The sequence below is a fragment of the Lathamus discolor genome, chromosome 5 (genome assembly GCF_037157495.1).
Source record: "Lathamus discolor isolate bLatDis1 chromosome 5, bLatDis1.hap1, whole genome shotgun sequence".
Taxonomy (NCBI): domain Eukaryota; kingdom Metazoa; phylum Chordata; class Aves; order Psittaciformes; family Psittacidae; genus Lathamus; species Lathamus discolor.
The window spans coordinates 125,722,252-126,010,609 of record NC_088888.1 but is presented as its reverse complement, the minus strand read 5'-3'; the positions used below and the strand labels follow the sequence as shown (position 1 = coordinate 126,010,609).

The window sequence follows — 288,358 nt, the reverse complement described above, 5'->3', positions numbered from 1 at the left end:
CCAGCCCAGCACACTTTAGACCAGTTCAGCCTAGTTTATCCCAATTCACATCTATCCAGAACACTTCGTCACAGTTAAGCCCAATTCAGACCAGTCCAGCCCACTTTAGCCCAACGCAGCCCAGCCCACTACAGTTTAGCCCACTTTAGCCCTTCCCAGCCCAACGTAGCGTACTTTAGGCCAGCTCAGTCCAGCCCAGTTTAGACCAATCCATCTTATCCCTGCCCAATTTAACCCAGTTCAGCCCACTTTACAGCCCAGCCCACTGCAGCTCAGCGCAGACAAGCTGAGCCCAATTAGGCCCACGTTAGCACAGTTCAGCCCGGTTTAGCACAGCCCAGCCCAGCCAAGACATGATCAGCCACTTCAAGCCAGTTTACCTCAGTTCAGCCCAGACCAGCAAAATTTACTCCAATTCGGCCCAGTCCAGTCACTTTCAGACAAGCTCAGATCTGTCTAACCCAGTGAAGCCACCTTCAGCCCACTTCAGCCACTCCAGCACCGTTCAGCCCAGTTTAGCCCACTTCAGCACAGTTTAGCCTTGTCCAGCCCAGCAGAGCCCAGCCCACCCTCGCTTGCTACAGGCAAAACAGCTCGTTTGCTACACAGCATGGCTTGGCACTACTTTGACCCAATTCAGACCAGTCCAGCCCACTTTAGCTCAGTCCAGTGCAATTAAGCCCACCCAAGAACAGTTTAGCCCAGTCCAGCACATTTTGGCCCACTTCAGACCTCTCCAGACCACTTTAGCCCAGCACAGCCCAGTTTAGCCCAGTGCACACCAGTCCAGCCCAGCTTATCTCACTTCAGACACTTTACCCCACTTCAGTCCAGGCCACATTAGCCCTGTCCAGCCCATTCCAGCTCAGCCCAGCCCCTTCAGCCCACTTCAGCCCAGCGCAGCCAGCTTTAGCAAGGTCCGTTCCACTTTAGCCCAGCCCAGCCCACTTTAGCCCACTTCAGACCAGTTTTGCCCTGGCCAGACCAACTTAGCTCAGCCCAGCCCAGTTCAGACCTGTCCCAACCAATTTAGCACAGTTCTGCAGCGTTTAGCCCAATTCAGACCATCCAGCACACCATAGCCCTTTTGAGCACACTTCAGCCCACTTCAGACCAGCCCAGCACACTTTAGACCAGTTCAGCCTAGTTTATCCCAATTCACATCTATCCAGAACACTTTGTCACAGTTAAGCCCAATTCAGACCAGTCCAGCCCACTTTAGCCCAACGCAGCCCAGCCCACTACAGTTTAGCCCACTTTAGCCCTTCCCAGACCAACGTAGCGTACTTTAGGCCAGCTCAGTCCAGCCCAGTTTAGCCCAATCCATCTTATCCCTGCCCAATTTAACCCAGTTCAGCCCACTTTACAGCCCAGCCCACTGCAGCTCAGCGCAGACAAGCTGAGCCCAATTAGGCCCACTTTAGCACAGTTCAGCCTGGTTTAGCACAGCCCAGCCATGACATGATCAGCCACTTCAAGCCAGTTTACCTCAGTTCAGCCCAGCCCAGCAAAATTTACTCCAATTCGGCCCAGTCCAGTCACTTTCAGACAAGCTCAGATCTCTCTAACCCAGTGAAGCCACCTTCAGCCCACTTCAGCCACTCCAGCACCGTTCAGCCCAGTTTGGCCCACTTCAGGAGAGTTTAGACCACTTTGGCACACCTCAGACCAGTCCAGCCCAGTTTAGCCCTCTTCAACACAGTTTAGCCTTGTCCAGCCCAGCAGAGCCCAGCCCACCCTCGCTTGCTACAGGCAAAACGGCTCGTTTGCTACACAGCATGGCTTGGCACTACTTTGGCCCAATTCAGACCAGTCCAGCCCACTTTAGCTCAGTCCGGTGCAATTAAGCCCACCCAAGAACAGTTTAGCCCAGTCCAGCACATTTTGGCCCACTTCAGACCTCTCCAGACCAATTTAGCCCAGCACAGCCCAGTTTAGCCCAGTGCACACCAATCCAGCCCAGCTTATCTCACTTCAGACACTTTACCCCACTTCAGTCCAGGCCACATTAGCCCTGTCCAGCCCATTCCAGCTCAGCCCAGCCCCTTCAGCCCACTTCAGCCCAGCGCAGCCAGCTTTAGCAAGGTCTGTTCCACTTTAGCCCAGCCCAGCCCACTTTAGCCCACTTCAGACCAGTTTTGCCCTGGCCAGACCAACTTAGCTCAGCCCAGCCCAGTTCAGACCTGTCCCAACCAATTTAGCACAGTTCTGCAGCGTTTAGCCCAATTCAGACCATCCAGCACACCATAGCCCTTTTGAGCACACTTCAGCCCACTTCAGACCAGCCCAGCACACTTTAGACCAGTTCAGCCTAGTTTATCCCAATTCACATCTATCCAGAACACTTTGTCACAGTTAAGCCCAATTCAGACCAGTCCAGCCCACTTTAGACCAACGCAGCCCAGCCCACTACAGTTTAGCCCACTTTAGCCCTTCCCAGACCAACGTAGCGTACTTTAGGCCAGCTCAGTCCAGCCCAGTTTAGCCCAATCCATCTTATCCCTGCCCAATTTAATCCAGTTCAGCCCACTTTACAGCCCAGCCCACTGCAGCTCAGCGCAGACAAGCTGAGCCCAATTAGGCCCACTTTAGCACACTTCAGCCTGGTTTAGCACAGCCCAGCCAAGACATGATCAGCCACTTCAAGCCAGTTTACCTCAGTTCAGCCCAGTTCAGCCCAGCCCAGCAAAATTTACTCCAATTCAGCCCAGTCCAGTCACTTTCAGACAAGCTCAGATCTCTCTAACCCAGTGAAGCCCCCTTCAGCCCACTTCAGCCACTCCAGCACCGTTCAGCCCAGTTTGGCCCTCTTCAGGAGAGTTTAGACCACTTTGGCCCACTTCAGACCAGTCCAGCCCAGTTTAGCCCACTTCAACACAGTTTAGCCTTGTCCAGCCCAGCAGAGCCCAGCCCACCCTCGCTTGCTACAGGCAAAACGGCTCGTTTGCTACACAGCATGGCTAGGCACTACTTTGGCCCAATTCAGACCAGTCCAGCCCACTTTAGCTCAGTCCAGTGCAATTAAGCCCACCCAAGAACAGTTTAGCCCAGTCCAGCACATTTTGGCCCACTTCAGACCTATCCTGACCACTTTAGCCCAGCACAGCCCAGTTTAGCCCAGTGCACACCAGTCCAGCCCAGCTTATCTCACTTCAGACACTTTACCCCACTTCAGTCCAGGCCACATTAGCCCTGTCCAGCCCATTCCAGCTCACCCCAGCCCCTTCAGCCCACTTCAGCCCAGCGCAGCCAGCTTTAGCAAGGTCCGTTCCACTTTAGCCCAGTCCAGCCCACTTTAGCCCACTTCAGACCAGTTTTGCCCTGGCCAGACCAACTTAGCTCAGCCCAGCCCAGTTCAGACCTGTCCCAACCAATTTAGCACAGTTCTGCAGCGTTTAGCCCAATTCAGACCATCCAGCACACCATAGCCCTTTTGAGCACACTTCAGCCCACTTCAGACCAGCCCAGCACACTTTAGACCAGTTCAGCCTAGTTTATCCCAATTCACATCTATCCAGAACACTTCGTCACAGTTAAGCCCTATTCAGACCAGTCCAGCCCACTTTAGCCCAACGCAGCCCAGCCCACTATAGTTTAGCCCACTTTAGCCCTTCCCAGCCCAACGTAGCGTACTTTAGGCCAGCTCAGTCCAGCCCAGTTTAGACCAATCCATCTTATCCCTGCCCAATTTAACCCAGTTCAGCCCACTTTACAGCCCAGCCCACTGCAGCTCAGCGCAGACAAGCTGAGCCCAATTAGGCCCACTTTAGCACAGTTCAGCCTGGTTTAGCACAGCCCAGCCCAGCCAAGACATGATCAGCCACTTCAAGCCAGTTTACCTCAGTTCAGCCCAGACCAGCAAAATTTACTCCAATTCGGCCCAGTCCAGTCACTTTCAGACAAGCTCAGATCTGTCTAACCCAGTGAAGCCACCTTCAGCCCACTTCAGCCACTCCAGCACCGTTCAGCCCAGTTTAGCCCACTTCAGCACAGTTTAGCCTTGTCCAGCCCAGCAGAGCCCAGCCCACCCTCGCTTGCTACAGGCAAAACAGCTCGTTTGCTACACAGCATGGCTTGGCACTACTTTGACCCAATTCAGACCAGTCCAGCCCACTTTAGCTCAGTCCAGTGCAATTAAGCCCACCCAAGAACAGTTTAGCCCAGTCCAGCACATTTTGGCCCACTTCAGACCTCTCCAGACCACTTTAGCCCAGCACAGCCCAGTTTAGCCCAGTGCACACCAGTCCAGCCCAGCTTATCTCACTTCAGACACTTTACCCCACTTCAGTCCAGGCCACATTAGCCCTGTCCAGCCCATTCCAGCTCAGCCCAGCCCCTTCAGCCCACTTCAGCCCAGCGCAGCCAGCTTTAGCAAGGTCCGTTCCACTTTAGCCCAGCCCAGCCCACTTTAGCCCACTTCAGACCAGTTTTGCCCTGGCCAGACCAACTTAGCTCAGCCCAGCCCAGTTCAGACCTGTCCCAACCAATTTAGCACAGTTCTGCAGCGTTTAGCCCAATTCAGACCATCCAGCACACCATAGCCCTTTTGAGCACACTTCAGCCCACTTCAGACCAGCCCAGCACACTTTAGACCACTTCAGCCTAGTTTATCCCAATTCACATCTATCCAGAACACTTTGTCACAGTTAAGCCCAATTCAGACCAGTCCAGCCCACTTTAGCCCAACGCAGCCCAGCCCACTACAGTTTAGCCCACTTTAGCCCTTCCCAGACCAACGTAGCGTACTTTAGGCCAGCTCAGTCCAGCCCAGTTTAGCCCAATCCATCTTATCCCTGCCCAATTTAACCCAGTTCAGCCCACTTTACAGCCCAGCCCACTGCAGCTCAGCGCAGACAAGCTGAGCCCAATTAGGCCCACTTTAGCACAGTTCAGCCTGGTTTAGCACAGCCCAGCCATGACATGATCAGCCACTTCAAGCCAGTTTACCTCAGTTCAGCCCAGCCCAGCAAAATTTACTCCAATTCGGCCCAGTCCAGTCACTTTCAGACAAGCTCAGATCTCTCTAACCCAGTGAAGCCACCTTCAGCCCACTTCAGCCACTCCAGCACCGTTCAGCCCAGTTTGGCCCACTTCAGGAGAGTTTAGACCACTTTGGCACACCTCAGACCAGTCCAGCCCAGTTTAGCCCTCTTCAACACAGTTTAGCCTTGTCCAGCCCAGCAGAGCCCAGCCCACCCTCGCTTGCTACAGGCAAAACGGCTCGTTTGCTACACAGCATGGCTTGGCACTACTTTGGCCCAATTCAGACCAGTCCAGCCCACTTTAGCTCAGTCCGGTGCAATTAAGCCCACCCAAGAACAGTTTAGCCCAGTCCAGCACATTTTGGCCCACTTCAGACCTCTCCAGACCAATTTAGCCCAGCACAGCCCAGTTTAGCCCAGTGCACACCAATCCAGCCCAGCTTATCTCACTTCAGACACTTTACCCCACTTCAGTCCAGGCCACATTAGCCCTGTCCAGCCCATTCCAGCTCACCCCAGCCCCTTCAGCCCACTTCAGCCCAGCGCAGCCAGCTTTAGCAAGGTCTGTTCCACTTTAGCCCAGCCCAGCCCACTTTAGCCCACTTCAGACCAGTTTTGCCCTGGCCAGACCAACTTAGCTCAGCCCAGCCCAGTTCAGACCTGTCCCAACCAATTTAGCACAGTTCTGCAGCGTTTAGCCCAATTCAGACCATCCAGCACACCATAGCCCTTTTGAGCACACTTCAGCCCACTTCAGACCAGCCCAGCACACTTTAGACCAGTTCAGCCTAGTTTATCCCAATTCACATCTATCCAGAACACTTTGTCACAGTTAAGCCCAATTCAGACCAGTCCAGCCCACTTTAGACCAACGCAGCCCAGCCCACTACAGTTTAGCCCACTTTAGCCCTTCCCAGACCAACGTAGCGTACTTTAGGCCAGCTCAGTCCAGCCCAGTTTAGCCCAATCCATCTTATCCCTGCCCAATTTAATCCAGTTCAGCCCACTTTACAGCCCAGCCCACTGCAGCTCAGCGCAGACAAGCTGAGCCCAATTAGGCCCACTTTAGCACACTTCAGCCTGGTTTAGCACAGCCCAGCCAAGACATGATCAGCCACTTCAAGCCAGTTTACCTCAGTTCAGCCCAGTTCAGCCCAGCCCAGCAAAATTTACTCCAATTCAGCCCAGTCCAGTCACTTTCAGACAAGCTCAGATCTCTCTAACCCAGTGAAGCCCCCTTCAGCCCACTTCAGCCACTCCAGCACCGTTCAGCCCAGTTTGGCCCTCTTCAGGAGAGTTTAGACCACTTTGGCCCACTTCAGACCAGTCCAGCCCAGTTTAGCCCACTTCAACACAGTTTAGCCTTGTCCAGCCCAGCAGAGCCCAGCCCACCCTCGCTTGCTACAGGCAAAACGGCTCGTTTGCTACACAGCATGGCTAGGCACTACTTTGGCCCAATTCAGACCAGTCCAGCCCACTTTAGCTCAGTCCAGTGCAATTAAGCCCACCCAAGAACAGTTTAGCCCAGTCCAGCACATTTTGGCCCACTTCAGACCTATCCTGACCACTTTAGCCCAGCACAGCCCAGTTTAGCCCAGTGCACACCAGTCCAGCCCAGCTTATCTCACTTCAGACACTTTACCCCACTTCAGTCCAGGCCACATTAGCCCTGTCCAGCCCATTCCAGCTCACCCCAGCCCCTTCAGCCCACTTCAGCCCAGCGCAGCCAGCTTTAGCAAGGTCCGTTCCACTTTAGCCCAGTCCAGCCCACTTTAGCCCACTTCAGACCAGTTTTGCCCTGGCCAGACCAACTTAGCTCAGCCCAGCCCAGTTCAGACCTGTCCCAACCAATTTAGCACAGTTCTGCAGCGTTTAGCCCAATTCAGACCATCCAGCACACCATAGCCCTTTTGAGCACACTTCAGCCCACTTCAGACCAGCCCAGCACACTTTAGACCAGTTCAGCCTAGTTTATCCCAATTCACATCTATCCAGAACACTTCGTCACAGTTAAGCCCTATTCAGACCAGTCCAGCCCACTTTAGCCCAACGCAGCCCAGCCCACTATAGTTTAGCCCACTTTAGCCCTTCCCAGCCCAACGTAGCGTACTTTAGGCCAGCTCAGTCCAGCCCAGTTTAGACCAATCCATCTTATCCCTGCCCAATTTAACCCAGTTCAGCCCACTTTACAGCCCAGCCCACTGCAGCTCAGCGCAGACAAGCTGAGCCCAATTAGGCCCACTTTAGCACACTTCAGCCTGGTTTAGCACAGCCCAGCCCAGCCAAGACATGATCAGCCACTTCAAGCCAGTTTACCTCAGTTCAGCCCAGACCAGCAAAATTTACTCCAATTCGGCCCAGTCCAGTCACTTTCAGACAAGCTCAGATCTGTCTAACCCAGTGAAGCCACCTTCAGCCCACTTCAGCCACTCCAGCACCGTTCAGCCCAGTTTAGCCCACTTCAGCACAGTTTAGCCTTGTCCAGCCCAGCAGAGCCCAGCCCACCCTCGCTTGCTACAGGCAAAACAGCTCGTTTGCTACACAGCATGGCTTGGCACTACTTTGACCCAATTCAGACCAGTCCAGCCCACTTTAGCTCAGTCCAGTGCAATTAAGCCCACCCAAGAACAGTTTAGCCCAGTCCAGCACATTTTGGCCCACTTCAGACCTCTCCAGACCACTTTAGCCCAGCACAGCCCAGTTTAGCCCAGTGCACACCAGTCCAGCCCAGCTTATCTCACTTCAGACACTTTACCCCACTTCAGTCCAGGCCACATTAGCCCTGTCCAGCCCATTCCAGCTCAGCCCAGCCCCTTCAGCCCACTTCAGCCCAGCGCAGCCAGCTTTAGCAAGGTCCGTTCCACTTTAGCCCAGCCCAGCCCACTTTAGCCCACTTCAGACCAGTTTTGCCCTGGCCAGACCAACTTAGCTCAGCCCAGCCCAGTTCAGACCTGTCCCAACCAATTTAGCACAGTTCTGCAGCGTTTAGCCCAATTCAGACCATCCAGCACACCATAGCCCTTTTGAGCACACTTCAGCCCACTTCAGACCAGCCCAGCACACTTTAGACCAGTTCAGCCTAGTTTATCCCAATTCACATCTATCCAGAACACTTTGTCACAGTTAAGCCCAATTCAGACCAGTCCAGCCCACTTTAGCCCAACGCAGCCCAGCCCACTACAGTTTAGCCCACTTTAGCCCTTCCCAGACCAACGTAGCGTACTTTAGGCCAGCTCAGTCCAGCCCAGTTTAGCCCAATCCATCTTATCCCTGCCCAATTTAACCCAGTTCAGCCCACTTTACAGCCCAGCCCACTGCAGCTCAGCGCAGACAAGCTGAGCCCAATTAGGCCCACTTTAGCACAGTTCAGCCTGGTTTAGCACAGCCCAGCCATGACATGATCAGCCACTTCAAGCCAGTTTACCTCAGTTCAGCCCAGCCCAGCAAAATTTACTCCAATTCGGCCCAGTCCAGTCACTTTCAGACAAGCTCAGATCTCTCTAACCCAGTGAAGCCACCTTCAGCCCACTTCAGCCACTCCAGCACCGTTCAGCCCAGTTTGGCCCACTTCAGGAGAGTTTAGACCACTTTGGCACACCTCAGACCAGTCCAGCCCAGTTTAGCCCTCTTCAACACAGTTTAGCCTTGTCCAGCCCAGCAGAGCCCAGCCCACCCTCGCTTGCTACAGGCAAAACGGCTCGTTTGCTACACAGCATGGCTTGGCACTACTTTGGCCCAATTCAGACCAGTCCAGCCCACTTTAGCTCAGTCCGGTGCAATTAAGCCCACCCAAGAACAGTTTAGCCCAGTCCAGCACATTTTGGCCCACTTCAGACCTCTCCAGACCACTTTAGCCCAGCACAGCCCAGTTTAGCCCAGTGCACACCAGTCCAGCCCAGCTTATCTCACTTCAGACACTTTACCCCACTTCAGTCCAGGCCACATTAGCCCTGTCCAGCCCATTCCAGCTCACCCCAGCCCCTTCAGCCCACTTCAGCCCAGCGCAGCCAGCTTTAGCAAGGTCCGTTCCACTTTAGCCCAGCCCACTTTAGCCCACTTCTGACCAGTTTTGCCCTGGCCAGACCAACTTAGCTCAGCCCAGCCCAGATCAGACCTGTCCCAACCAATTTAGCACAGTTCTGCAGCGTTTAGCCCAATTCAGACCATCCAGCACACCATAGCCCTTTTGAGCACACTTCAGCCCACTTCAGACCAGCCCAGCACACTTTAGACCAGTTCAGCCTAGTTTATCCCAATTCACATCTATCCAGAACACTTTGTCACAGTTAAGCCCTATTCAGACCAGTCCAGCCCACTTTAGCCCAACGCAGCCCAGCCCACTACAGTTTAGCTCACTTTAGCCCTTCCCAGACCAACGTAGCGTACTTTAGGCCAGCTCAGTCCAGCCCAGTTTAGCCCAATCCATCTTATCCCTGCCCAATTTAACCCAGTTCAGCCCACTTTACAGCCCAGCCCACTGCAGCTCAGCGCAGACAAGCTGAGCCCAATTAGGCCCACTTTAGCACAGTTCAGCCTGGTTTAGCACAGCCCAGCCCAGCCAAGACATGATCAGCCACTTCAAGCCAGTTTACCTCAGTTCAGCCCAGCCCAGCAAAATTTACTCCAATTCGGCCCAGTCCAGTCACTTTCAGACAAGCTCAGATCTGTCTAACCCAGTGAAGCCCCCTTCAGCCCACTTCAGCCACTCCAGCACCGTTCAGCCCAGTTTGGCCCACTTCAGGAGAGTTTAGACCACTTTGGCCCACTTCAGACCAGTCCAGCCCAGTTTAGCCCACTTCAGCACAGTTTAGCCTTGTCCAGCCCAGCAGAGCTCAGCCCACCCTCGCTTGCTACAGGCAAAACGGCTCGTTTGCTACACAGCATGGCTTGGCACTACTCTGGCCCAATTCAGACCAGTCCAGCCCACTTTAGCTCAGTCTGGTGCAATTAAGCCCACCCAAGAACAGTTTAGCCCAGTCCAGCACATTTTGGCCCACTTCAGACCTCTCCAGACCACTTTAGCCCAGCACAGCCCAGTTTAGGCCAGTGCACACCAGTCCAGCCCAGCTTATCTCACTTCAGACACTTTACCCCACTTCAGTCCAGGCCACATTAGCCCTGTCCAGCCCATTCCAGCTCACCCCAGCCCCTTCAGCCCACTTCAGCCCAGCGCAGCCAGCTTTAGCAAGGTCCGTTCCACTTTAGCCCAGCCCAGCCCACTTTAGCCCACTTCAGACCAGTTTTGCCCTGGCCAGACCAACTTAGCTCAGCCCAGCCCAGTTCAGACCTGTCCCAACCAATTTAGCACAGTTCTGCAGCGTTTAGCCCAATTCAGACCATCCAGCACACCATAGCCCTTTTGAGCACACTTCAGCCCACTTCAGACCAGCCCAGCACACTTTAGACCAGTTCAGCCTAGTTTATCCCAATTCACATCTATCCAGAACACTTTGTTACAGTTAAGCCCAATTCAGACCAGTCCAGCCCACTTTAGCCCAACGCAGCCCAGCCCACTACAGTTTAGCCCACTTTAGCCCTTCCCAGACCAACGTAGCGTACTTTAGGCCAGCTCAGTCCAGCCCAGTTTAGCCCAATCCATCTTATCCCTGCCCAATTTAACCCAGTTCAGCCCACTTTACAGCCCAGCCCACTGCAGCTCAGCGCAGACAAGCTGAGCCCAATTAGGCCCACTTTAGCACAGTTCAGCCTGGTTTAGCACAGCCCAGCCATGACATGATCAGCCACTTCAAGCCAGTTTACCTCAGTTCAGCCCAGTTCAGCCCAGCCCAGCAAAATTTACTCCAATTCGGCCCAGTCCAGTCACTTTCAGACAAGCTCAGATCTGTCTAACCCAGTGAAGCCCCCTTCAGCCCACTTCAGCCACTCCAGCACCGTTCAGCCCAGTTTGGCCCACTTCAGGAGAGTTTAGACCACTTTGGCCCACTTCAGACCAGTCCAGCCCAGTTTAGCCCTCTTCAACACAGTTTAGCCTTGTCCAGCCCAGCAGAGCCCAGCCCACCCTCGCTTGCTACAGGCAAAACGGCTCGTTTGCTACACAGCATGGCTTGGCACTACTTTGGCCCAATTCAGACCAGTCCAGCCCACTTTAGCTAAGTCCAGTGCAATTAAGCCCACCCAAGAACAGTTTAGCCCAGTCCAGCACATTTTGGCCCACTTCAGACCTATCCTGACCACTTTAGCCCTGCACAGCCCAGTTTAGCCCAGTGCACACCAGTCCAGCCCAGCTTATCTCACTTCAGACACTTTACCCCACTTCAGTCCAGGCCACATTAGCCCTGTCCAGCCCATTCCAGCTCAGCCCAGCCCCTTCAGCCCACTTCAGCCCAGCGCAGCCAGCTTTAGCAAGGTCCGTTCCACTTTAGCCCAGCCCAGCCCACTTTAGCCCACTTCAGACCAGTTTTGCCCTGGCCAGACCAACTTAGCTCAGCCCAGCCCAGATCAGACCTGTCCCAACCAATTTAGCACAGTTCTGCAGCGTTTAGCCCAATTCAGACCATCCAGCACACCATAGCCCTTTTGAGCACACTTCAGCCCACTTCAGACCAGCCCAGCACACTTTAGACCACTTCAGCCTAGTTTATCCCAATTCACATCTATCCAGAACACTTTGTCACAGTTAAGGCCGATTCAGACCAGTCCAGCCCACTTTAGACCAACGCAGCCCAGCCCACTACAGTTTAGCCCACTTTAGCCCTTCCCAGACCAACGTAGCGTACTTTAGGCCAGCTCAGTCCAGCCCAGTTTAGCCCACTCCATCTTATCCCTGCCCAATTTAACCCAGTTCAGCCCACTTTACAGCCCAGCCCACTGCAGCTCAGCGCAGACAAGCTGAGCCCAATTAGGCCCACTTTAGCACACTTCAGCCTGGTTTAGCACAGCCCAGCCAAGACATGATCAGCCACTTCAAGCCAGTTTATCTCAGTTCAGCCCAGCCCAGCAAAATTTACTCCAATTCGGCCCAGTCCAGTCACTTTCAGACAAGCTCAGATCTGTCTAACCCAGTGAAGCCCCCTTCAGCCCACTTCAGCCACTCCAGCACCGTTCAGCCCAGTTTGGCCCACTTCAGGAGAGTTTAGACCACTTTGGTACACCTCAGACCAGTCCAGCCCAGTTTAGCCCTCTTCAACACAGTTTAGCCTTGTCCAGCCCAGCAGAGCCCAGCCCACCCTCGCTTGCTACAGGCAAAACGGCTCGTTTGCTACACAGCATGGCTTGGCACTACTTTGGCCCAATTCAGACCAGTCCAGCCCACTTTAGCTAAGTCCAGTGCAATTAAGCCCACCCAAGAACAGTTTAGCCCAGTCCAGCACATTTTGGCCCACTTCAGACCTATCCTGACCACTTTAGCCCTGCACAGCCCAGTTTAGCCCAGTGCACACCAGTCCAGCCCAGCTTATCTCACTTCAGACACTTTACCCCACTTCAGTCCAGGCCACATTAGCCCTGTCCAGCCCATTCCAGCTCAGCCCAGCCCCTTCAGCCCACTTCAGCCCAGCGCAGCCAGCTTTACCAAGGTCCGTTCCACTTTAGCCCAGCCCAGCCCACTTTAGCCCACTTCAGACCAGTTTTGCCCTGGCCAGACCAACTTAGCTCAGCCCAGCCCAGATCAGACCTGTCCCAACCAATTTAGCACAGTTCTGCAGCGTTTAGCCCAATTCAGACCATCCAGCACACCATAGCCCTTTTGAGCACACTTCAGCCCACTTCAGACCAGCCCAGCACACTTTAGACCAGTTCAGCCTAGTTTATCCCAATTCACATCTATCCAGAACACTTTGTCACAGTTAAGCCCAATTCAGACCAGTCCAGCCCACTTTAGACCAACGCAGCCCAGCCCACTACAGTTTAGCCCACTTTAGCCCTTCCCAGACCAACGTAGCGTACTTTAGGCCAGCTCAGTCCAGCCCAGTTTAGCCCAATCCATCTTATCCCTGCCCAATTTAACCCAGTTCAGCCCACTTTACAGCCCAGCCCACTGCAGCTCAGCGCAGACAAGCTGAGCCCAATTAGGCCCACTTTAGCACAGTTCAGCCTGGTTTAGCACAGCCCAGCCCAGCCAAGACATGATCAGCCACTTCAAGCCAGTTTACCTCAGTTCAGCCCAGCCCAGCAAAATTTACTCCAATTCGGCCCAGTCCAGTCACTTTCAGACAAGCTCAGATCTGTCTAACCCAGTGAAGCCCCCTTCAGCCCACTTCAGCCACTCCAGCACCGTTCAGCCCAGTTTGGCCCACTTCAGGAGAGTTTAGACCACTTTGGCCCACTTCAGACCAGTCCAGCCCAGTTTAGCCCACTTCAGCACAGTTTAGCCTTGTCCAGCCCAGCAGAGCTCAGCCCACCCTCGCTTGCTACAGGCAAAACGGCTCGTTTGCTACACAGCATGGCTTGGCACTACTCTGGCCCAATTCAGACCAGTCCAGCCCACTTTAGCTCAGTCTGGTGCAATTAAGACCACCCAAGAACAGTTTAGCCCAGTCCAGCACATTTTGGCCCACTTCAGACCTCTCCAGACCACTTTAGCCCAGCACAGCCCAGTTTAGCCCAGTGCACACCAGTCCAGCCCAGCTTATCTCACTTCAGACACTTTACCCCACTTCAGTCCAGGCCACATTAGCCCTGTCCAGCCCATTCCAGCTCACCCCAGCCCCTTCAGCCCACTTCAGCCCAGCGCAGCCAGCTTTAGCAAGGTCCGTTCCACTTTAGCCCAGCCCAGCCCACTTTAGCCCACTTCAGACCAGTTTTGCCCTGGCCAGACCAACTTAGCTCAGCCCAGCCCAGTTCAGACCTGTCCCAACCAATTTAGCACAGTTCTGCAGCGTTTAGCCCAATTCAGACCATCCAGCACACCATAGCCCTTTTGAGCACACTTCAGCCCACTTCAGACCAGCCCAGCACACTTTAGACCACTTCAGCCTAGTTTATCCCAATTCACATCTATCCAGAACACTTTGTCACAGTTAAGCCCAATTCAGACCAGTCCAGCCCACTTTAGCCCAACGCAGCCCAGCCCACTACAGTTTAGCCCACTTTAGCCCTTCCCAGACCAACGTAGCGTACTTTAGGCCAGCTCAGTCCAGCCCAGTTTAGCCCAATCCATCTTATCCCTGCCCAATTTAACCCAGTTCAGCCCACTTTACAGCCCAGCCCACTGCAGCTCAGCGCAGACAAGCTGAGCCCAATTAGGCCCACTTTAGCACAGTTCAGCCTGGTTTAGCACAGCCCAGCCCAGCCAAGACATGATCAGCCACTTCAAGCCAGTTTACCTCAGTTCAGCCCAGTTCAGCCCAGCCCAGCAAAATTTACTCCAATTCGGCCCAGTCCAGTCACTTTCAGACAAGCTCAGATCTCTCTAACCCAGTGAAGCCCCCTTCAGCCCACTTCAGCCACTCCAGCACCGTTCAGCCCAGTTTGGCCCACTTCAGGAGAGTTTAGACCACTTTGGCCCACTTCAGACCAGTCCAGCCCAGTTTAGCCCACTTCAGCACAGTTTAGCCTTGTCCAGCCCAGCAGAGCCCAGCCCACCCTCGCTTGCTACAGGCAAAACGGCTCGTTTGCTACACAGCATGGCTTGGCACTACTTTGACCCAATTCAGACCAGACCAGCCCACTTTAGCTCAGTCCAGTGCAATTAAGCCCACCCAAGAACAGTTTAGCCCAGTCCAGCACATTTTGGCCCACTTCAGACCTCTCCAGACCACTTTAGCCCAGCACAGCCCAGTTTAGCCCAGTGCACACCAGTCCAGCCCAGCTTATCTCACTTCAGACACTTTACCCCACTTCAGTCCAGGCCACATTAGCCCTGTCCAGCCCATTCCAGCTCACCCCAGCCCCTTCAGCCCACGTCAGCCCAGCGCAGCCAGCTTTAGCAAGGTCCGTTCCACTTTAGCCCAGCCCAGCCCCCTTTAGCCCACTTCAGACCAGTTTTGCCCTGGCCAGACCAACTTAGCTCAGCCCAGCCCAGTTCAGACCTGTCCCAACCAATTTAGCACAGTTCTGCAGCGTTTAGCCCAATTCAGACCATCCAGCACACCATAGCCCTTTTGAGCACACTTCAGCCCACTTCAGACCAGCCCAGCACACTTTAGACCACTTCAGCCTAGTTTATCCCAATTCACATCTATCCAGAACACTTTGTCACAGTTAAGCCCAATTCAGACCAGTCCAGCCCACTTTAGCCCAACGCAGCCCAGCCCACTACAGTTTAGCCCACTTTAGCCCTTCCCAGACCAACGTAGCGTACTTTAGGCCAGCTCAGTCCAGCCCACTTTAGCCCAATCCATCTTATCCCTGCCCAATTTAACCCAGTTCAGCCCACTTTACAGCCCAGCCCACTGCAGCTCAGCGCAGACAAGCTGAGCCCAATTAGGCCCACTTTAGCACACTTCAGCCTGGTTTAGCACAGCCCAGCCAAGACATGATCAGCCACTTCAAGCCAGTTTATCTCAGTTCAGCCCAGCCCAGCAAAATTTACTCCAATTCGGCCCAGTCCAGTCACTTTCAGACAAGCTCAGATCTGTCTAACCCAGTGAAGCCCCCTTCAGCCCACTTCAGCCACTCCAGCACCGTTCAGCCCAGTTTGGCCCACTTCAGGAGAGTTTAGACCACTTTGGCACACCTCAGACCAGTCCAGCCCAGTTTAGCCCTCTTCAACACAGTTTAGCCTTGTCCAGCCCAGCAGAGCCCAGCCCACCCTCGCTTGCTACAGGCAAAACGGCTCGTTTGCTACACAGCATGGCTTGGCACTACTTTGGCCTAATTCAGACCAGTCCAGCCCACTTTAGCTCAGTCCGGTGCAATTAAGCCCACCCAAGAACAGTTTAGCCCAGTCCAGCACATTTTGGCCCACTTCAGACCTCTCCAGACCACTTTAGCCCAGCACAGCCCAGTTTAGCCCAGTGCACACCAGTCCAGCCCAGCTTATCTCACTTCAGACACTTTACCCCACTTCAGTCCAGGCCACATTAGCCCTGTCCAGCCCATTCCAGCTCAGCCCAGCCCCTTCAGCCCACTTCAGCCCAGCGCAGCCAGCTTTAGCAAGGTCCGTTCCACTTTAGCCCAGCCCAGCCCACTTTAGCCCACTTCAGACCAGTTTTGCCCTGGCCAGACCAACTTAGCTCAGCCCAGCCCAGTTCAGACCTGTCCCAACCAATTTAGCACAGTTCTGCAGCGTTTAGCCCAATTCAGACCATCCAGCACACCATAGCCCTTTTGAGCACACTTCAGCCCACTTCAGACCAGCCCAGCACACTTTAGACCAGTTCAGCCTAGTTTATCCCAATTCACATCTATCCAGAACACTTTGTCACAGTTAAGCCCTATTCAGACCAGTCCAGCCCACTTTAGCCCAACGCAGCCCAGCCCACTACAGTTTAGCTCACTTTAGCCCTTCCCAGACCAACGTAGCGTACTTTAGGCCAGCTCAGTTCAGCCCAGTTTAGCCCAATCCATCTTATCCCTGCCCAATTTAACCCAGTTCAGCCCACTTTACAGCCCAGCCCACTGCAGCTCAGCGCAGACAAGCTGAGCCCAATTAGGCCCACTTTAGCACACTTCAGCCTGGTTTAGCACAGCCCAGCCCAGCCAAGACATGATCAGCCACTTCAAGCCAGTTTACCTCAGTTCAGCCCAGCCCAGCAAAATTTACTCCAATTCGGCCCAGTCCAGTCACTTTCAGACAAGCTCAGATCTGTCTAAGCCAGTGAAGCCCCCTTCAGCCCACTTCAGCCACTCCAGCACGGTTCAGCCCAGTTTGGCCCACTTCAGGACAGTTTAGACCACTTTGGCCCACTTCAGACCAGTCCAGCCCAGTTTAGCCCACTTCAGCACAGTTTAGCCTTGTCCAGCCCAGCAGAGCTCAGCCCACCCTCGCTTGCTACAGGCAAAACGGCTCGTTTGCTACACAGCATGGCTTGGCACTACTCTGGCCCAATTCAGACCAGTCCAGCCCACTTTAGCTCAGTCTGGTGCAATTAAGCCCACCCAAGAACAGTTTAGCCCAGTCCAGCACATTTTGGCCCACTTCAGACCTCTCCAGACCACTTTAGCCCAGCACAGCCCAGTTTAGCCCAGTGCACACCAGTCCAGCCCAGCTTATCTCACTTCAGACACTTTACCCCACTTCAGTCCAGGCCACATTAGCCCTGTCCAGCCCATTCCAGCTCACCCCAGCCCCTTCAGCCCACTTCAGCCCAGCGCAGCCAGCTTTAGCAAGGTCCGTTCCACTTTAGCCCAGCCCAGCCCACTTTAGCCCACTTCAGACCAGTTTTGCCCTGGCCAGACCAACTTAGCTCAGCCCAGCCCAGTTCAGACCTGTCCCAACCAATTTAGCACAGTTCTGCAGCGTTTAGCCCAATTCAGACCATCCAGCACACCATAGCCCTTTTGAGCACACTTCAGCCCACTTCAGACCAGCCCAGCACACTTTAGACCACTTCAGCCTAGTTTATCCCAATTCACATCTATCCAGAACACTTTGTCACAGTTAAGCCCAATTCAGACCAGTCCAGCCCACTTTAGCCCAACGCAGCCCAGCCCACTACAGTTTAGCCCACTTTAGCCCTTCCCAGACCAACGTAGCGTACTTTAGGCCAGCTCAGTCCAGCCCACTTTAGCCCAATCCATCTTATCCCTGCCCAATTTAACCCAGTTCAGCCCACTTTACAGCCCAGCCCACTGCAGCTCAGCGCAGACAAGCTGAGCCCAATTAGGCCCACTTTAGCACAGTTCAGCCTGGTTTAGCACAGCCCAGCCCAGCCAAGACATGATCAGCCACTTCAAGCCAGTTTACCTCAGTTCAGCCCAGTTCAGCCCAGCCCAGCAAAATTTACTCCAATTCGGCCCAGTCCAGTCACTTTCAGACAAGCTCAGATCTCTCTAACCCAGTGAAGCCCCCTTCAGCCCACTTCAGCCACTCCAGCACCGTTCAGCCCAGTTTGGCCCACTTCAGGACAGTTTAGACCACTTTGGCCCACTTCAGACCAGTCCAGCCCAGTTTAGCCCACTTCAGCACAGTTTAGCCTTGTCCAGCCCAGCAGAGCCCAGCCCACCCTCGCTTGCTACAGGCAAAACGGCTCGTTTGCTACACAGCATGGCTTGGCACTACTTTGGCCCAATTCAGACCAGTCCAGCCCACTTTAGCTCAGTCTGGTGCAATTAAGCCCACCCAAGAACAGTTTAGCCCAGTCCAGCACATTTTGGCCCACTTCAGACCTCTCCAGACCACTTTAGCCCAGCACAGCCCAGTTTAGCCCAGTGCACACCAGTCCAGCCCAGCTTATCTCACTTCAGACACTTTACCCCACTTCAGTCCAGGCCACACTAGCCCTGTCCAGCCCATTCCAGCTCAGCCCAGCCCCTTCAGCCCACTTCAGCCCAGCGCAGCCAGCTTTACCAAGGTCCGTTCCACTTTAGCCCAGCCCAGCCCACTTTAGCCCACTTCAGACCAGTTTTGCCCTGGCCAGACCAACTTAGCTCAGCCCAGCCCAGTTCAGACCTGTCCCAACCAATTTAGCACAGTTCTGCAGCGTTTAGCCCAATTCAGACCATCCAGCACACCATAGCCCTTTTGAGCACACTTCAGCCCACTTCAGACCAGCCCAGCACACTTTAGACCAGTTCAGCCTAGTTTATCCCAATTCACATCTATCCAGAACACTTTGTCACAGTTAAGCCCAATTCAGACCAGTCCAGCCCACTTCAGCCCAACGCAGCCCAGCCCACTACAGTTTAGCCCACTTTAGCCCTTCCCAGACCAACGTAGCGTACTTTAGGCCAGCTCAGTCCAGCCCAGTTTAGCCCAATCCATCTTATCCCTGCCCAATTTAACCCAGTTCAGCCCACTTTACAGCCCAGCCCACTGCAGCTCAGCGCAGACAAGCTGAGCCCAATTAGGCCCACTTTAGCACAGTTCAGCCTGGTTTAGCACAGCCCAGCCCAGCCAAGACATGATCAGCCACTTCAAGCCAGTTTACCTCAGTTCAGCCCAGTTCAGCCCAGCCCAGCAAAATTTACTCCAATTCGGCCCAGTCCAGTCACTTTCAGACAAGCTCAGATCTCTCTAACCCAGTGAAGCCCCCTTCAGCCCACTTCAGCCACTCCAGCACCGTTCAGCCCAGTTTGGCCCACTTCAGGACAGTTTAGACCACTTTGGCCCACTTCAGACCAGTCCAGCCCAGTTTAGCCCACTTCAGCACAGTTTAGCCTTGTCCAGCCCAGCAGAGCCCAGCCCACCCTCGCTTGCTACAGGCAAAACGGCTCGTTTGCTACACAGCATGGCTTGGCACTACTTTGGCCCAATTCAGACCAGTCCAGCCCACTTTAGCTCAGTCCAGTGCAATTAAGCCCACCCAAGAACAGTTTAGCCCAGTCCAGCACATTTTGGCCCACTTCAGACCTCTCCAGACCACTTTAGCCCAGCACAGCCCAGTTTAGCCCAGTGCACACCAGTCCAGCCCAGCTTATCTCACTTCAGACACTTTACCCCACTTCAGTCCAGGCCACATTAGCCCTGTCCAGCCCATTCCAGCTCAGCCCAGCCCCTTCAGCCCACTTCAGCCCAGCGCAGCCAGCTTTAGCAAGGTCCGTTCCACTTTAGCCCAGCCCAGCCCACTTTAGCCCACTTCAGACCAGTTTTGCCCTGGCCAGACCAACTTAGCTCAGCCCAGCCCAGTTCAGACCTGTCCCAACCAATTTAGCACAGTTCTGCAGCGTTTAGCCCAATTCAGACCATCCAGCACACCATAGCCCTTTTGAGCACACTTCAGCCCACTTCAGACCAGCCCAGCACACTTTAGACCACTTCAGCCTAGTTTATCCCAATTCACATCTATCCAGAACACTTTGTCACAGTTAAGCCCAATTCAGACCAGTCCAGCCCACTTTAGCCCAACGCAGCCCAGCCCACTACAGTTTAGCCCACTTTAGCCCTTCCCAGACCAACGTAGCGTACTTTAGGCCAGCTCAGTCCAGCCCAGTTTAGCCCAATCCATCTTATCCCTGCCCAATTTAACCCAGTTCAGCCCACTTTACAGCCCAGCCCACTGCAGCTCAGCGCAGACAAGCTGAGCCCAATTAGGCCCACTTTAGCACAGTTCAGCCTGGTTTAGCACAGCCCAGCCCAGCCAAGACATGATCAGCCACTTCAAGCCAGTTTACCTCAGTTCAGCCCAGCCCAGCAAAATTTACTCCAATTCGGCCCAGTCCAGTCACTTTCAGACAAGCTCAGATCTGTCTAAGCCAGTGAAGCCCCCTTCAGCCCACTTCAGCCACTCCAGCACGGTTCAGCCCAGTTTGGCCCACTTCAGGACAGTTTAGACCACTTTGGCCCACTTCAGACCAGTCCAGCCCAGTTTAGCCCACTTCAGCACAGTTTAGCCTTGTCCAGCCCAGCAGAGCTCAGCCCACCCTCGCTTGCTACAGGCAAAACGGCTCGTTTGCTACACAGCATGGCTTGGCACTACTCTGGCCCAATTCAGACCAGTCCAGCCCACTTTAGCTCAGTCTGGTGCAATTAAGCCCACCCAAGAACAGTTTAGCCCAGTCCAGCACATTTTGGCCCACTTCAGACCTCTCCAGACCACTTTAGCCCAGCACAGCCCAGTTTAGCCCAGTGCACACCAGTCCAGCCCAGCTTATCTCACTTCAGACACTTTACCCCACTTCAGTCCAGGCCACATTAGCCCTGTCCAGCCCATTCCAGCTCACCCCAGCCCCTTCAGCCCACTTCAGCCCAGCGCAGCCAGCTTTAGCAAGGTCCGTTCCACTTTAGCCCAGCCCAGCCCACTTTAGCCCACTTCAGACCAGTTTTGCCCTGGCCAGACCAACTTAGCTCAGCCCAGCCCAGTTCAGACCTGTCCCAACCAATTTAGCACAGTTCTGCAGCGTTTAGCCCAATTCAGACCATCCAGCACACCATAGCCCTTTTGAGCACACTTCAGCCCACTTCAGACCAGCCCAGCACACTTTAGACCACTTCAGCCTAGTTTATCCCAATTCACATCTATCCAGAACACTTTGTCACAGTTAAGCCCAATTCAGACCAGTCCAGCCCACTTTAGCCCAACGCAGCCCAGCCCACTACAGTTTAGCCCACTTTAGCCCTTCCCAGACCAACGTAGCGTACTTTAGGCCAGCTCAGTCCAGCCCACTTTAGCCCAATCCATCTTATCCCTGCCCAATTTAACCCAGTTCAGCCCACTTTACAGCCCAGCCCACTGCAGCTCAGCGCAGACAAGCTGAGCCCAATTAGGCCCACTTTAGCACAGTTCAGCCTGGTTTAGCACAGCCCAGCCCAGCCAAGACATGATCAGCCACTTCAAGCCAGTTTACCTCAGTTCAGCCCAGTTCAGCCCAGCCCAGCAAAATTTACTCCAATTCGGCCCAGTCCAGTCACTTTCAGACAAGCTCAGATCTCTCTAACCCAGTGAAGCCCCCTTCAGCCCACTTCAGCCACTCCAGCACCGTTCAGCCCAGTTTGGCCCACTTCAGGACAGTTTAGACCACTTTGGCCCACTTCAGACCAGTCCAGCCCAGTTTAGCCCACTTCAGCACAGTTTAGCCTTGTCCAGCCCAGCAGAGCCCAGCCCACCCTCGCTTGCTACAGGCAAAACGGCTCGTTTGCTACACAGCATGGCTTGGCACTACTTTGGCCCAATTCAGACCAGTCCAGCCCACTTTAGCTCAGTCTGGTGCAATTAAGCCCACCCAAGAACAGTTTAGCCCAGTCCAGCACATTTTGGCCCACTTCAGACCTCTCCAGACCACTTTAGCCCAGCACAGCCCAGTTTAGCCCAGTGCACACCAGTCCAGCCCAGCTTATCTCACTTCAGACACTTTACCCCACTTCAGTCCAGGCCACACTAGCCCTGTCCAGCCCATTCCAGCTCAGCCCAGCCCCTTCAGCCCACTTCAGCCCAGCGCAGCCAGCTTTACCAAGGTCCGTTCCACTTTAGCCCAGCCCAGCCCACTTTAGCCCACTTCAGACCAGTTTTGCCCTGGCCAGACCAACTTAGCTCAGCCCAGCCCAGTTCAGACCTGTCCCAACCAATTTAGCACAGTTCTGCAGCGTTTAGCCCAATTCAGACCATCCAGCACACCATAGCCCTTTTGAGCACACTTCAGCCCACTTCAGACCAGCCCAGCACACTTTAGACCAGTTCAGCCTAGTTTATCCCAATTCACATCTATCCAGAACACTTTGTCACAGTTAAGCCCAATTCAGACCAGTCCAGCCCACTTCAGCCCAACGCAGCCCAGCCCACTACAGTTTAGCCCACTTTAGCCCTTCCCAGACCAACGTAGCGTACTTTAGGCCAGCTCAGTCCAGCCCAGTTTAGCCCAATCCATCTTATCCCTGCCCAATTTAACCCAGTTCAGCCCACTTTACAGCCCAGCCCACTGCAGCTCAGCGCAGACAAGCTGAGCCCAATTAGGCCCACTTTAGCACAGTTCAGCCTGGTTTAGCACAGCCCAGCCCAGCCAAGACATGATCAGCCACTTCAAGCCAGTTTACCTCAGTTCAGCCCAGTTCAGCCCAGCCCAGCAAAATTTACTCCAATTCGGCCCAGTCCAGTCACTTTCAGACAAGCTCAGATCTCTCTAACCCAGTGAAGCCCCCTTCAGCCCACTTCAGCCACTCCAGCACCGTTCAGCCCAGTTTGGCCCACTTCAGGACAGTTTAGACCACTTTGGCCCACTTCAGACCAGTCCAGCCCAGTTTAGCCCACTTCAGCACAGTTTAGCCTTGTCCAGCCCAGCAGAGCCCAGCCCACCCTCGCTTGCTACAGGCAAAACGGCTCGTTTGCTACACAGCATGGCTTGGCACTACTTTGGCCCAATTCAGACCAGTCCAGCCCACTTTAGCTCAGTCCAGTGCAATTAAGCCCACCCAAGAACAGTTTAGCCCAGTCCAGCACATTTTGGCCCACTTCAGACCTCTCCAGACCACTTTAGCCCAGCACAGCCCAGTTTAGCCCAGTGCACACCAGTCCAGCCCAGCTTATCTCACTTCAGACACTTTACCCCACTTCAGTCCAGGCCACATTAGCCCTGTCCAGCCCATTCCAGCTCAGCCCAGCCCCTTCAGCCCACTTCAGCCCAGCGCAGCCAGCTTTAGCAAGGTCCGTTCCACTTTAGCCCAGCCCAGCCCACTTTAGCCCACTTCAGACCAGTTTTGCCCTGGCCAGACCAACTTAGCTCAGCCCAGCCCAGTTCAGACCTGTCCCAACCAATTTAGCACAGTTCTGCAGCGTTTAGCCCAATTCAGACCATCCAGCACACCATAGCCCTTTTGAGCACACTTCAGCCCACTTCAGACCAGCCCAGCACACTTTAGACCACTTCAGCCTAGTTTATCCCAATTCACATCTATCCAGAACACTTTGTCACAGTTAAGCCCAATTCAGACCAGTCCAGCCCACTTTAGCCCAACGCAGCCCAGCCCACTACAGTTTAGCCCACTTTAGCCCTTCCCAGACCAACGTAGCGTACTTTAGGCCAGCTCAGTCCAGCCCAGTTTAGCCCAATCCATCTTATCCCTGCCCAATTTAACCCAGTTCAGCCCACTTTACAGCCCAGCCCACTGCAGCTCAGCGCAGACAAGCTGAGCCCAATTAGGCCCACTTTAGCACAGTTCAGCCTGGTTTAGCACAGCCCAGCCCAGCCAAGACATGATCAGCCACTTCAAGCCAGTTTACCTCAGTTCAGCCCAGTTCAGCCCAGCCCAGCAAAATTTACTCCAATTCGGCCCAGTCCAGTCACTTTCAGACAAGCTCAGATCTCTCTAACCCAGTGAAGCCCCCTTCAGCCCACTTCAGCCACTCCAGCACCGTTCAGCCCAGTTTGGCCCACTTCAGGACAGTTTAGACCACTTTGGCCCACTTCAGACCAGTCCAGCCCAGTTTAGCCCACTTCAGCACAGTTTAGCCTTGTCCAGCCCAGCAGAGCCCCGCCCACCCACGCTTGCTACAGGCAAAACGGCTCGTTTGCTACACAGCATGGCTTGGCACTACTTTGGCCCAATTCAGACCAGTCCAGCCCACTTTAGCTCAGTCCAGTGCAATTAAGCCCACCCAAGAACAGTTTAGCCCAGTCCAGCACATTTTGGCCCACTTCAGACCTCTCCAGACCACTTTAGCCCAGCACAGCCCAGTTTAGCCCAGTGCACACCAGTCCAGCCCAGCTTATCTCACTTCAGACACTTTACCCCACTTCAGTCCAGGCCACATTAGCCCTGTCCAGCCCATTCCAGCTCACCCCAGCCCCTTCAGCCCACTTCAGCCCAGCGCAGCCAGCTTTAGCAAGGTCCGTTCCACTTTAGCCCAGCCCAGCCCACTTTAGCCCACTTCAGACCAGTTTTGCCCTGGCCAGACCAACTTAGCTCAGCCCAGCCCAGATCAGACCTGTCCCAACCAATTTAGCACAGTTCTGCAGCGTTTAGCCCAATTCAGACCATCCAGCACACCATAGCCCTTTTGAGCACACTTCAGCCCACTTCAGACCAGCCCAGCACACTTTAGACCAGTTCAGCCTAGTTTATCCCAATTCACATCTATCCAGAACACTTTGTCACAGTTAAGCCCAATTCAGACCAGTCCAGCCCACTTTAGCCCAACGCAGCCCAGCCCACTACAGTTTAGCCCACTTTAGCCCTTCCCAGACCAACGTAGCGTACTTTAGGCCAGCTCAGTCCAGCCCAGTTTAGCCCAATCCATCTTATCCCTGCCCAATTTAACCCAGTTCAGCCCACTTTACAGCCCAGCCCACTGCAGCTCAGCGCAGACAAGCTGAGCCCAATTAGGCCCACTTTAGCACAGTTCAGCCTGGTTTAGCACAGCCCAGCCCAGCCAAGACATGATCAGCCACTTCAAGCCAGTTTACCTCAGTTCAGCCCAGTTCAGCCCAGCCCAGCAAAATTTACTCCAATTCGGCCCAGTCCAGTCACTTTCAGACAAGCTCAGATCTCTCTAACCCAGTGAAGCCCCCTTCAGCCCACTTCAGCCACTCCAGCACCGTTCAGCCCAGTTTGGCCCACTTCAGGACAGTTTAGACCACTTTGGCCCACTTCAGACCAGTCCAGCCCAGTTTAGCCCACTTCAGCACAGTTTAGCCTTGTCCAGCCCAGCAGAGCCCAGCCCACCCTCGCTTGCTACAGGCAAAACGGCTCGTTTGCTACACAGCATGGCTTGGCACTACTTTGGCCCAATTCAGACCAGTCCAGCCCACTTTAGCTCAGTCCAGTGCAATTAAGCCCACCCAAGAACAGTTTAGCCCAGTCCAGCACATTTTGGCCCACTTCAGACCTCTCCAGACCACTTTAGCCCAGCACAGCCCAGTTTAGCCCAGTGCACACCAGTCCAGCCCAGCTTATCTCACTTCAGACACTTTACCCCACTTCAGTCCAGGCCACATTAGCCCTGTCCAGCCCATTCCAGCTCACCCCAGCCCCTTCAGCCCACTTCAGCCCAGCGCAGCCAGCTTTAGCAAGGTCCGTTCCACTTTAGCCCAGCCCAGCCCACTTTAGCCCACTTCAGACCAGTTTTGCCCTGGCCAGACCAACTTAGCTCAGCCCAGCCCAGTTCAGACCTGTCCCAACCAATTTAGCACAGTTCTGCAGCGTTTAGCCCAATTCAGACCATCCAGCACACCATAGCCCTTTTGAGCACACTTCAGCCCACTTCAGACCAGCCCAGCACACTTTAGACCAGTTCAGCCTAGTTTATCCCAATTCACATCTATCCAGAACACTTTGTCACAGTTAAGCCCAATTCAGACCAGTCCAGCCCACTTTAGCCCAACGCAGCCCAGCCCACTACAGTTTAGCCCACTTTAGCCCTTCCCAGACCAACGTAGCGTACTTTAGGCCAGCTCAGTCCAGCCCACTTTAGCCCAATCCATCTTATCCCTGCCCAATTTAACCCAGTTCAGCCCACTTTACAGCCCAGCCCACTGCAGCTCAGCGCAGACAAGCTGAGCCCAATTAGGCCCACTTTAGCACAGTTCAGCCTGCTTTAGCACAGCCCAACCAAGACATGATCAGCCACTTCAAGCCAGTTTACCTCAGTTCAGCCCAGTTCAGCCCAGCCCAGCAAAATTTACTCCAATTCGGCCCAGTCCAGTCACTTTCAGACAAGCTCAGATCTCTCTAACCCAGTGAAGCCCCCTTCAGCCCACTTCAGCCACTCCAGCACCGTTCAGCCCAGTTTGGCCCACTTCAGGACAGTTTAGACCACTTTGGCCCACTTCAGACCAGTCCAGCCCAGTTTAGCCCACTTCAACACAGTTTAGCCTTGTCCAGCCCAGCAGAGCCCAGCCCACCCTCGCTTGCTACAGGCAAAACGGCTCGTTTGCTACACAGCATGGCTTGGCACTACTTTGGCCCAATTCAGACCAGTCCAGCCCACTTTAGCTCAGTCCAGTGCAATTAAGCCCACCCAAGAACAGTTTAGCCCAGTCCAGCACATTTTGGCCCACTTCAGACCTCTCCAGACCACTTTAGCCCAGCACAGCCCAGTTTAGCCCAGTGCACACCAGTCCAGCCCAGCTTATCTCACTTCAGACACTTTACCCCACTTCAGTCCAGGCCACATTAGCCCTGTCCAGCCCATTCCAGCTCACCCCAGCCCCTTCAGCCCACTTCAGCCCAGCGCAGCCAGCTTTAGCAAGGTCCGTTCCACTTTAGCCCAGCCCAGCCCACTTTAGCCCACTTCAGACCAGTTTTGCCCTGGCCAGACCAACTTAGCTCAGCCCAGCCCTGTTCAGACCTGTCCCAACCAATTTAGCACAGTTCTGCAGCGTTTAGCCCAATTCAGACCATCCAGCACACCATAGCCCTTTTGAGCACACTTCAGCCCACTTCAGACCAGCCCAGCACACTTTAGACCAGTTCAGCCTAGTTTATCCCAATTCACATCTATCCAGAACACTTTGTCACAGTTAAGCCCAATTCAGACCAGTCCAGCCCACTTCAGCCCAACGCAGCCCAGCCCACTACAGTTTAGCCCACTTTAGCCCTTCCCAGACCAACGTAGCGTACTTTAGGCCAGCTCAGTCCAGCCCAGTTTAGCCCAATCCATCTTATCCCTGCCCAATTTAACCCAGTTCAGCCCACTTTACAGCCCAGCCCACTGCAGCTCAGCGCAGACAAGCTGAGCCCAATTAGGCCCACTTTAGCACAGTTCAGCCCGGTTTAGCACAGCCCAGCCCAGCCAAGACATGATCAGCCACTTCAAGCCAGTTTACCTCAGTTCAGCCCAGTTCAGCCCAGCCCAGCAAAATTTACTCCAATTCGGCCCAGTCCAGTCACTTTCAGACAAGCTCAGATCTGTCTAACCCAGTGAAGCCCCCTTCAGCCCACTTCAGCCACTCCAGCACCGTTCAGCCCAGTTTGGCCCACTTCAGGACAGTTTAGACCACTTTGGCCCACTTCAGACCAGTCCAGCCCAGTTTAGCCCACTTCAGCACAGTTTAGCCTTGTCCAGCCCAGCAGAGCCCAGCCCACCCTCGCTTGCTACAGGCAAAACGGCTCGTTTGCTACACAGCATGGCTTGGCACTACTTTGGCCCAATTCAGACCAGTCCAGCCCACTTTAGCTCAGTCCAGTGCAATTAAGCCCACCCAAGAACAGTTTAGCCCAGTCCAGCACATTTTGGCCCACTTCAGACCTCTCCAGACCACTTTAGCCCAGCACAGCCCAGTTTAGCCCAGTGCACACCAGTCCAGCCCAGCTTATCTCACTTCAGACACTTTACCCCACTTCAGTCCAGGCCACATTAGCCCTGTCCAGCCCATTCCAGCTCACCCCAGCCCCTTCAGCCCACTTCAGCCCAGCGCAGCCAGCTTTAGCAAGGTCCGTTCCACTTTAGCCCAGCCCAGCCCACTTTAGCCCACTTCAGACCAGTTTTGCCCTGGCCAGACCAACTTAGCTCAGCCCAGCCCTGTTCAGACCTGTCCCAACCAATTTAGCACAGTTCTGCAGCGTTTAGCCCAATTCAGACCATCCAGCACACCATAGCCCTTTTGAGCACACTTCAGCCCACTTCAGACCAGCCCAGCACACTTTAGACCAGTTCAGCCTAGTTTATCCCAATTCACATCTATCCAGAACACTTTGTCACAGTTAAGCCCAATTCAGACCAGTCCAGCCCACTTCAGCCCAACGCAGCCCAGCCCACTACAGTTTAGCCCACTTTAGCCCTTCCCAGACCAACGTAGCGTACTTTAGGCCAGCTCAGTCCAGCCCAGTTTAGCCCAATCCATCTTATCCCTGCCCAATTTAACCCAGTTCAGCCCACTTTACAGCCCAGCCCACTGCAGCTCAGCGCAGACAAGCTGAGCCCAATTAGGCCCACTTTAGCACAGTTCAGCCCGGTTTAGCACAGCCCAGCCCAGCCAAGACATGATCAGCCACTTCAAGCCAGTTTACCTCAGTTCAGCCCAGTTCAGCCCAGCCCAGCAAAATTTACTCCAATTCGGCCCAGTCCAGTCACTTTCAGACAAGCTCAGATCTGTCTAACCCAGTGAAGCCCCCTTCAGCCCACTTCAGCCACTCCAGCACCGTTCAGCCCAGTTTGGCCCACTTCAGGACAGTTTAGACCACTTTGGCCCACTTCAGACCAGTCCAGCCCAGTTTAGCCCACTTCAGCACAGTTTAGCCTTGTCCAGCCCAGCAGAGCTCAGCCCACCCTCGCTTGCTACAGGCAAAACGGCTCGTTTGCTACACAGCATGGCTTGGCACTACTTTGGCCCAATTCAGACCAGTCCAGCCCACTTTAGCTCAGTCCAGTGCAATTAAGCCCACCCAAGAACAGTTTAGCCCACTCCAGCACATTTTGGCCCACTTCAGACCTCTCCAGACCACTTTAGCCCAGCACAGCCCAGTTTAGCCCAGTGCACACCAGTCCAGCCCAGCTTATCTCACTTCAGACACTTTACCCCACTTCAGTCCAGGCCACATTAGCCCTGTCCAGCCCATTCCAGCTCAGCCCAGCCCCTTCAGCCCACTTCAGCCCAGCGCAGCCAGCTTTACCAAGGTCCGTTCCACTTTAGCCCAGCCCAGCCCACTTTAGCCCACTTCAGACCAGTTTTGCCCTGGCCAGACCAACTTAGCTCAGCCCAGCCCAGTTCAGACCTGTCCCAACCAATTTAGCACAGTTCTGCAGCGTTTAGCCCAATTCAGACCATCCAGCACACCATAGCCCTTTTGAGCACACTTCAGACCAGCCCAGCACACTTTAGACCACTTCAGCCTAGTTTATCCCAATTCACATCTATCCAGAACACTTTGTCACAGTTAAGCCCAATTCAGACCAGTCCAGCCCACTTTAGCCCAACGCAGCCCAGCCCACTACAGTTTAGCCCACTTTAGCCCTTCCCAGACCAACGTAGCGTACTTTAGGCCAGCTCAGTCCAGCCCAGTTTAGCCCAATCCATCTTATCCCTGCCCAATTTAACCCAGTTCAGCCCACTTTACAGCCCAGCCCACTGCAGCTCAGCGCAGACAAGCTGAGCCCAATTAGGCCCACTTTAGCACAGTTCAGCCCGGTTTAGCACAGCCCAGCCCAGCCAAGACATGATCAGCCACTTCAAGCCGGTTTACCTCAGTTCAGCCCAGTTCAGCCCAGCCCAGCAAAATTTACTCCAATTCGGCCCAGTCCAGTCACTTTCAGACAAGCTCAGATCTGTCTCACCCAGTGAAGCCCCCTTCAGCCCACTTCAGCCACTCCAGCACCGTTCAGCCCAGTTTGGCCCACTTCAGGACAGTTTAGACCACTTTGGCCCACTTCAGACCAGTCCAGCCCAGTTTAGCCCACTTCAGCACAGTTTAGCCTTGTCCAGCCCAGCAGAGCTCAGCCCACCCTCGCTTGCTACAGGCAAAACGGCTCGTTTGCTACACAGCATGGCTTGGCACTACTTTGGCCCAATTCAGACCAGTCCAGCCCACTTTAGCTCAGTCCAGTGCAATTAAGCCCACCCAAGAACAGTTCAGCCCACTCCAGCACATTTTGGCTTTTTCTAGAGCTAACCATTTGCCTCCAGGCACCCTCTACTGTGTCCTCAGACATTCTGGCTCAAATACTACATTGGAATGCTACATCTCAAACCCCTTCCTGCCATTCTGACATTGTCCCCCACGCCCTCGCCTCCTACAGGAGGCCCTCTACTTACCTTGCGTAGTGCCATTCGTGTCGAGGCCGCCTCTCTGCTCAGAACTCCCACAGCAGACGCCAGTCATGTTGCTGCCCTTGCCAAGTTGCTCTTCATCCTCTGACAGAAGCAAAAAAAGGGCAACACGTTGTGCTGGCCATCATCGCCAGCACCCCAGGCATCCAGCCCAGCCTTTTCCTTACCTTCCTTCTGCCTCCTCCCAAGCTCCTCACACCATGCTTGCTTGTCTCAAAGCAACTCCAGAGTCTGATGCAGGGCCTCTTCTCCCCTGCGTGCCCTAGGAGTTCAACAGAAGCCAATTGCCATGGTTCTTGCGTAAGTGATCGACTCCACAATCCTTCTGCTTATCCCTCTGACTCACTTCAAGCACTCATCCGACTCCCAACATAAAAGACAAGACCTGCAATACCAAACAAATACTAAATCTTTTTGCCATGTTCTCCTAAACATGAGGGCATCACACAAAATGAAACCCTTTACCTTTTCATAGCTGGAACTGGAAGCTGGATGAAACCCTTAGAAGGCTCCTGCTGATGTGACTGAAAAAAAAGCTGTCCTCTGCTTTATGTTTGTAAGTAAGGAACACGAATGCCTGACCAGCTTTTAACCAGCCAACACAAGCACTCAGTATATAAAGGACTAAGTTCCAAGAACAAGCTTAACACTTTCAGTTCTAGCAGTGAGTTGGAAGCACCAAAACAGCTCACAAGCTAATGCACTCATTAAAACAGTCAAGCTGTACTACCCTGCCCACTATAAGATGGTGCTAAAAAAAGTCCCACTTATTTTTTCTCATCCCCATGGTGTATTTCAAATCTCTTTCTGCTATCCTGATGCTGTTTCCCCCGTCTGTTCTATGGAAAACTTTTCTTTCTGCTTAGTTTTTATAGTGTCATAAGTCTCAAACTAAAGTTGTTGCTCAGATCTCCCACACTAGACACACGGGTGTTTACTGCACCCACCCAATTTGTTTTTATCATTTGCAGTAACAGGAGTAAAAGGAAAAAATAAAACAACTGCCACACAACATTCTGTAGACTAAAACAAGGAAATTCCCTGAAATATTTATTATATGCAGACTGTAATGAACAAGCACTCTGTAATTTAGAGTTTTAAAATGAGGAATATACAAGCTGAAAAGCATTCTTTTACCTTTCCCTGCAAAAAGTCATCAGTTATTTAACAGTCACTACATCCCAAAAGAACATTAATATTATGTTTGGTATTCTTTAGACCCAAGTGTCCAACTTAGTTTTTGAAAGAGCACAAACCCAAAGGCACTCTTGAAGTAACTCTTAAACGTATAAATGGAATGTTTGTTTAGTAACCACTGTTATAACTATTTTATGAGAAATAAAAGACAAGTAATAAGAACATAAACTGTAAACAAATTTTTCTTTAAGTTCTGTGGCTAAGAGCAATAAAAACACTTACCTGAACACCACCACTAACAACAGCACCTCAAGTAAAACCACAGCACAAAAAAATTCATTAATACAAGAAGATGCAAAACCAAAGATAGCTTAAAAAATTTAGCTCAGAAAAAATCATTTCAAAGAACTCAAAAAACAAAAGCAATACACACATCATTAAAACCACAAAACACAACAAAGACCTTACCTTGAATAGCAACAAATCCTAAAGAGAAACCTTATTCTGAAGCTGTGCCTTATATACCCCAGGCCCTACCCACAACCCCCCCAGTGCCCTGGCTCAGGTGTGGGGCAAACCAGCTGCTGGGATAAAAACAGCCTGACAAGGTGCACCTGGTTTTTGTTGTTTTGGGTTTGGTTTCTTGGCTGCTCTCTGATTTTAACTTCTTGGGTTTCTTTTTGGGGCTTAGATTTCTATTCAAAATTCTCAGATTCCATAGCTTCACTTTTATGAAGCTGGGCTCAAAACTATACTTGGTTTCAGACTGGGTGGGGGTTTTCTGTCTCACATTCTAGGGCTTAGTCTCAAAGAGGTTTTCTTCCACACAGACTGGCTCAGCCTCATATACTTAAACAGCACAGACACTAGTTCAGATTTAGGCTCAATTTGGCATTGACTGGCTCGCCCAACCACAAGAGTCTCACATCGAGACTAACACAGGCTTCCTGGTTCAGACTAGCTCTCACATTCTAACTAAACAAAGACATTCAGGTGATTTAGCCAAGGTGAGCAAAGCTTAGACCACCCAAGCAGCAATTTATTTTAGGGTCTTGTCATTTTCATAAAGCTGCAATTACTTTTTGTTGGTGGTGTATTCCAGGGGGTGTACACGTTAGAATAAAGGGATGGAAAAGCTCTGAGGGCTAGTGGATGAGTAGTAAAGTGACAGGAGAGAGAGATGGGACTTCCTGAGGGAAGGGTGCAGCTTCTGTATCTCTGTCAGTGTGTGCATGTTCCCTTTTCTAGGTGCTGCAGATAACTCGAGGGAGGTGAAGCTGCAAACTCAGGAGGGCTGTGAGAAGATCGGGGGTTGTGTGTGTTGGGTGTGCTTAATTGTTGAGAAGAGCATGGCAAAGGGGTTCAGTATTTGTGCTCGGTGTTGCAGGGCTGCCCTCTACCTTTGGAGTTGGATGAGTGCTTGAAGTGAGTCAGGTAAGGAGGATAGTGGGGTCGGTCCCTTTTTGCAAGCAGGGTGATCATTTGTCTCTATTGTACTCCTAGGACCTGGAGGTGAGGAGAGGCTCAGTGTCGGACTCCACTGTGGGTTTGGAACAGGCAAGCACAATGTTGATGAGCTTTGAAGGAGGAAGAGGGCTGTTACAGAGCAGGCCAGCACTGGTGGGTGGGGTGGTGGTGATGATGGTGGCCAGCACAGTGTGTTCCTGTTTGCTCGTTTGTTTGCTGCAGGTGATAAAGAGAAACTTGGCAGCTGTGGCAAGATCACAGGACTCTGATGTGGGTGTTCTGAGCATCAAGGCCAGCTTGAAACCCATGGCACTATGGAAGCTAAGTAGAGGGACTGCTGCTTGGGGCTGGAGGGTGGGGGACAAGGTCCGGATGGCAGGAAGGGGTTTGAAATGTAGCATGGGGCTGAGGGAAAGGCAGGGGGTTACTCTGTAGCATGAGCTTACATGGGTAGGGCAGCTACAGCTTGACTGTGTTAGGGAGGGAGGGTGTCACCCACAGCCCTTCCCTCAGTGCCCTGGGTCAGGGGTGGGGCAAACCCCCAGCTGGGATAAAAGCACCCTGACGATCCACAGCTGGGTCTTGTTTCATCTGGTTCTGGTTCATTGCCTGCTCCCCAGCTTTAATTTTCTGGCTTTCATTGGCTTAGACTCATATTCAAGACTGGCAGACAGTGCAGGCTCCTTCTCACACAGACTGGCTCAGACTCATACTCACGTTTAAGCTGCACAGACATTCTCTGGCGCTGACTTCTTCTCACACTCACTTAGGCTCAGTCTGACACTGACTGGCTCATGCATCCACACAAATCTCAAGTTGATTCTAACACAGAATTCCTGGTTCTGACTACCTGGCTAAGACTCCCTGGCTCAAACTCATCCTTACACTCGAGCTGAAAAATAACATTCAGATGACTCAGTCAAGGTGAGCCATGCTTGGAACACCCCAGTAGCAACTTATTTCAGGGTCGGCCAAAGCTTCTGTTTTTCTCTCCATGAGTGCCTGTTTCTATTTCTTTTTTAGGTGCCACACTTAAATCAAGAGAGGTGAAGCTGCCAGCTGAGGAGGGCTGTCAGAAGGTTGTCTGCGTGAGTGGTGAGTAAGAGCTGAGAATAACATGGCAAAGGGTTCAGTAGTAGTGTTGGTTATTGCAGGTCTTGCGTTCTACTTCTGCAGTCAGATGAGTATTTGAGGTGAGTCGGAGAGGTAACAATAATGGTTGTGGGGTTGGTCATTTTCTACAAGCACCATGGTCATTTCTTTCTATTGTGCTCCTAGGTCCTAGAGTGCAGGAGAAGCCCAGCATTGTATTCTGCAATAGATTGGGAGTAGGTGAGCATAATGTAAAGGCGAAGTAGAGTTACAGAAAAGGCTGGCATAGATGGCTGGGATGCTGGAGATGATGGCCAGCACAACGTGTTGCCCTTTTTTTGTTTCTGTCAGATGATGAAGAGGAACTTGGCAAGGGCAGCAACATGGCTGTCATCTGCTGTGGGAGTTCTGAGCAGTGAGGCCGCCTCGAGACACATGGCACTACGCACGCTAAGTAGAGGGCCTCCTGTAGGAGGTGAGGGCGTGGGGGACAACGTCAGAGTGGCAGGAAGGGGTTTGAGATGTAGCATTCCAATGTAGTATTTGAGCCAGAATGTCTGAGGACACAGTAGAGGGTGCCTGGAGGTAAATGGTCAGAGTCTGGGGTGTTGTGTCGGGGACAATAGGAAATAATGGTCCGTGGTGAAACACACCAAGATGGGCAAGTACTGTTAGTTCTCTTTGGCTCCCTCTTGTGGTGTACTGCTTGGGCTTTTCCCGAAAAGTCCGGCTTTGGTGCCTACCCGGGAAGTTGTGCTTTAGAACTGCCTGGAAAAGTCGTGACCCTTGCAGACCTTCCTAGACATTGTCGGCCACTTCTTGCGACGTGGGCTGGCCCCCTGCGTGGCAAAGAGCGTGCCTGCTTGCGAGTATGGAAGCCCGAGCCTCATGCCGTGTGAGGGAGGCAGAAGCTCATCCCACCCAGGCGACCGTTGCCTGCGCGGGGACGCCCGCTAAGGTTGAGCCTGCCACCTCACACGGCCATGATGATTGTCGGAGCTGGTTTGTGTATGGTCTTCACAGGGTCCTTGGGGTTCGTAAGTGTGTTCTCATGGGTTCAGCAGTAGCAGTCTTTTTTTCTCTTTCTTAGTAGCTGGTGCAGCACTGTGTTTTGACTTCCAGCCTGGGAACAGAGCTGATAACACAAATGTTTTAGTCTGACCAAGGACTTTCTGATCCTCATGCTCTGCCAGGGAGGAGGGAAAGCCGGGAGGAAGCAGAGAACAGGACACCTGACCCAAGCTAGCCAAAGAGGTATTCCGTACCACAGCACATCATGCCCAGGATCTAACTGTGAGTTACCTGGAAGGGCTAGAGACTACAGGGTGGGATGAGGTATGGGTTGGTGCTCAGTTTGGCTGGGGGGCAGGCGAGTTATCAGTCGACTGGTGGTGAGGTGTTGTATTCTCTTCCCTTGTTATTTCCCTTATTATTATCATTATTGGTGGTAGCAGTAGTGACTTGTGTTCTACCTTAATTAATAACTCTTCTTAACTCAACTTGTGGGATTTGCATTCTTTTCGATTCTCCTCTCTGTCCCCCCAGGAGTAGGGGGAGGGCAAGAAGGGGGGGGAGTGAGAGAGCAATTGCGTGATTTATGGCTGACCTTGTATAAACCACCACGGTTGTTTTACTATTAATCTTGTCAGATCTGTTGTTATCTCAACCCTTCGAGCTCCACGTTGGGTGCCAAAAAGAACCCATGACAGTAAGATAAGCAACCATGAGAAGTATCCTTCACTATCTCTATAGTATCCCATGTTAATAAACTAGTTGAGAGTTCTCTGTTTGTCTCTAGTTTTCTTTTAGCTGGAGCTCTTGCGCTCTGGAACGTAGGTGGTGGGTTTCTATAATCAGTGTAGCTGTCTACTCCTCGTGATCTGTGTGAATGGACAGAAGAGCTCTGGGAATAAGCTTGTAATTAATGAGTCAGGGCCAGAGAGTCTGCTTGTGAGTGGGTGTGATAGTATATCAAGAGTCAGTGTCTGAGCCAGAGTGTCTGAGTGTCTCCAGGCTGCTTTCGTATCTCTGTTATCTTGGCATCCCGTTTCATTGGTTAGGACATAGTCTGTGCATTTTCATGCTCTTGGGTCTTGAATTTTGGGTCGTGCTCATGGGTCTTCATGCTTTTTGCATGTCCATCATGTCAGGTTTTGTGGTTGTTTTTGGAAACACATGGTCATGTCGGACTTTGTTCTCAGTCTCCTGAGGAGCCCTGTTGCGTTGCTCTTGCGGCTGTGCAGGTGATCTGGGTGGATGTAGTGTTCCATCTGGGAGGTAGTCTACCTCTTCAGATTTTTCTCTCTTTTCGGTTTCTCAGAGTCTGTAGTGTTCTTTGTGTGTGTGTGTGTGTGATTGCCTTGAGTTGCTCTGCTCATGGTCAGTAGTTGGGCCAGGTGGAGCATCTGTAGTGCAAGTCTGTGTGTACTACGATTAGAGGCAAATCTTGTGCGTTTTCTTGGGATGGAGGTTACAGGTTCTGGGCTCATCAATAGTCTTTGGAGATAAAAGGTTGTGTGGGTATTAACTGAGTTGTTTTTTAGCAACTCGGTGGTAATTTTGCAGTTGTTTTTTCAGATATCTGTTATGAATCAGTTGTCAACGTGATGAAAGTAGTCTTGCATCAAGGAGCTGTGGCAGAGATGCAATCGGTAGAGACTCGTACAGACCCCATAGCGATCACATAACGACCACACCATGATGGGCTGGGGGGGGCCGTGTGGCGCCCGGGTGTCTCGCTGCTGCCATCTTGTGTCCAGAGTTCGGTACTGCAGCCCGGGCTCCGCGCATGAGCAGTGGTGCTCCCTTTGTCCCCGCTGCTGTCCCCGGAAGTGGCCCGTGTCACGTGGTGGCCGCCGCGGTTGCGGGTTGATGTGCGGGCATGCCCGCGGGGTGCTCGTGGCCGCAGCCCGGTGTTGGCGCGCCGGCTCCGGTCCCTCCGCGCGCCGTTTCGGTGCCGCATGCGCAGCGCCCGGGAGCAGCATGGCGGCGGGCAGGGTCCGGGTCCGGGTCCCGGCAGCGGCGGCAGCAGCTGAGGTCCGAGCGCGCCGGGGTTATCGGGGAGGCGAGCGGGCCCGGCGGCCCGCCCGTCCGTCCGTGCCTTGGGCGGGCGCAGAGGGGCGGCTCCTGCCCGCTGGCTGCCCGCGCGGGAAGCCTCACAGCGCCAGGGGCTCGGTACTGGGGGGAGTAAAGACCCGGGGCGGGGGTTACCCGGAGGTCCTTAATTCACACTGTGCCTTCACTGGCAGGGGAAGGGGCGGAGGTGGAAATACCCGATTAGGAAGCAGCCACGGAATTCCCTGTTTCTTTCCTCTGATCTAAACGTGCGGGTGGTTTGGAAATGAGACTGTTCACTGGAGCTTGAAGGTGCTGAGAGATCTGGAGCCTGAAATTCTCCCTCCATGAAATGAGTCAGGTCTGCGGCAGCAGGGGCAGGGCTCATTGCCCTCCTTTTGTTCTGCAAATAGACCTTGCCGCGTTGTGCCCTAGGGGACCCCAGCCAGCTCATCGCAGCCTTTCCCTTGAGACTGTCAGTGAGGACTGCAGCTGCTGCTGCTGCTCCCCTGGTTTCCCCCGGTTTGGACACCGGCCTTGCTGTAGTAGCCATCAGGTTTCTTCATAAATGCTTGGTATTCTGGATGCAGAGACAGCGTTGTGAGGGAGCTGATCCAGATCTCAATCTGTCTTGGGGGAGGTGCTTGTAGCAGGAGACGCATCGAGCTACCAGACTGGGTGGCTTTAGGGCTGCTCTGTTTATGCTGAATGATTTAAAGTCTCAACCTGTTGAGAACAGACAAAATCTTTATCTGCTCTGCTGCTGATTTGCCCTGGCCGTCGAGCTGAAGGCCTTAGATGTGGCAGCAGTTGGTCTAAGGGTTGCTCATGGAATTTTCTTCCGTCTAAAAATTATGCCGTCTGAAGATGAAACGGAGTTTGTCTCGTTAAAGCTTTACAAACGCCCTTTGAATCCTAGTGCTTTTAATGTATGAGACAGCTGTGGATGGCCCAGTACGCAGCCTGTGTCCATCACCCTACAGGACAGAATATGTCTGACCTGGCTGGTCTCTGCGTGCGGCTGAAAATGAGCGTAGTGTCACAGGAGGTTACTTGAGGATGAATTGAAAATGTTCCAGGACTTGTTTCTGGGGAAGTCTCCTGTTAATAGACTGTCCTGGTGCTGTGTGGACAGGCTTCTGGCAGTGTGTTGTCTATGCAGGTGTCCAGCAGGCCCCTTCCTCTTCTTTCTTATGTCCTTTATGTTTCGATTTCAGAACTCTCTGGCAGGCACGTGGTACCCCAACTTATTGTTTAATTGCAGCAGCAGTTTGCAGCGGCTTAGTTTCATGGGTTGTACGAAGATAGTCAAGTGGTTCTGCAAGCCAGGTGTTATCAGTCCTCGCAAGGTCTGTATGTATCAGGAGGTGATGGAATACTTCCATGTGGTTGTGGTATTGTGGCAAGTATCCTTTAGGACTTAAGTACTCCACAGCAGTAGAGGAGAGTGTCTCAAACCAGTTCTTAAGGCTCTTGAGTTATGTGCTGAATTATGTATTGCTTAATTTTGGGCACAGAAAGTAAGTGATTACATCAATTAGATGCTGTAGTTGGGAGAACTAGTGCCTAGGTTTAAACAGTTAAGTGAGAAGGGCTTAAATGGCAGTCAAATTTAGTAAGAATCCAGTTGTGCTGGTACTTGGCACCAGATGTAGCAACCTGAACTATCTAATCACGGTGTGCTTAGTCTGCATTCACTTGCACTGGTCTTGCTTTTTTATAGGTGCGGTGCTATATCTGAACAGTCTCGCAGTAACGCATGTTTGGGTTTCGCTTACCTGATGTGCTGATGGTCTCTGTGGGTCCCTATGGGGCTCTATGGGCCCCTTAAGCTCTGTCCCACATCTGTGCCCCATAGAACTGCGCCACAGCCTTGTGTCAGGAGCTCCGGTGCCAAATGGGCCCCATGGAGGCCCCCTGAAGTGCTGCGCTTTGGGGTCGGGGAGGACTTCACTATGGGGTGGATGAAGGAGGTGGGAAATGGGGGTCAAGGGGGCTTAAGAGTGTTTATGGTGCACTATGGGGTGTCTGTGGAGCGCTATGGGGCGTCTGTGGAGCGCTGTGGGGCTCTATTGGGTGTCGATGGGGGGTGCAGGCAGGGATTTGCAGTGTGGCCTGCAGGGGGCGGTAAAGGGCCGCGGGGGGGCGGTCAGCCAAGGACACACCACCCCCCCTCCCGGGCTAATGGGGTCCAGTGGGGATATGGGTGTCTGTGCGGGGCTATGGAGGGTTTATGGGGGGTTCTATGGGGTCTCTGTGGTTCCCTATGGGGTCTCTGTGGGGCTCTATGTGTCTCTGTGGGGCTCTATGGGTCCCTCTGGGGTCTCTATGGGGCAGCCCCCCATCCCCCTCTTTCTGCCCCACAGCTCCAGACCCAGCTGGAGCACTCGGAGCCCCCCAGCCTCCTGCCCCACATGCTAGGGGGGTTGTTGGGGGGCTCCTGCTCCTGGCGCTGCTCTCTGTGGGGCTCTACAAGGTGCGCTATGGGGCGGGCTTAGGGTGCAAGACCTATCTATGGGGTTCTGTGGGATCTCTATAGTCTCTCCGGGGCCTCTATGGGGCTCTCTGGGGCTCTCTCGGGCCCTATGGGGCTCTATGCAATGCCCGTTCTCCCCACCAGGCGGAGACCCTCACCCTCACGGCGTCACCCTCATGGCCGTCTCCTAGCAACACCCAATCCCCTCTCTCCTCCCTTCTCTCACGTCGCGTCTTTGCGTCACTTCTGAATCACGGTAATTCTCTCGTGCCATATTTCTGTTCCGCCAGCAATGCCGAGAACACGTGACACTGTGCCCCTGTACCTGCTGACATTGTGACTGCTCTGGGGTTGCAGTACCCTGAACTGCTGTCTTGGGCAAGCGCATTTCCCCTTCCCACTTCCCAGGTTGTCTTAAAGCAGCTTCAGAAGTGTTTGTGCATTGTCTGTCTGTGCATTACAAACCAGCCTTTGAGATTAATTCCTTGTCATTAGAGTATGCTCGGCATAGAGCTTGGTTTAAACGCTTCTCTTGCGTTTCCAGGGATGGATTTTGCCTTTCTTAGGCTGCTTGTTGGTGGAAGCTTATAAATTAGTTACTGACTTAGTACGCCCAGCTCATTGATCCCCAACCACTGTCATTTTCATGTCATGGTCTTTGTTAGTACTTCAGTTTTCCGAGTCCCCCAGCTCCTGGGTTGTGAAAGTTTCACCACTGTACAGAAAGCGCTTTGCATCATCCTCAGATGTTGTCCACACATTCCTGGTGTCTGTATCGAGGCAATTACTAGCAGTATTGACCATGAGCAGGCAAAATGAAGCCCTAAGGGAGCTGAGCTCATAACATCTCTTTGGTGCGATGCTTCCCATCTGCAGCTTGGCGCTGTGGTCGCCAGACAAGGGCAGCTGTGTCTCCCGTGGGCCTGGTGAGGCTTCAAGGGAGGGACATACCATGTTACCGGGCGCAAAACAGCTGGTTGTGATGGTCACGTTCACCAGGATATGTCAGAGCAACTCGGCACCAGCTACCAGGAGGCAAAGCTGTGAAGAAGTGTTACCTGCAGAGACCTTGTGCGGCTCCTGGTGCGGCTCCTGGGTCTCTGTGTGACTCCTGGACAGCACTGGGTCAGGTTCCTCGTGCTTTTCTTTTCTCCACCTCGGCTCCGTACCAGCTACCCTCTAGGCTTTTGCAGCTCCTTATGGCTCCTTTCTTCCATCCAGTTGCAGGTTTTATCCCCTCTGTGTCGGGCCAGTGATGCTCCCTTGGTGGTGTCCCCTGCACCAGCAGTTCTCGGCCTGTCTCAGCCCTGTGAGCGCTGTCGCCGTGTGGCACAGTGCAGGTGACGTGGGCTGTTTCCTCCCTTCCTTGCTGGCAGCTCTCCATCGGGGTAGTCTGGGGACACTGCTGGGAACCGGCGCCTGTACGAAGAGCAGGGGCTCTGTTTGGTGGTCTTTGCCCCCGACCCTGTTTGGTCTGACTTATTAAAAGCCTCGTTGCTGGTGTGAGTTTTCATGTGCCAGTTCCTTTAAAATTCTGGACTTTCTGGGTTCTTCATTCTTACTGAAAGCTGTGATAAAGCAATAGGGTGGTTTTCAGGCCTTACCTGGACAAGTTTGCTGTTTTTAGCAGCAGCAGCAGCAGTACTAGGTGATCTCACTTCTTTGCTTGTAATTTGTAGGTAACTTTTCATGTCTAAGGGAGGAATTTGCTGAGACCTGTTTGATCTTTGTACTTCTTAATTTCTAAGATTTAACTGTGTTTTGTACAGTTGTTTTTCCTTCCTTTGTAAGCTCTGCCTGGTGTCCTGCTTGAGGTTGTTTCTCTGTCAAAGAAAGCCCTTCTCGTGAGGTTTTCCTGTGCTCCTGGTACGGTTTGCTAATAGACAGGTTTGATGGGCTTCCTGCCTCCTTTTTCTGTTGGGCAATATTTCTGCCTTGTCTGCCTTGCAGGTCTGTCTGTACTAGAGCAGTCTTCCTACTCCTACAGTATCAACACAGTGAAATAATGCCTCATGCCAGCCCCTGCCTTTTCTGCTTAGAAGGGCCCAAACTGCTGCATTTGATGGCTGCTCACACAGAAGCAAGAATCCGGATTGCTTTCCTTGCGTGTTCTTTTGCATCTTATTTGCGTCCCCCCTGCTCCCCACAGCCTGAGTTTTTACTGCAGCATCAATTTCCTCATTTAAAGTTTAAGCCATTGCCAGCATCTTTTCCTTTCAAGGGACAGAGGGGTTCTGTCTTGCTGAAGCATTAGCAGAATGCAGTGGTCCGGCCCTGCTTGTTGGAGCTCTGCTGGACTGTGGCTGCCGCTCCCTCCTATTGCGAGCGAGGCTCCTGTGCAAGGAAATCGGAAAGATGCATGGATCGCAGTGTCGCTGTCCTCCCGGTTTGCTATTGCAGTGCTGTGTGATGGCTGCTAGTTTGTCGTGGGCCAGGTTGCATGGTTTCTTGTGGCAAAGGCGCTGTTCCATTTACTGGGAGCGCTCGCGGAGCTGAGGTTTTGTTCTGACTGAAGACGGGTGTTGGAAACCCACCGTTAACAAACATTATAGCTTGGCATGTAAAGCAGATAATCACGTTTGTCCCAGGTAGCGTCTGCATCTTCAGGTAATCGGGAAGTTGCTTGCTCGTTTTTGGGTTACAGTGTAAGTAGCCTGTTGTAAGGCAGCTTTTATATCGTGCTAGCTGAGTCTCTCTGCGCAATCTCTGGTATAAGTTTAGCATTAGTCATAGAGGTCTCTGATGTATAATGGCGATGAATGAATGTTTATTTCTAGATATAATACTATGACATAGCTTTATTATCACTTGCTAAAAATGCTTCCTTTTTTGTTTTCCTAGCAGTCAGCGCAAACAACAAAAACCATGACTTCACGATGACTGGGATTGCGACGTCAACAGATTTCTAGTTGACAATGAGAAAAAGAAACACTTAATGTTTTTAATGTAGAACACAAACAGTGGGAGGCCTCAGTTTGCGTCCTACAAGAGAAAAACACTCACTCCACACAGCTCTAAATGCAGCAAGCTTGGCTCTGTGTAGGAATGCCAACTATAAATGGTTGAGCACATTTACACTGGTTTTGGCATCGACAGGGAGTAAAGGGTTGTCTGTGTGGTGCTTAGCTGCTGGCTGGGCTGAAACCATGGAAGCTGTTTAGTTTATTTAGTAGAGTGCCTTGCCTGTGGTCCTTCCTGGAGTAGAACACTCTGCGCTTGGGGAAGGAGAAATTGCTCTGAAATTCTTTGGTTACGAAACAGTAGCAAATGGTATCTCAACAGCAGGTTTTATTTGTCATCCTAGAGGGCCTATCCAGGAGGCCACAGGCACGAACGCATTACTGTTTTTCAGTATTTCAGAGTAGACAACTTCAGTGGAGCTCACTGGAAATTGGGCAGGGTGCCCCATGTCAACAGGCAGAAACCAGGAACGTGACAGGGGTTGCAGAACAAGTAAGTAGTTTGCTTTCTGGGTTAACGGTAGGAGAACGGGTTGATACGGCTCAACCTTCGTCTCTCTTCAAAGTAAGGAACATTTTCATGGTAATCTGTTTGCAACAGGCATTCATTATAACCAGTGAGATGCAGAAGCCCAGAAGGGGATCCTACAGGAGAGAGCGTTTTTGAAGGCCCTCTGTGCTGTTTCTGAAAGCAGAAGGTGTCTTCCTTGCTGAACACCTCTCGCCTGGACACGTAAGTGATGCCCGTTGTGAGCGTTGACAGCACACCGTAAAGGCGAACGGGCTAACGGGGACCCTAAGCCTTTTGCTTTCCAAGGGTAGTTAATAGCAGTGTACTTGCTGACAGCTGCAAGGGCGACAAGGCTCACGCAGCCTCCTTAAGCAGCGGACGATTTTTCAGTTCAGGCACAGTTTGTGTCTGGTTTCTTTCGCTCTCTTTGAAAACATGCTTTAAAAGGCAGAATGAGGACCTTCATTCAGTGTGAGGGAAGGGACCTGGACTGAGCAGAGGGAGGAGAAGAAGAAGAAAACAGGGCGGGAAGCATGGTGTACAGCGTGGCATTTTCTGCATCAGCTGCCCTCAAACCTGCCACATGTGTGGCAACAGCCGTGGTTTTCCCTCTCAAAGGGACGGGTAGCTGTCAGCAAAGATGTAGTATGTATGCTGCACAGGTAGGAGACTAGACTTGGGCAGGGCAGTACTTCACGAGGGTGTTAATGCAACCATGGGCGCTGCTGGCCAGGCCCTGGGCAGCGAGCTGACCTGGCAGGGAAGCACAGCCAGAAAGAGTGAGCGGACACACTGCCTCTGGGGTCGAAGAGCTCTGGGTGAGGGCCACAGCGCTTAGGTGAGGGGCTTTTCCTCGCTGTTTCCAAACAGCATAAAGAAATCTGGAAACTGCCTGCTCTGCCCTTGCTGCTGTTGTTCACAGCTCTCAAATACAGTGACCTAAGGCACAGCACTTTGTTCTTTTCTTTTCTTGAAACCTGTGTTCTTTCAGGCTCATCTGTCACCGCATCCCTTGAAAGCGGTAATGTCACCACCCTAACCACGGAACTGCTTCGGGAGACCCTGGGAGTGGATGCAAGGGCTGATTTGGTCAGAAAAGGGGTGTTTTTTGAGTCACTTGTTTCCCGTGTTAGAATGGGTTTAGCTTCCGATTCCCAGCTACTGTGAGGAAATAACGCGCTGTGATCTTCCAGGTAAAGTGCCCAGAGAATACGCTGGAGTAAGCACAGAAACTGCAAGAGATGACGACCTCCTGCATGGATGTCTGCATCGCAGGGGCTGCGCTGCTACGCAGAAACCAGGTACCTGATGGCTCCCTCCCGCCCCAGCAGGACCCTGAGCAGCAGTTCACAGAGGGCAAGAGAGAATGAACCCCAAGTGGTATTACCTGTAGGTTTAGGGCCACAGAGTCGGCAGCAGGTGTCAGCAGAGGCAGGACGTGTGGGGGCCGTGCAGCCCGGCATCCCGGCCGGGAGGAGCAGGGCCAGCCTGTGGGGCTGCAGGATGGGCACAGGCTACGTGTACAGGGCTGGTGCCCAGCGCCACCAGCTCGCTGGTACTTAAGGGTTTCTCTGGCACCTCCTCCTCCTGTGTAGGAGATTTTATCCCCGTTTGGTCTTCAGTGTCGATCTGCTGGCTAAATAAATGGCGGCAGAACTTTCCACTCGGCCCTTCCCAAACCGGTGTTTGGTGGCGAGCAGTGGTGCTCAGCAGCTGTGCTGAAACCTAAGCTAAGCGAGGTGGAAGATGTGATAGCTGGTATTAGACGCACCAGCCTGTCAGCCTCGTCAGTGTTGGTGCTGTGGTGGACTCACATCAGCGGTTTCTTGAGCTGAAGAAAAACCCGGTTCTTGTTGTTTGGTAAATAAAAGAACCCTTCTGTTTCAGAGCAGCGTGCTCTCGCGTGGACACTGTGCGTGCCGGAACAGACCCTTTCAGGAGCTCCAGAAGATTTTTTAACCTCTTTCTTTCAGCTGCAAGACCAGAAAGAAAAGAGAAGTTTCTGCTAATGGGAAGCAACAGAGGAGAGCGGAGGTATGTCTGGTAATTGTAGCAGATGCTCCTCAGACGTTGCCAAGAGAGGAAATCCATTTACCCTCTGCTTTCACCAATTGGTCTGTAGTTTGCCTGTAGTTATCCTCCCCGCTTCTGCATTTTACAGAATCCTGGAATGGTTCATGTTGGAAGGGACCTTAAAGCTCATCCAGTTTCAACCCCTGCCCACGGGCGGGCAGGGACACCTCACACTAGAGCAGCTTGCTCCAAGCCCCTGTGTCCTACCTGGCCTAGAACACTGCCGGGGACGGGGCAGACTCAGCTTCTCTGGGCACCCCGTGCCAGCGCCTCAGCACCCTCACAGGGAAGAACTTCTGCCTGAGAGCCCGTCTCAGTCTCCCCTCTGGCAGGTTCAAGCCATTCCCCCTTGGCCTGTCCCTACACGCCCTTGTCCAAAGCCCCTCTCCAGGTTTCTTGTGGCCCCTGTAGGCACTGGAGCTGCTCTAAGGTTTCCCCCCCTTAAGGAACCTGTTATTCTCCAGGCCGAACAAGCCCATCTCTCTCAGCCTGGCTGCGGAGCAGAGGTGCTCCAGCCCTCTCAGCATCTCCATGGTTTCCTCTGGCTCACTTCCGCGGCTCCACATCCCTCTGGAGCTGGGGCCCAAGATCTGGATGCAGGACTTTGTTTCCTCTTACATTGGCATAAATGCAGAGTGTCCCTTCAACAGCTGGACAGATCTAGATCCTCCTATAGGAACACCTGGGGCTGGTAAATCGGAGCAAAACCACGTCCTCTGCTTGAACAAGGACGGAATTATTTTGTTCAACTTGCTTGCGTGCTTAATTCAAGAAGTTTTTTTTCCCTTCCAGCCAAGTACATTCATGTAATTGAAAGCATTGTCACAGGAAATCTCAGCTTGATTTGCTTTCCTGATTTGAGACCATTGCATTGCTTTTTGCCTAAGCAGCAATCGGTTTGCTTGCAGGCTGTTTTGCAGCAGCTCTGCGGGGAATTACCACTGTTTTTCTCATCATCCTGTTGGATGTTGTAACAATGCAGCTCCCCAGTTTCCTCTTGACGTTCGGGTACTGCCAGCAGAGTTTACAGCTCTTGGTATTGTCTTTGTCGAATTAGTACCCATGCAGTCTTTCCAACCCGATGGGAGTCCACCAGAGTACTCCCAGTGTGCTGTCCTTGTTTACGGTGTCTTCCGTCTAGGTGATGTGCGCGACAGCTTGACAAAGCGTTGCTATCCTGACCCGCTTGTGTGGGCGGAGACTCGTGGGGCAGTTTCAGGGCTCAGAGTTGATTTTCCTGAGGGGGATCCCAGCTCTGCAGCAGAGGAGCTGCACTGCTGAGGAGAAGGCAAGGGCCGGAGGGAGGGAGAGCCGGGCACTGCAGGTCAGTCCCATTATTTTTCTGTAATGAGGGTGGTAAAGCACCGGCACAGGTTGCCCGGAGAGGTGGTGGATGCACCGTCCCTGGAGACATCCGAGGCCAGGCTGGATGTGGTTCTGAGCCCCCCGATGTAGTTGGAGATGTCCCTGCTCGTTGCAGGGGAGGGGTTGGACTAGGTGACCTTTAAAGGTTCCTTCCAGCCAAAACCGTTCTGTGATCCTATGGTTAGAACCCCAGGGCATGCAGGTGTTTCCCTGCAGCTGCTGAGGGTCTCTTTAAAACCCCAAAGCCACAGCTACCCTTCTTTCTTACGGAGGGGCTTCTCCTCCTCACGCTCTTTGGTGTGTCTGGTGCGATTGTGCCCTTGCTGAAGCTCGTCTTTGGTACCTTGAGCTAAAGTGCTTTGCTGGCATGACGTTCGGTTCATCTGGAGGAACATAGTGTAATGCAGCCAGGGAGGGGAAACTGGCTTGTTTGAAATACTGAGGTCTGCTCAGCATGTGGTTCTCATTAAATGTTTGCTACCACAGGTACTGGTACCAGTGGGAGTAACACCCAGCTCTGGGCAAATTCACTTGCATTTCAGCCTGTTTGAACTGGTCACTTACCAGCATAGCGAGTGTCACGTCCTGAAAGCAAGGCTCCTCTGGTGCAGCTGATGGACCCCTGAGCCCAGCAGGAGGCCTGAGGCTGCTTTGCCATCTGCCTATAGGAACAATGGCACTTGAACCGCAGCAGGGTGTAGAGCTTTCGTGTGCGTAACCCCAAATGTATCTACCTTTCCTAGCCTGCCAGGCACGCAGCATCAGTGCGGGTTTCTAGTTCCCTAAAGGGTATTATCTGCCAAACATTTTACAGTGACAGGACTTCCGCTGTACCACAGCTGACGGTGGGCTCACAGACCAGAGCACACGCAGCCTAGTCCACAGATTCGCTTTCCCGGCAGCCCCGGGCACCACTCGCAGGGACAGAGATGTGTATTTAGCCCCCGATTTCAAGGAGGTGCCGTAACAGCGCGGTGCCTGCAGGCAGACAGCACATTTCCAAGGGACCCCTCTCTACTGCTGCCTTTGCCGCAGCCTGGTGATCACAGAGCCCCACAGGTGATGCGGGCAGCCCGGCGCGCAGTGTGCTCACGAACCCAGCCGTACAGGGACAAGGTCCTCGGGTGCCGCAGTGAAGCATGGCAAAGTGGCACGGGAGGAAGAGGTAAGGCCACTGGGGATGTGAATGGAAAACTCTTGCTACTCGGTGCACACGCAGCAAGCGCTCTGCCTCTGCGTTCCGTGCACGCAGCAGCATCCCCTCCTGTTCGGGGGCTGGTGCCAGAGCTTATCTGCTCCGTTGGTGGCATTCGTGTCGCCGCGCAGCTAGACATTGATGGGTGGCTATAACAGGTCGCTGCTCAGCTGCTCGCCTTAGAGAAAGGATTCCCTTTGTGCAGCTGCCTCTCACAGCTGGATGACTGCTGCAAAGGTTTGGAGCTCCACGACAGACAAGACTATTTATATTTAAAGATTCCTGCTTTTAATGAAGTCAGTTGTCCTGAAAAAATAAAGACCTTACCAAGCCAGGAGCACATTGCTTTTGTCTTCTCTAATACTCTCTTACAGTCTCTTCCCTTCCCGTTTGTCTTCCCTTCCCTTCCCGTCTCTTGTACTCTCTTGTACTCTTTTCTCTCCTGTTCTCCTCTATTCTCTTAGTCTCTTCCATTTTCTTATAGTCTCTTCCCTTCCCTTCTGGTTCTGTTTTCTCAGATTCTTTTATATTCTCTTTCCATCTATTCTCCTAGTCTTTTCTAATCTCTATTCTCTTCTTCTTCCTTCTCTTGTATCCTTTCGCATTTTCTTCTATTCCCTTCTCTTTACTCTCTTCTCTTGTCCTGTATTCTCTTAGTCTCTTCCTCTCCCTTATATTCTCTTCTCTTTTATTCCCTTCTCTTTTCTTTTAAATTCTCTCCTCTTACGTTCTCTTCCCTTATCTTAGATTCTCTTATAGTCTCTTCTCATATATTCCTTTCTCTTCTATTCCCTTCTCTTTTGCTCTCTTAAGAGTCTCTTCGCTCTTTTATATTCTCTTCCCTTTTTTTGTAGTCCTACGTTTTCTTATTTTCTCCTATATTGTCTTACAGTGTATAGTGTTTTCACTTATTCCTGTCTCTCTTCTATATTTGCTTACATATTGTTCTCTTAGATTCCCTTCTGTTTTATTTGCTGGTATACTCTTACAGTCTCTTCTTTTCCTTTTCTTAGATTCTCTAAATTTCTCTTCCCTTTTCCTGTATGCTCTTCAATTTTTCTCTCTTGGCTTCTCTTAGATTCTCTACTCTTGTAATCTTAGATTCTCTTCTCTTCAATGATACTCTCTCCCCCTATATTCTCTTCTGAGATGCTCTTCAGCTCTCTAATCTTAGATTCTGTTAGATCTCTTACGTTCCCTGGTATTCTTTTCCCCTGGATGCTCTTCTCTAGTAATCTCTTAGGTCCTCTTCCCTTCTATTCTCTTCCCCGTGTTCAACTGTATTACATTCTCTTCCATTAGATTGTCTCAGAACCTCTGCTCTTGTATTCACTCTCATTCCGAAGGAGGGAGGGAAGGAGCCATTTACGGCCATTTCTATCCCATTTTTGCCCTGTTCTCACCAGTTTAAGCCATTTTTTGGCTGTTTCTCACCCATCTTAAACTTTTTTTTCCCATTTCTAAACCATTTTTTGCCATCTCTAACCCAAATTTGGCCACTTCTAACCCATTTTATGCCATTTTTTGCCACTTCTAACCAATTTCTGACCATTTCTAACCCGTTTTGAGCCATTTTTTGTAATTTCTAACCCATTTTAAGACAGTTTGGCTTTTTTTTTAACACATTTTTCCCATTTCTAGCCCATTTTAATGTTGGGGGGGGGGTGTTGTATTTCTGAAGTGGTTTTGGCCATTTCCAACCCATTTTTGCCATATTCTGACCCATTTTAACGTTTTTATGCCCACTTCTAAACCGTTTTGAGCTTTTATTTGCAATTTCTAAACTGTTTTCGCCGTTTCTAACCCAGTTTTGGCCACTTCTAACCTGTTTAATGCCATTTTTTTCAATTTCTGCCTCTTTTTGGCCCGTTTCTGATTCCGTTTAAACCACATTTTTCTTTTTCTAACGCATTTTTGCCCATTTGTCACCAGTTTTAAGCCAGTTTTGACCATTTCTTACCCATTTTTTGCCACTTCTAACATCATTTATGCCATTTTTAGCCCTTTGTAACCCTTTTGTGTCCGATTCTATCCTCTTTTAAGCCATTTGGCCCTTTCTAAACCATTTTTCTTCATTTCTAACCAATTTTTTGCCACTTCAAACATATTATTTCCCATTTCTTACCCATTTTAAGCCATTTTTTTTCTGTTTCTAACCCGTTTTCCCCCATTTCTAACCTGTTTTAAGCCATTTATGTCTATTTCTAAACTGGGCACGGGTCGCTGCTGCCATCCTGTGGCCTAAACGCGGTACTGCAGGTGTTGGAAATGGGGGGCGGGCAGGTGAGTGGCTCAGTGCAGCGCTAGCTGCTGCCATCCTGTGGCCAAAACGCGGTACTGCAGGTGTTGGAGATGGGGGGGCAGGTGAGTGGCTCAGTGCAGCGCTAGCTGCTGCCATCATGTGGCCACAACGCGGTACTGCAGGTGTTGGAGATGGGGGGGGGAGCAAGTGAGTGGCTCAGTGCGGCGCTAGCTGCTGCCATCCTGTGGCCAAAATGCGGTACTGCAGGTGTTGGAGATCGGGGGGTGGCGGTGAGTGGCCCTGTTAAGCATTGCCACCCCCAGGCTCCGATTCGCTGAGGAGAAGCCTGTCAGTCACTCTCAGTCCCGCCCCGTTCCCGCTCTGCCCCCCCACGGCGCCCATTGGCTGAGGCGCCTGTCAGTCACTCTCAGTCCCGCCCCGTTTCCACTCTGCCCCCCCACGGAGCCCATTGGCTGAGGCACCTGTCAGTCACTCTCAGTCCCGCCCCCTTTCCGCTCTGCCCCCCCAAGGCGCCCATTGGCTGAGGCGCCTGTCAGTCACTCTCAGTCCCGCCCCCTTTCCGCTCTGCCCCCCCACGGCTCCCATTGGCTGAGAAGCCTGTCAGTCACTCTCAGTCCCGCCCCGTTCCCGCTCTGCCCCCCCCACGGCGCCCATTGGCTGAGGCGCCTGTCAGTCACTCTCAGTCCCGCCCCTTTCCACTCTGCCCCCCCACGGCGCCCATTGGCTGAGGCACGTGTCAGTCACTCTCAGTCCCGCCCCCTTTCCACTCTGCCCCCCCACGGCGCCCATTGGCTGAGGCGCCTGTCAGTCACTCTCAGTCCCGCCCCGTTCCCGCTCTCCCCCCCCACGGCTCCCATTGGCTAAGACGCCTGTCAGTCACTCTCAGTCCCGCCCCGTTTCCGCTCTGCCCCCCCACGGCGCCCATTGGCTGAGGCGCCTGTCAGTCACTCTCAGTCCCGCCCCGTTTCCACGTCGCCCCCCCACGGCGCCCATTGGCTGAGAAGCCTGTCAGTCACTCTCAGTCCCGCCCCGTTGACGCTCTGCCCCCCCACGGCGCCCATTGGCTGAGGCGCCTTTCAGTCACTCTCAGTCCCGCCCCGTTTCCGCTCTGCCCCCCCACGGCGCCCATTGGCTGAGGCTCCTGTCAGTCACTCTCAGTCCCGCCCCGTTTCCACTCTGCCCCCCCACGGCGCCCATTGGCTGAGGCGCCTGTCAGTCACTCTCAGTCCCGCCCCGTTCCCGCTCTGCCCCCCCACGGCGCCCATTGGCTGAGGCGCCTGTCAGTCACTCTCAGTCCCGCCCCGTTCCCGCTCTGCCCCCCCACTGCGCCCATTGGCTAAGACGCCTGTCAGTCACTCTCAGTCCCGCCCCGTTTCCGCTCTGCCCCCCCCACGGCGCCCATTGGCTGAGGCGCCTGTCAGTCACTCTCAGTCCCGCCCCCTTTCCGCTCTGCCCCCCCACGGCTCCCATTGGCTGAGAAGCCTGTCAGTCACTCTCAGTCCCGCCCCGTTCCCGCTCTGCCCCCCCACGGCTCCCATTGGCTGAGGTGCCTGTCAGTCACTCTCAGTCCCGCCCCGTTCCCGCTCTGCCCCCCCACGGCGCCCATTGGCTGAGGCGCCTGTCAGTCACTCTCAGTCCCGCCCCGTTTCCGCTCTGCCCCCCCACGGCGCCCATTGGCTAAGACGCCTGTCAGTCACTCTCAGTCCCGCCCCGTTTCCGCTCTGCCCGGAGTGTATCCGAGCTGGTGCGGAAGCCACCTGAATGGGGTGAGGCCTCCGAAGCTACCCGAGTGGCTCCCAGTGGGTCCCAGAGGAGCGGACACCCAACATTGCCCGCTTATCACCCTCCATTTCCTCCCATTACCCTCCGTAACAGGGGACGACACGGCACGGCTCGGCACGGCTCGGCACGGTACGGCTCGGCACGGCTCGGCACGGCACGGCTCGGCTCGGTACGGCTCGGCACGGCTCGGCTCGGTACGGCTCGGCACGGCTCGGCACGGCACGGCTCGGCTCGGTACGGCACGGCACGGCTCGGCTCGGCACGGCACGGCTCGGCTCGGCTCGGCACGGCACGGCTCGGCTCGGCTCGGCACGGCACGGCTCGGCTCGGCTCGCCTCAGCCAATGGGAGCCAACGGGGGGCGACGCGGAAATGGGGCGGGTCTGAAGGTGACTGACAGGCTTCTTAGCCAATGGGAGCGGAGAGGCGGGACGATGCTTAAGGGAGCCACTCACCGCCCCCCCCATCCCCACCACCTGCAGTACCGCGTTTTGGCCACAGGATGGCAGCATTTAGCGCTGCACTGAGCCACTCACTTGCCCCCCCCATCTCCAACACCTGCAGTACCGCGTTTTGGCCACAGGATGGCAGCACCTAGCCTTGCACCGAGACACTCCGCGCCCCCCCATCTCCACCACCTGCAGTACCGAGGTTTGGCCACAGGATGGCAGCAGCTAGCGCTTCGCTGAGCCACTCACTTGCCCTCCCCATCTCCACCACCTGCAGTACCGAGGTTTGGCCACAGGATGGCAGCAGCTAGCGCTGCGCTGAGCCACTCACTTGCCCCCCCCATCTCCACCACCTGCAGTACCGTGTTTTGCCTACAGGACGGCAGCAGCTAGCGCTGCGCTGAGCCACTCACTTGCCCCCCCCCATCTCCAACACCTGCAGTACCGCGTTTTGGCCACAGGATGGCAGCACCTAGCCTTGCACCGAGACACTCCGCGCCCCCCCCATCTCCACCACCTGCAGTACCGAGGTTTGGCCACAAGACGGCAGCAGCTAGCGTGCACTGAGCCACTCCTTCGCGCCCGCCCCCCCCACTCCCATCTCCACCACCTGCAGTACCAAGGTTTGGCCACAGGATGGCAGCAGCGACCCGTGTCCTGCGCCACGCCATGGCACCCTCGCCCCCCCCCCTCCCGCCCCCCGTTAAGAACCTTGAACACAGAACACTCTTTCTGCCACGGCCCTCACTGGGGTTCACAACAAAAACGACGGCGTGAAGAGAGATGAACTGAGGTTGATAGCTTACATCAATAAAAACCCTTCTTCAGTAAAAAACCACAGTGCACCCATTACAAATGTTATTCTGTTGCTCTGGTATGTTTACAAAGATAGATACGTTAAAAGGAAATAGATGCTATAAATACATATAAAATACTTTTGTTATTACAAATTACATATTGCGATGTTCTGTATTACCTGTTTAATAGATAAATGCATAGTGAATTCGGTATATGCACACACTCATAAATGAAACGTAAGAACCCTTGGCCAAAGTTGGGTGGAAGGACGAGAAGAAAGATAAATTCATTCCTGTTGGAATACGTGGCTGCAGTCACTCAATGAAGTTGTAAAAAGAACCCAAAACCCCAAGGGGGAAGGATATTTAACTTCTCATTGATTCCTGTTACTCACTTTCTAAACAAAAATTGATCAACCATGTCAATACCACAGTAATTTGCTGTTACTGTGTTACAAAAAGCTGTGACTGCCCAGTTCTGGAGAAGAAGCGCTCCTGGACTTTATGCTGCATTAAGAGTAATGACTGAGAGAGCTGGAGCCCTCCTGGAATAGGGAACAGAGAGATTTATAGATGCATGTTCAACAGTGCAAGTAGAGTGTGCCTGTGCAAGACAAGTGGACCACCTGTTACAAAGACTGCAAGATCTTTGCTATAAGATGTAAGAACCATAATAGCAGACACATCGGAAGAAAATATTAAACATTATACAACTTGTTTCTAGAAAATAATGAAATATTTTCTAGACTATGATATTTTCTATAGTCCATTACCAAAAAGAACTGCGTTCCTCATCTCGAGGAAATGCTTTTATTTCAGGTGTGTTTTGTGGAAAAAAAACATGAAGTATATGGTCTTTCAGTAGTGAATATAATTCAGACTAAGCATTAAGAAATGAAAAACACGTGGAAAGCAGTGTTTTGTAATGCTATGGGGAAAACCAGAGTCACCTCACAGTCATTAAACTTAGAGCAACGTCCTGTGCAATACGTTCCTGTCGCTCATCGCTCTGCCCAGGTGCAGGACAACTGGCTTCATACTTCTTCCTCAAGCCTTTCAAACATATCCGCAAACTTTCTGGATCCAGTCGAGAATTTCTGCCAGTCTGAACCGATCTCACCGCTAAACGGCACACAGCTCTCTGTCTCCTCATCTCAGGAGTGCTCTTCTGCCTGCGCTGGTCTCAAAAGCACACCCATGCAGTAAAACAGGAAATCAATTCTTTTTCAGCAACCTTCGGTATAGTGTTTGATAACTGGTTCAGAAATACAGAGTTTACCAACGTTTGCTTTGATAAAACCAGGGGCAGTGCTTCTCCCATATCCTTCCAGGAACTGAAAATGTCTCTGCGTTTTATGAAAACTGTGAATTACTCCACTACAATTTTCTATTACACACCAAAATTTGTTTTGCAATGTGATTTGTGATTTCCTTTGCACCCACAATGACAGATGATGGTAGGGAAGAAACTTTAAATCCTAAATATATAAAAAGACAAATCAGGGGGTTTGATGTCATTTTTCCCTACCTTCCACACTACATCTGCCAGAATTAACCTATTTTTGGAGGGAGAAATTTTAATTTTTATTAAAATAATTTTTATATACATTTTCTCTTTGTGTGTCCTTTTGGTTTTAATAAGCAGTATGGGTTTAGGAGTCACAAACGAAATGTCTCCTGTGTTACCTCTGAGACAGGCTTCCACAAGAAGTTGCTGCTGGTAGCACTGTACTTGTCCAGGGTGGGGCACATGAGGTGTTAAAGCTGGGAAATGGCACACTGGTGCTGGCAGCTTCTCTGTTCGTTTAGTTGGGCAGGCCAGAAAATGCTGTGGTTGTGCTAAATGCACTCTCCCTTAAACCCAGATATCCAGTGGTCACGGATGTTGCACTACTCTCTTGCCAGCAGCCAAACTCCTGCACACTCAGGGTAAGGAAGCGATGTACCTTTTTGTCCCTGCACTAACATAGTTTTTTCCCCTCTGCCCGTGGCCCTGGCTGCTCTGAAGAAGCTGTGCTTCCTCAGGTGCTCCCATATTGTAAGGTTAAAAATGAAAAAGGGTCAAGAAGGGAACCTGCCCTCTTTCTTAGCATGTAACTTTGCTCAAGTAAGGGCTGTTGCAGCATCTGAAATTGAGCTTATGCAGCCAAAGGGAAGGAAACTTACCCTGAAATTCTGATAAAGAAACAGTTTAAGTCCAGTTAATTGAAGCCTGACCGGAGTAATTCCTAGGCCTCAGTTACCACTAGTCTGCAAGTCATGTGTAGCTAATTTTCTGTTGATTAAATGTCACCTAAATCTAACTCCAGAACCTAGTATTTGGAAATACACGGATTTCTGTAACTCCTTAAATATGTAGCTATCCTTTACTGGCACTCACTCATTTCTTTACTGACCCATCATCATGCGCAGTCTTCAGTTTGACTTATTCTGAAGTTAAAAGTAAACGCACTTTCCTGAGAACACCGCTGCTTTAGTGGAACCTTTCAAAATCAGCCTTCAGCTGAGACACTGTAAAATTCCTGCTATTTTTTAAAGAAACTCTATGCCTTTTTGCTAACAAAAAACAGCCAAGCTGCTGTTTAACTGATACAACATTACATATGGCAGACACATAAGAGAGTTTTACATAAACCTCAGCATTCACAGCTTTAAGCCTCTCCAGAACTTTCACTCCCATCATCTGCTCGAGCAGCGTGCTGAGTTTGGCTCATCTCAGTCAGAGGTGAATCAAGTAGCTACTTACATTGTTAAAATGTTTTTTTTCCACAGACTCACAGAATGGTTTGGGTTGGAAGGGGCGTTAAAGATCATCAAATTCCAACCCCCTACCACAGGCAGGGAAAACTTCATCCAAGTTTTTCATATTACCCCAAAACCAGTATCTCACTGCGCAGTTAAAACACATAAGTATTAGGAACATATTACAGCTCTGCAGTTGTAACTCTGAAAGAGAAACTAACTCAGGAGAAATTTGTCAGCAGAAAAATATTGTCAGGTGCCTATTAACTGAAATAATGTCCTATATAATGTTTACTAAGTTAAAGCCATAGTGGGATCCATTACCATAGTTCTTTTCCTCTGTATGTCCTTTACAGAGTTAAGTGTAAGCAATGTTCTCAGGACTGGGGTTTCATAGAAGCATCCACTCAGAAGGTAGTATTCATGTAATGGAAAAGCAGTTGTTCCATTGCCCCGAAAGGCTCCACTGCAAATCTCCCGTTCCTTCCTTTCTGAATGCCCTTTGGACAGTGGCTTCGTCACATTTTTTTCCCCATTAGAAAACTAAATTGGGAAAAAAAAGCAGCAGCAAAGAGCTGTTACCAAACACTAGCTTCTGGTTTGCTTCCTGCAGAGCCTCGAGCTTCCTGACAGTGACAAGGGCATAAAGAGTGCCTAATACTTACTTTTTAAAAGGGAGAAGGTGAGGGTCAAAAAACCAAACTGTCTTTACAATTCTGTTTCATAAAGCACTTAGATTTTTCAGAGGAAACACTGATGCGACATCTTTCCTTCCTGAGCAGCTATTTCCATGCAGACGTGCTCTGCTGAGATCAAGGGATTCATTTAACTCTCACAACTCAGAATTTAAACCAGAGACAAGCAAAGCAAGGTGTGCAGCAGGTATCCCAGCGAAGGTGTGCTTACAGCTGCCTGCCTCCCAGACCTCTCACTCTCCTTGCTACTGGCACTGGGTGAACACTAGGAAAAAAAAAAAACCCAAGAGTCCTTTCCAACCCAAACCATTCTATAATTCTATGAAATCCCCCCACCAACCCTCGCAGATTCAGAATCAGGGGTTTTGAAGTACTTTGGGGCCAAGAGAGTGACTCCAGCTCCACAAGCACAGCCCATCATGGAAAGGTCATTTTGGGGGAATCACCCCCAAATCAAGCTCCTTTGTTTGGAGGGCCCCCCATCCTCTCCTCATCTGTTCCTCTGCCAAATCTTCGGCCCCCACAGTGAAACTGGGGTGCCCCAAATGACATCATCCATCTTCAGATTCCCCCACATCACCCTTTTTATTCCTGGGTTTACCAGTAGCCGTTTTGCTCCTTCTTAGTAACTGGTGCAAGCTCTGTGTTTTGACTTCCAGCCTGGGCAGAGAGCTGGTAACACCGATGATTGTTCTTAATTGTTGCTAAGTAATGTTTATTCTGGCCAAGGACTTTCTGATCCTCATGCTCTGCCGGGCACGAGGGGAGGCCGGGAGGAAGCAGGGACAGGACACCTGACCTAAGCTAGCCAAAGAGGTATTCCATACCACAGCACATCATGCCCATGGAGGTAACTGGGAGTTACCCGGAAGTGCACGATCTCTCTTCGGGGGGGTCGAACTCGTTTGGCGGTGGTATCGTATTCTCATTATTTTCTCTTACCAATATTATCATTGGTGGTAGCAGCAGTGATTTGTGTTATACCTTAGTTACTGGGCTGTTCTTATCTCAACCCGTGGGAGTTACATTCTCTTGATTCTCCTCCCCATCCCTTCGGGAGCGGGGAGGGTCGGGGCGGGGGGGAGTGAACGAGCTTTTGTGGTTGGGTTTAAATCACGACAACCACCCAAAAAACACTTGCAAAAAAATGAAAACAAAAAATGTTCCAAGGAGCAGCTCACTACTTCATTACTTTCATAACTGTCATTTACACAGGTACATGCACCCCTAAGAAAAGGGGGGGCTCTACTCGAAAGAAACAACAGGGACAGCACCCACAGCCCCTGTCCCACAGGCTATGGAGGATGGTGCCATGGTTCTTGCTCAGGCTCTGCTCTGTGACATTCCCCCTCCGTTCCCATGCTCGGATGAGTACCTCAGTGCACAATGTCCCCAGTCCCTGTGGGCTGGGAGGTATCTGTTGAGCATCACTAGATGCCTGCAACAAGTCACCTGAAAAACAGAAATCCCAAATTATGTTTCAGCATGTTAAAAAAGAAAAAAAAAGGGCACAGAAGAACATACACAAATGCAATCAAAGGGAGATGATATAATAATTGTGAGGTTAGAGATCCCCACGTGGTTTTACTTGGCAGGAGGAGTGGGAAGGAAGGAGATCAAGTCCCCAGCGCTGCAATCCACCAGGCTGCCAAAAAGGACTGGTAGATCTGCCAATGCTTTTGGCTGTCCCAAAGCACACAGAGAGGAACAGGTTTTTATGCTATCATAAAAACAGTTTTTAACTGTTAAAACTGAAAACTGCAAAATCAGTGATGCCATCAACTTCTGGGAGTTGCGCTGCACTTGTGTCTTTGGAAGGAAATGGACTTTCTTTCTTTGTAGAAGGTGAAAAGTCCTCTTGCTGATGAGTTTACTACCTAGAACAGCAAGAAGGGATGTGAGGTACAGCAGAAGGGATCTGAAGATCCCCTCAGATGGAGAGTTCCACAAATGCAATTTCTTTGAGAAAGTTTTCTCTTCCAGAAACTTCTTTCCAACTGACGTAGAAATATACACATCATAGGGTAAGGAAAAAGGACACCACTGAAGCAACAACTCACCAAAAATACATCCAGAGTCACCATCCCTGCTGACAAGGCTGCCAATGCTTCCCCAGAAAGCCTGGAAAACACACAGAAGCAATACCAATTTATCCCTTGGGTCCATGGCTCCTCTGCAACCTTGGTTGCTTCTAGTACAGACACTAGTGCCTTAGAGCAAGGTTCTCAAGTACTACTGCAAGCTCTTTTAAAAACTTATTAACTGAAAAAGCAGAAAACTTTGATTGTGAATATCTGAACTCTTTCAAACACTTCTCTTTCAGCACTGCAATATTTTCACAATTATCATTTAATTAAGTGCACAGAAACAGAAGATTGTGCTAACAGGAGACAATAAATGGAGGGGAGTAAGCTTCACATAGCATCACATGCTCCACAACAGACCTTATTTTAAATATTTGTCTTAAAAATATTCCATAGAAAAACAGAGAAGGAGAGTTGGCACAGTCTTGATGTCAACCTAAAAGTCCATACTACAAGTACCTTTGGAAAACTCCAGACACACATCATTGACACACCTAGTGCTTGCAGACCTCTACAGATTCAGCCCTCTTCCTTTTCCTTTCATTATGGAACAAAGGGCGACTTCAGTGAAATGGTGGCAGCCAACATCAGGCTGAGAGAGGAAAAAACCCTTTAACATCAGGCTGGATAGGAATCCAAAGCTTCCCTTGTTGGTGCAGCTTTGTGAAGACTACAACCAAGCCAAGGTAAAAACATTTTTCATCATTTTTGTTACAGCTGGTGACAGAGGCTGCTAGAGCTTTGCGTTGTTTAGACAACCCTGCCTCTAACTCACTGGCAGCTTTGAGTTTCAATAGAACTGCTCTGGTGGAAACACAAAGGCGAGGGACACAGATACCCACACGGTTTTTCTCGAGCCTACGTACAGCCAGGACTTCCTCACCCTGCTGGTCTCAAGTTGGGTATTTTTTGATTAAAGTGTGCAGCAACACATCTGCCCTTGTCAATGCCTCCTTGCAAAAATTGAATTATTTTTATTTTTCCAGGCCGCTTCTCCAAATGGCCAAGATCTTTCGCAACTGCAATTGTGCCACCAAAGGGCATGACTGAGGCTGCCTCCCAGCTTCTGACCATCCTAAGATTTAACAGACACATGCTCTATTCCATGTCCCAACAGCTAAAATACTTAACACTCCCAGACTCGGAGCACAACCATATGCCTGCCCACACGTGTCTGTTGTTTGTACGAGGAGCTGCCGAGCATCCCCATGAGGATGGCAGCACACGCAACATCAGTTTCACCAACGTCGATGTTCAGTGAACATGGTTTCTGAGGCTTTAAACCAAAAACCGTATCTTGACACTTCGCCATAGTGGAAGCGAACCCTAACTCCAACTCTACGAAAAAGCAGCAACACAAATTACAAACACACAGCAGCAACATGTCCCAAAACATTTAGACCCAGACCAAAAAATAAACCAGCTCCATTGCGTGGCAGAGGCAGGCAGAGAAAAGGGTCAGCATTCATAGCCCCTACAGGGCATGGCATTCTCCTTCTATTTCAGAACCCATCTGTTAAGATTTAAATATTGCAGCACTGCTACAGCAATATTGAGAGTAAGCAATAACAGCCCTGCCACTGGACCTGCTATTGACTGACGCCACTTACTCAGCAGGACACACAGACAAGAAGTGTAAACTACAAGATTAAGTTTTATAACTGATGTAATCTTCAGTCAGAGAAGCTACCTAAAGAAGTAAACAAAATTCCATTCACCAATACCTATCCAAACTTGTTTAGAATTTAAAAAAAAAATAATAAAATCATACAAACAAACCCAGGAACCCTCAACATGAGAATCTTTCTATTCAACTTGAGTACTTAGCATAAGCAAGTACTTACCATAAGCATCTTCATCTGGTTCTCCACTGCTAGCAGAGTACTGTTTGGTACACACTGTAGCCTAGTCGCTTATACATATTTACTGCAACCTGGTTTGATACCCTCACAAAGAGATCAACAAAAAATCCCCCCTTTCTGTGAGAAAATCCCCAAATCACAGTAAGCAGCACCAAGTGAACATGTTTCTAAATAATAACCCATAACTTGTAATCAAGAGCGGGTCTGTTGATGTGGAACACTAATCCAACATCTGTCACGCTGTGATAACAGATGCACTCCTTTAGCAAGGGACAAATCTAGTACAAATTTCATTTTATTTTTGTCATTGACCATTCTTTTACAGCCACTGCAGGTTCAGAATTATGAACTGAAAGAACACGACAAGCTGAACACCCACACAGGCCTCACAGCCATAAGAAATTATAAAAAAAAAAAAATAATTAATCCACATTTTAGATTGTACTGACTTAGGGACTGCCTCCTTCTAAGTGCATGGCTGGGGGGAGTGATGGAAACAGTCACAAAATGCAGCTGCCCAACAGGAGACAACCCTTCTCCTAACAAGGCAACTTTTTCAAAACGTAGTACTCCTTTCTGATCCTACTGAATGCAACAGGGCTGTGCCACCAGCATGAGAGAGGACATTCCCTCATGGGTTCATTTGATGCTAAATTAAACTTTCAGGAGGTACAAACACCCAAGCACAGGACAGTGAGACAAGATACTGTTTGCCCTAGAAAATTTTTCCAAGACTCTGCATGTGGGAATTGCATGGAGCCCATGATTACTAAACAAGTGTGAAGCCCTACATGAAGCTGCCCTGGACTTCAAAAGAGGAGACTTTGGCCTCTTCAGGAGCCTGCTTAGTAAGGTTCCATGGGATATAGCCCTGGAGGGCAGGGGGGCCCAAGACTCTTGGTAGATATTCAAGGATCACCTGCTATAAGCTCAGGAGTGCTGCATCCCAACCAGAACGAGCTGTGGCAGAAAGGCCAGGAAACCTCCTTGGATGGATAAGGAGCTGCTGAGGAAAATTCAAAGGAAAAAAGAGGCTTATAAAAAATGGAAGCAAGGACAGGTGGCCTGGGTAAAGTACAGGGATGTTGTCCGGGAAGCTAGGGACCAGGTTAGGAAGGCTAAGGCCCAGTTAGAATTAAACCTAGCCAGGGATGTTAAGGATAATAGGAAGGGATTCTACAGGTACGTAGCAAACAAAAAACAGACTAGGGACAACATAGGCCCCCTGAGGAAGCTTTCAGGAGAACTGGCTGCACAGGATTTGGAGAACGCTGAGGTTCCCAATGACTTCTTTGCCTCAGTCTTCACTAGCAAAGGCTCTGACTGCACCACCCAGGTCTTAGAAGGTAGACGCAGGGACTGTGAGAATGAAGACCTTGGGCCCACTGTAGGACAGGATCTGGTTCGAGACCATCTTAAAAATCTGAACACGCACAAGTCCGTGGGACCTGATGGAATCCATCAGAGGGTCCTGAAGGAGCTGGCGAATGAAGTTGCTAAGCCACTGGCCATCGTATTTGAAAAATCCTGGCAGTCAGATGAAGTTCCCGAAGACTGGAAAAAGGGAAATATAACCCCCATTTTCAAGAAGGGGAAAATGGAAGACCCAGGGTATTACAGAGCAGTCAGTCTCACCTCTGTGCCTGGCAGCATCTTGGAGCACATTCTCCTGGAAGGCATGCTAAGGCACATGAAAAACAACAAGGTGCTTGGTGACAGCCAGCATGGCTTCACGAAGGGGAAATACTGCCTGACCAATTTGGTGGCCTTCTATTATGGGGCTACGGAACTGATGGAGAAGGGTAAAGCAGTTGATGTCATCTACCTGGACTTGTGCAAAGCGTTTGACACTGTCCCACACAACATCCTTCTCTCTAAATTGGAGAGATATCAATTTGATGGATGGACCACTCAGTGGATAAGGAACTGGCTGGATGGCCACACACAAAGAGTTGTGGTCAATGGCTCGATGTCCGGCTGGAGACCAGTAACGAGTGGTGTCCCTCAGGGATCGGTGTTGTGACCGGTCTTGTTTAACATCTTCATCGCTGACATGGACAGTGGAATTGAGTGCACCCTCAGCAAGTTTGCCAATGACACTAAGCTGTGTGGTCCGGTTGATATGCTGGAGGGAAGGGATGCCATCCAGATGGACCCTGACACGCTTGTAAGGTGGGCTGATGCCAACCTCATGAAGTTCAACCATGACAAGTGCAAGGTCCTACACCTGGGTCACAGCAATCCCAGGCACAGCTACAGATTGGGCAAAGAAGAGATTGAGAGCAGCCATGCAGAGAAGGACTTGGGGGTGCTGGTCGATGAGAAAATGAACATGAGCCGGCTGCAGTGTACGCTCACAGCCCAGAAAGCAACCGTATGCTGGGCTGCATCAAAAGGAGTGTGACCAGCAGGTCGAAAGAAGTGATCCTGCCCCTCTGCTCTGCTCTTGTGAGACCTCACCTGGAGCATTGTGTGCAGTTCTCGTGTCCTCAACATAAAAAGGACATGGAACTGCTGGAACAAGTCCAGAGGAGGGCCACGAGGATGATCAGGGGACTGGAGCACCTCCCGTATGAAGACAGGCTGAGGAAGTTGGGGCTGTTCAGCCTGGAGAAGAGAAAGCTGCGTGGGGACCTTATAGCAGCCTCCCAGTACCTGAAGGGGGCCTATAGGGATGCTGGGGTGGGACTCTTCATCAGGGACTGTAGTGACAGGACAAGGGGTAACGGGTTAAAACTTAAACAGGGGAAGTTTAGATTGGATATAAGGAGGAAATTCTTTCCTGTTAGGGTGGTGAGACACTGGAATGGGTTGCCCAGGGAGATTGTAAGTGCTCCATCCCTGGCAGTGTTCAAGGCCAGGTTGGATGAAGCTTTGTGTGGGATGGCTTAGTGTGAGGTGTCCCTGCCTATGGCAGGGGGGTTGGAACTGGATGATCTTGAGGTCCTTTCCAACCCTAACTATTCTATGATTCTATGATTCTATGTTTCACGAAGCTCTTTTCTGTGAAGAAAAGGGCCTTTTACACAGTATCTGTGCTGGAATTCAGGCTAATTCTTGCCCATCCTGGGAAGCCAGCTTTCACAGAACCCTGAAATCTTACAGAACAAAGCAACATTTTTAAATCTTCTCTAGCTACAGAGAATTTCAGTCAGTTAGAAAATTACTTAGAATTCTGGGCATGCTTCATGCAAATCCAATATATAAGCCATGAATAGGCGACTGTAGAAGGATTAGTTTAAAAGATAAATTCAATCTTTAAGTTTGAAAAGATAAATTTAGGGATAGTACTCACTTTTCTGAAATTTCTTCCAGAAGTTCTATCAGTTTAGCAGCCAAACCCAGCCGTTGGAATTCTGGTGTGGAGAAGTGGCTAACAGAGAAAGGTCACATTCCCATCAATGAGCTGAAATAGAACATTTGTTTAGAGAATGATGCAGACTTACTAGCACCAGATAATGAGGAACTGAAGAACACCGGCAAACAGCAACATGCTATGACTAATTACAGCCAAGGACACTAAGCGATAAGTGCATGAGTAAGAGGATGGTGGGGGGGTGCACGGTGTAGCTGCAAAAATGTAGAGTTTATGTAATACCTTATTTGTGCCAGAACCAATCAAGTGCCTAGTATTTGCATATTCACTGTTATATAAACCAAAGGTAGAAGCCCAATAAACGAATTGTGCTTATTGATCACAATGGTCGTGTTGATTCCTCCCTGCTGCAACACTCTGGTGCAACAGAGAGAGCAGTAACATGTCCATGCCATTCTTCCCTAGCCACAGAGCCTTCTGCTTTACCCATTACTGTGAACACAGACAGCATCAGCACAGCAGCATCTTTACAACAATGCACCACACTCTCTACACCTTTAGCAAAACACACCCCAGCATATAAACAAGCGTTGCAAGGACTGTGGTAAAGGCTTACACAGGGATGTCTATGTTATGACTCGGTGCTTCAGCAACCACTACAAATGTCATTTTGCTCAAGTGTTACAGTTGTTCCTTGTTAGTGTAAAAAAAAAAAAAAAAAAAGCAAAAAACAGTCACAAATATTCTGAAAATCCCTGTTTCAGGCATGACTGCCAAATGCAAGTTTTAAGGAATTCTTGTGAGTCTTTAATTGAGCAGAATCCAGGATCTAACTAAAATAATGGAGGAATGAAGGGCTGGAAAGGCAAAACTAAGTCACCATCCTGGAAACTACTGGAGACTTTTGGTGACAGTGGAGGAGCAGAGTCTGGGAAGCTTTGCCAACCTGGTAACAGAAGCCAAGGCCCAGCAAACACAGAATGTTTAAAGAAACAAGGGTGTGTGTGTGTGTGTGTGTGTGTGTGTGTGTGTGTGTGTTTTGGGTGCTTCTCTGTATTTCCTCTCCTTTCTACACAGAGCCAAATCAGTGTTAGTTCCCTAATGAATGCTCACACTTCTACATGGTACTCTTATAATAAAACATCAGTCACTGCCAATAAGCAACTGATGTGGTAGATACAGAGAAACCTTCTGTACAGCAAATGCTTTAAGCTTTACTATGTTAAATAATTTATTTCCCTTAATGACCCTTTATTCTGCTTCCCAAGGGAGGATGGAGAGAAGGGGGGAAGGATCAAACAAACCAACGTTTCCATGTGGAGTGATTTCTGCAAAATACAAACATTCCACAGCAAATAAGCAACAGACACCCAGTCCCAGAGCTTTCCCTTACAAGGGAAACGCCGTTTCAAGACAACGCCAAACACAAGCTCAGCATTTTTACTTATGATGACTGACAGCATGAGTTCAGAGCTGAGCACAGGGACTAAGGATTACAGGCTGAGAAAGTTGGGGCTGTTCAGCCTGGAGAAGAGAAGGCTGCGTGGAGACCTCAGAGCAGCTTCCAGGGTCTGAAGGGGAGCTATGGGGATGCTGGGGAGGGACTCTTCATTAGGGACTGTAGTGACAGGACAAGGGGTGATGTGTTGAAACTTAAACAGGGAAAGTTTAAATTGGATATAAGGAGGAAGTTCTTTCCTGTTAGGGTGGTGAGGCACTGGCATGGGTTGCCCAGGGAACTTGTGAATGCTCCATCCCTGGTGGTGTTCAAGGCCAGGCTGGACAGAGCCTTGTGTGGGATGGTTTAGTGTGAGGTGTCCCTGCCCATGGCAGGGGAGTTGGAACTGGATGATCTTAAGCTCCTTTCCAACCCTAACTATTGTATGACACTATGACTCTACGATTACAGAAATGCTTGTACCTGTATAAAACCTGCCACCAAAGCCAAGAGCCCTTGCCAGGCTATCAACACCAAACCAAAAACTGCTGCTGTGAGTCCCATCTAATACCCTAACAAAGGTATGAAACAGAAGATGTTATGCGACAGTCCTCTTCCCTGTTGGAAAAAGTGAGGAGTAGGAAAAGCTCCTGCGTTATAACGCCCCAACATGCAGCATAGCGAGACGGCAGCGCCGGGACCCCGCACTCACTGTAACCCATTAGCTCCTCTCCGGGCGCCTCGGCGACAATGAAGTACTCGGGCCAGTGCGCCAGGTATTGCAGACAGAACGGGATCCTGTATTGGGCCTCAGTTCGGGAGCCAGCTGCGGCCTCCACCCAGCAGCGAGAAGAATTGGGCCTCTGTCAGCGGGTCCAGGTTGCTGCAGGGTCACCGCGGCGCGGCCAGGCCCCGCCCGCCGACCCGAGCTCCTGAAGAGTATGAGGGAAGCCACGGCCGAGCGCGGCGGAGGGCGGGCACCGGGAGGGGGCTCTCAGCCGGGTGTGGCGGACCGCGACCGGGGCTCCTGTCCTGTTGAAGACGAAGAGGTGGTCGCAGCTGAGGGCCCGAAGCGCCGCCATGATGCTGCTGCCATCGGCCCGGAAGCGCTGCCACCAAGCCAGGGTCTCTTCCGGCGCGGCCGCCGCAGAAGCGCAGCCAGAGGGGCCTCTTAGGTGGTCACGCCGGAAGTCGCCGTCAGCGTTTTTAGGCCAGCGCGGCCTACTCCGCTTTAGGCGCCTGCCGCGCTCCCTCAGGTCCGGCCCAGAGCTACAAGAGCGGCACCTCGCTCCATTTATTTGTGTTTAATCCGGCCTGGTCCTCCCGCATCCAGCTTCGTGCGCTCCCGCTGTCCTAGAGCTACAGCAGCGGGCTCCCCCCACCCCGGTGCAGAATGCTCCCGGTTCGGGATGCTGCAGCTCCAGAGATAAAAAGGACCATGTGCTGAGCCTGCGACGGGCCTGGAGAAGGCTGAGACTGCGGGGGGCGGGATATGATACCGTAAAGATGTAAAATATCATGGAGAAAGGACAGAAGCTGCATTTAATTTAAACTGCTGCTGGTGGTAGTTTATGGTTGTGCAGCATGTACTTTCTGTGAATTCACAAATAATCTCCTAATGAAGTATTAACTTTTCTATTAAGCTTGTTTTATTAGCAAGATTTAGGGATTTATTACCTCCAGCTTTATTTCCCTTACCCATTCAGTTCTCTTTAAAAAGAGGGAGTAATAAAGAGAGAACACCTCCACTGTTAAGTTTTTTTCATGCATTTCAGTGTTTTGTAACATCAAATATTTTGCACTGGAGACGATGAAAGAGCTTGTTTTTACAAGTCCAAATTCTGTACAAAGTTTTTCTCTTGTGGTTCCTGGCATTATGAGAAGTGTTTGCACAACACAGTGAATAAAACAGTGTAATTTTCTAAAGAATCCATTGCACAAGAGAGACGAGGATTCTGCTGAGGTGGTTTGAGCAGGCATTTTCCTTTTTTGCACTCTTTTTCCTTCATTTCATGCCTTAATTCTGAGTTTCTTAATACTGTGCCTCTCTGCTCAAGTTCTTCCCATCATATGAAAACAGCAAAATTTTCTTTAGCAGTTACTCTGAGTCTTAACTTCAGAAGAAATGGTTCAGCAGTCAAGATAAACGCCTGCTTGCTTCTACTGACTGTTCAGGTCAAGCATGTTAACTAATGTTATTGCATCCTTCCTTTCCAGAGAATTTAAAGAGGGATAAGCAGTATAAAACCGCAGCAGCGTCTACTGATACACAAAACATTCAAGTACAAACCATTTCTTAAGAAACAAAAAAACCCACACCCCCCGACCCACCCCAAAAACCACAGCACACAACATCCCAAATGACAGTTCAGTATTACAATGTATTATGTGCAAAACTCACCATTTACAAAATGAAATACAAACGTGTCAAAGAGTTTCAGATACATGGCAAACTCACAAAAATGCTACACATCTCCTTATGTACAATACACATGCTGCTCGTGACATTTTTGTAATCATCTGCTTTGTGTTACACTGCCTACAGCAGACTTGGGGGAGAACCCCATGTCCTTTTAAAGAGTAGCCCTAATTGACATGATGAGGGTCCACAGCATTACCCATGGCATTGGTTATCTTGGATAAACCTATAGATTTATCCAAGATAAATCTTAAGATCTATAGAACATGTGCAGAACACACATTTTATCTTTGCATACGTAGGACTTTCACATCTCACCTACTGAGTAACTTAGAACCATGAAATGCTACAACACATTCTTCAGTCCAAGATACATTTTGATGTTGGTGACAGACTACACAAAATAGTTGAGGTCTCCTTCACCTTAATGCTGTATTTAATCCTCTGCTAACATAAACAGTATCTGAGATAGGTGTTGTCACATCCCTCTGCAAATCTACAATACTACTTACATAAAATTTCCAACCCTCCTTCACTTAGCCTGAACCAGCAGACTAACACATTTTAATACCAAATCATGTTCTCTACATTCTTTCTCTGCTCCTTCTCTATAACCTTTTATTTCCATTTCCTCTTCAACACCCCAGTTGTCTAAAAACAATGCATATAAACAATAGTCCAGATAACAGTACATCAAATTCTGATAAAGACACTGAAATTGCCAGTGCCAATGTTACACAATGTTCTTACAGATAACAGGAGTTTTGTAAGAACTCTCCTGTTACGGGAAAAGAAGAGAAACAAGACTTTTAATGCAATACTCTAAAACCAGCAAGAGATTTATTCTTGTATATTAAATGTTAAAATCACATGCATAATTATAGAATACTTTATAGTTAAAAAAATATTTCAAAAACCAACCCTGACAGTTTACCTGCAACTGCTATAAAATTTCTATGATATATATATATATATATATATATATATATAAAACCATGGTGATTCTGTAATTAAAAACTTAGGAAAGGATGCAATCATCCAGGCAATTAGGAGTTAACTGATGCCCTGCATCGGACAGTCTTGTCAATCTCATGCTGGTGAAACTGAGATCATACCAGCCAGTTTACTGAAATACTTGTCTAGCATACATATATTTAAAATCAAAATGACATTTGGCTAAGGGATGAGTGTAAGAAAATAGATTTTTGCACACTACAGCAAAAGACCTGCAAAGGGCCACAGTATAAGATGCTTCAAAAAGTCCAGTACAAGAAATTCAGCTTCACAGGCTGTTTACTGAAATACGCTGGTGGAATATTCTGCATAACTGGCCATATGCATGGTTTACATGGGGTTTTGTAAGCAGTGCTACAAGTGTCTGCGTGTGTTTTACTAGGCATTTATGGTTTTAGACATGTTTTAGCTCCTAAGGAAGGCAGCCAAGAAAGATGTTTTCAACAGTTAACAAGGAACAGAAATTAAATGATGAGTTGCTGGTTTTAAGAAGCTGAGTCATCACTGTTTTGGAAAATGGCACCATATGGATCACAGTTAATGCGCTTGTAGACAAAGTGAAAGACCTGGGGCTGCGGACGGCTGTGCAACTCTGCCTTAATCTTCTGAGGGTAGGTATCCTCTGTTAGCTGCTGCCAGGTGTCGTCAACAAAAAGAAACAGGCTGTATTCTTCTGGGTTGTCCACTTTAAACTTTTCAGCACAAAGCCGACACACATCTTCGGTAGTGATGTATGGTCTTACTAGCAAGGTCTTTCCTGTACAGCCACTGTTAACTTCTTGGAATGCAACACGAAGGTAGTTCTGTAGAATGAGAAAACAGACATCAAAAAAACAAAACTCATCTTCTGAAAGCTGAGGAGTCAGCAACAAACAGGAAATCTCTCCATGTTCTAGGTGGGAAACACACTTCAGTGATTCCTGTGCATTACAGCCACTGTGTGAATTGTGAGGTTGGTGGTAAAACTGTGGCAAGTCTGTAGTGGGCATATGAGAAATTCCTAAGATGACACTCTTCTTTCCTTGGCTTACCTTCTAACCCTGCAATGAAGAATGAACAGACACAACCCTAAAGCCACATGGAACAGACCCATCCTTTTAGTGTGACTTGATGTTTGGCCTTACTAGGAAACAAACCACTGTCAATCAAAATAAATGTCTTAGGCAGCACACCCAAGATATGAGGCCGCAGCTGCTGGTTAATGCTTCAGAACAGAAGATTCACACAGTATGTTAGTGAGAACGAAGAAGAAAAAAAAATCCTCTGTCAGCAGCACACAAGGGTTTTGATCCACAAGCTACTGCATGATAAACTGTACTCTTATGCTGCAGCATGCAAAATGTAATCCATCCTCATGTGGGAAATTTTCATCATGTTAACAAGTGGCAATTTGCTGTCTAAACTTCATGTAACCAAGTTTCATGTCACAGCATTTTCTTTTTTAGAAGTAAGGCATAGAGGAATGCAGAAAGAAAATTCACTCTGTGACATTAGGATAAATGCATCTGATCTTGAAGCAAAAGCTGGATCTTTTTTCTTTGTTGGAATTGACACAAGACCCCAGCTGATAACATGGACAAATTCTAAATATGCCCTACAAGGAAATGCAGTTGTACCTTTAAAAGAGCATTTCAAAAGTAAAATCAAAACCAACAACTGGAAAAACAAAACAAAAAAACCCACCTTTTGGACACATGAACAAGGCATCCTCCTGTCATGTGCTTTTATTTAAAAGAGATTAACTGCAATGAAAGATTAAAAAGCAGTAAAATGAAAGAAGGTGGGGAAAAAAAGACAGTGAGAAAGACCTGCTTACTGACTGAGCTGGTACCTATGTTTGTATGCTGAATAAATTAAGCATGCTAAATCACAATGGTAAAAATTCACATTTCATAGAAACAAGCTGTTAAAAGCTAAGATTGAGAAGAATGTTCATATGACTTAAATTCCAAAGATTACTCTTTAATAAAGTTGGTTTCTGTGGGGTTTTTGATAGCTTGTGGGCAAACACTGAAGCATTTAAACCAATGGGACTGAACCTGACTGAATAGAAGTAATCCATTTTTGTTACTGTGTGAAGAAATTATGAAAAAAATCAAGCCTAGACAAGACAAAACACACTACAATTTTAATTTCTAATGTAGCCAGCACACAGAAGACCTGGTTTTAAATGCATGTGCTTTTAGATGGACAAGACTGCATCGAAGAGTGGATGAGGTGTGCAAAAATGCCTGTAACTCATATTCCAAGTATCAACTTATGCAGTATCAGAAAGCTGTATTTAATCATCATCAAAATATGGGGTTTTTTGCTTTTCCATCCTTTTGAGGGAGGGAGGATGAAGGCCTTCCAGAGCCCCAAAACTGATAAGGCTGTGAGACTGCATCACAGAAATGCAGTGATCACATCCTGGTGCAAAGTGGGAAAGACAAGTTGAGCTGAAGTTTTGTCACATGCTGGTTGTAGGGAAGGTGCTTCATTTCAGGACTGCCGTATGTGGAGAAAGCAGATGGAAAACTGTCATTCTGAGCAGTAAGCAAAATGCTTGAATTTGTGCCAAGCATAACCTGGAACTGGTGTGATCTTACTGATTCAAGGCTCTCTTTTAAAGAGACATAAGAAGGAGAAGTGCGGAAGATCCACGGACAGCACACTAATTAATGTAATCAGAAACTGGCCTTTATTCACTTCAGAGCGATGCCTTTTATAGCTTCCAAGCTTGGTCCCGCGCTTAAGCTTTGTAATGATTGGTTTCTACACACAATGCAAAGACAGCTGATTGGTCTCTACACATAATGCAAAGGCAGCTGATCGGTTCCTTCTTCAGCATCCGGGAGTTGTTTCCCTCCTGCAGAACTTCCGCATACATGGCCACAACTTTGCTCTGAAGTAATCTGTGAACTAGGCCGTTAATTCTTACTACAAACTCTAACCAATGGCAAGAGTCCTGGATCGCTCACATGCCCATTGTTTGTTAAAAAGCCCTCTACAGAAAAGCACTGGACACACTTGGTGCCAGCTCTTCCCATGCCCCCCTGCATCTTCCCATATCGAGCTGTTCAGAGTTAGTTTGGCTGAAGTTCATTTGCTGAGGAAGAGAAGGTGAAATGGAATACAAGATCCTGCTGAAAGAATCTTCCGTCATTTAGTTATCCAGCAGAAATACAAGGTGATGAGTTTCGCCAGAAGAAGTGTAGTGTTTTGCTAGAAAGAGCAAAGACTCAAGCTACTTGAATCTGACACCTAACTACAGGCAAGCACAATATAAAATGGATCACAGTAAGATGGACTTGCTTTGTGCACTGGCCATAGAGTGGAATTTCTGATAATCAGTTCTCCTCTTCCTAAGAGAGGCAAACTGCAGAAGACTGCTTCTTCTCCCAGCTCATTCCTGTTCAGTGTTGTGCTGTAGCTGCTTGCATGGACACTGATAAAGCAGAATGAGCCTCAATTGAAAGGTTTCATAATCTGCTGATGACCCCACACCTTCATTTCTCAAGCTTTTAACAACATCATATCTAATTGATGGTTTTCATTAGCCTTTGTCAACTTTGCCCTGTGGTATGAACTGTAAACAACTGAACACAAAAGAGTAAATCCTTTCTTCTCGATTCCAACATCCTCCTTGCTTCAGTCCATAAGCTAGTGCATCTGAACAGACAGTCAACAGCATACTAATGAAAGACATGCAGACCTGGTTTTAAGAGATGAAGCAATCCCAACCGTTTTGTTATTCTTCAGTTGAAGTTATTGCCCTGCTCTGAAAGGGCAGTAAGAAATGGAGGAGAGGAAAAAAAAAACACAAACACAAACAAACATGAAGACATGCACCGTATACAACTCTACTCCTTGCTTAAACTTTAAAACTGTAGGCAAGCTTTTCTCCCACCTCTCCTCTCTATTACCTACTGTATGCCATCATTAGCTACTGGGAAGTTGTGCTGATTTACACCGCTGGAAATCTGGATTTGTTCTTTTTTAATAGTAATGCATACAAAGAAGCTGAATCTAAGATATGATTCAGCTTGTCTCACTCTGCATGACTTAAATAGAAGGGAGAGTGGGAAAGCTCTGTTATTTAGTGTTTTCTTCAGGCATTCATGATCAAGATCATAGAATCATAGAATAGTTAGGGTTGGAAAGGACCTCAAGATCATCTAGTTCCAACCCCCCTGCCACGGACAGGGACACCTCACACTAAACCATCCCACACAAGGCTTCATCCAACCTGGCCTTGAACACTGCCAGGGATGGAGCACTCACAACCTCCCTGGGCAACCGATTCCAGTGTCTCACCACCCTAACAGGAAAGAATTTCCTCCTTATATCCAATTTAAACTTCCCCTGTTTAAGTTTTAACCCATTACCCCTTGTCCTGTCACTACAGTCCCTGACGAAGAGTCCCTCCCCAGCATCCCTATAGGCCCCCTTCAGATACTGGAAGGCTGCTATTATAATAAGTGCCAAGCCTTCAAAACCAAAGAAAATTTGCCAGCCATATTCTCAGTACTGCTTCATTCCACTTGGAGCCCCAAAGGATTCATACCTCTCAAATGGGGAATTCCAACAAAAAAATCATTCCCTGGGTTTTTAATTCAGCCCTAAGCTCTACCTGAAAATCATCAACTGAAGGTATCGTCCTGTTAGTTGTCCTCCTCTTGTGCCATTGCCGGAGAGTATCTCTGGCTTCTGAACTTAGCAGTTGGGCAGCTTGTTCTTCCTGGAAGTTCTTGATCAGTGAAAGTGCTCCATAAGCGCTTGTCAAATAATAGCCTCCTGAGAAGGACAGAAAGGGAAAAACTCAAGAGTGGTCACAAGACCCCTGCTAGATCTGACTGGTCAGTCAGAAGCACAGCTATTTCTTTATACACACCCACACATACATTACTCAAAGTCCCTGTGCTCTATTGCCAAAACATTTATATGTAAAAAACCCCAGCTCACTGGCTTGCAAGATACTGGATGGCATGTTCTCAGCTGCTAAGACATGCAGTGGCTACTCCATATTATCAAGTGGTGCAATAGTATCTGAGTCCACTAGCGCTGGGATAGCTGGTTACTTAAATGAGTGGTGTCACTCCCTTACTCCTGAGTATTGTTACAAAGTTGAAACGTGAGTTTTCTTCAAGAAAAAAATTTCCAAACATCGATTTGTTTTCTTCCCCAAGCTTCAAGTGGGGATGAAATAAACATTGGTGTTTAAACAAGGTAAAAGACAATGTACCGCTGTTCAGGAAGTTAAAAGCAACCACCTTTAGTAGAAATAAAGCAACAATAACGTATTATTTGTACCTTGGAAGTATTCTAAAGAGTTTCCCCTTTTTTTAAAAAAGGAAGACTGTGTCACCTTTTTAGCGTTCGCCATAACGTCCAACTAGTTCAGGAGGTGACATGTACAGTCCTCCATACTTCACCTTTATCATATGATGGAGAACAAATTAAAGTCACAACAGAGTTACCTATGTACAAAAGAAGCTGCAGGTCACAAAGGAAAAGGATTCTCAACAGGAGGTAATAGTCCTCAACAACCAGGAGAAACAAGAGACATGCTGTTATTTGTTTCTCTCACTCTTTTTAAAGTAAACTATTTGAGTGGGAGTGTCCAATTAAGAGGCAGCACAATCTATTCATGGAGTTATTCAAAGATGCATTCTATGCTCACAATAGTATTTTCTGTATTACTGGTGGTATCTTCCTGGCCTTTAGCTCTGCAACAAGTTCAATACATAGAATACATGCAAGACCCATGAGACACACTGGACAATACATTACATTTGAACTGCACAACCCCAAATCACTAAACAATTTTTACTGCACAGTATAGTTCAGCTGGTGCCAAAGACAGGGCCAGCCAATAGACAGACTGCATTAAAACCATGCAAAATAATGCATTGCTGCATTAAAACCAACATGACTTAATAGTCCAGTAAATGTTTCTGCCCTTCAAGCACATTAATGATCTCCAGCTTCCATCCCAACTATTTTTCCAAGATTCCCAAACAACGCACCAGAGGATGCTCTGTACACAAAGCAGGGAACAGACTAGTGCCAAATTGGAAGAGTCCTGGCACAGTTCTCTTGTGCATGCCAACACATAAAAGGATACAGCAATTTCAGCAAGCCAAGAGATAGCAGGAATGGGAAACATACACATATGCTTAAACTCACAGATGAGCTTGGTCACAAGAACCTTTATACTTCCTCATAAACTGGTAGATTCTGAGGCCTACCAAGAACTTGCAGAATGCCTCTTTGTTAAAAACACCACCTTGAAAACAGAAAGAAGGGAGATTTCCTGGCCTCTAGTGGACTTCAGCCATCGTTCAAGAGTGCCTTAGGAAACATACTCCTAGGGCTCATAAAAATACTTTGTGAGAAGCAAATAGTGGGAAGAAGCAATCATTAAGGGGTCAATATTCTCAAAAGCACTTTCCCCATAGGGGCAGAGAATTCCCCCAGAAATTTTTACAAAGCACCTAAACCAAGTCCCATTACTTGTCTCACAGTTTAACTGCATTCTGTGGCTCTATAAATACTCTCAGGATATTTTCATGCACGGAAGATAACCACATTTGGCACCTGCACAGTGTATGTGTTTGCTTGCTGTCATGATGCCTCTATTTTAGACTCCCTTTGAAAGGATTTCTACTCAAACAAGGTTAACAGCAACTGTGCTATGAGGAAGAATTTCCCCTTCCCTAGTCCTTCACTCAATTCTAAGAAATATAAATAAATTATTACCTTCTCCATGCAGCAAAGATGGATCCAGCAATTCCATCATATATTCAATTTCAGTATCCAGTTCCAGCATATCACACTGGGCTAGTACATATGTCAACACAGGCAAGAAGTCATCAGCTCCATACAGCCTCCCTGGGTTGAAGGGAACACAAACAGTGACAGACAAACCATAACTCCTTACCTTTTTCAGTGTTTGAAAGGAAAGCATTACTTTGCCGTCTTCATTGACCAGTAGCTTTGTATTACTCTAGAGCCTCCTGTTACTGATGTGCAGAAAAGAGAACATCATCTGATGCTCACTGGACAGGACTCTAACACCAGCTTCATCTTGTACTTCTAACTAGCACAAATCTGATGATGCACACCTTGCGGCATGCAAGGGAATTTAAAGACTGGGCTAACATTGGCGTCAGCTCAACTGGTGAACTCATATAAGGCTGCCATGCCTGTCTGATCTGACCTCCACCTGCACTTCTGTCACTGGCTAAGAAGTGTGATGAATAGGCTTTTTTTTTTTTTTTTTAAACACATGCAGGGATGACATCCACTTTCTGGAAGGATCCAGCCACATATACCAGTTTCTAGGTCTGAATCCCAGCAGAAAAGCATGAATATAAAAGCCTACTACATTTGACCCGAAAACTCAGCTCATTTCTGTGACAGAGCATAGTTAGAAACACCAGTGAGCAAAGCCTCATGTAATTCACAACTAGCCAGTGAAGCCTCATCAGCAACGGCAGCACACAGCTGTACGCAGGGACTGTGGTGTACCTAGGTCTGTCTCACTCCTACCACTTTTTACTGCATTTAAACTTTCTGTTTAGAAAATACTATACTATGTGGCCAGATCTCTGGGCCTGTCCAAATTGTGTTCATTGTGTAACTGGTGTGATGGTCACTTTAAACCATGAAGAGCAGGAGCCAACTTAAACTTTGGTGAAACTCTACATGACTGAGGGGCTGATACCTAAAGTTATAGCAGCTAAGGAGGTAAGGCATATCCTCCAGGTATTACATTACTATCTGGCTGTCAGACACTTGAACAGCTGCTGGGTCAATGCCATGTTTTCTAAACTTCATATGACAAAACAAGACAACCCAAGAGCTATTTACATCTTAGCCCAAGTCCCCCAGTGAAACAGTTAACTGGCAGCAGCCTCACAATACTTTTCTTCTGTATGTTGGAATCACCTTAATGAAGTAAAATGATGTGGATTCCTATATCCATTTTAAACCACAGGACTTTGCACAGAAACAATAAGCTGGGCAGGAGCTTGGACCTGAATCTTGCAAAAGAGCCTGGGGTTCTTCAACCACAAGCTTTCACCATTCATCTCCAATCTCAAAGGAAAGGTGGCATCTTGACCAGCCTTGGACCCAGCTGCATAATCCAGTGCCCACTTAGGAACAAAACTGCCAACCACCTGAAGCAGCTTATACTTGCTTAGGGGAAAAACACCTCCCACAACCACCAGCATTGCTTCATCTCAGCTCCTGACCTGCCACAGCAGTGTATGGTCGGACATCAGGCAACAGGGCTGCACCTATGAATTCATGCCATGTGGCACAGCTTTTTAATTGTACCACTGAGTACTCAGCAGGTCTTGAGTAGTCTGTAGTTTTATTCCATTATGGAGGTTTCAAGGTCAGGTTTGGATGCTTGCTACATAGATGTTCCAAAAACAGGAAAGAAAGTGTCCAAATGAGGACATTCAGAGGCACAGCAAGCCAAAAGTACTGGATCAGAGGGTGCTTTCCTTCACCTACTAATGTAGAGCCTTTTAGTTGTCATATTGATTACAACTTATTCAATAACTATGGCTAAATACAGGGTGTTAGCTCTGTTAAAATTTACAGAAAAATACTAATTTAGTACCGGTGTCAAATTCCAGGCTCACAGGATAACAGCCAACTTCAGAAGCCTACAGTTAAGCAAAACTGGTTTTTTTTTTTTAACTGCCTTACACCTCTGCTTCTCATTGAATTTGTAAAATGTGCTGCCAGGTGCATGAGAGAGGCCAGGAAGGAAGCAGAGAGAAAGAATCCCTCTCAAAAGGGCACGGAGATGCCATGAGAGCTCCAGGATAAGGAGACATATCTGCAGAATCAGGTGATTTCTTCCACCAAAAGACAACCACAGGTTTAGAGTATCAATGAACTTGACCCATGAGAAGCATCATACCTGAGTTATTCTCCATAACAGTGTAAATCAATTTGCAAACTCGCAGCAGCAGCATGACTTTTTTTTCAGGTGAATACATTTTCTGCATGGTCATGAACTTAACTTTAATCTTTTCAATGTCCACAAAGTCTGGTGTTGGAACAAACACACCCAGTTCCTGAGGATTCCTCTGCCGCACCAACTGCAGGTTTTCCTTTAGCTGTTTCCAAGAACCATCCGCTGTATGAAACTCTTTCAACATTGCTTCAATATGGCCCTTCAATGGCTTCAGAATGCACTTATGCATGGCCTTCTCCAGGACAACATCTGCAACGGGAAAACAGCTGATGTACTCCTCTAAAGCAGAGCCAGTATTAATATAACCATTCCCAAAAGAGACACTGTAGAGCAAAACCTACTTGCTATGGCCTGTTTATTATACAAGCTGAGTTTCCAGATGTTTGTTAACATGAAAACAAAAGGCAGAACAGAATCTGTATTTAATTTTCATTTATGGAAATGCGGTAAATACAAAAAGCCTCCACAAAGACAGAGCACGGACTAGCACAAAAATAAAAACAAAAAAATGCCCAACAAAACAAAACAAACAAAAACCCCAACAAACAAGAAAAAGAAAAAAAACACCCAGGAAAAAAAAAAAAGGGACACTGCAGCCTCAGTTAACTTCGTCTTTTGCTCCCCAGAAGTCTTCGAGTTCTATGTTACTTTCGAGTTTAGACTTTAACTCCCAAACTTAAACACAGTCAAAACCATAACTTTGGCATGAAAGCCCATTCTTTTTGCATAGTTTCCATCAGAAACTATAACTCAGCCAAGGTCTCCCAAAACTTGGCTCAGTTTCGTCAAGATCTTTATGAAGTTGGACAGATTATGGGCTTTAAACTATAAATGAAAACCAAGCTGTGTTTGTCCAGCTTCAGATTTCATTATGCAAGCTTATATACAGCTTTGTCATCAAGTTTGAGGTTCTTTGTTTGGCAAAAGTGTGCACATGGCACAGTAAGCACTAACTTAGGGTTATTTTTTTATTTATTCTAGTTCTACTCAAGTTTCTCTTTATCAGTCATTTTCCATCTTCAAAGTATGGACCACATCAACAGAGAAAGGTCTTTGCTAAACATTTTCTCTGCAAACCTTGACTTTATAAGTTAATTTCTTCTCCCACTCAGTGTGTGTGTGCCAATATAGCTTGTATTGATAATTAGATTACATCACTTATTTGTACCACAGCAAACTGCCACCGGCATAAAGGAAACTGGGGACCCTTCAGCCTGGCCAGTGCACTAACACCTGGATGGTGGGACAGGACCATAGCTTAGCACAGGCAGATGTACTAAGGGAGCACAGGAACCATGAGCAGGATGAAGAGAGACTGGGTCACTGTCATTGTGTGTTTATACAAGCCAGCACTGGACATTCCTGCTACTAGTGGCGACTCATTAATGTGTCATTAAACCTCACACCCTTTCCAGGTTAACTGCCTGTTCTTACATGTTTGCCTTTGACCACAGTGCCTGTCTTCTCTCTTTTCACCCCTCTTCTTTTTTAATTGCAGACTATTTCTAAGGCTTGTGCTTTACACACACACCACACACCCCCAGTTTCACTGCTTTTGATTTATGCCTTCATTTATTTTATCTTTGTGTTCAGCCATTTTGCCTTTTGGGTCTCCACACCTCTTTCCCATACAAACCAGCTCTTCCCACACTCCTCTTTTTATGGTCCCTTTGTTTCATATGTAGTGTTTACTCTGTGTTTGTCTGACATGCAATTGCCAAATGTCCAACTCTATTGGGAGTTCCCATCTCTTCTATCCCAATTGTGCTGGGGCTTCTGTAGCTCTTCTTGCTAATTCCCCCTCCCAAGACTCTTAACAGCAAAAGCTGTGTTTGCTTTATTCCAGGATGCTTTAAACACATTTGGGCTCTCTCTCAGTGGAGAAAGCTGCTGGAAAGGAGAAAGAGTGACCTCGAGGACAGCATTTGCTCTCTGATTTTCTGGATTTCCCTATGGCCACCAGAAGCATAACCGGTCTGACACATATTCCTGATGGCCTGTCACACAGCATGAATGCTGGATCCAGCCTCCCACCGCACCAGAGCTGCCAGTTAACATAAAAGGACATGGAACTGTTGGAACAAGTCCAGAGGAGGGCCACGAGGATGATCAGGGGACTGGAGCACCTCCTGTATGAAGACGGGCTGAGGAAGTTGGGGCTGTTCAGCCTGGAGAAGAGAAGGCTGCGTGGAGACCTAATGGCAGCCTTCCAGTACCTGAAGGGGGGCTATAGGGATGCTGGGGAGGGACTCTTCGTCTGGGACTGTAGTGACAGGACAAGGGGTAACGGGTTAAAACTTAAACAGGGGAAGTTTAGATTGGATATAAGGAAGAAATTCTTTACTGTTAGGGTGGTGAGGCACTGGAATGGGTTTGCCCAGGGAAGTTGTGAATGCTCCATTCCTGGCGGTGTTCAAGGCTAGGTTGGACAGAGCCTTGGGTGAGATGGTTTAGTGTAAGATGTCCCTGCCCATGGCAGGGGGGTTGGAACTAGATGATCTTAAGGTCCTTTCCAACCCTAATTATTCTATGATTCTATAAGTGGCAACATTTCAAACAACTGATCCTTACCTATGGTACATGTTAGAGCCAAACAATCGCCACTGATATCACTTCCAAACCCAGTCAGGAAAGCAGAAGCTTCACCCTTCTATGCAGTGACAGAAACTGCCTCTCCCTGCCATCGAAGCCATCTTTAGAGCTATGGGGAGGAAATATTTCTCCAGTAAGAAGGCAGCTGGCATCTCCCCCATGGATATTGCAGCCTGCAGCATTGCTCGCAGGCACATGCAGTTCCTGGCTTGGGGTTGGCCTCACTGATAACACTTTTTTTTTTTTTTTTTTTTTTAACAATTCAGCCTACTTCATTTATTTCTACTGCCTGTTCAGTCTTTCAAGTAACAAAACCATGAAACACCTCTGCAGTTTGCATTTCAACTGCCTGCTCTCATTGAAGTCAAAATTAAAGCAGTTGGTGTCGCCAAACATTACATGAAGCAAGAGAGCTCTCTATCCCCATGAAATTTTAACTCCCACAGGCTTCCACTGGAAGTTCTGCATAGGAATAGCTACTGTCAGCTGTCCTTTGATTCAATAAAGCTGGGTCACCATCACATTTGGTCACAGGAGGCACAATAAACTGAGAGAGGATCCTCAGAGCCCCTGGTCTGATGACAGAGCACCTAGCCTGGGCTGGGAGATGGGAATATTCAGTACGCTTCCATGACTGATACCCTACAGGCTCCAGGATGAAGCTGGTTCAGCTGGAGCCTGCAGTATCAGTATGGAGAGAGCTGCAGAAGCAGTCCCTCCCCAGAGGCTACAGGAACTGACTGCTGCTGGGAGAGAAAATTCCTCCACAGATCCCCAGTCCTTGGCTGGGGCCAGGATTGTTATCTGCAGCCACTTCGCTGCTCGGGTAGGGCTGGGTACTGGTTGGCAGGTGGTGAGCAATTGTATTGGGCATCACTTGTGTTTATTGTTTTGTTTGTTGAGGGTTTTTTTCCTTTCCCCTTTTAGTTTTATATTCTCTCCCCTTGTCATTCCCCTTATTATTGGTGGTAGCAGTAGTGGTTTTGTATTACACCTCAGTTACTGGACTGTTCTTATCTCAGCCCGGGGGCTTTACACTCTTTCCATTCTCCTCCCCACCCCTCTGGGAGTAGGGGAGAAGAAGAGGGGGACTGAGCGAACGACTGTGTGCTCTGAGCTACCAGCTGGGTTTAAACCACAACACCTTAGGGTAAGTTAGTGCCACTCCCAGTTTCTCATATAGATGAATCACACGGATTTTTATGGCTGTGAGAGGAGTCCTTTCATATTTGCAATTCATCACAGGCTCCAAAAGCAATGCCTGGAAATTGCCTTGAAATTTACTTGATCACATTCCACATTTTCTCTGGGAACTTCAATAGATTTGAAGGAGCACAGAGGAAGAGAGCAGGTATCTCATACAGCTGTGCTCAAAGCTGTGCGCAGGGCCCAAGAACTTACTGCTGAAGGCTGTTCTTAATAGTTTCTGTGCTGTTAACATGATCAGGTAAATGAAAATCGGATGGGATATTTCTCAAAGCATCCTTCAGTACTGTTCAGTGACTATATTACAGCTAGCAGGAGACAAGCAAAATAAATGACATTTGGCCCTGACTCCAAAGAGATACAAACTGCCTTGGCTTGGTAAGGGTAGACTGAGAGCACTGTAATTTTAATGCAGCATGTTTGCACAAAACTACCCAGCAAACAAGGAAGTGACTGAGATATGAAGCTATGACAGCATTTGGGGGTTTGCTTGCTGCTGTTTAAGAAAAAAGAAAAAAGAACCCAAAAAAAACCAACACCAAAGAAACAAAACCAAAACCTTTTCTTCTCCCTTATGAATTCTTGGCACAGACACAAGGACCAGAGTTCTGCCTCAAAAAACTGCAGATTCTAGTAAGCTGACGAGGCCAGCAACAAAGCAAGATTGATAAAGACTGGACTTCTTTTGTTTTTGTTTTTGTTTTTTACTGTCAGTAACAACACCCATAAGTATCCTAATTAATATAAAACCTGTGTAAATATTTATACTATAATTAAAACCTGTAAGGACAGCATTTCTTGTGATCTGGGTCTTAGACGAGTATTCAGTGTCACAAGACACCAATAAGCATGTCTGGAATTAGATCATACAATTATTTACCCTTTCTTCTGAACTGCTATTACTGGCCCCTTTCAGAGGAAGGTGTTTCCAGATGGGATTCCACAAAACAATTCCCAGCCAGCAGCAGATTTCACTGCTTAACTTGCCACCAAAAAAAAAAAAAAAAAAAAAAAATCATAGGACAGTCTCCCAGTCGAATTAGCATCCAAGTTGTGAATTGAGGACTGATCCTCTGCACTAACATCTCTGTACACTTCCCACATCCAAATCAGCAACTAAAATTCCTGTTTAATTCAGCATGCACAAAGTGCTTAATACTCCCAAACAGGCACTCTTCAGATTTATTTTTAATTGAATATCATTTCAGTTGAGCACCATGTAGTGTTCCTGAAATTATTTTTATAATTAGCCTCTAGCCTCAAAATGGGAACTGGAAATGCTTTGACAAATGAATTGCAAAGGCCAGCCAGCTAGTTTCGTTGTGACTTGTGGAAACACATCTGCATCCTGTGCTGACATGCTGTTTTGTTTTGCTGCTAACCACACAAGTCTGCATCTAGAGAGGACACGTGAGTCATAGCCAGTGTCCTTATGCAGCCTCTTTACAGCCCTCACTGGCTGAAATCACAGACACGATCTCACCTTCTCCAGGCTGACAGTTCACCTGTTACCAACTGCTGTTGCACCACTGAGATTACCTTTCCGATTCCAGCCCTGGATTTACAAATTCACTTTCTCATCTATAGTGGCCAAACCACTCATTAGTAAAAGAAGGTCTCAGTAAGAAAGAGACTGAGCAAGCCTGAGAACTATCATAAAAAGGCACAGTACTGTGCAAGTAAGATTGCCTGGGCACTGTTTTGGACTACCACAGTGTATTCATACAGGACACCTCACTACATTGCATTTCCTTTGTTTTGGATTTTCCTAATTTATGGAAGCAAGGACAGGTGGCCTGGGTAGAGTACAGGGATGTTGTCCGGGAAGCCATCATATTTGGAAAATCCTGGCAGTCAGGTGAAGTTCCCGACGACTGGAAAAAGGGAAATATAACCCCCATTTTCAAGAAGGGGAAAATGGAAGACCCGGGGAATTACAGAGCAGTCAGTCTCACTTCTGTGCCTGGTAAAATCTTGGAGCACATTCTCCTGGACAACATGCTAAGGCACATGAAGAACAACAAGGTGCTTGGTGACAGCCAGCATGGCTTCACTAAGGGGAAATCCTGCCTGACCAATTTGGTGGCCTTCTATGATGGGGCTACAGAATTGATGGACAAGGGTAAAGCAGTTGACATCATCTACCTGGACTTGTGCAAAGCGTTTGACACTGTCCCACACGACATCCTTGTCTCTAAATTGGAGAGATATCAGTTTGATGGCAGGCTTCCAGTACCTGAAGGGGGCCTATAGGGATGCTGGGGAGGGACTCTTTGTCAGGGACTGTAGTGACAGGACAAGGGGTAATGTCCTGGGGGGAAGTTTAGATTGGATATAAGGAGGAAATTCTTTCCTGTTAGGGTGGTGAGACACTGGAATCGGTTGCCCAGGGAGGTTGTGAGTGCTCCATCCCTGGCAGTGTTCAAGGACAGGTTGGATGAAGCCTTGTGTTGGACGGTTTAGTGTGAGGTGTCCCTGTCCGTGGCAGGGGGGTTGGAACTAGATGATCTTGAGGTCCTTTCACAGAATCACAGAATCCCAAGGGTTGGAAGGGACCTCAAAAGATCATCTAGTCCAACCCCCCCACAAGAGCAGGGTAACCTACAGTACATCACACAGGAACTTGTCCAGGCGGGCCTTGAATATCTCCAGTGTAGGAGACTCCACAACCTCCCTGGACAACCTGTTCCAGTGCTCTGTCACTCTTACAGTAAAGAAGTTCTTCCTGATGTTAACGTGGAACTTCCTATGCTCCAGTTTACACCCATTGCCCCTTGTCCTATCACTGGATATCACTGAAAAAAGCCTAGCTCCATCATCCAACCCTAACCATTCGATTCTATTCTATTCTAATATCTATCATTTTCATATATTGGCATGACTGATACAAATCTACTTTAAGACAGCTCATGTCAGGATGGCCAAGTGTCCCATTCTTGGTGGATGTCTCCAGTGGCACATGATGCAAACAAGGGCATCTCCTCCAAAGCAGCAAGACTTAAAAGTTAAAACCTCACACAACCCACATTCTTTGATAATTTGCACAACCCTGAAAACAGTGGATTGAGGTGGGTGATGGATGGGCAGCAGTGGCTGAAGCTGAGCAACCAGGGAATAAAAGTCTTTTAGGGTAAACCTCCCTTCATTTTTGCTAAATAAAGCATAGCAATGAATCACAGAAATATCTGTGCTAGGTTTTATTTGCTTTAATCATGTGTGGGTTAATTAAAACTCATGCTATGCCTGTGTGGCAAACACATCTTCTCTTGAAGAAGTAGTACTAAAGGAGCGGGGAATAAGTCACAAAGGAAATCAAAGGGATGGTCAGGAAAGGGAGAATCAAAATCTCTGCTTCTGCTTAGTGCTTTTACCATCCACTTCTTACTTGCCCTATCCCCCCACTTACGTAGTGAAAGGAGGAGTGCTCAGGGTCACATTGGTCAGCCTCAATTCAACACAAAAAGATACTAGGATGTGCAACAGGATAGGGGGACAGGACACCAAAACAAATGTACAAGCACCTAAAAAGTAACACAGTGCTAAAAAACAGCCAACATAGAGTTTTTCAAGGAGAAATACTGGCATAGCATTCTTATTCCTTTAAGAGGGTAACTGGATCAGTGAAGAGAAGGGATCAGGGGATAGGCTGTATCTCAACCTTTTTAAGACTCATAACCCTATTCAGTGCAACTTTCCTATAAGCAAACAAGGGAAATACTGTTTATAATAATAAATAAGGTGGGTGCATGAATGGGTGCATAAAATACTGCACTGGAAAACCCAATTATCAGTGTTTGACTGTCAAACAAGATGGATATTTGAAAAGAGGTGTCATGGAGGTCAGCCCTGGGCTTTAGTCTATATAGTATTTTCATTAAAAATTTGGATTATAAAGCAGAGAGTCCACATACAAATCTGCATGTGATATCACAGACAGGAGAAAGGCATCACCTGTCCTTTGGCAGTTATCTTCGTAAGTGGGAAACAGGCCTAAAGCTAACATAGTAAAATCTCCTAATAACAACACTAAAACATTGCCTCGCAGCAAGAGCAATACAAAGGCAAAAGTGCTAATCAGAGAAGCCTCCCTCGGAGCAGAGTGGCTGGCTCAGTGGCTCCCATAGGGAATGGGTTACTCTCCTCCAGCGCCATCTGGCCACAACTCCCCCATACAGACCCAAGCCCCTACCATAAGGCATGTCCTGCCAATAAGGGGCAAACACATTCTCTCCAAACCTCTTCTAACATTCACCATCTAAAAATCCATTATGGATTAGAAATACCAGAGCAAATAACAGGCAGTATTGTTTAGGCACCTTCCCACACAATCAGTTAACACCATATTGCTAAATTACTTAAACCTGTAATTTCTTGGGCTACATGCAGATTCAGGCATTGAGACTGAAGCTGTTTAGGTATTAGATCCCACCTGGTGGAATGATGACAGGCAACTGAACTCCCTTCTATTTACAGTCAGGAAAACAAACACAAAAACTCCTGAAAATTAGCTATTCAAGCAGCTGTGGACTATGAGGATCCTTCTGACCAGTCCATGTCTTTATTCTGCAGATACATATTCAGGTGTGGGTAACTTCTTTAAAAAAAAAAAAAAAATACTTTGCATTCACCCTTTAACAACAAAAAGCCATGTGCCCTAGGCTTGACTCTGTCCTAACACTGGGAATCCCGTTGTTTCAAAAAGGGTTAACAGCCTACAGTGCTAAGAGTAGAAGACACCTGTCAAGAATAATTAGAAACACTGATGCATTCTCCCAGTGATTTGGCAGAAGTTAAACAATTTGATATGCCCCCTGTTTGGGAAACTTAAAGGATCTTCCACAGAAGTCTTTTGGTTGCAAGAGTCTGGGAAGTTCTACATGAAAAGCTACATGATCAACGATCATTGCACAGACATGGGAGAAAGTCATAGAATCATAGAATAGTTAGGGTTGGAAAGGACCTCAAGATCATCCAGTTCCAACCCCCCTGCCATGGGCAGGGACACCTCACACTAAACCATCCCACCCAAGGCTTCGGCCAACCTGGCCTTGAACACTGCCAGGGATGGAGCACTCACAACCTCCCTGGGCAACCCATTCCAGTGTCTCACCACCCTAACAGGAAAGAACTTCCTCCTTATATCCAATCCAAACTTCCCCTGTTTAAGTTTTAACCCATTACCCCTTGTCCTGTCACTACAGTCCCTGATGAAGAGTCCCTCCCCAGCATCCCTATAGGCCCCCTTCAGATACTGGAAGGCTGCTCTGAGGTCTCCACGCAGCCTTCTCTTCTCCAGGCTGAACAGCCCCAACTTCCTCAGCCTGTCTTCATACGGGAGGTGCCCCAGTCCCCTGATCATCCTCGTGGCCTCCTCTGGACTTGTTCCAGCAGTTCCATGTCCTTTTTATGTTGAGGACACCAGAACTGCACACAATGCTCCAGGTGAGGTCTCACAAGAGTCCCAAACAGCAGGAGCTTTACTAAACCTTGGAGGGTGCTGCTGCAGCATGTACCGAAACTCAGGAGACAACAGTGGGGGGTAAGGTGAAATCTGGCCCCCCAGAATGGGCAACCAGTTGCAGCAGCATTTCTGCTGGATGGGAGAAGGGGTAAGGACTGGTCCGAGCAGCTGAGAGGCCTCAACGCTTTGTGCTACAGGCTCCCTCCATGACCCACCAGTGGCAGCAGTGGGTGTGAGTTGCAGCGTGCAGCTGCTGCCTGCTCTAAGCTTGCAGTCACCAGGCCTGATCAGAACCTCTGGGCTCAGACACTGACCAACCACTGCCATGAGAAGTACATGATGAACAGGAAGAAGGAGCACCAGCAGCACACAACCAACCCTCGACTGACACACTGAGAAACCTGTACCACGAAAGTGTAAACTGAGAAGAGAGGATAAATGAGTGCTCACAAAGTTAAAAATTGGGCTGCAATTATGTACTGAAAGAGTCAAGCAAAACCACAGATAATAGGCAGGACTACATCATAAAGAAGTTCTCTATAGGGATGACTAAATCTTGCTGTCACATAGTTATCTGCTTAGATCAGCAACATCTGATGCTCCTGATCCACTATGGCTGTTTACAGGCTCAAGCCATAGGCAGCAGATGACACAAAAATAAGTTCTTCCTTTGTTTAAACTATCCCACTTTATAAATTAATTGCATTTAATCACATGACCAAAGCCAGATCTTCTGTCAATAAAGAAAACCAGAGTAGTTTAGTTATATTTCATACCTCATGCTATTCCAAACTACTGAAACATTTAAAAGCAAACAGCATTTTTGCCAGTCTTCAGAGACCCACAGTCAGATTTAACCACACCCTGACAATGAAAAGCCGAAGTCAAACCAAGCTTAACAAAATAACGAGCAAACTAGATCTGCATTTCTTTGTCAAATATCCAATTCTCTGCAGAAATCCAGGCAAAAAATCATCTATGCCACTGCTCAATTTGCTGCTTTTTCTGTTAACACCCCCATAACATTCTTTATTCTTGTAGCAAGAACATTACAGGCTCTGAAAGAGCATACATTTCAAGGACACTCTTCCAAGTGTTATATTTGCTTTAACAGTGCTTGCTACTTCTGTTTGACTTTGTGTAAATGCAGTTGAGGTTACATGAGAATATTTCCTTCTGCCTGTCAAGGACAGGCAGAAATCTCAACATAAAATCATCCTCTAGTCCCAGAGCAAGAGCTATCTTCCAATTTTGCACTGGGCCAACTGCAGGGACGCTGGGATGCAGGAGAAAAACAAGCAAATTAGGACTGAAGTGAGCTCACAAGGAAAGTATTCTGCCCTGAGGGATGTTTACCTCCTAAATGTGGCTTATATGCTCTTTGACAAATACTGCTCAGACTCCGCAAGACAGAGGGGGAGTGAGATTTTATACAGCAACAATGATTTCACTTTTGCGGATACACAAGTCTCTCTGTTGTTAAAACATGTATTCAAACATATATCTCAGCAGCAACCATTTATAAACATGTATATTTGAACATAAATACAGAAGAACTTTTATTAGCAACCCCTTCTCTCTCTTGCACACGTGGATTTTTTAAACTCGTAACTTTCTATTTAGCTTCAAGTGTAAGGACAGTGCAGCTTTGTTAGGAGTGAATGAGAATATTTGGAAGAATAAGATTTATTTCAAAAGTAAGTTGCTATGAAATGTCTCCTTGCTCCTTGTCACTGGCTTTGAACAAATCTTAGTTCTGTGGCCAAAATCCATATGCTTAAAACTGGCACAGTTTTGGTCCAAGAATCCAGAACTATTTCAGGAAAAAAATACATGTGTGCCAGTAAACAAAGGATTCTGTAAACAGTACAGCAGAAAAAAAAAAAATATATATATATATATATAAAATAATCACAGGCAAGAAGTGCACACTGCAGGTATTCTAAAGATTACTTTTTATGAGCACTTTTGTAGCAAAGTTTTGAGTTGCTGGGGTGATTTGGGGGCAGGGGAGTGTGAGGGTTGTTTTATTTTAAGACTCAAAACTCCGTGGCTTGAGCTCTGCTAGCAAAGTCAACCCCACCTTTCAAAACAGGCACCAAGACTATCATTCTAAAAACAGATTACACATTTTCACCTTCTCCTAAAACACACGATAGTGTTTCTTACCTATTTGGTCCTCTGGAATCAGCGATTCGATTGGGGGATCAAGTTCGGAACTTTGGGACAAATAGTTCTTGACTTGGGTCATGAACTGCCGAATTGTTTGCAGCATATCGGTGCTTGAAACATGGCACTCCTTGTTTTCCTGCAGAAAGCTGACATAGTCCTGAACCAGGCATCCAAAATAAGTGCGTTTGTCCTGGGACATCTCTGCAATTTTCTTAATCATCCTCTTTTCAGGGGTCATGAAGGAACTGAAAACTCCACTGACTTTCCGTAGCTGAGATTTCACAATCTTGGGGAGAACAAACGAACTGTTTCTTTTTTTCTTGGGCTTCAGAGGGGGAGCCATGCTCTCTTGGTCACTTTCCCCCTCAAAATCCTCCAGGCTGCTGTTTGTGTCCCCATCATAGCCGAACAGCGGCATGCTCCGATCGAAGTCCAGCGAGTCAGACGAGGAGGTGGAAATGCTCATGTCGCTCAGCCTCTGCCTGCCTCCATTCCATGGGATGTGTGACTCAGAGCTGGTAGCTACCGTCTTCGGGGCAGCTGCTGGAGCCAGCTCAGGCAGGGTTTCACCTGAGATGCCAGCAGCTTCAGGCACAGGCACTGAGCCACAGCCAGGCTGAATCACTGCTGCAGACTTTGAGCTGCCTACCTCTGAGCAGACAGCCTGCTTCTTCAGCCGAGGCGGCGGAATAGGGGTTGGTTTACTCTGCAGTAAATCCAAGCCTCTCTCTTTCTTATGGTTGACCGTTTCTGGCATGCTTGCCTGCTTTATAGTCCTGGAAAGCTGCGGACTCGTGAGGATGCTATTAATAGAAGGAGGTGGCGGCCGGGGTGGGGGAGAGCGAGGCCTCACGGTGCCATTCACATCTTGAGTTCTTGGGCTCTGCCTTTTCAGACTTCCACTAACATCCTGGCTGTGCACTTTTAAGAAGAGGGGATTAATGAAACACAGTGCTCCGTTGGTCTGGCTGCACTCCAGCTCTGAAGGCGTTCGGGTTCGTATAGAATGAACTCCATTTATTAGGCAGAGCTGACGCGAGTCTTTACAAGCACTGTCCAAAGGCACAGGCCTGCGGGGAGGTGTAGGATCCAGGGGGTTGCTGTTAGCCAGGGAGCTCCAAAAGTCTGAAAATCATCATTGCATTAACATAAGAATGCAAACCAGCATGCAGATGGCTTTCAGAACATTCAGCTCAACATCACCCGTCTCCAGACATTCTGACACACTTTTATTGATTCAAGGGGGAAAAAAATTGAATTCCAAGTGAACCTCTCAAAGCTCCACCAGGCATAACTGCATGCTGACCTCCTGGGGCTGCTCTCACTCATCTATAAATATCATGACCAATGCATAGCTTCAAATCAACCCACTCAACTAAGTTTAAAAATAAGCTGAGAATTCAAAGAAAGGAATAGAGACTGTAACACAGTAATTCTCACCAACTTGAAATTGAATGCATGAATGCCAAGCACTCTACAACAGGATTCATGCCCAACAGCTGTGTCTTGCCTACTGGGCAGAAAACAGGAAATGGCCCATGGTGATAGGCCACTGCCAGGGAACTTACGTAGGCAAATACATATTTCTTTACATAGTTATGCAGTGCTGCTGTTTTTTTCCAGCTCCATGACTTTACGTCCTGCCTGCAAATCCCTCAGCAGATGAGCCAGTGTGTCTGCCACATGGGCTGTTGAAAACATGCATCATGCAAGTGCCACTGCAGGTAAAACACGAGTCAGAGAGGGAATCTTTTGTTCATCACATGAAACATCACAGGTTGGCAATGTTCCTTCTGATGTAGTTTGCTGGGCCCACATGCTGTTGACCTCCCTTGTGCAGCTCTCCCTCTGAGCATACAGTGTAAGAGAGCACAGACAAGAGCTCCAACTCTTCATGTTCAAACCAGGTTGTTCTGTGCCTACATGTTGCTTAAGCTCACACTTATAGGAAGGGCCCTTGGGAGTTTTTATGCATCTCCTGGGTCTGCAGGATTGAAGGGCTGACTTCCTGGTGTGCTCCTTCGCACATGAACACCTAAAATTTCATCAAAATCTCACAGAAACTGTGATCTTAATCTCATGTACAGTTGGTGTATTTGGGATCAATTATCTACCACACAGACATGGAATCAGTCTCCTCCTCAGCTTTCAAACATATTAGCTTAAACAAAACACACAATGTACACAGAGACTGTTCAAGAGCAAGACTAACTCTGCAGCAAATAGGCCATGGTGTTCATGGGTACCAAGGACAAATACAGTGCAGACAGTCTGAAGAGCTCACTCAACACCACCGTTACAATCTCCTATAGAGAAACTCACTTAATGGTACTTTAAGGCTTCCGGCTTTCACTGGAAGACTGTCTTCCCAATCAGATCTTACTGTACCCCAGTCAGATTTTTCTTTCTCCCCAACCATTCACCTCATCCACAGTTCCATGATTGCCTCTATTCCCATGAAAATCTGTACTTTCATGTAATCAGCTAAACTTGCAGATAAGCAGTGCAGAAGTAATTTGTCTCCTCTCTAAAGCAAATCCCTTAACTGCATTGCTACTCCAGCAAAGCAAAACATAAAGCAGTGCAATACTTCCCTGTGTATGACTTTGCTGCAAAGTCCCACCAATAGTTCTAGAGACACTCATGCCAGCACTCTGATCTAGTGAGATTCTGTTTCTATATCTAAGATGATTCAAAAATCTGCTGGGACAAAGTCTGCTGACGGTCAACCCTCCCTCCCTGCAAAAGGAAGTGCAGTCATTCAGCACTTTGCAGAGTTGCTCAAGGATTCATCTGGGTGGAGCCCGTGTTTCAAATCCCACCAGGCCTTGCGTCTTCTGCCAGCTCAAGGTATGTTTTACAATGAGCCTCTATTTGGTTGTAGCAGTCAAGTGATGCAAGGACATGTCCTTGCATTTTCTTTTGTTATTTTAAAAGCGTCACCAAACCAATGTACTCAGATACATTCTGCAGATCCTATGTATACACTCCTTTTATTAATGTGTTACTGCATTGAGCCTCCCATCTCAAAAATCACCAGTCTAAGATCACATGTCAACATGAACCGAGGTTTTAATGGTGAACCTTGGTTCCTACACTCTCCTGGCAATTCCAGCAAATCATCAAGCTATGCCTGATGTAAGCCTGCAGCAAACATTTGCTCCCAGAGGAGAAGCTACATGAGACCTCTGACTAGGGATTGTAAGACTTGCTTTGCTCAAGGGCTGCTCAGGGAGGAGAGAGGAGAAAGGAAGGAAAGGGCAACAATAAAAATATCACAGGAGGCACAGAAGGAAAAAAGACCACTAAGGTCACCATTTGGCAAGTACAAGATCTGGCTTCCCAATAAGAGAAGCTTGTAGCTGACCAATATGAACTACTTACTGATACAGACTATTTCTTCAAGCTTACAGCACTGCTACAAGGAACCACATCTATGCAGAGATCTACTTACTCAGTCCAAGCTGAGCAATCTCTTCAAGTTCAGCTTCTGTCTTTGCTGCAGCAATAGCATGAGGCAACTTCAGGGTGAATGGAAGGACATCCCTGTTGTTGAAGAGAAAAACAATTATGGCTTTGACAATAACATCCATAGTTTCACAAGCACTTGTTTTCAACACTGGTGGTGGCTGAGCTCTGATTCATATTTTCTTTCTGAGCTGTGGCAGGTAGCAAGGGCCCTAAAACACACAGCACACAGTGAAAACATTACCAACCGCAGGGCTTCTTTACATTGGAAATGCAAATGACAGTCAAGTCCCAAGTCTCCAGGAATCTCTTTAGGCTCATTTCCACAGAGCCATTCAATATTGTCCCCCACTACAGAAGAAACTTATACACTTGGTCTTTTACAAGCATACCAGTGAGATGCAAAAGTGTTATCTATCTGCCCTTAACCCTTCAGTGAAACTTCTTATTCTCTGAATATACTGTTGATTGCTCTCAGAGTTGAATTCCAGTTCTCAGAATAAAAATTTAAATGAGTACTTGGGCAGCTTCCCTAAACATTTCTAAGTCAGGATGTCTTGGTGCTACTCTGTCCTAGGCTGAAAATATGCTTCATTTAAGGAAGTCTGTCATTTATTCTCATATGTGGTTTCTCTTCACTGCACACTAAAAGTTCAATGGATTTTTACAAAGGGAGAAGCATCAATGAATGAAAAATGTGCCAAGTGCATGCTAAACCGCAAAATCTCTCGTAGAAGTACCTATGTAATTAAATGACGACAAATAGAGCATGGGAATCCTACAAACAACTGGTGTCAGCAAAAATTATTGTGGGGTTTTTTTAGACTGTGAACAACCATCTGTTACAGCACAGACAGATGGTAAGGTTTTATCACAAATATCCTCTATGGTGTATGTCAACATGTTGAAAAAAAAGGATCTCAGAATACCATTCAAATTCAAATCAAGCACATGCATGATACTGATGCATTAGGTAAAAAGTATTTGAAAAGACACGTTCAATGCCATACCACAGATAATCTAGAGTCTAGCGCATCATCATGGACTTAATAGAAAGATAGGTAACCCTTGACTCCTCATACAGACTGGGTACCTATTGCAAGAAATTCCCTCTGGGTTTAGGAAATCCTCTTGGTTTTGCTGTGGTGTATCCAAATGGTACTGTCTCTCACAACAGCTACCTATCTGCTTCCCTAAGGAGGCCCTACATTTTCCTCTTGCACCCCCAGCAATCCTAGACTGCTGCCTGAAGAGGACAAGGATGCTGGGTAGATGGTGCCATTTAATAAATATTAAGCAAATGGAAACATTTAGGATGCTTCTCCACTGAATGGGGAAATAAGCATTTGCTTCCAGAAGCATACCCACAAATCAAAGAATGAGCCTCATTTACTGAAGTCTCTGGAGGGATTTGCAGCTGAAGTTGTATTTATTAGTGGTATCTGTGGATAGGTTTGCAGCTAAAGTCGTGTTTACAATGATGCACTTGGAAAACTAAGTTGTGATGGCCACTCTTTACACTTTTTTCCCTTTCCAAACAACCTACAAGGAAAGGAACAGAATAATACACAGATGAACAGTTTTGTATGTGCTTCCTGAATGGGAGGCCTGGCTGTGTCAGGACACTGAATTCACACTTGGCTGACTGAAATACCATTAAGAAAGTTAAAGCCACTTTGAATGGAGAGACTCGTGTAAGGCAACAAGCAACTGTGCTTTACATTTTAGCAAATGTAAAGCAACTTGGAGCCTTCAGTGAAAGAAAAAGGACAAACTAATGCATAGAAATCTACATTTGCTGCGTGCTCCCTGTAGGCACTTAAGAGGAATTTACCAGAGCCTGGCTAGTGCACAGAACTAAAAGGTTGACAAGATAAGGAATCTGTCATCATTACACTGCTTTTAAATGCAGTTTCAGCTCATTTCTCATCCGAGTGATGAGCAGTTACTTATGTGGTAGAAATGCTGCTTTCATCACATGCATGTACAGCTCAGCAAAATGAAGGCCACTAACAAAGGGGGTCTAGATGCTTCTCCACCATAAACAAACACAGTAAGCACAGCAACCTAAGCACATCTCCAGTGAGTGTTTCCCACACAAGAAATCACCACTGTCAGGTCTAATTGGCAACCTCATTGCAGTAAAAGGACTGAGACAACCAAAGCTGTCTCTTGCCCCATCCTTCAGAAAATGTACAGGTGTGCAGTCTGCATCTGTTCATGTCCTGCCTGTGGATGAATGTAGGGCTTGAGCATCACAGAATCATAGAACAGTTAGGGTTGGAAAGGACCTCAAGATAATCCAGTTCCAACCCCCCTGCCATGGGCAGGGACGCCTCACACTAAACCATGTCACCCAAGGCTCTGTCCAGCATGTCCTTGAACACCACCAGGGATGGAGCATTCACAACTTCCCTGGGCAACCCATTCCAGTGCCTCACCACCCTCACAGTAAAGAATTTCTTCCTTATATCCAATCTAAACTTCCCCTGTTTAAGTTTGAACCCATCATCCCTTGTCCTATCACTACAGTCCCCACTGAAGAGTCCCTCCCCAGCATCCCTATAGCCCCTCTTCAGATACTGGAAGGCTGCTCTGAGGTCTCCACGCAGCCTTCTCTTCTCCAGGCTGAACAGCCCCAACTTTCTCAGTCTGTCTCCATACAGGAGGTGCTCCAGTCCCCTGCTCATCCTCGTGGCCTCCTCTGGACTTGTTCCAACAGTTCCATGTCCTTTTTATGTCGAAGACACCAGAACTGCACACAATGCTCCAAGTGAAGTCTCATGAGAGCAGAGTAGAGGGGCAGGATCACCTCTTTTGACCTGCTGGTCACGCTCCTCTTGATGCAGCCCAGGACACGGTTGGCTTTCTGGGCTGCGAGTGCACACTGCCAGCTCATGTTGATTTTCTTATCAACCAACACCCCCAGGTCCTTCTCAGCAGGGTTGCTCTGAAAGTTACCATCATCTGGAAGTTTTCATTGGAAAACTAAAGTCAAACTGAAACCAGCTTAAACACCAGCTATTTTTTCTCTGCATACTTCCTGGAAAACAGCTGGAGAATCATAAACTGGAAAACTGATGAGACCATTTCTGTTGTTCACAATTTGAATTCACATCTCAGTCATTCTACAGTGTGACCTGACGTTTTCCCATTAAGGTCCAAAAATGCTTTTTACTAGCAATTGCAAGAAATTAACATTGCATGATAACTGCAGAGCAGTTAAAGCATTACAAGACATCAGCTGAAGTCCAGCTTGGGGCAACACCTCACAGTAACATGGTGGGTAACATAACACCAGCCTTCCAATAATCAGTATCAAATAAAACAGAGACTTGCTCTTTTGTTGGTTGGTTGGGGTTTTTTTGTTTTGTTTTCAAGACAGCTTAGCTCATGTGCCTCAGAACATGAGACCATCTTACCTGCTAATACAGTAGAAAGCAATCAGCCTGAATAAATCAGCAAAACTTATTCCAGACCCCTCCAAAGAAAACGCTGTGAAAAAAGCCACAAGAGGGAAGAATCACACACCTATATCAAGCATTTTTTAGAAAAAGCTTATTAAAATACATCTCAGATTTTACCATAAAATGTGTAAGTTTGCACCATCACAGTTGTTTCTGTTTGGTTAAGAGAAACAGTTTTGTGGAAGAGTACCTTTCTCTGCTAAAGGCATTTTCAAGAATATACTGGTAATATTGGTAGCAGGTTTGCTTTTGTATTCCAAGTATGTGGTCCAATTCCTGAGAAACAGATCAAGTGTGATGACAACTGCACAATGGTTTGCTAATAGACAATAAATCAGTAACTTGCTAGTAGACAAATAATCAATAAATTCAGGGCCTTGAGCAACCTGCTCTAGTGGAAGGTGTCCCTGCCCATAGCAGGGGGCTGGAACTGGATGAGCTTTAAGGTCTCTTCCAACCCAAACCAGTCTGGGATTTTGTGAATTAATAACTGAGGCTTCATTTGCCACTGTACTAATATACTTAATATAAAATCTCTTATTTCCTCCTCTTGCATTCCATTCTAACCACTAGTCTTCTCCCCAGATGTATTAGCATCTAATAGATGATAAATTTTCATTCACTTCAGGAAAACCATTTAACCTGAGAACTCTTTAAAAACCACTCTGACAATTCTGCTTTGTGCCATCACCTTGCACAAGGAAGAAGGAAGACAGGAGCAATGCCTTTCATCTTTTTCCCACTCCATAGCATTGTTTCCTATTGGTATGAATACTTGTTCACAGTACAAATGGCACAGAAGTGATTCCCACCTCACTTACCCTAAGCTCTCTTTAATTTCAGTAGCAAGTCTCACCCAGTGACTACAAAGATCAACCAGAAGCAGCTCCTAGACTGAAACACTCTAGATCTTTCACCTCTGGACATGACTGAGACCAGAACAGAAGGAAGAGCATTTGAGTAATATAACAGTAGCATGAGACAGGTTCCTGACATACATGAATGTGGGGGAATGTGAAGTCTGCGACTGCTTCAACCTAACCTCAAGTTAGAGAAGAGACAGATGATGGGGGTGAATCTCCTGCTGGTGTGGCTTACACTGTTGCTGCTTTTTAAATTCATCTCCAAGGAGAGCATTTCCACTGCAGCAGACACTTCAGGCATCTGGGCTCAAACAAGGCAGAGCCCCAGACTTAGTGGAGAAAGCCAGAAGCCACACAGCAGTTTTGGATACCTCAGCAATGCTGCGTGGTGAACAGCAAAGGCATAACTTTGTCAGTACTCTATGCTGTAAGGCCAGCTCCCCCATGCCAAGCTTCCAGTGCTACTGACCATAAAGTCTGCATATGAACCAGGGGAAAACTTGAGTCAGGTACTGATCTGTCATCCAACCTTTACACCAAAGGACAAGTCGACCTAGTCATTTATGTGCCCAGAAAAAGGGATTTCTTTAAGAGAGGCACCAACAGTATAGACAATAAGCATGCAGGTTGTCAGGGGGTGGGCCAAGAGAAAACGAATGTTCAGATCCCAGACTGTAACTAAAATCTCAGCTACAACTGGTGAGTAAAACCACCAGTACATACTTCCCCCTTGTGGTAAAATTTCATTCATGAAAGATTTTACTATTTTATTTTCTAGATGGGAGAGATGGAATTCATCAGTATATAAAGCCTACAAACACAGCCTTAAAGCACACTTAGATCAACTGTCATTTATAGCTTTCTGTTCTCTTTCCTATTCCTTGTTTGTAACTCGAACCAAAACCAGACACACAGAATTAACTTTTTGTTCCTGGGGGACTGGGAAAGGAGAGGTAAAAAGGAAAAACTCCACTAAAATTATCCCCGTTTGCTCATTTTGTTACAAAGAGGGAAAAAATATACTTGGAATTATAAAAGAAAAAAATATTCATCTCACATCAGAAACACTTCTGAAAGGGTAATCCATCTATTTATTACATACAGTACCCCCCCCCCCAAACCCGATATCCAAATTCGGAGTCAGAGAGTGCTCAGGCCAGAGATGTACCCAAGAACAGTCCCCTAAATACAAGGGAATGTAAGGACATTTCATTGACAGCACACAGAATTATAGACTGCATTTCTCTGGAAGATAATCAAGAATTTACAGAAGATAACTGTCTATAATCATCAATGAATCCTGGATTCAGCAAGGTCCATAAAAAATATTCCAGTTCTGTCTAGCACAGACTTAAGCATTTATGTTTATCTTCCCACTTACAGAACCCTACTCGGAGAGCACTGTAGGCAGTCTCTTCACTATTTGCGTTACTTTGCGTACCTTCTGCTGTGGGTTTCACCAATGCTCCTAAGGGTGACAAACACCTGAAAAGTCTGTAACTCAACTTACTGTATGTGCTTTCTTTTATTGCAAATTCTTTTAGGCAAGGCCCACAGTCACTGGACAGACGCAGAGAGATGACTTTCTTCTGCAATCTTGCAGATTTCCTAACCAGAAATATCTGTTGTGGAGTGAGCAAAAAGACAAAGTTTTACCTTCATCACAGATGCTTTAATACAGACAGATTATAGACAAAAGGAACCAGAACTACTTAATGATCTTTGACTCTCAGAATATTACTCAGTCATTACTGTATCAGTAACCGTCCAACAGCTTGGTGTAAAATGGCAGCAGAACATTTAGGGAAGCATCTCACCTTGGTATGACACAGACATGTGACACCAAGTCCATTATGCCCTTCTCTGAGCTCTCCAGTTTAACACACAGCAAATCCCAAGCCTTGAGTCAAGCTGCAAAGTCTGGAAGAAACTGATGGTCGAGTGCCCCTGTGTCCCACCAGCCCATTCATGCAATCCTTCTGCATTCAAATCATAGAACTGTAAAATAGTTAGGGTTGGAAAGGACCTCAAGATCATCCAGTTCCAACCCCCCTGCCATAGGCAGGGACACCTCACACTAAACCATGTCACTCAAGGCTCTGTCCAACCTGGCCTTGAACACTGCCAGGGATGGAGCATTCACGACTTCCCTGGGCAACCCATTCCAGTGCCTCACCACCCTCACAGTAAAGAATTTCTTCCTTATATCCAATCTAAACTTCCCCTGTTTAAGTTTTAACCCATCATCCCTTGTCCTATCACTACAGTCCCTGACAAAGAGTCCCTCCCAGCATCCCTGTAGCCCCTCTTCGGATACTGGAAGGCTGCTATGAGGTCTCCACGCAGCCTTCTCTTCTCCAGGCTGAACAGCCCCAACTTCCTCAGCCTGTCTTCATACGGGAGGTGCTCCAGTCCCCTGATCATCCTCGTGGCCCTCCTCTGGACTTGTTCCAACAGTTCCATGTCTTTTCTATGTTGAGGACACCAGAACCGCACACAATGCTCCAAGTGAGGTCTCATGAGAGCAGAGTAGAGGGGCAGAATCGCCTCTTTCGACCTGCTGGTCACGATCCTTTTGATGCAGGCCAGGATACAGTTGCTTTCTGGGCTGTAAGCGCACACTGAAGCCGGCTCATGTTGATTTTCTCATCAACCAACACCCCAGGTCCTTCTCCTTGGGCTGCTCTGAATCTGTTCTCTGCCCAACCTGTAGCTGTGCCTGGGACTGCTCTGACCCAGGTACAGGACTTTGCATTTGGCATCATACCATCAGCCTCATCCAAGCAGATAGGGCCTGATTTCCATCATAGCAACTTTCATGCAGACACCAGTGTAGGATAAAATGCTGTCATTTGCTATTTATCTATTGCTTTCTTCTTATGGGGGAAATACATATGTTACATAGAACCCTGATTAACACAGACCAGCTATAGAGCTTTAGTTGCAGCAGTCTAGTTCTCAGCTCCAGAGTACCCCAAACTAGTCCCCCAGTGTAACACCCCAAGCAAATGGTCCAGCTGTCAAAGAAATCCTCACTTGGACTGTCCAAAGCACAGAAGAAATGGGGGTGTGATGTTGGTTGGTTAGTTTGTTTGGGTTGCTGGTTGGTTGGGTTTTAACACTTGCACCAAATAAATTGCTTACCCCAGGAGGCTGGGCCTGCAGAATTTCCATGGCTTCAGCATCATTCAGGCCAAGCTGCAGCCACACAGGGTGAGTATGGAGGAGCTTGTCCAATATGCTTAGCTTGTTGGATAGGCTGTCGTATCCAGAGTCCCGGGGGCAGCTTTTTACATCGTTTTTCTCAGAGACATTATCCATGTTCTTTATTAGACTGTGGGGAAAGGAGAAACAACAACAACAAAAAAAGAATTAGACATGCTAACCTTCTATAAACACTCAGACGAACAGAGTCAGCACAAACCTTATGGCACTGCTGCGCTCTGTACTGGTATTTCTCCTACTGAGAATTCATATAATTGGTATACACAAGAATTCTCATATCCGTAAGATTGTTCTTTCACTTGTCCTCAGTTTAACAGCTAGCTCCACCAGCCCTGTCATCTTCACAGCTTCATATTTGTATTTGCCCCCCTCTGCTAAAGATTCTTAATTCCTGCTGTTAATTCCTTTGGCTCTGAATTGACTTCTATGTGAGGAATAAAGGCTAAGCTAAGTATGGATGTGGCAAACTAATGTAAGGTTAAAATTTATTTAGGGCAGCTAAAGTTACTGCTCAATTCAGTAATGAAGTACAGTTCTTGGAGGCTAAAGATACTTGCTATGAATTAAAAATACAAATAAACTGAATAGTTTGGGTACTCCTTTTGTTATGCAAAACTTTGCCATCATTCATATAATACAGAACACCCAACATGATTGAACACGTGTTGCAGGTTCCAATTCCTCCTTTCTGAGCTAGAAGTACATCCTGATTCTTTCTTCCAGTACCAGAAGTTACTAGAGAAGAGTTACTCTTGTAACAGCTTCCTGGTGGCAATATTTGAGCATAGGTAAGAACCATCCTGCAAGCTCAAGACCTGACTCTCTAAGATGTCAGGCTCAGCAGTTGAATTCCCGCTACAGAGCTTTTCTGGCAGAAAACAGGCTCTGAGCAGCAGCAGGCAACACAGCTGTATTTCCCCACTCCAAACTGTCTTGCAGCTCCTCTGAACTGTGCGTTCTGGACAGGCAATAAGCATCATTAACACCATTTACCATCTTCATTATGCCCACTGGGCAAGTGGGTAGAAACTTCGCAAGCACAAAAACACTGACTACTTAAAAACAAACACACACACACACAAAAAACCCAGAAGAACAAACCAAAAAGCCAACCAAACCCCACCAACCAACCAACAAAAAACCCAGACAACCAAACACTGCCTTTCTATAGCTTTGGTCAGCAACTTAAGGCATCTTTAGACAGGCCTAGAGAGGAAAGTAAATGGGGTAGAGAACTTTCACCGCATGATCAGGTCAGAACAGGCACAATCATTCAAATCTTTCATTACCTGGATCAATTATCACTACCAGATTATCTGTGTGCTGCTCACTTCCTTTTTCTCCTCTTTCTCTTTTTGCTTATTTGTGATGTATTGCCTTTTAGGGTTAGGCATCTAAAATGCAGGTGATCTTTCCTCCCTGAGCATCAAAAGCTGTTAGTAACTGTCAATAGTCTCCAAGGGGCCCAAAATAACACAGAAACATGCTGTGTGCAGAAGGGAAGTAGTGTTTACAACATCAGTTATGACTGGGCTTCAACTGCCACAGTACAAGTCCTGGGTTCCCCTTCCAACTAGAGTTTCAATAACATAACGTTGTAATGTACCAATCTCCACAGAAGTCAAATCATGAATCACAAAAGTGTTTTCATGAACTGTACCTCCAGTAAATATTGCTCAGAAACTTTCCACTCACCTTCAGAGCCATTTAGCAATGTTACAAACCAAAGACAGCCGTGGCAAAGCGCAAGTTACGCATGGACACTGGCTGCAGGTTTAACTATATGTAATTTATTTCCACTCCTTGGTCTAGCGGTGGAAACTAAACATGTTGCAGAGGGAAAGTGGCTGAAAAGGAAAAAAAAATTGCCTACAAAAGAAAGTTATATTATATGCAAAAGAAGGGGCACGACTAATATCGGCTGTAAGGCCTGGCACAGCTTGCTACCATGAAACAACCTAAAGCAAGTAAGAGTGTGCATGTGTATGTAGGGTCACAGTGTTCTTCTTTGGTCCAGCTGGCTTAGTGCTGTCAAACACACTCAAACCATTATAAATTGTAAGACTCGTTTGAATAAGGAGCTGTCGGGTGTTTGGAATCTCCAGGTACTTTTACACAATCCCTCAACACATGCCGAGATCTGAGGAAGAACCTTACTGACCTATGTACACAGGCACCTCCTTGTTCAAGCTACTTCTAACCCCTCCAGATACAAGCCAAGATGATGAGCACCTGATCATGAAGAGACTTTCTGCCTCTCCTAAACTCTTACTCATTTAAATGACCCCAGCGTACTGCAGCTAGAGCAGTACTTGTATGTTGACTGCAATGCACAGGAAGGTGAACTAGGAACAAATGACACTTAAAAAAAATATGTATTTCCTATCCAAATAATAAATGAAGAGGCAGAGAGAAAAAAACAGATCTGGTGAACTCTGGCAAGAACATAGCTTGGCAAAACCATGTCTGGCAAACCATACACAATCTATGAGAAGCCACCATGCTAAGGTCCAGGTGTTAAGCACAGGAAGACCATTTGCAATGGTCTAGCACAACTGAGCATCACAGCCTAAGTTGGTTGTTTATTCTTAAACTATTTTCATTCCTGATTCAGGCACTAGCCACACAGTCAAGCCCTGACACACAGGAGTTCTTGAAACCTGTCATGTCTTAAACTGTAAAATTATTTGGGACTGGGATGTGTGTGTAATTTCTCTGGAAACAATAGTATGGAAAGAAGAACCATTCACATTCCCCGTGATCACATGAGAACATGTAAGAATCGTGTAGAGAATAATAAGTTGCTGTAACAACACCGCTAATGAAATATGCTGTATGTTATGCAACAATTCAATTCCTCTCCTGGTTTTACTTTTAGTTTGGGGGTTTATGTTTGTTGGGGTTTGTGTGTTGTTGGGAGGTTTTGTGTGTGTGGTTTGGGTTTGTTTTCTTTTTTTGTTTCTTTTTAAATGACTCCCAAGGAAAAAAAAAAAAAAAACAATCTAACTGGGTCACATAAACTCCAAATCAAAACACAAATCAGCCTCCACAGATGGTCGACTTCGATGCAGGGGTGCTACACTGGTTCCTCTCCAGTGGGAGAGGAGTTTCAACACAACTCACAGTGAACTGAAGAAAACACACGATTCATGCAAGTTTCCTTAGATTTGGGAGAACCTGCATGTGGGAAGTAAACAGAGGTAACTGCCAAGATAAACAATGCTGTGTTGCATCCCGATTAGACTCGGCTCACAGTAAAAAGACAAGGAACGGGTTGAAGCCTGTAACCAGAATGATCCTATCCTTCATACCCAGAAGACTGGAACATTACACCTCAATCACATATCTATGAAGTAAATGCTCCTGCCCGCCTGCTCCTACAGCAGTTTTCTTTCAAATCTCAAATCCTCAAGGTCTCTCAAATCCTACCTATGCCTCTTGCTCTAACCTTGGAAAACATGAACTTCTAACATTTCTCCCAATTTTTTGTGTGACTTGGGACACAGAGACTGTCACTATGCAGCTACCACCAACTTCTCCAACCTCCTGCACTGACAGACACTGGCCTCAGAAACGGACTTTTCTCTCTTTGGGATTACAGACACAGTGAAGGTGCACCCAGCTTGCACATGTACCCTGTCAGGATGACCAGTATGGTTCCATGGGTTTGCTGGGTTGAATTAAGCCAGCTGCTGTAGGAGTTACAAACACACACAACCCTCTATGGGGGAACTTATCCACACTTCTGAGGGCATGAGAGGAGCTGCAGGAAGCATTAAGCAATACAGTCCACTCCCACATTGTTCAGAAGGCTGGTTATCAGCCCAAATGAAAGAGCAACCCTGGATTTAGCCTATCATCCCAGATGCTCTCAACCACGAGGAGAAGGGTCACAGTGAGAGACCAGGCCAGATACTGTAATGAAAATAAGGACTAATTCGCACTTGCATGTGTCCACACTTCCTCACTTGATTTTTTGCCTCTGGTTTTAGGGTCCTTGCATACCTTGATGTTACCCTAGCAGGGAGTAAGAAAGCGAGGGGAGGTCTGCTCTTTGCCCATGGCAGTAGAGACGCAACTTAACAAGCCTTGCTGCCAACTCTTTACCATGGCAGCAAAGGTTTTCAAAACACAGTTCTGTGTCCAGATTCACTGCTTTTCCACTCCACTGGTACTCAGCAGTGAGGAATATTCCTCTTGTTCTTTTCCCAGTCACAAGGGCAAAGAGAACAGCAACAAGCTTATTCCCTCCACTATCATTCACAAAGACAACAGATACACAGGAGTCCTGGGGCCCTCGAGGGAGACCAAGTACCTCTTAAGAGACCATCTGGATGCCACCAGCCATGTCACGTGTGCTCCCCTATCCTACACCGGCCTGGGCTGCTGCTCCATACAGATACCTAGTTACTTTTCAAAGGTCACTGGTACAGCGTGGGTCAGAAATTTATCCCCATTTATGCCCTTTTCTCACAGCACTTCCCATTTGCACAACTGAGATGTGCGTCTGTGCTGGGAAAAAGTCCAGGCATTAAACACCATGGAATATCGAAACTGATGGCATGAGCATCCCACTTTAAAAACAATTCTACAAGCCTCTTTTTTTGCCTGGCTTTATATACTTAGAAGCCAAATTGCAGGCACAGTTACTTGAAGCATTCTCAATATTACTTGGGCCATAGATGCAAAAAAAGTGGAGACAATCCAAAATATATAAAGGAGGAGTATAAATCAAAGTCACCACATAACCACAGCCCTCTTCTCCCTAAAAAAAACAAATCACCAAAACCAATTCCACTCCCCCCCCCCCCCAAAAAAAAAAAAAAAAAAAACAAAAACCACCAACCTAAAGCTGCATTCATGTGATTTCATGTACTTATTTTTCCGAATACAGTTGGGAGCTCTTGCAACCACTGCCTTTCTACAACTGTTCTGCGAGCATGCGGATATATCCTAAGGTGAAAAACATGCAAGGAAAATAAACAGTCCTCTTAGCTCCAATTTTTCTAGATGCAAATCCAAACGCCACATCAAGATGCCGACTTCTGTACAGCAGAACACACAATAATAAAAGCAACCTACATCAAATACAAGGTTTTAAATTAACTACAAAGAAATAAAGCTGTGATAGTAAACACATCCTTGTGAGGAGTCTAATGAAAATAACTCTGTAAAACCTTAGCTGCAATTACTGTAACCTTGCTTTGTAGTTCTAGATAAACAAAATGTATCAGTGCACAACTAATTACATAATTTATAGAAACTTCGATACAATTTCTTCCTTACACAGAAGCACACAGCTCAGAATTATGTAGTCACACAAAAATTGACCCCAATTCATTTATTCAGATTTCATATTTTACATTTATAATCTTAAAAGTGACAGAAATGAATGTCTGTCTCTTAACAGGATGGCTATTAATATGAAATTTAATTCAGTTAAATAGTCATGGAAATTGCATAATTCACTTTATGTCAGCTTTACTTACATATTTTAATCAAAATATATTTTGCACTTGAAATTAACATAGTTAAAAACAAACCATTAAAAAAAAAATCAATAAAAATATTTCTTGGATCTGTAAAGGGAGTGGAGGGATTTAATCAACTGTTTCCAGCTAAGTGTTCCCCCAAGATTTTGAAACCAGTAGATCTTAGTCTTTCCGGCACTTGGTATATTTGAAGACACAAAAAGCCTTTCCTTAACTGAAAATTAACTGATGATCATTGAAATTAAAATTAGGTGCATCCACTGAAATGGAGAAAGTGTCCTTCCCAGCCCTGTAAAAGAACTGTGCTTTCATAAGCTTTAAAACTGGAATAATGTGCAACCAGGAGCATAGCCAAGGACTTTAACTACTGTCTTATGTTCTTTACCACTTGGGCAACAAAAGTGCAGCCCAACGTTTTATTTAAATAATTTAAATACATATTGTAGTAAGTTTTAGCACAGAAAGAAAAAAACAACCATAAACCTACAGATGTAATTCTAAATAGCAATTACCCACTTCATTAACTCTGCCTTGAAGAACAAAGCCCACCAGCTCCAGAGCTGCCCAGACTGTGCAGGTCAGATACAACAGAATACCTGCATCAGTGGCTTTCCTCTTGCAACAGATATTTCAACAATAATTAAAAAAATATGTTCTCTTGTTAACACAATGACTAAGAATACTGAATATCCCTCAGATGTCAACTTAACAGATACTGCCCATCAAGCACAACAGCCACAGCAAAGCCAAAATCCTGGGGTCTCACTATGCCCATTTAAAGGTACAAGTTTAGGACTAAAAATTTCCACAGTCCACCCTTATGCAGCATGACCTGTTTTGAAAAGCCAGAACTGATCTGCTCTGTAATATGTATCGCAAATCATTTTAAGGTTAAGGAAATGCCCCCATCTACTTAATTTTTTTATGTGCAAGTTACACATAAATGAACTTAAATACACATAATCCACATCAGCATTAGTTCATATTAGTCAATATTTTATTTCCCAACTTCAGAACATAAATAGTGTCACTGTGTGTTGAATCTTCACAGAGCAATGGACATTTTTAGCCTTTACAGCATGAAAGCAAAGCTCATTACTATAGACAATGGGAATAACATTAGTAGTTTCCTGCTTTAGACATTCATCAGTATCCAAGGTTTGTAACAAGGAAGTAGAAGTGAAGTTCAGTTGCTTTTAGAAGATACTACGGCAAATACAGAGAACAACTGAATCTCTGGGTGCTCCTCCTGCACAAAGGCAAATTCCTTGAAGCAAGAGCAAGATTATCTACACCCCTTATGTTGTTAAGATGAAAAGTGCTAGGACATAAGACACCCAAGAAGAGAACACAATGAAGACATTCCTGTTATGGTACACCTCCAGGAACTATAAAAAAAAGAAAAAAACAAACAAAAAAAAAACCCCAATGTTTTAATCACCTTTGCAAATCAGCTGATTCATCTTCCACTGTGAGATCTGTCTGTACCATCTCCTGTTTCAGTTCTCCGATTTCTGAGGCAATTGTGTCAATGAGCTAGAAAGGGACAAAAATAGTATGACGTCAAGTGAGTGGAAGAGGCGTGGAAAAGCAGCCCGGGCAAGCTTAGTCACGAGAGGTTACAAACCTTTTCTTTTTTAAATTGCATCCTATTTGGACTTCCCCTTGCAAAGAAAAAGTAATGGTTGAGGCCACTTATAATCACTCTTGGAGGAAGAATAATTCCCATTTTGTGCCAGTACAAAACCTTCCAGCTAGCTTCTTTATTTAAATATATTAAATCTGCAGCCTCAACATATACAACAGCCTAAAAGAAGTAAATGATTTGATCATTTTCAGGATTTGCTTTCTCAACAAGTACAATCAGAAGAGTTCCATCTGCAAGAGTTATTTCAGAAGGGATGCTAAACCAGCATTATGATATTGTGGAGGATGAAAACTAACAAAGAAAGAAGGAAAGAGTGGCTGCTTTTCACATTAGGACTCAGACTGCACTTGAGCAGAACAACTCTAATTAAAGAGAACTGCCCTGTAACACTTCAGCTCAGGTGGAACTCAATCCCCATTTTGGATGAGTGCAGGACCTCATTTTTGAAGTGGGTGAGATTAGCACGAGGGCTCTATCCCAAAGAACATAGCATTTCTTAGGCCAGTGTCTGGGAAATGTTTTGCTGAGCAGAAATCAGCTATGAAGTTGGCAAAGCATCCTGTCTAGGACATTCTTTGCAGCAACTGCATCAAGTTTGCTTGACACACTGCACCATGGCAGTTTATAAGCCCTGGCAGTGTCCCCTCTCCTGCCTGTAGTGAAACCTCATGAGGTTTGCCATGATGCTGTCTCCCCTACCACCACCCCTGCACCTCAGAGTAAACACACACAATTCCTGGCAGATGAAGTAAAACCAGCTTTCCAGTCAAAGTTAGAACGGTCTTCATAGTCATTCACAAGACATAACCCTGGATCCCATTACTGCTAGGTAGCTCAGTACAGCAGTGTTTTCGAAGTACTACAGACAACTTTCCTATTTTGCTATTTATTGAAAGTTTTCCTCTCTCAGAAATTCATAGCCTCCTTTGCTGTCCAGCATTATTCTGATCAATTCAAGAGTTTCAGTGTTTGCTTATAACAGGCCAAGTCCATTAAGTGAAAAATTGCATCCATACCCTGGGCTTCTGTTTACAAAGAGCTTCCACCTGCTGACAAACATCCCGAGTCACTGCAGTAAGATGTGAGCAATGCCTTCCTGACCATGACCAAGAGCAGCAAGAGGAACCTGTGCTGCCCTGAAGGAGCAGCCTTGGACCTCACCACAGCACCCAGCACCCCCATGAAACAGCGTCTCAAAGAAAGAGCCACCAAGTGTCCTGCTAGGAACAGGTAAATTCATTCCTCCGTTTGTATAAGGGATGAATGCACCCTCCACACTGGCCTTTACATGGTGAAAAATATACTTGCCACTGCTGTTAAATGAGGCTCACCAGAAAGCCATCACATCACCACATGCCTCTGGTAGTGGCAATGGGCAGCAGCATCACCTCAGAGGGAACATTTGACCTGGGTGCTCAGAGAGTGCTCTAGCCAGTACATGGCTGACCACATCCTGCAGATCACACTGCACTGGTTTTTCTCTTAAAGCCTCTACCACCTTAGCAGCATCATCCTCAATACATTTATTCTCATAATCCAATACATAAACAATACAGTTGCAATTCTCACTGACCTGATAGAGGGGAAGTTTCATGCAACGATGTGCTGCCCCCAAGCAGGGAGGTGCCACCTCTTCCCTCAGGCTGGCTCGGCTGTTCCTCTAGCTCTGTTAACTGGTGCAGCTTGCTAAAAGGTTGGAAGACTTTTCCACTTCATATTTTGGTTAGTTTCCTGCTGGCTTAATGATCTGAACCTAATTTCTGAGGGGGGCAGACAAGCTCCAAAACAGATGCCAGGAAACAGAGGAAAATCACCAGGCTGGGAGTATGTCTGCCTGTTTCAGCAAGTCACTATATCCCACCATCCCCAATATGAAATCATGCCCTTTTGCTCAACCACTCCAGCAAACAGCCTAGGGATTTGGGCTCTTTGTGCCAACAGAGAACCTACGTCTCAGTTTAGGCACCCCAAACTACTCAATAATTGGATCAGCCACCCAAAACTCTGCAATCTAACCAGGACGTTGCTGGAATTCAGGGACTGTAGTGACAGGACAAGGGGTAATGGGTTAAAACTTAAACAGGGGAAGTTTAAATTGGATATAAGGAGGAAATTCTTTCCTGTTAGGGTGGTGAGACACTGGAATCGGTTGCCCAGGGAGGTTGTGAGTGCTCCATCACTGGTGGTGTTCAAGGCCAGGTTGGATGAAGCCTTGTGTTGGATGGTTTAGTGAGAGGTGTCCCTGTCCATGGCAGGGGGGTTTGAACTAGATGATCTTGAGGTCCTTTCCAACCCTAACTATTCTATTCTATGATTCATCCTGCAGTAATGGCTAAAAAATTATCGTTCCTAATAAATGAAGCAAGGCTCAGTTTTCGGTTTTAAATTGCAGCATTCCCTAAAGATGCTTCATATTCACTGTGAGAGTGTGAAATTTTTCAAGCACTAAGTAGTCACAAATATGGGCGATTTAGACAGCTGTAAATACATTAGGGCTTCTGGTCTTGGCTTGCCTGGAGCCATCACAGGAGGAAGTCACCACGAGTCAGCTACCAGCACACAACATGAGTCAGCACCTTGAGTCTCATTATAGATAGCAACTGATTCAGTGATCTGCAACTACATTTGAGAGTTTAAAAAATGAACTTCTGACAGAAATCACTATCTGAAGCTTAACATGTTATTAAACTATGCAGAGATGTAATCTGCTAATGAAACAGATCTACTGTAGCTATGAGTTCTGTAACCTGCAATATTGAATAAGGTCAGCAGAGCAGCCTTTTCATTGCATTAGCCAAAACCTACTCCAGTGCTACATGGACTGGTCACGCTATCTGATCCCCTGCTGCAGGGCCTGATGGAGGGGATCACAAAAGGCCCAGAGCAATCACCCCCAGCTCCTCCATTGCATTGCATCCTTCCACTGGGGCATGGTAAAACCTAAGGCCACTGACACAAGCATCTCAAAGACAGTCAAACTCTGCTGGAATTGACCACATATTTGTTTTCAAATGATTATTGTTAAATCACCAAAAGGGATTATGCCACCTCTGTTTGGCTACAGCAGCAGGATTTGTGCACAACAACTGGCAGAAGCTGTAAAGATGGCAAGGGGAGACTAGCAGCTGTCTGGAGGCATGGAGGCACCAGGTATTGCAAGAAGCAGCATGGGAATGATGTGCTTCTGCTTCAGACAGAAAGAGGAAATGGCAGAAATGGGGGCAACCCTCTGTCACATTAGCAGCTGCTTTTGAATGCTAAATTGCCAGCACCACAACCTGGGCTTCTTTCCCTACAAAATTTCCCACACTGGCAACTGCATGAAAGCTCAGCTGCTGTTCCTCATGGACCAGATACAGCAACAGGATGAATAAGCTCCTCTTCATGGGCAGGATCACCTCAGTTTTTGCACCTGCGAGATCAATTGCAGCCATAAAGGACCACTCTCCGACACATCTACAGAGATTAAGCAGCTCAGAGGCCAACAGTTTGCACAATAAAAATTTTCCGGTATTTTTCTCTGAAAAGTATATAAATGGAGCTCTCCACAGAAGCATCCGGGGCTTTCAGACACCACCCTAACACTTGCCTTGCTGTGTTGCCATCTGGCTGTTGGCTGACTTAACTGTGTTAACCCAAAACAAAACACACACACCCCCCAAAACTCAGGAACAACACCATCCAGAAAACAAAAATCTCTGGCCACTACAGCAAAAAAATTCTACTCCAACGTGTACCAACACCACAGTAACATGCTCAGAAATTCAAGCTGACACTCTACGCTTCATGCTACCATTTCACATCAGTTTGACCTTGGAAGATGGAACAGATCTACAGTTCAAATGAATTTAAATACTGTATCACTTTCTTAAACTGCAGTTCCCTGGTTAGTTCTTTAGTTCACTTATACCTAAAAGCTAAAACATGACAGCGTGTTTTCTGCTGCTTTCCAATACCCAATTTATTTTTTGAAGTTATTTGTAGTCATTTTTGTACAGCTGCCATGTTTGGCCTCTTTAACACAACTGCCCTTTACATCTTTGCATGGGAAAGGTACTTGCTTGCACAAGATTAAAGTTCTTAGGGAAAAAAACATTTAAATATGCATTTTTACTTATAAATGCTTTAAATCAGAACAGCATAAGGCAAGCGCTGCAGAACAGCTTTATACTGAAAACACTGTAATCTTAATGCTTTTTAATTCGTATGTCTGCCTTGAAGAGAACTTGTGCAAAGCTGTCTTTCCTAAGAGCGTTTTTTTTCTGTGTTTAGGAAAAGAAAAAAAAATGCTAAAGAGAAATGAAACAAAATGGCACGTTTCAAATGTTTCAAGTGGTCTTATGTTCGCATTTGCTCCTACCGGCTACATTTCTTGGGTATACTACATATCCCCCATGGCCTACCAACTCTACAGAACAGAGCACGCTTCCCACCCACACTGTGACAGCAGGTACTACACCTGAACCAAAACATTGATCTTTAGGAATTAAAATCTCCTTTTTTTTTTAAATAAACTGTCAATACTTTCTGCAAATGGCAACTCATTTTCCCCAAATTCTTTTTTATGCTAAAAAAAAAAAAAAAAAAAGAAGAAGTTGCTTTTCTCCTGATTTAAAAAAAAAACCAAACACCCCAGTCTTTCGGAGTTGCATCGTTTGGGTATTCTTGCAATTAACTGACAAATATTGTTACAACGGCACCTGACAAATCATTTACTATCAAATAACACAACGTGTACTCATGATTTTGACAATTTCTGAGGTATTTAGGAGCAAGATATTTCTGGTCAACAAGCACTGTATGTGACGCTTGCATCATTAGCATTATACAAGATAAGCCATTAGTAATATGTCTCTACAAAATGCAGGAAGGATCCTCAGTGTATACTGCTATTAGATCCAACCCTGAGGAAACAAGCAGCAGCAGAAGGCTGCCACCTGTTCACAGTGTGATGCCTACTTGGCTGGAAATAATGGGAAATCTCACCCATTGACCAGTTGAAATCAAGAACGTAAGAAGCAGTTTCCAAAGGAAAATACAGCTGAAGTGGATGGATATATTTGTCAGAGGCTTCTGTTACTGTAAAACAACACACACAAACCTCAAGATTTAAAAAAAAATCGAAAAAATAGTTACTACCATGCTATGCTACAGAAATAAGAGGTTTACATGAAAAGAAACGTATTTGCAAATATGACATCTTCTCAGGTGATGTACTATTTAATATTAGAATAAACCCTGAAAGTAAAGGGAGACCTTATATAACATGACAAACTGACATTTTTGGGTTAATGTTTTTCCTTTGGAGTTTACTTTTGAATAAGCACTCTTTTGCAAGTTAAAAAGAAAGTATGATACAACCACTGTAAACCCAAATAATAATTATATGGCTCAGCATGAGTTCACATAGCAGCTCAGTACAGTATTCCCTAGCCAAACCCATCCTAAACATTAGGTTGCCACAAACACTCATATACTGTTTACATTCCTAAAATCCATGAGGGAAATAATGAAATGCAAACATCTTGAACCACAATGTTTTCTTTCATAACGTTTAACGCTATGCTTATTGTCAACTGGTTATTTGTTCAATAAGACTGATCACAGCTTTCAGTAGCTGGCACGGGTGACAGCATCATTCTTACATAGGGATCAAACATAACTCAGCTCACCAGCGCTCTCTCCCCAGAACACATATATTTGTCATATATGCTCTGTCTCTACATGCATCCCTGCTGTACATCAGAGAAAGTACATGCCCAGGACCAGACACAGACCAGTGTTTCTCTCAGAAGGCCTGCATAGCCATGGTCTTGTTCATCCAAGTAATAAAGTTCCCTAGTCCCAAGAGGAAGACGGAAAACAAATCAAAGCCACCCATTTCAGGACATTTTTAGAAAAATCACTCGTCCATCACTGCATGGCAGCTGACTTCCTGGGTTTTGTGCTGAAATGTAAACAGGTTTGTACAGAGAATTAATAAAACTGCCATCTTTCTAATTATTCTATTATCTTCCCTGGGAGTGCATTGAAAGAGTCAGCCAAGGTGACCACTGCAGGATGTTTCCAAGCCCTGAGATTTACTGCTGATAAAAAGGAAAAGGTAAGATCAGTGCTTCCAATCTGGCAAGGGAACACAGGCTGAGGAGAGCAAGGATTAGTATCAGACTGGACAAATGAGCCTCAGCACTTACCACCCCCCTTCCTGCCAGCATTGCATTTTTCATTCTTTCTGGAGACCTGCATCCTCTTTGGTATCACATCTTTTCCGTTGTGTTTTGATAAGCAGAGCATAACAACCCTCAAAGAGCAACCTGTGTGATGAGATAGCCAAGTGCCAGAGACTAGCTAAATTGGGAATGCTATTTCTGGACTTGTTGGATTGAACATAATCATAGAATCATAGAATAGTTAGGGTTGGAAAGGACCTTAAGATCATCTAGTTCCAAGCTCCCTGCCATGGATAGGGACACCTCACACCAAACTATCCCACACAAGGCTTCATCCAACCTGGCCTTGAACACCGCCAGGGATGGAGCACTCACAACCTCCCTGGACAACCCATTCCAGTGTCTCACCACCCTAACAGGAAAGAATTTCCTCCTTATATCCAATCTAAACTTCCCCTGTTTAAGTTTTAACCCATTACCCCTTGTCCTGTCACTACAGTCCCTGATGAAAAGTCCCTCCCCAGCATCCCTATAGGCCCCCTTCAGGTACTGGAAAGCTGCTATGAGGTCTCCACGTAGCCTTCTCTTCTCCAGGCTGAACAGCCCCAACTTCCTCAACCTATCTATTGTTAGTGGTCTTGAGAATCCATAGTTCACTGTGCAGAATAACCAGAAATTGTAGCCATGTCTCTTGTGCAAAGGTTTGACACTGTCCCACACGACATCCTTCTCTCTAAATTGGAGAGATATCAATTTGATGGATGGACCACTCAGTGGATAAGGAACTGGCTGGATGGCCACACACAAAGAGTTGTGGTCAATGGCTCGATGTCCGGCTGGAGACCAGTAGGGAGTGGTGTCCCTCAGGGATCGGTGTTGGGACCAGTCTTGTTTAACATCTTCGTTGCTGACACGGACAATGGGATTGAGTGCGCCCTCAGCAAGTTTGCCAATGACACCAAGCTGTGTGGACCGGTTGATATGCTGGAGGGAAGGGATGCCATCCAGAGGGACCACGACACGCTTGTGAGGTGGGCTGATGCCAACCTTATGAAGTTCAACCATGCCAAGTGCAAGGTCCTACACCTGGGTCACAGCAATCCCAGGCACAGCTACAGATTGGGCAAAGAAGATATTGAGAGCAGCCCTGCAGAGAAGGACTTGGGGTGCTGGCCGATGAGAAAATGAACATGAGCCAGCTTCAGTGTGCGCTCACAGCTCAGAAAGCCAACTGTATGCTGGGCTACATCAAAAGGAGCATGACCAGCAGGTCGAAGGAGGTGATCCTGCCCCTCTGCTCTGCTCTTGTGAGACCTCACCTGGAGCATTGTGTGCAGTTCTGGTGTCCTCAACATAAAAAGGACATGGAACTGCTGGAACAAGTCCAGAGAAGGCCACGAGGATGATCAGGGGACTGGAGCACCTCCCGTATGAAGACAGGCTGAGGAAGTTGGGGCTGTTCAGCCTGGAGAAGAGAAGGCTGCGTGTGGACCTAATAGCAGCCTTCCAGTATCTGAAGGGGGATGCTGGGGAGAGACTCTTCATCAGGGACTGTAGTGACAGGATAAGGGATAATGGGTTAAAAGTTAAACAGGGGAAGTTTAGATTGGATATAAGGAGGAAATTCTTTCCTGTTAGGAACCTCAAGATCATCTAGTTCCAACCACCCTGCCATAGGCAGGGACACCTCACACTAAACCATCCCACACAAGGCTTCATCCAACCTGGCCTTGAACACCGCCAGGGATGGAGCACTCACAACCTCCCTGGGCAGCCCATTCCAGTGCCTCACCACCCTCACAGGAAAGAATTTCCTCCTTATATCCAATTTAAACTTCCCCTGTTTAAGTTTTAACCCGTTACCCCTTGTCCTGTCACTACAGTCCCTGACGAAGTGTCCCTCCCCAGCATCCCTATACATGCAGAAGTACACTACAGTCTGTGCATCCGGATAGGCATTCTGAAGTACAGGTCAGCATGGGTAAAAGGCTACAATTTAAGCACTATGTCTCCAAAACACAGACAGACCTGGCAAATTTAAATAAGTTAAAATGAAAACACCTGATGTACCAAGAGTCTTCTTTGCTCACCCATCCAGCAGTAGCAAATGTAACTGCTGCCACAATTTTATAAACATGGGAGAGGAAAAGGAAGAGGTGATTTCACTGTATGCAAAGTGTACACACACAGACACACTGGATACACAGGCTACCTGCAGTCTCCAGTCTGATGCTGTAGGTTCAGAACAGTGGTCCAACAGTGCAGCTTCTCAGGGATTGTGAGAGGCCTGAAAACATAGCTTCAAGGCATATTTTATTCCCACTGTTCTTCAGACCATTCCCCTGCCAGGCTGTCCTTAGGAAAATTTAGGACAACCTTAGTTTCTTAATTGACAGTGCTCTAGGCAAGCCGAAGAGGAAAACACACTGTGAATCATTTGTATCCTAAAGATTGCCCTGGTAAGACTGCCTTAAGACAAACAAAACGTGCAACACAAAGCAAATCCTTCAATGTGCTTGTGTGTCACTATAACAGTACTACAGAATCATAGAATAGTTAGGTTGGAAAGGACCTTAAGATCATCTAGTTCCAACCCCCATGGCCATGGGCAGGGACACCTCACACTAAACCATGTCACTCAAAGCTCTGTCCAACCTGGCCTTGAACACCAACAGGGATGGAGCATTCACAGCCTCCCTGGGCAACCCATTCCAGTGCCTCACCACCCTCACAGGAAAGAATTTCTTCCTTATATCCAATCTAAACCTCCCCTGTTTTAAGTTTGAACCCTTTACCCCTTGTCCTGTCACTACAGTCCCTGATGAAGAGTCCCTCCCCAACATCCCTATAGGCCCCCTTCAGATACTGGAAGGCTGCTATGAGGTCTCCACGCAGCCTTCTCTTCTCCAGGCTGAACAGCCCCAACTTCCTCAGCCTGTCTTCATACGGGAGGTGCTCCAGTCCCTGATCATCCTCGTGGCCCTCTTCTGGACTTGTTCCAGCAGTTCCATGTCCTTTTTATGTTGAGGACACCAGAACTGCACACAATGCTCCAGGTGAGGTCTCACAAGAGCATAGTAAAGGGCAGGATCACATCCTTCGACCTGCTGGTCATGCTCCTTTTGATGTAGCCCAGGATACAGTTGCTTTCTGGGCTGCGAGCGCACACTGAAGCCAGCTCATGTTCAGTTTCTCATCCACCAACACCCCTAAGTCCCTCTCTGCAGGGCCGCTCTGAATTTCTTCTTTGCCCAATCTGTAGCTGTGCCTGGGATTGCTGTGACCCAGGTGTAGGACCTTGCACTTGTCATGGTTGAACTTCATGAGGTTGGCATCAGCCCACCTCACAAGCGTGTCGTGGTCCCTCTGGATGGCATCCCTTCCCTCCAGTGTATCAACCAAACTACACAGCTTGGTGTCATCGGAAAACTTGCTGAAGGTACACTCAATCCCACTGCCCATGTCAGCGGTGAAGATGTTAAACAAGATCGGTCCCAACACCGATCCCTGAGGGACACCACTCCCTACTGGTCTCCAGCCGGACATTGAGCCATTGACCACAACTCTTCGCGTGCGGCCATCCAGGCAGTTTTTTATCCACTGAGTGGTCCACCTATCAAACTGATGTCTCTCCAATTTAGAGACAAGGATGTCGTGTGGGACAGTGTCAAACGCTTTGCACAAGTCCAGGTAGATGACATCAACTGCTTTACCCTTATCCATCAATTCTGTAGCCCCATCATAGAAGGCCACCAAATTGGTCAGGCAGGATTTCCCCTTCGTGAAGCCATGCTGGCTGTCACCAAGCACCTTGTTGTTTTTCATGTGCCTTAGCATGCCTTCCAGGAGAATCTGCTCCAAGATGCTGCCAGGCACAGAGGTGAGACTGACTGCTCTGTAATTCCCCGGGTCTTCCATTTTCCCCGTCTTGAAAATGGGGGTTATATTTCCCTTTTTCCAGTCATCAGAATGAAGCTGCTAAGACAAAAACTGTTCCTGCATGCATCACCAGTGGTCATTATAACTCTCCGTGGGCTAAAGGCACCAGCCACCATGTGCTTAGTTCCCCTTTGAGTGTATTTCTCCTCTCTGGAACACACACTCCTCCACCACTCCCCACCCCTCCCTGCACCCTTCCAGAGCATCAGGGTAAGATTCAGCCAGCATAAGAACAGCATTTCTGTCCCAGGACAAACAGAGGGAATGGAAACAGCAACAGCTGAAATGTGTGGCACAGAACAAGTGAGGAGAATGCAGTGCACTAGGAGCAGCAGAGGAGGCAGGAGATAGGAACGGTCAGTAAATCGGCAGCTGATTGCCACTAGGTAGAGCTTTGGCTGGTCAATCACATTTCTGGCAGTACTAGAAAAAGAAAACAGAATGCTTTGTCTTAATGTAAGCTGTGATGGCAGCAGTTATTAGCATCTTTCACTGGAAGAAGCTACAGAGGGTGATGAATATTCTAAGGGAAGCAATCAAGGCAAGTTAATTCAGTACTCAGAAGCACCTATAAATTTCGATTGCTCCTCAGAGCAAAGCCGTGCCTAACAAGACAGCCCTGTGACCCTGGCACTATATAAACAGCAAAATTCCAATGCAGAACAGAAAAGTTCAACACTGTACATTTAGCCTCAATTCCGAGCCGGTCTATGTGACAGTTTACTCTCTTGCATCAGAAAAATACACATACCCTCCCGGCCAGTGATAGAACACCACAGCTTGATAGGTCAGCATACTTTCAATACCATGGCACTGCCTGGACACTATTCTCCCTGTCCTGCTCTACAGAAGCATATGGTGTTCACAGCTGTACTCACACAGTGCACATGAAGGCTTTATTAACTACATTTCACTTCAACTAACCATTTTTTTTCCGGAAGAAAATGTTAACTACAGTCTTCTCCACAATTAACTTTAGCACTGCCTCTAGAACTCCCCTATGGCATAGAAATAAAACAGTTAATGGGATTCAATCATCTTGAAAACCATACTGATAGCCTCTACTGCACCTCTGCTTTTTGCCATGCCAACCTGAAACATGACAGTTCTCCAGCATTACTGCATAAAGCCTTTCTCATATAAAAAGACCAAAACATGTTTCCACTTTCCCCTAGAAACCAGTAAGATTACTGCAGTCCTGAAAGTCCTCTGACTGATCCTCCAAAGCCTTAAAAAACCTCACACGGAGCAGGAGGCAGAACAGAGAACACAATGACCCATGTTTATTTTGCAGTGTTCATGCCTGAGCCAAGCTGCTACAACTGAGCAAATCTGGAGCAGATCCTGTAAGTTAACTCTGCAGGAAATACCGGGAAAAAGCAAAATTAAGCCATGACGTTCAATCCTTGACAGAAGTTCCCAGAGATGGAAGTGATTTATAACTATGCAGAAGTGAGAATGGTCACAGAAGACACACAAAAACCAATGACTGCAGGCAGTCAATCTGGACTACGTACTTTCTGACGAGGTTCTCAAGGTTCCACCTTCCAGCTGTGATGAGCTTAGCAGGACTAAAATTGAATGTTCGTGACCAGAGAAAAATGCATTTCTAAACAGTTCCAGGGAGTATGTGAAGGTGCTTCAACTAAGGGCTCTATCTCCCTACATCTCTGAGCACCACCTCAAGTCTGGAGAGGCCTCTGCCGGTACTCCCTGGGTGTTTCTCAGGGGCATGTGTTTTCCCAGGAAAACACATGTTGCATCCTGCCTTCCTAGCCCCTTCAGTACATTGCCACACACCAGCTGTACTCTGTGACGGAAAGGAGCTGGGGGAAAACAGAAGGCTCACACCTGAAATCTATTTCTCACTGAAATGTGCTGCATTAAGTGTGCTGTAAGCTACATGACATCTCAAAACTGCCCCTGAACACAAACACTACAGAACACTTCATGGAATTATTTCTGGTTTTTCCCTGTGAGCACATCCATGCCAGAACAGAACTACTATCTTTCAGTGCCTGTATCGTCCAAGAAACTGGGCTGGTATCTTAGGGGAAGAATCATGAGAGCCCTTTAAAGTATGTAGACACCCAAAGACACAGACATCTGCCTTGCTGGATTTTTGAGAGTATGACTACAGTTAAGCACCAGCTTCTTGTTGATTTCAACCAAGATACAGTTAGACTTTAAAAAAGCCAAGGAACTAAAACCTACAGACAAAGCAAAACCACTAAAACACAAAATGGACTGAAACAGGCATTGAGAATACAAAGACAGTATTGTGTGCATGTTCAGATTACACACAAACAAGGAGCCCCACCAGTTTTTCTTAAAATAGGCAAGGAGATGAAACCAATTTTCAATCCCAATAGTGGAAACTCTAAACCTGTACTGCAACTTTAAGTTACACAAATCCAGTTTATGAGTTCTGTAATGCCTGTGCATAACAAAGCTTATGTTCTCAGCATCAGCAGCAAAGAAAGCCACAAGCTGTTTTACACTAAATATTCTATTCAGTATACAGGAAAACAATATACACATGAAGTAACTGGGTGATAATCTAGCCATAAATGCCACTTGTAAAAAGAGATGCCCAAATAAGTGCTTCCCATTTTACCAAAAAGTCTTGCTACTTATCACAGACTGCATGGCACATTCTGCAGCACTCATTTCACACAAACCTATGCACTTTATGCTCTGCATAAATATCCCATTTACCTTAAAGAAACTTCCTCTTTTGTCCAGACAATGGGCTTTCATTGTTAAAGATGACATCTTCACCAGGAAGACTCCACCGTATGTCTTGAACTCCTAAAAGTAGAGACATTTTTTTTATGGTTAGTCCAGTCTGTAGGAAATTCCTCCAAGCCACAGAAACAGTCACAACAAGTCTTCTGCCAAAACCCTTTCTGACAACAACACAGTGCCATTTTTTCCTACTCAAGTCCCTACATATCCCTTTAGTCTATTATTTGTCCATAAATTGCTTCAAAAAGACAGTGCTACTTGAAGTTTCATGTTTCTTCTTTCTCTCCACAGCTGATCCTGTAGGTGTGAGTAGATTTAATGTACTCATTAAAAAAGAATGCTAACACATAATGATTGCTTTGTTTGTTTGCTTGACCTCAGCCTGTATTACAAACACAACAAAATGTTAGATGTCACTACAATCTGCTCTAAAACACTACAATGTTACAGGGGCTGACTGGGGGAGGGAGGGGGAATAAAAGTCACTCACAGAGGAGAAAGCACATTACCATGAATGTAAAATAAAATATTATTAAAAAAAAAAACCACAAAAAACTCTCAAACTCCAGCAAACCCACACAAACAGAACACCGAAATGAAACCAAACCACAAAAGCAACCAACGAAAACCCCCCTCCAAAAATGACATTTGAAGTTCCACTTAGGGAGAAGCTGTATTTTCCATTATCAGGTAAACTGAACAGTTTAACACCCAGATGAACCTACTGATGCATAACTAGAACATATGCTCACAAGGAGAAATATGGGGGTGATGCTCAGCTGATAGTAGAGATCCTTTAAAGTCACAAATAATTCACACAAGTAATTCAGGAACAAAGTTCTGAACTAAACAGGAGCCAAATTCTATGGCTAAAACATCCTTCTAGGATTTTTAACAGTGAGCTTATAATTGCATTTAAATAACCTAACTCTTCTCCTTGCTCACACCTTTACTGACACAATAGCAGGTAGTTAAGTTGGAAGTTTTAGTTACCTAAAAGGCAAATATTGGAGGTGCAAAACAATACAGAGTTAGAGACATAGCTTTTGATTTGATACAAGCAGAAATTGAACTATAAATGGCAGCAAGCAGCAGTGAAAAACAAGTTTAATGCAGATGGAGCTTGAGGAAAACAATGCAGCTGGGACAGAGCATGCTGACAGATAAAAAAGTACATTTGACACATTCCACTCCTGGCACACACACGCACACATACTTCTCCTTCCTTCCAATGCCTTATAAGAAGGCATTAACAAAGGTAAACAGGACCAAGGGGGAAAGAGGAGCTTAAAACAAAAAAAGGTTAAATGAAAACACCTAGCAAGCACAAGCACTGGAAAACAGTGAGAGGTAGCAGCAGGAAAAAACAAACATTATCTTTCTTTTGGTTTTAACATGTAGCAGGAACCTTTAAATTGTTCACACTGTCTTCACAGGTCCCACAACAAAAGGTTCACATTTTTCCACTCAAGACTCTGGTTAAAGAGCAGCCAGGCAGGAAGCTCCGGAGCCAGCTCATTTTCCAGGCAGAGTTTGCAGACTTTATAGGTTGCAACAAAAATCCTGAATTCTGCATTCTTGTGAAAGCCAGACACTAGAGGATGACCAAGAGAAGACCAAAACCAGTGCTGGGGCTGCAGGAAGGCAGGGGGGGAAATAATTAAACTGTCTTTGTAAATCAGCATATTTAAAGCAATGCATTCCTGATGAAGCTCTAAAGCATTCTAATCCATATTGCTTAAAGTCTGCCTAAATAACTTGATTACACCAGTAAGAGATTGAAGTCCAGTGAAGTAAGTGGATTCCCAGGTGGGTTTCCTCCTTAGCTCTGTGTCCTCATTTGTCACATGCACAAGGGTACAGAACTGCTGTTTCACTTGGGGAACATCACAGAAACATAGAATAGTTAGGGTTAGAAAGGACCTTAAGACCATCCAGTTCCAAACCCCCCTGCCATGGGCAGGGACACCTCACACTAAACCATGTCACCCAGGACTCCATCCAACCTGGCCTTGAACACTGCCAGGAATGGGGCATTCACAACTTCCCTGGGCAACCCATTCCAGTGCCTCACCACCCTAACAGGAAAGAACTTCTTTAGATCTAACCTGAACATTCCCTGTTTCAGTTTGAACCCATCACTCCTTGTTTGTCTCCTTGTCCTATCACTACAGGCCCTGACAAAGAGTCTCTCACCAGCATCCTTGTAGCCCCCTTCAGACACTGGAAGCTGCTCTGAGGTCTCCACGCAGCCTTCTCTTCTCCAGGCTGAACAGCCCCAACTTCCTCAGCCTGTCTTCATACAGGAGGTGCTCCAGTCCCTGATCATCCTCGTGGCCTCCTCTGGACTTGTTCCAACAGTTCCATGTCCTTCTTATGTTGAGGACACCAGAACTGCACACAATGCTCCAGGTGAGGTCTCACAAGAGCAGAGTAGAGGGGCAGGACCACCTCTTTCAACCTGCTGGTCACACTCCTTTGGATGCAGCCCAGCACTTGGGTGGTTTCTGGTCTGCGAGCGCACACTGAACCCAGTTCATGTTCAGTTTCTCATCAACCATTGCCCCCAAGTACTTCTCCACAAGGCTGCTCTGAATCTCTTATCTGCCCAACAGAGAAAAATCAGACACTTTAAAGACTTTCAGTATTTGATATTGGCTATGTTAAACAATCTAAAGGTTGCCATATAACAAGAGCCTTTTAATTATGAAAGAAAAACATTTTCTTTCAATGAATTCTGAAAAGGGGAATTTGCACCTTAAAGACTTGAGATGGGGGGAGACCCAAGAAATGAAAAAAGGAGTTAGAATAAAAATTGAATTTTCCAAATTGATGCTATCCTCTTAATGACAACACCAAGTTCAATTCAACAGGAAGAAAAACCCAGAGATTTTCAATGAGTCACATTAGGAGTTTATGAGCAAGATCGTGGAGTTGTATGTGAATCTCTAATCTCAGCCATCAATCATTCCATTTGCAATCACAGAATCACAGAATCACAGAATCCCAAGGGTTGGAAGGGACCTAAAAAGATCATCTAGTCCAACCCCCCTGCAAGAGCAGGGTAACCTACAGTACATCACACAGGAACTTGTCCAGGCGGGCCTTGAATATCTCCAGTGTAGGAGACTCCACAACCCCCCTGGGCAGCCTGTTCCAGTGCTCTGTCACTCTTACAGTAAAGAAGTTCTTCCTGATGTTAACGTGGAACTTCCTATGTTCCAGTTTACACCCATTGCCCCTTGTCCTATCACTGGATATCACTGAAAAAAGCCTAGCTCCATCATCCTGACACCTACCCTTCACATATTTGTAAACATTGATGAGGTCACCCCTCAGTCTCCTCTTTTGCAAGCTAAAGAGACCCAGCTCCCTCAGCCTCTCCTCATAAGGGAGATGTTCCACTCCCTTAATCATCTTTGTGGCTCTGCGCTGGACTCCTTCAAGCAATTCCCTGTCCTTCTTGAACAGAGGGGCCCAGAACTGGACGCAATATTCCAGATGCGGCCTCACCAAGGCTGAGTAGAGGGGGAGGAGAACCTCTCTTGACCTACTAACCACTCCCTTTCTAATGCACCCTAAGATGCCATTTGCCTTCTTGGCCACAAGAGCACATTGCTGGCTCATGGTCATCCTCCTATCCACCAGGACCCCCAGGTCCCTTTCCCCTTCACTACTTTCCAGCAGGTCAACCCCCAACCTGTACTGGTACATGGGGTTGTTCTTCCCCAGATGCAAGACTCTACACTTGCCCTTGTTAAATTTCATCCAGTTTCTCCCCGCCCAACTCTCCAGCCTGTCCAGGTCTCGCTGAATGGCAGCACAGTCCTCTGGTGTGTCAGCCACTCCTCCCAGTTTTGTGTCATCAGCAAACTTGCTGAGGGTGCACTCAGTTCCCTCATCCAGGTCATTGATGAAAATATTAAACAGCACCGGTCCCAGCACCGACCCCTGAGGAACTCCACTAGTCACAGACCTCCAGCTAGATTCTGCGCCATTGACCACAACTCTCTGCCTTCTTCCTTTCAACCAGTTCTCGATCCACCTCACTACTTGATCGTCAAGCCCACACTTCCTCAGCTTATCTATGAGGATGCTGTGGGAGACAGTATCAAATGCCTTACTGAAATCAAGAAAAACCACATCTACCGCTCTACCATCATCCCTCCACCTAGTCACTTCCTCATAGAAGGCTATAAGGTTGGTCATACATGACTTCCCCCTCATAAAACCATGTTGGCTGTTCTTAATGACCCCCTCATCCTTGATATGCCTAGTGATGGAGTCAAGAATAAGTTGTTCCATCATCTTTCCAGGGATGGAGGTAAGGCTGACCGGTCTATAATTACCCGGGTCCTCCTTCTTGCCCTTCTTATAGATTGGTGTGACCTTTGCCATCCGCCAATCCTCAGGCACCTCGCCCATTTCCCACGACTTACCAAAGATGATGGAAAGTGGCCTAGCAATGACCTCCGCCAGCTCCCTCAGCACCCGTGGGTGCATTCCATCCGGACCCATCGATTTACAGATGTCCAGTTTGCATAGCTGATCCCTAACCCAATCCTCATCTACCAAAGCAAACTCCTCCTTTGTCCTGACTCCTTCTGGGGCTATAGAAATCCGGGGCCCTCGGGGAGAGTCTGCAGGAGTAAAGACAGAGGCAAAGAAGGCATTCAGCACCTCTGCCTTCTTTATATCCTCTGTCTCCAGGGTACCCACTTCGTTCAGCAGTGGGCCTATATTGCCTCTTGTTTTAGTTTTATTTGCTATGTATTTGAAGAAGCCCTTTCTATTGTCTTTAACCCGACTAGCAAGATTGAGTTCCAAGGAGGCCTTAGCTGTCCTAATTGCCTCCCTACATCCTCTAACAACTGTCCTATATTCCTCCCAAGCGGCCAGCCCCTCCTTCCATAATCCATAGATTCTCCTTTTCCACTTGAGTTTGCCCAGCAGCTCCTTGTTTAACCACGCCGGTCTCCTAGATCCCTTACTTGACTTCCTACTCATTGGGACGCTCCGATCCTGAGCTTGGAAGAAGCGGTCCTTGAATGCTAACCAACTATCTTGAGCCCCTTTACCGCCTAGTACACTTTCCCATGAGACTTCCCTTAGCAGTTGACTGAAGAGGCCAAAGTTGGCCTTTCGGAAATCCAGAACTGTGGCTTTGCTAGGTATTCTATTCCTCCCACACAGGATCCTAAACTCCACCATCTCATGGTCACTGCAGCCAAGGCTGCCATTGACCGTCACCACTTCGACCAAACCCTCCTTGTTGGCGAGTACTAAATCTAGCAGCGCTGCTCCCCTAGTTGGTACGTCCACCATTTGCATTAAGAAATTATCATCAATGCACTTGAGGAACCTCCTAGACTGTGAATGACTGGCTGTGTGAGTCTTCCAGCAAATATCGGGGTAATTAAAGTCCCCCACGACGACTAAGGCATGTAGTCGCGAGGCTACTTCCAGTTGCCTGTAGAAAGCCTCATCAACTCCTTCGTGCTGATCAGGAGGTCTGTAATAGACCCCCACAACTGTATCACCCGTGCCAGTCAGCCCCTTGATTCGTACCCACAGACATTCCACTTGCTCCTCATCCGACCCCGGACAGAACTCAATACATTCTAGTTGCTCTCTCACGTAAAGAGCAACTCCACCACCTCGCTTCGCTGACCTATCTTTCCTAAAAAGGACATAGCCATCCATGACCACATTCCAGTCATGTGAACTGTCCCACCATGTCTCTGTAATCGCCACTAGATCATAACCTTTAGCCCACACACAGACTTCTAACTCCTCCTGTTTATTCCCCATGCTGCGTGCATTGGTGTACAGGCATTTCAGGGAGCCAGTCCTAGTACTCTTTTTCCCCTGCGGGACAGGGTCTAAAGAGCTATCCTTTCCCACAAGTGAAACAAGAGATTGATAGTCCTCCTTAGCCCGCCATCCTTCAATCCCTAGCATGTTCCTCTTGGGCTTGTCCCCAACAGGCCCAGTTAAATCCCCTCCCCCCTTCCTAACTAGTTTAAAGCTTCACAGGAAATCTAACGGGGTTTTAGTAGTTTGGAGTTTTTTTTAATTTAACCACAAGGATGTCTGCATGCAACCCTATTACCAAAGTAAGAATATGCCAAGATTTTAACCTTCCTCTTATTTCAAATGGAAGTTTATAAACTTCCACACTACAGAAGAATGCAAACATACAAACACAGTTTGCCCTCCAAAGAGCAGTATGTCTCCAAGCCAGAAGAAAGCCTCAAACAAGACCACTGCTTATTTTGCCTGTAAGAGGTTCTGAAGCTCTAAACTTTTCCATAGCTGCTACTATTGTTACTATTTATGTAATATTACTACCTGTATGACCATAACTCTGAGCCTCAGATGAGCTCAAATCCTTGTTCTTCTCAGCTCTCTACATGTGAATCAATTCATGCCACCTCTTCTGGCTACAGTGCAACTTCAAACTGACTCAGGGTAACATAAACACTGTTGTTGTGGCTTTTTTTTGATACATATGCCTTATTTTTTTTGGCCACCCAATACAAATACAAAATACAAAACATTAGGACTTGCTGGCAAAATAGGTGACAAGGGCCAAGTGCCACACTAAAAGTAAGGGTAGGCTACTACCTGCCTCCCACCCTGAAGTTCAGAGGTACCTCCACTAAGTGCATGGAAACACCTGCAGAGAAATGAACCTGCTGCCAAGGCTCCATTTCTCTACGCAGCTGTCCACATCTGATGTTTATTCAGATCCAGAACTGAAAACCCACTGCTCTGAAGTTGTCTTTGCTGACTTTGGACAGTACAAGATTGTCAGAAGGGAAAAATCTCCCTTTGATTGGAAAGCTGGGTGGAGAAAGACAGTAAAGCCCATCATCTTCTGTACATACCGGAGATAAGGATTTTCCCCTTCCTCTGTGTTTTAAGGACTGAGGTAGAGAGTGTAGATAGATTTGCTTAGACATTGCCTGAGTGACTGCTCAGAAACCCATGTGAAAATGTCACCAAGCTGCAGAAGCCAACCCAGTGTATAATTCAGGTGACCTTTGCCAGCCATGTGTGCAGTCAGAGCTCTGCCTGCTGAGCAGTCTCCACAGCCCTCAGCTCACAAGAGGCAGCAGGTACAAGACACCCATGGGTGGGTGGCTGCTCCCCAGCAGCACAAATCCCTGCTCCAACCAGTGCTGTCTTCCCACAGCTCTTCTAATCCAGGACAAAGCTTGTGTGTGTGAAGGACAAGACAGGGCAGGGAGAAGGAATGATTTGTCTGTTCTGCAATACAGTCCTACTCCATGGACGTTGACACCCATGCAAGCTGTACGTTCAAAAAAAAATCCTGGCGTTTTTCATCTTCTTTCTTCCATTCCCTTTTCCTCCTGGTTTTTCATTTACACAGGAATGCCAGAACACCACTCCGGTGTCTGGATGTAACCAAGACTTCTGACTTCTTGTCAAAACAGCTCCTATTTTCTTCCTCCTTGTCCTGGGTTCAGCAGTAGCAGTCATTTTTCTCCTTCTTAACAGCTAGTGCAGCGCTGTGTTTTGATCTTTTGGCCTGGGAACAGTGCTGATAACGCCGATGTTTTCAGTTGCTGCTCGAATGCTTGGTCTGGCCAAGGACTTCCTGATTTTCATGCTCTGCCAGGGAGGAGGGGAAGCTGGGAGGAAGCAGAGACAGGACACCTGACCCAAGCTAGCCAAAGAGGTATTCCATACCACAGCACGTCATGCCCAGGATGTAACCGAGAGTTACCCCAGAAGGGTTGGGACTGCAGGGTTAGACGAGGTATCGGTTGGTGCTTGGCTGGGGGGAGTGGGGCGAGTTATTGGTCGGCTGGTGTTGAGGTGTTGTATTCTCTTCCCTTGTTATTTCCTTTATCATTATTATTATTAGTGGTAGCAGTAGTGATTTGTGTTATACCTTACTTACTAAACTTATCTCAACCCGTGGGATTTGCATTCTTTTGAATTCTCGTCTCCTTCCCTCCAGCATATCAACCGGACCACACAGCTTGGTGTCATCGGCAAACTTGCTGAGGGCGCACTCAATCCCACTGTCCATGTCAGCGACGAAGATGTTAAACAAGACCGGTCCCAACACCGATCCCTGAGGGACACCACTCCCTACTGGTCTCCAGCCGGACATCGAGCCATTGACCACAACTCTTTGTGTGCGGCCATCCAGCCAGTTCTTTATCCACCGAGTGGTCCATCCATCAAATTGATGTCTCTCCAATTTAGAGAGAAGGATGTCGTGTGGGACAGTGTCAAACGCTTTGCACAAGTCCAGGTAGATGACATCAACTGCTCTATCCCTGTCCATCAGTTCCGTAGCCCCATCATAGAAGGCCACCAAATTGGTCAGGCAGGATTTCCCCTTCGTGAAGCCATGCTGGCTGTCACCAAGCACCTTGTTGTTTTTCATGTGCCTTAGCACGCCTTCCAGGAGAATCTGCTCCAAGATGTTGCCAGGCACAGAGGTGAGACTGACTGCTCTGTAATTCCCCAGGTCTTCCATTTTCCCCTTCTTGAAAATGGGGGTTATATTTCCCTTTTTCCAGTCGGGAACTTCACCTGACTGCCATGATTTTTCAAATATGATGGCCAGTGGCTTAGCAACTTCATTCGCCAGCTCCTTCAGGACCCGCGGATGGATTCCATCAGGTCCCACGGACTTGTGCACGTTCAGATTTTTAAGATGGTCTCGAGCCAGATCCTCTCCTACAGTGGGCCCAAGGTCTTCATTCTCACAGTCCCTGCGTCTGCCTTCTAAGATCTGGGTGGTGCAGTCAGAGCCTTTGCCAGTGAACACCAAGGCAAAGAGGTCATTCAGAACCTCAGCCTTCTCCAAATCCTGTGTAGCCAGTTCTCCCGAAAGCTTCCTCAGGGGGCCTATGTTGTCCTTACTCTGTTTTTTGTTTGCTACAGTTGTTCTTACAGTTAACTATAGTAATAATGCCAATCACAGTCTTCCCGGACTTCTCAGGATCCTTCTTTTTAATCCTCTCATTCCAATCTTGCTTTTTAAAGGCAAACCATCCCATCTTCTTTAGCTAAAAGTCCTAACAAAGTTGAGACAGTCTGTGTTTCTCCCCTGAGCTGCAAAGCAAGGGCCACTGTGATATGGTGAACTTAAAAAGTCCCTGCCCATCATCCTTCTTGCTCCACCTCTGCTTGGTTTCCTAAGGAATTGAGGCTATACAACTGCATCAGCTTTCTGTTCCTCAGTTCCTAACTACAGTCTCTGATCTCTTGGCCAACCTAACAAGATCTGACTGAGGAAAAGAGACTCTGTTCACAAATACTGACAAGAGGATACATGGAAGAGACTCCATTCATGCCATCACTGAGGGAAGAAGAGATATCTGCAGCATTTGTTTTGCTGGCTGACCAACAGAATGACTGGAACCCACTTTTTTTGTATTTTAAGAATAAGTTAACCCACTGAAGGAACTGGCTGTCCTATTCCATTATCAGTCTGTGAAGGCCATGCGACCACTGTGCACAGACACCTACAGAAACTAGGCAAACAAAAAAGGGTTTACAGTTCTGCAGCCAAGGCAGAACAGGAGAAAATATCGCACCAGACTTTAAGTAGAAACTAGGGAAGGTCAGCTGATGTCAGATGACTAATGCTGCTGATTGATACCCATCAACATAGTCCTTAGGCCACCCACTTTGCCAGTACCAGTAGAGGACCTGAAATACAATCCCTTCTGTCTCATAATGGAAATGCATGGAAGCTAAGTAAAGCATAGGTACTTGAAAACCTATGGTGAATTAGCATTGCATTACAATCAAATTACAACAGCAATTTATAAATATATAGTAATTTTTTTTAATTATATTTACAATTAAGCCAGTGAACTCATTTTCCAGTGGATTAAACTGGAAACCAGAGACAGGAATAAATACAGTTTACTTTCTTCCTTTTTTTAATGGGAAAAAAATACTTCTAAAATGTAATCCTACACTTGAGAATATGCCAAGATATATACATAGAACCTCCGATTTTCAGCAAATTGAAGCACCCTCGTGCATTTCATTTTCCTGTTCTCCTAGCACATTTACACTACTCCACGGAGAGGACTGCCTTCATTTCTAACCTACAAAGCTCTGGTTTGTCTAATTATTCTGACCTTATCTGATTCTTGGCAAAATTAAACTTTTCCTTTTGAAAGTATTTCCTCTGAGAAGTTAACTGGAAGCCTCCTTCCAGGGACACGGATACAACCGAGCACAATATCACTTTGAAAAATCTATCAAATAAGAGCCTCAGTCTGAAAACTGTCATCGGTGCCAGGACTTTGCAGACCTCTCAACTCAAATGTTGCATTGTGTTAGCACAGCTGTATCCACAAGCAAAAAGCAAGGGGATTATGCAAAAAGGATTCTAACGTCCATCATTCTTCTGGCTGCCGAAAGGGTTTACAGTCTTAGACTTTTTTCTTTCTTTCCAGTAACGCAAGGGCACATTACTCGTAGAAAACAAATAATGCATACACCAGAAATGACAAGCCACTGTTTACAGAGACACTTCTCTGCTTTGCCATTTTAATTAAACATTTAAAAAAGCTTGGAAATGACAAACATTCCCTGATCACCCTCCTTTTTCTTAAAGCGCTGGTTTTATCTCTGCTACCTGAGCATAATGGGTTTGTGTGAGCTTACTCCCCTGAAGAAAGCCTGGTTGCCACCACGATGCTGTCAGGGAAAAACAGTGCTTCTGCCTAAAATGAGCCAAAAAACCCCCCACCGTTATGAGCAGCCACTCAATCCCCACGCAGGCAGAAGGGCCATGACTAACTGCAATCCTGCTCAGAGAACAATGAAAAACTAAAAGGGAAGCAGGAAGATGCAACACTAACTTTTTAAAACCAATGACAAGATCACAGGTGCTCACTGTCCCCCAGTGTGCCTCTTAATGCCTTTTGCAAAATTGGAAACGCACTGCCAGTTACACACCTCTCACTGATTCCTCCAAGGAAATTACTACTCTTCCCATGAAGAAGAAAGGAAGACACAAGGTAACTAAAGGCAACCAGCAGAATTAAATGATGTACAAATATTCTGATGAATGAGATGAGGTATGGTTACATTACAACTGCTGACACACCACTTTACACTTTTTCAGTTGCTACATTTGTCACATCAGGCACCATCATCCTCAAGCCTTCTTTGCTGGTACAGGTAGCACAAGGCACTATGTCCTCCCACAGCAATACTTGTTCCTCTCAGCCCGGTACAGCAGCAAGCAGCCATGGCAGAGCACAAAGCTCACTCTCTACAACTGCCTTCCCTCTTGCTCGGTTTTGTTCAAGCTCTGTACCAGGACAGTCACTCAGGCAGCCTGAGTATTAAACAGGAGTTACACACAAGAAGCTAAGTCATAGTCCCATCTTTCAGACAAAATCCTTGTCTCTCACTGCACTCAATGCTAATCCAGTCTAAATTTCCATGGGTTGGGAGAGGACAGGACAAACAATCACTGAGGATCACTACAGTGACACAGGGCTCTGGACATCTCCTGTGCAGAAACCCGCTGGAGGCTGGGACAGTATAGAATCATAGAATAGTTAGGGTTGGAAAGGACCTTAAAATCATTCAGTTCCAACCCCCCTGCCATGGGCAGGGACACCTCACACTAAACCACGTCACCCAAGGCTCTGTCCAAACTGGCCTTGAACACTGCCAGGGATGGAGCATTCACAACCTCCCTGGGCAACCCATTCCAGTGCCTCACCACCCTTACAGTAAAGAATTTCCTCCTTAATCCAATCTAAACTTCCCCTGTTTAAGTTTGAACCCATTATCCCTTGTCCTATCACTACAGTCCCTGATGAAGAGTTCCTCCTCAGCATCTTTATAGGCCCCCTTCAGATACTGGAAGGCTGCTATGAGGTCTCCACGTAGCCTCTTCTCCTGCAGGGTCACTGCCCTACAGCTTGCAACAGGGCAAGAGGCAAGTTCCACTGAAGCCTGCTCTGCCAGAGGGCTGCCCAGAGGATGTCCCAGCTCTGGGCTCCAGCCCCGCAGAAGACAGAGAGTATGGCAAAACAGTAGATGTAAGAAGAACGGCTGAGGCTTGAGATCTGGCTAAGGGATCCAGAGACTTTGCAAAACAGAGGCTTCCTCTGAACTAAGGCACAAAGTCAATGCCTTTCACCCCTTTCCTACTGACACTTTTTGGAGTCAGGTAGGAGATCCAGCCCCTGCACTATGCAGCATCCCTATCCCTGGGATCTACCTTACATGCATGCAGCCAGGGCAGCTTGAGCAGGCAGCTACTCCTGGGCAGACAAGCCAGAACCTACCCAGGGCCCAATGCAGCCTCATCTCACGTCAGTGTGCGGGGTGCTGCAGTTGTGAATCTGGAGGCAGAATGATGCTCTAAAGAGGTGTAGCATCTGGAGGTGTAGTGAAGAGTTTGCAGGGTTATAACCTCGTATCCTCCTCATGACCAGGACAATAGTGACAATAGTGGGCTTGATGGACCCTCACTTGGACAGAGTATGGCTGCTCTTTTCCTAGTAAGTCCTCTGTTCCAAAATAAACAGCTGGCAACTACTCTCTCCTCTTCCTGTTCATAGCTTTGACTCAGAGTGATGTTCTCCTACGTATCAAACTATCATGCAAATTATCATCAAATTATCATGCAAAAGTTACCCTTCAGCTCCCAACACTGTCCACTTGCTTGCTTATTGCAGGTAACAGCCACTTTCAGTTTCCTTGGCTGATAATTTCCAACACCTGTATTTGCATCCTGAAGCATCAATGCTCCTCATCCTGTTTAACAGTGCTGTTAAAATCGCAGCCATCTTCCCAAGGACTCTTTCACCTCACTAAGTGCTAAGCCATAAAATATCAGCAAGTACTTAAGGAACTGCTATCTGGACAAACTCAGATCTTCAGAGGCTGTGACCCAGTCCATGAATGGTTTGATATATTTATCTGACTATCTATAGCGGGAACATCACTGCTAAATTATACATTGATCTTTCTACATCTGCTTTCACCTAGCCATCATGCCTACCTCAACCAACCCTTTCCATACAGGTTTATTTATTCCCCTTTCTTCCTATTCAATGGCAGCCTTTTAAGAGACTAAAAGATGAACAGGAATTAATTTGAGCTTGTTTCAGCATAGCACTCTCAGGAGAGATTTTAAGTACCATTAGATTTTGGATAGATCTGCTGGCTCTCTCACAGCTGTCCAGCCACTTTTTATCTATGCTGAAGTCAAATGCAGAAATTAAAGCATCTGAAAAAACCCATCTGAAAAGCATGCAAGAGTTGGCTTGACTCTGCTCCCACTGACATGAACAGACATTGTATCACTTTTTCCAACAAGAGCTTACAGTTAGGGAGACACTGAATGCCTAAAAACATCCAACCCTTAAGCTTTGCTGAACATGGCACATTACCAAGAAGATTATGTTTGCTACCAGGTCCGTGTCTCTGCACCCCTTCAGAACAGTTTCCTCTTCCTCTCTTCCACTAAACCACCTCTTCCTGCTTGCTCCCACGGCATACTTTCCACATTACTGAAAAGGAATAAAAACCCCAAGTAATTTCCTTTGGCATAGAATTTAATTGTAAAGGATACTACCACATTTCCTATAAGAGAATGATTGTATGCTGATGCATTCATGTCATTTTGCCTCTAGACATGTCAGAAAAAATATATTTGTAAGATTGGCTTTGATTTGGATAACCTTTCAGAAGGTCCATATTCTTCCCAAATTCCCTGGCCTGGATATTTCACAACAGTAGAATTTCTTCCAGTATTTAAAATTTCCATTTGTTATTCCTGCCAAAACCAGTGAATAATAACGTGAAAATACCCAGAAATACATTTTTAAACCTCATAAAAACCATTTAACACCGAGCTGCAGTTCCTGGAAGAAGAAAGTAAAGTTAATCACTTGAATTACAATACAGCTTCAAGGTCTGGAGAAGCTTCAGAATTCACATAGAAGCAGTAAGTCAAGCTATGGGTTACAGCACCTGCGTTCAGATGAAGATGCACCTGATAACCCACAGTTAAGCCCAGCAGGCTGTTAGCTTAGTTACCTGGAGAAAGCCTCTCTCTCCTGTACCATTAATCCCAGAGAAGAATAAGGGTTTCAGTGTTCATGTCAGAACTCCTCCCTTCTGCTGGACAGCAGCACCAAGCACAGCTCTCACAACCCTGCCAGAATGTTCCTCCATGCAACAAGGGGGAAGCAGACACCTGACCCACCACTGGTTCAGTGAGCTTGAACACTTCTAGCTACTCAAACATTCCCATGATTAAAGTGATTAGATACCATTATTCTGGTATTAGACAGCTGCACCTTGCACAGCATCTTTTTCTACAATTTACTCTTTTGTACTTAGTTACTGATACACACTATAATAAAACAGCACACCCAAACCAAAACCAAAGGCATGCTGACTACTGAAAGCCAGGTCAGGTCACCACAGCATGCTTTCAAGAATCAGCACCTGAAGTATAGGCCATCGTTTATTAAATGCACATGCAATGTCTGCAGATCTGCAAAACTGCATAAGGCAGGGGAAAAAGTATAAATAAGGTTTTCCTGCTAAAATGAACAACCTGATGGAAGTAGGAGGTTCCTCGAGTGCATTGATGATAATTTCTTAATGCAAATGGTGGACGTACCAACTAGGGGAGCAGCGCTGCTAGATTTAGTACTCGCCAACAAGGAGGGTTTGGTCGAAGTGGTGACGGTCAATGGCAGCCTTGGCTGCAGTGACCATGAGATGGTGGAGTTTAGGATCCTGTGTGGGAGGAATAGAATACCTAGCAAAGCCACAGTTCTGGATTTCCGAAGGGCCAACTTTGGCCTCTTCAGTCAACTGCTAAGGGAAGTCTCATGGGAAAGTGTACTAGGCGGTAAAGGGGCTCAAGATAGTTGGTTAGCATTCAAGGACCGCTTCTTCCAAGCTCAGGATCGGAGCGTCCCAATGAGTAGGAAGTCAAGTAAGGGATCTAGGAGACCGGCGTGGTTAAACAAGGAGCTGCTGGGCAAACTCAAGTGGAAAAGGAGAATCTATGGATTATGGAAGGAGGGGCTGGCCGCTTGGGAGGAATATAGGACAGTTGTTAGAGGATGTAGGGAGGCAATTAGGACAGCTAAGGCCTCCTTGGAACTCAATCTTGCTAGTCGGGTTAAAGACAATAGAAAGGGCTTCTTCAAATACATAGCAAATAAAACTAACACAAGAGGCAATATAGGCCCACTGCTGAACGAAGTGGGTACCCTGGAGACAGAGGATATAAAGAAGGCAGAGGTGCTGAATGCCTTCTTTGCCTCTGTCTTTACTCCTGCAGACTCTCCCCGAGGGCCCCGGATTTCTATAGCCCCAGAAGGAGTCAGGACAAAGGAGGAGTTTGCTTTGGTAGATGAGGATTGGGTTAGGGATCAGCTATGCAAACTGGACATCTGTAAATCGATGGGTCCGGATGGAATGCACCCACGGGTGCTGAGGGAGCTGGCGGAGGTCATTGCTAGGCCACTTTCCATCATCTTTGGTAAGTCGTGGGAAACGGGCGAGGTGCCTGAGGATTGGCGGATGGCAAAGGTCACACCAATCTATAAGAAGGGCAAGAAGGAGGACCCGGGTAATTATAGACCGGTCAGCCTTACCTCCATCCCTGGAAAGGTGATGGAACAACTTATTCTTGACTCCATCACTAGGCATATCAAGGATGAGGGGGTCATTAAGAACAGCCAACATGGTTTTATGAGGGGGAAGTCATGTATGACCAACCTTATAGCCTTCTATGAGGAAGTGACTAGGTGGAGGGATGATGGTAGAGCGGTAGATGTAGTTTTTCTTGATTTCAGTAAGGCATTTGATACTGTCTCCCACAGCATCCTCATAGATAAGCTAAGGAAGTGTGGGCTTGACGATCAAGTAGTGAGGTGGATCGAGAACTGGTTGAAAGGAAGAAGGCAGAGAGTTGTGGTCAATGGCGCAGAATCTAGCTGGAGGTCTGTGACTAGTGGAGTTCCTCAGGGGTCGGTGCTGGGACCGGTGCTGTTTAATATTTTCATCAATGACCTGGATGAGGGAACTGAGTGCACCCTCAGCAAGTTTGCTGATGACACAAAACTGGGAGGAGTGGCTGACACACCAGAGGACTGTGCTGCCATTCAGCGAGACCTGGACAGGCTGGAGAGTTGGGCGGGGAGAAACTGGATGAAATTTAACAAGGGCAAGTGTAGAGTCTTGCATCTGGGGAAGAACAACCCCATGTACCAGTACAGGTTGGGGGGTGACCTGCTGGAAAGTAGTGAAGGGGAAAGGGACCTGGGGGTCCTGGTGGATAGGAGGATGACCATGAGCCAGCAATGTGCTCTTGTGGCCAAGAAGGCAAATGGCATCTTAGGGTGCATTAGAAAGGGAGTGGTTAGTAGGTCAAGAGAGGTTCTCCTCCCCCTCTACTCAGCCTTGGTGAGGCCGCATCTGGAATATTGCGTCCAGTTCTGGGCCCCTCTGTTCAAGAAGGACAGGGAATTGCTTGAAGGAGTCCAGCGCAGAGCCACAAAGATGATTAAGGGAGTGGAACATCTCCCTTATGAGGAGAGGCTGAGGGAGCTGGGTCTCTTTAGCTTGCAAAAGAGGAGACTGAGGGGTGACCTCATCAATGTTTACAAATATGTGAAGGGTAGGTGTCAGGATGATGGAGCTAGGCTTTTTTCAGTGATATCCAGTGATAGGACAAGGGGCAATGGGTGTAAACTGGAGCATAGGAAGTTCCACGTTAACATCAGGAAGAACTTCTTTACTGTAAGAGTGACAGAGCACTGGAACAGGCTGCCCAGGGGGGTTGTGGAGTCTCCTACACTGGAGATATTCAAGGCCCGCCTGGACAAGTTCCTGTGTGATGTACTGTAGGTTACCCTGCTCTTGCAGGGGGGTTGGACTAGATGATCTTTTTAGGTCCCTTCCAACCCTTGGGATTCTGTGATTCTGTGATTCTGTAAAGGAATGTCTTCGCCTACAGTTTTGATGACTTGCCAAACTGTATACCAACATTCTTAAACCCACTATGTGGTGGTTGTTTGTTCTCGGATTACTTCATAATCACTATTCTCCATTATGACCATTCTGTGAATCTGTAACCTAGAGGAAAAGAAATCCTGCAACACTGTAATAGAGAAAATGGAACTTGAACTTACATCCATATTACAGCAAAAGGGTTCTTGTATACAAGGTATCTTTGCCTAATGGCTGAGGCATGCATGATTGAAGCAGTGATAAAATCAGTAATGAACATGGAAAGATGCCTTGTAGTTTACTACTTACTTGCCACAGTCTGTGGCTCTTTCCTGTGGTGGATTAATCCCATACATGCTCTACTTCTTCTTTTCAGAGTTTTATATTGCATCAGTAGACAATAACAAGGACTATTTTTATTTCAGAAAGGGAGGACACAGACACTTGACACAGGTCCTCTAAACCTGCCTCTATGCCCCCTGGCTACGGGTAGAGCATAGGGACAGAAGCTGTCCTAGCTGAAGTTAGCCTTTCCAGTTCTTCCATTAAACCAAAAAGGTGCTCTTTAGAAAGAGTAACAGGTACATATTAAACCTTTTCAAACTCAAAAGAATTTGAAGCCAGGCCAGCCACACATAAACGCCAGGATGATGTGACTGATGCTCCATTGCTTACAATAACTGGTTTTAGACCAAAATGGATTCCTGGTACCTCAAATTCACTGGGCCATCTGAAACCTTGAAACATATACCTGAAATGTTACCATGTTCACCTGTCTCAAGAAAAAGAAAACCTCCAGAACACTCCTCTAACATTGGACATAACTTACATTTAAAATGATCTCAACAAAATAACATTTTTATGTCAACTCCCCACATGCTGCTGTAGTTATCTCAGAAACTCATAAGCAACAGCCAGGAATTAATTTTATCTGTTTCTTAGTCTGATAACAGAAGCACAAAATCTCTGCACAGTCAAGCACGCTATTTATAGCATTCTGCACTTGCACCTCCTCTCAGGTCCATCAAGTGTTAATACCTACTTTCAGTATATGGTACCAGAGGCAGTGAAACAGGCACCACACTCCGTGTACTGTCCTATATCACTACTCAGGTTAGCATGAACAGTAAAGACTGCATTTCTAGCTCTCATGATCAGGTCCAAACTGATTTATAAACATCAGATGGCTAAATTATCCATTTGAAAACATGCTCAACTTCTATTTCAAAGCATTTCTTCAGTACAGCAGAGCATTTCTTTCCTCAGAGCTCTTGCGCATTTTGCTCTGTGTTTTCAAGAATACTGGGCAGTTTCAGGCCATTTACAGTAAAAGCAATTCCCTTTTCAGAACTAGGTCAAAATAAATTGCTTTTAAAAAATTCTTCATTTAATTGGAAAGGATTATTTTTACCCAAAGGAGCACACAAAAGGGGGGTTGGGGGAAGAGAGGAGGGGGAAACACGACAACACAGACAGACAGAACTAAAAGCTGTTTGTATGACCTTAAAAGTAAAAATTAGCCATGGATCATGGATTGCAAGATAGGAAAGTAACCCTAAAAGAACTGCAAAAGCTGTGTTGTTTTCTCAGGTTCTTTATTTTCAATTAATAGATAACACTAAATATCTTTTAGGCTCTTCACTGTTAAAAAAATAATAAATATTGAACAGTTTGTACACCACTGAACAGTGACAAATCACAGCTTCTTTCAATTACAACGCAATAGCACTTTCTAGTTGTGCTTGTTGCATCACTGATCTGCTTAATAGGTACCACCCGATAAGAAAATAAATATTTTATAACTGCAATCAACTGTTTCATTATTCCCTATGAAATGTTTTGCAAAGATTATCCTTTGTTCACCTCTATTGTTAATAGCATTGTTCAGAAGGTAGACAGAGCCTAAGCATCTGCATCCTGTTTCATAAAAACAACAAAGATTTCCACTGATGTCCACAAGTATTGGAATGAGGTTCAGTATAAAGCTCACTGAATAGTATGCAAGAAGAGACTGTAAGAAACCCATAAGTCACTGAGCATGTCTGTTATTTCAAGCACTACTTAAAAGCTTTCACTGTTTCAACTAGGATTGTTGAATACAAGTGCCAAAAGTTTCATTTGCTGTGTACCTCAACTTCAGCACAGCATGAGATGTCAAGGCAATGATTCACGAGGGAACAAACAGCATTTTCTTATTCTGGTGTTGACCTTGGGCTCCTCTTCCATGTGACACATTCAAAAGAAAGTATGTGAATTGTGCTCTTGGAGCCCCAATGATCTAATGTTTTACCTATTAGCTATAGAATCAGGTCATCAGAAACATACTACACTTGACACCTTGCTTTTCAGATAGCTCCTAGGGACAAGCAGCTGCTACTCTTCAGTACACAGGTTGCTCTTTCTCCAAGTGTAAGAAGTTAAGACAGTTAAATATACAGTAACCTTATTTCAGCTGAATTCATGATAAGGGCTTAATATTTGACTAACCTGGTAAAAACTGTTAAGACATGTTACCACCTGGGCCACTTGTCAATTTAACCCTTAGCACTAGTTAGGAACAATTTCACCCTTTTTTTTTTTTTGTTGTTTGTTTATCCGAGCTATCAGCATATTTATTAAATGGTAATTTTGTAGACCATATAAACTTGGGCTGTATACCAAACACTACGTTCACAGTACTGGAGAGCTGCACAGTAACACATCCCCCACAACATCCAACCCACAGGATATTACAGCTGTGCAAGCCTGTGCTCAACATTACTGTCCTCAGAGTTCTCACTTATGTGATTACATATTTGCCAGAGGGTTAAGTTACCTTAACAACAGGAAAAGTAGCATCAGGGCAAGAATGACAGCCAAGCCAAGTGCAAGGTCCTACACCTGGGTTGGAGCAATCCCAGGCACAGCTACAGGTTGGGCAAAGAAGAGATTCAGAGCAGCCCTGCAGAGAAGGACTTGGGGGTGTTGACTGATGAGAAACTGAACATGAGCCAGGTTCAGTGTGCGCTCGCAGCCCAGAAACCACCCATGTGCTGCGCTGCATCCAAAGGAGCGTGACCCGCAGGTTGAAGGAGGTGATCCTGCCCCTCTGCTCTGCTCCCGTGAGACCCCATTTGCGCTGGTGGTCCTCAAAATAAGAAGGACATGGAACTGTTGGAACAAGTCCAGAGGAGGCCATGAGGATGATCAGGGGCTGGAGCACCCTTGTATGAAGATAAGCTGAGAACATTGGGGCTGTTCAGCCTGGGGAAGAGAAGGCTGCGTGGAGACCTCAGAGCAGCTTCCAGTATCTGAAGGGCCTACAAGGATGCTGGAGAGGGACTCTTCATCAGGGACTGTAGTGATAGGACAAGGAGTGATGGGTTCAAACTGAAACAGGGGAAGTTTAGGTTAGATCTAAGAAAGAAGTTCTTCACTGTGAGGGTGGTGAGGCACTGAAATGGGTTGCCCAAGGAAGTTGTGAATGCTCCATCCCTGGCGGTGTTCAAGGCCAGGTTGGACAGAGCCTTGGGTGACATTGTCTAGTGTGAGGTGTCCCTGCCCATGGCAGGGGGGTTGGCACTGGATGATCTTAAGGTCCTTTCCATCCCTAACTGTTCTACAATTCTGTGGTTCACTGCTTGCAGCAGTGGAGAAAGCTGCCACCTCATTCTGCAGCACTGGCTAGTGCTGATGCTCACACTGCCAGCAGCCCAGGTTGGCTTGCTTCACAAATCCTGCTGCTACCTTATCCTCCAGCCACTTCTAAAAGAATTAGTCCAGCAATGAAGAGAGCATTTGAATCACACTTCAGATTACATGTGCATCTAAAATGGGACAAATCTAAACAGTACAGCATCATCTTTAAGAGAGAAAGATGGTTTTGCGATTTTGGGAAGTGCATGTGCTGCCTTTGACCACATCTACAGTTCCACTAAGACAACACGTCCCAGCGGTTAATGCACTCTCAAGATTAAAGAAACCAATCCCAAATTGGGTGAGAACTTTGATGTACAATTTTTCTTTGTTTCCAATGAAAATTGGGAACAGTACTGCCCTATCTCACCCCCTTGTCTGGTGTTTTTCAAGGACTAAGCCACTTAGCACTGACAGAGTTTCAGATACTGTAACGATGGGGGTGACACATGATAGTGCTTTACTGTTGTCAGTGCGTATACAGAGGAAAGAAAGGTGTAATCAGGACTGGGACATACCACAAAAAAACAGAAAGAGACCACATAAAAGAAGAATGAGTATCAAAACTGTGTGAGAAGAAAACTCACTTCCAGAGACATACAGACAACCCCAAACCACAAAGAATGTTACACCCCTTGGCACATTTCAGTGAGGTTTCCTTTGCTCTGTAATGCTTTCTGCTAGGAGAGAGCTTCAAGCTGCCTACAACTCCCTAATGGGAAGGGGTAGAGAACAGAACCAAGCTCTTCTCAAAAGCACAGTACTAGAATGACAACAGACAAAAGTCAGTGTAGCACAGGAGCCTTCAACTCAACATAAGAATCACAGAATCACAGAATCCCAAGGGTTGGAAGGGACCTAAAAAGATCATCTAGTCCAACCCCCCTGCAAGAGCAGGGTAACCTACAGTACATCACACAGGAACTTGTCCAGGCGGGCCTTGAATATCTCCAGTGTAGGAGACTCCACAACCCCCCTGGGCAGCCTGTTCCAGTGCTCTGTCACTCTTACAGTAAAGAAGTTCTTCCTGATGTTAACGTGGAACTTCCTATGTTCCAGTTTACACCCATTGCCCCTTGTCCTATCACTGGATATCACTGAAAAAAGCCTAGCTCCATCATCCTGACACCTACCCTTCACATATTTGTAAACATTGATGAGGTCACCCCTCAGTCTCCTCTTTTGCAAGCTAAAGAGACCCAGCTCCCTCAGCCTCTCCTCATAAGGGAGATGTTCCACTCCCTTAATCATCTTTGTGGCTCTGCGCTGGACTCCTTCAAGCAATTCCCTGTCCTTCTTGAACAGAGGGGCCCAGAACTGGACGCAATATTCCAGATGCGGCCTCACCAAGGCTGAGTAGAGGGGGAGGAGAACCTCTCTTGACCTACTAACCACTCCCTTTCTAATGCACCCTAAAAAAAAAGACTTTCACCACAAGTGTGTTCAAGCAGTGGATCAGGGAGCCAGAGAGGCTGAGGTGTCTCCACTTTTGGAGATAACAAAAACTCAGTGGGTCATGATCCCCAGCACCCTGATCTGACTGGAAGGAGGGCTGGACTCACTAATGTCTGGAAGCCCTTTCCAACCCTTGTCAGAATCAGCATACAAACCCAGCAAACTTTACATACAATATCAAGTAAAATATTTGTTTCTCAATGAAGAAAATATTTTCACTAGAGAAGCTATAAAATAACAGCGTTTATGTCTTGATCTATTTGTTTTGCTTTGTGCGCAGAACACACCACAAAAAAATCTTTCACTTAATTAAACCAAACTCATTGCTCTCCAAAGACCTCCCATGTAAATATATCAGAGAGCAAAACACACCTATACCACTTCTCACTGACCTGACCTAGAGAGGATCCATTAGCAATGAATTGATAAGCTACTCCATGTAGAAAGCTTTCATCATGTTTGTCTTGGCTTTAGAGACACACTCCTGCCTGACCAATTTGGTGGCCTTCTATGATGGGGCTACAGAATTGATGGACAAGGGTAAAGCAGTTGATGTCATCTACCTGGACTTATGCAAAGCGTTTGACACTGTCCCACACAACATCCTTCTCTCTAAATTGGAGAGACATCAATTTGATGGATGGACCACTCGGTGGATAAGGAACTGGCTGAACGGCCGCACACAAAGAGTTGTGGTCAATGGCTCGATGTCCAGCTGGAGACCAGTAGGGAGTGGTGTCCCTCAGGGATCGGTGTTGGGAACGGTCTTGTTTAACATCTTCGTCGCTGACATGGACAGTGGGATTGAGTGCGCCCTCAGCAAGTTTGCCGATGACACCAAGCTGTGTGGTCCGGTTGATACGCTGGAGGGAAGGGATGCCATCCAGAGGGACCTTGACACGCTTGTGAGGTGAGCTGATGCCAACCTCATGAAGTTCAACCATGACAAGTGCAAGGTCCTACACCTGGGTCGGAGCAATCCCAGGCACAGCTACAGATTGGGCAAAGAAGAGATTGAGAGCGGCCCTGCAGAGAAGGACTTGGGGGTGCTGGTCGATGAGAAAATGAACATGAGCCGGCTGCAGTGTGCGCTCGCAGCCCAGAAACCAACCGTATCCTGGGCTGCATCCAAAGGAGCGTGACCAGCAGGGCGAAGGAGGTGATCCTGCCCCTCTGCTCTGCTCTTGTGAGACCTCACCTGGAGCATTGTGTGCAGTTCTGGTGTCCTCAACATAAAAAGGACATGGAACTGCTGGAACAAGTCCAGAGGAGGCCACAAGGATGATCAGGGACTGGAGCACCTCCCGTATGAAGACAGGCTGAGGAAGTTGGGGCTTTTCAGCCTGGAGAAGAGAAGGCTGCGTGGAGACCTAATGGCAGCCTTCCAGTATCTAAGGGGGGCCCATAGGGATGCTGGGGAGGGACTCTTTGTCAGGGACTGTAGTGACAGGACAAGGGGTAACGGGTTAAAACTTAAACAGGGGAAGTTTAAATTGGATCTAAGGAGGAAATTCTTTCCTGTTAGGGTGGTGAGGCACTGGAATGGGTTGCCCAGGGAGGCTGTGAGTGCTCCATCCCTGGCAGTGTTCAAGGCCAGGTTGGATGAAGCCTTGTGTGGGATGGTTTAGTGAGGGGTGTCCCTGTCCATGGCAGGGGGGTTAGAACTAGATGATCCTGAGGTCCTTTCCAACCCTAACTATTCTATGATTCTAACTGAGGTAGTTTACGAGAGACTCACCTTCTGCACTAGTATAACACAGCGCTGCTAACCTGTATTAAAAGGCTGCCATCAAGCTCAGAATGTGTAATTTGTTCCTGAAGCACAAGTTGACTGTACAGAGCGGAAAAAACAGACTGAGCCATGTCTGAGTCAGTTCACTGTCATACAAGTGTGCCAACACAGTGAGCAGTATAAACCCCAAAGCACAGAGTTCTTACTGTCCTTTCAGCAATGCCATATACATATCCCAGGAGATGAAATGCCTAGACTTATTTCATAATGTTACTAGGCATTAAACAGAAGAAAAAACAACAAACACCACACACATGATCCCAGGGAAAAACAAACTTCATTTGAGCAGTCTTTATTTCTTGCCTGTTCAAGGATCTGGTTGGGGGCAGGGCAGAGGCATAAATAGGGCAGTCTAACAGTTCTTCAGAACAACGACTACAGACAGCATAATACAACATATTCCCCCTATCTGACCTATTTGGAAAAAAGAGGAAGCTTAAATCCTCAGAATCATGTGAAACACCTGTACATTTCCCATAAGGATCAAGACTATAAGACTGGTTACAGAGTGATTGTTTTATGAGAAAATTCACCCATGACTTTGATCAACTATGTTCTGAAATATTAATTTGATTGTGGCTTTTCATACAACTGAACTACTGCTTATTTCAGGAGCTGGCTGGGCAGATTAATTTGGGAGATGTTTTCTTTTTGAGGGACAAGGGGGTTTCAGATCCTCAAATATTCAGAATCTACAATTTAGTTTATAAATCTGCTTTCACCAAATCTATGAGAAAGCCAAACATGACATATTATTCTGATAAACATTTTTTTAATTTTTTTCTTTCCAACCTATTTCTTTATGGGGAAAAAATAATATATATGTGGAAATAAAAAGGTTATGACACATACCAATGAAACCCAGGAAATTCAGAGCTGAAGGCTGCTGAAGTATCTGTCCCCAGTTAATTCCACCCCACTTCCTGTTTTTTATATACATGCCATGGGATTGACAATGTTAGCCTCAAGCAAGCTTAATTTAGGTTTCCATCTGTGTAACTTCGAAGTCATGTAAACACAGGTCATCCTTCCTGTCCTATGCTGCTCTTCTTGATTCTCCTTCAGATGACAACTGCTCCCTCTGACCTCTCCCTGTAACTTTTCCCTCTGATAACCATCTCTAGTACATCCACCATCTTTCTGTCACTGCTGATTTGCAATTCTTCAGCAACTCAGAGGTTATTGCTGCTTTCCCAGACCGCTTCCCCTTTCCCATCAGGTTGTCCATCACTAGCTCTCTCCTCTCACCCTGTTTATCCTGACCAACACAAGTCTCTCCTACCCCAGGCTGTACATGCAACTTGCCCTCACCCTTGCAGCTGAACCTCCAGGGTGAAACCCCATGACTTTGTCAGCTTTCTTCCCTCTATCTGGAAGTTTTCCATCTACCAGTCCAATTCTCTTCACATTTTACAGTTTCCACTGTTTTTTACTTCCTGCTAAAGCTCTTCTTTTCTACACCTTTCTCCCTAGCTATCTGAATAAGGATCATGAAAGGACAGACGGACATTGTGTTACACAGCATCTACAAGATTTGGCATTTTACATGAGCTTGAGCAGTCTTCTCTTCCCTCCCCTTCTTCCAACATTGCATTTGTATTTAAGATGGTCCCAAGATCATCACCCCAATAACTCACCTATCTGCTGCTTTCCTCAAGTCCCTCAAAATACCAGGACATACACACTCCCATAAATAAAGAGGGAGGTATTGATGCTATGCCAGAACTGGCTCTTACAGTAAAGAGAAAGGCTTAAAGCCTCTTCTAGGCTATCTTCATTCAGACAAGGAAGAAAGAAGGTCCACCCCATCCCTAGATTTGGGGATGAGCAGTTTTCCCTCCTATTTTTGACCCCCCCAGTGCTACAGGAAACATCAATGCCAAATTTTGCTTCTTCGGCAGCATCAGCAGTCACATAGAAACCCATCAGATTACTACTAGAAGTTTCTCTTTCCTTGCTTTTATGAGTTCATAGAAACTACTAGCAGGGGAACTCCTGAAGAACAAGTGTGGGTGGTTTTGATCCTCCACTATTAGTTTACTTGTATAAACAATTTGTTTTCTCTCTCCTCTCTCCTGGGACAAAGTGTTTCAAAATAAGCATTTCAAAAGAGAACAAACCTCATTTGTTGAAATAGTGAAACTGGGTCAAAGTACTGACAACAGCAGATCATTCTGAATTAAAACACATTAGTGACTCCACATTTACTGTATCAGGGGTTACATTATGTACATAGATCAGATAAACAGTCTGCTAGTGTCACTTGGGGGTTTTTCATATCTGAATCAAACACAGTCAAACCCAGAGAGTGAGGCAGCAGTCAGATGTCAAGGTCTTTTCTAGTTTAATTCTTGTTGACACACTGGTACCAGAAGATTACCATGACTGCTAGCAAAAAACATTACCTAGGATTATGTATGGGGAGCCAGGACTAGGGATACTGGGATACAGGTTTACTTGGTCCTTTTACAAATGAAAAATTAAATTGTTTAACAAATTCCACCATTCTCTTTTTGCAGATAATAAAGAGAAAGCTGCCAATGGTGAAAATAGTTCTTGTGGTTACATACCACAGTTTCACGACTTAACAGCATTATTTTATTGCTTCTACAGCTGGTGCCAGTTATTTTTATACAGCTTCTTTGTATAAATTCAGCAACATGAAAAAAAAACAACTTCAAAGTTTATCAACCATTCTTAAAATAAACACCATCAAGTTAATTTCTCTCTTCTTCTGTACCTCAGCTATGATGTTTCCCCTGCACAAACACAAACCCATGTCTCTGGGGAGTCACAAATCTCAAGTAAGTAACTTGACCTGCTGTGACTAAGCTAGGGGAACTCAATCCATCCCTAAAACTCACTATTCTTTCACATTCTGCCTTCCTTCCAAAACCATAGCAACAGAAGGCAAATCACAGGGGAAATAATCACCTTTCTTTCATAGCTGGTGGCCATGACCTCACCTGGGTAGGACCACTGTATTTCCTCCTACTTGCAAAGTCCTAGCCCAACCCCTACTGCAGCAGGTGAACATGAACAATGCGCAGCGAAGAGCTGGTACTGGCTTCCTCCTAAAGACAGAAATCAAGCAAAGTCCATTATTTTTCCCAAGGCCTGCACAAAGGGCAACTGGAGCTGTCCAGAAACACCTGATGAGGCCAACACCCCCTACCCCCCAAGGAATGAACTGACATTTGATACTGAGTATCCCCTGACAACCAGGAAAGCTAAGCCTTGAAGGACTGCTGGTCCACTTTTCCCACCCCCTCCTTTACCAGCCCAGAGGGGCTGTTAACAATCAGCTGAGTTTCCTAATGCCATTACAGGGTTCAAAAAGAAGCAAAGCTCTTTCTCTTGCCTTTAAAGCCCAAAGTGTAACAGAAGCAGATGCTGTCAGCTGCCAGTCTGACTGCATCCAGCTCATGTTTCCCACATTTATGCTTCCTTGAAGGGCTAGAACCCATTTCTTTCTAATTCCCCCTTCAGATAAAAGTTATATTCTGCAGAATATAACTGCAGTGGCTCCTCTCTTGTCCAGGCAATCTACTGTTTGGCAATGCATAGCGGAAAGAGACCCAGACTATAACTCAGTTCTAAAACATCTAATCCACTTTCACTCTTGTGATTCCATTTCTCCTTCCACACTTTGGCCATCCTTTCAGTGACATCTTACTGTAAGCTTTCTACTGTTGCTTCCTTATACAGCATCAAACACTGACTGCCTGATGCCAGCACTGCAAATGCAGCTGCAATAGCTACTTGTCTAAAGCCTGCATGCTCAGCGAATTTCAACTACTTTTGCTTGTGAATCTCTTTATCAGAAACACATTTCAAGCCCACAAGCACTTTCAAACAGCTCCATGCTTCTTAGCAGCTTGCCACCAAAAAGCACCTCAACCCATTCTCCTCAAATGCAGAAATTCATACAGAAACATACCCTCCTTGAACTTGTACGTTTCACACCTACATATGTAGATGCTAGACTAGAAATGGGTTTAAGCAGCCAAGGAAGTAACATATTGTCTTCAATTAAAAGCTGGCAAGCTTGAGACAAAAGGTTTCAACTGACAACCAGCTTTCTATGCTAGCATCTGGACAGTGGCTGAATAAAAGAAAGGGATTCCATAAAATGCTCAGTCATCCTACAGGCATCATACATCATGAACTTTGCCAAAACTTCACATGACCTACCTTTCTTTGGAGATTGTACATCCAAACTAAGTAGGGCTTTACAGATGTCAGGGATAGTGTATACAACCTGTAAGTTGCTAGACTTGGTGGTTTATTTTTGTCAGGACCTTTACTCTAGCTTCAAGAGTTAAAAGTGACCTGTTGGCCTATGCTGCATTAATGCTCATCTAACAAAGTGTGTCAATTAGGAAAAGCACAGAGAAAAACTGAAGAACCGTTCATAGCTAAAATCATACATATATAAACCTCTTGCTGAATGGAACGATTACTGAGCATGAGCTGAACCAATGATCTACCTTTCCTAATTTGTTGTCCCTTTAATGCACCAGATATCCCAGTAAAGTGTTCCAAATGAAGATTTCCGCTAGCAAAGTGAAGGCTTTCTTCCCATTTTGCTGGGCCCAAAGGGCACGCTCCCCCCCTCAACACAGAGGAAACACTTGTAACCAGTGTTACCAGCCCATCCTTGCCAAGAAGGGAAACATCCTTACAAACAGAGCTGTGCAGGGAACTCAACTTCCACCTGTATGTGGGAAGTATAAAGACCAATAAAGCAAAAACCCAAGGAGTCTTCCCATAATAAATTATGCACTGCCTACTAGCAGAAGTTTTAACTGCAGCAATAAACATAGAATCACAGAATAGTTAGGTTTGGAAGGGATCTTAAGATCATCTAGTCCCAACCCCCTTGCCACGGGCAGGGATACCTCACACTACACCATGTCACCAAAGGCTCTGTCCAACTTGCCTTTGAACACTACCAGGGACAGAACATTTACCACTTCTCTGGGCACCTTGTGCCAGCACCTCAGCATCCTCACAGTAAAGAACTTTTCCTTTATATCTAACCTGAACTTCCCCTGATTTAATTTGAACCCATCACCCCTTGTCCTATCACTATAGTCCTTGATGAAGAGTCCCTCCCCAGCATCCCTGTAGGCCCCCATCAGATACTGGAAGGCTGCTATGACATCACCACGCAGCTTTTCTTCTCCAGGCTGAACAGCCCCAACTCTCTTAGCTTTGTTTGTGAAGGAAGAGGTGGTATGAAACAATGTGTTGATAGTAAGATTACTTTCTTCAATTCACTGCTTCCAAGTTAGTGTCTCCATCCAGGTATCCTTAGTTAAACTTACTACTCAGCTTATCCCAAGGCCCAAGACTTGTCTTTAGTTTTACATTTCGCACTTTAGTGGTATAACCAAAAGCCTACCATGATCATTAGGTGGTCAGCATTAGAACTAATGATATTCTAGTCATTATTAGAACATCATTAGTAACTATTGAAAGACAACTATCACCTACTGTCTGTTTTTAAACATGTAAACCAGCTTTAATTGCTAAGCAAAATACAGAACATTATAAATCAACACAGGGAGCACCAGTGAAATTGACATAATATTAGGTATTGCTTGGCCTGAAATAAACCTTAAATAAAAGACTGAGCTTTGACATGGCTGTGATACTAATTAAAACAAAAATGCCTCTAGCTCACTGTGGAGTAGTGAACGCAATGGTTCTCAAGTCTAGACTAGGGCCTGGCAAATAGAAGACTACCAGCAGTAAAGGAAAATGCTCGGTGTGTCTGCCAAAAGGGAGTGCACATGCAAGTATACTGTCGTTAGCAAGGAACAAGGCATACAAGATAGAGCTAAAACACTTCACTGGCTTCCAGAGCTGCTGTTAACCACATGGGAAATACACTAGAAGTGATAGCTAACATATGCCCAGTCATTCATTAAATACCAGCGGATGAAATAATGCTTTTCATATAGACATCAAAAAACGAATCCACACTATAATAAGCAAAATATTTATCTTGGCAGATCATACCTTCTAGAAAAAAAAATTGAAATAAATATTTTAAGGGACATGCTGTAAAGCAAACGCTGAGAATATCTTTCTAGTGAAGACAAAATGATGAGCTGTGCTTTCATCCATGCAACACACACGACTTAAGAATTCTTATGGCACCACTAAATAGAAAATTTGAATTAACCAAAGGGAAGCTGCTCACTCAATTTTGTTAGTTTGTTAGAGGATGTAGGGAGGCAATTAGGACAGCTAAGGCCTCCTTGGAACTCAATCTTGCTAGTCGGGTTAAAGACAATAGAAAGGGCTTCTTCAAATACATAGCAAATAAAACTAAAACAAGAGGCAATATAGGCCCACTGCTGAACGAAGTGGGTACCCTGGAGACAGAGGATATAAAGAAGGCAGAGGTGCTGAATGCCTTCTTTGCCTCTGTCTTTACTCCTGCAGACTCTCCCCGAGGGCCCCGGATTTCTATAGCCCCAGAAGGAGTCAGGACAAAGGAGGAGTTTGCTTTGGTAGATGAGGATTGGGTTAGGGATCAGCTATGCAAACTGGACATCTGTAAATCGATGGGTCCGGATGGAATGCACCCACGGGTGCTGAGGGAGCTGGCGGAGGTCATTGCTAGGCCACTCTCCATCATCTTTGGTAAGTCGTGGGAAATGGGCGAGGTGCCTGAGGATTGGCGGATGGCAAAGGTCACACCAATCTATAAGAAGGGCAAGAAGGAGGACCCGGGTAATTATAGACCGGTCAGCCTTACCTCCATCCCTGGAAAGATGATGGAACAACTTATTCTTGACTCCATCACTAGGCATATCAAGGATGAGGGGGTCATTAAGAACAGCCAACATGGTTTTATGAGGGGGAAGTCATGTATGACCAACCTTATAGCCTTCTATGAGGAAGTGACTAGGTGGAGGGATGATGGTAGAGCGGTAGATGTGGTTTTTCTTGATTTCAGTAAGGCATTTGATACTGTCTCCCACAGCATCCTCATAGATAAGCTGAGGAAGTGTGGGCTTGACGATCAAGTAGTGAGGTGGATCGAGAACTGGTTGAAAGGAAGAAGGCAGAGAGTTGTGGTCAATGGCGCAGAATCTAGCTGGAGGTCTGTGACTAGTGGAGTTCCTCAGGGGTCGGTGCTGGGACCGGTGCTGTTTAATATTTTCATCAATGACCTGGATGAGGGAACTGAGTGCGCCCTCAGCAAGTTTGCTGATGACACAAAACTGGGAGGAGTGGCTGACACACCAGAGGACTGTGCTGCCATTCAGCGAGACCTGGACAGGCTGGAGAGTTGAGCGGGGAGAAACTTGATGAAATTTAACAAGGGCAAGTGTAGAGTCTTGCATCTGGGGAAGAACAACCCCATGTACCAGTACAGGTTGGGGGGTGACCTGCTGGAAAGTAGTGAAGGGGAAAGGGACCTGGGGGTCCTGGTGGATAGGAGGATGACCATGAGCCAGCAATGTGCTCTTGTGGCCAAGAAGGCAAATGGCATCTTAGGGTGCATTAGAAAGGGAGTGGTTAGTAGGTCAAGAGAGGTTCTCCTCCCCCTCTACTCAGCCTTGGTGAGGCCGCATCTGGAATATTGCGTCCAGTTCTGGGCCCCTCTGTTCAAGAAGGACAGGGAATTGCTTGAAGGAGTCCAGCGCAGAGCCACAAAGATGATTAAGGGAGTGGAACATCTCCCTTATGAGGAGAGGCTGAGGGAGCTGGGTCTCTTTAGCTTGCAAAAGAGGAGACTGAGGGGTGACCTCATCAATGTTTACAAATATGTGAAGGGTAGGTGTCAGGATGATGGAGCTAGGCTTTTTTCAGTGATATCCAGTGATAGGACAAGGGGCAATGGGTGTAAACTGGAACATAGGAAGTTCCACGTTAACATCAGGAAGAACTTCTTTACTGTAAGAGTGACAGAGCACTGGAACAGGCTGCCCAGGGGGGTTGTGGAGTCTCCTACACTGGAGATATTCAAGGCCCGCCTGGACAAGTTCCTGTGTGATGTACTGTAGGTTACCCTGCTCTTGCAGGGGGGTTGGACTAGATGATCTTTTTAGGTCCCTTCCAACCCTTGGGATTCTGTGATTCTGTGATTCAATGGTGGAGCCTCATTTTCAGTCCAATTAAATAAGCCAAAAATTGCAAGCAATGCATAAAATGAAGATCACTGATACAAGTTTGAACTGGGGCTTTCTGCATAAGTCCTTGTGACATGGTGGTGAGACTCAAACATCGCTGCTGTGCAATAGCTTTTGCTCATTGTTCTTATTGTATTAAAATAAGTGGAGTGTATCAAAATAAGTGGAGTGCATCAAAATAAGTGGCGCGCATCAAAGTAAGTGGAGCGCATCAAAATAAGTGGAGTCACAGTCTACTTCTCACAGGGCAGGGCATGCAGGGATGGCACCTTTCTGGGACATGGGCTCGGGGCTAGTAGACTCCTGACCCACATTCCTAATTGACTCTGCAGTTTCCCCAAGTCCAACACACTTAATCAGTGGAAAAGTTTACTCACGGCTCAATTTCTAAAATTCTGGATATTTAAAAGCAGTTTATGAAGACCTCAGCAGCAATTCTCAGGTCTAACACACATTCAGAGGAACACTTCAGGGTATGAGTTCTACTGCAGCTAGCATATAAGTTCACACTACTAGCAGCAAAGGTCACAGGGCTAAAATTCATACTCGTGACTTGCACTTCCTAAAACTGAACTCTAACTTTTGAAATTACCACCATTTTAAACAGCTGTCTCTAGACAGATGCTAGTAAAACCTATGTACAAAGTTGGGGTTATACTGTGGCACACAGGCAGACAACTTAAATGATCCAGGGCACCCTGAAGGTTCCAGACAGGCAAACCAAACAGGCATAGCCCTTAGGAAACACATTGCCAAAACGCTGGCTTCCTCTCCCAAGCTATTCAAAGTGTTCAAATTACGATTTTTCATCTTGCATTAACTACTGTGAACACAGTGAACAAATTATAATTTTTTTAAATCCCCAGCTTTAGCTAAAATAGCTTATTATGACAATTCACTGAGTGCTGGCATCTCATAGTTGCCAGTATCTGTTTTCCTCAGTTACAGTCTCAGCAAGTAATGCATTTTAAAGCATTGCAAGGCTTCACCTGCAAAAGAATGCGTGTTTATTGTTGTGAAGGTTATGGTTTGGTTTTGTGGTTGTATTAAACAGGAAAAAAGAAAAAAAAAAGAAAAATAAAGTTAGAAAAACTAAACTTTTTTGCAAAAAGTGTTGAGCAGTTTCCCCCACAAGCAGATCCTAAATGGAAGTAGTCTGGGCCTTACTTCCTTCCTAAGTTAAAGTCATCACAAAGTTCACTCACAGAATTAGCACGAAGGTCGAGTAAAAGGCAGCACCTTGCCACATCAGCCCAGGCTGAGCTGGAAAACAACAGCTGGCGATTCTGCCCATTTCTCCATGCAGGAGAAACCACTCCATGGCCAAACTTTTGGCTTTTGCCTTAAGCACCTGAATGGGCATCTGCAGGGCAGGAAGACAAAAGAGGATACTCTTCTATGGTAAACAGCATTTCTCCACACACTGACTCAACGTGCTGCTCTGATCACTCACTCATACTTGCCTCCTGCCATCCTCACATGGTCCACAGCTCTGAATCTTCATCTGAACCATTAAGCTGAGTAAGGAACACAACCAGTCCAGTCAAGCAAATATTTCCATCGCTTTCTACACATTCATTCTCAATGTATTTAAATATATGCTTTGGCACATGCTCAAAAAGTATCCTATATTAAGAGAAATTATTGAGCAAAGGATTAAGTGGAAGACAAGGCTATGGATCCAGAGGCAAGTTAAAAAAGGGCGTGCCAGCAAGTGTAACACACAGCATGTGTGAAAGATAAACCCATAAGACTTTGGGAATATGCTTTGCTGTTTAATATTTTCATCAATGACCTGGATGAGGGAACTGAGTGCACCCTCAGCAAGTTTGCTGATGACACAAAACTGGGAGGAGTGGCTGACACACCAGAAGGCTGTTTTGCCATTCAGCGAGACCTGGACAGGCTGGAGAGTTGGGCGGGGAGAAACTTGATGAAATTTAACAAGGGCAAGTGTAGAGTCTTGCATCTGGGGAAGAACAACCCCATGTACCAGTACAGGTTGGGGGTTGACCTGCTGGAAAGTAGTGAAGGGGAAAGGGACCTGGGGGTCCTGGTGGATAGGAGGATGACCATGAGCCAGCAATGTGCTCTTGTGGCCAAGAAGGCAAATGGCATCTTAGGGTGCATTAGAAAGGGAGTGGTTAGTAGGTCAAGAGAGGTTCTCCTCCCCCTCTACTCAGCCTTGGTGAGGCCGCATCTGGAATATTGCGTCCAGTTCTGGGCCCCTCTGTTCAAGAAGGACAGGGAATTGCTTGAAGGAGTCCAGCGCAGAGCCACAAAGATGATTAAGGGAGTGGAACATCTCCCTTATGAGGAGAGGCTGAGGGAGCTGGGTCTCTTTAGCTTGCAAAAGAGGAGACTGAGGGGTGACCTCATCAATGTTTACAAATATGTGAAGGGTAGGTGTCAGGATGATGGAGCTAGGCTTTTTTCAGTGATATCCAGTGATAGGACAAGGGGCAATGGGTGTAAACTGGAACATAGGAAGTTCCACGTTAACATCAGGAAGAACTTCTTTACTGTAAGAGTGACAGAGCACTGGAACAGGTTGCCCAGGGGGGTTGTGGAGTCTCCTACACTGGAGATATTCAAGGCCCGCCTGGACAAGTTCCTGTGTGATGTACTGTAGGTTACCCTGCTCTTGCAGGGGGGTTGGACTAGATGATCTTTTTAGGTCCCTTCCAACCCTTGGGATTCTGTGATTCTGTGATTCTGTGATTCAACAAAATCAGGGTCAAAAAGCCCTGAAGTTAATTACTGGAAAACACGGATTTGTATTCAGCAAATATAAAGCAGAAACCAAAGACATCATTTTGGACAAATAAAATAAAATAAAAATTAAAAGTCCAAAAAGTTTGGGGTTTGTTGTTTGGGGTTTTTTTTTCTTTTCCTTTACAAGCCACTTATGAGACCATGTTTAGAGCACTGCATTTAGTCCTGGGCATTTGCCCAGATGACATTCACATTCTGGAGCCAGTGGAGTGAGGAACAGTTGATTTGGGGAGTTATTTTTGGAGGGGTTTGTTTTTGTTTTGCTTTGGTTTTGTTTGGTGTTTTCCTGAGAGAAGCCCCTCAATAAAGCTGTTTCTGCCCCTAAGGCTGTATACGTGGGTTTGAGGAGGGGACTGTTCTCATCCCTCACCAGAGGCAATTTGCAGCGCTCCATTCGTTGTAATGGAGCATGTCATTTGCAGCTAAGGATTTGTCCCTTAGTTTTTAAATAACATACAAAATGATTCAGTGCCTCCAGCCTTTTCAGAATTCTAGAAGATTACACCAGCTTCTGTGTACAGCAGGGTTTTTACTCTTCAGAGACAAGTCGTATGTAAGACACCTTCCAAGACCATTTATAAGGCTATCTATCTTGGAAACCCTGTTCCAAGATAGGGAAGAAAAACGCAATTCCTTTGTCTCAACCAACCCTATTGTTGTACATCATCCTCACAGGCCAGAATACTCCATGTTGCAGCATCATTAATAGTCTTTTCATGCAACAGCCACACAAATGGGTTCACCAATTCCAAATCATACATGATGATTAGATATCACAAAATACTGTTATTCCTGCCAGAGGACTAGTAGGACTCTAACTTCCTTTTGCTACTTTCACTCTACCATGGCGACATCTTCACAAATCTCTCCTATTCACACTGTCAGCAGAATCCTATCAGCTTCGAAGAGCACAGTATGGCAATAATGTGTAGTTTTCAACTGAGTTGTTTACAGCATTGCAAAAACAACCCCAGAATGAGTCTAAGAGAATGTGATGACAGCTCCACAATTTCTTTTCCTTTATGTGTAAGTAACTTCTCTCTGCTGATCTCAAGGCAGAAAAATAAAACCACCAAAAATACACACCTGCTTTATCAGGCAGCTTCTTTTCAAAGCATTGCAGTAGACAGATGACTATTCTCAAATAACTGCAAATCAAACTAACTTAGATTGAATAGCATATAAAAAAGTATATGTATACTTCAACTTCTCCTAAGAACACAACAAATGCATATACTACCAGTCTTGCACTTACAAGACCATAAATTTCAGTCACTTTTCTTAGAGAACACATTTAAATCTTTCTGCAAGCTTTCGATAAATATGTGAGGAAAAAAAATCCCACAACCCAAAATGGACAGATACAGGTTTATCCATCCTGCAAAATGTTTTATTTTATTTAGAAGAGTTAAGCATGGGCTTCACAGATATAGGCTTATAAAAACTACAGAAATAAACAAAAAGTCACAAGGAGAAAAACCAAGCCCTTGGGCCTGATTCAGCATTTGCATGAATTCTAGAGCAACTCCCTTGAAGTTAATGGGGTTAGTATAAAACTTACTGTCAAAGAGAGGAGAATTAGTTCCACCATGGGGTGACATCTTGCCAAATGGCCTGTGTTGCACAAACACCTTCCTGTCACTCTGCTCTCACGGGGTGGGCTCCACATGCAGAGCTCGCAAAGCAGCAGCACGTGCTTTACACACGCTTTTCACAAGGGCTGCCATGACTGGGCCTAGCAGTGCAGTGCCTGGATGAGGAAAGGACTTGTGCTTCCACACTGCACAAACCTTCATCTCCATCTTGACAACCTCATCATCTGCTGGGAGAGCAGATGCTTTTCAGGACAGGAGGTCCAGTGTAGAGGCGGCCATGGGCTGAGACTCACCATGATGCCTGGCAAGTCCTTCATCACCTTTCATTTCTACGTCAGTGTTGTGGAACAAAAAGGCAGACGAAAGACTGCACATGTTTGTCTTGATCTGTCTAAAAGATGCTCTCTAAACCAAAAGAAGCTGGGTTACAGAACACCTCTCCTTCCAAGTAAGTATCACACAGGGCCCAGACCAAAAACAGGATCAGACCACGTAAGCACTTCAGTCTACAGCCAAGAATGCAAAGTGGTAGCAGCCACCCTTCCACAAACAAACACTTTGCATCTCACAGCAGTCAAGAGACTAAGAAAATCCTACATCCCTTCCAGCCCCTTTCTTCTTGGTCCCATTCAAACTGCAAACACTCAGACTCCTGAATAGGTATGGTAGGCCAGACTGCCTTAGGATTGGGTAACGGCAGGTGGTGAAACATCAGATAAAGCTGATGATTGTAAGTGGTCTTACTCTAGGTCATAAGCACCACAAATGCCAAGAAGTGGATGTGACATCCTTTCCAGCTCTCAGAGTATGTTCCATAAGAAGACATGGGATAACTGTATTGCATCTAAGTGTCTTGCTGCAGAGTTTCTTGAGTCAGGAAAATTTTCAGTGTTCTAAATTAAGGTATATATTGGAAATTGGAGCCTCATATCCTTCCAATACCTGCTACACTATATCACTCCTGTGCTCACTTTTTTTTTTTTACACAATGACTCAATTTAACGCAGGGTGCCAAATATTTAGTTACGCTTCTGTCCCCTCTCCCAGTACACACTGAATGTGCCAATTGAATGATAAGTGACCGGAACAACAACAAAAAAAATGCTTTAACTGGTAACACATGACTCTGCTTTGCATTCTTCCCAAGCAACTCTTAAGTAAGGAATTTTAAAGGTTTTTCTGAGACACATCTTGATAAATCACCAATTACAGATTAGAGGTATGTAAACCTCTTATTTTCAAGATCTGTATGCTATGGCAAGTATTTAGAGCCACACACAAGCTCTGCACAACCATGGAGCCTACAATACACATGACCACAGAACTAGCTTTCTGTACATTGCTCCAGCCTATGCTTGGAGTCACTACTTCTGGAAGGCGAGACCACAATTTTGCTGTTGAGCCCCTTTCAGCTCCTGATCCAGAGCCCCTCAGTGATCCTACAGGGCTAAAAAGCTGTGAGAGTGGTTTGATAACATGATTTAAGAAAAGGACTAAGACCGTATCTACTCCATGTAGTACCCTCTCAACTTCCTCCTACTGATGGGAGATGAATGAGTTACTTATCACTACAATGTGACAGCTGCATTATTCTCGTAGCAGTGAAATATTTAGTCACCCTACTGTTTGTTCCGTGTCTTAGTAACTATGTTTGATCTATCTTTAGAAACAATCCAAAACCGCCTCTGAGCCTTAAGTAAAAGAGCTCGTAATCTTCTACATTAGACATGCTTCAGAGCAACAGGAGCCAATGTTCCTGGTTCTATTAGCCACAGACCTCAACACAGTTGATCACAGACTGCATGCTTCAACCTCCCAGCATCTACCGAGGGGGACACTGGAGTATTTTCACACGGAGACCATGACACACTTCCCTGTAGGGCCTCAGAGCTGGAGCAAGGGACACCAAGTTGGCTGAGAGTGCAAAAGGGTGAGAGAGCAATCCACCAAAGTCAGCCACAAGAGCCCCTTGACACACCTTATCCAGCTGTGCCAGGAGCACACACACATACTTCTCACGGGCCACAGAGCCCTTGACAACTGAATTTGAACTCCTGAAATAAATAAAACCCAAACAAACACCACAGTTGGGCCACCTCTGCTCTGAATAGATGATGCGTTCCTGGGTTTGCACCTTGTTCAGCACAAAAGTTTCTCAATCCACCAGAAATTTTTCAAGCAGCCTGAAAATCCTGAAGCTTAACAGGATCAGCTTCTCAGCACAGAATAATATTTATGCTAGCTGTCCTTTCAAAGGCTTAGCTGGAGAAGAAACTTGCATTACAGCTACTGTACAACCCAGCCTCAACAGGCTTACCTACCAGGGAAACTTTACGCTGGTAGCCCATTTACAACAGCACTGTTGGATCCCAAATCTGCTGAGGGGCAAAACCAAACAAAAAATCCAAATATTTACAAGTTAAGCAAATATAAACAGACTGAAACCTACAGAAATCCCTTGAAGAGGAAAAGTCAGCCTCAAAACCCACTTGGTGAGTGTATTCCAAGCAACATACTGGAATCTTGTTCCATGCAGCTCTTCCATCACCATTTTCACAAGAGTCAATATTGCTGATATTCTTGGTAATTACTTCTTAGCTAATGTTTTTAATTAACACAAAGAATGAGGCAGGAGATTGAATACAAATCCTCTCAATGAAACTAAAGGCACCCTAGGATCACATATGATAAAATACAGGGAACTGTTCCACATAAATGTTTTCAGAATCACAGCACAATTTTCTTGTGTAATGTAACTGACAACTCTATTTATCAGTCTTCCTGCTCAATTAATTATTTGGGTCCCAAGTAACCTATTAACAATCAAATATTTAAAAGCTAAATAGATCTAAAACCAATGAAATGTAACATAGATGTGGCCTGTGGAAACGCAAGAGCTTGGTTCAACAGCTATACCAATATATTTTATCCCAGCAAAACAGAGTCAGTGCAGACATAGCTGAGTTGAAGACAGAATTCCTGTGGAATGGCACAGTCTAAAGCTTCAAGTACTTGCCTTTATGAGCACTGCCTCATCAGCCTTACAGCCTACACCTGGCCAATAGCGCACTTCTGCAAATGCAATAACTCCAGTCAAACAGTCCAGTCACTTGTCAGGTCCCTCAGCTGTTCCAAACAAGCTATATTCTAACAGAGAAAGGGCATTCTTGCAAGCACTGTCCTGTCCCCGCCCCCCCACCCCAGAGCTTTTGAACAAAGAAATACCAGGTGGAAATCATGCTTTATGCAATCCTCAACACAGCTGAGCTGGCAAAGGCACATAAAGCTGTTCCTTACTTATAAGGGCATTCGAGTAAGACTTTAGGAAATAAGCAAATACAAGAAATGAGAGCTAAATAGCTTGGAAAGATCATACAACAAAGGAACCAAGCTAACAGATGAAAGTACACCTTCTTTTCTGCATTTATCACATTGGACCTGTGTGACTGAAAATAAACTTTTATCAAAATACTTACAAGGAAATATCTAAGAAAAGGAACTGACAAAACACATGTCGTATCCCCATGTTTTGGGCCCTGGGAAGCCCTAATCCAGTCAGAAAAGCAATGCAGATGCCCACACTGAGAACTCTTCATTCAGCCTTGCTCAGCTACTGTTGACAGTGTGTACGGCATACTGCCCGCAGGCCCTAAACGGGGTTAGCACCGAACTGCAAACATGCACTAAGCTTTCCCTTCCAAGGCTGTACGGCTTAGTCACACAGATGACAGCAGCAGGAGGGGGGTGGGATGGACGGCGCAGCTGGAAGCAGCCGATGAGGGTCCCCCGGCAGGCAGCGGGGTGCCCGGACAGGGCACGGCGGGGCGGGCGGTGGCCCCGAGCCCCCGTGCAGAGGCCTGGCACGGAGTAGGGAGCAGCATCCCGGTGCGCGCAGGCCCGGGACCACATTCCCCGGGACCGGCCGCAGGGAGACGGGGCCCGGCCCGGCCCTGCCTTGGCCGCGGCAGAGGCAGCCCGGAGGAGGGAGGAAGGGACGAGGAAGAGGGACCGGCTGCAGCCTGGCTCCTCACCTGCGTCCCGGCGGGGCGGAGAGCGACGCGTCCCAGCGCCGCGCACCTTCGCGGCCCTCGCGTCCCGCGGTCCGCTCGCTCCCGTGGGGCAGCAGCTTCGAGCGGCCCCTCCCCCCGCGCCGCGGCCCCGGAGCCCCACCCGGCCCTCACCTCGCGCCGCCGGGCAGCAGCGGCAGCGCTGGGGGGAGCCGCCCCCGGCCGGGCCGAGGCACGGGGAGCGGCCGCCGCTTTGTGCCCGCCGCTCGGCTCGGGCCGCCCGTCCCGTCCCGTCCCCCCGGAGCCGGCACCCTCCTGGGGCCAGGCGCCTGCGCCCCGCGCCCGGCCCGCCCCCTGCAGCCGCACGGCAGCGCTGGGGGCGCGGTCAGCGCCCGGGCTGCGCCGCGGCGGGGGCTCTGCCGGGGGCTCTGCCGGGGCCTGCGGGCAGGGGCCCGGGGACGCCGGAGGCCGCGGAGCGAGGCTGGGCCCAGAGGCGCTCCCGGAGCCCGGGCGCGGCCGCGCCTGTGATCAACGGGGCTGGAAACCGCGCGGGGCGCTGGGCTCCGGCGGTGCCGCGGGAGGGGCAGTCCTCGCCCCCACCTCTGCTGCGTGCGGGACGCGGCCCGCGCGCTCCTCCCTGGCTGCCGCCGGCGCTGGAGGAAGCAAACTGCAGCGCTGGCTGCACAGCGCGCTCCAGGACCCTCGCTGCGCCGCAAGGTCGTTAGATTGATTTCAGTGCAGGCTATTTCTGTAAGTAAAATGAAGGAGGGCAAGGTTCTCCTTCCAGTGTGGCAGCTGCTTTCTCTGTAAATGGAGTACCCGTTGGGAATGCTCACAACCGCACTGAAAGCAAAGCACTTTTCAAAGGCACACAGGGGTGGAAAAATCTACTTAAAGGGCACATACCAAGTCCAAAACTCAGGCCATTAAAATGAAAGGTGGATGCCTACCTGGCTTTGAGGAAGCAGGGCAAAGCGATGCTGTCTTATTTACAACGTGGTGACATTTACATCAATCCATGGCTTCTGTGAAAGTGGCCGTTAATCTTCATGCATAAGAAACCGATGCAAACGCTTAATGCATCTGAGCAGTTTCTGTTGCTGCAGCTTTCGTTTAACCTCTAGGTGTCCTTTGATAGAGATGTGAAACTTCCGAGGTGAGTTGGAGGCAGCTGCTTGCCTGGTGTGAAGCCAGTGGCGAGTTCTGCAAGCTGGCTCAAGGGCTACGGAAACCTTTCCTGTCATGTCTTCAACATTTAAAAGCATTTATCGAGAGGGATACTATGGCTGGCTTTCCAGTCCTGGTACCTCTGGAAACTGCTAGTGTTTATTCAAGTAGCCTAGCAGATTGCACTGAAGTCGTTTTGCAGTGCCTGGCTTGGCATAGCTGTCAAAGCGCAGGGCTACTCTTACAGAGAGGGAGGAGACACCATTGCCCCCCCCCAAAGCATGTGGGACTAGTTAAGCAAAGTACTACTGCCAGCCGCAGAGGAAAAGGAGCAAACGAGGCAGTACACGAGAGGCAGGTTAGAATCCTGCTGAACTGGAGCAGAACTGGTCTCTAAGCGCTGGAGAAAACTTACTGGAAAAAATCACTTTGCTGCACACAGCCTTTCACATACCTGAGGTACTGGGTGAAGTTTCCTAGTTAGTGTTTATTTATCCCTGATTGAGACCCTCCCTCAATCCAGCTGTGAGCATGGGCTAGGCATGGTTTTCTATACACACAGTAAGCCTGCAGAAAAGGAGGTTTTTCCCAGCCCTGAATGGCTAGGCTATATTTGTCATCATATGGGTGTGAGGCAGAGACCCATGTGTAGGCAGAAGGCTTTAAGCATTGGTGGAATGCCCCAGAGGACTCAGCTAGTCCAGACAAGAAATGGCACTTGGCCTTCCCCAAGCTGCTGCATTGCTGTATTACACACCCTGGCGAGGTGAGGGCGGCTTTTCCATGTGATTCGGTTTAGACTTGGCCTGGGCAGTATGTCCTTTAGCTCTAAAAGTCAGAACTCCTGTTTGTTATTTCCGTTACAAGTACAAAGGAAAACAGCGCTACTGGGATCTCCAGTGTCTTGAGTAGTTTCTGAGGGGATGGGAAACAGACTTGTTTATCTGTTGTCCACCCTGGCAACTGCAGCAGGGAGCAGCAATTATTAATTCCTTCTGCTAGTTTCTCTCATGGTACCTGAGATTCCTGCATCAAGAGACTTTCCTCTTCCACTGGCTCCTACCCTTGAAGCCTGCTACATTGCTGTGAGCTCTGCAGGAGGGAGAAGAGAAACTGCAGCACTTTACATGAAAGACAGATGAGTCACTGGCATCTGTCTATTGTGTGCTAAATATGTTGCTACTGCACCACGGGAAGACCTGTGCAACCTCCCAGCCACGGCGGTGCACCCTCCGCAGCCCTCCAGAGCCTGGCCACATTCACTGATGACTTCAGAGTGATCTATTCTCACCTTAAAACACGTGTTTCAGCCTGTAGCACATGACAGCAATTACTGAAGTACACTCAGAATCTTACCCCTTGGCAGTATGTGCGTATTGCATTTTGGGCTCCAAGTCAGATTTCTTGTTCTGATTTGCAAAACAACATCGGCACTCCACCGTGTTTTATAATGGAGGAGGGAGATGAGAATAAACTGCCTTAAGGAGACACAGCAAAAACTGCCTAAAACAGACCTCATTGTTTTATTTAATTTTCCTAATGATTTTTTCATACAGAGAGCAGACACCTACACACCTGGAAAGAAAAAAGCCCTACCAAACAAACCAACAAGTGAACAAATCCCATAGAACTGAGCCAACGAGTTTTTCTGCAAGCTGTAGCAAGGCTGGTATTGGAATCCAAAGTTATTCTGGGCTCTGACATGACCTGTTGTGTATGGTGAGGCAGAATCTCTCCTTGTTCCACTTCATTTTCCAGATCCAGGGAATATTCCGTCATCATCTAAATTTCAGTGTCACAGAGAGCACTTCTGTGTTCCAGATTCATTAATGCTGAGGTAGACAGCTATCCTGAGCCTGTCAGCCACACACTCCAACACTTCACACAGGCAAAAGCCACAAAACAAACACCATGAACCTCAAAAGCAGAGTGAAAGAAGATTGCCAAGAGAAGTACCAGGCAACTGGGACCTCCAGTGCTGGAAGGCAGAGCTGGTGCACATGTGATGCCTGCCAGGTGGATTCCAGACCAGGGCAATCCACGCTTGCTCCTTCCCACCTACGGGGATTCCCCAGAACAAGCATTTCCGACACAGACTTGCTTCCAATGGCTTCCAGGGGCTTGCACCCAGCTGCTCAGGCTGGCGGAGCATAACTTGCCTGGTACACGACAGTCATTTTAGCGCTGCTCTCCCTGAAAAAATAATTTCCCCTTCGAGAGCAACCTCCTGGCTATGTTCTACTGCTCAGTGGGAATGAGGCAAATACCCAGTATCACAAGGATGTGATACTGAGGTGAGGGTGTTTGTTCCCTGCAGCTGGGTAGGACAATGATCCTGGTCCTTTCAGGGAGCCGGGGCTGAGTGATCCTGCCAGTAGGAGAGTAAAATAGAATCATAGAACAGTTCGGGTTGGAAAGGACCTCAAGATCATCCAGTTCCAACCCCCCCTGTCATGGGCAGGGACACCTCACACTAAACCATCCCACCCAAGGCTCTGTCCAACCTGGTCTTGAACACTGCCAGGGATGGAGCATTCACAACTTCCCTGGGCAACCCATTCCAGTGCCTCACCATCCCTAACAGTAAAGAATTAATTCCTTATCTAAACTTTCCCTGTTTAAGTTTTAAACCATTACCCCTTGTCCTGTCACTACAGTCCCTAAGGAACAGTCCATCCCCAGCATCCCTATAGCCCTTTTTCAGATACTGGAAGGCTGCTATGAGGTCCCCACGCAGCCTTCTCTTCTCCAGGCTGAACAGCCCCAACTTCCTCAGCCTATCTTTATACAGGAGCTGCTCCAGTCCCCTGATCATCCTCGTGGCCTCCTCTGGACTTGTTCCAGCAGTTCCATGTCCTTTTTATGTTGAGGACACCAGAACTGCACACAGTGCTCCAGGTGAGGTCTCACAAGAGCAGAGCAGAGGGGCAGGATCACCTCCTTCAACCTGCTGGTCACGCTTCTTTTGATGCAGCCCAGGATACGGTTGATTTCTGGGCTGCGAGCGCACACTGCAGCCGGCTCATGTTCATTTTCTCATCCACCAGCACCCCCAAGTCCTCCTCCGCAGGGCCGCTCTGAATCTCTTCTCTGCCCAATCTGTAGCTGTGCCTGGGATTGCTGTGACCCAGGTGTAGGACCCTGCACTTGTCATGGTTGAACTTCATGAGGTTGGCATCAGCCCACCGCACAAGCGTGTCGAGGTCCCTCTGGATGGCATCCCTTCCCTCCAGCGTATCAACCGGACCACACAGCTTGGTGTCATCGGCAAACTTGCTGAGGGCACACTCAATCCCACTGTCCATGTCAGCAACGAAGATGTTAAACAAGACCGGTCCCAACACCGATCCCTGAGGGACACCACTCCCTACTGGTCTCCAGCTGGACATCGAGCCATTGACCACAACCCTTTGTGTGCGGCCATCCAGCCAGTTCTTTATCCACCGAGTGGTCCATCCATCAAATTGATGTCTCTCCAATTTAGAGAGAAGGATGTCGTGTGGGACAGTGTCAAACGCTTTGCACAAGTCCAGGTAGATGACATCAACTGCTTTACCCTTATCCATCAATTCTGTAGCCCCATCATAGAAGGCCACCAAAGTGGTCGGGCAGGATTTCCCCTTAGTGAAGCCATGCTGGCTGTCACCAAGCACCTTGTTGTTTTTCATGTGCCTTAGCACGCCTTCCAGGAGAATCTGCTCCAAGATTTTCCCAGGCACAGAGGTGGGACTGACTGGTCTGTAATTCCCCGGGTCTTCCATTTTCCCCTTCTTGAAAATGGGGGTTATATTTCCCTTTTTCCAGTCGTCGGGCACTTCCCCTGACTGCCAGGATTTTTCAAATACGATGGCCAGTGGCTCAGCAACTTCATTCGCCAGCTCCTTCAGGACCCGCGGATGGATTCCATCAGGTCCCACGGACTTGTGCGCATTCAGATTTTGAAGATGGTCTCGAACCAGATCCTCTCCTACAGTGGGCCCAAGGTCTTCATTCTCACAGTCCCTGCGTCTGCCTTCCAAGACTTGGGTGGTGCGGTCAGAGCCTTTGCCAGTGAAGACTGAGGCGAAGAAGTCATTCAGAACCTCAGCCTTCTGAGCTGACCACTAATTTGCTGGGTCCCAAAACTGGTAAAATGAGATGCTGACATCCTGCAAATGAAAGTTGTTAATCTTGTTGCTGTCTGGCACTGCTGCAATTGTCACACAGACAGAGACACTTTTTGAACAAATGGGGCAAAGATATATGACCTAATCCCTGTGGGCGGGTTTTCAGAAGGGTGAAAGTTAAACCCTTTGACTTCTGGCTGATGGCTGCCTTTTGCCACTTCCATGGCCACAGACACTGGTGTCAGGCAAAGAAATAGTCTCAAAACTGGAACTTAAGCCTTACTTGTCAGTTCTCCCTTCTGAGTCAATACGGTAGCTCCCCAGTACTGCACCTTGCTCTGCATCCTCATTACCATATTTTGGCAAAGTTCTTACTGAGTAAAAACATGACGGGGTACTCAGATGAGCCCAAGCATATTCACCCATGGCATGTTTCTTTCTTACCTACCTGCACTCATTGGCAAGTGTGACATTATATTGGAGAATGTTTTTGAAAGAGGCGATGTCTTGTGGATTAACCTGATTTTCAAGAGATTTTAGTTCCCTTCCCAGCTCTGCCTGCATGATTGGGAACAAGTAACTCTTTTACTGGTCATCCCATTTACTGCAGGGCATTAGCATGCTTTTATTCAAGTATACAGCATTCTTGTATTTATTGAACTAAAGGCTACACAAATGTGATAAATAGCATGCTTGACAAATATTATTAAAAAAGCCCCAGGTCACTTCTACTGCTTCATATGGCCTTTTTGATATGGAAGGAGAATCCCCGTTCCTATTTCCTAGACTCATCGCAGAGCACTCTTTTTGCTGCTGCTTTTTTTTCCCCCGTTCTGTACTGCTGGTAGCAAAGGACAGGAGTGAAGCTGTTTATGGTCATGAATCACTGCAGCTATGGGAATAAAACACTCTTTTATTATTTCATGGTGCTGTGATTGTTAAGTTCAACTCTCTCAGCCTTGTTCCGTGAAGGGGGTTCTGGCCAACAGCTTTTCAACACACCCCACATCAAGACAGATTTCCATGGTGGCGTTCTGATGAGAGAACCAACAGTGGCTATTCTTTATATGTCTTCCTGACAGCCAGGAAACAAATAAGTGGAAATTCTGCATAACTGCATTGCCAGCTCAGTAGCATTTGTTTTTTACCTTCTCTCTCTTTAATTTGAAGTATTCTTTTGAAAACAGTATTCAGATAATACCAGTACAGGGAAGTGGGCTCACTCTGACATCCCAGCTCTCAAAGAGCACGTGGACCAGAACCCCAAGTTGCTCAGAAAGTCCCTGAGGAGTGCAGGCCAGAGCAACCCAGGGGCACTATGCACATCCTGCCCTTTCCGAGCACCATATCAGGAAAATGCAAGGGCCGTAGCATCTAATCCCATCTCCTTACCAGCAGCCTTGTTAGACTGGGGAGCGAGGAGTAAAGACGCAATAATGAGCCTCCAGCTGTCAACGAAAGCTCATTCCAGCTGCATATGTGCCAAAACCTATTCCTTTCTCTACAGCCTGAGCCAACGTGACATGAGAATGGTGATGAGAGCTCTGTCCAGAGAGATGATGACTGCCAGACACTAGCTGTGAGTAATCCTCAGGATCTTGTGAAGAATCAGAGCCATACTCTAATCCCACCACTAAACACATTATCTATTTTATGTGACACCATGGGGGGAGGAGGGAAGGGGGGTAGTACCTGTATTTGGGGAATTCTTGTCACTCCACCTGAATTCTGAATTGACTGATCTGATTGTCTCAGATCTGCCAGTGAAGCACAGCAACCTGAGTTTATTCAAGCTTGGACATCAGTTTTAAAGCACTTGGAAGTACCAGCTACTGAGTCACTAGTCTCTGCCTTCATGATGGTGAATGTGGTACAAGCAGATGAGAACATGCTTTCATCATCTTCCAAAACACAGAGTCTGGCATTTCCAGTCTTCTCTCGCAACTGTCTCAACTTGCAGGAAAGTAATGATTGTGAGTCATCCTGTCATCTTTACAGTACTACTGAAGAAGAAGAAAGGGGAGAAAAGTGTTCGTAGCCTGGCCATAAAATTGTTTGCTAAATAAAGTAAATTATGCTTCAAATCTGCAGCTACAATGAGGAATGACATACACCATACCAATTTATGGGAAAACAGATCCCTAGGGAGAACCATGATCAACTATTTGTCATTTCAGCATCATGTTTTAACAGTGCACCATTTAATTACACCCAACAAAAATCTAATTACTAATGTAATTTCTACTTCTTAATTAATCCTGGTAACATCTGCCCACTGCTTCCCTAGCCTTCCACTGCTTCATTTGAGTGTATGTGCATTTTTGTGCCCACAGGCAATGCCATTCTAAGGCGGCAGCAGGCATTTGCTTTATTATCTCTTGGCAGCCAAAGCAGATGACTACAAACCTGAAGGAGAATCAGGCCCTCCCTTTGTTGGGATAGCAACAAGACTGCCATTATTCAAGAGGAGGGGGAAAGAAAGGCCTGTATCTATGTTAAAAGCTCTTGTTTTTATTAGAGGAAGCATTAACATTTCCCAATGTGCTTTCAAATTTTTTGCCTTTAGTTTGGAGCTGCTTGTAAAAGCAGTGAAGTCATACAAGGCAAATAACCTGAGAACAATCAGCTCCAAGCATAAATCTTACAGAACTGGGCAGAAGCTGGCTGGTCCAGAAGCTGATGTGCAGCTTTGCAGTTTGAAGGATCTCCTGAGATTACTTTGAGAGCTAAAGCCATTGCTGTTCTCCAGTGGGGAGCAAATCTGTGTACATAGAACAAGAAAACCCATTACAGAGCTGAACAATATTGGTCTAAAGTGCCATAAAATACTGTTACCATTCATTAGAAAGGCCAAGCACTACAAAGTCAAATGGTAAGAATCAAGAGGACAAGACAGTACAGAAAATGTTGTGAGTCCAGGTTCATAAATAGTTATTGCCACAGACCTCCATGGAACCCAGGAGATGGCTACATACTTGTATTTGGCACTTAATCCTCAGCCTGGAGAGAGCTGGGACAGTCAGAAGTGAGGACAGAGCTGCAACTGGACCAGGTCCTGGAGATATTTTCAGTTAACACAGACTCATATTCTACAGGAAGCTTGGGTTGAACAGGAGGATCTCAGTAACAGAGTAAGTAGCTTTCTGAATAAGGATGCCAAGATCTGGCCTGTGAGGTTTAATAGTTTAATCTGCTAAGGGAATTGCTGCTCTAATCACAGCCATAGTGGAGTCCTTGAGTAGTTGAAGATTAGGGAGACCATTCATAATCCCTGATATGCTGCACAGATGAAAGTTATCAAGTGGATTTACAGAGGAAATAAGGTATATTCAGAAACTCACTGTCTTCCAGTCTCAACTGGAACAAAACTATCCATTAATATCTGACATGAAGCATGCTCTGGAAAACTGGAAGCAGATACTGAAAACAGGCAAATCCCAACAGGCCTAATATATATGTGATGAACCAGCTACTAACATTCAATCCAGCAAGCTCTGTCACTAAGGATGGATAGTATTCCTGTTGGTATTTGTAGGTCTGTATGCCCTAGATGGCATTGCTCTGCAACATTACAGAATACACTTCTAAAATCCAAGCTCTCCCTGCAGTCAGCAGAGAAGGATTTTAGGCAGGCCAAGTATTGATCTAAATTCACACACAAAGATAACAGCAGAGTTCTCTTTTTAATATCGCTGTTCTGTATCACTGCAGCTGATATGTTAATGATGCCAATCTCCCCCCCTCCCATTCATTCTTTAAAGGCTCACTTGTAACATCTTCTTGTGCGAGTTGCAGTAAGCAACTGCTCTGGTTTGAAGTGGTTTCATTGCACCTGCTCTCTCCAGGCTGCGGTATTGAACTGGTTTTGTTTATTCTTGCTACTCTTCTCTAACGATTTGCTTGGCACTGTGAAGCAGGCTCACACCAGCACAGAGCGCTGCTTGTTCCTGACAGTCAGAGGTCGAAGATGCGCTTCCTTCTCTCCAAATGCTAACGTCAGCCCACTTAAAGCAGCTGGAGGGGAAGTGGGCAGATGCTCAGCTATGCTAAGCGGGCTGATTGCCATTGCAGCAGGGAGGAAAAGTACATGCCAAATCACCATACCTGGAGTTTGTCCCGAGTCCTGTGTCTGCCTGATTCCCTTTCAGAGAGAGACACAGCCACATGTTGCCTCTGCTTCAGCTTTCAAGGAAGCCCAGTGTGCTTGCGAGTACTGGTGTGCCTCCACCTCACAGCACCAAGGATTAGAAACTTGGAGCTGTGCAGCCCACCAGCAGCCTGAAGGCCTTATAAAGAATAAAACCTAATAAAGGATTTTGGCACTGAAAACCCTAACCATCAAGCACTGGTTCTCTCGAGTGTGGTTACCATGTCTGGGCACCCCCTGCAAGGTCAGAAGACTCACTAGCCACAGCCCACTTCAACTCCAAACCCTCGGGTTGTGACAGTTGCATGGAAATGCCTTGGTCTCACTTGAGCCCAGACCCCCCCCCCCTGTGTGCTGGGCTGCACCCCCCGAGCGTGAGCAGCAGCTCAGGGAGGGGATCCTGCCCCTCTGCTGCGCTCTGCAGACCCCCCCTGCAGCCCTGCTCCAGCTCTGCGGCAGCAGCACAAGAGGGACGTGGAGCTGCTGGAGCGAGGGCAGAGGAGGCCACGGAGCTGCTGCGAGGGCTGGAGCAGCTCTGCTCTGGAGCCAGGCTGAGAGAGCTGGGCTGGGGCAGCCTGGACAAGAGAAGGCTCCTGAAGGGGAGACCTGAGAGCAGCTCCAGTGCCTAAAGGGGCTGCAGGGAACCTGGAGAGGGGCTTGGGACAAGGGCCTGTAGGGACAGGCCAAGGGGAATGGCTTGAACCTGCCCGAGGGGAGCCTGAGCTGAGCTCTTAGGCAGAAGCTGTTCCCTGTGAGGGTGCTGAGGCGCTGGCACAGGGTGCCCAGAGAAGCTGTGGCTGCCCCATCCCTGGCAGTGCTCAAGGCCAGGTTGGACACAGGGGCTTGGAGCAAGCTGCTCCAGTGGAAGGGGTCCCTGCCATGGCAGGGGTTGGAGCTGGAGGAGCTTTAAGGTCCCTTCAACACAAACCAGGCTGGGATTCTGGCATTCTTTCTGGGATGCATAACCCCATTTCTTCTCTTAAAAGATAGCCCTGTCTATGGCTCTTCACAACGAAAGGGTATTGCACACCTTTTGGGATGCTAAGCAGTGGTGGCATGTCCTGCTCTGCAAGCATGTGATGCTTTTGTTGCCTGTGACTTGGGAGGATGTGGCATCAAGAGGCTAAATCCATCTTGGGTGGGAGGCTTGTCTCCAAGCTCTCCCTTTTTCACCAGATTAACAGAAAGGAAAGTAAGCGCTTGAATTCCTCAGGCATGAGATGAAAGTCCTTGTTCCTCAGGTGCAGTCCCACAGTGCTGGCGTGGGCAGTGGTGAAGCTGGACCCTCGGCTGTGCTGCAGCAGGTAAAGGTAGTCTTTGGGAGTGGGGCATGGCGTCAGATTTCCCTTAGCTTTAAGAATGACATTTAGGAAGGAAAATTAGCCTGGTAGGGTTGGGGTATTTATTGTTGATGTACGTACAGTGCAATTGTCTTGTGGCATAAAGGGAAGGAAAGATCAGCCATAAAACCTACACCTTGGGGGGTGCGGGGTACTTTTTTTTTTTCAGATGTTATTCCAAAGATTAAAACAAGGAAGAAAAGACGTTTCCGTCATCAGCAGAGACATTCCTTAACCAGTCCTCTTCAAGCACGATTTTGGGGTGACCGAAGACTTCAGAGTTATCCACCAGAAGTCCTTATGCTGAGATCAGGGGCAGATGCAGCTTCGTTCAAGCAGCACAATCAGGATGCCAACAAACAGGTGAAAACAACTTGAGCCCAGTCTGGAGGGAGAGTGCTAACTGTAACTTGCAGAGAAAAGATCTCTCGTCTCTGGAAATGATATTTCAAAGCAAATAGCTTTTGGGGTGGCAAAGACACAAGTTGGGCCTCTGTAAAGCAAGTCAGAAGTGACTGCCAAAGGGAAAATAAATTGGATTTGTGCCTAGTTCTGCATCTTTATGATGACTAAGAGGGCCAGGCTGGAGGAGGGTTAGTTTTCTTTTCCACACTTTGTACTTCTGCCCTGATGTTTCATTTTTTTGTTCTGAAGGAAACATTCATGTCTCTGCTTGGCAGGGTTTGTGAGGGCTGAGGAGTAACAGCAAAGACAACACAGCAACAGCTTCTAAAAATGCAGAAGTGCATACATGAATATGAAATGCATACTCTTCAACAACTCCTCCAGCCAAAGCCACGACGGCTTGCCTCAATGCTCCCAGTTTCCTAACTTTAGCGAAAGCAACTTGAAATTCACGTACTCCTTGACCTCTGAAAACCAGTTTCTAACTTTCCAGGCTGCAAATTACACAGAATTTTTCTAAAGTGAGGTAAGTAATCATGAGGCTGAATCAAAAAAGATGCGTATCTGGCAAGTCACCCTGGCAGGGGGTAGGGAGTGAGAGTATCTTCAGGGTGCAACAGCCAACTGGAACAGCTCCAAGTTGTGACAAAGAGCAAGATTATCTTTGAACCAGAAAATGAGGCACGGGGAAGTCTCGCCAGGGCCGCCGCGTCCGCACGGGTCCCAGCACACCTTTTGGGCTGCCAGCACGCGGGGCTGGAAAGCAAACAAGCAAAACAAGGGAAAATATTTTCAAGACAACTGCTGGGCTTGCACTGATGGAAGACATTTTCTGTACCAACATCAAAGGCTGCACCTCATTCTCTGCAGTCCTGGACAGAGCCATGGGACCAGCATGTGTGCCTTTTCTGCACCGCATGGTTCTGCATCTGGAAATAGCAGCGGATGTGTAAATAAATAAACTCTTCAGCCTAAGACATACCACTGCTTCCTGTGGACATGGTGGGTCCGCCAGAAGAAAGATGCCATTTTGGCAGTGGCTGTTACAAAGACAAAAGCAAAGGTATTTTAGGTGAGGCAGCCAGTCCCAATTACAGACCTTTTCATTCAAGGATCTCCAGCCCTTCTTTGAGAGGAAGCATAATGGGAGGGGAGGTGAGCTGAAGTGTCCCAACCTTTTAATGCGATGAGTCCTATCACCAAGGCAGGCTCAGATTTAGTAGGGAAGTTGCAGTCTCTGCTAGGCTGGTGCAGAGCATAAAAGCAGCACAAGTATTCCACTACTCCAGAAATACGCCTTTTAACAAGCCCTTTGCACAGGTTTTCCACAGCTTTCTGTAATGGAAACTGGCTACATCAGAACTGTTACAATAGCACCTCCTCCTCATTATTATTCCAAGCATGACTAAACATGTTATTCCAGGAATAACTTCAGAGGGAGGACTGGATCTCATAACCGTGGCTGTCAGTGGTGAATGGTCACAGGCACAGAATCCTTCCAGCTGGGAGAGTGACAATCAACTCCCACTACCCCGTTCTGGAAGAGAGTAACTTCAGCACAGTGATTTCAGATCTGGATTATTGTAACAGAGCAGAATTTGACTCCTCATGTAAGAGCAGATAAAATTCCCCCAGTGTTTCTGTGTGGAATCCAACACGACCAGGTCAGAGGAGCCAGCCCACTCCTGTGCCAGCTACTGTGGTGCACATACCTTTACTGCCAAGGCACATGAAAAGTAGCAGAGGGAAAAAAAAGTACAAACCCTCTTTTCTTTTTCCTTCACTCCCTAGTTCAGTGCTCAGGTCAAATGAGTGGTACAGAGTATTTTCAGAACTATGCCAAAACTGAATAAGTCACTGGGATTGTGACCCACAGGGGTGCTCGACTCCTGTGTCCAAGCACACCCTGAAGTGTTGAGTTAGTACAAAGAGAGGATACTTTTATTGATAAACATTATATTGTTTTAGTGTAGATGTCTGACACATTATTAAATCAAATGACAAAACATTTAAAGTAATTCATTCTAATAAAACTTTTTGATATTCCATAGACAATAGTGCTGTGAATTTTGTTTATAGTATAACATTAAAAACACAGAAATACAAGTTTCTAATTTCATAGGTTACCAGCAAACAGAGAAAAACGCATGCTTTCATTTCTGTTAAATCTGTAACTTACACAGGCAAGTGGAACAGCTATGCATAGAAGACTACTCTACAACAAGTTGTAAAACAAACATAAAGAATGACCTTATAATACTTGTACAAGTATGACAAAACCATTGCAACTCATTTCAAAAGGTAACAAATGTTTTGTCTGTGGCTCCACCACTTTAACACTTCTAAGCTGACTTAAAAAGTGATTTTGAGTAGAACTGCATTACTAGAACCACTGATTGTTTTGTTTTCTGTCTGGCTGTAAATGAACATACATTACATGTGCATTTGCCCTCAGTTACACCTGCATTTTTTAACTTATGGTTAGAAGCATCACAGGATCATCCCACTCAGTGAAAAGGAACCCAGACAGCATCATTTGATCCCAAATCAAATAAAAGGTGCTTGTACCAGTCACTTTTATTGCTGTGCTTCCTGCAGCTTTGATGCTGTGACTGTGCCATAAAGTAGAAAACCCACCACACACACAGTGCAAAGAAATCTGTGCGGTTCCCTCACAGTCTGTTTTAGAACAAGCCATAGTAGGGGTTGCAAACTCACCTCAATCACAGGGCACTAGTGGGCAAAGCCCTTGCAAGGAAAAGCAAGCAAAGGGAAGTTTCTTCGGAGAGCCTGCACCCAGCAGCACCCACTGCCCTTCGGTGGTGAGCAGGGGCTCAGCACTGCTGAGAATCCAGCCATGGTTTTAGTTAATAAATGGGAGCTAATGAAAGCCTGGTCCAAAACATACTGGATGAGCCAGAGGAGGAAGAGAAGGTAGAGGGAACTTGTGCCACGTACCTGAGGAGGAAGAGGTCTGTGTGCTGACCTGTTTGCTCTACTGAAATCCCAGTTTACCAGTACATGGATTCCCATTGCCAGGCTTTGCTGGGGTTGTAGCAGAAGTGAACTTCACCCCACGGGGTCGCCTGCCACACACCCGTGTCTGTGACGAGATGAACCACGGGCCGGAGAGAAGCACCAGTCCTGCCCTCCTACACATCACCACTGGCTCAGCCATAGCCAAACCTCACCAAGGGATTTCAGACTGCACAGAGCAATGCTGCCTCCCACCCCACTCCCCCCGCCGATCCTCAAAACCCAAACGAACACCTTTCTACCTTGGTTTCAGGCTTCAAAACAAACATTCTATGTGAGGACAAACAAAGTCTATCATCCCTTTAGTCATTTCTTACAGATGCTGCCTGCATTAAGGGCCTAGTAATGATTCTCAGCTTTACAAGGACAAGTCAGTGAAGTCAATCTAGAACATTGAGTAAAACTTGTCCCCAAATCTTCAATGCATGGCAAAGGTAACTGTGTACCAGCTCACCCCATGGTACACACGCTGCCGCTACCAATTTAGACAACCATTTCCGTAACAGGTAAGACGCATACTTGTGAAGCTAGGATAAGAATGGTGTGGAGGTATCAGTTCTGGCATCTCTCTCCCACTCTTCCTGATAAAGGAATGCAGTATTTCTCACCAGCAAGAAATACCTTTCATTAGAAGGGTGCAAGTTGTGAAGATCAAATAGCATTCAAGCAAACCTCTGTGTAAATGCAACCCCTGCAAAAGCTGCAGTATCCCAATTACACACTAACCAGCTTTCTGTGATGCCATATCACTCACGTGCACTTGCTCTCCACAGGTGCTGGATAACTGCAGATCACGCTTTGTGTCCTTTGCTTCTGTCATCCAGTAAAAAAATAAAACCTTAAGAACAAAGTTATTCCACAAACATTTTGCTTTGGCTTCTTTCAAGAACCTGTTGTAGTTCAAGTTCTGTGCTTGCTCATATGACCCAAGCATTGTGCAATTTCACAGCACAGCTCCGAGATGCAGAAACGTGTGTTACACGCAGAGGTGTTGACTCCAGTGAGTTACTGGAAGAGAAGCACTGCTGCTGAGAACACAGGATGAACAACTCTGCTCAGCTCTGGGCCTGACAGAACTTGGGACCTCACTTTATGCAAGTCTGGAACATTATAGGAACCTTTATGAAAGACTGATGCAATACTCCATGCAATCAGCCTTTACCTTCCAATTTTTTTCTTTTCTAATCTTTAAAGTCCCCCAGCTTTAAGATCTGACGAAACACAGGCTTGCTGTTCCCTCCCCTCAAAACAATGTCTGTAAAATGACTCCATCACTGCTCCTGCATTTCCCAACAAGCCCTATTGTAATTCACACTGATAGCAACGATGTGATATAGTCTACAATGGAGATCTGCTGACCTACCCCAAACCAAACCAATGCAGTGGAAATAGGGAAGTACCACATATGTGAGTGGTTGGATCATTTTTACTGCAGGATTTCAAGGTGGAGATCCTGCCTGCTGTAAAGGGGAACCTCCCTGTCATAAAGCTGGGACAGTGTCAGCTTCATCCAAGCATTTGCTAGTGCATGACATCTGTTTGAAAGAGAGATCTTCACATTTAACCAGTCATTTACTGTTAAAGGGAGATGGGTAAAACCAGGAAGATTGCTTCCTTACTAAAAGATTACTAAAAAATAAAAAACCCTAAAAATCCCCCAAATGACTTGTTGGTATCTTATGAAACACGAATCTTAATTACTGCAAACGGTATCTCGTGACAGTGATATTAAAACATGGTGCAATGAGTATTTGCTATTTATGTATTACTACTCTTACAGATCAAGAGGTGAGCATTGCAGAAGCATTTTTGGGTCTCACAGCGTTCCTCGGCTTCTTTACTAATATATGAAGCATCCAAGAAGGCCTTGTTACTTTTCGTGGCCATTCAGAAGGGCAGTAGGATGCTTTTAATGGCTTTGTGTGCTTGCTCCCTGATTCAGGAAAACCTGGCATTAGCTTTAGATGGGGACTGAAATCAGGTTCCTAAATCTTTTGCCAGCATGGGGAAAACCAGAGGCTCAGCTCTTCATGCATGATAAATAAATAAAATGTATAAATACTTCAGTGCAGACTCTCCCGACCCCCTCAATGTCTCACATGTGCTTTTTTTTTTTTTCTCAAAGCTGTCTTTTATGTTCAGAAAACGCAACTGGCATTTCAAATGACAATAATCACATTAGAAGTAGTCCTGAATGTACAAAGATAAGCTGCTTAAGCTTTTGACTTGCTGTATTATAGATATACAACTGCCATGCACCACTCAGAATACCCTGCTAACACAACGGGGAAACAAATAAAAACTAGTAACCATCTCTTGCATCTATAAATATGTGTGTCTAAGAGTATTTTAAGTACTGATACACTTAAGATTCTTAGCAGTTGCCATGATAGGGTCTTATTCCTATACAGATGGCAGCTGGTAACTACAGGCCTTCATTTTAATAACAGTGGACACTGTTATTAACAGTGGACACAATAGTATGTACGCATACATATATATGTTGCTTGAATATAAATCTATATTCATTTAAAAAAAAAAAGGCAAAAAAATCTGCCAATGACTTATATGAACTTCTGACAGAGTGCCTTCATAAAACCAGTATTGAACTGCCTGGCTTCAGAAAGTGTAAAAGGCCCAGGTCAGATCTATAATCACTTAATCAGATCAATAATGTTCATTGTATAATGAGTGTCTTTGCCTAACCAGAACTGAGCTGGGTTGGATCCACTTCATTAGTTTTGAGGCCACTATATATAAAGTATCCTCATATGTGCAAATTTCCTTTTGAAGAGTCTTTTAAAAGCCATCCTACGAAAAATCTTCCCATGCAGTTTGTGATGATTGGTTATTTCAATGGCTTGGTGCATTTAAAGGCAGACAGCACTAGAACGAGATGTAGTTCTAAGGCTGTAACAGCCAGTAAAGGAGATTTACCTTCTTCTAGGGACTGTGTTCGGTTTCTGCAGCCGTGGTGTGGCAACCTACTTAGCCATCCTATAGAAAATTAACCATTTCTCAATGATGGCTGTCCTCAACAAAGTTAAAAAGTGACACAGATGCCAATACAAGACCAGGTCCTGCAAACTGTCTTTCATTACCAGGGTCCTGCTAAGAGCCATTCATCCTATTTACACTCAAGTTGCACCAGGACTCAAAGTCAGGATGTAAAAGCCTATTTTTGTAACATAACTTTCAACTTAAAAGTGCTGGCTGGAGAGCATCAGAGGGTCCTGGATGCGATCCTTCATACTTCACCATCTGCATGCCTACAGATGCAGTTGCATGAAGCTGGGACGCGGGAGAGAACTCCTCCTGTGGTATCTTAGCCCATGGTTTGCAATGCAAAATTCTTTTTCCACCTCCTCCAATTGCAAACTGCAGCCTCAAATTCAAAAGAGCCCACCCAAGCCCTGCGCACGCTCCGGGGATGCAAGAGCACACGGCAAAGGAACTGACCGGCACAGGCCAGGCAGAGGAACTGCCCAGCTCTGCTCCCTGCCCACCAGGAGCTGCGGAGAGCACGAGGTGAGACAGGCACCTGTGCTGGTGTGTGCTGTGCACTGACTGCTGGACACCTCCATGCAGGGTACAACGCCATCGGCAACTGCGCCAGGCTCAGCCTTGAGCCAAAACCTTCTGGCTCAGTTAAAACCCCCTTGCTTTTAACTTGAGGAAGCTCAGCATCAGGTCCCGTTTGGACAGGGGAGCTACTAACATGGGCTCCTGTCTTCTAGAGGGGCATACAGGCAAGCGATAGACCCCTGCAAGGCAAAAATCTGTTTTCCTAAATAGCATCACGGTTAAAAACCTCAGCAGCTGACTCCTAGTGAACAGGTTATAAAACTTGTATAAAGTCTTCTAAAAATCACTTTCTGGATTTGAACCCAAGGCATGTTCATTACAGGCTCTGCTCACTGACCACAGAGGATTCTGCTCCTGCCAGGAGAACATTTTGCCTCGGTCGCTCCCTGAGAGAGCCCTCACTCCTAAACTGCACGTGCTGCTTTGTTGGGCACTTAAATAAACCCTCCTGATGCCAAAGAGCTGGATTCCCTAAACCAAATTTCTCTGCAGAACACTTCAGCATGTGCCCAGCTTCCAACAGATGGACCTCTACAAGACAAGGGATGTGCTTCAAGTTAGGCAAGGGCTCTGGTGCTTTCTGGACTCGCAGCTTAGGAGCCAGCCCAAGCCAGTTTTTGGTTCTATGACTGTAAGGTAACCATGTACCTGTACGCTGATGGCATCACTTTTTGACAGGAGTTACTACAACCAGTCTCCCTCAGAGATGTGGTGGTTTGCTACCTTGGGGACTGCTTTACTGAAATGACCCCACCAGTTGCATATAGATCTCACTGCACAAGTGCCGAGGTCTCTGTTTTTTCATTCCTAATGGCAGAGTTACACACCTCTATGATTACAAAAATTTGCTTAATGTTACAGGCCTCTCTATCCACCAAACATTTCTACAGTTAACTCCTTCCAGAGCCAAATGCCCGTCTCCACATGCATGAAGAGAACAGAGCACTTGTGGCTGCCCCATTCCCGGCAGTGTTCAAGGCCAGGTTGGACGGGGTTTGGAGCAAGCTGCTTTAGTGGAAGGTGTCCCTGCCCGTGGTAAGGGGCTGGAACTGGATGAGCTTTAGGGTCTCCCCTGCTCCAATGCCTATCGGTAGACAACACTGACCAGAATTAAGGTAAGACTCAGTTCTAAGGGAAATCTGTGTTTCTGTTATGAAAAAGGAGCAAGTATCATTCCAAGCTAGTAGGCAGGTGTACGCACCTGCAACCCCTTTCTATCATTACAGCATGAGATATCCAGCAACAGGGGTTACTCCTCTGGGAATCCAAGCTCCTTGCTTTCCATGCCAGGCATGCCAATGGAAATGCTCCATATTTGGGCAGATCTGCAATCAGCTACAGCTGGCCTCATAGGTTCAGGCATACGATGTTATGTTTTCCCTCAACTGGCAATAAAAAGGTTACGTTAAGCTGTTGCTGTGGAATTATCATGTTGACTTTTAGCACCATTCAAATCCTACCTGGCAGACAAAGATCATATTGACAAGATTTCTGCCAGGTTGTTCTGGGGTGGAAGGTTTAAAACTTGTTCTACAAGGCTATTACAAAAAGTAAAATAAGAAACTACGCAAAACATACCATGATAAAGTCATTTTAACTATATAAGTTTATTACAAAATTGGTTGCTTTAAACAAACTGTGCTTTTCTAGATGCTTTCCTGAAATTAGATGCTTCTGACCAAACTTGGATAACTTGGCCTAGGCTGTTTCAGGGTGGTGAAGAAAGATTTTCAGCCAAATTATATCCCCTGGTGCACAATGACATAAGCTGCCATTTCCTCCCTCATTGCTTTCCCAAGAATAAAGAAAACTTTTACAAAAGACATGGATTTGCCCACACCTGAGACTGGTTCTGGAGATTCAGCCAAACAAGTCAGAGCAGTCTGGGTGAAAGTATGTACGTATAAGAAATATGCTTCCGATTTGAGGCTACCAAGTGCTAACAGGATAGTCACGTAAATTCCCTTAAAGGTGCCAAGCTGTATTAATAGTTCTTCATTTACCTCTTCAGGTAAGAAAACAAAAAGCTCATTCATCTTTAAAAAACAAAGTGCAACAGCCCTTTCCAGGGCTTAACGCTGCAAACACGTACACTGACCCCACGAAGCAGTCATCGGGGTTTTGCCATTGGTTTCAACAGAGGTCAACTTTCACTCAAGTCAGTGAAATACTGAGAACTCTCTTCCCTTAAGCACTATAGCTGCTTCACCCATTTGGCAAACTCTGCACCTCCTTAATTTTGAAGTGAATGAAGTCTTCCAAATATTCAAACTTTCACCACTTTCCTTAAAAGCATGGCTTTAAACTGGTCTGGTTCAAGTTGGACAAACCTAATACAGCCATTCTTACCTGGATTTAAGTCCATTTTAGACTAACTTACAGTGGCTGCTGATTAAGTGAAACTTCATGAATATAAGGAAGATTTAAATCCAGCTGAGCATGGTCCATTGAGAATGATTGATCTATTTAAACAAGTCTAAAGCCTCAGCGGCGTAACTTTGAAATGGACAAACCTTTCACTGCTGCATCTCTGTGAGCTTTATTTGAAAGGATTAAGGCTCCCCCCCAAAAAATTGATATAAGAAACATTGGCCCATCAGCAGAAAGTCGTGGTTTTCTAGAAAGTTATTCAACAATATTCAATCTACATTTTATCTCACAAATACTGTTATTTGGAAAAGGCATATAAAAACTCTTATTCTGACGGCAGGCTGTTAAAAGTTACCCTCAGGTTGCCCCATCTGCATTGAACTTGTTTTTCTAAAACTAGATTGCTGTTTTACCTGATGTGTTTTGTCATGAAAAACCCTGTTGTGCATCTCTGAAAGTTAAGAATGAGCATTTGTTTTCTCAGGCACTAACATCACAAATCTAAAGCATGCCAATCAGTTGATTGCAATGACACAGCTAAGGACAGAAAGCAGAAAACAAATCAGCCAGGTAGCATCACAGGAAAAAAACCCCAAATGATAGATACTAGTGGCAGGCTCCTCCCATGCACACATTTCAGGTTGGTGTTCCTGTCGCAGAAACAATCTACCAAAAAGTGCAGTACATCAAAACCCAAAAAACAACAACAACAAAAAGACAAAAATCAGAAAAAAAAAAGCAAGTAGAAAATTCACCTTCGGTAGGGACATAAGCAGCTTTTACAGCATGCCTAAGTCCTCATCATATTGTATCCCACCATTCTGCCTTTGAACTGCCGTCAAAGGGAGGCCATCCACACCTCGAGCAGAGTTGAAACTAGCAAAGGCTCACATCTATAAATCAAGTCAAAGTTAGCGCTGCAGTGTGCTGCTCTGCACTGAGGAAAAGGCCCTTTCCTCTTCCTTTGAAGTAATCATTAAGAATTGTCTGAAACAGCTGGGAATGGAAACAGAAAGAGTCAACTGGCCCAAAGCCGAGCGCAGCCTCAGACACGAAGGTGACCCTTGTTCTCAGAGCAACAACAGCGCACAGGAATCCCGGTCACGCTCAAAGAACACAACCCAGCGTGGCTTCCCCCAGACCCCAAACCCTGCTCCTCTCCAGAGCCCGGCTGTGCCTCACCTGCCCCTTCCGCCAGCCCCGGCACAGCCCCTCCTGCCCCCCGGCTCCGAGCTGGCCAGAGCGGAGCAGCCTCCCCCCGGGCTCCCGCGCCGCAGCGGTGACCCCATCACTGGGCAGCAACAGGCACTGCGGAGCCGCTCGCCGGGGACGGAAGGCAGGTGCTGGCTGCCCCCAGTGCACTGCCTGCAGGGACCAGGATCTGATGTCGGGAGGAGAGAACCCCTCAGACCCAGTCCTCTCTGGAGCAAAGCTTTTGCCCTGCACCACATTGGAATGTAACTGTCTACGGGAGTTTGGGGGATGTCACACAGGAAGGATGCTAAAAATTGCCCAAGTGTTTTTGCTTTGCGGACATTTCCACAGGCTTTGATTATGCTAAAAACTCGAGAGGCGCTGTCTTTTGAAGAAAAAACCATTAATGCACACATTCACTTGGTCTGTCCTCTTCCAAACCAGGTCTGAGATTTGGCTGTAAATCGTAAGCACATCTCACTAGAACTGTCAATATAGGAAGTGCTTATCAATTCATATATGGCACAATAACAACAATTCAATGTACCTTTTGCTTCTGCTTAGAAACAACTTTCAGTACATTCTTGCACAACACACAAGTGTCATAACAAGGTATTTCAGGTTTTACACACAACGCAAAGCTACGATACACTACAGTATTTAATGCACACTGATAGGAAAAGTTCCTAAAAAATACTCATGCAGTTTTTGTGCCACGGGATAGGTAATGGCTATTTCGTAGAAATAGATCCAACTGGCTCCATTGGAGCAGCAGTATAAATATTAAAAATAGAAGTAACAATAGGCCCTGATGTGAAACTTCTCTCTTTTTTGTTTTTCTTCCCCAAATCTGTCCCTCAAGGAAACACTCTGCTTAGGAGCAACTGCATCTTGCTACAAGAGTATAGCTGTGTGTGGAGGGGGTGGCCCTTAGGGACATGTGCCACATCGTTGCTAACACTGTTCGATTTAAGGAAGTATTTTAGGCATTTTAGTGGTTATTATTAATCTCATTGACAGAAAAAAAACAAATCCAACAGCAACAATAAAAAACAACAGGAAAAGTACAGCGGGCTTCCTAATGCAAGAGGATTTCAGCGGGCACAGTGACGACAAGGCTGCTCGAACCACAGGCTGCAGAGCTCAACAAGTAGCAACACAACTGTTCTCCAGAAAGAAAAATGGTGACGCAGGCATGTCATTGACTCTCCACTGCCTGTCCCTGGGCCTGTACTGCTCCCTGCCACAGATCATGAGCACGCTTTGTCCACCGAGGCCAGCAGCACACAGCTTTTCCCACCAGATTTCCTCGACACATGCAGTGCAACAGGGGCCAGAACCTCCACAGGCTTAGTGTCACAAAGAACGAACATTGGGTGCTGAGCTGAATGGAAACCACAGGCGGTAAATATTTCCATTTACAGCACTTTGCCCAAACAAAATCAAACTGTAAAAGTCACTTCCAAAAGTGCAAATGAAATAAAACTTGGCTTTCTGTCTGTGAATGGGGCTCTCATTGCCTTTTTTTTAGTTGGAGGTTTCTCCCCTGCTGTAGGTTAGGGTTTGGTGCAAGTTGTTGGTTAGGGGTTTTTTTTTTTTAACTTCCCTTTTTTTTTTTTTTACATAGGGTTTTCTGTACCTTTACTACCAATATTTGCCATTGTTTGTACCATAGACAAAAACATTCACCTAGCTGGTAGTATCTTAATACATTTCATAGTAGAACATATACAAGAAGAAAAAAAACATACCAAATGAATCAGAAGTGATCAGTGCTTAAAGTAAATACAAGAGCCAGCACTGGCAAGAATCCACAGTATCAATACAAATGAAGCTGTGATAGTGTTTCTCATGGGGTGGAATCTGCCTGCATATTAATACAGAATTATACAAAATCTAGCAGGGATATTGGAACAATGAATAGCTAAACTTTCACAATAACTTAAGATCTGTGAGCGAGTCTGCATTGAAGATATTCCACATTTTAAAAAGTGCCATGTCTCTCTGTGTCTTCCTCCCTCCCAAAAGAGGGGCGATGAATCCACTTGATTTGTTACCAGGTGAGTTCAACTGCTTAAGAAGACAAATATCTGGCCAGGTCCAGTGTATTCTTTAAAGAATGGCAAATTATGACTTCAGTAACTATATCTGTGCAAAATATGCCTCTTTCCTTTTAAAGAAACCAGTGTCTGTAACTCAGAAAAGTTCCGACATTTACTTATCTCCTTCTCAGAACAAGTAAGACATGAACTATTGAATCCCCCCAAAACAAGAAATCTGATGGAGCAGAGAAAGTGTTGACCTTCCATTTCCATGTGCAGACCATTAAAAACCAGGACATTTCATCAGTAGCCCTCCAGGGCTGGCAACTGAACTATTGCTTGGAAATACCATGAACACCCTGGTAATAAAACTCCAATGTTAGTAATAAAATGGTAGCAGTGTTTACCCTCTGAATCCATGTTTACTTTGCATTCCTCATCATACCTGTACAAGTTTCATTATTTATGGTCAAAAGTCACTGTCTGTTGCCTTGACAATCTTCTTTTAAAACGCAGTAAATCCATTCATATGCTGAGTACCTTGAATTGTATTCCCATATTACACTGCCCTGTGACCTTTGGATCATTACAGGAGGCCCAGCACACAGAACGAGAAGATGCAAGAGAAGACCTTGATCTCTGGCAATTAAAAAGCAAAACCAAAAAAACACCCTTCCCACCCCTCAAAACCCCAGAACACAGTTAAAGAAAAAAAAGGAGTAAGACAAAAAACAAACAAACAAAAAAAAAATCCCATGATTCTCCTTGAAAATCAGCCCCTGTAGAATGTACCTCTTCTGCATTACAGCAGTAGTCTTAAGTCATAAATTAGATTAGTCTTCCATCAAATAACTTAAAAAGAAGAAATAATTGTAGCAGACCAGTTTTGCCTGGCTTGACGCCAGTTAGCAGCCAGTTCATCCCAGTCACACTGTTCAAAAACTGAGCTAGGAAATCACATGAATATTGAAAAAAATAATCTTCACATCGATGCAGGATTTGTCCAGGTTGCAGGGAGTCAGGGACAGGGCAGACCTAGATGGGGCCACAGGTTCTATGAACAGTGAGCAGGATATACGTCACGACTTGGAGGTGCACCGCGTTCAGGAGATGCCAGCCGTGGTTTGTATTGCACAGGTAAGAAGGAAGTTCCTCCCAACAGTCTGCCACCTACATTAGTGATCTCTGCACATGGGCAAGTTCACAAAAGTGAAAACATTGAACTCTGTCATGATGGAGAAACACAGGAAGATGCCATAAAGGGAAAGGCACACACACCCTAGCTTCTTATCCAGTTTCCATTTGTTCATGTGGACTCCAAAAACCTACAATAAACACAGAGTAAGCCACCACAGCAGGAACATTTTGAACAGAGGTAAATCCCCATCTCAATTACAGGAACACAAAGGTGACTGCACCCCTACTGATCATGGTCACCTGGAAGCAATCGCAATGCAAGTACTGCAGCACATGAGCTGAAGACCAAAGGTGAAGTAAATCAGAGTAGCTCCCTCACAGTCACTGAAGCCCCACTGACTTAGATCACTTTGAGCCCTGGCTCAAGGGCCTTAAGTTTCTGCAATGAATTTAATTTTGACAAGAGCAATCCCATTTAATTCAGAAAAGTTTTCAAAGGCCAGATCCCCTTTTCTTCACTCAAAATGCTTTATATGCCCCTCTGCATCTCAGTCTGGAGCCAGAGTCTAAGGCTGTGCTCAACTTTGCTTAGTTTGCTCTCACACAAAGCCCCTGAAAAATTAAAGTCTTGTGTATGTGGGAACTGTGTTGGTGTGTAATGCCCAGGAGGACTCCAGGAGGACAAGAGAAGCTGCGTGGTGACCTCATAGCAGCCTTCCAGTATCTGAAGGGGCCTAGAAGGATGCTGGGGAGGGACTCTTCATTAGGGACTATTGTGATAGGACAAGGGGTAATGGGTTAAAACTTAAACAGGGGAAGTTTAGATTGGATATAAGGAAGAAGTTCTTTACTGTTAGGGTGGTGAGACACTGGAATGGATTGCCTGGGGAAGTTGTGAATGCTCCATCCCTGGCAGTGTTCAAGGCCAGGTTGGACAGAGCCTTGGGTGGGATGGTTTAGTGTGAGGTGTCCCTGTCCATGGCAGGGGGGTTGGAACTGGATGACCTTAAGGTCCTTTCCAACCCAAACTATTCTGTGATTCTATGACTCCCCGCAGCAGCTGGTCTCAAGATTTGGAAGATGTCACAGAAATTCTCTTCTCCTTGTAATTTCTGATCTGCTGTGCTGGACATGGGCAGGTCAGGAAACATGAAGCATGGATTTCAAGAGAAACACTGTCATGCCTAGGCACTATTTGTTCTGGTTGGTGTTGCAGTTCAGAAGGTTCTCACAGAGAGCCAAAGCAAACTCTACAGCATTCTGTCTACCTGTCCAATAGGAGAATGGATCTTGTAATACAACAAGGGATCTGGTCCAACTTTAGCATGAGGAAAAACTAATGGATCTCTTGGGCTCCTCCCATGAAAAATGCACAAATGTGAGAGGCATCCTGTGACAGAGATAGCTTCTGCAAAGTGCCAGATCAAGGTCTTGGGAAGTTTACAATAGGAATGCCCATTCCTACCCCTCAACAACAGTCCTTGCAACCACTATTACAGCTGGAAGTGAGAAAAGAACAGGTGAAGAAACAGTCTGTAAAAATCACTCTTTGGCAATGAAGAACAAGACTATATACATACTGTGACAAAAACAGATGCCAGCAGGAGACCGACAGAATAGATAAGTCCTCTGCTGTTTAACCGAATCTGTAAAAGAAGGAAGTTTGTAAAACCATGTCACAATTAGAAGCAACAGTATTTCTCTCTGCTGATAATTCAGTAAAATCCTAAACTGCTGAGCTGCTGAACACTGGCTTGCAAGATCTAAGCGCCAATTTAGACCCATTACATCACAGATTATTTTGCATACTCCCTATTGCCAAAGAAAGTATTGATAGAATAGCATCCTTAGAAGGTGACAGCATCTCAAACTGTTTCACCTCACATGGGCTTTGTCATTTCTTATCCTGTTATATCATGGAATTTTCTTTTTTGGCACTTAACTCCCATGTGAATCCTGCAAGAATAAACAAGCGAAAGGAATTTTTGCATTCAGTCATCAATTGCTGCTTCATCATGGGTGAAAATAAACAAGGACACACACAAACATGTAATTTCTTCCATACTCTTACTCATCTCAGTGAAGAAAACAAGTCAGTATTCTCACAGCCTGCACCTCAGCTGCTGCAGACCATTGCTATTAGTGCAGCATGGCACACTAGCACAGGCTGAATGTAATTTAGCATGGAGGCAAATAGGGCAAAGAGTCATTTTATTGTCTGCAGGGCTGTGTAGAGATACCATCACTGAAGTACTAGACACACCACAGGCTCTAATGGAGTCATCTCCATGGCAGAGCCGCAACTGCAGCCACTGTGCCAGCGGAGAACCAAAATACACGTTCAAAGCTGTGGAGCTATTTAACTGCTGCTTTTAGAGGCTTTAGAGTCTAACCAAAGGCACTCACCTGCATCTTTAAACCGTAAATATATTTCAAAGCATTATTTTATGCAACATAAACCTAGAGCTACATAGGAAGACTACAGTGAGTAAAGCACCTCTCCAATCCTGTTCCTCAGCTAGGATTGTGCTTTTCTCCAGTTTTCCGTTCTTCTCTTGAGGAGCTCAATCACTGCCTCTTTGGGTATTTTTATACTATCTTCTCAGGCAGTATCACCTGCAGTATCGTAGAGAGGGCACTCAGATGGAATCTCTCAAGCCATTTATGCAGGGGCTACTGTGTGAGGGATACTTCCTCCTAGTGAAGCTCAACTTCTCCAGGGAAGCATGAAGGCAGCTGGAAGCTGCAGGGTGGGTGCCATGAGTGACTGAACTGTAAATATCTAGACCACTTAATATCAATTATTATCTTAAGGCTATCATAAGGTAACACCACTTACTGTATTCTTCCCTATACCTTCTGTGCAATGAAACCCTACGTAAAGTTCAACTAACAGTCACCAAAATCAATTACTATTTAAAGTAAAATGACTACCCAACTTTCCTGGCAGAGATCAATCTTAGCAAGAAAAGGATGCTTTAGGAAAGGACACTGCTATTGTTTGTCCAGTAGACTTTGATTCTCTGCAGTGCAGGTGTATTTTCAGTCACACTACTCTGCTGCTGAGGTCAAACAGCGAAACTAAATACAGTGATCTTCCTTAGATGGGCTGGTATCCAGTTTTTGACTGCTCAGCTTGATCTATGTTTGTCTACTAGGAAAAGCAAAACCATCAGTCCATTCCTGCAAATGATCTGCAGACAAGAAAATGGTTCCCATAATAAAAGCTCATCCACCCCAAATAACATATTTTTTTTATAGCTGGATTTATCTCTTGGTTTTTAAACTGTTTTAGTCAAATAAACAATTCAAAACTAAACCTCTGTGCTACCATATTATTTCCTCAACTATCAACACAGAGAATGTGTATCACTGGCCACTTTTCAGTGCTGCATCCTTCCGTTTAGACTACAAAGAAGCCCATTTGCACAAGAATTGGTTATTGATCATTCGGTGACATGCAGCACTACATGACTGCTAGAGTGCTGAGGCACTTGTATCACAGAGTCAGGAAAAACATCTCACCCAATGTTCCCAAATCCAGATTAATGATATAGCTTCACTCCCCAAGACCAACTGAGGGGAGACTCTAAATTCCACAGTCGAGGAAAGCGTTATTGGTTTTGACATTTTGCAAGCCTGAGCCTGCAATGAACTCCATACACCCAGGATCCTCCGTGCAAATTCATGTTGGGGACAAGGTAAAGCATGCTGCAAAAAGACAATCCTGGAAGGATTTCTCTTCTCTGCTGTACATGCTCAAGATTCAGCATGACGATGTATTCCTGTACTTCCAATAAACTGTAGCAAACATGAATAGGTCTTGCACAGCTACTACACCCTGGAATTGTTATAGCATCTGTACTCACAATCCTCCCACCAATATGTTGCCCCCTGAGATTTGCCGATTTTCCTTCTTTACTAATTTTTGCCATCATAAAAAAGGCTCCAGCCATGATGATCATTCATTCTTAAAGGTATTACAGGATTTCTTTAAGACAGTAACTGTAAGCTGTAAGTGTATGCATGTAGAGCAGGACCATTATATTCCGATGGCCATTACATGTAAAGTACAATATTGTCACTAGATTGTCCAAAAAAATTAAGGTTTTGGACTGCTTTAGAGTTTGAAGGTAAATTTTGGGTCTGTCTGCATGTGAAGGTGAAAAATGTAATGATCCCACTGTCAATGTAAACTGCAGGTTGGAAGCTGTGGACAAGATGGAATGTATTTTTGCAGAAGATGTCTCTGAGGTCACTGTAGCTTCTGTTATCAGTCCTAAGCAAACCTCAAAGTTTTGCTGAAATAAGAGCTGCTCTCGGGATGAGAGACAAGTCAGGTTCTGACCCAGGAAACCTTTTTCTTTGATACCCCACAGCACATTTCCTGTTACACTAAGAAGCCAGGATAAGCTAAAATGGGAAGTTCGGGTTAGATATAAGGAAAAAGCTCTTTACTGTGAGGGTGCTAAGGCACTGGCACAAGTTCTCCAAAGAATGCCCCATCCCTGGCAGTGCTCAAGGCCAGTTTGGACAGAGCCTTGGGCAACATGGCCTAGTGTGAGGCTAGATTTCCATTTTAGTTATTCTAAAATGCAAAAAAAGCTCCCAACCTAACTCTGTGTGACTAAAATACAAATTGAATGGCACCTTCTCTGCTACTCCATATGAGCAGCAGCTGGCAGAAAAGGCAGATACTAGTTCATAAAAATTCCTGTCTGGATTTTGGTCAGAAATTCTGTTTGACCAGTGCCGGTATCTGTAAAAACTGTCGGCATACAATACATCTATCAGAAAGGAATCTACAGGAAAAAGAAGCAAATGAAGCAGCTGGAATTATTTTAGCACGGAAAACATCTGAATTCAACCTAAAATGCAGATGCTGCTTCTCAGTTACATCATTAGCCTCCATAAAACTGGCATTTCAAATGAAGACTATCCTAAAGGCCTCTGTGTCTGATTTGCTGAGGACAGTGCTCCCAAAGAGAGATGTCTGGGGCTGCCTGCTTTGGACTATCTGCAAGGTTCCTCTTTGGAGGTCATTCAGTGGAACAAAACTTGCTATTAAGGATTATTCAAAACTAGAAAGTGTATGCTAATTATTTATAACACTGATCCCACAAGGGCAAGCAAAATCTGGCAACCCCACTTTCAGCAGCCTGAGCACTGATTTTCCTTCGCAGTAGTATTGCATTAAAACACTGGAGTTTCATCCCAGGTTAACAGCTCTCAACTCAGGCTTAACTAGCACTGTGTCTGGCCAGGGATCTAGCCCGGCCCCCACTGTTGAGTAAAGCAATTAACTAGTAATGAACCAAAATAACAAGAGCTTTCCTTTATGAAGCCTGACTATTCCCATCAAAAGACAGGATTTCCAGGGCGGGGGAAGATGTTTTCTAATGCAGTTGTCACTTACCAGTGCTTTTTGCTCTGCAAACAACTGGGACATTTATTAGGGTCATTGCCTATTACCTCACTCTGCCACAGGAAAGCAGGCTTAAAACCTCCCCATGTACATAGCAAAGGGTGGTTTCCCTCGGTGAGCAAATGTTACTTGGGGAATGCACTTTGTCAGGAAGCTCATTTGGCTGAACTGGATACGTATCACAGCTGGACTTTCTGGAAGAAAAAGTGCAACTGCTTGGCTAAAAACCCTTGTTGGTGAGCTCAAAGCACTATAAAAGCTGAGCAGAATTCTAGACATTTCCACTGTGGCTCAGGAGGTGAGGCATGCATGGCAGCACCCTTCTGTGCCATGCAGCAGGCAGAAAAGGTACAGAAGAGGACCAAAACCACAGGTGAGAAGGGCTATAAACCAGTGAGAAGCAAATGAAAACCAACAGAAAGACAGTTGGAACAAACCAGCATTGATGTAAGCCTTTCCCCAAAGCAGATTTGCTCTGGAACAGCTGGGAGATAGAATCCAGGGATGGGTGTGGAGTGTAATTCCAGATGCATTGGACTTGGAGTGGACATGCTGTGGAGTTACTCTATGTGCACACAAATACTCCACTTAACTTGGCTTGTTGCTTATGCATGGAACAGCTCTGGATGGTGTGTGCAGCCAGTCCAGCTGTGTCTCTCATGCACTGCTTTTCTGGCACGTGCAGTGAGTCTGACCCCACTCGACTTTTGCACATGTGGAGAATGGCATACGTTCAGGCACCATGCCCAGGGTCTCTAGGCTATTTAAGAAAGCCCTGGAGCAAGCTGACTTATACCAGTAAGGTATTTCCCTCATTGTAGATACAGTTCCTGTTTAAGCGTGTTGCCCAGATACCTCTCCCTGTAAATGTTTCTTGGACTAACTAACCTGAAGGATCCTTTCTGCTTCTGCATTTGATTTTGGACTACCTGCTGCTGTTTCACAGATTGCCCGTAAGTCTACAGCTCTGGAAACACAGTTTTAACTGACAAACTGTTCCCATTTCTCTGATTATCACCGTCGCCTGCTCCATTTCTTATTGTGACTCCTAACTGTGAGCACAGGAGCTAAGAAGGTTTTGAAATCTGGCACAAAAACTTAAGAAAAATGAATCCTTTTTCTGCCAAAGTAGGGTAGAAATCAGAGAAGCAGCCTTCTCATGAGACAACTGGCATCTCCTGCAAGAGGCAACAGGCTTTCTCAGGGTACGTGACAATGCGCAAGGCCAGGGAAAAAGAGATAGCAAAACATTCAAACCTCCCAGTAAGGGAGGAGATAATTTCAGTTTTTAGTAAAGAGCAGAAAAAGGGCCTCAACTGGAATCTTCTTATTGACAGAAGGAAAAACTCATTCTCTGTTTGTTTAAGAATAGGAAATGCTTCTTTTCCAGGAGAAAACTGTCTGCAGACGAAGCATTCCCTCATACTGCAAGGAAGAAAAATCAACATTCCCAAACTCCCCTTTGAGGTTTGGCTAGTGGCTGAGGCAAGCCAGAAGAACACTGTGTTTTGACTAGTCACACATGAAAGGTTTAGAAGTTCAAAGTCTGCTCTGTCTTTATTTGAATTGAAGCAACTCCCTGCTTCTTGTGCAGCAAATGCAAAGCTGCCACCAGCTCCAGCTATTCCCATGCAGCTCCTTCAGGCAATATGGGACTGAGGCTGAAGCTGAACAGCAGAGGAAAAACAATGGAAACTAAATAAAAGTGATTCCATTTGTTAGTTCTTTTCTAGCAGTTGCTGAAGGGAAAATAAGGAGCTATTGCCAAAACCAAAACTGGTTTTGCTCTACGGTCTAAATATAGAATCATAGAATAGTTAGGGTTGGAAAGGACCTTAAGATCATCCAGTTCCAACCCCCCTGCCATGGGCAGGGACACCTCACACTAAACCATCTCACCCAAGGCTTCGTCCAACCTGACCTTGAACACCAACAGGGATGGAGCACTCACAACCTCCCTGGGCAACCCATTCCAGTGCCTCACCACCCTAACAGGAAAGAATTTCCTCCTTATATCCAACCTAAACGTTCCCTGTTTAAGTTTTAACCCATTACCCCTTGTCCTGTCACTATAGTCCCTAGCGAACAGTCCCTCCCCAGCATCCTTCTAGGCCCCTTCAGATACTGGAAGGCTGCTATGAGGTCTCCATGCAGCTTCTCTTCTCCAGGCTGAACAGCCCCAACTTCCTCAGCCTATCTTCATATGGGAGGTGCTCCAGTCCCTGATCATCCTCATGGCCTCCTCTGGACTTGTTCCAACAGTTCCATGTCCTTTTTACGTTGAGGACACCAGAACTGCACACAATGCTCCAGGTGAGGTCCTTCGCCCTGCTGGTCACACTCCTTTGGATGCAGCCCAGGATACGGTTGGTTTCTGGGCTGCGAGCGCACACTGCAGCTGGCTCATGTCCATTTTCTCATTGATCAGCACCCCCAAGTCCTTCTCTGCAGGGCTGCTCTCAGTCTCTTCTCTGACCAACCTGTAGCTGTGCCTGGGATTGCTCCGACCCAGGTGTAGGACCTTGCACTTGTCATGGTTATTAAACTTCATGAGGTTGGCATCAGCCCACCTTACAAGCGTGTCAATGTCCCTCTGGATGGCATCCCTTCCCTCCAGCGTATCAACCGGACCACACAGCTTGGTGTCATCGGCAAACTTGCTGAGGGCGCACTCAATCCCACTGTCCATGTCAGCGACGAAGAATGTTGAACAAGACCGGTCCCAACACCGATCCCTGAGGGACAGCACTCGTTACTGGTCTCCAGCCAGACATCAAGCCATTGACCACAACTCTTTGTGTGCGGCCATCCAGCCAGTTCTTTATCCACTGAGTGGTCCATCCATCAAACTGATATCTCTCCAATTTAGAGAGAAGAATGTCATGTGGGACAGTGTCAAACGCTTTGCACAAGTCCAGGTAGATAACATCAACTGCTCTATCCCTGTCCATCAGTTCCGTAGCCCCATCATAGAAGGCCACCAAATTGGTCAGGCAGGATTTCCCCTTCGTGAAGCCATGCTGGCTGTCACCAAGCACCTTGTTGTTTTTCATGTGCCTTAGCATGCCTTCCAGGAGAATCTGCTCCAAGATTTTGCCAGGCACAGAGGTGAGACTGACTGGTCTGTAATTCCCCGGGTCTTCCATTTTCCCCTTCTTGAAAATGGGGGTTATATTTCCCTTTTTCCAGTCGTCGGGAACTTCACCTGACTGCCAGGATTTTTCAAATACGATGGCCAGTGGCTTAGCAACTTCATTCGCCAGCTCCTTCAGGACCCGCGGATGGATTCCATCAGGTCCCGTGGACTTGTGCACGTTCAGATTTTGAAGATGGTCTTGAACCAGATCCTCTCCTACAGTGGGCCCAAGGTCTTCATTCTCACAGTCCCTGCGTCTGCCTTCCAAGACTTGGGTGGTGCGGTCAGAGCCTTTGCCAGTGAAGACCGAGGCAAAGAGGTCATTGAGAACCTCAGCCTTCTCCAAATCCAGGGTAAGCAGTTCTCCCAATATCTTCCAGAGGGGGCCTGCGTTGTCCCTAGTCTGTCTTTTATTCGCTATGTACCTATAGAATCCCTTCCTGTTATCCTTAACATCCCTAGCCAAGTTTAATTCTAACTGGGCCTTAGCTTTCCTAACCTGGTCCCTAGTTTCCCGGACAACATCCCTGTATTCTTCCCAGGTCATTCCCCAGGTCTTGCCACGAGACGGCTGTCTCAACACTTGAAGCATCATGTATGTGCTGCATTTCTGTATGTTTTCTGCTTGGACCTTTTTTGAGATGCCTAAGAAAGCATTCTTTGTTTGCTCTGTATCACACAGTTCATGTTGCAGAGGGTACATGCCCTGGAACATGCAACATGGAGTGTTGCACATGGGCACTCAAAGTATTAAGCAATAAATGCAAGGGTTATAGTTGGAGAGTATTCCTGCATTGTTAGGAAGGCACCAAGCACTTCTGCTGTAGACACTTGTCCTCTGTCTACTACAGCATAATCATCCCAGTATCCGCACCATGAAACAAGGGATCAAATGCACTCAATACATGCAAACTATTCCAGGAAGTTGGAGGGACTAGTTCCTAGCTTCGGCATGCACCTGCTGCTATGCCCATCCATACTTTTTGGGGATCAGCCAATAAATGAATCCATTAATAGCTGACAAGCTGCATACTTTGCTGCAGTGATACTAGCACATCGGGTTGCAGATGTTAATGTGACAGTCAGAAAAGTCTTGGGTGACATGGTTTAGTGTGAGGTGTCCAGGAAGGTTGGAACTGGATGATCTGAAGGCCCTTTCCAACCCTAACTATTCTATGACTCTATGATTCTAAATTTTGCTGCAACTGGCTGAAGCTACCAGGCAGAGGAGTGATGGATAAACATATGATTATACTCCTAAAGGCTGATGTGAACAAATGAACCTGGCCCTTTATCCTTAGGCTAAAAATTCCTGTTCTCTAAAACACTCCTGGCTGATGTCTGGTTTACAGCTTCTCATCAAAAAAAAGTAAAATAAAATATTCCAGAGGAAAGCAATTGGATGGAAGCTGCAGAGCAAATGTCCTTCCACTCTGGATTTGCCAGAGCCACTGGGGAAGGATGCTTGCAGGATTAGACAGTCAGCAACATGTCCAGGACTCAGAGCTTGAAGAGATGAGAAAGCAAACTCTTTCAGAGGTCTCTCTAGGTCCAGAGGGATGCTGCTTTTTCTCTGAAAGTCCTGCTGGCATGCTACATTAGCTGTGGTTGATAACAGGTCAGAGCTGCAGCAGGAGGGTGTCCAAGTGACCTCTGAGTAGTGGTAATGGAAGCTCCAGTGGGAAACACAGAGGAAGGCAAAGTTAGTGCCTTGACATTGGGTGTCCAGAAACAACACTGACTGTTAAAATAATAAACATATAGTTGGGTTAGAGACTAGACATTGTAGAAACAGAAGGGATCTGATCTGGAAGCTGCTTGATATTGACTGGATCTGCCTTTCAATGGGAAAAGTGTCAGTGGCCTGGCCCAAACCAAGAACTACAGGACTGACAACTGAGTTCAAGGCAAAGGCTGAGGGCAGAGGAGTACCTTTTCTTCCTTGCACCAACACTAACATTTCCCTGGAGAAACATGAGATGGTGCGTTCTCTGTCTTGGTTTGGACTGACAGTCAGCACTGGAAGGAAGAGAATAAAAATCCAGTATTGCCTACTGATGATCACACTGAGACACTGGCTTGTGGTAACAGATAAACACAGGGAGGCAGGGTGAAGGGTACTGGAAACCAGAACTGGAACCCCCATACAGGGGTTTTTGCAAAGCACTGCCTGGTGTGCCAGCTTCCTACATCACATCATGTTCAGGCTGGGACTGTGACTGCCCTGCAGCCTCCACTTGCAGGATATCTACATCTGCAGGAAAATGTTTCATTTAGAGTAGGAAAACAGAAGAAGGGTAACTTCCTTCTCGAAAGCAGGTGGCAGATGCTACCAAGGTAAAGCCTGAGAAGCAAAAGATGGTTTTCCCTTACTTTCTTGCAGTAAACTAAAGCTGAAACATCCATCAACAATGAGTCTGGGAAAGGGGCAGTTCGAAGTGGGAGAGGCACTGTTTATGATTAGGAACCGAGCACCAGGACGTGCCTCGAGATTCATAGTTTATTTCCAGTTCTGCCACTTACCTATTGTGTGACCTCCAGCAACTCCATTAGTTTCTCCTTGACAGGTCCTCTCTTGCTCTTTTCCTGTCTTATCTACTAGATCACAAGCTGTATTTTCCCCCCTCAGGCACTACCTCACAGACTAAACTTGCTTAAACAAGATGCCCTGATTCTGCATAGGGCTTCCTGTGGTTGCTGCCACATGTATGAGAGAACTATGCAGTAACAGGGCCCTCACTTTCAATACATTGATGTCTTGCAACCAGCCAAAAGCTTGCAGGCTGCATCTGTGCTTAGTTCAAATGAAAACACACCATCTGTAAAATGGGCTCTGCCTACAGAGAGTTTAAGGAAGGCTCAAACAGAAGCTCATCCTACAAAGAGTGCTATAGCAGCTGAAAACACTATTAGCAGTGAGACTGCTCTTCACATTCAGAATGAAACCCCAGAAATCTTCTGGTTGGGAGCAGCTCCTTGGCTGGTTAATATGTGAAGGCACTTTACTGCATGTGCCTGAGAAAGTTCAGAATGGGCACAGTCACAGCACACCACACTGCCACACGCATGTGTACACCACAGCCCAGGGGCAACAAGGGGAAAGGGAGCAGATCCTCTTCTCCATTTCTGGTACGTTGCTGCTCCAGACTCTAGTGGGCAGTTTCCCAGATGGAGTGAAAGAACCAATTTTACTCTGACTCCTATGAAAAAGCAATTCTAATCTCTTTGTACAAGAAGTAAATGAAGAATCTTATGATCACTATTAGAGGGGCCCTGCCTCCAGCCAGGCAGAGGAGAGGAACAACCGGGTGTACCTGACTGTGTGGATCAGATGGGCTGGTATGTCAGTCCCATAGGAGTATAAGGCTCTATTAGATACTAGTGCACAGTGTACCCTGATGTCATCAAAGCACAGAACCCATTTCTATTTCTGGAGTGCCAGGGAGATCCCAACAGTTGCCTGCACTGGAGGCTGAAATCAGCCTAACTGGGAAGGAGTGGGAGAAGCTCCCCATTGTGACTGGCCTAGGGGATCCATGCATCCTTGGCATAGAGTATCTCAGGAGAGGGTACTTCAGAGACCCAAAGGCTATTATTAATGGGCTTTTGGTAGAACTGACTTGGAGACGGAGGAAGTTAAGCAGCTGTCCACCTTGCTTGGTCTCTCAGTGGATCTTTCTGTTATGGGGTTGCTGAAGGTCAAAGAACAGCAAGTGCCAATCATGACCACAACAGTGCACCGGCGGCAATATCGCACCAACCAAGACTCCCTGATTCCCATCCATGAGCTGATCTGTACATTGGAGAGCCAAGGAGTGATCAGCAGGACCTGCTCACCCATATGGCCTCTGTGAAAGTCTAATGGAGAGCACAGATTATCTTGGCCTGAATGAAGTCACATCACCACTGAGTGCTGCCGTACTGGACATGCTAGAACTTCAGTATGAACTGGAGTCAAAGGCAGCCAAGTGGTATGCCATGATTGATATTGCCAGTGCATTTTTTTTCAATCCCTCTGGCAGCAAGAGTGCAGGCCACAGTTCACTTTTACTTGGAGGGGCATCCAGCACACTTGGAATCGACTGTCCCAGGGTGGAAACACAGCCCTATCATCTGCCATGAACTGATCCAGACTGGACTGGAACAGCGGCAAGCTCCAGAACACCTGCAATACATTGATGACATTACCGTGTGGAGCAAAGAAGTTTTTGAGAAAGGGAGGGAAATAATCTAAATCCTTCAAAAAGCTGGTTTTGCCATAAAACAAAGAAAGGTCAAAGGACCTGCACAGGAGATCCAGTTTTGGGGAATAAAATACGAAGATGAACATCATCAGATTCCCACCAATGTGATGAACGAGATAACAGCAATGCCTCCATCAACTAGTAAGAAACACAAGCTTTCTTAGGTATTCTGGGTTTTTTGAGAATGCAGATCCCAAAACACAGTCTGGTTGTATCAGAGGGTTGTGCTGATGTTCAGAGGGACTTGGACTTGCTGGAAAAATGCACAGCCAGGAAATGCTGGGGCTGACCAGCTGAAAAGCAGTTTGGCAGAGAAAGACCTGCTGATCCTGGTGAGACACCAAGCTGAAGTCCGCAATGCACCCTTGTGGCATGGAGCACTAACAGCACCCTGGGCTACATTAGGAAAAGCGTTTCCAGCAGGTAGAGAGAGGTGATTTTTCTCTACTCAGTACTGGTGAGACTCATCTTGAGTGCTTGGTCCAGTTCTGGGCTCCTCAATAGAAGGAAGACACAGACTTCCTAGAGTGAGTCCAGTGAAGGCCCACAGGGATGATTTAAAGTGACTGCAGCATCTGACATATAAAGGGAGGCTGCACGAGCTGGGACTGCTCAGTTCTGCAGAAGATTCAGGGGGATCTTATCAGTTATGTAGCCTCCATCCTTGGAGGTGCTCAATACCCAACTGAACGTGATCCTAAGCATCCTGCTCTAGCTGACCCTGCTTTGAGCAGAAAGTCTGGGGACTACACGATCTCTGGAGGTACTTGCCAACCTCAACAATTCTGTCATTCTCCAGTCTTTTAACTTTACACTGACTCAGTGATTGCAGTCAAGATTTTTCCTCTGTCCTACAAGGCTGTCTGAGTGGTGTCCAGCTAACAGCAACAGTGACTTCCCTATGTTACTTCATGGCACCTCCTGCTCTTCCTCCTCTGAAGGGAGCTTGCAACTTTTTGGGTGGGGCTCTTACCATCTGAGAAGTAAAGGATGGTTTCAGTGGTGTTGGGTGGTTTTTCTCAAACAGGAAAGCTCTGCAGTGTTTCCTGATGTTGGTTATGCTCTGAAATATGCAGCTATTTAACAGTTTCCTTCACCTTCCAGTTTAGTAATGCTAGAATTTTTCTTACCCAACGGCTTACAGGTCTGCTTTGTCCTTTAGTTTCCACCTCTGTGTTTATCCTCTCTGGCTTATTAGAAACATGATCATTCTTCTCATTTAGAATATATTCAAGTGCATGAAAACACAGTATACTTTAGTGAGTTAGCTTATTCAAGGAAGAAATGGAAGTACTTTTTCCTCCCAAGGATGGGGAATGTCCACTGACAATTAATTGCTTGTCAAATCATAAAAGAGCAAAACTATTTGTTTCTTCAAATCCAGTCCACACAATTTCTGACTTCCCCCCATTTATTTATAAATAAATAAATAAGAAATAAAAATTCATGTGAACAAATGTAGGACTTACGTATGATCCATAATTCACTGCTAGGGTCTGCAAAGCCCACGGGAGGCCTAGGCCAATTAAAATATCAAACACATTGCTTCCAATGGAGTTGGACACAGCCATATCTCCCATACCTGCAAGAATGGAAACCACGTTCAGTCAGACAGGCCCCAGAAAAGTCTTTCAGCTTTTAAACAGAAATACATTCACCTGAGTTAATTGAGACGATTTCCACAGATTAAGGCGAAGAGTTAAGGGAGATCACCCTTACCCCACCTCTTCCCTTTCCCCTTTGCCCTCCCCATCATACAAGTCCAGTGCGGTTGAAGGGGCTGGATCTATCTTCTAGATCATCTGAGAAATTCCTTCAGCTAATCCTCTGCTGCTGTGGGAACCCTGGCCACTGGCTGTGCCAGCTGTGAGCTGCCAACATTCTGGTGCCACGTTCAGTGTGGTTCTTGATGCTTTGCTGTAACCATGGCACACAAGTTTCTACATTGGACTGATTAGATTAGGTCTTCGGATAGTCTATTATGTAGATGGTTATTTCAAGGAAGAGCCATTGTGTTTGTTTCCCAAAGCAGAACTGACAGCTTTCTGTTAAAACATCTGGTGCTGGAGTCACTGGGACTGGGGGAACTTTCCTTAAAACCACTAGTACCTTCCAGTCCTTATGACTGTGAAGAAAAGCTGGAATGTGACCTGAATGACCCTTATGCCATATTCTAAACAATTCTGTATGGACTGTATTTAAATCAAGAAACACATTGTGACTTCTGGGGAAGGCCTGAAGTTGACAATAGTACTAGAACTTGTTCCATACTATCATTAAGAACCTGTTAGCTGCTTTTCAACAGCTAAACATTTCTTTTGTTGTTTTTGTCTTAAATGTCAGCGTCAGAAAAGGGCTCTGTATGTTACCACATTCAGGACACATCTGTGCTACTTGAAGAAGAAGAGGGCACAAGGAAACACTTCTATAGCAGTATGACATCTCTGTGATGAACCTACCTTGCCTTGCTACGATAAGGCTCGCCATGCAGTCTGGCACACTGGTTCCAGCTGCCAAGAAAGTGATACCCATGATCACATCTGGAATTCCCAGTGTGTAGCCAATGATTGTCACCTAAGGAGAGGAAATACACTGTCAAGCTGTTTACAAGAACTAAAATCAGAGACCAGCTTGGCCCAATTCCTAGTGGGAGAGAGGACATACATTTAATTTCCTCTTTCCGTTGCAATGCAGTCTATGATGAACTGGTGCTCTTCAAAATGATTAATATTTTCAAATTTGGATGCCCATTTTCTATTAGCCACACATAATTGCTTTTCTCTACTCGCTGCAGCACATTCCAAGAAATGTGAACCATATGTTAGAAGCAGCACAGTGACCCTGTGGGCTCTGGTATTTCAGCTATGGAAAGCTGGGATAGCTTTTTTCTTGAAAAATACCTCATCCTTGCAGATGAAAAGCAGAAGAAAACCAGTAACTTTCCATTTCCTGCTCAGGGTAACATGGATTATTGAAAACAAAACAGAAATGCCTCTTCTGTAACTGCTTCGATTAGCTTGAAGTGAAAAGCCTGACATTTATTTTAGCATTTAGCACAAGAATGAACTTTGAAGGCAGTGAAGATTTTTTCACTGCCTTCACCTTCCTAGCAGGAAAGCAGTGGCCAGGGCTTTAGCGAGGCATCTCTATGCTTTTTGGATCCTATGCAGAGACAGATCATGAATTGTGCACTCCATCACAAGTGCAGCAGGACAAAACCAGGCTTTCCTTGCTAGACTCGCTCCTGATGCCAATGCCCCATCGTTGTCCAATTCTGCTTAAGAGTAGAGACTGCTCTAAACGAAACACAATTCATGCTGCAGTACTACTGTAATCCTAATGAGGACAACTTACACTTTTCACCTACATGTATCATGTAAGGAGGCCTGAGCCAAGCTAAAAGGCTCAGTGACCCAGCCAGTGCATGAACTCCCCTGTGAACAGGCCAACTACGTTTGGATTTCCTTGTGTTCACTTTTATTTATCCCCTTCCACCTTCAGGATAGTGAGGCAGAATTCAGTTCCTGTTGACTAGAGTAGTTGTGCAAGAATTTGGCTGAATGTGACACTTTTGTTCAAAACTCGTGTTTTGTTTGAGTTCAGTGTTATCATTCACAACTCTGTCTCTCAAGCTTGCTTGCTCCAAGAAAATTAAGAGCTATTTAGGCCAGGTTCTTAGTTGCATCAGGGCCTCTTTACACTGCCCTGTACAAGAAGGAGGTGTTAAACTGGTGCAAGTGTAATATTTTCCCATGTTAAAGAATCTGTGTGAAATTCCAGCCCTGAATAAAGTTTAAGGGTTATGGCTACTGGCCTCTAATTTTCTTCTCTGTGAGTGGACTGGTCTAATAGAAACTGAAGCAGACTTAAGGTTTCTCATCTAAAAATTCAGCTATGTAGAACTTTCTACACATTTCTCTAAGCTGATGTCCTGGGTTCAGCAGTAGCAGTCATTTTTCTCCTTCTTAGTAGCTGGTGCAGTTTTTGACTTTCAGCCTAGGAACAGCACTGATAACACCGATGGTTTTAGTTGCTGCTCAGTAATGTTTACTCTGACCAAGGACTTTCTCAGTCTCATGCTTTGCCAGGGAAGAGGGGAAGCCGGGAGGAAGCAAAGACAGGACACCTGACCCAAACTAGCCAAGGGGTATTCCATACCACAGCACGTCATGCTCATTATATAAACTGGGGGCAGTTACACAGAAGGGCTATATCGCTGCTCAGGTCGGGCTGGATATCGGGTCAGTGGTTCTCTCCTCTTGTTATTTCCCTTATCATTATTATTATTGGTGGTAGCAGCAGTGGTTTGTGTTATACCTTAGTTACTGGACTGCTCTTGTCCCAACCTGTGGGACCTACATTCTTTTGATTCTCCTCCCCATCCCTCAGGGAGCAGGGGGAGGAAGAAGCAGGGGGAGTGAGCGAGTGGCTGCCTGGTTCTGAGTTACCGGCTGGACTAAACCACGAGAGCTGACAAAACCACCTTCTGTTGCCTCTTCCAGGCTGTGGTTTCTGCTTTAGTTGGTACATACCATCCACACCATCATGTATGAGAAAGCTGCAATCCAGAGTGTAGAAGAAGCAAAGGTAACCATGAACCATTTTTCCAAGTGGGGTTTGTTGCAGTTGGGCACTGTGAAGTACAGGACAAAACTCAATGGCCATGTAAAAAGCCACTTCAAGATTTCTATCTTGCCAGCTGTAAAACATAAAAAGGGAAACAATCACAATACTAGTCTGTTTTAGTCCAGAATGTAATTACATTGTTAGTATTAGCAAGCAAGATGCCAGGGACATCTCAGCCTAACTGCCATCCAAATAATGAGACAAGACATTGCTTGTTTGGAAAATCACGGTGTGATGGCAGAGATGAGAGGACAGAGAGAGGCACAAGGAAGGAGTGTGAAGTGCCTCATCACAGCAATGGGTCAGAGCACATCTACCCTCCCTGGGTCAAGTTCTTACAGGTACCACATAAGAAAGAGAACTGACCAATCTTCAACCACCTAAGATGGAGCCAGGCCCTTCACAGAAGTGCACAAGTTAATTTTAAGAGCCAATGGACTCAGCCTGCAATAAGGGGAATTCAGAATAGATGTTACTTTAAGTTGTGCATTCTCTTCTTTTTCCTATCATGAGGGTGGTCAAACACTGGAACAGGTACCCAAAAGACTCTGGGATCTACACCCTTACAGATAACCAAAACTCAACTGGACACAGCCTTTGGCAACCTCCTCTGAGCAGGGGTTTGAAACAGATCTCCAGAGGCCATGCCAACCTTTCCCATACTATGAATCCAGTGTCATGGTTCCTCATATTTCCATGATTACTGTCTTCAAGTCCCGTTTTTTTTCCTTACTCAAACTACAGGTATGCTCTTTGAGTGAGGAGATCCGGAGTTCCCAAAAGCTATCTCACCTGTAAAGGGCAGGACCAGTCCCTACAGTATTCTGCAACATGGCAGATCTTGCCAGCTCTGGCGACTGTGAGTTCAAAGTAGGACAGGGATGCATTATAATCATCCTAGGACTAGAGCCCTGATGGGGTAAGAGGAACTTGGCAAAAGGAGATGTCCATCCTGCTGGCGCAGTGCTCAGCAACCTGAAGCACACGTGGTTATTCACAAGTCATGAAACTGTTCGGATTTTCTAAGCTCTCCAGAAAGAGTGAGAAGACATTGGGCATGCTTAGTTAACAGCAGGAAGCAAAGGCACTCAGGACCTTCTTCTGTCTCTGCTCCACACCAGCACCACCACTGCCCTGTCTCCATTAGCACTGCACCTTACCACTGAGGTAAGATCATTCCTCATTTCCCAGCAATGGCCCAAATGCAGATGCATCTGACCTGCATTCAAGCACCTTACCAGCAGCCCCACTACCCTCAGCTTCCTCCGCAGACAGCAGAGAAGACTGGTCTCTCCAGAGGGTAACCCAGGTTTTGTGGCAGGAACCAACCCGTGGAAATTGCCTCTCCCCTCTTACTGCAACAGCAGTGCTAGGCCAACGCATGTGCTGCAGCAAAGATGTATCCAAGCCCAGCAGTCTGCATCCTGAGAAGTTCCTGCTGCTTCCCAGTTCCTCTCATCTTTTACCTGTGACCAGGAACTACACTGCGAGGTGCAGGCTGATGGGAGCTCTCTGAGACTTCTGCCTCAACACATATCCATGATGCTTTCTAGCACACCCAAATCAAGTTTTGCTTTCTGGAACAACACAAACCCAGGAGCTTCTTACTGGGAAGGTCAAAAGGTGTGTATGGCCCTTCATGGTCATCATCATCATCATCCTCTTCCTCTTCCTCGTCGTTTTCGTTGTTGTCGTTATCCTCATTCTCGTTCTCGGTCTCATTCCCAGCCTCAGCCATGTCTTCATCCCGCCGTGTGCCATTCACGCCCCGCTCGCCAGAGTTGCTGGGACCTGTTCCATTCTCGACCACATGCTTGATTGGTATTTTGATTGCTACCTCTGACTCGCCATTGGTATATGTCCTGCTGTTGATCAGCCTTTGTCTCTGTAAACACAGGCACAAATTCTTGCTGAAAACCATATTTTTTTTTTTTACATTTAAAGCACTGGTTGCTTGCAGATGACCAGATAAATCTCACATATACAACTTTTATAGGAGAAGGGCCAGTGGCTGTAGAATTGACTTCAAGAGTACTCTAAGACCAGGAGCAGACTAAATACAGACTCAGCAGAGTACCATATTATTAAATAAATGCAAGTGGTATTAATGCTGGATAAATGCAGGGCGCACCTCCTGTGAGCAACAGCCACAGGTAACATAACCATGTAATAACTTGAAACGGTCTCTGTTAAAATCTGCATGTGGACAGAAAGCAAGGGGTGATCTAGTTAAGTCAGTGTCAGAAGGATAAAAACTGGGAAAATGCTATCAGGGATCCAGAATAAACACCAGAGTTCCATTTTGACCTGAACACTGCCACACAGTAAAAGGCAAATTCAGAAGGAGAAGGGGGGAGATAAAAGACATACCTCATTGATCAACATGCGGCTGGCCATGGAGAGACGTGTTTTGGGAGGGAAGTGGCTGGTTATCATGATCCGGAGCCCAGCCTCAGAAAAGGAAAGCTGGTGTGGGTAGGCAGACAGCAGCTCATCCACCATGATCACTGACGCCTTACGATGGAAGTTTCCTGCAGCCAAGGACCAAAGAGAACTTGAGGTGGTCTTCTAGCAGTCTCCCTCTGCCCTACGTGGCTCTCAGAAGACTAAACCTGTAGGTTCCACAGGTCCTTTGTAAAAACCATTCCTGTGGCTACCACTATTCAAATTATGTCTCCCCTGTCCTTAATTTCTGCCTTTACATGTCCTACATCTCTGTTCTCAGACTAATCACCAATATGGTGTCCCCACTCATGCTCATTACAGAAAATTAAATCTGCTCAATGTACAGCTCATTACAGGCCTGCGTTAGGCAGATTGCCACTTCCACAGCAGCTACTCCACCAAGGTAGAAATAGCGTTGAGGAAAATCTGCATTAATTCCACTGTTACAATCTGCACTTCTGTGAGGATACTGCCCTCACCCACCATTAACTGTACACAGGGGTGAGGAAATTGTCCCTGGGAGGTATTAATGCAAATGAAAAGCAGGTTCCTGCATCCTGGGCTTGCAGCTCATGGCTGGGAAGTGCCATCAAACCTGGCAGCAAGTGCATGTGGCAGTCCCTGGGGTGTGACCCATCATGCAGGAGCAAAGGAACAAGGAGGCAGGGCACACTACCTGGACTGAGCTCCGACTGGGGCACAGTGTCAGTGTCCATCCTGTCTGTGCACGGATGCTGCCTCAGACCGTGAGCTCTGGGCCAGGACTGGGACTTGGCAGCAGGGAGACCAGAGGTCTTCCCTGACTCATCTCTGCTTTAGTTTATGAAAATCAGTGCTGAACACTGGCAACTGTTTCATGGCATTACTATTTATTACCATCACTGTTACTCTTACAGAAGAGTATCTCCTAGGCCTTAGTGTCACTTGTTTTTCCTGACAGAGAAGGTTCATGGACTGGGATAGAAAAGTGCAGTTACCCATATTGCAAAAAAAAAAAAAAAAAGATCAAACCAGCCAGCCAGCTTTTTCTTGTGACTCCTTCCACACTGGAATTTTCTGCACAGCCCCTGGGGGAACTGCCCCGAACAAAGAAATCCCACTGTCTGATCCTTTTCGGTCCTCTTTTCAGAAAAGGCCTCAGAAAAATGGTAGCATATGAAAGCCTCAGCAACCTGCTGCAATGGGTGCTGCTGTGACCCCATATACCAGCTGTGAGCACAGTGGTGCCATGTGCCTGGCTGGACCTCTGCTGGCCCACTGCCAAGGAAATACAGGAACAATCTGCAGGAAAATGAAGCAATTCCTTCATCTTCCTTCCTCAGCCAGTTTGAGCAACTGCAAATGTCCAAACCAGAAAGTCACCAGCAGCTGAGCAGCGTCACACAGAGACAGATCCTGGGCAGATTCACACCAAATCCCAGCCAGAACCGCCTCTTTTGTGCATAACCCGGAGGCCAGTGGGTAAACCTAGATGACTAAGGCCTGAGTTCATGCTTACTGAGTTTTACCAGCCTCGCTTTACTGGTACTGGTCAGCACAGTTTTGCTATTCAGAGCCCCAGGCTACAGAGAGCTGTAGTTCGCGTAAAAGCAGCTTCCCCAAATCAGAGCACACAGCACTCACAAAAGCCTTTCCTCAGCAACAGGGCAGTAACACGACAGCTGGCCTCTGGTAGACTCAAAGGGTTTGACATCAGTAAATAAACCTCTCTACATTTCACGTTTGGTTGCTTAGCGTGTTCAAACTGTCTTTCACTCACTCTTCCCAGGAAGAGAGGCCTGTATTTGTTTAGTGTTTGTGGTTTTTTTCAGTCCAGCAAAACAAAAAGGGCAGCCCATCTGCAGCCAGTGAACTGCTTTAGACAAGCCAGAGCTCCTTCTCAGGGTAAACCAGTGTCTGGGTGGGGTGATGTTATTCCTGAGGACAGGAACATGCAAATCCCAAGCAGTAACATGCTTGTTGACTGTTGCACAGATAAAAAATTATCCTCTGTAAACACAGTTTATACATGCTTGCAAATGCATACACTGAGCTACTGCTGCCGAGTACGGAGAGGGGGATGCTGTTTGCTTTAAGCTGAAGAAATATAATGCGTACATCATTTTCATACACAATTGTGACTGAAGGCAAATGGAAGCACATTTCAGCCAAAGTGAAACCCACATTAAAGACCATGGAAAAGCTGTGAACATTCAAAATAGCACGTGCAGTAAGAGCACACTACCTTGACCAATACAGTTCTCACCCTGACTTCACTGGGGGGAACATGTACACCAGTATAAGCAGGGTGTTTTTCCCTGCTCAGTTTATGTTGCCTTCAAATGGAGTTAAATTAACTGAGGCACTAGGGGTAAATGGGCATCTTCAGTGCAGAGTAACAGCGCTCATAAGAAGACTCACAATGGCATGGCTATAAGGTTCTAAAGAAGCAGTCCCTAGGCAAGCCAGGCTTGAAGCTGGAGGAGTCCTTTCAGCCAGGCACTTGTCCAGTGCCAGGAATTACCCAGAGGAGGCCTGAGCTGCTTCCAGGATATGGTAGCTGGGGTGACCACACTGAATCCCCAGGCACAGGAGCCATGGTCATCTGGCAGGGGCATTACAGAAGGACCCTGCCTATTCCATGGCTGGTAAGACAGCAGCAGCCCACACCCCGTGACTAGCAGACAAACATGTAAACATTTGAGAATGATGCAAGCAAGCAGGGTGACTTACTGGAACAGTTACCTTTCTTTAGTAATACCACTGTGGCATCACAGTTGCTGTTATCATCCATTTCTGTGTTATTTGCTAAACCATTCACCATATTTGCTGAGTTCTTTGTCTTCCTTTCGAAGCAGTGATGTATGGTTGAGTTGTACCTGTACAAATGAAACAAACTCTAGATAGAACTTTGCTGCTTCTGTGTGGATTTCTTGACACCTTTCCTTTCCTAGACTTATATACAGTGCGATTCAACTAAGGAAGGGAAGAAAATCCCTTTGGTTTGGAATCCAGCCACAATATGGCTATGATGCAATTTCTCCATACCCAGAAGGCTATGAAAAATACAAGACAGGAATCTGGAATGACATGCATGCTTATGTGCTAGGTGTAATTAACATTCTGTATAGCAAATAAGGATACGTGTCGCCATCCACATTTTTTTTTAATCACGCAACCACACTGAGCATGAGCGTTGTTTTACCTGTGACCCACCACAGGAACACGACACATGCTAAGTTCTGCCCCCATTTTGGGGTGAAAAAAATTAAAATAATTTCTTATTTGATTTTGAGTAGCCAGGAGATGACAGGAACATGAGCCAAGATCTCACCATGACACTCAAAGGCAACGGTAGACCATTGTGAACACCTGAACGACAGGCCAACAACCACCCTAGCTATACCCAAACAGGTCTGAAACATCTGCTCACACTACAGCATTGCTTTCAGAGAAAGAATCCATTCTTGATTCAGACATTACAACCGGTTTGCTGGTCCGTTCATTGCTGCAAGGGTGAAGCTACCCTCCAGGTTAAAGAAAAAGTTTTTAATTATGAGAAGTGAGATGAGATGAATTCTGCCTCGTGTTCCCTTCAACCCAGGCTGGGTGTTTTGCTGTTCTTACTGAGAATTGCTCTCACAATATTTACTTTATTCATCATTTCAAAACAAATCTTAACTGTGACTTGTTGCGACAAGGCCACTGGTGTGCTTGGCAGATGGTCGGTTTTGTTGAATGTTCCAGTTTAAATCTGGGTTTCCTTTTCACAGGCTTTTAAAACCAAGGCAGGAGGTGGGGAACCTAACAGCAGAACAGATTAACTTTGCTAGCATGGATTTGTGTGAAAGAAGTTACACAGGTCAGATGCTCAGAAAATCAATGCTGATTGTGCTGCAGTTTTATCATGGGTCTCCACGAAAGCAAGAACAAATTGTGTGGTGGTCTGCACCCATAAAGAGTAGACTGGAATCCCTCATGGTTTTATTTCTGATGAGGGATCTTAAAGCAAAATCAGAAGAGGCTGCTTTGGGGGGACCCAGAGATGGATTCGGTTCCCTGCTCTGCCACAGGCTTGCTGCATTAACTTTGGTCGGCTCACACAGGCAAGAGCCACAGAGCATAGTATCGTTTGGGGAGGAAAAGACCTTTAAGATCATTGAGTCTGACCCTTAACCCTGCACTGCCAAGTTCATGTTCCCGAGTTCCACTGCCAAGTTCATGTTCCATAAACCATGCTCCTGAGTGTCACATCTACATGTCTTTTAAATACCTCCAGGGACAGTGGCTCCAGCACTGCCCTGGGCAGCCTGTTCCAATACTTGATCACCCTTTTGGTGAAGAAGTTGTTTCTAATCTCCAATCTAAACCTCCCCTCTCACACCTTGAGGCCATTTCCTCTTGTCCTATCACTTATTACTTGGAAGATGAGACCGACCCCACCTCGCTACAGGTACTTTCAGGCTGTTGTAGAGAGCCATCAGGTCCCCCCTGAGCTTTCTCTTCTCCATCTGAACCCGCCAGGTCCCTCAGCCATTCCCCATCACACTTGTGCTCCAGGCCCTGCACCAGCTCCGGTGCCCATCTCTGGCCCTGCTCCAGCACCGCAATGGCCCAGAACTGAACACAGGATTTGAGATGCAGACTCACCAGTGCCCAGCACATGGGCACAATCCATGCCCTGGCCCTGCTGCCACACTGGTGCTGATACAGGCCATGATGCTGGTGGCTTCTTGGCTGCCTGGGAACAAGCTGCTCATGTTCGGCTGCCTGTTGACTACCACCCCAGGTCCTTTTTCACGAGCAGCTTTCCAGTCACTCTGCCTGAAGCGTTGCTGGTAAATGGCAGGAAGCGGCCTGGGGAGCACTTCCACCAGCTCCCTCAGCACCCCTGGGTGAATCCCACCTAGCCCCATAGACTTGTGCGTGTCTAAGAGGTATAGCAGGTCACTGACCATTTCCCAACTATGTCATAGTTTTCCTGCTGTGCAGTAGCGTCTAGCTCCTGTCTGTTGCCAGAGCTGCATGCAAGGTGTAGGCCTTCAGATGCCCAATCCTTGGAGCTGTACTATGGGGACAAACAGCCCCTTCCTGCCTCACCAGGATAAATTAGAGATAATTGCCCTACATGACAGGGCAAAGTGCTTTAACCTCTGCTATTGGAGGTGCTGCTGGTGTGCAAGCTGTGTGAGCCCATGAACGCCCTGCCCAAAGCCTGCGGCTCTCTTTAATTACCTTTGCAACCTTTGGAAAAGCTCTGGAGCAGGGAGCCTCACAATTTAAACAAGCGGAAGGTGCATTTGACTTACTTCATGATAACGATGTAGATGACATACATCAGCACCAAGACTAAGGACTCCCACCTGCAAACAAGAGCAACACAGAAAACACATTAGAGCAGGGCACATCAGTTAGCTGCCCAAGTTCAGCCATTCCCCCATCTGTCACACCAAGGCTTGACCCTCTTGGGCTGTCTTAACACACCACTAGAAAAGGGGATGTGTAAGGAGACGGCTCTCATACACCTGTGTGACGCCTCCTTTGTCTTCTTGACTTCTGCTCTTGTTTTACTTGGCCAAGTCAACCTGTCAGCTAAGAATAAGTGACTCAACCCAGAAGTTCAGTGAACAAATCACACACCTGAGGAACACAAACATTTCTGTAAGGGCAATACCTGTGGGGGCTGTGGCAAAAGAGGGGAGAAGGCATCCTGCCCTACCTGCATTGGTGTAAAGCAGGTTGTCGGGCTTTTGGGGCATGCTAAAGCACATTGGTCATGCTGAGACAAAGCGAACAAGTGCTGGCTGCTCTTTCACTACTGCTGCTGTGTAACCACTGAGAACGCAGCAGGCAGCAGTTTAAACTGCTGATTAGATACTGGTGGGTTTTCCTCCACTGTTTCTGTGCCAAACTAATGAAATGTATATGAAAACAAAATACAGTATGACTTTTAGAACTTGTTTCTAGGTAATCTTTTTCATTGATCAAAATGCTGTATGCTGTACAGTTCCTCAGGGCAAACTGCTAGTCCTTGTGGAAATGATCCATTATCAGACTGCTACATACTAAAACTCATGGGACATTTTCTCGTTAAGGATTTTGAGACATTGCACTAAACATTCAGCTTTCACATTGATGTGTTTTAGTTGAAGGGCACAGTCAACTACAATTGGGCCTCCAGTCAATTTTAGTTAAAAAACAAAAACAAAGCAAAGGAAAACAAGCAATTGCAAAACTCTGCTTCAGAAATCCTCCTCTGAAAGGAAACATAATCCCTGGTGAGAACACGTTTAAGAAAACATGCAGCCCCAAAAGCCTGACTCCCTCTAGTGCTTGCAATCTAAGTTATACTGGCCAAGAGTGGAATCAAAGCTGCCACTGTTACTGTACAAACCCTTAGAGGTGCTGCAAACAAAACCATGAAAGCAAAACAACTGAAAGTACACTTCTGAAAGTGTTTGAAGCCCTCCAAGCTTACATACCTACTGCAGAACATTTAAGCACATCCATGGGGATATTAACATATATGTATTTCTTTATTTAAACTGGTCATTTGGTCATTAATATTGACTTTGGAGCTTCTTTTTTTTTTTAAAAAAAAGGTTACATTATTAAAAATCCAACTACTGGAACACATTCATTGACTGCTTGGGCAGCTCTGTATATTCCCAGGTGCCTGACATCCATGGCACACTGGCACCTAAGCATCAGCCTCCGCCTCTGCATTCCTGGGCCGCTGCAAGGTGGGCAGAGGGCACCAGCTGCCACCACTGTACGGGGAATTATGAGTGACGTGCGCCCAGGCTTCCCTCCCTGGCTCAGAAAATGAATTACTGTGGCCCATCCTATGCTGAAGGCTTCTCACGCAGCAGGAAACTGCTCCCTGAATCGCCCTGCAGAGCTTTTCAGCTTCCCCCTCCTCTCCTGATGAGCCCTACTTATTGCAGGATTTTGTGGTACAACCAGAAATATGAAAAGAAAAGGGATTCACTTACCAGGAAACCTTTTCGTCATAAATAAACTGTGGAGAAAAGGTTTAAGAACAGGCATGTTATACACAAAATCACAGCTGAAAACAGCTCATCACCTGAGCAGGGAACAGAGCAGGCAGAGCAAACAAGGGCTCGGGGCAACGAGATCATGCTCTGGTCTAGTCTGGCACTGCCCTCCTGCCCAGCCCTTAGCTCCTCTCGCCTAGCAAAGGCAGGCAGGTTCCCCTTCCCAAGCCCCAGGGGGTCCTGGTGGATCTGGGGCTATTGCAGCAGGGTTGCAGAAGTGACTCAGGGAAGGACGGCACCTCGGACCCACGGGCTGGTCTCATTGACGCAGGCTCCTTCGCGGACCTGCTCCCGGCGGTGACCGGGCACTCAGCACACAAACATACCGGCAGCGGCAGAGCTACTCGGATACATCCCTGCCTCAAACAGGCCCCGTGCGGTGTTTCCTGACACTGACTGACCCCTGCCCCACGCTCCTCACACTGACTGACCCCTGCCCCACACTCCTCACATTGACCCTGACTCCTGCCCCACGCTGACTGACCCCTGCCCCACGCTCCTCACACTGACTGACCCCTGCCCCACGCTCCTCACACTGACTGACCCCTGCCCCACGCTCCTCACACTGACTGACCCCTGCACCACGCTCCTCACGCTGACTGACCCCTGCCCCATGCTCTTCATGCTGACCGACCCCTGCCCCATGCTCCTCACACTGACCCTGACCCCTGCCCCACGCTGACTGACCCCTGCCCCACGCTGCTCACGCTGACCCTGACCCCTGCCCCACGCTCCTCACGCTGACCCTGACCCCTGCCCCACGCTGCTCACGCTGACCGACCCCTGCCCCACGCTCCTCACACTGACCGACCCCTGCCCCACGCTGACTGACCCCTGCCCCACGCTGACTGACCCCTGCCCCACGCTGCTCACGCTGACTGACCCCTGCCCCACGCTGCTCACGCTGACTGACCCCTGCCCCACGCTCCTCACGCTGACCCTGACCCCTGCCCCACGCTGCTCACGCTGACCGACCCCTGTCCCACGCTGACTGACCCCTGCCCCACGCTGACTGACCCCTGCCCCACGCTCCTCACGCTGACTGACCCCTGCCCCACGCTGCTCACGCTGACTGACCCCTGCCCCACGCTGACTGACCCCTGCCCCATGCTCCTCACAATGACTGACCCCTGCCCCACACTCCTCACATTGACCCTGACTCCTGCCCCACGCTGACTGACCCCTGCCCCACGCTCCTCACACTGACTGACCCCTGCCCCATGCTCTTCATGCTGACCGACCCCTGCCCCATGCTCCTCACACTGACCCTGACCCCTGCCCCACACTGACTGACCCCTGCCCCACGCTCCTCACGCTGACCCTGACCCCTGCCCCACGCTGCTCACGCTGACTGACCGCTGACCGCTCGTCCCGCACTGTGCCCTGTGTGCCACGGGTGGTGGCGCTTTCGGAACGCCTCCGCACGACACTGCCAGGGGACGGACCGCGGCTGCTCCTGCGTGCGCAGACGCTGCGTGCTGGGGCAGACACAACCCCGCCAGCAGCGCGGTGAGCGGCGCCGGGCCCACCGCGCCTGGCTCCCGGGGTCTGCAGAGCCAGATGGCGGGAGGTGACCGGCAGGTGGCCGCAGTGCTCCGCAGCCGGGCCCTCCCCAGCCCGCCCTCCATCACCACCACGGGCCGTGCTGGGAGCAGGGGGCTGCCACCACCCCCTTCGGGCAGCGCCCCTCTCCCTCCACTCCTTCCACCTCAGACGGTCACAGAATCACAGAACGGAATCATGGAATCGTTTCGGTTGAAGGGACCTCAAAGCTCCTCCAGCCCCAACCCCTGCCCCGGGCAGGGACCCCTTCCACTGGAGCAGCTTGCTCCAAGCCCCTGTGTCCAACCTGGCCTTGAGCACTGCCAGGGATGGGGCAGCCACAGCTTCTCTGGGCACCCTGTGCCAGCGCCTCAGCACCCTCACAGGGAAGAGCTTCTGCCTAAGAGCTCAGCTCAGTCTCCCCTCGGGCAGGTTCAAGCCATTCCCCTGTCTTGGGATTCTATGACTCTATGAAAGGGACAACACTCAGCACCAAGCAATAGTTACATTGATTGAAGGAGGTGATCCTGCCCCTCTGCTCTGCTCTTGTGAGACCTCACCTGGAGCACTGTGTGCAGTTCTGGTGTCCTCAACATAAAAAGGACACAGAGCTGTTGGAACAAGTCCAGAGGAGGCCACGAGGATGATCAGGGACTGGAGCACCTCCCGTATGAAGACAGGCTGAGGAAGTTGGGGCTTTTCAGCCTGGAGAAGAGAAGCTGCGTGGAGACCTCATAGCAGCCTTCCAGTACCTGAAGGGGGCCTATAGGGATGCTGGCGAGGGACTCTTTGTCAGGGACTGTAGTGACAGGACAAGGGGTAACGGGTTAAAACTGAAACAGAGGAAGTTTAGATTGGATCTAAGGAGGAAATTCTTTCCTGTGAGGGTGGTGAGGCACTGGAATGGGTTGCCCAGGGAAGTTGTGAATGCTCCATTCCTGGCAGTGTTCAAGGCCAGGTTGGACAGAGCCTTGGGTGTGATGGTTTAGTGTGAGGTGTCCCTGCCCATGGCAGGGGGGTTGGAACTGGATGATCTTAAGGTCCTTTCCAACCCTAACTATTCTATGATTCTATGATCACTGGAAGAAAACATGACCACAAAATATTGTAAGTTACAGCTCCCAGTCACTCTGATCTAATCTGACAAGGCCTGTTTTCGGTTACACTCTGCTGGTGTGATGGGACACGAAAGCATGTGTGCTGACCTTTGTAACCATAAATAGCATCCATCACACTTTTGTCCCTAATGACTCTGACCACGTCCCTTCATGTTAGGATACATAAGCATCATTTTCCTTTCAAGGGAAGGAAGGAGCAGCAGCCCTCCAAGCTCTACAACAAGGCAAGGCAGCATTGTAATATTGTTTTAAAGTTAAAATAAAATGGAAAATCAGAGGACTGAATGAAAGTGAGGTAAGTGTGGAGGGTGCAGCTGAGCCACTTCTCATCTCTGTGATTTAGAGTTCAGTCATTCTTATCAAACAGCCTGCAGCACAAAACAGGTGAATTTGTACTGCTCTGCTATTTATTACTACAGCACTGCAATTCGTTTGCCAGGGGAAACAGAAGGTGACAAAGTCACAGTGATTTACCCAGTGCAATATCAAGCTTTTTAAAGTTGCTGAATCTCAACATTGGCTGGAATGTATTTATTTCCCCACCGGTGTATTTATGATTAGTAAAGACGCCAGTGGAGTGCACCCTACACAGCAGCAATGCAAACTGCTTTTTAAAGTAGTGTGAGAGCAACCTTCTACAAGCAGCATCATTCCTCAAGAAATGATTGTATTCAAGCTGCAGAGAAGTCTCAGTGCCCTGATATGGCAAAACATCCCTAGATGGCAAAGCATTTAAGCGCCTTCTAAAATTTAAGGCTCACAGAAACCTACCAAAGCAGGAACAGACACAGGTTGTGCAACACAGTACATGGAGCCTGTGGCTTGTCTCCCAGCCTGAGCCATCAGGGACTGGAGAATCAGTATCTGAGTAACAATGCGCTGCCACCTAAATTTGATTCTGCCTTAAAAGGACAGGAAAGATCCAAGACACTGAAGCCAGGGGTCCTCCTGTGAGTGAGGGGGAGGAGAAACTTCTTAAACTGCAGCCTTGTTTGAAAGAAGTCCTCATTTTCCATCAAATGGAGAGCAATACTGCTTATAAAAGGGTTGGTAAATCCGCTGGAAGCTACACCTTTAACCATTTGAAATGTTTTCCCTTGCTCCAGCCTTTCTCTGTTTTTTCTCTAGCAGATATTTGGAAGTAATTTGCAATGACTGCTGTGGAGTAAGGCTGAAGAGACGTGGGATGCACTCCACATCTCCCAAGCCACATCAGCTGCACATCAGTGCTGTAACACAGGAGTGCTGGCAACACTTTCAAGCCTCCAGTAAACCCTGGAGTTGCACAGTCTTGCTGCCCTGGCTGCATGAAGGACCTTGAACTTCACAGCTGATAAGAGCAGAAGAGTGGGGGTACATATGGAGAGAAGCTAACCCGAGGCTTAGAGTATACTCCCAACGGAAGAGAACAATAGGGAATGGTTCTCAACATCCTGAAGCAGCTGAGAACCATGAGGAGGAACCAGCCCTGGAAAAAACCTGCCTTGCTTCAAGAATTTAAGACCCTGTGACAGTCAACAGATCTTCACTTTGTCTGCCACCAAGCAATAAATGAAACACCTGACCTAAACCCCAGAGGGCTGCCAGGCAGCTGCCCACATCTGTTCTGCCTGCGGAGCAAACTAAGAGAATGCCTGCTAGATGTCTTTAACCTGTGCAATGTAGTTTATTACAGTTTGTGGGTATGCCCGAGTTTGTTGTTCAGCAGCACTTGTTGGTATGAGGGCACATAGAAAAGTTATTTTTCATCAGGTGCAAAAAGTTTGATCTTGCAGTAAAGCGAATAAAGGTACAAACGGGTTGAGACAGCTAGAGGCCTTTGCACCTACAGAGCGTGTATGGCATACAGGCCCGTGCAGGATGAAGGCAAAATAAAACACATTGCTGAAACGGTGACTAATAGAAGTAGTGCAAACTTCAGAAACACAAGCGTTTGTCTCCTGACCCTAAAGTTCCCTTCTTGCTTACATATGGAAGTCAACCTCACAAGTACATTTTAACACGAGTCCTGGAGTTAGGATCTCAGCTACAAGACCGATTTCTTAGCAGGTTCCCTCTACTGGTGGCAATAGGCACGGGGGCTCCCACAGAAGAATAACTTTTAGAAACTTACCACGATGAGTGCAACAACAGACAGTGTGTAGTAGATTGAATCTCTCAAGAGACTCCACGATGACAGCGCAACGACCTGAGAAAACAGGCAAAGAAAGGGTGTCAGCCAGGCCCTCATCCACAGCTGCCACGCTGGCAGCATGTGCCAAAGCAAGCCTGTCATCCCGTGTAAGCTGCCCGCACACGTGCTAGGACACGAAGAACAGCCCCAAGCCAGGAAATGCACCGGCTTTACGCAGCGGATTGAGCAACAGGCAGTAAGGAGAGGGGGGGGAGACCCAGTCCGAGGGGCAAAGTTGCCAACACACTAAATCACACCAGTGCTGTCAAAACCATGGAAGCGGGAATTGAGTCCCAAGTATTTATGGATGACAGAGGAGCTTCCCACGAGCTCAGCTATCTGACATCCTTTTCCCCCTGAAATCCCTCCCATCCACACACACAGAGCCTGCAGCAGCAGTCCCTGCAGACTAAGCTGGACCCAGGTCTGGTCAGAGGCAGGCACAGGGTGACCTGCCACAGAGGAGGCTGGGAGTGCTGCTGCTGCCCGGGCAGTGGGAAGGGCTCGGCTTCACCCACAGGACCATTCTGGGCCAGCGCTGACACTCAGCAAAGTGTCCTGTGGATAATGGTCACAGGAGATGAACAGCCCTGTCGACTCTCTGCTTGGTTCGCATCTGCTTCTTGTATTAATTTTCCCCAACCAACCCAAACACTGAGCAAAGTGCAAGGTGTGCAATGATCCAGCAGGCAGGGTCCTCCCCATCCCTGCCCTACCACCACATGCCTATGTCCACCCCAAGTCCAGCTACTGGCATCCACGCGCTGGGTTTCCAAGATACTTAGAATGCTGGATGATAGGCTTGTCCTTGCTAAAAATGTCAACTTGACCCATACTGGCTCATTCAGGAGAGGATTACTTAAGCAATAGAAGTTGCTCCGCAAACCGGTCTGACAGCACAGAGCAGCCAGATCCCCAACACTCTAGGTATTACTGGAACCTCAGCAAAGCCATGGCTTCACCCACTGCACTGACAGGTATCACTACAGCTTTGTGTGCATTTGCACAGGCTTTGGGACAAATACTCAAGTTGACACTCTAGCAAAGCATTAAGAACAAACCCCAGGTATTTACATGCAACTGAAGATAAAATGGTACTGCTGTGCAGCTCATTTGACACCTTCCAAAGCTGGGGGGAACAAAAGCGGGGAGTGAGCAAGCAGCTGCTTGATTCCGAGTTACTGGCTGGGCTTAAACCATGACAGCCATAGAAACGAGGAGGAATCCCCACTGTAGGCTGAATGTGCCTGCAATTCAGGTCTTAGAAGAAAAAAATACCAGTGAAGAAGCCAGCCTTTAACTTCATTAATGGTATGCAAAAGGGCAGATGAAGAGCAGGCATGCGGTGGTAACATCTTTAGTACGACTGGTTTTTTGCAGCCCTAGGATGTACCCTCAGTAGAAGCTTCTCCTCAAATGTTTATCCCCCATTTCCAGAGTGCATTTCAAACCCTGTGGGTCACATCCTTCACAGGTGCAGACGGCAGGGAGGTAGATGGCCCATTTACACTCATTTGGATCTGGCCCCTGAAAGTATATGTGAATTTTCTGACCACATCCTCCAGCCATGCTCGTGCGTGAATCCAGACAAACAAACAGGAATTTTCATTTCTATGATAGCTAAAGAAAGGACCTATTTAAAAAATAATTTGGTGGATTTCTCTGCATATTACCTCTTACAATACTGTGGGTTTTTTTCAGAACTGCTGGCAAAACAAACACTGTAAAAACATACTGACCATTATACTGAGGTCTCTGCAGCCTTTTAATACTATGGCTTTTTTAAGTGGATACTATTTATGCCCAGTGTAAAGGCTCTTTATGCAACCATTCACATGTAAAAAGCTCCTATCTAAAACAGAAAAACAGGCCTTTAAAGTCCTTGCGTCTGACAATACATTTCAGTGCATGTAGGGACAGATGAATAGAGATGCTTTATGAAGGAAATTTCCAAATGCAGAAACCTAGAGTTGGGTTCATAATTCTATTCAGAGAATTCTTCATAAGAATTCCTTAATTAAATTTCACATCTTATACATAGTGGGCCCCTTCATTTTGATTGATTTGTAAGAGAGTTTATAAAATTATTCCACTCTCATGCAGCTTTTATGATGCAGCTTAAGGTCATGTGCACAGCAGGGATGCTGGGGGGGGGGGGTTTATAGCTGTAAACTTGAGATCTGCATAATAAAAATGACACTTCTGAAACAAATAACAAACCCCATATGAACAGGCAACTGCTGCTATTCTACCTAACGAACTCTCTCCTGAGTATAAGGGGTGTCACCATGCAGCACAGAATACCTGTGAAAGCAAGATGTCCTGGTTACTGTAAGTCAACCAGTATCTCTCCTGCTTTCTGATATGCAATAATTTTGAAGGTATAATCTTCCAGGGAATTTTCCTCAGACACCTGAATGAACACATGGAGATCCAGATGCTTAAACGCATCTATTTAGCAGGGACCTCGTGCACAAGTGTCATAGACCAAGATGCTGTGGGAATCACAAGGCTTCTGATGCTGATTTCAGATTGGATTGAAGGGAACATGGTTGTGCCTAGGACCTGTATAGGCTGCTCACATTTCACAGCCCTAGTAGATCTCCCTGACACGGTAACTATAGCCCAATTAAATCTCAGCCCTCCTTAGGATGTGAGTCATTTAATGGAAGTCTTTGAATCATTTGATCACTGGGAAGAACAATCTGATACAGAAAAGCTGTGCACAAAAGGTAACTGTACACCAAGGGTAAAAGCAGCGATTAGCACTGAGGGCAATGGCAGTACTTTCAGCTTGCTGACAAGAACCACGCAGCCTGGTTATGACCAGTACAACCTTCAGTGCCTAAGTTGTGCCATATAGTTTTGCAGCAACCAAGGACTCCACAAAAAACTTAATGCACTGGAAACCAATTATGTTTTAGCAGACTAAGGCAGAAAGGAAATCAGGGATGCAATCAGCCTGGGTAAAAACATGATCAAATTTAAGTTTTAAATCAGCAATACTGTGATCCAGGAGAGCTGGTCCTTTCGGAGCCAGGCATAAGGAGGCAGCTGTAAAACCACTGATTGTCAGGTTACATGTTTCCTCTGTTCAAAGAAAGTACCTGAAATTCAAACTCTCACCAAGTGCCTTCAGCCTTCTCTTGACTAATACACTAGGGACCGAATCTAGCATTCCCCAGAGCTGATAGGAAGAGCTCTTTAGTCCAGGCTTATATGACAACAACCCCCAACAAGTCCAACACAGATGAGGACCTACAGTGCATGCTCACCTGCATGCCACAGCATCATTCCTATGGGTAGAACAACCCATACTAGACATTTGGTTTCTCATCAGTAAACTTTTGCCCTGCAAACTCTTATGTAGAACATTTACTACTCAGAATGCTTATTTCCCTTTTTAAACGGCTGGAGAGCAGAGAAATCAAGATTTTGTCAGTTTCAGCTTGATTTCTGTGGTTCTCAACTCCTGAAGCAGCAGCCCCATGCAGCACACACAGTCTCCTCCATCTAACACACACGCTGGTAAGCCACCAGGGCGAAAATCATGGAAAATCAGACACTGGCACCTGCAGCTCTTGGCACCCAAGTTAGCTCAGTGGCAATGTACCCATGCCCGATCCCAGGGTTTCACCATTTATCCTCTAGAAAACTGACCCTTCTCTCTTCTGCTCTTCCAAATGCTTTATCTTCCTTAGCAGTGTGGAAACTCTTATGCCGTCATGAAGCCTCTGTCACGGCCTCATGACAGAGGCCACAGAGCTGGCTGTTTTAAAGCCTGATACTCACCTGCTCTCCCCATTATAGTGATGGGCCTGAGATAAAGCATGTGAAGCAGAACATGGTTGCTGCTACCCTCATAAATATGTTTGTGCTGCTGCTGCTAGCAAAGGCATGAGGCAGTCCACAGGGATACGGACTGATGGATATTTTCTCTGTTCAACTTTCCAGAGGAAACATTCTGAACATTGCCTAAGTACATCCAGGTTCTTCAGGGATCTTTCTCACTCTGAATTGTTCCAGAGCTTTTCCTCCTCTCATAGCCGGTTGTGATCAGCTATGAATGCTGCCAGGAAATGCTACGCTTTGGAAGCAATCTTCCTAATCTTGTTTCTCTGTTACCCTCTGGCACAGAGGTCTGGATTTTCAGGTATTAAGAGCTAATAATTTGTTAATGTGGAGAGACAGGAATGCTTGGGCAAGGGTGTCAAAGGATTAAGGTCAATCCCTGTGGCGATTAGCCTTACGAGTCTACGGAGATCAACAGAGATGTACCGACAGTGAACCCACTGCTTAGTGCCTCACAGCTGATGCATCTCCCACCCAGCTGATGTGCAGTGTTGGCTCCTCGTGAGCAGTTTGCTTCACTGATGTGAGGTCTTTGCAAAGAGACTGCCATTCAGCAGAATGTGCTTTTGGACAAAGATGACCATGTCTCACGAGTTTTAAAGGGAAGTGACAGAACTTCTTTAATTCATTAGACGGAGTTTTAACACAGACATATCTCCTACAGCACTGCACCACAACCAAGTGTTCCTTAGTGACTGACCATGGTCACTATTTTGGGTGGGCCTTCTGTGCAGCTCTGGGGTCCAAGGGTGTTTCCAAATTAATCACCAGTCTGGAATCTTACCACACAGTTTGAATGAGGCTGTGCTGAAGCCACAAAGCTCTTCTCTGGAGAAGCATCTTTTTCTTTTAATGGTCGGCTACAACCTGAAAGATGAATGCAAACTGAGCCAGCCTTACCCAGCAATGGTGAAGGACAGGTTAAGAGAGCGGGCAGCAAACACAAGACCCTTTTTCCTGCTGCTGTCTTTCCCGCTCCTCAGAGACAGGAAGCCAAGGGGATAGGTACCACTGCCAGGCTCTGCTAGGCTGGGGACGAGAGGAGCAGGCAGGCAGCTGGGTGCTTTCCCAGCAGATACTGCTCCCTCAAGTCTTCATTCCATACATTCAAGTTCTCATTAAGGGCTTGTCAAAAGGCATCCAGAAGCAGAGGATCTCGGTCAGTCTTCATGCTGCCCTTCTCTGATGCAGACACAGCTAGGGAAGCTCTTACACCGCCCTAACAGAGGCTGGGATCTGGTTTTGAATGCTCCTCTGTGCTGACTGACAAAACTCTTGCTCACTGTGATACCTTGCAGGCACCCTGTAATCTCACAACCAGCCAGGCCTGTGTTGTATCAGCCTCTCCAGTCAGCTGCAGCAAGACACACATTGGGAACCTCCTCACACGCTGCTCTTGGTTTGCAGGGGTGACCCTCAGAGCCCAGGGATGGCTCTTCAAGCCCGCTGGGGTCCCCTCCAGAAGGTGCTGTTGTCCTGACATTACTCCACATTAGCCCTGTGACAATACAATAGGATCTCATGTCAAAGTAAGATAAGCAATGCTTTCTAGTGGTACAGTAAGTAGTGAACTCGGGTGGAGCCTGGGGATGGGTTTTCAGGGCAATCAGGCTGGCAGTAGTTTGTAGCTAATACATGTCTTATGCATTTGGAATGATAAAAACAATGAAAAGGGCTCCACCTCAGGTACCAGATCTCATCCTGAAGAGGGTGGGAAAATGAAACTCAGCAGCACTTCACTTCCTCATGGATTGCAGAATTCAGTCCCCAGCAAAGCCCTGGTTTTACTTCCCAGCAACCAAACCCAACACTGCTTCAACTCACTGAAGAGAGACTGGTCACAGCAGAGCCAATGAGCTGAAGTATCTGAGCCACACCTGAAGAGATCTAGGGAGGGAGAAGCTTCATGGCACACACATATTTTGCTGTTCACCCATTTGGATGCAACACAGGCATAGTCCCAGAATATGGTAGTGATGCTGCTTAGTATTGTGTGGATCCCAGTCCTCCTCTGTCCAAACGTGACACCAGTAACAACCTAATCAGCATTCCTTTGAAGACAGCCTACTGGACTCACACAGCCTACCACTGCTCTGGCAGGACCAGAGATTCAGGAAGAGAATTACCTACAGTCCATTGTGAAATCTCCACTTACTGATGGGCTTTGCTCTCATTAACTGCATTGGTAGTAACAGTGATACCATCTGAGGTTTAATTTACTTGCTTTGCATGAATATAAATGGCAGCTATCTCAGCAATAAACATCGTTATTGGATCTTAATGATCTTATGCAAATCCAACCAACTCATCCTCCCGTCACAGCTGCTCAGTCAGGCCAAGCAGAAAATTAAAATATCTCCCATGAAACGACCAAGACATTTTCTGCACCAGGTACGTCGGAGAGAGGGAAATTACTTGATCAGATACAGCAAAACCTGCCTACAAGGACAGATCCTTCTATGTTATAGAACATTTATGTTATAGAACTGGGCTTCACTTGCAAAATTCAAGTTATTTAATTGAGCAGTTTGTCATCTGTGTCAGTGCTGGGCAGAAATCAGAAGAAAACGCACCTCACCACGCTCTGGTACAATTTAATAGGTTCCACTGCCTTTTCTTCGGCTGAATAGAGGTTCATGCAAATCTGAAAGGTCACTGCAGTTAGAGAGATAGGTGCGTGTGAACTAGAGACACAAAGGGATTCTTACACTTCCTACAGATTGTGGCACTTAAAAATCATGGAGCTTCTTTTGGAATGCGAGCAAACCTCTGGGGCAGTTCCTCAAAGCCCTTCATCGTTACAGAGACCAGCACCAACCATTCTGGCTGCTGCCCACCACAGAGATGGTGTCATGATACAGCCTGGTCCACTCCTGGTCCCGCTCCTCAGGCCCTGTGTGTGTCTGTGCATGGGTATATGTGCAGTTAAGCTGTTGCTCCTGTGCGTCAGGCTATGGCAGGCAAGTCTCTGAGCCTTTGTGAATTGGTCCAGGCCTAGAGTTGGTGGTTGACCTTGCCCTCATTTTCACCAGCATCATTCCCACAGCAAAACACAGGGCTCTGCCTGTGCTAAGAGGCATGGGCTAGAAATCCCATACCCAGGACTTGGTATGGCTAGAGGGTGGTGAGCTTCTGGTGGCACTTCAACCCACTCCGTAAGTCAGACACAGAATCAGCCAAAAAACTGCAAAGGGAGAGCTAAAGGGGGTGTCTGTGACTCAGCAGCTGCAGCCCTTGTGCTGTTTTGAAATGTCATGACCAAACAGAAGGTGGGAAATAGCAACTGTGTGTTTAATATTCTGCATGCACTTTCTCTCACTGCTCAGCATATCAGTCCTATAGCGACTGCAATGAAGCTATAAGGCACAAAGGAATTTCCTGAGATAATTGTTGCCATCTTCCAGCAGTTTCTGCAAAGAGAGGAACTGCATGACCATCAGGACCGACAAGCTCATTTTCACAACACTTCCCTTGTTTTATGCACTATTAAATCCTACCTGCAATGAGCAAATCGGTCAATCAGAAGCTAATAATCATTAGCTGCAAATCAAATACAGCAGAGATCACAGGGTATCCTGCCCTGGCCTTGCTGCTCCCGCAGCCATCACCTCCCAGACTCAGCCATAGACTTGAGAGTCAGGCATGCTTATTCCTACTTTTTCGCCTGGTCCCTGGTGGGAGCACAACCATCACTGAGAGCAAAGCCCGAACCCCTCTGGCCGTTTTGTGAGGAGCTGGGCTCAGAGAGCTGCAGAGGCGAGGAGCCGCAGGGCAGGGAAAGCTCCTGCTGGGGATGGGACAGCCTCAGTGCAAGGGGCAGGACAGGCGAGGCTGCTGCCAAGTGCCCAGCAAGGCACAAGGAGCTGCCTCATGACAGCGCAGCGGGAGCGCCTGGTCCCACGCTCCCTCCCACCATCCCCAACCACGCTGCAACAGCTGAGACTGGAGACACATTCCTGGATGGAAAGCTGCTGCGGCCGGCACAGCCTGCCTGGAAAGCCATCCAGCAGTCAGCAGCAGTGACAGGCTCCTGTGTGGGACGGAGCACAGCAGGATGTCCTGGACTGAACCACCCGGAGCAGATGGCAGTGCTCCCTTCTGTACCCCATGGTGCTGACCCAGCATGAGGTGTGTGTCTCCTGCTTGCAGGGGTCATGGCTGTCCCAGTGTCCCAGGACACTGCCAGTATCCAGCTCTGTGCCCTGAGCACAACCCTTCCCAAGTACCTCCTGGCAAAGACACCAGGCTTGCTCGGGGCTCTGACCAACACTGAATACCTTCCCAACAAGTTCAGCAAAACATAAAACACAAACACAGGCTGGGCTCAAAGAAATCCAGGCCTTAAAATCCATTTCTCTCTAAGCCAGTAATTGCTAAACATCTCTGATCTAATGGACTCACTGAGAGGAAAGCTTCCTTCCAATTACCAGCCCCCTAATTTTACCGCTGGTTAGCCATCCTCTCCAGAGTTCAGCCACTGCTCCAGCTCCCGGCTCGTACATTGTGGACCAGCTCAATTTATTCTCATTATTTCCCCAAGAATATTTGCTTTTTTTAAGCAGCTCTTGATATTTTCATTACTGCGGTGGCAATCCGTCTCTGTGACATTCTCAGAATGGAAGCAGTGGACACTCTCCAGACCTCAGGACAAAGCCAAAAATATTTCCCTGCTCAACTGGTACTCATAATTGTCCATGAGTTATTCAGATCAGCATGTCTTTTTAGCTCAGATTTCCGCAGAGCCAAGGCAGCAGGACCCCAAAGACCTGCATTTGCAGACATTGCCTGCAATTCCGGGCAGGACTCGCAGCAGGATTCAAGGACAGTGGTACAGGAAGGTGTACACAGGGTGAACATTTCCCAGTCTCCTCAGACTGGCCTTGCCAGACATAAAAACAGATGTTGTGATTTCTCTTGCTTTTACACTACAAACGATTTAAGAAAAAATCCTACCAATGGTAAGTCCACAGTGTTGATCTGTGTGTGAACCGTGAGAGAGAAAACCTGACTTCAAACAGTAATGGTGTTTAACGGTTTAGGAAGTAGACTTATTTTGATGCTGACAAGAAGCCATTTCCAACTTTGGTTGCCTCCCCTGTTTGTATCCTATCACTGAATGTAATTCTGTGAAGGTTTCAAAATGCTAATATAAAGCAACCACAGCAACATCTGTGATGGCCAGAGCAGTCCTGGATCATTCACCATCCAGACAGCAATCCTGGCTCCTGATCACACCAGTCCCCATCACATCTTCCTGAAGAAAAGAGTCTTCTGTCAGTACTGTCATGTTGTCCCTTGGCCTGAGCGGAGCTTCCTGTAAACACCTCACCAGTGCCAAGCCCTCCCTGTGCCCACACAGCCCTTAAATCACCCATCATGTTAAGGCTGATGCGGCTTGCTGTGTCCACATCGCTGCCCCATCATGGTCTCCTCATGCCTCCCCCTCTGCCCGCTAAGTCCCTCCTGCTGTCTCTTGCCATACCCTCTGGTAAGAAGCTGTCAGGCTCAAGAGCTCTGTGTTCTGGCTCTGTATTTGCATAACACACAGTACTGTGGAGTTTTAATTCATGACAGAGGCTGCAGGTGCTACCACAACAGCAACAAGGACCTTATGAGGTAAAAAAAACCATCAGTAGGTCCTATCTCACTGATCTCACTGTGAGGTTTCTGGTTCAGCTTAGATGCAGATGCCAGGTGCCTGGCACCACAAACCACAACACAAAAGGCTTGCAGGGCTCATCAGACCTCTCCAAAAGGAGACGAAAAGGTTTATGGTGTAACAGGTACCTCTGACAAAGCTTATTCACCACACACAGGATGCTGCTATGTAGCAACATCATGGAGACAAGACATGACACTTACGGAGAACAGGACAAAGTCACTTTTTAATGTTTTCTGGTTAACACAAACCATATCTGCTCACACACTGGGTACAAATTCGCTATAAATCCACAAGTCTTCAATTCCCAAGATAACACCACTTGTGTTAAAGGGGCAGCTGGAAAGGAATCTAACTTGTGCTCTCACTCAAAGTTGCTCTGTTGTCTGCCAGTGCCAAACATACCAGCAGGAAAACCTCAGGGAAAAGGAGCACCCTGCTGCTTTTACAGTGGGTGAACATCCTCCTCGATAGCTCTGATAAAACACAGGGAACGATACAAGAGGCAGAGGAGCCCATTCAGCTGCCTGCCCAAGCAGCAGCAGGGAAGGGGACTGAGGCTGCAGCTCTACTCACTGCTCCTGCAGCAGGGAGCACCCTCCTAAATCCTGGGGGCGTGCAAGGCTTTTATACTGGCATACAGACAGGCTGCAGCCTCTCAGAGGACCCTTGGCCAGCACCTCTATATTAATGGATGCTTCTCTGCCCTGAAACTCCACGACAGCTTTCTGCCCTGTCTGCAGTCTACGCTGCTTTCTTCCTGCCTGACTTCCTGTGGGACAGTGGGGAGCACCCACCTGCCGCTCTTCTGATACCTGGGGTTTCACATACACGTGGCTGTGCCAGAGGTTCTATGTTCCCACCCAAACCACAGCGCTGACTTCTGGACAAATTCTGTCTTCAGTGGAAGTCTCAGTGCGGGATCCTCGTCTGGCTTATTACTGTGTCCCTTTCTTGCTTTCCCTTCTATGAGTGAAAGAGCAGGCCTGCAGTCACTAAAACATGTCGCCAGCACAAAACCCCATTGTACCGCAGTCTATGAGAGCAGCATACAGTCCCAGCACTTCACATTAAGTTCTCCTTAAACTACTTCGCTGCAGTTTTACAAGTTGTCCCCCGATGGTCACAGACCCATGAATAAAAACCCCAACATCCCAGCTCTCCCTTCCCCAAACTCCTCAACAGTCCAAGAGAAGGAAAGAAAAAAGCCATGAAAGCAATCATAAAGCTAAAGGTCAGTAATGAGTCCAGTCCAAGCTGTCAGTGAAATTAGGGCTTAAAAGATTAAGATACACGCAGGGTATCTGTAAGACAGAACTAGAGTAAAAATAGACTACAAAAGTCCCAGCCTCTTCAATAAACAATGTTCTACCTGGTTATTAAATCTCTGTTCCATTTCCTCACCTGAGGAAACGGAACTGCAGCTCCTATAAAACTCTCAGGTATATTTTCACACTGAGTGCACATCAGCTGATGATCTTGAGAGGGATTCTCAGCTTACACAGGGGTTTACCATGACTCAGACACAGGAGAACCTTCTCAATTTAGCTTATTTCCTCAGGTAAACGAATACCACTGGAACATGAGACAGTTCAGATGGTCAGTGTAGTCCTTTTTTACTCCAGTGTATTGAGGAATGATGCCTGGCCACCCATGAGACCCTTTGACAGAAGAAATAATTGCAATAGCCTCTAAAAAGACAAGAACATTTGGGGTATAATTCCGCATCCATGGTCCCCTGCTCCACCCTGAGCAGGCTGGCTTGTTCTGGGGAAAGGTGAAATGGAAAAACTAGAACTCAACTGAAAAACAGCAGTCAAATGGTAACTAGCAAATTAAGCTGTGCAGATTAAAAACCACTGTTTAATGCCAGAGTGACTTGCAACTCATGGTCATGCTGCTTCCACTTAAGCACTTTTCACTAACCTCATCTGTGACTCTCTTCTGCACCGTGGCAAAAGGCTGCAGAGTTTAGTGCTGGCTGAGGACAGAGGAGGACTGGATGGCATGCAGGACAGAGCAGCAGAGCTGCAAACGAGAGGGGAGTCTGGACGGGGGAATTTCCAGAACTGAACAAACTCTGCTTGTGCTGGCTTGAACGAGAGCTGAATTAAGCAAGCACTGACTGCTTCCGAGAATCGCACATCCTCACTGCCAAGGACGATGAGAGGGCAGTGGAAGGAGGGGAGAAACTGTGAAGCACAAACACAAGAGTGAGAAAAGCCAGGACAGAGCGAGTGGGGCTCGGAGGGGACCCTGGGCTAAGGCCGAGCGCTCCCCACGCACTGTTGTTTCAGTGTCATGGAAAAAGGCTGACACAATCCATCACGACACAGACTGCAGACCCCACGTCTGTATCCCATCCCTGCTATCAAGCATGCAGCCCCAGAAAGTGCTGCTGTACTTAGGTTTGAAGGGCTGCATCTGCTACCATTTCACCTCTTGCAACATTCTCTTCCTTTCTCATACCCTCTCTTTGCCAGTAGAAAGCAAAGCAGACACAGCAGCTAAGTAAACAATGTTTGGGTTATATGACTTAGCTGTACAATTGAGAGGACATGCATTAGTGTCACAGGCCTATGGACAAGTGATGAAACACACATCCCACATGCTCCACATCAGCATTTGGGAAATTAGGACCATTCTTTGCATATTTCCATATACTAAAACTATCTGCGCCTTAAAAATTGCACCTACTGCCTGGATAAAATAAGGTAAATCTTCCTTGGTGTGTGTGCACGTAAGACATCAGCAGAATACTACAACAGGATGCAAGAAGAAAGGAGGATGCTGAGGTTCAGTGCCACAACCAAGCGGGCTGCACCCAGCCATTCAGAATGGTAAATGTTATATATCTCTCTAAATATGCCCTGGTCAGAGATTTCATCAGAGGTTGAGTTCTTCAGCTTCCAGAGACCCAGTTTAAGATACTTCAAAGACACCTGGAAAACCCAGCCTTCACAGGCGGTTTGTCCATCAGAAACGCAGGCAGCCTGCATCGACCGTCACTTCAAGAACACTGCTCCTCCTGTGCCAAGGACCAAGACCTCAGGAGATTTCATTGCTCACATCAGTGAGAAAAGACAGAAAGACAAAAACCTAAAAACTCCTTCCAGCCCAGAATCCTCACTGACAACTCCCAAGTCTCTTTCCGGCTACTGAAACACGCATTTCTGCTTTGCAGTAACGTGTCATGGCACAGAGTTTTTACATAATCTAGAACCACCTTGGTTTTGCAATCAGTAAGAACCCCATCAGCTTGTAAGGGTCTGACGGGTAGAGGTGCCTCTGACTTACACTGGATCTGAAACTTCTTCCAGTTTTCAGCACTGTTTAACAACAAAGGGACACAAGGGGGTTATAATGCTTAACCCTAACGGAATGTCTTTATGGTTGTTTAAATCAATTTTGTTTGCTTGCATTTGTTAATCCTTCCCCAGAGTCTGTAACACACAACTTCAGCTCCGGGCTGGCCCACGACAGTCACATGGTTAATCTCTCCAGTCTGTTGACATCCAAACCAACCCAGTTTCCAGCCCAACTTTGTCCTTTTCTGGCTGGGCCACAAAGGAAAAAGGAGCACAACGATGTGCTGAAGCTGATTTTCATCTGCATGAGTTCTTTTTTTTAATATGAGAGCAGCTCTTCAGGAGCATTACAACACTACCACGGATATTTGGAAACCCAAAAAGTGAGGCTTAACAGCAGATGGTATGAACAAGTTGTGTGGCTTTCAGACACCCATCCTGCGAGCAGCTCCGTCTGCAGAAATGAGTTTGGCTGCAGCTTGCAGGACTGGGGCAACCAAGGTGATGAATTCCTTAAACATTCAAAATTAAATACATACATAAATGAATTGAAAGCTTTTCTAATTATGGCCTTGATCGAGAGCTTCTGCCAGCTTGCTCCTGAGCTACTTCAGGCTGACTGCTCAGCACTAAGCACTTTCCCCCTTCTCACAGCACCAGCTCCCTGCCGCATCTTCCTACACGAGCCAGGGCAAAGACAGGCAGGGCTCAGCTGTGGACCAGCAAACCCCACGTGGGCAGCACAGCTCAGACCCCCACGGCTCCTGACACCCGTTTCCAGCACAACCAGAGGTTAGAAAACCTCTCGCTCCAAAGGCAGAGGTGATGAGCAGCACAGGAGTGTGTCGCATCTAGATGCAGCGTGGCCTGAGACCTGATGTGTGTGTGGGGCAAGGAGAGCTTCCCATTTCACACTTGCCATTCTGGGTAAGGGAGCTGTGAGACAGGCCTTTGAGCAGCTTCAGAGATGTGTCCACAAGGAAACCTCTTGCAATGGCTGTGTTTCTGCTGGGATTACAAAGCAGGGATGGGGAGCTCCTCCAGCCAAGGGCAGAGCAAGGGCAGATGTGTCGCCAGCATCACTGCCTGTGGGGCACACCAAGTCTGCAGCTGTTGGAGACAACAGCAGCAGAAAACACGATTGCCCTGACTCTAGAACAAGATCTTGTACCTCCAAAGGTGCCCCCCTGCCATGGATGAAGTTAGCCAGGAGAGAGTTGGGTGAAGGAGCTACAGAGCAGAGGGGTGGGGAGAGGAGAAAGGATCTAGACCTCTGGTGGAAATACGGGATCTAGACTGGCGGAAAGCTGGATGCAAGAAAATCTGTCCAGAGAAAGCTTTTTTCTCAAATTGAAATAAATGAGGGAGGTCTGGGGCACAGATCACATGGAAAGAAACCAGGAGCATCTGAGCGCTTAGAAGGAACATCACCACACTAGCAAAAGCAAGCACTAAATGCTAGGAGATGTAGTTAAGTTGCTTGCTTAATTCAAGTGAAGAGTGGTCCTAGGGATGAAGCCAGGGCTCATTACGACAGAGCAGTTTTGTGTGTCCCCTTGCAGAAGGTGTAACGTGAACTGGGACCTAGGAAGAAAAAGGGCTCGTCTGGCCAAAGCAGCTGAATGCTCCCAAGGAGGGCTGGGCTGCATGGACACTGAGGTGGCCACTTAGACCAAAGTCAGCCCAGCGTGAAAAACCTTGTGCAGTGCTGAGCTGGAGCAGCAGGAGCAGCAGCTGGAGCCAGAGGCAGCTGCCCTCTGAACAAAAAGCATGCCACAGGACACTGTGCATTCAGGGGAAAAACAGGCCCGTGCCAGCTCTAATTGGCCTCTAAAACGACGAGTTATTCTTTTGTATTTAATCTCTGCGCTTTGTTTCCCCATCTTTAAACCATCCTTTCATCTCACAGAGGTTTTGGGGAAATTAATTAATTGTTCATCAACTGCTCAGATACAATAGAGATCGGCACAAGTTCAAGAGGAAATTAATAACTCTGCCTCTGGAAGAGGGCGTGATCAGAGCTGGGTAAATAAGGCAGAAGGACACACACTGAACAATGAAGAGGAACTAAATAATGAAAAGCTGCTCATTAAATGAGCCAAGTCCATTCTGCGCTCTGAGGGTGGCAGGGACCCTGTGGGGAAACCAGCATGGGAGCCTGTAATTAAAGACTCTATAATAATGTGAACACACCAGGGGGGCAAATTAAGGTTGCACAAGGAACGTTAATTCTGCTATTTTCTAACTTTTCAGCGTTTGACTTTCAACCTTAATAATGCTCTTTCAGTGCAGTTTTTAGCTGTGTAGTGTCATAAAGAGGTGTGGGCATCACACTTTCCTTCCCCAGTTCCAGCAACGGGATGTCTCCTCTGATTTATTCTGAGAAGTGTGCACAAAACAGCCATTAAAGGCTTAGAAAAATAATCAGTTTGAGTTGGTGTTCAAACAAACACAATCCAGCTTTTTGGGGCTGTGGGTTTGTGTGCATGTAGCCAAATCCAGTATTTTCTTAAGCCAAAGAATAGCACATCCAACATAGCACACACATACTACAGCCTAATTTAAAAATGAAACCTATACTGGACAGAGCTGGTCGGTGGTTTGTAATGCAGCCTTTTCCCCAGTCAAAATCCCAACAAGAACAAACAAACAAACAAACAAAACCCCAACAAAAAAGCTTTTTTATGATACTGAACAGTTCTGCAACAACAAAGAACGCTTATGGCAAGGCTGCAGCAGTGCCCTGTGCGCCCGAGCGGTGGGCTTCCCAGCCCAGCAGCAATACAGCACTCCCAAGCACCCCGCAGTGCCCCAAAATCCCCTGACACAGAGACATTTCCTCCCCTGCGTCTGAGCTGAGCACCCCAGGAGGGAATGGAGCAGCCCTGGCACAGGGTTATGGCTTACTGAGCGCTGCTCCCCACCCACCTCCTGGACTGCCAGCACCTCCAAGCAACCCGGCATCCAAATGGGAACTGGCCAGCCAGCGGGATCCCAGCACGTGGCCACAGCTGCGGCTGCAAACTGCCCTCATCCACACATGAACACTCCTGCTGGAACTGCTGCTGCTGTTGGCACGTGTTACAGGGAAGCAAGGGTGAGACTACCTGCACCCCCTCTGCAAATCCCCTTGTGGAAATGGGTGCTGTGATCATCTACAAATTGTCCCTCCCTGCCAGAGGCATCCCGTGTGACAAGCAGACAGAGGGGGAACAGAGCACCAACCCTCCCTGTCCAGCCTGGCAATCTGCAGCAGCCACCTCCTGACAGCCACACTTTCAGTGACAGGTTCTGATGAACACAAATTCCACATGAGCATCATTGGGTTTAAACTGCCACAGGCATGGGCTTAATTAATTCTCTGCCTCTTTTCTCTCACCTGACAAACCCAAAAGCCTTCCAGCCTCAAACTGAGATGCCTGAACCTTGCTTTCCATGGCACGAAACAGGTCTCTGTCCTGAGCAGCCTTGGGAGAAACTCACAAGACAGCAAAGCCTGGCTGTAAACTCCTGCTCATTGACTCAGTGGTCTTATCTGAAACCAGAGGACTCCAGCTGCTGATCCTGCAGGTCTGAGATCAAAAGAGAAAACCACAGAAAACCCTGCTCTGAGCAGGAGCCGAGCCAGCACCTTGGCCCGATGGGCTGCCTCCAGGCCCACCTGTCCCAGCACAAGGCAACTCCAACCTGAGGGCCAGGGCCCCAGCAGAACTGGTATCCAAACACCAACTAAATTTAGCACCTATGTTAGTGCATCTATAGAGACATTATCGATATAAAACCAAATTCCTATTAATACTAACACAAAACAAGAAGAGGAATCACATCAGTAGAAGTGAATGACTTTTTGGTGAAGGGTTGGGAGAGGGAAAAAATGAAAAGCACAAACCAAAACGAAGCTTTATCTAGAATATTGGAATTAATTAAATTGAGGTTTCTTACTTGCTCATTTAAATGATGATTCCATACTGTCATGTTAATCATTCCGGTTTTCACTCCCCCTCCGTGGGTTAAACTTCAGTGAACAGACATTAAGTGACTTTGCAGAGCCACATGCAAATCACCAGCAGAGTCAGGGAAAACAAAACCGGGACAAGTCAACTGAAATCTCAATTCTTGGCTCAAGAGACTCACAAATCGAGCTTAGGATGACTTACAGCAGACAACCCCCACTTTGAACTCCTGAAAGCTACCACACCTGGAAGGCTGAAGGCATTTATACAAGAGCATCTCAGCTGTGTTATACTCCTCAGGAACAAACATCTCCCACATGTAAATGGTCTCTCCAGAAGACTGACATTCTCTATCAACCCCTAAACCCTTGCAAGCCTTTCCCACTGAAAGCTGTGATTTGTAGCTACATTTTTAGCAGGTCTGAAGCATGCAATCAATACTGCAGGGAGTGAAAATCAAGAATCAGCTTCTCTGCCATCGTGCTAAACAGTTAATCATCTTCATTTGCTTGGAAAAAGCAACCTGAGCAAAATGTCCTACTCATTACAGGAGAACACCTCTGGGGGACACAACTTCAAGCCCTGAGAAAGCTTTGGTGGTTAAAAATTGGCCTGGATTTCAAGTAAGAGTTACAGTAGAACCACTAACGCATTGAGCCTGTGTAGCTTTCAGCTGCACGTTCCCACAGAAATGAAGGGAGCTTAGGTGGTTAAAGAGCACTCTGAGGGCTTTTCCTGAAGCTTCCCCATAGTGAAAATGTTCACCTACCTTCACCCTGACAGAGCCCATTGCTCTTGCAAATCAAACTGGACTATGAACTTTCCCAGGAAAGCCCAGTCTTTCTGCACACTTTCTCATACTGACCAGATTACACAGGCCCCTTCTCTTAAGTCCTTCCAGCACTAGTTATCATACTGCCCTGTACCCATGATGCTATCCTGCTTCTCCTTGTTACAGGTAAGTCTGCACAATAACATTTCAGAGAACATCCTGTCAGACTGTAGGAATACTGGGCATGTTGGCAAGTGCTAAGGTGAATGCAGATTCAGATATTTAATTATACAGTCAATCATGTCTACAATTCAGACAGCAGCTTAGTTCTCACAGCTTAATTACTTTAATTTCAGATGAATAGCTTGTGTTGTCGTAAGCAGTTTGACACGCTGGAAAACAGTCAGAAATTATACTAAGAACAGGCAGCTTTACTGCTAGTGAGGAAAAAAGTTTTGGCATCCTTGGAAGTATTCAAAACCTGACTGGATAAGGCCCTGAGCAAACTGATCCAACTCTGAAATCAGCCCTGTTTTGAACTGTGGGGGTTAGGGTGGTGAGGGCTTTGGATCAGAGACCTCCAGAGGTCCCTTCCCAAGTAAAGCATTCTGTGATTCTGGATATAATTCATGAGATAAACTGCATCTTTCTCATCCAACTTTGTAACTCACGCCAGTCACCAACCACACTGTGCCAGCTCAGCACATGTATCTGAAATGATCTTGCACAAAGGCAGCATCGTAGTGATGCTCCAGAAGTGTCACTATTCTTCCAGAGGCACCTTGCATGGCTCACTGAAGTACACGGTAACCAGCCAGAGGCACAGACATTTCCTGGTTCCTCTGGTCTAGAAGAACCAGATACAAATGTCACAATGCGTTCTTCAATAGCTACCAACAGGAGGTGTTAAATAACCAACTTTTATTCCTTTGACCACCCACACATCTTGGGTAGCTCAAAATGCCTGAGCTGACATTTGCTGTTCTGCTTTTCATTCGGAAAACGCAAGAGGAATAGTGTAGGGCTATTAAAAAGAACAAAGCCAGAGAAATGTGTGGCAAGGTTGTGAACCAGGCAGCTGATTCACAGTACAGCTGAGGCACAGGATGAAGCAAGAGCTGTTAGGAATTGTTAAATGCGCTTACCTGTCCTGCAAAAAGCCCACACACGCCAATAATACAGAGAATGTTGAACACAGCCGAGCCTACGATGGTTCCAACACCTACGTCTCCTTTCGTGATAAAAACACCTGAAAAACAAGTTCAAGGCAAACTGCGTGAATTGGGAAGAGCAGAAGTTTTCCGTAAAATTTGCACAGAAAATCGCAGCCCTCACACCCCATTAACGATTCTAAAGTCACGTACCAGTTCTGCCACTTGTTCTCATATTTAATAGGGCAACTTGCAGAGAAAGGTACTAGGGTGAATAAAGGTGCCAGAACTTGCTTTCTGAGGGGACCCGGACAGATTAATGGAAACCAAATACCTTAGACATGTCTAAGTCACCAACCTCCTGGCCTTGTGATCCGACATTATGGAAGCCCACATCACAGACGACAGTAAGCTCCTTGGGAGCAGCTGGTCAGACACAAATCTGCAGGAAGCTATCTCCCATACAACATTCCCTCAGCGGTATTCTGCTCTCCCCCGTATCCCCATCCCCCCTGGCTTCAATAGGCAAGTAGAAGCTGGAGCTGGAGCTGATTCAGAGATGCCTGGCCACTAGCTACTTACAAGTTGAATGTTGTCTCTCAGGATGAGTTATGGTACTGTGTCTCAAGCTCCTTTCAGGGCTCTTCTGTCAAATTTGGTTAAAATTGGCCAATGAGGTTAACGGTGGGGGAGACAAACTGACAGACACATGCATCATGGTGCTGCACAAAATTCTTTCCTTAAGAAGTCAGCCTAAAAATAACACTCCATCTCCCGCTGGCTGTCAGGCTGCTTGAACTCACCACTTGCTTTTAAGGTTCCAGCACAGTTTAGATATTTTTTTCCACTTTATCCTTTCTCAGAAACATGTTCCACAGAAGCAGTCACTCGCCAAGGGACACTCTGCAGTATCTGGTGGATTGCACAGCCAGATAATGATCAGGCCATTAAGACTTCTCTAAGCTGCCTGATGGAACCTGGTTCTATTTTCACTTTGCTATTGCACTATCCTTAACTGGAATACAACCCCAACTTGATCCAATTTAAATTCCTACATCTTAAGGCTTTGCGTGTAATCAGACCTCTCTGCAGAGTATGCAGCTTTGCGAGAATTAATTTGTGCTCTGCATCTGAGAGCTGTGACTGAACTAGAATTATCTTCTAGAGAAAGTATCTAAGCTGAGTAATTCTACTCAGTGATGCAGTGCCCACCTTAATCTCCCAGTTGCTGCTTTGATTATCACCTGCCAACAGACATGTGGGTGAGTAAAACTGCAAGAACACTCTTCCCTTGCACCAGGTAGCATATATACATACATACGTAGAGCATCACTTTGTAACAGATGACTGCAGTCCCCTTGTAGCTCACGGCTGTTGAAAGACCACAGGAGTTTCCCAGGTTTCACACACTTTAGGACTGCTGAATCCCGTAACACTTCCCATAAGCGGACAGCTGCTTTGGTAGTGTGATGCTCTGATCAACTTGTTGCTGTGAGAAAGCATCCCAAACCCTCTCCTCCTCCCCACTCTGGGTTTCCAAGAGGGAAGCAGTGTTAGAAGACTAACCAGAGTGGAGATGACAGAACACAAGGAGTTCACCTAGGTGCCAGCCCAGGAGGTCCCTGCCCTGGGACAGTGTGGCAGATAGCACAGGACAAGAGACAGGAGGGGACAAGGCTGCATGTGCAGGTTGGTTGTGCTACAGAGGGGGACATTAACAGACAGTTATAGTGACCTCCCTGCTGGCCCTGGTTTGACAGGGTCACATCAAACAATTTCCAAGGCAGCCCTGCTGTGGGATAATGTCACCTTTTCAGAGCCACTCCATCTACTGAGGATTCCCCACAATTAATCTTATGTGTGCCCACGAGGGAAGGTCCAGGGATTATAAATGAATGGTACAGGCACTCAGCAACCTCATTTCAACTCCCCAAAACCAGGCGCAGAAATGTGGAGGTTTCAAGAATCAGCAGCATTTAGTTACCTATGACAGATGTAAACAACTCAGGAGCAGAGCTTCCTGCGGCCATAAAAGTTGCCCCAGCCACATCTTCGCTAAGATGCAAGCGCTGCAGAAAAACACATCAGAGACATTCATCACAACACTGGGAGGCTGCAGGAATTCAACAGAAACATAAAGAGTGGGGAACTGCCCATGTGTGTAAAGTTTTACACTAAAAGAGTTTAAGTACAGGCGAAAAAGTCATCACAGAAATTGGCTACTTAAGTGAGCACCTCCTGGTAGAGAGGGCAGGTTGTGGCAGTGATACCCTTTACAGAGGACAGAAAGAGCACCACTCTGGACAACAGCCAGGCAGTTTCACCAGTCACGGCCCTCTGTCTCCTCCACGACCCCACCATACACACCTTGTTTCATTTATTTGGCCCTAATGGTTAGGGCTGGAGCTCAGGCTTGGTTCACCCCCAGCTGCCTTCCCTGGTATAATTTCAGCCCTGGACATTAAACGTCTCCCCACCCCCTTACACTTGGATGGCCATTAAGGATGCTTACCTTCTACAGCCTTCCCCTCGCAGTGCCCAGGGGCTATATAAACCAGGGGGTTCTGGAAGGGAAAAGACCCACTACTCTATGAAATCATCATCGGCACACGCTGTTTCCAAAGATTTACTTGGTTAATTACTTCCTTTATGTTTTCTGCATTTCCACTGCTCCATCTGTACAAGCCACTGCTCAGCAAACACATCGAGGCTGTTACAGCCCACATGCTTTGCTGGCACCTTCCACAGTTTAATGAGTAGCTATAAAAAGCCATCCCCCACAACACAGCCATAAAGTGCTGAGCTGTTACTACACAGAGCTGTCTTGCTCACACGTGTGTGGCTGCCGTGGTATGAGCGAGGGAAGGCAGCTCAGGGCGGTGGGAGGTTTCCTTACCAAAACTGCTCCAGGCAGCACTCCAAGTCCGGCAGGATGGAGGAAGCCTTCCCCCTCCCTCCTCCCTCCTCCCTCCGTAGTGGTGCAACTTTATCGTTACCAAAGCGCATTTCCACAGAGACAAGATTGCAGAAATCTTCCCACCAACCTTATCTGGATTGAAGATCCCCTAAAGGATGTTCTGGGCCCATAAGAGAATGTAACTCTATCCACTGACTGTACATGTATAACAGAAAAACTGCGTTTTCCTTTTTCCTTTGTTATGGGAACAAGGGAAAATGGAAAAAGGTGCCCTCAGCAGGAGAGCTTTTCAAGCAGGAGACCACAGCATCGTTGCACTACTATAAAAGCCTGTGGAACTTGATTAAATAGAGCTTTATGGAAAATGATTTTATAAAGAATTAAAGCTACTGTAAAAGTTAGGACGACAAGTAGATCCCCAAAGGCCATTTTCTTCTTCAGGATTCTCTATGGAAACGTAGACACAATCATCCTAGAACAGCCGGTTTGCAACTCGATGGTGTCTTCTGAAAGACAAGACCATCAGCCAAGGAAACCAGCTGATGCGCCATCCCTGGAGACATTCCAGGCCAGGCTGGATGTAGTTCTGGGCAACCTGATCTAGTTGATGGCGTTCCTGCTCACTGCAGGGGGGTTGGAACTAGATGAGCTTTATGGTCCCTTTCCATTGAAATTATTCTGTGACTACCTATGGGGATGGGTCAATTTAAACCTATAGTAGGTTCTCTCGAGGACAGTTCCTGGATAATTTACTGCAACACAGATGACGATTAAGTTAATAGAGTGGAGAAGAAAATGCAGCATGCTATGCAGGAGGCAGATATGTTCTCTGGTATTTGCAGACAAATGTTTCCAATTGATGTATGACGTTATTTGTGGCATGTAAACACTCTGCTACACCAGTAACAGAGAGTGGCTGGACACAGGAAAGTACAAGTTAGCTTAGAAAACAACTGAAAGTCAGGAATTTATGTAAGTACATCTGAACTAAGACAGAGTGCGACTATCTACCATAGCAAGAGTTCTGGAGCAAATTCTCATCTCAGTACACACACCTGGGAGTGCAAATGCCTTGTTGGTTCAACTCCAGAACCACTTTCCAAACTAGAAGAAGCTAAGCCAGAAAAAGGGTGTTTATTTTTGAATTAGTGAGTCTAAACTACAATCCACTGTAGAGCTGCTGCTGGTTGATCTCCAAGAGCACAAAAGCCTTCAGGCAAAAGGTCCAATTTCTTTTGTGCTGGATATGATTGTAGGTGGTGGGATTATTGGCGGTAGATCTTAGGTCTGCAGCAAGTCACTACCATCTATGGTTGACGGCAAGGTAAGCTGTGATCATATGTACTGCCACACCCAGTACAACCTCTTGGGTGTGATTCCTGCAAAGGGCTCTCCCCTCTCCCTCCCTCTCCATTACCTTGTGCGAGTTAACAAACAAGTGAACACCCCTGAAAACATCCCAGGCCTTATAAGGTGACGGAGGAGGGCTCAGGTGGTCTTGGTTCATGGCAGCATCTGTGGCTATTGGGCAGCGATAAAACCTTCCCTTTGGTAGAAAATCAGGCAAGAGTTCATATGCCCAACAGCTGCAGAGGCCTTTGTGAAGTGACCTGAGCCTTTTCCCATGCATTCTTGAGTGCTAACACCAAGGACAAACCATGAAAAGCCATGAAAAGGCAAGCCATTCTGGACTGATAAAATCACAAGGAGTTGGAGCAGGAAATAGGAATGTGTATTTCTTTTGCATCACGTAACTATAAAAATGCTTAATTATTCTTAAAGTACATTGATAAAGGGAGTCAAATGCCCCAAACTGTCACCTAGGTGCTGAGAAAAACCTCTTTCTTGAGAGAATCAAGGAGCAAGATGAATAGTAAAATTCTGATCCACTTATATGATCCATATTGATAATCTCTAATGACACAGTATCTTGCTTCTCGACAGTAACTTCTTAATACAAGTATGCTCAACTGTTGTTCTATTGCTAAGTTTTCTCTTTCACATCAGGGACCTTAGTGATAGGACAAGGGGTGATGAGTTCAAACTTAAAAAGGGGAAGTTCAGGTTGGATATAGGACCCTAAGGTCACTCAGAGAGCCCAAGGCAGAGCTGTAACAGGAGCCAGTGCTTCACAGACCCATCTGCTCCCAGTTTGAGAGTAAAGAATTTCTTCCTAAATCCAACCTGAACTTCCCCTGTTTAAGTTTGAACCCTGATAAAGAGTCCCTCCCCAGCATCCCTATAGGCCCCCTTCAGACACTGGAAGCTGCTCTGAGGTCTCCACGCAGCTTCTCTTCTCCAGGCTGAACAGCCCCAACTTCCTCAGCCTGTCTCCATACGGAAGGTGCTCCAGCCCTTGAGCATCCTTGTGGCCTCCTCTGCACTTGCTCCAACAGCTCCATGTCCCTCTTGACTTCATTTCTAACCAAAGTCCAAGCAGAGAGCCCAGCTATGGTGCAGGTCTGCTCACTAAGCAGAGCCGATTCTTGGCGGCTGCACCTGGAGCCGGTAAACCCCCGTGTGAATGCACTGGTGGTGTGCAGGTCCTCACCGGTTGGGCAGTGGGATGTATCCCCCCAATTCCACAGGGCCAGGACCCACACGAGGGCAGGACTCGGCTCTCAGGCAGCCAGCTGAGAGAGCCTGGCATCTCCCCCTTCCTGGGTGTGTTTTGGTTTGATTTTAAATACCAACACTTGAAAACTCTCCTGTGCATTTTTTGCTTTCTCAGTCTGACCCTTGGGAGTCTCTAAATTCCAAGTTAATGGTACATGAAACTCAGAAACATCCCGTGGATCAGTATTTCCATGCAGAAGTCAAAAAATAAAAGGTTATCATCTCCCACATCCCAGGAGAACTGTGACATGCCCAAAGCTGTAACTGAACCAAAGTGCTGCTCCCCACATGATGAACAAATGACATCCCAGCTCTCTCAGTCTCCGCCACCTGGATCCCACCTCAGGGGCAGGGTTTCTCAGCTGGAGAGGCAGGAGCACATCAGCAGCAAGCCACAGGGCACAGGACAAGCTCCCATGCTGCAGGCAGCACTTCTGGGAGCCCACCATATGGGGCTCAGCCTGGGAATCGCTGCTCCAAAGAACGTGTTTCTCACTATGTTATAAATCGCTCCCATTTTAAAGCAGTGCGAAGATGCAGATATTGGAATTACTATTTCAGAGCCACTGCTGCCTTTCAAGAGAGAGTCTCCGCTGAGTTTACCCACCAGTAGACTCCCAGCCCATCTCCTGCGAGCAAGAACACGAAGCTGAGCCAGCGCACACACACTGTGCTGAGCAACTGAACAAGAATTGGGGCATACTCTAGGACAACAGTAAATACACCTCTGTCACGTTCTGAGGCTCTTGAGAAGAATTGCTGCTACAGGTTAAGTAACTGCTACAATCTTCTAATACTTACCTCGCAAATCTTTTCCAACGAAGGGACAAAGAAATCATCGCAGACAATTGCCAAAGCATAAAACATATACACGGCCTGCAAAAGAAAAGAGAAAGCCTTGAGTGTGGAGGCTGTGAAGCAGAAGCGCACTGCAGCACCCCAGCTCCTCCTGCTTTGTGGTGGTGTATGCTTTAACAAAACAATAAAATGGCCTTGCAAGAAGAATTCATGGGGGACTCTGGGATTTAATAGGAAGATCACGAAGTATTTATCCAAAAGTTCCTGCAAGCTATCAAAAGCTGCCAACATTTTATCATCATCATCATAAGGAATTCATTTTTGTTTTAATTCTCTGGATATTGCTAAGCCACATTTAAATATTTTTGCCTCCCTTTTTCCCCCTGTTGCACAGAACAAGGGTTGTTTTATGACTGCATTATGTGAAAATCCAAACCCTCGAGGAGTAGTTTCTGAAAAGCTAAAGCTTTGGTAAAGGGGAAAGGAGCTTGTTTTCTGCAACTGAAGTGCCCTGCCATGTCATCTGGGATCCCAGTGATAACTCTTGCTAAGCACCACACGGGAACAACTTCCAAATGACTGAAAGCCAAGGGGGGACACAAGACTTGAAAGGACACTTGGTGAATCAATTCTGCAATTTCATGCAAGAAACATTTAATCTGTATTTCTGTATTATTAAACAGAAAGGCACTTCTGTATTTTCGAACAGAAGATGCTAAGGCCTGACGTCTGTCCCAACAGGCAAATGGCACAGCATGGCTTACATCCATGCAGCTGAACTCTTGTCTTTCCTAGGGACTGGTCCACACTGTCCAAGGGGAAGAATCTCTATCCCCTGCCTTGATGCACGCCCTGACACCAGATAGGAAAATGCTCATTGGCACAGGGGAAAAGCAAGTCAGCTCCCTGACAGAGCACACATCACAGCCAGGCTGGTGCCCACGTCCCTGCCCGCTCTAGTTTACTGGTGTAGACATATCATCCCTCGCATCACCCTCAGTGTCAGGTATGCAGTGTACCTACTAGAGCTGGCATCCCCATAGGAACTAGAAAACAGCCTGTCTGAATGTGTTGCCGAAAAGCTGCCACAGAGAGTCCGTGTTACCACCTTGGGTTCAAACCCCAGCAAGATCAGCAATGGTTTATTCATTGCTACATACGTGTGAAAGCATGTGTGCATGCAGAGGAGAGATCCCTAAGTCTGGGGCATGCAAATAGAGGCGAGGCTCAGGACACCAACCTGTAATACTGGGCTGCGGCATCTGAGCACAAGCCAGCCTTGTCCAAAAAGAGTGGCGGTGGAAGGCTGCCCATGGTGCATGGGTCATGTAAATCACCTCGCTCCGGAAACACGCATCTCCATAATATTTTGCTAGGTTTGCAGTGCTTTGATTCTGTCTATTTAGTTGTTTGTTTGTTTTAAATATAGAGCTCCTCATCTGTGGAGTTACCTGTACTGTGCCTGAAGGCAAACAGCCCAAGGAAGAAATCATTCTGGTATCTGGTCCCATACATCAGGAAAGCATGCATCAACCCCTTTTGTTTTCACAGTGTCACTCACAGGCATTGCGTTTCTCACTTTTCCACTCTCACAGTGAGACAAAACTACTTTAAAGATCAATGTAACATGTGCCATGTACCACTACAGAACTGTTTTTTCAAGTAGTGCAGCTCAAGTTAGTAACTAGAGTGAAGTGGCCAATATTTGTAGAAAATCAGTGTCATGATCCTATCGAGCACAGAGTTATTATCCCATCACCAGCAGAGTCTCCTGCTTTGCTTGTCTCTGTGGTTTACTGCTGAAGCTCAGCTGATGGGAGGAGACCAGAGTATTTTTTTCCCCTGGGAAGAAAGCAGCGATAAAAACGACCTCTGGGGTCCTGTTCATGCTTTAACTTTCAGCAACAAGTTTACACCCCCCAAGTCTCCCAGACTCGCAGATTCTAACATGCCAGAATTTAGTTACAACTTTGCTGCAGAAGGCAGTGATTTCTGTGACAATCTCAGCTGTGAAAGCTTTTCAAGCTCAAAAATCATTCAAGTATATTCTTTTTCAGGATTAGAGATAGGAATTTATCACAACAGATGATTCTGACACCATCTTGAAGACTTGATGCTAGCTTGCCACTTAGGACAGGTTTTGTGCTCCTCTATCACTACTCATAAACATGAACAAATATAATTTACACTTTATGAAACTCTTACATTGCAAAATTGCACAGAGGACCACGAACGTCAGCACAATTCCAGGTCTACAGCTCTGCCGGGTGCAGCAAAGACCTTGATCTTGTAAAGGCAGCACTACCTGCTGACATGGTACCAACAGTAACTGCATGAACCAAGACAAAGGAAGCAAACGGCTCACAGGCATTGTGCATCGCAGGAGGAAGGATCAGAAACAACCCCAGAGAGTTATGTGGCCAAATCCCACTGAATACAGTGGACGGTAGGTGCCCAACTTCAGCCTGGATTTTTTGATCTGCTAATCGTATTAATCTGCAGTGGGTTATGCCATCATTTTCCCTCCCCAAATACACAGTAATGCCTTTCAAGAAAACTAATCTGTACATCATCATCCCAATAAATTGAGTGCATCTTCTACATTAGACATAATCTACAGTCACAGAGCACAGGGCATCATATGGCTGCTTGGGCTTCCTGCAATCTGCTGCTGTTGTGGCAGACGAGCCCTCCTGAAGCCGAGCAAGGCCCAGTGAGGGTGGCGAGGAAATAAAAAAGAGGACACACTCAGAAGCCAAACAAGGTCACTTCAGCATCTGTTTCCACTCGTGACACGCACATGGTCTTTGCCTCCTCTGTGCTCTCCCTGTTTTCTCAGATCAGGCAGTTTCTGCACCACACGAAGTGCTCTCCAGAAACATCCCCAGTCTGGGTGGACATCGCATCCATCAGTTTTAGCTTAGGAAAATCCTTCTGAGAGCTTTTACATGATCATTCAAATATGTGAGGGCTGGGTCTCCACTGTCTCCAGGAAAAACGAGAATGGCAAGGCACATCCATGTCCCGGTACCCACAGGCAGGGACAAAAGCTGCTTCTCTGTTCTGATTTTTACAGGGCACAACCACAGCCCAAAAAGGTGACAAGAGAATTTTCTTTTGTCCTCCCAAGATCACGTCCGAGAGAAAAGGCCGAAGGGGACTGAAACGAGTAAGGAGTGGAAAAGCGAATGTGAAGAGGCTGCTGTCACGGAAAAGGACATGCGGCTGCATCCGCTGAACGTCCTGAGCCAAAGCCTGCTGCAGGCAGCAAGATCATGGTGGGCCACTTCAGCAAGTGTTAATACCAGGCTGGCAGAACAGAGCAGGCTGGACTTATGTGCTTATGTGCTGGACATTTGTCTTCAATGACCTCACTGTTGTCACGAATCTGGTTTTGGCCATGGGTCTCCCCAGTTTTATTTAACTGGCTTGAGTGCAACACTATACAAAGTGTCTAAATCTAAAGAGTATCTGGCTAGAAAACAAGCTTGGTTCACAAGCTAGAACACTGGCAGCTACCCTGTAAGTGAACACGTGAGGACAATAACTGTTACTTCCTTGGATATTGTTTGGGGTTTTTTGGAGGGGCTTCTTTCATTTAAAACAAACAAAACCAGATCAGGTTTAGAGTCTGGGCCAGCAGGAACACAACCAGGAAATACAGTTTTATGTCGTCAGACTTGCAAAGATGAAGCCCAGTGCAGGCTGGTTTATGTGGAAAGAAGGAAGACAGCCAGCGTCCCTTTCAACCCAAGCTGTTCTATGATTCTATGATCAGCACAAGCAGGTCTCTTGTGTACATCAGATGTCGAGAATGGGCACAGCATGGCTCCAACATTCTGATTAGGTGGTACCTGCTTCCAACTAAGTTAATGTGAGAATCCAACAGAGTCCTGTTGCTCTTCCGTTGGCACACGCCGGTCTGTCCTCGCAGGACCATGGGAACAGCAGGTTTAGCACATTTCAGCAGCGCACATGAAACACCCACGGGGGATGCAGGCAGCAGCTGCGGAACGCGGGTGTGCTATGGGAAGAGCTGGGGATGTGTATAACCACAACAGGGGACAGCGCCGTGGACCAAACACAAACCACGAGCTGGGGACGTGTATAACCACAACAGGGGACAGCGCCGTGGACCAAACACAAACCACAAGTCGCAGCCCCAGCATCATTTAGTTGTGTTTGGCTCAAAGTCAAGGTATAGACTTCTTTACACAGGCAACCCACTGAAAATACACTCTTCTTCCCCAGAAGGACATTAAAAAATTCTGGAACAGTAATGGCCGTGAACAAAAGGATTATAAATCCCAGATTAAGTATTACATTAGGACTGATCTGAAAATTATGGTTCTAACAAGCATCAGAGAAGTAACTGTAATCTCTGCATGAAAGGATTAAGTATCTCACTCGAAATTCATGGTCTGTTGCACAGAACATAAATGGTAACTTTTCGTGTTTGTCCAGTGGTTCTTTGAGTTTCCTGTGCCAATCTTCATACTCAGATTAAAACTTGCTCCGCTGAGCGAAAGCAAGAAGGTTTTCACAAGAAAGCTTGTAGGAGCCAGCAATTCCCACAACCCTGCCGTCTTCCCAAGAGTAGGGAAAGGAAGAGGTGACCGTTCCTGGCTGCTCCCACCAGAGGCACACAAGCCAAGGGGTGTCACCAACATCACTGTAACCAAGCATGGGGCTTTCCAACTGCATTACAAAAACACCTACGCCTCCATTATTGAATAGAAATAAAAACCCTGAACAACCGAACAAGGAACCCACAGAGTCCAAGTACACTGGGAGCAGCAGGCTGTGCACTCAGTAGCGAGCTGTCTGTACGGCGCAGCATCACTAAAGCAAACACTGGAAAACCATCACCCTAATGAGACAGCTGTGTGCAGCAGAAATGCGATGTGGCTGGTCTGTGGCTCGGTGCAGTAACAAAGGCAGGATGCATCCAGAACAACCCGCATTTCCTGAGGGGCTCACACAAGCAGGTGCTCCTCTGGAGCATCCTCTTCCCATGGCTACACAGGATGATGGGAAATAAGGTGCATGAGGGACCGCTGAAATAGGGATTGCAACATACAGAGCCTGCTCCTTCACCCTGCTCCGTATGTGCTGCCTAGCTCTGCCCGGGGAGGAGCTCGACCTCAACCGTGTCCTGGACACCACACTGGGAAAATAGGAACCAAATAGGACTAGGATAACAGGGCAGTGACAGGGCAGGGAGGGAAGACTGCCCACCCACTGGCTTTCCAATGGGAAACACACAGCAATTCCCAAACCCTCCTTCTTCTGCCGTCAGCAAAAACCTTACAGATCACTCAGCAAAGCAATTGCCCTCCCGTGCCTCATGGAGGTGACGGAGCCCATCTTCCAGGGTCTGTGGGCATGGCAGGGCTGGGGGTCTGCACAGGTGCCAGGAACACATCTGCTGGGACACGTGAAGTGGTACGAGAACACCGGGACAACCACGTTCTGAACAGCGTCAAGACTGCAACGGGAAGCTCTTGGGGGGTGGGGGGCTGCTGGACCACAGGCTGTACTCTGGAGCCCTCAGCAGTGAACACCACCAGACTCAAACCCCAGACCCTGGCTCCCTCCAACCTGAATATACCGAACCAGCAACCTGGCGGGGGTGTTACTGCCCACAGCAGCGTGCCCTCATCTCAGAGAGGACACAGAATGATTAACAGCAGCGAAGCAATCAGCTGATTAGCTCCAAAGAAGTATCCAGGGGGAAATGAAACACTGTGGCTCCAAACCTGTCATATGTTTTAGTGGTCAGCTTTTCTTTTAAACTGAACTATTTTCAGCTCAAACCTAAAACTACTGCTAAACTGCTTCTGCCCAGTTTTTCCTAGATTTTGGAGTGTTTAGGGATTTACTCTTATTTTCATGAAGCATCACTTTATGTAAAGTAATTCTGCACTGCTCCACCATGGGATCCGCCAGGGTCCTTGTGTTTTCACTTTATTAAACAATAAGAAGATGCCTTGGGAATCCCCTGAGAGGTCATCTACTGCATATCCCCAAGGCCTCAGTTTATAGCATTTGCCCCCTATCAGAAATAAACACAGGAGTATGGGCAAAGGGAGAGAGGAGAAAGAACCAGTTTCTACCGAAATGAATAAACACAGTTGAAGAGGAGGTCAATAAACAAGAGAAGCATGATGATGACCTGCTAATCATTACTCCATTGTTCTCCTTGCCACGACAAACCCCTTTTACAATCCAGCTTCTTCAAACCCAAGAAGAAATGTTGCTGCAGACAATGTGACACAGTGCCTGTACCCCCCCCCCCCCCAAAGGGCATTTGTGTGCTCTGATTTGATCACACATTTGGCAACTGCATTGCTGGAAGGTAAAAAACACAACTAGTGTTTATCCCCCAATACCATGACAACCCTTTTCAAGCCAGACTAAAGAGGCAGGCTGCTAAATGCTGACTGTTCTGTTTTCTCCAAGTATCAGGGTTTTCTTTGACAATGGGTTACAGTTTGCTACAGCAAAGGCAAAGGATTTGTCATTGCTGCTTCCGGTTCCCACTCCACCCAAGGGGCTGTACCAGGGCCACAGATGCTTGGGGGAGCTTCCCTTGGGATTCACAGAGCTGACAGCTCAGGACAGAGACTGGGAAACTTCTCAGCTGATCCCGGCAGCCTTGGACCTGTGCACCTTGTGACAGCTTCCAACAGCCCAAGGTTGTCCCCAAGTGCCACAGTGCTGGAAAGGGTGAATCCAGGTGAGTCCTGCACCTCGGGGACTGGAGCATGGTCAGTAAAGACTCTTGATCAGTAAAACTGCCGTGGAGAATTACAGAGCAGCGATGGACCGAGGAGTCCATCTTGCTGCTTGCTAGAGGGGAAGAAACCAGAGGCAGGTTTCTGCTGGGACCGCAGATGCTTACATCTAGTTCTCACTAAATCCAGATTTTTCTTTTTACACTTAACCAGACATTTCATCTTGAAGCTTCAGTCCTCCAAACCCCATTTTGAGATATGTCAAAAGTATGCTCAGCTTATTCAGAACTGAAAAAAAGCCTGTAGAAACTATCTTGAGAGCAATTATGAAGCCCAATCTACTTTAAAGTAGACTGGAAAATAACCCAAATCCTATTTTATGTGGGCAACTGTACGAGAATATTAGTTGCTACTAATAAAAATTACAGCCCAGGTCTTGTCTCTTTTAAATACCCTGAAAAAACACATTCAGAGGTGTGGATCACGCAGAGCTTAAGAGGGATTTTAGCAGCTCAGTTTCTAATGGTCTCATTCTAAACCTATTCCTCTAAGTCAAGACATTTTTTAAATGATTTTTGCATTAAAATGTAAGAAACGTGTGATTACAAGGTAGCAACGTGCTGCTATAATCACCCTCTTTTGCCTGGAGTAGCTGCACAGGAGCCTGCTAGCTGCTTTTCAAGCAGAGATGTATTTAACTGTGCACAGTTAATTCCATCCTTAACTCTTCCAACACTTCTTCGTATTAGCTGCAGTACAGTTACCCAGGTGCCAACAGGCTACCTGTATTCATCAAGAGTACATGATGGTCACACACTTTTTGTACAGATGAAGAGCAGTTCACAGAGCTTCTCAAGTTAACTGATGACCAACAGCGACCACAAAAGTTGCCGGAGGCAGAGAGCACTGACTGGCAGGAAAAGAAGCGATCAGCACTCGGGATGCAAACAGGCACTGGACGAGATGCATGTCAAGGCAGGTGTGATCCCCTGCTCAGACCTCTGAAGGTCTCTCCAGCTGCAGAGAGGCTCTGGGTGACTCGCTGCTGCATGATGCTCCCTTGAGAGAGCAAGGGTCTAGATGAATTTTGGGGAGTATTCTTCCGAGTGCTGAAAGATCCAGCTTGGGCCCAGTGCTCCCTTTCCAAAACACCTTCACACTCAATGTTCCCATGGAAACTCGGGAGTCTTCAGCTTGCCAGACACACTCAACTGCGATGTTACTCAACAAATTGTTGAAGCCATTTAGCCAAAATGAAATCATAACACAGAGCACTAGCAATGAAACATGCAATACCATCTCATTTATACTTAAATCATGAATCATTGCACGCTGCTAATGGTAACTGCTCATCTAAGCTGACTGAAAATTATTAAATGCTTTTAAACGTTCAATAGAAGCAGGTATTTTCATGCCTGCATAAGAAAGCCTCTTCCCCCTCCCAAGCACCAACTTGGCAGTTCTTCAATGAAGATAATGTTAATAAAGAACTGTCTTCATCTGCCTAACAAAGGTCAACGAATGGATTTGGAGGGACAGTGCTCCCTGCTGCAAGAGTACTGCAGCTGCTGAACACAAGGTCCACTAACATTGGCCAAGTGTCTATGGACTGACAGACCAAGGGTTATTTAAATACATTTATCCTGAGTGTCTTTAATTTTGGCCTTGCCCAAGCACACCACTTACACTGACTTGTTTGGGCAGAAATCACAAGACTTCAAGCCCAAATTTCTGCACAGATTTCTGATATTAGTAAGGTCTTTAAAATAGCAGCTATTAAAGTCTTCTTGGCACATTTCTGAATTTTGAGGCAAATCCTTTGCCTGCCTGATGTCCTCCAGAATTCCCAGGAGGATCCAGGACACATATTAATTGTATTTAATAAATGAGAAGTTACGATCTTTCACATATTCAGGAAGAAAAACTCACTTTAGCAATCTCACCACTCTGTGGAATTCTGGAGACCCACATTATTATTATGTTTTTTAATCAATCCCGTGAATAATCTTTCTAAACAGAAAACATTCTCTCATTCCCCATCCCTGGCAGTGTTCAAGGCCAGGCTGGATGGGGCTTGGAGCAACCTGCTCAAGTGGAAGATGTCCCTGCCTGTGGCAGGGGGTTGGAGCTGGATGAGCTTTAATGCCCCTTCCAACCCAATTCTGTGATTCTACGATAATTTCTTTCTTCTACAGCTATGTCATACGGGGTGCCACATGGATTTCTGGGGGAAATTTATGGGGATAAGACTTATTTTTGAAGGCAATTACATGAATGTCCTCCCTCAACCTTCCAACCCTGCAGCACGCTTGTGCTTGGGGTTGTGGAAGGCAGGGGACCTCAGCTGGCTGCCAGCCTCAGCAAAGCTGGTCTGGTTGAAATAACACACAGGAATTTATCACTTGATAGTGTTGGGTAGCATGCGTTGTGCTCATGGGCTGCACTGGGGCTTTTAAAAGGGGTTTATGTAAAACTGAGGTAGGTTGCAGTCAGTATAGCTACTGAAACTCGCTCTCAACCACGACTGAGAGCAGAATCCCCCGTGGGCAGGAGTGGCACCAGCCTGCGGTGAGCGCAGTGAGCCCTGGCCACACCGACATGAGAAGAAATGCAAAGTCACAGAACTTACACAAAGGACGTGCAGGACCACAGCTCCGTGTCTCCTGTCCTCGTTTGTGAAGATGTCATTGGGGAATTCATGGAGAGCTGCAAAAGCGGGGGGAAAGGGAAAGCTCAGATGTTTAATCAGCTACTCAAAACCACCGCGCGTGCTGTTAAGTAACACCATGTAAAATTGCCTGAGCTCTTCTACTGAGCATTAGCCCACACCAAAAGCTCTGTTTTGCTTCCCTGTTAGTTCTGCTTAATTTGTCCTCTGGCAATTACAGCCTTTTCCCAAAAGTTAATCTGCTTTTGTGGCAACCACAACATTATGTACCCAAATGCTTTGGGGAAGGCAGGTAAATCCCAAGAGCACAGCATTGCTCTCTCCCGAAAACATTCAAGGAAACAGCTTGTACAGAGTAGGTGGTGATGGGTCACTCATTTCTGACTTATGGTTCTGTACGCAAAATGGACAGGCTCAAGCTGCCCCTCGAGCTGGCAGTACCACCTGCCCATGGGAAGGGCACAGGTAACATGTATCCATGTCCAGACGGACAACGACTTCCCTCGAGCGCCCTTCCCAACAGCAGGCACTTGCGGCAAACCACCTCTCACCTGGGTTCGTTCCTTAGCCTGCCTGGTGTCTCCCACTGAACTTGTGACAGCATCAAGGTATGAGACTTCCCTGTACAGCAAACACTCCGAGGACAACCAGCTGTGGCAGACAGCAGCAGGTGGAGGGGACGCAACCCAGCTCAGGGCCAGGTTTGGAAATTCCAGATCAAAACAAATCCTTTCCCTGCCTCCAGACTTCACTCTGCCTCCTCAGAGGCATCCTCAACACGAACAAGACATCTGATGTATGGTGCCAGTGATGCAAAGAAGGTTCTGACAAAGACATCAAATACTAAAAACCCCAAGGGTGCAACTCTTTGTTGTTGCAAAGATTTCCATCGGGAAGGGTTAGTGCTAATTCAAAGCCCCACAAGCTGGAACCCTACGTGCAATGGCCAGCTGAAGTCCTCCAGACATCAGTGGTTCAAGAGGGTGATGTGTGACTGAAGCAAGTTTCCTGCGAAGGTGCATGACATGTGCCATAGGAAGGGGTAACAATTCCACCTTCCCCAAGGGCTGGCAGCAGGTCTGTGTGAAACGGCTTCAGCCAGAGATCCACAGCTTCTGCCCACAGCAACTCAAGGATGGTGCCGGAGTTGTCCCTCGGCACAGCCTGTTCCATGTCCCCAACAGCAGCTTTTTACCTGCAGCAAACTCGAAGGCAAAGTCATTGTTGCTCGGGATGAAAGATAAACACCTTTACTCTGCAGTGAGGCTGTGGGACCAGGCAGACTCTGTGGTCTAATCAGCTTCAGAAAGAGCATCTGTTGGCAGAAGCGAACCATGAAGAAACTTCATGTGAAACATAATTATGTCAGCTAATCACAGAATCACAGAATCACAGAATCCCAAGGGTTGGAAGGGACCTAAAAAGATCATCTAGTCATGATATGATGTCTGATATGATATCTAGTCTAATGATATGATAGAGCAAGGAAAAAACCAGCAACCCAAACTAGATGCCGTTTCTCTCAGGAAAGCTGCTCACTGGTGGGGAAAGTAGAAAAGCAAATCCCATTTCTGACCTCACTGATCTTCTCATGATCATGGTCTCCTCAGGCCTCTGCAACACCTTGCTGCAGCCCAGCTCATGCAAGAAAAAACAGAAGGCATTCTATGTGGTCAAAAGGTGCAACACTAAAGATGGTCAGAAGATGACACATTAAAGATGGTCAGAAGGTGACATGCTGAAGATGGTCAGATGGTGACGCACTGAAGATGGTAACCCCCTCCGATTCCTTCCACCATCTGCAATTACCAGGTGGCAGGTTTTGCTAACAAGAAGTACTTCCACTGCACAGCACATTATAAAATGGTGGATTTCATTCCCCAGGGATGCTGTGGCAGGCAGCAAAGCAGGAAAGGCCCCAGAGGAGATCCTCCATGGATTGTCGGTGATATTAAGTATGGCAATCTAAATGCAAACTGTGGTTGTTGTAAATCCTGTTGTCAGCAGTTAGCAAGGGTGGGCATGGGTAGGAGAACTGATCTTTACAGGCTCTGTAGCTTACACTTCTCCCTAAGCATCCCTACCAGCCATTTCCAGAAGCAGGATGCTGGGCTAGGTGGATGCTTGGGCAGTTTTCTAAACAATCAGGAGAGAAGAGAGGGACATTTTGACATCTGCAGCAAGAGGTGACAGAAGCAGAGCCATGACCTGTTGGTTGCTCAAACATTCTCCCTTCTTCCTTACAGCAGAGAAAAGCACCAGCTCCAGAGCAATGAGTTTATACACCAAGAGGTTTGCACTCCACCTTTGCTTCATCATGCAATTTAAGACCGAGAGAGTCATAAAGCCTTAGAAATGACACACTAATGTGGGACAGATGACGGCCACTGCACCAACCCAGAAAACAACTCAGCAATTCAGCTTGCTCAATGTGCTTTCATGAAGAGCAATATTATTTCTTAGATTAGCATTTCTTTCCTAAGTCAAGTAATGAGCAGAACAGTTGAGAAGAGCATGAATGCAGATGGGTAACTCTTACTGCAAATATGGTGTTGCAAGTCATTTAAAGACAATTTACTTCCATTTACTGAAATGCTTTATTACTGTTCTGGATGTTGATTGAATTATAAAGCACCAAAAGCCGGTCTGACAACTAGGCTGCAGGAATAGCTTTTGGTTATAAACTAAAAAGCAAGCGTGAAGATGATGTTCTGGTATTCCAGGTGTTGCTAGTAATTCCACATTTGAATTGCTCAGTAACAACTAAAATAATGGCTTTCTCCTAATGGCCAGTTCTGCATATTCTGCCTTGAGTCGGAAAGACCTCAAACTATGTTCTTCCTGGCTTTCACATCATTATTATTAATAAAGCTCCAGCAATTGCAATTTAATTAGCAATTCCATAGGCGATTAAATGGAAAACCAGCCCAGCTCACTCTCACAGCTTTGCTGCCTGTGAATCAATAACTGAGCAAAAGGTATCTATGTCTTAAATTTCGTAACTAACGCAAGCAACTGATCTACTCAGACACTGTGACTGAGGGGGAAAAGGTTCTTTTTTACATAGTGGTTTTTAGACCACTCAAAAGACTCAGGTTAATATTGTGAGTTGTATTCCTACCCACTGGTAAACTTTATAACAAGTCCTAACAAGCCAGTGGGAGCTACTGGAGCCCTATAGACGGCACCTTTAAGATGAATCTGCAATGAAGTAACACCAGCAATACCCTTGAACATGTGATAAACCAAGGCCAGGTTGGACAGGGCTTGGAGCAAGCTGCTCCAGTGGAAGGGGTCCCTGCCCGTGGCAGGGGTTGGAGCTGGAGGAGCTTTGAGGTCCCTTCAACCCAAACCAGGCTGGGGTTCTATAATTAAAAGCATACAGGAAAAACCCCACAGTAAAAAACCAGAACAAGCTTGTCACTACCGGCAGAGGTGGGGAATCTTTCCATCCATTCTGTGCAAAGCAGAAATGCCGAATCCCCCTCAAGTTCAGGTTCCCACCCCCACTCTGTAACAAAATGCACCTTCAGATTAGAGAAACATCTCAGGTGTCTGAGGCTTGCTCTGCCCAGCGCTGCCTTCTCTGCGACACTGAACACAAATGCTTGCGGCGGCTTACACGTGAATCTATGCAGTTAGAAAATAATGTACGCAAATTTGAAATCTGCTGCATTTTTATTAGCTGCATCAGGTGCAGATGAGTACAGATAAGAGGAGAGCTTTGCAAAACACAGGAGCTCCTTTCTAAGAAGAAATAAAGGGTGTTGCTAGAACACCACTCCAACAACAGCTGCCCTATTTAGCTAGTATAAAAGCTCATACAGTTATTTTACTTAAAAGAGTCCACAGCTTTTGTACAGAAAATAGGGGCATATTTTGCCAGGCTTCTTTTGAATCACACCAGGAAAAAAAAAACCACTGCCCTCTCAATGAACCTGAACTCAAAGAATGAAAGTTTTCTGCCCAATTGATCCACTCTCCTCCTGCAGACGTTGTAGGTATTTGGTCTGCAATCTGCAGAAAGGCAGGATCTTCACACGCACTCAGCACCAACACAGATATTCGCTGTGTGGGTATCAGGTACAATGCCAGCTGCCAAGGCCAGAGCGGTGCCCCCGCATCATCAGCACTGCAGCATCCTGCGCTGACAGAGCTCCTACTGCAGGCATGTGAATTCCAGCCTTCAGATGGATGCAACTCAGTCTGAGTTTTCAGCTGATATGAGGTATGTTTGCAGGAGTGTGCAGCTCCACACAATGTGGAAGGTTTTGGGTGCAGTTCAATCTTGTATTGGCAACTTGTAAAATTACTAGTGAATATTAGAATTATTAGTATTCAGAAGTAACAGGAACTGAATGACTATCAGCAAGGTATGGATGTATAGGAGGCTAAATAAAGGAGGAAATCGCAATAGGTGTGAAAAGTTGTGCTCTTTTGCATTAGCCAAAGACCTGACAGCACGACCTCAGGTGTTCAGACAGGAATCACTGAATCAGCCAGGCTGGAAAAGCCCTTTAAGCTCATCCGGTCCAACCATTCCCTAGCACTGCCAAGGCCACTGCTGCCCCATGGCACTGAGGCCTCGTCTCCACGGGCTGTGAGCACTTGCAGGGCCGGTGCCTGCAGCCCTGCCCTGGGCAGCCTGTTCCAATGCCTGAGCACCCTCTGGGGCAGGAATTGTTCCTAATCTCCAGTCTAAGCATCGCTGCTGTAGAGACAGGGGAGCCCACCCTTTCCAAGCATGAGGCGTACGGCATTGCCTGCAGCCCACAGCAGCCGTGGAGCTGTTGCTGCTGGCTCCCACGGGACCATGCACAAGGCACCGCAGTGCACGCCCCGCGTGCCGGATCTGGAGAAGAATCTGTATCTGTGCTCAACAAGGAAAAGTTATTTTAGTCATAATACAGTGAGTTGGAATAAATTCTTGTCTCCTTATTCCCAATCAGTGTGCAATTCATTAAAACTGGAACCCTGTTCAGCCTTAGTTTTAGCTGACTTACAAAATGATCCACATTACCACTCAGAGGATTTACTGGCGCAATACGAATTTGCCCCTGTTCTGCACTGTCAAGCTACTTCAGGCAGTCTGTGCACTGTGCCAAGGACAGATGTGCAGAGAAGATGCTGCTGTACCGTTCTTCTGGACAGCAGCAGGGAGTGCTACCCTTTCAAAAACTCTTTCCCTGCCACTTCTTCCCCTCTCCTATTTGATTTTTCCACCTTTCCAAAAGGATCCTTTAAAAAACCCCAACAAAATGACACTGTACTGGATCAATAGTTCTCAGAGCTGCAACATACACTCATTTTTTAAAACAGCCTTTACATTGCTAGCAGTGTACCTAGTGTAGGGACACGAAAACCCTTGGGAAATCTGCCACCACTTCCACAGAAGGAAGAAGCGAGGATGTTCAGCCTCGGCAATGAATTACCAGCACATTAAACTGTCAGAAGTTTAAAAACTCAGCTCATTTTCTCTGGCCGTGCCCAAGATTATTTCATGGCCAGAGGTAAGTCACACCAGTACCAGGCACTGCAATCCCAAAGCATCCAATACCCAGTGGGAGAGGCACAGCCTGTATTTGTATACAGCTTTCCGGGATAATTACTCTGCTCAGTGGCCCCTGTTTGGGCCCTGTTTTGCCCTTGTTTCCAAAGAAGTGGGCTGAAAGGTCCCATCACAGCACAGAAGCCCATGACATGAGTTGGCTGGATTAGGAACCAGGATTTTGATACGCAACTCTAACATTTAGGGACTGCTGCTACTCAAAATATAAATGCTACTTCAGCTGTCATTAGAAGTCCCAGGGACAACTACACTCCTGCAGCTGGAAAAACACAGGGACATGTGGCTGTTCCAAGCAGCTGGGTGCCAGCTCTTGTCTAAGCCCAGATGACAGAATGTTTGTTCCCGTGCCTGGCTTGAGGTGCTCGGAGCGTGCCAGCTCACAACAGGAAAGCAAACACATCATTAGCAACAGCCACAATGGGAACAGAGAACTCAGGGGAATGTCGTTCTGCCACTGCACAGGCGCACTCCTTGCTGTAGCTTCTGTCGTGCTGGTCCTCCCATCTTGGGACGGGCGCAGTTGCGAACATGCACAGAGCAGCAATGACATCAGCCAGGAGGACGGACAGGTCATCAAACATGGCATTCTGGAACACAGACCTCAAAAAGGAGCGTTGGAGTAGGGGTCTCAGACACTGAGTGGCAAGGAGAAGGAGAAAAGGGTCCAACAGCTTGAGAGGGGCCATGGGAAGCAGGTGCAGGTCCGCAGGCACCTTTCACACAGCGTGCGGGCAGCTCATCATCACAGTGCTGCAGGTCCGAATTTTCCAAAGCTTCACAAAGCAAGGAAGTGGAAGAAAAGTCCCTCAAAGGCTAGCAACAGAAAGCTTGGTCCTGTGGCTCAGGAAGTCCCTGAGCACAAACAGCTGCAGCTGGAGAAAGCACCAGGAACTGACCCCACGTGTTTGCTCAACAGACAGCCTGGTCTGTGTTGGAAGGGACCTCAAAGCTCCTCCAGCTCCAACCCCTGCCAGGGGCAGGGACCCCTTCCACTGGAGCAGCTTGCTCCAAGCCCCTGTGTCCAACCTGGCCTTGAGCACTGCCAGGGATGGGGCAGCCACAGCTTCTCTGGGCACCCTGTGCCAGCGCCTCAGCACCCTCACAGGGAAGAGCTTCTGCCTAAGAGCTCAGCTCAGTCTCCCCTCGGGCAGGTTCAAGCCATTCCCCTTGGCCTGTCCCTACAGCGCCTTATCAAAAGCCAACAGGTTTCTTTTACTTCTACTATTGCCATCTATGAGAGAAAGATATATTAGATGTGACCTGAGGCATCCTTTTCTGAATCAATGCCAACAGCTTTTTACACAGGGAAATATAAATATACCTTAAAACAATTAGTTACCTTCCCGCTCCCAACCTCCCAACCTCAAATTCATTATTTTAAACTCAAGCTTGAGATTTGTGACTGTTTCAGGTTTAGCAATAACATTACGTTCACCACCTGCCTGCACACTGTCTGGCCCAATTCCCTCACTCTCCAACAGCATCTCCTGAACCGTATCAACTCTGACAGCGCTGCGGGCCCTACCAAATATACCAGGGAGCAACTGCTCTGTGCCCGAAGCCTGTCCCTCTCACAGAGCAGGGACCCGCCGGGGCGAGCTTGCAGACATGGGGAGATGAGGGGGCTCAGGAGCTTCTGGGCACATTCAGCTTCACAGCTACCACTGCCTGGAGACTGGCTCGGACATGGGCAGCCCCACGCTCTGCAGCACACCGGTCCCTGCAGCCAAACTCCACAGGAACAGCTTCAAAACACACAGAGCAGGAGAGCAAGGCACTGTGAAAATCTTCAAAAAGCAATCAGGATCAGTCATACTCTGACAGGAGGGTGGAGGACTTTTTAGAAAAATATATAAAAATGCTTTACTTTCCGCAATATTAAAATGGCATTTGCATTACAATGGCATGATCTAAAATTCAAGACAGCCAATCTATGCTAATGTATCGATAATAAATCATTTTGCTGGTGTTTTACCCATGTCGCCACGTGGGAAAGTGTACTAGGCGGTAAAGGGGCTCAAGATAGTTGGTTAGCATTCAAGGACCGCTTCTTCCAAGCTCAGGATCGGAGCGTCCCAATGAGTAGGAAGTCAAGTAAGGGATCTAGGAGACCGGCGTGGTTAAACAAGGAGCTGCTGGGCAAACTCAAGTGGAAAAGGAGAATCTATGGATTATGGAAGGAGGGGCTGGCCGCTTGGGAGGAATATAGGACAGTTGTTAGAGGATGTAGGGAGGCAATTAGGACAGCTAAGGCCTCCTTGGAACTCAATCTTGCTAGTCGGGTTAAAGACAATAGAAAGGGCTTCTTCAAATACATAGCAAATAAAACTAACACAAGAGGCAATATAGGCCCACTGCTGAACGAAGTGGGTACCCTGGAGACAGAGGATATAAAGAAGGCAGAGGTGCTGAATGCCTTCTTTGCCTCTGTCTTTACTCCTGCAGACTCTCCCCGAGGGCCCCGGATTTCTTTAGCCCCAGAAGGAGTCAGGACAAAGGAGGAGTTTGCTTTGGTAGATGAGGATTGGGTTAGGGATCAGCTATGCAATCTGGACATCTGTAAATCGATGGGTCCGGATGGAATGCACCCACGGGTGCTGAGGGAGCTGGCGGAGGTCATTGCTAGGCCACTTTCCATCATCTTTGGTAAGTCGTGGGAAATGGGCGAGGTGCCTGAGGATTGGCGGATGGCAAAGGTCACACCAATCTATAAGAAGGGCAAGAAGGAGGACCCGGGTAATTATAGACCGGTCAGCCTTACCTCCATCCCTGGAAAGATGATGGAACAACTTATTCTTGACTCCATAACTAGGCATATCAAGGATGAGGGGGTCATTAAGAACAGCCAACATGGTTTTATGAGGGGGAAGTCATGTATGACCAACCTTATAGCCTTCTATGAGGAAGTGACTAGGTGGAGGGATGATGGTAGAGCGGTAGATGTAGTTTTTCTTGATTTCAGTAAGGCATTTGATACTGTCTCCCACAGCATCCTCATAGATAAGCTAAGGAAGTGTGGGCTTGATGATCAAGTAGTGAGGTGGATCGAGAACTGGTTGAAAGGAAGAAGGCAGAGAGTTGTGGTCAATGGCGCAGAATCTAGCTGGAGGTCTGTGACTAGTGGAGTTCCTCAGGGGTCGGTGCTGGGACCGGTGCTGTTTAATATTTTCATCAATGACCTGGATGAGGGAACTGAGTGCACCCTCAGCAAGTTTGCTGATGACACAAAACTGGGAGGAGTGGCTGACACACCAGAGGACTGTGCTGCCATTCAGCGAGACCTGGACAGGCTGGAGAGTTGGGCGGGGAGAAACTTGATGAAATTTAACAAGGGCAAGTGTAGAGTCTTGCATCTGGGGAAGAACAACCCCATGTACCAGTACAGGTTGGGGGTTGACCTGCTGGAAAGTAGTGAAGGGGAAAGGGACCTGGGGGTCCTGGTGGATAGGAGGATGACCATGAGCCAGCAATGTGCTCTTGTGGCCAAGAAGGCAAATGGCATCTTAGGGTGCATTAGAAAGGGTGTGGTTAGTAGGTCAAGAGAGGTTCTCCTCCCCCTCTACTCAGCCTTGGTGAGGCCGCATCTGGAATATTGCGTCCAGTTCTGGGCCCCTCTGTTCAAGAAGGACAGGGAATTGCTTGAAGGAGTCCAGCGCAGAGCCACAAAGATGATTAAGGGAGTGGAACATCTCCCTTATGAGGAGAGGCTGAGGGAGCTGGGTCTCTTTAGCTTGGAGAAGAGGAGACTGAGGGGTGACCTCATCAATGTTTACAAATATGTGAAGGGTAGGTGTCAGGATGATGGAGCTAGGCTTTTTTCAGTGATATCCAGTGATAGGACAAGGGGCAATGGGTGTAAACTGGAACATAGGAAGTTCCACGTTAACATCAGGAAGAACTTCTTTACTGTAAGAGTGACAGAGCACTGGAACAGGTTGCCCAGGGGGGTTGTGGAGTCTCCTACACTGGAGATATTCAAGGCCCGCCTGGACAAGTTCCTGTGTGATGTACTGTAGGTTACCCTGCTCTTGCAGGGTGGTTGGACTAGATGATCTTTTGAGGTCCCTTCCAACCCTTGGGATTCTGTGATTCTGTGATTCTGTGTAACTGCTAGAAAAAAGCGGCCAAGCAAGCGTGGGGCAGAGCCATTCCAAACCCTGCAGCATCCCCTGCACGGCCGATGGCACAGTCCCAGACCTTGCAACAACTTCACAGGGTTGGCTCTGACCAGCACTGAAAGTGCAGACAGCATTCCTGGTACCTCTAATTACCAACGCGTAGACACTGATGGTGGACGCTCAGGCAGCTGATGCGCACTTCCACCTCCTGGGTTACTGCGCGTCGATGAGCTCAAGCTTACACCCAGCACAAAGGATGCTGAGGGCAAACACACCCAACAAAAGCAGTTCTGCATTTTTCCAGCCCGGCTCTTCAGCTTCCATCAACAACGCACCCGGAGCACCTCTGTCGTGTCCAGGGGCGGGAGTATGCCCGGGGTTGTCCAAGGTTTCCTGGAAGGGGAAGCAGGGTGAGGTGACACTGCTTCACGTGGCCAGGTGAGGGGATTCCTATAGGGAAAACTGCAGGAGCGGGATGGAGCTCCCCTGACTCCAGCCGCACGGCATGGTCCCAGTGGTCTCAGTGGCGGTCCCATCTCAGAGGCCAGCCCTGGACACTGGTGCTGTGCACCCACCCTGACGCCCCCTTTATTACCAGCAGCCTTGGGAAACCAGGCTTTGTGGAACAAAGGAAGAGCTGCCGGAGCATGACATGAAACAGAGCAGCCATGGCCAGAGATGTGAACATGTGAGCAGAGGGCTTCGGTCTGCAACCAGCACACATTTCCACTTGAACCCCGTGGGGCCCCTCCTGGAGGGTGCAGCCCTTGCCCATGTGGGGACACGTTATGGTGGTAGCAGCGCTCGGGTGCTGCAGAAAGACCCTGAGTTCCACCCGAGGAATTCAAACTAGGTGCCAACCACACAGGAACATCCCGTCACAGACCACTCACCCCATGAACTTCTCCTCTGAAAGCATTCTGGGTGATTAGCTACGCTGTCTTATTGGAAAGCGCCTCTTCAGATAATTACGGCACGAGGGGAATGCTGTGGGGTCCTGCCAGGGTCTAAATCCCATGGTAACATCAGCCTCAGTCCGCAGGGCTGCGAGATGCTGTGTCCCCGTGGAGCGGGCAGCTGCCGGGCTGCTTTCCAGAACACAAGCGCAGTGGCTGTGTTGGAGGGAGTGGATCCCATTCTCCAGGCAGCAGACCCGCGGATCCTGGCCAGCACAGGGATCCCATCACTGCAGGAGGTCCCTGCCTGCTCAGACACGGCACCCAGCCTGGCCCCATGCAGCACCAGCACTGATCCCCAGCTCCTGCTCGCTGTCACAAAACGCTTCATACCACAGACACAAAGTCCAGGGAGAGGGAACGGCCCCAGTGCTCCCCATGACACCCCTAAGAGCCTTTGGTCACTTCACCAGCTGAAAACACAGAGCTCCCTAATGGGAAGCAGACCCTCCCCTGGGCCAGGCACACACCACACAGTGGGAGCCTTGCCATCCAAGTCAAGGGTCCTATACCCCCTCGAGAGACCCCCCCAAGAGAGCCCGCAGGACCCCACATCCTCAGCCCTGTAGGACACTACTTTTTTCTGCTCTCCATAACGACAGAACCTTCTCCAGTGACTGAATCAGTCTAAAATCGCTCTCCCTAAGACCTGAATCAGTAAGCGTTCGTTCAGGGATTTATGTACTTGAATCACCAGGAACACAAAAGGACTCTGCCTCCCCAGCTCCCTCCGTTCTCACCCCCCGCAGGGTCTGCTGCTCTCCAAGGGCAGATCCTTCGGAGGCCGCAGCTCATGGAATCACAGAATCCACCAGGTTGGAAAAGCCCTTTCAGCTCACCCAGTCTAACCGCTCCCAGCACTGCCAAGGCCACCCCTGCCCCATGGCACTGAGGCCTCGGCTCCACGGGCTGTGAACCCTTGCAGGGCCGGTGCCTGCAGCCCTGCCCTGGGCAGCCTGTTCCAATGCCTGAGCACCCTCTGGGGCAGGAATTGTTCCTCAGCTCCATCTAAACCTGCCCTGGGGCAGCTTGAGGCCGGTTCCTCTTGCCCCATCCCTTGTTCCTTGGGAGCAGAGCCCAGCCCCTCCTGGCTCCATCCTCCTGGCAGGCACTTGTAGGGAGCCATCAGGTCCCCCTGAGCCTTCTCTTCTCCATCTGAACCCCCCAGGTCCCTCAGCCGTTCCCCATCACACTTGGGCTCCAGGCCCTGCTCCAGCTCCGATGCCCTTCTCTGGCCCAGCTCCAGCACCTCCATGTCTCCCTTGGAGTGAGGGGCACAGAACTGAACAGGCTTCAGGGCTCAGGGGCTGTGGTTAACCACAGCTGGCAGGGTAGATGAAGTCTGGGTTATCACCTTACACCATGCCGGATGGGTATTTTTCCTCTCACTGATCTTCAGCTTCCCGTAAGAACGGGACAGGCTAACAGCCGAGTCAAAGCAGGTTTCAATGACAGATAGCTGTTATCAGCTATCATGACTGAGGATGCTGAGCCTTGCCGAGTACCCGTTTACTCGGCAGGATTAGCCAGACAAGGCAGACATGGATGACTGGGAGAGATCTCACGGTACGATATGGGAGAGCTCTGCATTTTTTGTCAAACATTGTAAGTTATGGATGGGCTGGAGAAAAGAAAGGGAGGGAGAATACAGAGGAATGGGAATATGAGATGATGAACCACATGCACCATGGGGAATTCAAAACTGGCAGCTCATTTGCATGGGAAGTGAGAACAAACATCGCTCCTTCCTATTCTGGAGGAAGCACTCCTGAGACATCACTGATTGAGAGCACCAGGCATGGAAAGTTTCCTCATCCATCCACCTATGCAAACAGCTTCAGTAAATCTCCTGGGAAGCCCCATTTCTGCCTAGCAGCACCAATTCTAGCACAAAAAGCTCTGGCCAGGTTCACGATTTTAGGCTGTAGTGATGCTCTATCTACCTGTAAAACACACACATCTAAAACATACATAGCTTTGTTGGTACACCTAATGGCGTAGCTGCTTGTAATTCCATGCATATCTGATTTTCACCTGTTCAGCATTTAAGATGTTCAGAGTTGCACAGAAATTGCAAAGGGCATTTCCTTTGAAATGAGGCACCTGTGAAGTGCTCAACCCTGAACACCCCATATTCTGTCATTCCCTCCTTTCTTGGTTGTGTGTTGTATTGCACCATGCCCCCAGGCTCAAGCCCTGCTCCATCATGTGCCTGTTCCGTTATGCCAAGCGTTCACACACAAAACAAGACTCAGATCCAGAAGAGGTTTCCCTGAAACAGATGTTTTCCCAGCTGCAGAAAGCAAAGCCTTGAAGGAACAAACCTCTACATGTAAGTAGAGCCCTCATGAAGTCAAAAAGGTTCTGCCTTGGCCTCAATGCAGATGAATAGCTTGCAAGGTCAGAGGCGCAGCTGAGATTCGAGGACAACAAGCAAACATATCTAAACACAAACGGGGAAGAAATCAGAACTAATAAATAATATGCAACGGCATATGGTTCAGAGAGAGTTTAAGTCAAATAACAACAACAAATGACCTTTAAAGAGAAGGTTATATTTTCTTTTGTTCGGTAGAAGACTTACTTCTGTCAACAGCAAGATTCTGGCAACTGTCTTCCAGGATCTCTCAGCTTTGGTATTTCTGTGTTTCCTTGGAACACGCTGCAGGTTTTACTTTTCTGTCTGTGTCCCCCCCATACTCCTTCACTAGCAGCAATTACTGCTTCTAGAAGGAAATGCACAGAGACATTAGCAGAACTGCCCGCAGTTAAAAGTTCTACAGACCTAAGCGCAGCTGGTCTCAGATCAAGATGCTTCCCCTGACAAATGCAATATTTGTGCAAAGTTATCCATCATCAGCCACACATCCTGGACAGAAATAACTGGCATGAGGAAGGTTCTTAGCAAAACCACAGCAAGAAAAGAACAAATCTCTGGCTAGTTCCTGTCCTCACACGAACTGCCAGAAATTCCTAATAACTTACTGGCTTAATTACAAGCTATTCTGGATTTCCTGGACTACTTCTGATTGGGAACATAATACAGTCTCTATTTCTTTAGCTTTATTTTGGGGAACAAATATTTACATTATGTTCATATTGATGGACAGGCTAACAAAAAAAAGGCAATTTTTTTCAAGAAGCAGTTTTATGAAGCCACCTGGAAAGGAACAGATGCTGCTGTCACATCTCTTCTTATCTTGGGGAGAAAAGGGAGAGGTTTTCAATCTCTCAAGATCCCAAGTTCTAGATTCAGGGATGACATAAGTTTAAAGGAGAAGAGTAAATTCCCCCAGTATGCTTATTCCTGCTATAGGGGTGGCTGGGAGCCTGGATCAGCACAAACCAAGAAACCTCCTGAAAAAAAAACATGCTTTTGGGTCTTGGATCAAAACACGGCAAAATTGTAGCTTAAACACGTGCTCTGGGAACATCTTCTGGTGCAGATGCTCCTCCAGACCAGACATTACCCTTTCCACGCACAGGATGCTGGTCATGCAGTGGCCACATAACGCTCAAGCTACCGGCAGGCATAGCTAATCATATTGTTAGACACTAGGGCTTTCCTCTCCCCTCACCTGCTTGTTTTGAAACTTCAATCCACCAGCTAAGTATGAGCCACACGATGGTGCAGGACAGATGCGCTACACCTCTGTCTTGCATGCTCCAGCGCACTCACTACTGTGCCCAATGCCACCAGCCCTGCTCTGCGTGACCACAGACCCACACAGGAGTTGTTGGAGACAGAACAGGCAGAAGCTTGGGCACAGAGCTGAGGCACCAGGCGGATGGAACAGCTTTTTGCCAAACAAGTGAAGACAGCACCAATGCCACCATGGGCAGGCAGCTGCAGCTTCCCCCTCCTGTGGAATGAGCTCAAAACCACCTCCTGATGACTCCCAAACACCCAGTGCCAGCCGGCTCGTGGGGCCTGGATGCACAAAAAGCAGGCAGCGCATCACAAGAGATCACCTCTGAAACCTGCCAAGAGACTCAGGAGCCCTGCCAGGGGACCTGCCCACGCGTGGCATCGAGAGACAAGACACACACCTCTGCCCAGCTCCTCTGAGCTCCAAACCAACCACTCGCTGAATGCAGCCTCCTGGCCCTCCCAGAGCCGTGGCAGCTTGTGGAGCAGAATCCCTACACGAACACTCTGACCACTGCTGCTAGCAGAGATCCAAACCCCAGCACTGGGTTGAGGGCCAGAGGAGCCTTATCGAGGGAGGGCAGCAGCTCCATCCTTTCACAAGGGCCTGTAGGGACAGGCCAAGGGGAATGGCTTGAACCTGCCTGAGGGGAGACTGAGCTGAGCTCTTAGGCAGAAGCTCTTCCCTGTGAGGGTGCTGAGGCGCTGGCACAGGGTGCCCAGAGAAGCTGTGGCTGCCCCATCCCTGGCAGTGCTCAAGGCCAGGTTGGACACAGGGGCTTGGAGCAAGCTGCTCCAGTGGAAGGGGTCCCTGCCCCTGGCAGGGGTTGGAGCTGGAGGAGCTTTAAGGTCCCTTCAACCCAAACCAGGCTGGGGTTCTATGTCCTGTGAAAGAGGAAAAATCACTTTTTATTAGAACTAGCCTCAAACACCCTATTCTTTCCACAGGTAGCAATCACAGAGGAAGCCAAAGGGATATCAGTTTGCATCAAAAGCAACACTGCTTATTTTGCTATTGATTCTGCCTCCAGCAGCCCCTGGTTAGTATTTCCTTGCTCCACATTTCAATCCTGCAATTGGGACTGCTGGATATTCCCACATCCAAGGAAGGATGCTCCATCTGCCCCGGCTCCCCCCCCCCAGGCCTCCCCTTCTCCTGAGAGGAACAACTTCGGTTTTACACTCCGAGACACACGAAGGACATGTCCTTCCTAACCACCACCACCCTGATTCTGCTTCTGGTATAACACAGTCCTGCAACCCCTCGGCTTAGCTGAAGTATGAATCCCAGCTCAGTCCCAAACAGATTTTTGAAAGGCCAGCAGTCCAGTTACCTTCACAAAGGACCCTTCCTGATAGTGTTTTTGAATACGTTTTGAAGGGGGCACACCAGGGCTTCCAGTGCTTTTAGTAAAATGATCCCAGTTTATGCACAACTGGTCTGCATGTGTACGAGCCAATTCCCAAGCACTTGGTGCTTCCAGTCTGCTGTGCTAGTGGGCATAATGTTCAGTAACAGGTTGCATGATGGAAAAACATCCAGTTTAAGCCAGTGTTTTAGAGTGTGACACAGCCAAAACCTCATTCCCTGGCTCTGTTTGGCTCCTGGCAGGATTTCCCAGGTCTCCTGCACAAGGCGCCACATCGTACGAGTGACGAACCTCACCCCTGCCGTGCTCCTCATCTGGGATTTTCTTCTCACCCCTCTTTCAAGAAGTCATCAGCTTCCAGTCAACAGCAGAAGCGATGGACTGAAGAGCTGTCTCACTTGCCTGCTCAGCACCAGATCACAGATTCAGATCCTCATGGATGAGGGATGGTATTTGCTGACAGGCTCTTCAGCCTCCCACCTTCTCACTCCTTGAGAATTCACCCTGAGATGGGCACAAGGGATCTGTACCACTTCAGAGCAGCAGCATAACGTTTGAAGGAGTTCAGACTTTAGTCTCTGAGCATTTCAGTGAACAAAGAGCCCTGGTTTTTGTCATTTCACCTCCCAGGAATGAAGGCTTCAGCTTTACCTATTTATTTTTGCACCCTTCACCAAACGCTGACAGTCTCCTGCTTAAGCAGGAAAGGCAGAAAGCGATGATGAAATTAAAATGTTCTCAACTCTTTCCTTGCTACTGGTTTGGACTTCTTTAGAAGAAACCCGAGTGTTGAAGTCTCAGCCTTGACCTCCTTCTTTTCCACCTGAGCAGGCGATGGGGTCAGCAACACCCTACAGCAAAACTGTTTCTGGCCAACTTTGAAATGTTTCTATCTTGTCTCTTGTTTACTCTCTCCTCTCCCGAGCAGGCAGCTCCACCTTGGGTCAGCCAAAGCCAGTACTGCCAGGTAAGAAGCTGGCAATGCTTCTGGCAAGCAAAAGGACAGAGGGTGCCTGTACCTGGGGGTGTGGTGGGGAGTGCAAGGGGATGGTGAGATCCTGCGAGGGGAGGATGCCAAGTGAAGCCTGGCCAAAGCACAGACCTAGGCCAAGGGGGATGCTGTGATTCTGGCTGGGAGCTGGGGCAAAGCACGGTGTGGAGCTGCTGTAACTACAGGATGATACGGAGGGTCCAGCCCCACCGCCCCAGCCCTGGGCACAGGCTCTGCTCGGGATCCCCAGCCCCAGCCCTGGGCACAGGCTCTGCTCCGGATCCGCTGCCCCAGCCCTGGGCACAGCCCTGGGCACAGGCTCTGCTCCGGATCCCCTGCCCCAGCCCTGGGCACAGGCTCTGCTCCGGATCCACTGCCCCAGCCCTGGGCACAGGCTCTGCTCCGGATCCCCAGCCCCAGCCCTGGGCACAGGCTCTGCTCCGGATCCGCTGCCCCAGCCCTGGGCACAGGCTCTGCTCCGGATCCGCTGCCCCAGCCCTGGGCACAGGCTCTGCTCCGCACCCCCTGCCGCAGTCCTGCTGCTCACACGCCATCACTGCAGGGATTTGCTGCCTGGAAATTAATCCAACATTTAGGCTGCCCAGCCTCATCTGTGGAGCAACCATAATACTCTGTAAGCTCCCTCAAATTTCTAAATACGTAAAGCTATCACAATCTCCTTGTTATTTTACATTAGACATCCCATTAACTATTTTCTTACTTTGATGCAATCAGTGTTTTACATTATTTGGTGATTATTTCTGGACAGTGAGGCCACATGGTCTGTACTTCCTACCAGCAGACCAGCCTAGAAGAGAGCAGCTGGGTCGGCGAGGCAGGGCAGTCCCCAGTCTGTGCTCTGGGGGGGTGTCCCACAGCACAGTGCACTTACTTGTGCCCTTTGAACATTGTCACATCTTCTCCAGACCCTTTTTCAATGTATCAGGATGTCTGAACACCGGTCTGCTCCTCCAAATGTACCCCCAGGACCCTCAGTGCTTCCCGCTGCCTGCACATGTTCCTCAGTGTTAGCTTCTAATGGTTTGGGGGTTATTTAATCCAATCCTTCAGCCACTGCACCATGAAGTTCATCGTGTTCAGGCCTAATTGGGAGGCTTCTCAGCTAGCTAATTACCCTGTCACTAGTTCTTTCCTTACTTCAGGCTGAGATTTTGCCATTTTTCTTAGTGCTATATGCATTAATCATGCACTTGCCAGTGACCAGAGAAGACTGATACATGTGCTGTCCCAAGAAACTTGATAAATCACTTACTTTCTAAAACCAGTCAGAGCTCCCATTTGTGAAGATGAAGTAAATGTCCAGAGCCTCCCAACTGAGCCCTTCCACTGCTTCTGGGGATCAGATTGAACCAGACTCATTTCAGGGCCAAGGACTGACATTTCAGTTCTGACCCTGACACAGAACCCACCTCTGCCCAGCCAGGTGGACATAGCATCCATGGTCCTCCCAGCACCTCCTGACCAAGGGAAGGTCTTGGCACCCAACCTGGGGGCTCACCACATCAACACTACTCACCACATGAGCACGATCGCTTGCTCATTGTCATGGCTTACAGCACAAAAATTCAGATGTTCTCCAGCAATTGCAAACCATCCTGAGCCAGCTGAAAACTGGAGATGAGCGTAAAAAGAACTGGATGCACCAAGCTGGATCCTGCACTGATGGAAACCACCACGGCCCTGCCTAAACCGAGGGCACTCTGGCAATTAGCTCTAACTGAGGATCTCTAATTGACTCAGTGGTCTGCTATAAACTGACTCAAGCAGAAAGGCTGTCACAACGCCCCTCTGAAACCGAATGCCGAGGGCTGGGAGCAGTGAAACTGAATCTCTGGCTTTCCAGCACAGCCCAGACAGAGTGCACGCTTTTTGTTCCCCATCTCAGCTTCTGAATTTCACAGGGAGAAGTTCAAGTGATTTTGTCTCCTCTCTCATTACCTATATAGTGCCATCCTTCCAGCTTGCTCTCATTTTTTCCAGAAGAGCACCCCTGATGCAGGAGCTCAGCGCTGTTTGGGGGATTCAGCTGGAAAGAGCGAGCTGCGGGGTCCAAATCCTCAGGAAATCCAATCAGAAGCTTTGCTGTGAGCACCAAGCAGTGCCAGCAGAATGAGGACCAAGGACTATGGCTCCAGCGTGCAGCAGAGCTGGCTCATGGTGGACTGTGGGCTGCCCTCTCCTCTGGAGCTTCACTTAGGGATTCCAGTTTTGCTTTTCCATTTTTGTCCTTACTGGTTTCTGCACAAAAAGGATGCTTAAAGTCCCCGTGGTTTTACTGCTGGTGAACTGCACTTATTCCCTGATGAGCTACATGGAGCTGGAGGAGCAGCACAGTCCCTGCCATCCCGCTGGCTGGCAGGAGAGCCGACAGAGGTGGCATGAGCGTGTTCACCTCACGCCACGCGGCCTGGCTGCTGGTGTGCACATCGCTTTCCTGCCTGGCACCGAGCCATAAACTGAGTGCCAGCTATGTGCTCTATCAAAAGGTCTTACAGAGGCTACACACACGTTTTTATGCACAGACATGTACTTATCTATATGCACACATACATACATACATCCCCCCACGCATACACACACAATACTATCCATATTAATTTGTCTGAAGGAGGAGAGCCTCATGAGAAGAGGGGATCAGTGCAGTTGGGTTTATACTACGATTACTGGGGAAAAGTGAACAAGCATCACATACAGATGAAGCAAAGTACACAGCAGGTTCCTCTGCAGTTGCATGTTTTGCTTTATGGTGACAGGCAGGCTTAGAGCCTAATCTCCTGCATAAAAATCATATCAATCAATGTCAGCATAATATTCATATATCAGAAAGACAACACTGGCTTTAAATAGGTACCAGCAGTTGCAGAAGACAAGGTGCTTCCAGAACTCCATCTCCGAAAAGCCTTTTATCTCTCTCAGAAACTGAAAGCCCCTAAATATAGGACTACTATTAAAAATTCATGAGCTTCAGCAGCTATTTATCAAAGTCATGGAAACAGGATATTTCCATGATGGTGAATGGCTTGACATTCATTCCTAATAAGCAAATGCGCACTCTATTACCATTTTAGAACAGAACATTGCTACTGATACCCAAGGAACGTTGCATTATCGCTTGGAGTTAGCATTAGGCTCTGCTACAATACACACATTATTTCTGCCATCTGGATGCTTCATGCTTATTAGCTCACAAGTGACGATGGTGATGCCAGCTTTGTGGAGCATGTCCATGCAAGGCTGCTAAGAAGGTCCAGGTGCTGCTCCCTGGAGACGGGGTGGTGCTTTGACGCTCCTCTCCACTACCTCTGTCCCAGACCACACTTACACCTTCCTCCAACTGACGGACCACTGCGCAGAGCAAAGCCATGATGCAGGACAGCAAAGACTGCTGCAGAGTTCCAGCTTCTCCTTGGCAGAAGCCATTGCGAACGTGCAGCATCAGCCTGCTAATTGCACAGTGACAGATCAGCAGGTAATGATGCATCACCGGCACTGCTACAGCCCCATGGCCTTTATTAGCAGAGGCAGCTCCTTTTATCCCCCACTTGTGGTGTCCTATTGCAATGACTTGACCTTGAGTGTTTAATCAGAATGAAGTCTCACTTTCACACAGAAGAGGTGATAGAACTGTTCCTCTTTATGATGTTTTACATTTTTAACATCTTTTACACACAGAAACTTTTATACACCTTCTACATTGACATGGAAGAAGCATTTTGCTGGGACGGCAGAAAGAAGCAGCAGAAAGGAAGAAGTAAACCCTCCAATTCCCTCATGCATCAAGACAAAACTGAACACAAAGGTTGGATGGTTTGATTTCAGTGGATCCCTGATAATTTTTTATTCCCAAAAGGATTCTGAAGGTAACCTGACCCCAGCTGACACCCTGCAAGTATACATGTGCGTCACTAAGCTTTTGCGACAAAAGTCAGGAAGCCTTGACTAAAAGGATGTAGGGTTACATCCCCTGGGTCCCACCTGACCCTAAAGTTGTAGAAATCTGTGTAATTCAGGAAAACTCATGATTGCCCTACTGTAGCAAAAGAAGAAATTGTGAGCCGAAGAATGGTTTGGCACCAGCTGCTATTCTAAAGGCACTGTCCTGAGAAGGCATTACTCTATCAAGACTGGTCGCACCAGCCCAACGCCTGCTCAAGCAGTGCCTCACAAGCAGGCTGCCCAGGGCTGGGTTCAGCGAGGGTCTGGATCTCTGCAAGGACTGCTACTCCACAACCCCCCTGGAAAATACCAACGGAGGCATTTTGCTAGAGACGGACATTACGTCGGCAGAACAGTCTTCAGCCTCCCAAAGCCCATCCCAGCAAACTGGGAAAAGCCAACCATGATTTCCTGCAGGTTTCTAAGTTTGAAAAGAGAACAGAGGAAAACTCCTTTCATGTCCACAAATCATTCCCTCAGCACCAGCTTCCCTTTTCTTTAATGTTTACGTCCTTTGCAGCTCACATCTTTAATATCAATCCAAACCAACATTGTTACATTACTAAGAAGCTTTATGTTCTGCAGCTATGGCTGTCATTGATAGACATTATTTAAAATGTTTTATCTTTTTCCCTTCTATGTATTTTGAAGCATCCAAGAAAAACCTTTTCAGAACTGGTGACAGCAAAGGCATAAGATTATTCATATAAGTATTTTATTCTGGGTATTTTTCCCCCCAGGCATCTACTTCCTTCCAAACAAGATATAGCCACAGGGCAGAATCTCAGCTGGTATAAATGAGTCCCTCGGCACAGACGTAAGGAGGCTGTGCAGAAGAGGCCTGGCTCAATAGCTGTGTGCCCCCTCCCATGTAATTCATCTTTCATTTCCAGCAATGAAACCCTACGTGAGACTGTGAAACTGGAGACAGGGATCTGAAAGGCTGCTCCATCACCTATCCTGCAAGCCCCACGTCTGCGAAAAGCTGCACATCTTAGCAGGGAATGACCTCAACTGTGATCCACAGTCAGCAAGAGGAGGAGGGAAAGAAAGACCCCCCTGCAGCCCTGCTCCAGCTCTGGGGCAGCAGCACAAGAGGGACGTGGAGCTGCTGGAGCGAGGCCAGAGGAGGCCATGGGGATGCTGCGAGGGCTGGAGCAGCTCTGCTCTGGAGCCAGGCTGAGAGAGCTGGGCTGGGGCAGCCTGGAGAAGAGAAGGCTCCTGAAGGGACATTCTGTGCACTGCGAGGCCCTCAGGCCTTTAATGCCCAAGAGGAACAGTGGTGCACACACTATGTGCTTCCTCCTTCCTTAGAGGAAACAAAAAAGGAAAGGAAAGGAAAAAAGAGGAAGCTACAAGGGCAGCTGTATTTACATGTAAATCCCCACATGGGCAGGACGCTGCTTTACATGTGGCTAGAGAAAGGACCATCTTTTTTACAAAGATACTAGGTTCCTTTTTCTTTTTTTCATTTATTTTATCCCAATTATATTCTTTTCCTCCCCCTCCTACCTAAATGGAAGCTTTACCGTGGTAAAGTCAGGAGTCTTAAAATAAGATTATCTTTACAAATAAGAGTGTCTTTAAAGTGGGATTATACCTTACAACAGCCACCTAGGCTTCCAGTCAGCTTCAGAGGATATGCTTACAGCTTCATTACACTGCAAGAGGCCATGCTCACGGTGCGGCAAATGAGAACTATGGCAGATGAGTTCAAAGAAAGGCATCTCCTCCAGGTTCTCTTTCCCTGAGCATGGAGAAAGGCACCACCAGTGCTTCGTCCACCAGAGCTCTATCAGCACAAGTGACACAGGCCCTTCAGTTATCCCCAGCATTTCCTGAGAGAGAGGGATGCTCAGAGTGCCACTGGAGGAAGAAGCATGCTCTGAGTTTCAGGGTTAGCACCACCTGAGGAAGGAAAAGCCAGCTGGTAGGAAGGGACCTTGGCACAATGCAGCAATCTGTAAAGGGGCTTTCCACTTATCTCAACTAGTGCAACCCTCCTTGCTCTGTGTTCTACAGCAGAATCCTCTGTCACCAAAAGGTCTAATGGCGAATGAAGTTGCTAAGCCACTGGCCATCATATTTGAAAAATCATGGCAGTCAGGTGAAGTTCCCGACGACTGGAAAAAGGGAAATATAACCCCCATTTTCAAGAAGGGGAAAAGGGAAGACCCGGGGAATTACAGAGCAGTCAGTCTCACCTCTGTGCCTGGTAAAATCTTGGAGCACATTCTCCTGGACAGCATGCTAAGGCACATGAAAAACAACAAGGTGCTTGGTGACAGCCAGCATGGCTTCACTAGGGGGAAATCCTGCCTGACCAATTTGGTGGCCTTCTATGATGGGGCTACAGAACTGATGGACAAGGGTAAAGCAGTTGATGTCATCCGCCTGGACCTGTGCAAAGCATTTGACACTGTCCCACACGACATCCTTCTCTCTAAATTGGAGAGACATCAATTTGATGGATGGACCACTCGGTGGATAAAGAACTGGCTGGACGGCCGCACACAAAGGGTTGTGGTCAATGGCTCGATGTCCAGCTGGAGACCGGTAACGAGTGGTGTCCCTCAGGGATCGGTGTTGGGACCGGTCTTGTTTAACATCTTCATCGCTGACATGGACAGTGGGATTGAGTGTGCCCTCAGCAAGTTTGCCGATGACACCAAGCTGTGTGGTCCGGTTGATACGCTGGAGGGAAGGGATGCCATCCAGACGGACCTCGACACGCTTGTGAGGTGAGCTGATGCCAACCTCATGAAGTTCAACCACGACAAGTGCAAGGTCCTACACCTGGGTCGGAGCAATCCCAGGCACAGCTACAGGTTGGGCAGAGAAGAGATTCAGAGCGGCCCTGCAGAGAAGGACTTGGGGGTGCTGGTCGATGAGAAAATGAACATGAGCCGGCTGCAGTGTGCGCTCGCAGCCCAGAAACCAACCGGATCCTGGGCTGCATCCAAAGGAGCGTGACCAGCAGGGCGAAGGAGGTGATCCTGCCCCTCTGCTCTGCTCTTGTGAGACCTCACCTGGAGCATTGTGTGCAGTTCTGGTGTCCTCAACATAAAAAGGACATTTTAGTGTGAGGTGTCCCTGTCCATGGCAGGGGGGGTGGAACTGGATGATCTTGAGGTCCTTTCCAACCGTAACTATTCTATGATTCTAAGGTGTCCCTGCCTGTGGCAGGGGTTGGAGCTGGATGAGCTTTAAGGTCCCTTCCAACCCAAACCAGTCTTTGGGTTGGATCAACCAGGGATTCTGTGATGAATCTGTGAGGACAGGCCTTGAGATGCCAGCGGGTATTAAAGGCAATACACTGTAAATGGCTGCAGCAAACAAGCCAGACTCTGAGTTGTTCTGGTGATTCAGCATGTGAGAAAGAGGTTTTCCTCAGCCTAGAATGATACTGGCACTGAAGAGGTGACTGCACAGGCTGATTTCCTGCTCTGACCCACATGCCTCCGTGTCACACTCAGGGAAAAAGTGCTAAGCACTTCCAAAATGCTTCAGGGAGCTTTAGCTAGAAGGGCAATGGATTTCAGTGGCAATCACACAGCTAAATACCACGTACCCCTTGGTGGCATAACCTTTGCATAACTGCTACACTTTGCTGTGAATAATCTGCAAACAGCCTTACAAAGGGCCTCCCACCCTCTCCTGCACAAACATTCCCATTTCACCCTCAGGCACACCATGTACCCCAAGGCAGTCTCTGACAGCATGTTTCCAGGTGCCCTTCCAACCCAAACTATTCTATGATTCTATTCTAGCAGCGCAGGCGCCCAAGCACAGCATCTGCTTCTGCTGGGCTGCCAGTCGAAGCCAAGGCAGGGAGCTGGAGGAGACTGAGCCTGCCCAGCACTGTGTGTGCCTCACTAGTGATCACCTCCCCTCGGGGAATGGGGTAGGCAAGGCAGCCTTCCCTGCGGCTGCCATTCAAGCAGGGAGGACTCAGGGAGACTGTCGTGGTTTAAACCCAGTCAGCCATAAATCACGCCATCTCTCTCTCACTCCCCCCTCTTCTTGCCCTCCCCCTACTCTCGGAGGGACAGAGAGGAGAATCAAAAAGAATGCAACTCCCACAGGTTGAGATAAGAACAGTTTAGTAACTAAGGTATAACACAAATCACTGCTGCTACCACCAATGATAATAAGGGAAATAACAAGAGGAAAGAATACAACACCTCAGCACCAGCCGACCGATAACTCACCCAGCTCCACCCGACCGAGGACTGACCTCGTCCAACCCCGCAGAGCCCTAGCCCTTGCGGGTAACTCTCCCTTACATCCTGGGCATGCCGTGCTGTGGTATGGAATACCTCTTTGGCTAGTTTGGGTCAGGTGTCCTGTCCCTGCTTCCTCCCGGCTTCCCCTCCTCCCTGGCAGAGCATGAGGCTCAGAAAGTCCTTGGTCAGACGAAACCATCGGTGTTATCAGCGCTGTTCCCAGGCTGAAAGTCAAAACACAGCACTGCACCAGCTACTAAGAAGGAGAAAAATGACTGCTACTGCTGAACCCAGGGCAGAGACGTGCAAGTCCTACTGGCAGTGGAACTCCAGGTGTCTGTAAAGGACAGAGGGCACAACACAACACTAAACACTGCCAAGGTTCACGGGGCAAGGTGCTGAGCGCTCAGCTGTCACTGACATCTCCAGGAAGTGGGCATGAAACAGTGAGGAAGAGTGTGATGAAGTGGTCTGGGAAAAGGGGATCACTCACAGCTGGGCAAGGCGCTCCTGTGCATGCCAACAACCTGGTTTATGGCAGGAGCCTCCAAAATGACTGCTTGGCTTCAAAGGAAAAGCACTACTGAAACGCAAGAGAGTTTCTCAGGAGACTGGAGATTCACGTCACTGACCTGCTGGTGGCCAACAGCCAGCCTCGCTCACCAGCCAGCACACCCCAGAAGTGATGCCTGCAGGGGCAGCTGGCGAGGCTGGGCCAGCACAGGGTGCCCACAGGAGGTGCTCAGCCCTGGGACCAGCTCTGCTCTTGCCAGAGTCCACAGTGAGACTGGAACCGGCTGCAGCAACACCTCCCGCAGGCACACACAGCAGCACTGCCATACCCCTCTAGGCACAAGTAGCTTAGATGACTTCACAGCAGTAAGCTTTGTAATCCTACAAACAGCTTCAGATCCAAGGCTCTTCCTTGAGCCTCACCCTAAGGTGACAGGGTGCCCCTTTCACCCCTAGCAAAGAAAGCAGTGGACAAAATACAGCAAGCACAGCTGTGTTACTAAAGATGAGAATGAAGCAGCAACCAAACAGGTCCCAACTCAGACATATTTGTTGGTGAAGGAAGGAATACATCATCTACAACATGTGACACACACCGCTGCTATCAGCATCCTGAAGCTAAACCAGATTTCCTGAAGCACAAGGTGGCAAGAGAGTTCAGTGTCGCGCAAGTGAGACACAGGGATGCTTAAGAGGAACCAGGAAGATGACACCACGCTGCCTGGCAGAGCCTCGTGCCGTGCCTCAGAAACACAGCTTAAGAAGCCAGCGAGCTAACGAACATGCTGTGTCCAACCAGCCGCTGGGCTCGCAGGGAGCAGCATAGATGCAAGCAGTAGAAGAGGCAGTGAATCACGAGCGGCAGCTCTTCCCTTCTGTAAACAGAGTGAGGTGCAAAGTCAGGCTGGGCTGGAATAAGTGTGTGCATGAGCATCTTCCAATGCCTCCTCCTGCAAGCTCTGAGCCATTTCTAATTCTGCCGGATCCCTGCAGGTTGAAAGTTAAGGCATCTCTTTCCCTTAGAGCTGCCAGCACAAAACCTGGAATCATAGAATAGTTAGGGTTGGAAAGGACCTCAAGATCATCTAGTTCCAACCCCCCTGCCATGGACAGGGACACCTCACTGGACACACAAGACATTTAAAAGGCAACCCGGTTATCATTTCACATCAGTCAGAAGGAAACAAACATTACAGGGCTGAGAACAGAGTTGATGAGAAGGGCTCTAGCAAACTAATCCCATTGCTCTGCATGAACTAGAGCACGGTTCACTCCTGTGTTTCTGCAGACAGCTGGCTGCATCTGGGAGAGGGGGTCTGGGCAAGTTAAGTCTGTGTAATCCCAGTGCTGAGACACTCTGGGGGGGCAGCCCGATCTCTGTACACCATAATGAGAACTGCAGACCGGTTTGTGTTGGAAGGGAGCTTAAAGCTCCTCCAGCTCCAACCCCTGCCACAAGCAGGGACCCCTTCCACTGGAGCAGCTTGCTCCAAGCCCCTGTGTCCAACCTGGCCTTGAGCACTGCCAGGGATGGGGCAGCCACAGCCTCTCTGGGCACCCTGTTTAAATGAAATTTAAACCCTATCACCTTCCCCTCGCTGCCACCTCCCCCGTGCTGCAGCCCCAGAGGCGCTGCAGGTGCTCAGTGTGTGGGACCGCTGCAGAATCACCCCTGACCCGTCCCGCCCTCCTCAGGGCTGCCTTTGGCAAGGCCATGTGGTGAGAAATTCTCCTCATCCCAAATAAACTGAAAATTGCATTTGCAATGAAAAGCGTTGATTAAAATTGGCATCTCTGTGTCTCCTGCTGCCAGCAGCCACACTGCTTCAAGGAGAGATTCTTTATGGCAAACACAATATGGAAACCTCAGCAAGGAGACCGTGAATCGGATTTTTGCTGCTATAATCCAGGATGAATGCAGAACTACCTACAGAAGGGACTGCAAAAGGACTAGTTATTGCAGTGAACTAGGGACAAAATCTGCAGGGAAGCTTTACCCTGGTGACCCAAGACCACATTTTTCAATGCACATGGAGGCTCTCGCACCTTCTCTCTGGATACCTTCAGGAACAGCTTTTGGAGAAAAAAACCAAACAGTACAAAATCAGGAATTCCAGCTTCAGATCAGGAATACCCTTACCAGCACACAAACATCAACAACAACCCTAAATCATGCTTAATGTATCCTACCAGAAGCTATATACGTGCTATTTTAACGCCAAATGTTTGCTGCTTGTCCACAATTCCCATAGGATGCATGCTCAACCAATGTCTAATAATCAGCTGAAGTAAAAGAGTTTCTTATGGCCTGCTCAGGAAGTAAAATACTGGAGAGCTATTGTCAGTCACTAATACCAGAGATTTACAGTGCTCCTGCTCCGGACGCTGCCAGGAAGATCAGCAATATTTCTAAGACAGGTCTCAACAAAGCAAAATATCACCAAAGAGCAGCTGAATATTAACAAGATCGAAAGTCACAGCTCTTCACCCAGGAAAATCTTCCCGGCTGTTCTGCGGAACAAGATAAATATGGCCAGATACAGTATCTGCCTTATGGATCTGCATCTGCAGTTATCAGCAGCAAACAGGAGAGGAAAGCAGCCCTTGATAGAGGAGCTGCCAGCTCTGTGGTCCTGCCCTGCCTCCGCACTGCCCCCAGCCACATCTGGATAGGCCCCCCCATCCCTTCCTGAAGGATGCACAGCAACTCCTGAGCAGGAAAAGACGAGCATTCCTTCGTCCCAAACCCAAACATCTTTTGGCACACAGCATGGCCAGAGGAGGCCATGCATCGCGCTGCCCTCACGCCGGGTAGCTCATCTCCAGATCTCCCAATCCTGGGCACCCTTCAGGTCACACCTTTTAGGTGCCATGTGCCACCAGTCACCCACCAGCCTGGGCAGCGAGGCCAGTGACTGGCTGGGACGATACGGAACACTTTATTGCACCTGAAGAAAGGCCTGTGACTAGGCTAAGGCCAAGTGTGCGCCATTAACTGCACCCAGAAGAACAAATGTTGCTTAAAGAAGAAGAAAGTTCAGAATCACAGAACCCCAGACTGGTTTGGGTTGGAAGGGACCTTAAAGCTCATCCAGCCCCAACCCCTGCCATGGGCAGGGACACCTTCCACAAGAGCAGAAACGTGCTTGGCAGTAAGAAACCTAATTTCTTTAGATCCAGCAACTCTATCCTCAGTGTAGGAAACCATACTGGGCCACAGGAGCAAGGGTTGAGCCCTGCCTTCATCCTTGACTTTCAGTATATTATGTCCCTCAGCAACGATGTCACCCCACTGTGATGACGGGACAAGAGAAAAGGACAGAAGGACCATCACTGATACTTCCTGGAAAGGAGCATCGACTGCTGCATGTAACTTGCCCCCATCACAGAGCTGGAGGAAGAAGATAAACATGGGAAGAAAAGTCATATAAATAACACAACAGAACAGAAAGCCACCACGTACCAGCAGTGAGCGGAGTGAAGGGCACATCTCTACGGGACATACAGCAGAGCAAGGAGACCTGGGGGCGTTTGAGAAAGGGAAGCCCTGAGAGGAGCATCCCTGGAGCTGCAGCGTTACCCAGGATCAGTGCCCCTCCATATTCTTCCACAAAACCCATTTCCAAATGACTGCTGTGCCGTGCACTGGGGCACGCAGCAATCCCAGCCAGGACATGAGTTCAGAACTGCCCGAGAAGGTACAAAGTGTTTGGATCACAAATACTAATTCCTCCCACTTCTAAGGCTCCTTTCCACTGAGATTTCCCTAAAGGATTGCAAGGGATTGGCTAATCTCTGCAGCACCCCCATGAAACAGGCATCATTATTCTCAGCAAGGTGCAGAAGGGTCAACTAACTTGCCAGATACATAGAATCATAGAATCATAGAACAGTTAGGGTTGGAAAGGACCTCAAGATCATCTAGTTCCAACCCCCCTGCCATGGACAGGGACACCTCACACTAAACCATCCCACACAAGGCTTCATCCAACCTGGCCTTGAACACTGCCAGGGATGGAGCACTCACAGCCTCCCTGGGCAACCCATTCCAGTGCCTCACCACCCTCACAGGAAAGAATTTCCTCCTTAGATCCAATCTAAACTTCCCCTGTTTAAGTTTGAACCCGTTACCCCTTGTCCTGTCACTACAGTCCCTGATGAAGAGTCCCTCCCCAGCATCCCTATAGGCCCCCTTCAGGTACTGGAAGGCTGCTATGAGGTCTCCATGCAGCCTTCTCTTCTCCAGGCTGAACAGCCCCAACTTCCTCAGCCTGTCTTCATATGGGAGGTGCTCCAGTCCCCTGATCATCCTCGTGGCCTCCTCTGGACTTGTTCCAGCAGTTCCATGTCCTTTTTATGTTGAGGACACCAGAACTGCACACAGTGCTCCAGGTGAGGTCTCACAAGAGCAGAGCAGAGGGGCAGGATCACCTCCTTCACCCTGCTGGTCACGCTCCTTTGGATGCAGCCCAGGATACGGTTGGTTTCTGGGCTGCGAGCGCACACTGCAGCCGGCTCATGTTCATTTTCTCATCGAACATGAGAACATACCACAGCAGCAGGAACAGTGGGCTTGGAAATACAATTTCCAGACTTCCCGTTCCCTTGGGTTTACCACAACGTCTACACAAACACTCCTCTCTCAGCCTGCAATTCCCAATTAACATTTGCTAATTAACCATTAGTCACCTGAGGGAAGACTAAACAAATACCCTGTTATGCCTGCTGAGCTGCTATGAGGAGCCCACAAACGCTGGCTCCCAACAGCACGCAGGGGCAGCAAATCACGGAATCCCAGACTGGTTTGGGCTGGAGGGGACCTTCAAGGTTATCCAGTTCCAACCCCTGCCATGGGCAGGGACAAAAATACCGTGTCATGTTTCCACCGGGCTCAGCGTCACACCAGAAACCACCCCATGCCTTCCAAACCCCAACAAAACCCCTCGAAACCTCAAACCACACTGCTGCCAGGGAAAGTGAAATTATTTTGTTAAACGCCTCCCTCCCCACTCTGAGAGCCTTGAATTTATTCAGCGCTCTGCCTCTGAACTCCCTCCTGTCATTTGTCTTGGCCAGAGCTGACCAAAACCATGGCACGCTTTACCTGTGGTTGCAGGGGCAGTTGGAGCAGGACCCGCACAGGCTGTGGATGCTGCTCTCTGCTCCTCAGAGCTGAGCAGTTCACACCGGCCCATCCTGGCTGCCCTCCACCACCTCCTCTGCTCCCATGGTCGCCCAGGCTGTCTGATGCACCAGGCGCCCGAGGAACCTTCCTGAGATGTGGAGTCCGTAGAGCGGCTGGGGGGAAAGGAGACCTGAAGTCCCACAGGGCTGGGGAGTAGCTCCCAGTGAACAGGGAGAATTTAATACGTGTGAAGTCCCTAACATGCATCATGCAACCGCTCATGACCAGGATACCATTCCCAGTACTCCTTCCCTGGCAGAGGCAACCACCGGTGTCCTGACACCACAGTGTCTCCTCACCAGACAACCTGCTTTTGAAAAGATCTAGCAAAAGAGTAATTCATGATTCTGCTGGAGAGCACAAAGAGGGCAACAAGCAGCTGGGAATGGTCCCTCCTTGGGCCAGCCACAGCAATGAGGATGTTGTGGGAGGTGGTAAAAGAAGGCTGGTCTCCAGGGTGACTGCACAAGCTGGGAACATCACTGCTCCAGCTCTCTGGTATGACCTGGGACAAGGAATCCAAGTCACACAGTTGAAGGAAGGAGGACACATTCCCATTCCAGTCCCGAGTTACTTCAGTGGAAATCCAGGACCAGTACCTTGGCTTGCTGTCAATACAGTAGTTTAGTGTCAAGACTAAGAGCAAAGTTTGGCCCCCTCTAAATACTGACAGTCACCTCCAGCTGAACACGTTAACTGCACTGAAAAAAGTTTCCTGCCATGTTTTAAATGAACCAGAGCAGGAACATACCCTGGTGCAAGGAACTCATCCTGGCTGGTCCCTTGGGCATGCTGGAGGGAAGGCAAGCTGCAGCACCAGCACAGATGTAAACAGAAACCGTACTGAATTAAAGGCCAGCCCGCTCTAGAAGTGAAGAACGCACGTGTTTCAAACACTACTGACTCCAGAGTGTCTGTAACTCCAGCCTCCTCACAAGGTCTTCCTCTTTGAAGGTGCTCTACAGTTCCACCAAAGGAGCTGTCAACATCGAGACAACCGTGGCTGCTTTAGTCACATTCTGATCCCATTCTCCTTCAGAGCTAAAACCCAACACTGCTAAGCATGATACAAAGCACAGGCCCTTCCCTCAGAATGCCCATCTCTCCACCTTCCATGTCAGCTGCCACCAGGCAATTCCCCCACTACTTGTGCAGGGTAGCACATTTTCTCTTTTCCCTTATCGTGCCAGACCTGCTTCTCCTGGCCCACTGTGCAGGTTGCTTTGGTGGCTGCGATGGAGCAAGGCCAACTTGCACCAGCACGGATCACACGCCAACGTTTTTTCCAAAGTACATCATGACACTGCATCCCAGGCCACGAAAACACGGTTTTCCCATAGCAAGCCTGGATTGATCAGGAAAGCAGAATATTCTTGCAGCAGCCACAGGGAAACATTAATCTGTAAGGCAGAAACCCTCTGTGAGATGCATGGGGAAAGCATTACTGCCCTAATGAATTTTCCTATTAGTTTCCTGAAAGGCTTCCTGACTCGTGACTGGGTCAGCCCAGCACAGCCGCAGCTCTGCCTGCACTGGATAAGACCTCCTGGCACCCCATCACAGCCACTGGCTTTCCACCCCAGAGCTCCAGTGGCCAAGTTTTCCTTTCTGAACTGCTCGATATGTGCACTTGGAGCTCTCTGATACGTGGACAGGATCCCCAGGGAGGGTTTGTGGCTGTTTGGGAACATTTCCTAAGGTGCTTTTGAAATCTCTTTTAACTCTGAGATTTTTCCCTCTTCTCCATCATTCCTTGTCCTGCTGCCAAGCTGAAACATAATGAGTTCATTTATACTGGGACTGGAAACACTTTCAAGGGATCCATGAACTTTTAGCCATTCCTGCATCAGGGACCTCGGTGAGCAGAGCTCTGGCTGAGGCTTCTCTAACAACAGATCTATTTAAAACAGGGAAAAAACCCAACCAAACTCCCTGACATCGAAATTTGCCTTTAAACAACAATTCACTGCTTGTCAAGCTGTCTAAGGAGGGGATACACACACAGACATTCAACGAGCTCCCTGACACCAGGCCATGGAGGGAATCCCCAAACCCTTGCAAAGATTCTGTCACTCAAAGCAAAAAACCAACAGCTCTTAAAAACGAGAGAAACACCAGGAATACAAAAGCACTCCTAAATTCTCTGTCTCTGCTACTTTCCTACCCAATGTGCAATAGCTCTATATCACAGTCTCATGCCCATGCTCACCGGCCATGGGACCGCATACACCGCGATGCCAATCTGCCTTCTTTCAGCTCCCAGCCATTACAGGTGTTTGCTAACAGCCCTCGACTCCCTCGGAGCTGGCCACATCTGCTCACTTAAGGCTCTGCATTTTGAAGGGCAGACCTTCCTGTGTTCAGAACAGAAAACCAGCATGGTCACCATGACCATTCCTCAGGAAAGGACCCCAAGGCTTCACCCACTGTGTTGGGTGCTGCACAGACAGCAAGATCAACTTGTATTTTCTTAGTGAACAAAACAGTTGTGCAAAAGGGCTCTTCGCCCAGTTTTACCCAGCGGGATGGTGGCAGAGCTGGGATAATAAGCCATAAAATCCATGTTCTGCTCACTGATTTCAGCTATAGCTAATGTGCCCTATGTGGCACACAAAGCCACCCAAGCTCCCTGCTATCCAGCATTTTATAGGCTGTTAACACTGATTATGCTGTTGTTTAACTTCAGTAGACTGTGGAGACCAAAAAGTTTAAATTAATTTAAACAGCGAATTAGGCTAATTCATGAAAGATAGATCCTGTCAGTGCCTATTGAAGACCACGGTGTGGATGCAGCCACTGAAGGGCTATTGGCTGTGCAGGAGCTGGGACAGCAGGTAAAATAAATCCTTGGTCTGGCCCATTGCAGAAGCTGTCTATATCTCCTAAATATACTAATGATGAACATGGCACAGACTTCATAGTCAACTCCATTGCTGCGACTCATGTCCTAATCCGGAAAGAAAAGGAGATGTCTTTGCTCATGAGGCAGCAGGACAGGTCAGGAGAACACCATGCAGTGGGAAGAGCTGGAGGAGACCTGTGCCTTTAGAGCCTGAGATGCTCAACGTGCAGCTCTTGCTCTCTGGGGCAGGAACCAAAAATGGCTGGATGCTGCACACACCTTTTAAGCTGGCATCCAGAGACGGCAATGGTCAACCGCGCTTGGTTTCAGCACAACGCACTGTTCAAACATGCCTGCCCTTTCCCACAGAGGGCAGTCAGAGCCAAGATCCTATTTCCAACACCAGGCACAGAGTTTATGTTTCACCTCCATCTTTGGCGTTGTTTTCAGCTTTTATTGTTTACCCTCAGATTTATTCCAAAACCAATACAACATGCTCAACAGAAATAGGTCAGCAGAACGCAGTGCACGAACTATCAGCTCTGGAAGTTTAAGGGCAAGATACCGATCAGATAATGATTTACAAGCTGTTATCCCACACCTGGGGGAGCACATTGGCCCTGAACTGCAAGCAACAGGAATGTTTTTTCTTGGAGATGAAGCACAAGCTGAAGTGACTGATGAAGTGACCGGCCGGCACATGTGCACTCATCTTTGTTGCCTCATGGTACCTCAGTAACAGAAGAGAAACACGCTCCCACCCAAGTACCAAGATCCCACCGCTTTCTCCTGCTGCCCCAGCAACGCCACACAGCTCAGGTACAAAAGATGACAGAAGACCCATGAGGTCTGTGAGACTCCGCAGCTTTTGAGGGAGGGACTCTTCCAGCCATGCGTCTGTGCAGGCTGTTACACACCGGTGCTCTAGTCTCCACGTACCTACACAAACACCCTCCCTTAATACCACACGAGGCCAGTCCTGCAGATGCTTCCTGTACATCGGTGGGCTTGAGCCGGCACCTCACTGCTCCCAGTTTAGGACTGGTCTGGTTCCCTTACAAATCTTTCTGGGATGTTCTTCCAGAATGCCTCTCTCATGGCTAGAAATTCCTACTTTCCATCCTGCATTTATTCATTGCCAACCAATATACACTGGTCCTTGTACCACCGCTGTCCACTACTTTAGGTTTTAAATATAATAACATAATATATATAATATATATTTAATAACCACATATTTAAAAACAGCCCTTATTTTGCTAAACTGAACCAAACCAGACCAAGCCGTTGTTTTCTTGTTTTGAGCCTTCACAATCCCCGGAGGATCCCAGGATTCTCCCATTTACCTGCTCCAGCCTGTGTTACTCTGAGTGTGATGACACCAGTGCAGAGAGCGCTCCTAACGAGGCCTCACTGGAGCTGTGGGCTGGAGCACTTTCTGATCTCTGCTGGAAATGCCGCACGTGGCACAGCTCCAGAACGTGCCCCGCTCCGTGCGGAAGCTGTGCTTTGAATCTCGCCTCAGAGCGAAGGCCGTTGTGCTTGTTCTTATGACAGCCCAGTCCTCCGAGGCCATGACGCCTCCCAGCGCGCACATTCTGACTTCTGTGCAAAAGCCACTCCAAAACGCACGAAGACCGCTCCCGGGACTCAACAGTTGAGGAACTCCATCGGGAAACTGTTTCCAGGCTGCCTGCCTCTGCAGGAGGCTAGAGCGTCAGGGCCACGCCGCTGGGCAGCGCAGACCCTGCCAGCAGCATTCACCCGCTCCTTTCCTGCTTTACCCCATTGCTCAGAAATGGCATAAACACGCTGTGTGCACCGGCCCCTGGTGACGGCAGGCAGCCGGCCCGGCGGGGGCATGCTCCCTCACCCGCTCCCCTCACCACGGGCACTGCGGCGGGCACAGCGCCAGCCTCAGCTCAGGAAGAGCGAGGCAGAAGCACCCGGTGCGTTCTGAGGAGCCCTCACCCTGCTTTCTGGACAACAAAGCAGGACACCAGCCCTGCTGTCCAGCTGGAGCCACTCCGACCGCACTTGTGGCAGGTGCCCATGGATGAATGCCAGCTCCGAGGCCATGGCACCAGGACCTACCCATGGCTGCTCAATTGTGACTTCTTTGCCTTTGCCCTCTCATCCTTTCCCTCTCCTGTAAAAAGTCACCTCCTCCATAAGCCCTTAAGACCTCAAACTACATTTTAGCCAACGACATCCTGGTGACCCTGCTCTCCATTCAGTAGAAAGAATACGGGCAAGCTGAATCGCCCTCCAGAACCACCCGAAGCTTAGTGACACGGACACTGGCCCAGAACCCAACACTAAGAACTGGGCATTTGCTCCTATTTGGCTATCTAACACATTCAGCTTCCACGTAAAATGACGACCGATGTCTGCGTGCCAGAAGAACGAGCTCAGACCATGTCTCCAGTCAAGTGCTCTTCTCTCTGCTCCATCACTAACAAAATTGTGAGGATTGGGAAATCACCAGAGACCAGACAGCATTACTGAGGATGTCCAGGCTGCAATAAAATCCATCTGGCTCCTTCCCAAGTTACTCCTCCTTACGTTCCTATCAGGAGTGAAAAACTGTTGCTGATGTCAGTAAAGACAAGCAGACAGAGTATTCAAGTAAAAGAGATCAGATAAAAGCTTTAAGTGAAGCACACTGAAGCACAGATTTCTGGCATCGCCCACCCACTGAAGCTCAGGGCAGCTTGATGGAGAAACACCATAAAACACTGTGGCACCAGCCCACCCCATCCTGGCAGGATGAGCAGGTATTTGCCATCAGTCTCTTGCAGAGATTGCAGAGACGTCCTTTACTTCAGGCCTGGGTCTGCCAACATGCCTCATGTCCACCTTCTACTCCAGCTTCTTTGCAGCAGAAGAAATTACTTTCAACTAAGTCCTCCATCCCCAGCAGCCCTGAAACCAAACAAAGGGGACCCTGAGCGCAGATACAAATACATGTGCTTTGCTAAAAGAAAAAAAAAGGCAAAAACCAAATAAAATTAATGCTTAGAAGCTGCCTTCCCTCAGGTAACACTTCATAAACCCCCAGAACTGCAATGCTACCCTTCATTCCTCTTTGACAAGAGACAAATGCTACTGCACTTATTACCCCAATCACTCTGGTAATGATTCTCTTTAAACCAAGCCGTTTATGATCCTTCAAAAGGTAACACCATAATAAACCACAATTCAAGCATCAAGAAACAGGACAGTCCAGGAAACAGAGGGACCAGCTCAGAACAGCAGGGCCAGCCCAGGGCAATGCAAAAGAGATGGGACAGACGCTGTGCCGTGCACGGCCAGGGACAGAGGAGGACCCGGAGTGCAAAGGGACAGCACGAGGGCTCTGCAGGCTGGGCTGGGGAGCTGCGGGCAGCAAGAGCTGCATCCGAAGAGTGCTCAGCGAGGCTTCCCACAGGGTTCTGCAGTGCAGGGAGGAGGAGAAGCATGCAGCACAGCACATACGGAGATCAACAGCCTCACACCTCGAGGCCCTTCCCTCCCCTGTGAAGATGGGGGAAGCCAAGGTACGCTGACAGCCTGCCTGTCCATCACGGGAAGTCAGTGGGCGGACATGGCACATTATTCGACGTTAATGGGAGAAGCAACCATCAGGGTCCATCCCACTCTCAGCTCACTTCTGACTCACATTTGAAATGCAAAGGAGATACCCAGCTCATTTTGCACAGATGAAAATGCTCCAGTTAAGTGAATAGCAGTGTTTGGTTTAGTCCCAGGACCCACCTGCAAGGCAAGAAGCTTGGCCAAGCTCTCACCACAGGAAAAGGGACGTCCCTGCCGGACTTCACATTTAGTGACGGGTTTTGCTGGACAGCCACAATCCAGCACACACCACACAGAAAACAAGAGAAGAGGGAAATCAGAACCAGGGTTTGGGCAGGAAGCAACCACCCAGGGTAAGAACCTGCTCTAGTGGAAGTTACCCTCCCGTGGCAGGGGCTGGAGCTGGGTGAGCTTTAAGATTCCTTCCAACCCAAACCA

At 47.3% G+C, this 288,358-nt stretch overlaps 2 protein-coding genes and 2 long non-coding RNA genes across 27 annotated transcripts; 3 read left to right on the top strand and 1 right to left on the bottom strand.

Moving 5' to 3' along the window:
* The first annotated feature begins 32,278 nt into the window (after window positions 1-32,278).
* On the top strand, window positions 32,279-34,119 carry LOC136015981 (uncharacterized). Of its 2 annotated transcripts, XR_010613430.1 has the most exons (5): window positions 32,279-32,873; window positions 33,006-33,103; window positions 33,807-33,878; window positions 33,960-33,976; window positions 34,062-34,078. It is a non-coding gene; the product is annotated as an uncharacterized LOC136015981 (long non-coding RNA). The 2 variants fall into 2 exon arrangements; XR_010613431.1 differs by lacking the exon at window positions 33,960-33,976 and having other exon boundaries at window positions 34,062-34,119.
* A 213-nt stretch (window positions 34,120-34,332) lies between these two features.
* LOC136015979 (uncharacterized) lies at window positions 34,333-47,846 on the top strand. Of its 12 annotated transcripts, none has more exons than XR_010613426.1 (6): window positions 34,333-34,350; window positions 35,069-35,168; window positions 42,758-42,858; window positions 42,967-43,098; window positions 43,868-43,965; window positions 44,070-47,846. XR_010613426.1 is itself a non-coding variant. In XM_065682640.1 (4 exons), exons 1-4 carry the CDS (start codon window positions 35,057-35,059, stop codon window positions 45,642-45,644), a joined length of 969 nt encoding a protein of 322 aa, XP_065538712.1. In that variant the 5' UTR covers window positions 34,915-35,056; the 3' UTR covers window positions 45,645-47,846. The 12 variants fall into 12 exon arrangements, 1 of the variants encoding a protein (XP_065538712.1); XR_010613424.1 differs by lacking the exons at window positions 34,333-34,350; window positions 35,069-35,168 and adding an exon at window positions 36,661-36,911 and having other exon boundaries at window positions 44,070-44,910; window positions 46,857-47,846; XR_010613423.1 differs by lacking the exons at window positions 34,333-34,350; window positions 35,069-35,168 and adding an exon at window positions 36,661-36,911 and having other exon boundaries at window positions 44,070-44,910; window positions 46,801-47,846.
* Window positions 47,847-57,399: 9,553 nt separating this feature from the next.
* Window positions 57,400-251,000, bottom strand: RIN2 (Ras and Rab interactor 2). 12 transcript variants are annotated; one of them, XM_065682626.1, is made up of 28 exons: window positions 250,930-251,000; window positions 241,567-241,641; window positions 237,217-237,301; window positions 235,227-235,330; window positions 216,478-216,552; window positions 211,642-211,667; window positions 209,956-210,009; window positions 207,380-207,525; window positions 204,593-204,753; window positions 203,831-204,107; window positions 202,129-202,295; window positions 200,056-200,170; window positions 199,066-199,178; window positions 186,372-186,437; window positions 119,771-119,863; window positions 106,737-106,831; window positions 99,723-99,912; window positions 98,089-98,200; window positions 95,671-95,743; window positions 92,235-92,326; window positions 88,778-89,905; window positions 77,293-77,598; window positions 75,111-75,242; window positions 72,982-73,145; window positions 65,649-69,172; window positions 63,478-63,588; window positions 58,297-58,357; window positions 57,400-57,688 (listed from the first exon to the last, which is right to left on the bottom strand). In XM_065682626.1, the coding sequence occupies exons 2-25, from the start codon at window positions 241,630-241,632 to the stop codon at window positions 68,855-68,857; spliced, it is 4,158 nt and encodes a 1,385-aa protein (XP_065538698.1). In that variant the 5' UTR covers window positions 241,633-241,641; window positions 250,930-251,000; the 3' UTR covers window positions 57,400-57,688; window positions 58,297-58,357; window positions 63,478-63,588; window positions 65,649-68,854. The 12 variants fall into 12 exon arrangements, with proteins under 12 accessions (XP_065538698.1, XP_065538699.1, XP_065538700.1 ...); XM_065682627.1 differs by having other exon boundaries at window positions 63,478-63,555; XM_065682628.1 differs by having other exon boundaries at window positions 207,392-207,525.
* Window positions 160,709-167,619, top strand: LOC136015978 (uncharacterized). Its single transcript, XR_010613418.1, has 3 exons — window positions 160,709-161,012; window positions 167,043-167,114; window positions 167,291-167,619. It is a non-coding gene; the product is annotated as an uncharacterized LOC136015978 (long non-coding RNA).
* Window positions 251,001-288,358: the final 37,358 nt, after the last annotated feature.

Excerpts from the sequence above, each read along its gene's own strand:
- LOC136015979 (XM_065682640.1), top strand. The coding sequence starts at position 35,057 with ATGCTCTGCCAGGGAGGAGGGAAAGCCGGGAGGAAGCAGAGAACAGGA. Across the intron at positions 35,169-44,069 it reads ATCATGCCCAGGATCTAACT|GTAAAGTGCCCAGAGAATAC; the intron begins GTGAGTTACCTG and ends GTGATCTTCCAG. Across the intron at positions 44,911-45,037 it reads AGCAACAGAGGAGAGCGGAG|AATCCTGGAATGGTTCATGT; the intron begins GTATGTCTGGTA and ends TGCATTTTACAG.
- RIN2 (XM_065682626.1), bottom strand. The coding sequence starts at position 241,632 with ATGTTTTATGCTTTGGCAATTGTCTGCGATGATTTCTTTGTCCCTTCG. Across the intron at positions 199,179-200,055 it reads CCTTATCGTAGCAAGGCAAG|GTATGGGAGATATGGCTGTG; the intron begins GTAGGTTCATCA and ends CCATTCTTGCAG. Across the intron at positions 99,913-106,736 it reads GAATCAGCTGATTTGCAAAG|TCTAATAAAGAACATGGATA; the intron begins GTGATTAAAACA and ends CTTTCCCCACAG.